The 232,807-nt window shown below is 56.0% G+C and overlaps 10 protein-coding genes, 1 long non-coding RNA gene, 1 other non-coding gene and 1 pseudogene across 19 annotated transcripts; 7 read left to right on the top strand and 6 right to left on the bottom strand.

Annotated features, from left to right (window-relative positions):
• Positions 1–2,754: 2,754 nt before the first annotated feature.
• On the bottom strand, positions 2,755–5,902 carry FBXL16 (F-box and leucine rich repeat protein 16). Its single transcript, XM_060078833.1, has 5 exons — positions 5,261–5,902; positions 4,008–4,516; positions 3,553–3,637; positions 3,178–3,241; positions 2,755–2,903 (listed from the first exon to the last, which is right to left on the bottom strand). Exons 1-5 carry the CDS (start codon positions 5,900–5,902, stop codon positions 2,755–2,757), a joined length of 1,449 nt encoding a protein of 482 aa, XP_059934816.1.
• A 13,800-nt stretch (positions 5,903–19,702) lies between these two features.
• Positions 19,703–26,928, top strand: METRN (meteorin, glial cell differentiation regulator). Of its 3 annotated transcripts, XM_060078463.1 has the most exons (12): positions 19,703–19,863; positions 20,154–20,554; positions 21,473–21,532; positions 21,609–21,821; positions 23,403–23,495; positions 24,667–24,729; positions 25,108–25,440; positions 25,557–25,720; positions 25,935–26,039; positions 26,137–26,277; positions 26,497–26,547; positions 26,677–26,928. In XM_060078463.1, the coding sequence occupies exons 1-12, from the start codon at positions 19,721–19,723 to the stop codon at positions 26,896–26,898; spliced, it is 1,989 nt and encodes a 662-aa protein (XP_059934446.1). In that variant the 5' UTR covers positions 19,703–19,720; the 3' UTR covers positions 26,899–26,928. The 3 variants fall into 3 exon arrangements, with proteins under 3 accessions (XP_059934446.1, XP_059934447.1, XP_059934448.1); XM_060078464.1 differs by lacking the exon at positions 23,403–23,495; XM_060078465.1 differs by lacking the exons at positions 23,403–23,495; positions 24,667–24,729.
• A 113-nt stretch (positions 26,929–27,041) lies between these two features.
• Positions 27,042–31,145, bottom strand: CCDC78 (coiled-coil domain containing 78). The gene is given in 11 exon segments (XM_060078482.1): positions 27,042–27,153; positions 27,262–27,504; positions 28,225–28,268; positions 28,390–28,561; positions 28,628–28,815; positions 29,032–29,157; positions 29,245–29,323; positions 29,641–29,927; positions 30,119–30,205; positions 30,293–30,412; positions 30,887–31,145. Coding segments are annotated over 11 exon segments (1,683 nt in total). The 5' UTR covers positions 31,112–31,145.
• A 302-nt stretch (positions 31,146–31,447) lies between these two features.
• Positions 31,448–34,561, top strand: HAGHL (hydroxyacylglutathione hydrolase like). Of its 3 annotated transcripts, XM_060120574.1 has the most exons (9): positions 31,448–31,530; positions 31,963–32,146; positions 32,434–32,597; positions 32,686–32,803; positions 32,883–32,991; positions 33,068–33,171; positions 33,388–33,489; positions 33,786–33,865; positions 34,185–34,561. In XM_060120574.1, exons 2-9 carry the CDS (start codon positions 32,042–32,044, stop codon positions 34,351–34,353), a joined length of 951 nt encoding a protein of 316 aa, XP_059976557.1. In that variant the 5' UTR covers positions 31,448–31,530; positions 31,963–32,041; the 3' UTR covers positions 34,354–34,561. The 3 variants fall into 3 exon arrangements, with proteins under 3 accessions (XP_059976557.1, XP_059976558.1, XP_059976556.1); XM_060120575.1 differs by lacking the exon at positions 31,448–31,530 and having other exon boundaries at positions 31,896–32,146; positions 32,533–32,597; XM_060120573.1 differs by lacking the exon at positions 31,448–31,530 and having other exon boundaries at positions 31,896–32,146.
• A 74-nt stretch (positions 34,562–34,635) lies between these two features.
• Positions 34,636–42,058, bottom strand: CIAO3 (cytosolic iron-sulfur assembly component 3). The gene is made up of 11 exons (XM_060120572.1): positions 41,953–42,058; positions 40,858–40,953; positions 39,235–39,378; positions 38,816–38,948; positions 38,124–38,258; positions 37,732–37,850; positions 37,449–37,578; positions 36,938–37,010; positions 36,322–36,459; positions 35,736–35,893; positions 34,636–35,647 (listed from the first exon to the last, which is right to left on the bottom strand). Exons 1-11 carry the CDS (start codon positions 42,016–42,018, stop codon positions 35,409–35,411), a joined length of 1,431 nt encoding a protein of 476 aa, XP_059976555.1. The 5' UTR covers positions 42,019–42,058; the 3' UTR covers positions 34,636–35,408.
• Positions 42,059–52,664: 10,606 nt separating this feature from the next.
• CHTF18 (chromosome transmission fidelity factor 18) lies at positions 52,665–65,265 on the top strand. Of its 2 annotated transcripts, XM_060120379.1 has the most exons (23): positions 52,666–56,686; positions 56,812–56,949; positions 57,170–57,364; positions 57,447–57,597; positions 57,762–57,930; positions 58,301–58,393; positions 58,488–58,540; positions 58,677–58,821; positions 59,143–59,352; positions 59,855–59,952; positions 60,230–60,353; positions 60,433–60,584; positions 60,704–60,797; positions 61,044–61,142; positions 61,277–61,407; positions 61,674–61,845; positions 62,616–62,840; positions 62,922–63,071; positions 63,164–63,294; positions 63,943–64,087; positions 64,190–64,303; positions 64,710–64,767; positions 64,843–65,265. In XM_060120379.1, exons 1-23 carry the CDS (start codon positions 56,650–56,652, stop codon positions 64,977–64,979), a joined length of 3,021 nt encoding a protein of 1,006 aa, XP_059976362.1. In that variant the 5' UTR covers positions 52,666–56,649; the 3' UTR covers positions 64,980–65,265. The 2 variants fall into 2 exon arrangements, with proteins under 2 accessions (XP_059976361.1, XP_059976362.1); XM_060120378.1 differs by having other exon boundaries at positions 52,665–56,686; positions 62,616–63,071.
• RPUSD1 (RNA pseudouridine synthase domain containing 1) lies at positions 53,387–56,615 on the bottom strand. 2 transcript variants are annotated; one of them, XM_060120382.1, is made up of 6 exons: positions 56,452–56,615; positions 55,738–55,924; positions 55,541–55,664; positions 55,307–55,409; positions 55,052–55,153; positions 53,387–54,620 (listed from the first exon to the last, which is right to left on the bottom strand). In XM_060120382.1, exons 2-6 carry the CDS (start codon positions 55,917–55,919, stop codon positions 54,193–54,195), a joined length of 939 nt encoding a protein of 312 aa, XP_059976365.1. In that variant the 5' UTR covers positions 55,920–55,924; positions 56,452–56,615; the 3' UTR covers positions 53,387–54,192. The 2 variants fall into 2 exon arrangements, with proteins under 2 accessions (XP_059976365.1, XP_059976363.1); XM_060120380.1 differs by lacking the exon at positions 56,452–56,615 and having other exon boundaries at positions 55,738–55,946.
• Positions 65,266–65,325: 60 nt separating the features above from the next.
• Positions 65,326–65,716, bottom strand: GNG13 (G protein subunit gamma 13). Its single transcript, XM_060079313.1, has 2 exons — positions 65,619–65,716; positions 65,326–65,431 (listed from the first exon to the last, which is right to left on the bottom strand). Exons 1-2 carry the CDS (start codon positions 65,714–65,716, stop codon positions 65,326–65,328), a joined length of 204 nt encoding a protein of 67 aa, XP_059935296.1.
• A 6,667-nt stretch (positions 65,717–72,383) lies between these two features.
• Positions 72,384–119,219, top strand: LOC132503466 (uncharacterized). The gene is made up of 4 exons (XR_009534615.1): positions 72,384–72,483; positions 97,566–97,862; positions 110,739–110,848; positions 117,203–119,219. It is a non-coding gene; the product is annotated as an uncharacterized LOC132503466 (long non-coding RNA).
• LOC132477220 (U6 spliceosomal RNA) lies at positions 81,575–81,674 on the top strand (annotated as a pseudogene).
• Positions 100,586–100,658, top strand: TRNAD-GUC (transfer RNA aspartic acid (anticodon GUC)). Its single transcript has one exon. It is a non-coding gene; the product is annotated as a tRNA-Asp (tRNA).
• Positions 111,804–201,890, bottom strand: LMF1 (lipase maturation factor 1). Of its 2 annotated transcripts, XM_060119890.1 has the most exons (9): positions 183,246–183,349; positions 148,854–149,002; positions 130,542–130,607; positions 127,572–127,739; positions 115,061–115,244; positions 114,554–114,707; positions 114,219–114,402; positions 113,390–113,502; positions 111,804–112,999 (listed from the first exon to the last, which is right to left on the bottom strand). In XM_060119890.1, exons 1-9 carry the CDS (start codon positions 183,259–183,261, stop codon positions 112,834–112,836), a joined length of 1,200 nt encoding a protein of 399 aa, XP_059975873.1. In that variant the 5' UTR covers positions 183,262–183,349; the 3' UTR covers positions 111,804–112,833. The 2 variants fall into 2 exon arrangements, with proteins under 2 accessions (XP_059975873.1, XP_059975874.1); XM_060119891.1 differs by lacking the exons at positions 111,804–112,999; positions 113,390–113,502; positions 114,219–114,402; positions 114,554–114,707 and adding an exon at positions 201,698–201,890 and having other exon boundaries at positions 115,076–115,244; positions 183,246–183,555.
• Positions 201,891–213,663: 11,773 nt separating this feature from the next.
• On the top strand, positions 213,664–217,092 carry SOX8 (SRY-box transcription factor 8). Its single transcript, XM_060078781.1, has 3 exons — positions 213,664–214,085; positions 215,415–215,644; positions 216,353–217,092. The coding sequence occupies exons 1-3, from the start codon at positions 213,664–213,666 to the stop codon at positions 217,090–217,092; spliced, it is 1,392 nt and encodes a 463-aa protein (XP_059934764.1).
• The last annotated feature ends 15,715 nt before the right edge of the window (positions 217,093–232,807 follow it).

The following is a 232,807-nucleotide window of genomic DNA, read 5'->3' as shown; positions in this document are numbered from 1 at the left end:
CTCTCCCTCGGTTCCTCGTTCCCCCTGATCTGAACCCCGCCCAGCAGTCAGGTACCACTCTTTGGCCCAAGGTTCCCCCATAAGTCCCCACCGCGCTGAGTAAATCCCAAACTCCCGGCCTCTTCCTCTCTCCGCGCACCTCCAGCCACGGTGGCTTCTAGCCCTTCTTCCAGCTGGGCAAGCTCTTCCCTGCCTCATGGCTATCGCACGTTTTCGCCCGCTGTCCTCTCCAGAAGGACAGCTCAAATGTCCTTAAACCTCTTCAGAGTTCAGCTTAAATGTCACGTTCTTAGAGGCCTTCCCTGGCCACCCCGTCTAACGTGGCCTCTCCAGTCACTGTCACCTCCTCAGCGCTTGTCACAACCCATTCCTTTGTATACTGGTTATCATCTGTTGCACACGAGTGTGAACTCAACCAGGCAGGGATCACATCTGTCTCTGTCTCCAAGAGCTCGAGTGCCTGACCAGACCTGTTCACACAAGCGGCTCGGCTCAATCAGTGACTCTGTGAGCCTGCCTTTCTCTCCTGGGTATGACCCCTGGTCTGTCTGTGTTGCACTGTGTGATCTTGTAGGACAGTGGTCCCCAACCTTTTTGGTACCAGGGACCAGTTTCGTGGAAGACAATTTTTCCAGGGACGTGGGGCGGGGTTGGCTGGGGAGGTTCAGGCGGTAATGTGACCGATGTTTCAGGTGGTAATGCAATCGATGGGGAGCGGCAGATAAAGCTTCGCTTGCTCGCCTGCCGCTCACCTCCTGCTGGGCGGCCGTGAGTGGAGGGGGTGTTGCGGACCCGTTTTAGGATATCCCTGACCCATTCCTATCCTTAGTTACCCTGTGCATGAAACAGGCCTCATTTTTGCCCTTCTGGAAGGATGGGCTAGATCCTAGATATTTTGGAGGGAATGTTATGTGTAATGATTTTAGTGTCTCTCCCCCCCGAAGCAGTGAGAGGTTAGGGACCTTCTGTTGGTCGCTGCTGGGTTTCCAGTCCGGCACAGTGTTACCTGCACGTTTGTTGAAAGAACCAGTAAGTCTGATGAGTTGAGAGGTGCACAAAAATTCAGACTTGGGCCACTAAGGACAGATACACCTTCAGACACCAATTCAGACATGTGAAAAACCAATTCAGACGTGTTTTTACAACTTTTTTAATATATATTTTTATAAACAGGTCACGTGATAAAATAGCACAAGAAACACTTACCAAATATAAGGTTATATCTTCCGCATATACAGGAGAATGAGGTCGTATGTACAATAAGAAAATGATTTTAGGGGTTGGTTGGTTTTGTTTTCCTCTCTCCCCCTAATTTTTCCTCCTACAGTCGTTGGAAATATCACAGCTTCAGTTGCATTAATACTTTGGACAAATGGACAGCTGCCCCTCCCCACTAGGGAGCTGTGGGGAGGAGGGGCTGAAGAAACTGGCTCCTGACCACCTCAGCCCTGGAGCCTCTGGCCAGCGCTCCAGGGGCAGGGAAATCTTTGGGCTGTTGAACTGTTTCTCTTCAACAGCATCTCTCGCTCGCTCTTTCTCTCTCTCTCTCACTCTCTGGCTCTCTGGAAACTGGTTACTCTCTTCCAACCGGATGGGGGGTGGGGGGAGTGTCCCAAGATTGGATGTGGGTGCTGTATATCCTGGGGCTCAAGGTTGGGATGGAAGGGGGTCCCAGCCCCCTCCTTAGTAATTGCCAAGATGTGCCAGCACCCCCGGGACCTCCCAATATCTTGGGATTGGACAGAACACGGTGAACCCATGTGGACAAGTAGAAGTTTGGGAAGCTGGGGAGGGGTGTGAGGCTAGAAAGGAGCCCTCCCTCCTCTGGGTGTTGAGGGTGAGCTGGCCACTGGAAGATCGGAGCCGCTGGCTGGGGCCCCCTTTTCCAACTTCCACCTGACGGATACCTGCCCTGGGTGAAGTGTGATGCTGAGGGGCCTGGGCCCAGCTGGCTACAGGGGCTGCGGGGCAGGGTCCACCCAGGACTGCTCCCAAGGCCTGCAGGCCGTGATGGTCGCTCCAGCTTCAGGTCTCTCAAGGTAGCTGTACTACCCCTGGGTTGAGGTGGACTGGAGCCAGCTGGGCTAATGTTGATTATGCCAGGGTCACTGTCAGCCCAGCGGTCCCTCTCCTCATCCAATTCTGCCCTAGCCTGGCCAGGGCCCAAGGACCTTAGGCCTGTGGATGGGGGTGGGGCGAGCACGGCCTGTCTCACACAGCGGCAAAGAAGAGGTGAGGTCGCTGGGGTCAGGCTGGTATGAGGTGGGGGAAGGGCAGGTGGGACTTGGGCTCCTGGGCGGGCCATGGCTTTGGCGGCGGCCTGTTTCCCCTCGCACCCCTCGGAGGGCTCCAGGCGCGGTGCAGTGGAAGATGCAGGAAGCCCTGGGGTCTCCTCCGGGCCCCTGTGTCCTGAGGGACCCAGCTCCCCTCAATCCCCCTGGGCCCTGCCAGGGGTGGGGGGGACAGCGGGGAGACAGAGCGGGGTGTGGCGGGGAAGGTGGTAGGGGCGGCCGTCTGGCGAGCTCAAAGCGCCCGCAGGACCGAGCCCCAGCCCCCCCCCCGCACCCAGCGGGCGGGCAAACGATGACGGCGGCTGTGGCGTGGTGGAGGGCGGGCGTGCAGTTGCGGGTGCGAGGGGCATGCACAAATTCCCCGAGCGTGCGTGCGTGCGCGGGGCTGACCCGCCCACCGCCCTCCCTGCTCGAGGCGGGGCCGGGAGGAGAGCGAGGGGCCGAGAGGCGGGGAGGCCCCGCGCTACTCGACGACGAGGCAGCGGGGCAGGTGCTGCGAAAAGTACTTGAAGAGCTCGGGGGTAGCCCCAGGGCAGTTGGTGAGCTCCAGCTCCTCCAGCTCCTGCAGCTGCACCAGGCCCGACAGCCCGGTGGCGGTCAGCAGCGGACAGCCTGCGTTGGGCGGGAGGCGGGGCGGCGGCTGAGTGGGCGCGGCCCGAGGGCTCCGGAGGGCGGGGCTGGGGGAGGGAGCTCGGGGGCCGGGCAGGACCGGGCAGGACCGGGCCGGGCTAAACTTTGCCCGGCGTCTCCGCCTTCTGACTGGGACTTGGGACGCAGCGAGTCAGCACCAGGTATGGGTCTGCACAGGGGACCCGGCAGGGCTGGCGGAGTCGGACTAATGGGGGTGGGTGGTCACTGTCCAGGAGGACCGCAGGGGGGGTCTCACCTGCCAGAGACAAGAGACGCAAACTCCTCATGGCCAGGAGGTGCTTCAGCCCGAAGTCCTGCACCTGGGCGGAAGGCGGGGCGAGTTAACTATTTCCGTTCGCGCCCCGAGGGAGCCCCACTCCTGGGGTCAGGCCATAGGGGGCAGGGGGTGGGTTCAAAACGGGGGTTCTCAGCTCCCCACGGAGTCGGTGAGGCCCTGGGGACTCTGCGCTTCGCTTACGTCGGCCGCTTGGGTGTGGAGGGATCCCAGACTTCCTTACAGGATCTGAGCGGGCCGGGTGCAGGCCAGCGGCTTGTCTGGGTGGGAGCTTTCCCCGTGCCCCCCACCTCCCCTGCCTACTCCCCAATCTCTGGAGGCATGGAGGGCTGATACCTGGCAGCACCATCGCAGGTAGAGGCTGCGAAGGGACGACATGGTGGACAAATAGCTGAGGCCAGTGTCCGTAATGCGTACACACCTGTGGTCGCAACAGAAGGAGGCTGCCCACCTTCAAAACACCCGACCCCTTCCTCCTTTTCCCGAAGTGTCCCGGGCGTGAACTCCCCTCCTGCCCCAACATGCCCCGCCCTTTCCATAGCCCCGCCCCACCAGGCTCCGCCCCCACCTGACCCCTCGGTGGTATTCCCTACTCGGGGGACATAGCTCAGCCCTGCTCTCGTGTTATAGCCCACACTAGGCAGGCCTCTTATGAGGGCCCCGCCCCCCCTTGCTGCAGCCCTACTCTAGCTATAGGCCTGTCCACTAGTCCATTAGGCTCCCTGCTTAGAGATCCGGCAGGCCTCGCCCAGCCCTGCCCTCCATGGCCCCGGGGTGGGGGACGCGCACACCTGTCCAGCACGAGCTCCTCCAGGCGGTGCAGGTCGCAGGCCACGTACTCGAGCGCCATGTCGGTGATGCGTGGGCACCACGAGAGGTCGAGGCTGCGTAGCTTGCGCAGGTTCTCGGCCACAAGCTCGACACCATCGTCGGTGACCTTGGAGCAGCCAGAGAGGCTGAGTGCGGTGAGGTTGGGCAGGCTGTGCACCACGTTGACCACGCCGTGGTTGGTGATCTCCCAGCAGGAGAGCAGGCGCAGCGTGTGCGTGCTGTGGCCCTGGCGTGCCGTGAAGTAGGCCAGTGCTGTGTCCGTCACGTGGTAGGCCTGTAAGCTCAGCTCAGCCAGGTTGGGCAGCAGCTGAGAGATAGCCGCGATGGCGTCGTCGGCCACGTTGATGCAGTCGCTCACACTCAGCGAGGTGATGCGTGCGCTCAGGCTGGACCACAGCCCAGCTTCGGTGAAGTCGTTGCAGCCTGACAGCTCGAGGCGCACCACGCCCTGCATCTGCTCCAGCATCACCTGAGGGCGGGCAGGCGGGCAGGCGCGGGGTGGGGTCAGGAGGCCCCGACCTCCACCTCGCCAGGGAGCAACCCTACCAGGTTTTCCCCAGACACGCCCCTTCCCCCAGGGCGTGGTGAGGATGGTAGGAGACAGGGCAGAAGGAGCCCTCCGAGGGGCAGGAAGCTGTGTTCTTAAGCGTGTATATGGTGTAAACATGCATCAAGCTGTATTCTGACAAGTGCACTTTACAGTGTGTTCATTACACTTGAACAACATCTAAAAGAGGAGGCAGAGCACAGGGGGCCTGGGAGTCCAGGGCCTGGCCAGAGCAGGTGCTCAGAGCCATAGGTGTTCACGATGTGATGTTAAGAGTCCAGGTTCTGGGGAAGGGGCTGCCTCCACAGCTGCTCCTCTGACCTTTGCCCCTGTTCCTCCCACCTCCTCCAGCATCCTCCCTACCCCATGTGAGCTTCTTGGGCATGCATGGCCTCGCATTTAATTGACTGCTTTGCTGTTGCTGTCTTGAAATTCTTAGTCATCTTTGAACAAGGAACCTGAATTTTCATTTTGGTCCTCCAAATTATGTAGCCAGTCCTGCTCCCTCCACCCCAGAGCTACACTCCTCCTCAGGACACCGACCCCACCCTTGGCTGCTTTGCTGCTTGTGCGCCCAAGGTTCTTCCTACTCCCCCCACATGCTGAGTGGCTGCTGCCTGGCCCTGCCCCCCATCCCTGCCCTTCTGGGCCAGTGGTGGTGCGCACCTCCAGGCCGGCATCAGTGATGGTGGAGCGCTTGAGGCTCATGGCCTTGACGCCCTTCTTGGAGAGGGCATAGTTGTCGATGAACTCACAGATGTCCAGGTCAGAGACACCGACCAGGCAGAAACCCTCAAAGCCACGTGCTGCGAAGCCCTGCAGGTTCACGAACTCCTTCTCACCTCCAGGCAGCACTGTGTAGAGCTCCTTGGCATGCAGCACAGGCGTGAGGCCCGCCCAGAACTTGGGCTGGTAGAGCACACGCCTCCAGGCCTTGCACACCTGGGCCAGCACGCACCTCTCGCAAGCTGAGAAGTACCAGAAGAGGCCATTGAGGATCTTCTCGTCTGTGGCCAGTGGCGGCCGCTCTACCGGGGGCCCGGGCACTGGGGCTAAGGCTGGTCCACCAAGGGGGAGCCCTGCCTGGGGGCACAGGCCCCCGGCCAGAGCAGCCCGGGGTGGCGGAGCAGCCAGGCTGGGTGGTGGGAGGGTGGGCGGGGGTGGCTGGCAGGGGCGGTTCTTGGCAGCCGGCGTGCCCTTGGTGATGCTGGCTGTGCCCAGGCCGTTCGGCTGGCCTGGCAGCTTCACCAGGCCATTGCGAGGCAAGCATGGAGGCTTGGGGTCGCCGTCGACGCCCGGGCTCGACATCTTCCTCGCTCGGTCTGCAGACAGGGTCCAGGAGAGGGTAGTGAGTCTGCTGCCAGGGCAGAACTGGACTCCTTTCTATCCATGGGCGTCCCCTCCCATGCCATTTCCAGAACCACCCAACAGAAAGGATCTGAGTGTAAGTCCCTCCCTCCCTGACTGAGCAGTTACAGGAAGGCAGGGCTGGTCATGACCACGACACTCCTTGAGCACCTACTGTATGCACTGAGCTCAACCTCCACCCACTCACAGAGCTTTTCGATACCTAGGTACTGTGGCTCCCATTTTACAGATGACAGAACAGAGATGGAGGGACATTCCCCCATGACTGCTCTCTTTACCTTTGCTGCTCACCATCAATGTCTGCCAGGCCTGCCTCTGCTGGACAGGGGCTGGGGAACTGAGGGTTTGGAGCATTCTCTGGCCACTCCTCTATGGGGTGCCTGCGTAGCTGTCTGGAGTGGTTTTTGAGTAAGCCATCTGAGACTCACATACTAGCCTCTGAGAATCTCAGTGGCTACAGGAGGTTCTGTGGCTCAGAATCTACCCAGAGAAAGGGCAGGTGTCTTCCCAGGGTGCTTACTGTGATGCCAGCACAGTGAGCCCCGCACACATACTGTTTCTTTAATCCTCCACTCAACCCACTGAGGACGATGATGTGATGACTGTACCCACTGTACAGATGAGGAAATCATGGCTGAGGCAGCATGAGTTGCTTGCCTGAGGTCATAGTAAGTGGTGGAGCCAAGAAATGGACACTGAGCTGGCTGTGGAAGGCTGTGTGTAGGGAGCTTCCCACAGGGTGGGGGCTGAGACCACCCCCCAGCTCCCCTCCTCAGGCCTCCAAGGCTGTGAATGGGTGGCAGAGGGCACTGGGCACAGACGACCCTGGAGAGAAGGGGCAGCAGGACCCCCACAGCGCTACCATCTGTCCCACATTCCGGATCTCCTGCCCATCCCCACCTCAGACGTTCAGCGAGGAGGGAGCATACCCAGTGGCTCACCCCACTCTGGCTGTGTGGCTTTGGGGAGCCACTTCCTTCTCCAAACCTCACTTTCCTCACTTCAAAGCCCCACGGGACAGCATGTGACAAGGACTACGTGCAGTGCATGGCTCATAGTGAGCTTGCTGGCCCAAGGGTGAGCGGACAGGAGCCCCCAGGAGGGAGGGGAGCCAGTGGTCCTGCCCTGCTCTTCCCAGCACCACACCCTCCACTGGCGTCCAAGCCCTGGACAGGACAACACTTGCCAGTATTCCACATCTGGGGAGGGGGTGCATCCTGGGCTGGGTCCAAGGGTCTTACTGTAACATGTGGCCCTCATGGCTGCCAATCAGCTTTGGGTCCAGAGGCCTTCCTGCCCTGGTAGCCATGAACTTCCAGGCTGGCAGTCCACCCCAGGGCCTCCCTCCCCAGAGGAGGCTCCCACACCTTGGCTGCCCCTTCACTACAGCTCATGACCAGGTAGTAGCAGCCTCACACTGGCTGATACACGACATCCCTGACAACATTTGCTGAATGCCCGCTGGGATAATTGTGTATTTCAACCTTACAGCAGCCTGGGTGGGGGGCACAGGGGAAAGCACTACTGTTACCACCGCTTTCAGATTAGGAACTGGAGGTTCCCAGGAGGTACAGTTCGCCCACACTGGAAGGGGTGGCCTGACATGAGGGCTGCCCGATATCGCTTAATGCCAGTACATAGGAGGGGACCATCCTGGGACAGCAGTGCCTCATGGAGGGACAGGATGAAGCCCACAATTGTCCCTGCCCCACTCCTGGGGCCAGTGGAGAGGCTATCCTGGCAATTCCCTCCTGCGGTTTGTGCTGGATACAGAGGGGTAGCCCCAGCCTGAATACCTTCTGTGTCCCCAGAGCAGGGCACGCCGGCTTCCTGCAGAGCAGGTGCGGGCGGCCTGACGCCCGGCGGCAGCACCATGGACAGCGCCCCTCCAGCTGTTTCGCGCGGGCTAGGAGACCAGGCCAGGCCCGGCCCGCTCCACCACGGACAGCGGCGGGGTGGGGTAGGGAGGGGTACAGCCCGGCAAACCCAGTTCAGCTGGAGCTGGGAGGGGCCCTGGAGGCTTGGGGTGTGGGGCGCGGGGAGGAGACGCCTGCTCGGCTAAGATCCGGAGGAGGAGGCGGCGGAGGCGGCACCAGGGGAGAAATAACTCAAGAGCAGTGCCGATTTAGGTTGAAAATTCTCCCAGCCATGGGTGTGCACGTGGAGCGCCTGAGTTGGGGGGATCACGTGTATGCCCCGGGCATCTGCGGGGCTCCCTTGCCGTCCCCCACAGGAGCTCACATTTGCATACACCCACAGTCCCATCCCCACCCTCCAGACCTCAGGGTGGAACTGGCCCATGGAAAAGAGTCCACAGGAGGGAGGGGCCATGCCAAAGATGGCCCTCAGCAGCCTGTGGGGCGTGTCCAAGGCCTGACTGCCCCTCATCCCACACCCCATCCCCGGCCAGAAGGCACTGGTCAGCCTATTGGTCAGCACCACCCCCATGCCCTAGGTTGGAGCTGCCTTCCCACAGAGGCGGTCCTGCTGCTCCCCAACCTTGTCCATGGTCTTCCTGTGCTCCAGCTGCTCCTCATCCTTAAGCCTCTGACCCAGCCTGAGCCCTGGCTCTTTAGCTCAAAACTAGAAACAGCCACACCTTAGCCCAGAGGTCAGGGCTTTGGGAGAATGCTCACTGTTCACTTCGGAAATGGGTCTGCCTGCCAGTTAGGCAAGAGGTCCCTGGGGGGCTGGGATGAGGGCCCCTCTGCCTGGCCCCTACCCTGGCCCCACCCCCCCAGCCAGACGGGTTGAAGAGCCTCCCACCTTCTTGGTACCTGCCCCCGCTGCACCCAGTGGGGCCAGGAGGACCTGCTTGGATTTTCCTGCCAGGATGGGGCAGGGGCAGCTGCCAGTGCACTGGGGACTACTTCCCCTTTAGGGATAAGCACCAGGAGCTAGCGCCAGGAAGAGAGGCTTTTAAAATAAGATGGCCAGGCTTGCACTATTCTTAGCCTCAGCCCCTGGTGTGTTGTGTCTCTGTGTGGAGTGGAGCTCTGGGGGAGGCCTCCTCCTGGGATAGGCTGCAGGGGCTCGAGGGTCCTGGGTTCACCCCAGGAGAAGGAGGGAGGTGATGGTCACTACTTTAGTTGTCTTGTCCTCATCAGCCTGAGCCAGAGCTGGATCAGGGTGCCACTTGGGAGAGCTAACCATGCCTCTGTGTTTCCCCAGCAGACTCTCGTGAAGCATGGCGGGGGGGGGGTGTCCCAGGGGCTCGCGGGAGGACTCCAGACCTTGGTGGCTTCCAGGCTAAGGGTCTGCAGATTGCCATGCTGGGGCTTCATAAGGAGCTGCCTCTTCTGCAAGTCAAGTCACTGGGCCCCGAGACCAAGCAAGTCCATCTTACAGCCTCACTTCTGGCCCCTTTCTAGTCCTGACCCTACAGTTCAGCCAGACCCTCTGTCCTGCATTCCTCCTCCCCTCCCCTCTCTGCCTGGGCACATGCTGGTCCCCCTGCTTGCTCAGTAGGCCTCCCTGCTCCGTAACCCTGCCAGCTCCTTCTCTTCCACCCTTCAGTGTGAGCACTGCCCCTGCCTCTCCCTGGGGGACCCCCAGCACTGAGAAGGCATATCCAGAGTCTCCGCCATCACATGGATTATCATCACTGTCCACCTGTCTGCCTCTCCTTGGCTGGGGACTCCTTGAGGACAGACAGCATGACTACTGAGTGGCCTCTCAGTGCTTGCTGAATGAAAAGAATGGCAGTCCATTTATCAGGGTCATGCAGAAAGGGGTGCAGCTGACAGAGGCCCAGGAGGCGGGATGGAAGGCAGTCAGTGGAAGAGCTGTAGCTCAGCTTGTCAGTCCTGGTTGTGACAGACGCCAGTGTCCATAGGGGAGGGAGGGGTTGGTGCCAGAGTCCCTGAGAAGGCTCCCAAGACCCTGGGGCTTGGGGTGGGCCTTGCCGTTATTCAGACCTTCGGGAAGAGGACAGCTCATGTCTCCTTTTTGACTGAGTCCCCCCCACCTTGAGAGCTGCAGAGTTAAGGAAGCTGGCTGCCTGTTCCCCATAATCTGGCCAGACCCAGGGGGCAGGGGACAGGAAGCACCAGAAGGGAGGGAAGCCTGGTCCTGCTCTGCTCTTCCCAGCACCACGTGCCCCCCCCTCCCGCCCACTGCTGGTCTGAGCCCATCAAACACTGCCTGACCACAAGTGGGGAGAGAGAGGCTCAGAGAGTGAATTTTCAGAACTGTACAAAGCTGGGATTTGACCCCAAGACTCAGGCCAGGCATGGTGGCCCAGAGGGCAATCCTGGGCCCCCACCAGCCTGCTGCTGACTCCTTTCTCTACTCTGTTCTGCTTCAGTCCCTGTGCCCTCCCAGCCTGGGTCCCTCGGCTGGGGTCTCTCCCAGCGTGCCCCTGTCATGCCCCTGCGCTCCTTCCAGAGGCTGCAAGCTGATGTCAACCACTGGGACACTCTTTTAGATTGCTCATGCCCAGGAAACCCCCCACTCCTCATGGCCCTAAGCTCAGAGGTCTCTTCCTCCATCCCTGATGCCCCCATGTAATGCAGTGTGCCCTGGATGCTGGGGGGCCCGGCCCCAGTAGAACCTGCACTGACCAGTTCTCCCTGCCAGCTGAAGACCCTGGAGCTGGGCAGGGCATTAGTAGTCAGAAAAACTCACATCAGGTCGATCTGCAGTAGTGGCCCCAGGGGCTGGGGTGACAACTAGGATAGTTTGGGATTGGGGACACAGCGCAGGCTGACAAATTCCATGACAAGCCCTGTGACTCAGGCACATTCACATCCCTGCCACTTTGCACACGTCCTAGCAGCAGCGCTCCTCTCCCGCCCCCAGCTCGGAGATGCTTCTGGGGTGCGGGCTGCCCCACCCGTGCATTGGGGGATCTGGGAAGGGAGCACGTGGGCCTCAGGAGAGACCTGAGTCGGTGCTCAGCAGACCAAGTCCTGAGGCCAAACTAAGGGCAGCTCAGCCACGTGGGGCCGGGTGCCTCAGGGGTGGGTGTTGGGCTTCAGTCCTCATCTTAGCCTCTCTGCTCTGAAGGACCTGAGCCCCACAGGGCCTAGCCCTGGGGCATCTAGTGCCTCAAACACTGCCAAGGGAAGGAATGTGGCCTGAGCCCACCCTGGTCTGGCTAAGGCTCCTCCCGGGCCACTGGTAGGGAAGGTTCTGGGCCACCCACTTACCCCATAGTGCTTCCTTTGCTGCCACCATCGCTCTTCCCCTGAGCCAGCCCTCTGAGACACAGCAGCAAGCTCCCACGTGTGACAAGATGGGGGCTGTGGACAGCTGACAGTGCCAGCCAAGGAACCCCTTCCCCGACCTCTAGGTGAGGTGTCTCCCTGGCTGAGTAGGCCTGCCTGAGGCCCAGCTGTCTTGAGTGTCCCAGGTGCCCTGACCTTGGGGCCACTTGTTTCCTTCTGAGCAGTGGGAAACAGGACTCATGCAAGTGCCCTGGAAGCGGGTGTGAGCTGCAGGGTGGCATCTGTCCCATGAACCTCCCCAGCATTAGAGGTGCCCATAGGCCTCCCAAGGCAAGGGGTGGTAGAGGTGGGGGAGCCAGGCCAGGCCGTGGATGAGGCAGGCACTGGGCCAGATGAATCCTGGGGTCCCTGAGGGCTGAACAGCCCTCCCTGCTCTGCCAGTGTTTATGACTGGGGCTTGAATTTCCCTCCTCCCCAGACAGCACTCGGTCCAGCCCTGTGGCCACCTCCTGCCAAGCCAGTGGGTCTCCATCAGGCCTCTGCCCTGGCCTGTGGGACCCCAAACCTCTCAGGGTCCTGAGCCAGCTCAGGCCTTTTGCTCCAAGGCTGCTGTCCAGTATCCCTCAGAGGAGTCTGCTGGAAGAAAGGGCCCCATGCCCCACCTGGCCCCAGGGACGCCTGTGCTGACCCTGGTCAGTGGGTCCTCGGAGGCGGCAGGTGAAGCAGCATCTGCCATCTGCTCTCTCCGTGGAGGGAAGGCTTCTTGTGCAGAGGCTGGGAGGGGCTGGAGGAGTGGCCACTGGGCTGTGGGTTCTCTGATGCTCCAACAACCAGGCCTTCTCTCCTTCTGGGGTCATGGGTGGGGACTCTCCCCACCCACTCAAACTCTCAGAAGGACAAGACCCTCCCCCAGCAGCCTCAGGGTGCCCAGTTCTCCTTCTGGGGCCCTTCAGCCTTGGACATCGCCCAACCCCTCCTCCAGAGCCAGGCACGTGGCCAGCCCCCTCCCTTCGCCTTGTCTTCCCACTGTGGCAGCTCCAAACAGGGCCAGGTTCAGGTGTCCAGAGGCAGATCAGCCACCGGGCCACGCGTTCACAAGCTCCTCCTGGAGTGTAATTGTATATAACACCTGTCTCACAGGGGCAGGGGCTCATGGTGCTGGGGTGGGGAGCCCAGAGTGCAGTGGGGTCCAGGACCTCACCCAGCCAACCCAACTGGGGTCCTGCAATTCGGCTTCCACAGGGGAACAGCACAGTGGCACCGACACCCAGCCTTGGTCCAGTTGCCACGGGGATCGGGCCTCGACCAGGCCAGCCACTGGGGTGAAGGGCTGCGGGAAGGCCTGGCAGGGCTGAAGGCCCAGCTGCAGCAGCCAGGGAAGGGGCTGCGGTTACGTAAGCCCTCCGGGGGTGGCGGCGACGCTGTCCCAAGCCCCCTCCCCGCCTCGTCCTCATTGTGGCCTCCGCGGTGTTGTGGCCTGGCCCCCTACCCGCCCTGTAAGCCTGGCCCGGCACACACACCTTACCTGGGCCCGGGCTCCTGGCTCATGCCACGCTGTCCCCCGGGCGTCCTCCCGTCATGGGGAGCCCGGCATGGGCACCGGCGAAGCGGGGAGGCGGCCGAGGTGCTGGTCTGGCAGGCAGGGCCCGGCCGCGCCCCGCGCCCGGCCTGGCCGGGCCCCCTCTGCCGCGCCTCGAAGAAGAGCTCCCGGGTGGGAGAGGATCGGCCGCCCCGAGCCTCCCACCGGGGAGGCTGAGGCTGTGCCCAGATAAATAAGGCCGCTTTGCAGGGAGCCGGGCGGGCGCCTCCTCCCTCCCCTCGCCCTCCTCCTCCTCCCCGCCCTCCTCCTCTGCCCTCCTCCCAGCGCTCCTCCCCGGCCGCCGGCGGCGCCGCGCCCGCCCCCCGCCCGGCCTTACGCGCCGCTCCCTCGCGCGGCCTCGGCGCCGGTAGCCAATCCGGGTTGGCGAGCCCGGGCGGGGGCGCTGAGGATGCTGAGCCCCGCCGCGCCCTACCGCGCGCACAGCGCGCTCCCGCGGCGGCGCGCGCGGGCACGCGCCAGACCGGCCCTCAACCCCGCTTCCCCTCGCCACGGGCGCCCGCACAATAACAAACCCTGGCGCACGGCGGGGCGGGGAGGGGAGAGGAGGGCAGGGGAAGGCGGGAGAGGGAGGAAGGCGAAGGAAGGGCTGGGCGCGCAAAGGGAGAGCCGGGTGGAGCGAGCCCTGCCTTTTGCGGAGCCGTGGGGACCCCGAATCCTGCGGGTTGGAGAGGACTCGAGCTCTTGGGCGCCGGCCGTCCGACGCTTCCCCTCCCGGCCCCTCTTGCGGAGCCGGTGGCCAGGCCCCCTGCGCGGCCCTCTCATCTCCCGCGCACCTGCGGGGTGCCAGGCCCAGGAACCTCCCTCAGTGAGGAGCGCAGTTGCACACCCGCAGAGCCGAGAAACAAGAGACCAGTAGATCATTTCAGAGAGTGACGAGTGCGGTGAACGTTCAAGAGGGCCACGTGATGGTGACCGCGCGAGGTTGGTGGTGGGAGTGGGGCTCCTGAGAACAAGACGCTTAAACTGAGTCCCCCAAGGGTGAGAGGGCAGACGAAGTTGTTCAGGAAGGGATGTGCAAAGGTCCTGAGGCCTAAGGAGCCAGGCAAGTTCCCTCTGGAATGGGTTGGAGGCCTTGGTGGTGGCAGCTTTATAGGGCAGGCCGGGGGGGGGGCAGTGGGGCCTGGTGGGAGGGCGTGCAGGGTGTCTGGGCCACTGGGGATGCCAGGCCTCCCAGCAGGCTCAGGGCAGAGGACAGAGGCTAATATTGCCCATCCTGGGACCTCCTGGGAGTGGAGATGGCAGAAGGACCAGGTGCAGGGAGAGCAAAGCTGGGTTTTTACACCAGGGAAAGAGCCTCAGGGCAGAGAGGCAGCCCCCCCCCCCCCCACACCGAGAGCCTTAACAGAAAATGAAACCAGCTGTTGTTTGCAACATTTTGATAGGAAGCAGGACCCCGTGGTGCTGGTGTGAGGTGAGGGCAGTGGAGGGGGAGCAGCCTGGCCTGTCCCTGGCTGGTTTGGGGGGGGTGCCACTCTGGCTGTGTATGGGACGCTGGTGGGGGTGAAGGCAGCTCTTCTGTGTGGCAGGGACTGAAGAGTCCTGCTGACACTGATCAAAGGGGGAGGCTTGGTGGGACAGGCAGGGGGTGCGTGAAGACTTCGGGGTGACCGGGAGAGTGTTGTCTGACCCATTGGGTCACGTCCAGCGTGTGCTCAGCCTCCACCCCATGAGAGCATGCGTGGGTTGGCATGGACCCTGATGTGGACAGTGCCCTGACTGGTAGGCAGGACTCCACTTTGCACTTTGAGGGGCTCTTGCCCCTCAGCAGTGCCAGGGCCCCAGGCAGAGGGCAAGTTATGCCCTCAAAGGGGCCCGAGAGGCCACCTGCCTTGGGAGAATCTGAGCGAAGAGCTCTTGCTCAGAGGGACATGCATACTGCTGTGGGGGCCTCCTGAACACCTGTGCCCTGCTCACCTCTGCCCCCACCTGTTCTCCCAGGTGCAGGGGGGTCACTTTACAGTGCAGATGCGGTCCCCATGTTCCCAGGGCTCCCTCTGCTCTTTGCTGCAGCCTGCAAAGCCCTGAGTCTCTGGCACTGCCAGCCCACAGCCTTGCCCTGTACCCGGCCCCTTGCTCTTGGAGTCTCAGCTACACTGGCCTCCCTCCAGGGCCAGGAGGGCACCATGTCCCTCACCTAGATCATGCCCTCACCTGGAGCACCCCTCACCTGGAGCATCCCCTCACCAGGAGCATCCCCTCACTTGGAGTACCTTCACCCCTCAACTGGAGCACCCCTTGTCTTGATGCCTAGGCATGGAGGAGTCTCCCCAGTCCAGGCAGCTGGGGCTTTCCAGCTCTGGAGCATGAGGGAGTGAGGATCTGAGACCTTGGAAGGCTATGAGAGAGAGAGCCACTGTCACATCAGGGAATGGGGCTTCTTTTTTTTTTTTTTTTTTTTTTTGGCGGTACACAGGCCTCTCACTGTTGTGGCCTCTCCCGCTGCGGAGCACGGGCTCCGGACATGCAGGCTCAGCGGCCATGGCTCACGGGCCCAGCCGCTCCGCGGCATGTGGTATCATCCCAGACCGGGGCACGAACCTGCATCCCCTGCATCGGCAGGTGGACTCTCAACCACTGCGCCACCAGGGAAGCCCGGGAATGGGGCTTCTTACCATGGAGGTCACCCTCATGGCTCTGGAGGCCTGGGACAGTGGCTCTGAAACTCCCTGAATCTCCTCACAGGAGGTCCTCAGGCCTTTCCTTGGGAGTTCCGGGGTGATGTGTGCGCCCTGGAACCACATGCCTGGGCCCAAATCTTCCCTCTGTGGATGGGGCCTCAGACAAGTAGTTCCCCGCCTGGAAAATGAGTCTGGGGTCCAAGGGGTTGCCCTGAAGATCCTAGTGCAGCACAGGTGGTGAGAGCCCCGTGCTCCCTAGTGATTAGGCCGGCTCTGAAGCTTCCTGCTCTGAAGCTGTGGGGCCACATGGACACTGGGCCCCTCACTGCCTCTGCTCTCCACCCAGAGGCAGGAGCCCCGAGAGTGCCTGGGGAGGGGACCATGTGGGGTAGGAAGGCCACTAGTGTGTTTGCCAGTCCTCACCACCGAAGCCAGATGGGCGCCCACAGAAGTGAGAACCTCGCAGCATGGGGTGGCCCTGGCAGCTGTGGGTGGCGGGCGGTGGGCAGCAGGCCTCTCTGCTGCTTCCAGCTTCTGCTCCCTGCCTTCCCTGCTCCCTGCCTTCCCTCCTCCCAGGACGCAGGCCCATCTCACGAGGGGCAGCGGGGTGGAGCAGCCGGGGCTGAGGATGACTCAGGGCCCAGCTGTCACCATGGCAACCCTGTTGCCTAGCAATGGCGGTCTCCCAGTAACGTCTCCTAGCAATGGGATATTTTCCTGGGCCCTGGCTGGAGCCTAGCAGTTATTTTTAGCTCAGCTGCAAATCAATCTGCAGCTGCGTTTTTGGCTCCTAGAGAAGATGCAAGGTGTATGTGGGGCGGGGAGGGGGGTGGATTTCTCATCAAGGGAGGAAACTTGTTATGTGTCCCAAGGTACAGGCTCATAGGTGGGCAAGGCCAGATTCCACCTGGGAGTGGAGGTGGGGTTGTGTGCAGGTGAAGCGGAACCAGCTCAGGCTGCCCGGAAGAGTTGGCAGATATGACTGTCTCCCTGATGGGGTCTCTGGGAGGGCTGGTCACTCAGCACCCTAGGGCTCCCTAGGTCAGGCTGGTCAGGAGCATGCCAGGCCAGTGTTCATGGTGGGCACCACTGGAGCGTGTCACTTGGTGGCAGCTTCCTGGCACCCCTTGGCTCTCAGTTGTGGGAACTGTCCCCGTTGTCCCTTGCTCCCATGCTCCCAGCCCCTCCAAGGGGTGCAGTGCCCTGCCCTGGGCCAACTAGAGCACACATTCAAGAGGTCCTGGCTGCAGGGGTCTGGGCGGCCACAGGCTCAGCTAGGGGCAAGGCTGAGCTGGCCTCTGCTTAGCCCCCATCTCTCCCTCTCCCCTGCTTCTGCTGAAATGGGAGCCCAAGTGGGAGGTCTTGGGCAATTGGGAGAAATTGACCCTTTGGGTTTTCTCACCATTTCCTCAGGAGCTAGGCTCACTGTCCCCTGGAAGCCAAGTTCCACCTCCCACTGGCCAGCTTCCTGTCCCTGGTTGGCCCTAAGCTCCATCCAGACCTGGGGCACTCTTCCCATCCCTCCACTCCCATTGCCTCTGTCTGGCCTTTGTGTTGCTCCCACAGGCCCGGGACCAGCCCAGCCCCCCCTCGGTCACATGTGCTCCTCACCTGTGCCCCTTACCCTGTGGGGTTGCCTCCCCTGCTGGAGGGCAGGGCTCACTTGGACTGCTCCTTGTCCCAGCATCTGCTCCAGTCCTCTGCCAGGACTTGGGTTTTGAGTGGGAATGCAGAGAGGCCCATTTTGGAGGGTCAGGGCACTGAAGGGTCTGGAGCTGGGGGCGCACGAAGGAGCCTCCAAACCGAGCACAGATGTTGGGGCAGTTACCTGAGATTTGGGGTATCATTCATCGACCCATGCACTCTCTCTCCAGGTATTTACTGAGCATGTCTGCTCCTGCACCCACAGCAAGCAAGGCCAGGCGTGGCCTTCTGGGTGCCCTGTCTTGTGGGTGGCAGACCTCCGATGGCTTATGACACTGGGTGCTTCAGGGAAGCACCCACAGGGCGTGGGGCCAGGAGCTGTGAGGAGAGCAGCCTTCTGTGGTCTTCTGTGGGTGACAGTCAGCATCACCACTGAGCCCCTTGAAGAATCAGCTGGGGCAGAAGGCAGGGGAAGCCTGGTGTTGAGGGGACCAGCTCAGTCCTTTCCAGACTAGGTCACCCTTTAGGAACCCCTTCCAGGCACCCACGGACACTAACCCATTTTCCGGGGGAGGAGGAAGGTGGGGAGCCAGGGGCCCCAGACTGGTGGGAAGTGGGTCTGAGGCTGACTCCTCACACTGCCACCAGAGGGCGCCTGGAGCCCACTGTCCGCCTCCCAGGCCTGTGCAAGAGCACTCAGGGCCCCAGTGACCCGCCAGAAGTGGACCCACTGTCTCAGCAAGGGCAGCTGACTGGGGTGCCCGCTCCCTTCCTTCTAGTGGAGCCTCTTTTGCCTTCTATGTGCCCAGCGCCAGGCCCTGTGTACCCCTTTTTAAATTTGTAATTGGGTAAAATACACATAAAACTTACCATCTTAACCATGTCTAAGTGTGCAGGAGTGTCGAGTACAGTCGCACTGTTGTGCAGCCGTCACCACCATCCCCAGAACGTTTTCATCCTCCCAAACTGAAGACTCTGTCCCTATTAAACACCAACTCCCCATCCCCCTGCCCCTGGCAACCTTCATTCTACTTTTTCTGTATGAATTTGGCTATTTTAGGTACTTCAAATGAATAGACTTATATTTGTCCTTTTGTGATTGGCTTATTTCACTGAACGTAATGTCTTCTAGGTTCATCCATGTTGTAGCATGTGGCAGAATTTCCTTCCTTTTAAACCAGAATAATATTCCACGGTATGGATAGACCCCATTTTGTCTACCCATCATCTGTCAATGGATACTTGGCTTGTGTCCACCTTTGGGCTATCATGATTGATAGCTGGTTCCCACCCCACCTTGCCCAGGGCGAGGGGCCAGCTGAGCCCTGAGGATGCCTTGCCCCTCTTTGGCCCTGAAGGGCCCTGGAGCCAGGGGAGGGGGCAGTGGTACGCTCAGTCTGGCAGCGGCTCCAATGCCCCCCTTCCCCTTGGCGCCATCTGTCTTCATCCGTCAGCCCGCACTTCTGGCCCAGGGCAGCAGGAGGGCTGGGGTGGGGGGACAGTGGGGTAAAGACTTCACACCCGGGCTTCCCTGGTGGCGCAGTGGTTAAGAATCCGCCTGCCAACTCAGGGGACATGGGTTTAAGCCCTGGTCAGGGAAGATCCCACGTGCCAAGGAGCAACTAAGCCTGTGCGCCACAACTACTGAGCCTGCACTCTAGAGCCCGCGAGCCACAACTACTGAGCCCGTGTGCCACAACTGAAGCCCACGTGCCTAGAGCCTGTGCTCTGCAACAAGAGAAGCCCGCCACCGCAATGAAAAGTAGCTCCCGCTCGCCGCAACTAGAGAAAGCCCGCGCACAGCAACAAAGACCCAATACAGCCAAAAAAAAAAAAAGCAAAAAAAACAACTTCACACCCACAGACAGCAGAGAGTCTATGTCAGCTAAAGCTTTCAGTGATCCCAAGGGTTCCAGTGTGAGGTTGGAGTCCTGGGTTTGTGCCTAAGACCTCTGTAATCTGACCCCACGGTTTCACCAGGCTCTTGGGTCCCATCCACCGGGTCCACAACTCAGGGCCTTGGCCAAGGCTGTCTGCTCCTCCCCGTTGTCTGGCATTCTCTCCAGTCCCCACCAGACAACCTACTCCCCACCCCCTCCCTGGCCTACACATTGGCATTGGGGGCGGGGTTTCCTCTATGAGAGTGGGCCTCGTTTCAGCTTGTCCCAACCTACTAGGGGCTTGATTCTGGGGCTCAGGGCTGTCCTTGCTCCTGCTTTTCCACGGTGCCTGCAGCCCCAGTGCCTGGACACTCATCGCTGGGTTACCGCGTGGCCGGTGGGAAGTCACCAGGGCCAGGTTAGGGAGAGATGGGGGATGGAAGCCTAGGTAGCAGTCTTGGAGAGAGCCACCCAGATGAACTCCCCTCTCCCAGAGGTTCCAGTGGGCACCACCTCCACCCCGGCCAAGGGCTTGGAGGACAGTGGCCAGACCAGGACTGCAAGCAAGGCGAGGCTGGAGGCGGGGGGGTGTGTTGGGGGGGAAGTATGGGGGTACATCGAGGAGGTGACACGGAACACGTCCGGCAGTAGAGCCCCTCCCCAGCGCCTCCTGGGCCACGGGCTGGTCCTCCCACCCCCGAGAGCGCCGCTGCAATTGGTGGAAAGTTCGGGCACCGCGGCGCGATTGGCCGCTCGGCCCGCCCACTGCCTCCTGGCAGCTTCCAGGCTCCCGGCCGGGTGGGCGGCCGGCAGGCGCGGCCGGTGGGGGCTGCGCGGGGCCGGGGCCAATGCCCCGGCTGCTCCCGCCGCGCCCCCGCGCGTCCCCGCGCGCTATGCCGCCCCCGGCGCTGCTCTGCGCCCTTTGCTTCGGCCTCTTGGCCACGGCCGCCCGCGCCGGCTACTCGGAGGACCGCTGCAGCTGGAGAGGCAGGTACGAGCCCCGCTGGACCCCCGCGCGGGCCAACCCCCTGGGACTCCGCGCTCCCCTTAGGAGGGGGCTGGAAGATGTGTCGCCAGCCCTTTGGGATGGGGGCGCTCCGTCCCGGCACCGAATCCTTGCCCTCCCCGCCCCCCGCCGAGTCCCAGAACGTTGGGCCTCAGTTTCCTTCTCCACAAAGTGGACGCAGCTGTTGATGGCTGCGGGGAGAGTGTGCAGGGGAAGCGGGCTGGCCGGGTGTGGGCGCCGGCCGCCCGCCTCAGCACCGCTCGTTCGGTCCGCAGCGGCCTGACGCAGGAGCCCGGCAGCGTGGGACAGCTCGCCCTGGCCTGTGCGGAGGGCGGGATCGAGTGGCTGTACCCGGCCGGGGCGCTGCGCCTCACCCTGGGCGGCTCCGACCCCGGCGTGCGGCCCGGCATCGCCTGCCTGCGGCCGGCGCGGCCCTTCGCAGGCGCCCAAGTCTTCGCGGAGCGGGCGGGCGGCGTGCTGGAGCTGCTGCTGGCCGAGGGCCCAGGCCCGGCCGGGGGCCGATGCGTGCGCTGGGGTTCCCGCGAGCGCCGGGCCCTCTTCCTGCAGGCCACCCCGCATCCCGACATCAGCCGTCGCGTGGCCTCCTTCCGTTTCGAACTGCGGGAGGACAGGCGTCCAGAGCTGCCTCCGCAGGCCCACGGCCTCAGTGCGGATGGTGAGTGCAGGTCTGGGTGGGGACAGGTGGGAGTCGTGGAGTCGCTCCCTGGTCTCGCTGGGTAGGAACCTGCCTGTCCTCCCCACTGCACAGAGAGAGAAACAGAGGCAGCCTGTCAAAGGCACACAGCTAGTGAGTAGCAGCGCCAGGACAGGTGGGGCGGGGGGAGGGGCAATCCCTCACTTTGCGGGTTAGGGAAATTGCTGACAGAGGGCAGAATCCCGGAAGGGGAGGCCGGGCAGGGCAACCCGGGCCCCTGGTCCCTGAAGGGTTGGGGGAGGGGATGACGGCCAAAGCTGTCCAGGGCTCCCTGGCCCAGCGGTGACCTCCCTCCCCTCCCCCAGCCCAGTACAACAGAAGTCCACTGTGAGCCTGGTCACCATGGAGATGCAGCCCCGCCTCCCGGCGGGGCACCAGGCCCAGCTTTTTGCTCTCCGGGAGCTTGGAGCTTAACCTCACAGGGGATGGGGGTCTCTGCTCTGTCTCCTGACCCTCGAATCCACCATAACCTCCTGCCACGTGGGCTCGGCCAGTGACTTTGGGCCCCAGGAAGCAGCTCTGGGAGGCCAAGGGGTTACCGCCTGCTGGTGCTGCCTGTGAGATGGGTGTGCAAGAGCATGTGCCGCGTGCACCCAGACCCTTGAGCTCCAGCTCGGTGGGTCTTTTTGCCTGCATGCTGGGCACAGCCCCCAGGCCCATGTCTGTGCGTGTGTGTGAGGCATGCACGAGCCTGCAGTGTCACCCCAAGTACAGGGTGTCTTCAGGGTGTGTACACATGGTCCCTGAGACCCCCAGTTGCCATCAGGCCCTGAGGGGGGTCTGGTAGCTTGCCCTCTCTATCCTGTGTCCAGCTGGGGGAGGGCTCGGGTAGTCCTGGAGAGGTCAGGGCTGCCACTCATGACCTCCCCTGCATGCCAGGTGCCTGCAGACCCTGCAGTGATGCCGAGCTCCTCTTGGCCGTGTGCACCAGCGACTTTGGTGAGTGTCCCCGCTGTGGGGCGAGCCAGGGGCCTGCCTTCCCCTGAAGGCCACTGGCCAACATGTGTCCCCACAGTGATCCATGGAACCATCCACGGGGTTGCCCACGACACAGAGCTGCAGGAGTCTGTTATCACCGTGGCCGCCGCCCGTGTCCTCCGCCAGACATTGCCGCTTTTCCGGGTGGGGGGCCCTGGGGGCCATGCGCAGGCCTCCATTCGCACCCCACTGCACTGTGGCGTCCACCCTGGCCCTGGCACCTTCCTCTTCATGGGCTGGAGCCGCTTCGGTGAGGCCTGGCTGGGCTGTGCACCCCGCTTCCAGGAATTCAGCCGTGCCTACACGGCTGCCCATGCTGACCACCTCCACCCCTGTGAGGTGGTGCTGGACTGAGGGGCCTGGGAGCAGGGTGCTGGGGAGGGGCAGGTAGGAGGGTGGGGGGTTGGCCTCCAGATGGTATCACAGTACCAGCTGCTTCCGAGGTAATAGCAATAACCAATAAGAACGCTGCTTGCATTAGCCAATGTGCATCGGGTGCTCGTGCCTGAGCCCAGCCCTGGGCCTGCCTCACTTCACTTTATTCTCCCACAGCCCCCGGCACTGCCCAGTTCCCACTTCACAGAGCCGGAGACTGAGGCTCTGGAGCAGTGGTGCCATGTCTAAGGCCACCCAGCCCACGCCCTGGGGAGGGGCTGCTGCTGGGTGGGGGCATGCAGGGACCCCCCACTCACGTCACCCTCAGCTCTGCTGCCCCCAATGCCAGGTGATTCCACTGCTCAGAGTGGGAGTGGAAAAGGGGCCATAACACCCAAGGTCTGAGGTGGGTGGAGGCCCTTGTAGGGGGAGGCAGGCGACACCACTCCCAACCTGAGGGAAGGGGCTGCAATCTGGTGGGCCACCGACCTCCCTGCGTGGTTCGCTGCAAGCCCAGCAGAGTCATCCTGGCCCCACTCTGCCCCTGGGGAAGAATGGGCCCCTCTGTCCACAGACCCCTGCAACGTGCCCAGCATCCTGACAGCTGTGGGGTCTCTTCTGCAGGGTCCTGCTTGTTGCCCATTTCTAGTGGGCGGGGGCACACAATGGGGTCTCTAAGGACCGTTTCCCGCCACTGGCCTCATTGTCACTGCCCCCGCCTTCCTCTCCAGCCTCGGCCACATAAAGGGCCAGCGCGGTCTGGACAAAGCTGACCGCCCTGAGGCTGAAAGGCCCCAGGATGGGGGTGCACGTGGGACTACTGAACCCAGAGGGAGCTGACTCTGCTGACCCAGCCCCATAGCTCCTGGGAAAGAGGGCCACAGCTCAGGTCTGGTGGGGTGCCTGGGCTGAGCCCCAGAAACAACTTCCCATCCCTGCCTGGCAGCCCTCACTGGAGAAGGGGCCCCACCATCCTGCAGGCAGGAACTGAGGCTGGGAGAGGAACAAGGATACCCAGGGCCACTTCTGCCAGATTCAGCTGATATAGGTACCTCATGTTGCCACGCCCTGTGTGGACACTGCATCACTCCAGTGGCTGCCCTGGAGTTTCGGTGGGGAGGGCTGTCTTAAGGCTACACTCGTGTCGGGTACGCACTCCTTTCACTTGGGCGGGCCACTTGCTGTGGGGACTGGTGAGAACTGTGGGTGGGAGCACAGTCACCCTGGATGGTAGGCTCCCCTGGGCTCCTCCCACCTTCTGCTGTTCCTGAGGCTCCTTGCTGTGCCCTTTTGCATCCCCAAATTCAAACTGGCACCCATGGATTGTTCAGAGCTCAGGCACCAGACCTCTCCTCCTCTCCACGCACATTCCGACATTCCCTCATTGGAGAACTGGGCCAGCCTTCTGGCTTTAAATACCATCAACATGCTGACGACCCCACATTTGGATCTCTAGCCTGGACCTCTCTCCTGGACTGCAGACCCTTGTATCCCTGTTTCCCCCTCTCCCCACCAGGGAGTATCTCAGTAAAGACCAGAGGAGGAGGAGGTGAGTGTGCTCTCCTGTCATCCTCCTCTCCATCTTGGGAGGCTTTTGCACTGCCCATGCAGACCCCGACCCGAGGAGGGTTTCGCCTCCAGCGCTGAGGAGCACCTCACCCTTGGCTCTTGCCCTAATTCTCTGGCCAGCTCCCCACAGCCTTGTTTGGACAGAGGCCCATGGCCACACCCAGTGTGGTCACTGTGGACTACCTCTGGGACCATCTGTCCAGAAAAATGTAGGGCATCTTCTCTGGGCTGGGCCCTCGGCTGGACACTGGCCTCTGCCCACCTGCCCCAGGAAGCGCCTCCTATGCACACACCCTCCTCCAGAGAAAGTGTTGGCTTTGCAACCAGCAAAAGGAGCAGAAAGGGCAGAAGTGGGTGTGGCTGACAGGGCCAGAGGAGCCCCAGGGTGCTCTGGGAGGAGCCTGGAAGGCTTGGGCCAGGGGCTTCATGCCTGCCCACAGGGGAGTGGCCAAGGGGAAACGGTGTGGGTGAGCATGAGGGCTGGGGCTATGGGAGCAGGTGCCTCTGGGGCACCTCTGGGCATGTGCACTCACACAGGTATGCACTCGAGTGCCCAGTACCCAAAGGTGAGGAGCAGGGTGCAGGTGTGAAGGTGAGGGACTTTTGGGTGTGCACACTGGGGAGTCAGGGTAGGTGCCTTCATTCAGTCGACCAGCTTCTACTGAGTTTCTTCTAGGTACCAGGTGCTGCTCTAGGCACCAGGAATAATACAAGGAACAAAAGAGACAAGAATGGGATGCTGTGTAAGCCCAGTGCACATCCTCCTTTTATGGGGAGGGCCCAGTGACAGCCAGGAAGGAGACAGGATGTTCTGAGATGGGGGTGGGGAGCAGCCCTCCTCCTCTCCAGTGCTCAGGTCTTGGGAGCAGGGCACCGGGGTTTCCTGCCACAGGAACACCTGTCTTTCCCAAGTGGAGGCGGCTGGGGCCAAGTTTGCGGCAGTCTGCACTTGGGGATGGGGGCAGGGGTCTCCAGCATGCCTGCATTGTCTGAAGCAGCTTCCGTCCCTCCTGACCGATGCCGTGGATGGATGAGAAGCAGGCCAAGGCCTGTGTGCAGACAAGTCTCTGCCACTCAAGGACGTTTGGCCTCAGGGTGGGGTGAGGAGGGGGTCCTGGCTCTGTCCCGCCACTTGCCTCTCCCATTCCCAGGCTTCATCAGGTCACTTCCGGGAACTCAATCTTTCTTCGTGTGTGTGACATTTTCTGGAGAAGGTAGTCTCCCCAGCTCCTGGGGCTCTTCCTCCCATCCCCCTGACTGGGCCAGCTGCCAGAGCGCCCAGCACCTCACATCCGGCTCCCCTCCCATGACGCTCAGAGAGAGCCAACATCTGTCTTCTCGGTTCTGCTAAATTTCTCCTTATCAACACTCTCCGCCCTGCCCCTCAGCCAAGCTCAAACTCCCCCCGCCCCCGCCGAAGCCTGCGCATCCTGGGTTTCCTGCGCACTCGGGCTAACTGCCTTCAGCCGTGGGAGGGGCCCGGGTGGCCTCCCCGCGACTGCTCCTGGGCTTGGCTGGCTATCGGGGTGTGCGGGGCGGCGTCTCCCCGGTGAGCCCTTTCCCCCGGGCTGACCGCCGCCCCTGGCCTCCAGCCACACCGCACGGGCCTCCGCTGCCAAGTCAACTGGATCCACGGCACCGCCTCCCTCGCGCCTCCCCCCGCTGGGATGTGCAGCCCCAGGGGTCCGCAGCGCCCAGGACAGGCCCGCAGCAACCCTCTGCGGCATGGGCCAACGAGGCTGAGCGACGCGGGCTACAGGCAGGATGTTGTGCGGCCAGAACCCGCGAGGGTAGCCCCGGACCCCAAGGCTCCGCGGTCCGGAACCCGCGGGAGGGTCCCTGGACCCGGACGGAGCGGAACGCGATCCCGGCCGCTTCCGGTGTCTCGCCGCGGCCGCCTCTTCCGGCGCGGCGCCGCGGGTCTGGTAGGCGCGGAGCGGGGAGGAGGGGCGCCGCGCAGGCCGGGGGCGGTGGGGAGGACGGCCCTCTTCAGGTCCGGGCCGGGGCATGACGGTCTCGGACCTGAGCCGCTCTCCCGCAGCCATGGAGCAGGACGACCCGGCCGAGGCGTTGGCGGAGCTGCGCGAGCGGCGGCTAGGCGCGTTGGAGCTGCTGCAGGTGGCGGCGGGCTCGGGCCTGGTCGCCTACGCCGTGTGGGCGCTGCTGCTGCAGCCGGGCTTCCGCCGCGTGCCGCTGCGGCTGCAGGTGCTGGGCCAAGGGGTGTGGGGACCGGCCGGGCGGGCCCGGGCTGGGGGCGGGGCCTGGAGTGTGGCGCTAAGGGGGAGGGTGCAGCTACTCCAGGGCTGATCCGGCTGTGGGTTGGGACCTCCTTCAGGTAGGACCCGACTGGCCACTCTAAGAAAGGAAGCCCAGGAGGCAGGCCCCCCGCCCTCACAGTCCCATCTGCTTCCTTGTACAGGTGCCTTATGTTGGCGCGAGTGCCAGGCAGGTGGACCACGTGTTGTCGTTGCTGCGAGGCCGTCCAGGAAAGATGGTGGATCTGGGCTCTGGCGACGGCAGGATTGTAAGGACCGTGTTCGTGTGTGTTGGGGAGCGTCTTTGCTGACCCCTCCTGTGAACGCACCTCCCCATCTGTTGGTCCTGACGCTTTGTGCCCACAGGTGCTGGCTGCCCACAAGTGCGGTCTCCGCCCAGCTGTGGGCTATGAGCTAAACCCATGGCTGGTGGGGCTGGCGTGGCTGCATGCCTGGAGGGCAGGATGTGCGGGCAATGTCAGCTACCGCCGTGAGAACCTCTGGAAGGTAATCCAGGGAGTCCTGGACCCCCTCAGACCCCAACCCTGATCTCCATGCTTCCAGTTCTAGCTTGGAAGCTTGGTCACCCTGCTGACAGTGCCAGGTACCTCTGCCACCTGGGCAGGCTGGAGCTGGGACGTAGAAGCTGCAGTTACCCCATGCCCACCAAACCTCCCTCCCTGCTGGGGCCCCAATCCCTGCTGGGGTGATTTCCTCTTCTTGCAGGTGAGCCTGAGGGACTGCCGCAATGTGTCTGTGTTCCTGGCTCCTAGCGTGGTAGGTCTGGGGTTTGCTGACCCCATGGGAAGCCCAAGCCATCCCCAGTGTAGGTGCTGGGCCTGGAGGAGCTGGGTAGGGGGAGCTGTGTTCCACCCTGCCCACCCCAACCTTCCCTCTCCTCCATAGCTCCCACTGCTGGAGGACAAGCTACAGGCAGAGTTGCCTGCAGGAGCCCGAGTGGTGTCTGGGCGCTTCCCCCTCCCCACCTGGCAACCTGTGGCTGTACTGGGTGAGGGCCTGGACCGCGTCTGGGCCTATGATGTCCACAGTGGTGGGCCAGCTGGGCAGGCTGTCCCAGGGCCTAGTTCTGCCTCCGTACCTGGAGCCCCCAATTCTCAGGTTGGCTGACTGGACACAATAAAGACTCAGTGGGTTCCAGCCTGATTTTTGTTGGGTGTTGAGCTGGGTGGAATGATCTCCCAAGGGGGTGCTGTGGGGAGGGCTCCATGCTGGCTGTGAAGAGTTCTGCTCCAAGTTTATCTGTTGACCAGCTAACGGCTGCGGGTCCTTGAGTGCTGCGGCTTGGCTGGAGGTGTGGCCCCTGCTTTCCAGGGGTTTCCTGTACCCACCAGCTTCCTCAGCCTCAGGATCTCCTGCTTGTACCTGCTCAGAGAAACTAGGCATAGTTACCACCTGGCTGTGGACAAACCCTGCTGCTAGTGCCTGGGACTGAGGTCCTTGGGTCTTACACAGCCCACCTCTAGAGCCCACCTGCCCAGGTGCTGGTCCACGTACTCTTGTAGTTCAGAAAGCTGCTCCTCAGCCATCGTGGCTCGGACTAGCAGCTGTGCTCTCTCCCTTTCCAGCTCTGCCTGGAATGGGGGAACATAAGCCATGAGCCTGGGCACAGTGTGAGGAGGGGCCTCTGGCCAGGCTTTGCCCACTACCTGGGTGCCACGGGAGAAGTCCTGTAGCTTCTGGCGGATCTGGGCCCAGGATGCAGCTTCCAGGCCCCTGTGAGGGGAGGAGGAGGGGTGGGCGTGAAAGCTGGCATGGACCCAGGTTTTGACCAATGACCCTGCTCAAGTCAGGGCCCCTAGGTCCTTGAGGTGCCTGCTGGGAGCGAGTTTGGGACAGTATAGGGCTGCCTTTCAACTATGGGCCCTGTGAGGCTTGAAGCCATCTGTGCATGGGGGCAGCCACTGGCCACTCAGGGAAAGCTAAGCCACAAGGCCAGCTGGGACAGTGATCCCAGTGTCTGTAAGGATGCTTATGGGGGCGCCTCCCCCCATGCTGGGGGGTTTCCCAAAACCCCAGGCAGGCGACTTGTCCCAGCTTCTGCTCACTGCACAGTTGAGAACGTGGAGGTGCAGAGGCAAAGGCTGTGAAGGTCACCAGGTGGCCTGCTCCTGCCTTGTCCTGGGGTCAAGACTCCTACTGTCATGCCACCACAGGTCTTCAGCTGTGGGTCCTCCGAGTCTCAGCTGAAGTGTCCTTTCTTCGGGGTCTCTCCCTGACCCTCCCATTCAAGGGTAGCCCCCTCCCATACAGGAGGGTAGTCCCTCCTCTCTCCGGGCAGTTGGTTTTTCTGCGATTATTCGTGTCTCATAAGCAGACCGAGACTGGAGAATACAGATGGGCCACCTTGTTCACTGCAGCAACCAGAACCCCTCTAAGCAGTTAGTTCATAGGATAAATGAATGGGTCTCCTCAGCACCCACACCAGGTACTCACTGTGGCTCTAATGGGCCCCCCTGAGAGGCTTCACTGGGTTCTTTCTGTGGGAAAAAGAACAGCGGTTGCTGAATGAGGCAGGCTGCTCAGAGGCCCTGGGGTTGGGGCTTTGCTGAGCCTGGGATGGGTCCTGGGGCGAGTTGTGGGGCAGCAGGGAGCGGTCACCTGGGCCTGGAGCTTCTGGAGCTGCTTCTCCAGCCTAGCCTGGTCCTCTCTCAGGTGGCCGAATTTGGTGACCGTGTGCAGGGGCGGCGGCTCCATGTCTGAGGTGGCTGCACCAGAGGTAGCTTTGGGGGTCCTGGGTGCCCCGTTGGGATCCACCGGCACCTGTTGCACACTAAGCCCTGCACCAGGTCACCTAGGGCCATCCCACCCCAGGTGCCCAGCTCAGGGAGGGACCCACCTGTGGCCAGCCAGCAGCTCCTCGTGCCTCCGACTCAGATCTGCCAGGCGCTTGCGGTAGGTGCGAGCAGCCCAGGCCAGCTGTTGCTCACGGCTGTGATGCGCCCCCCGAATGTCCTCCAGAGTGGTTTCCAGGAAGGTCCGAAGGGCTGTGGATGCAGGCTTCGGGCCTGCACCATCTGCATACCCCTGGAGGAGATATGGCCGGGCTGGGGCGGGTCCACACCTCCCCCACCGCCAATTCCCCCCATGGAGCTGGTCTGACGACAGTATGCTGGGTGGGTCTGAAGTCTCCCACAAGGTCAGAGTCTCTCTGAAGTGGTCTAGCACACCCAGGCCAGACTCGGGCTCCCCAGGACCCAGAGGCCTCCCACTCAACACAGGGCCAACCGGCCCAGTGCTCACAGCCACGGTTCGGGCGCAGTGCTGCAGTCGAATGGCGTACTCCTCGTTCAGCTTCTTGAGTTGCAGCTGCAACCGGGCGTTCTCTGCTTCAGCCTGGTGGAGCTGGCCCCGGCAGGCAGACAATACCTGGGGGTGGAGATGGCCCTGAATTTATGTCCTGCAAGGTGGGCCTTTGCTGAGCCAGACCTCAAAGCAGCTAGGGGTGGGCCTCACCAAGGCTTGTGCAGCCAGTTGCTGCCCAGCTGTCCTGGCCTCCTCCTGGGCTCCCTGCAGCTGCCAGCCCAGGGCTGCCCTGCAGACATGGGTATGAGGCTTAGCCGGGCCTAGGGCAGGTGACTGCTTCTGCCCCTTAAGAACAGCTCCTTTGCTCACTGTGCCCTGCTGGGCCCTCCTGTCCCAGGTGAGGCAGTCACTCACACACGCGTCTCCAGTGCCTGCTGCCGAGCCCTGTGCTGCTCTGGCGCCCGATTTACTTCTCCCTGTGGCTGCGGGGTACACAAGGGCTGGCTGGATGAGAGCCCAAGCTCTGGGTCCCCTGCACTGCCCCACCTCCACCCTGGGCTAGGAGAAACTTCAACAGGTTCCCGGGCTAGGTGGCTGCACACTCACACCATCCCCCAGCTTCTGCTCGTTCTCAGCGGTCAGGAAGTCCTTGGGCTGTGCCTGCACAGAAGAGCCGGTCTCAGCCTCACTGTTCCCCTGCTGGACCCCAGTTTAGCTTCCACCCATGCGCTCATGGTGACCTGGAGTCTGTGGTGGCTGGAGTGTCCCTGCCCCCAGGCCTTGTGCCCAAGCTCCTGTGCCAGTGCCTGGCGGTGCCCCGGATCAGCTTCTGCTAGGGCTGCCTGCTCTCCGTGCAGCTCTAGCTCCAGCACCCGGCTCTCCAGCCACAGGACCTGCGGGGTGACCAGGTCACATCCATCTGGGCATCCACAGGGACACAGCACACACAGGACAGGTGGGGACTCGCAGACACTGCACGTGCACAGTCACATGGGGCACACCACCCCTCACAGTTCTGGCACTAAGTGTGCACCCTCCCCCCATGCCCTCAGGCTGGCACACGTAGGCACACATCAGTGCCCACCTCACTCTTCAGCTCGAAGATTTCAGCCTCGTGTTGCTCCTTCAGGCGATGGGTTTTGATCTGCAGGTCCACCAGCTCCTTGCAGACCTATGGATGGCCAGGATGAGAGGTGGGGCCTGTGGGGCCCTGGGGATGCCCTCCCTCCTGCCACTGCCCGAGGGCCCCCACACCCACCTGCAGCCGCTGCTCCTCACTCAGCTCTAGATCTGAGGGAATCTCTGTCTCAAGGTTGGCGGCCCAGGTTGGGGCACCCCCAGGGACTCCTGGCAGCCAGGTCTCGGCCCGCGGCAGAACCTAGGGAGGCACCACCACTCATACCCCAGGTGCGTCTGAGACCTGGGCTGTGGCCTCCACTCTCATGAAGCCACCAGCCATCCAACCCCACACCCTCAGCCTGGCAGAGCTGGGGCAGGCCCTCCCACAGCCAGGAACAGGCCCAGGTCCTGGGAGGACCTACACCCCTCCTGGTCTCTGAGGGAACAGGGAGAACCCCCGAGCCCAGAAGCAGCAGCGTCCTGGGAGGACTCACATTCTTGGTGGCCCGAGGTGGGGCCCCTGGCCTGGGGCCTGGGGCTGCAACATACTCCATAGGCAAAAGGGACTCTGGGCTGCCCCAAGCCCGGTGCCGCCTCGACTACTGGCCTGTTGCTGCAACACGGTGGTTTGTGTTGCCAAGGCCTCTGTTGTCCCCAGGAGCCTCCCGGGGCCCCGCCCACGAGGGCAGGCAGGACAGTTCAGTGGCTGGGGAGGTGGGTGCAAACTCTCAACTTCTTCCGTATTTGGCGATCCATTTTTTCCGGCTTCCTTTTCCTCATCTGGGAAACGCAGATCGGCACCCCAGCATTTATCAGGGACGCGGATGGAACCACGAGTGCATAGAAGGGCCCAGCCTGGGGAGGTGTGGGACAGCGCGCATGGTATGGAGATGCCGCTGCTGTTACTGTTGTCCTCACACAGCGCGCTTTGCTCTACCGTGTGGGTTCGCACACTCATTAGGCCCCTATGCTGAACACTGGAAGGGCAGGCAAACAAACTGAACAGATCCCTGCACCCCTCAACCTGACGGAAGCGGGCTCAGACGTCCCAATCCGGGTCCGGGGTACTCAGGAGGACTGTCTCAGCCCGGTGCCAGGAGGGCTTCGTGGAGGAGGCGCCGCAGCGCCGGGCGCGACTGGCCCGACGTGCGCGCAGCCCCCTTCGGGCACGCGCGCGCTCCCGCCCGCGCACGCGTGTGCTCTGTGCACCGTGCTCGGGTCCCCGCGCGCGCAGGTTCCAGGCGGGCCCGCCGGCCGTTGGCGGCGGCCCGGGTGAGCGGCGCGCTCCGTCCAGGCCCCGTGACAGGCGCCCGAGGCCCGCCTCTGTCCGGCTGTCCTTCAGACAGTGCTTGCGACCAGCTGGCTCAGCCCGCTGGGGTAAGTGGACGACCGGAAAAGGGGGTGGGCCGGGGTCGTACTTCGGAGGGAGGGGGCCTGGGGTGGGCGGGGCCTGCGGAAGGACGTTGAGGGGCGGGACCTGGAGAGGGGCTGGTCCAGGGTCGCGCTGCGGCGGGAGGGCACCTGGGGAGGGGGCGGAGCCTGGGAGGCAGGCGGGGCCTACCGGGGCAGCGGCGTGGCTGGGGGCGGAGCCGGAAGAGGGCGGGCTAATCGGGGGGTGTGGCCTGCTGCGCGGGGGCGGGGCCTGCGACGGGCTGAGTCTTTGCGAGAGACTGGTCCCCGCAGCTGCAGGTCAACTTAAGCCTGGAGCTTGGGATTCCTCAAGGGCCCTCGGGAAAGTCCGGGAGCAGGGAGCGCGGTTCCTTTCCTGGCCCCCAGCGTGTCTGTGGAGCTGACCCCTCCCACGCACAGCGCTGCCTAGGGTCTGGAGAGGGTAGTCCCACCCTGAGGAAGGGGCTCAGGAGGCGCGGGGTGGCTGAGCTCTGCGACCATGAAGGTCAAAGTCATCCCTGTGCTTGAGGACAACTACATGTACCTGGTCATCGAGGAGCACACGCGGGAGGCTGTGGCCGTGGACGTGGCCGTGCCCAAAAGGGTGAGGGCAGCTTTCGGGCGGCAGGAGCACAGCTGTGGGCCCAGGCATCGTAGGCCGAGACCGTCAGTCCGTATTCCGAGAGGCTCTCCAGACTACGCTGCCAGGGCCAGATCCTTCCCCTATTGTCTCATCTCTGGTTATTTGGCGTTTAGGGTTTCTTGATTATCTTGGGTTTCCTCTGAGGTTAGAGCCGTCTCGGGTCTTCTCTTCTCCCTGTGTATGGTGCCTAACTGTACTGTGTGCGCTGGGCACTCAGTAATTGTCTGCTGGATCTCCCCTACCCCCAGGCCCGTCCCCTGCCTGGGGCACTGTGCACCCGGGCCTGGCGCCCCAACACAGGCAGCCACCTGGACCACCTGCATCTCCCTAACTCCCATCCCTTTCAGCTGCTGGAGATCGTGGGCCGGGAGGGGGTGTCACTGACAACTGTGCTGACCACCCATCACCACTGGTGAGTGCCATCAGGGCGGGCTGAGGCAGGAGGGTGTCACCCCTACCCTACCCTTACCCCATGTGATCCTGCTTCTGCCCACCCGCAGGGACCACGCCCGGGGCAACACGGAGCTGGCGAGGCTGCTGCCTGGCCTGGTGGTGCTGGGCGCAGATGAGCGCATCTGTGCGCTAACCCGCAGGCTGGTACATGGCGAGGAGCTGCGGGTGAGCGTGCACTCAGGAGGGGTGGGGAGAGCGCCCTGGGCCCAACCACCTTACAGGCCCACCTGCTCCTCTGCCATAGTTTGGGGCCATCCACGTGCGCTGCCTCCTGACGCCCGGCCACACCTCGGGCCACATGAGCTACTTCCTGTGGGAAGATGAGTGTCTGGACCCGCCTGCCGTGTTCTCGGGTACCGGCTGCCCTGCGCCTACCCACCCCACCTCCCTCTGCCCCATCCACCTTCTCTGACCCACCCAACTCCCCAGGGGACGCATTGTCTGTGGCCGGCTGCGGCTCACGCCTGGAGACCACAGCTCAGCAGATGTACCACAGCTTGGTGGAGACCCTGGGCACCCTGCCCCCTGAGACAGTGAGCAGCCTGCCCCTTACCCTCTCATGGGGCCCAGCCTCCTACATAACCGGTGCGCTCTGCACCTGCCTTATGCCAGGGTTTAGGATGACTGCTTGCCAGCCATGGGGACAGGTGGACCAGGCAAGGGCGGAGGAGCTGGGCCACTGGGGTGAGTGTCTTTGCCCATCTCTGCCTATGGTGGTGCTGTGCACCCCAAGTGCCTTCTTTCTCCAGAAGGTGTTCTGTGGTCACGAGCACACACTGGGTAACCTCGAGTTTGCACAAAAAGTGGAGCCTTGCAACAACCACGTGAAGGCCAAGCTATCGTGGGCCAAGGTGTGACCACTCCTCCCCTCTCAGTGGCAAGTTTGGAGGGTGGGGTAGGACTGGAACCAGGGAGGCACTGCAGGGGAGTCCACCATGACCGACCCAGGTGACCAGACGTGGCTTGGCCCAGGGCATTCTGCCAGCCAAGGCTCCCACTGGTGAGGGAGGGGAGCTGGGCAGCCTGCAGGTCTGGCCCATGAGTGCCTGCCCTCAGGGCCTAGGCTCAAGCCCCCAGACTGGTGAGCTGAGCCAAGCTGCCTGGAACTGCCAGACAAGGCTGTGACAAAGACCTGTGGTCATTCCAGAAGAGGGATGAGGATGATGTGCCCACGGTGCCCTCAACCCTGGGCGAGGAGCTCCTTTACAACCCCTTCCTGAGGGTGGCGTGAGTATTGGCCAGCGTGCGGGCCCTCTTGTGGGGCAGGCTGGGGAGCACATGGCAGGGCCTGAGCCAGCGCGTGTCGGGAGGACCTGTGTCCTCCCCAGGGGCCACGCTGCTGAACAGGCTGGCACGGGGCTGGACTGTTGTCCTTTGGGCCTCCCTGGCAGTCATTTGGATGCTGAGGGAGGTGTCGGGGGACTAGTTATTGGGTTGTCTGGCACCAGGGAGAGGCTGCTCTTTAAGTGTCCTCCGACAGTGGCTTCATTTCCACCGCCATGTCCAGCTTGCCCAATGGTTCCCATCGAAGCCCCTCTCCCCGCAGAGAGGAGCCTGTGCGCAAGTTCACGGGGAAGGTCGCCCCAGCTGAAGTCCTGGAAGTGCTCTGCAGGGAGCGAGCGAGCTTTGAGCGGGCAGCCGAGCCGCTGCAGCCACAGGCCCGGGCACTCCTCGCGCTGCAGTGGGGACTCCTGAGCATGCCCCGGCCGAAGTGAGCCCTACGTGGGCTGGGCCACATGCCCCTCCTCCCTTGGCCCAGAGGAGGATCAAGCCTTCCTCAGCCCTGCCCAGCCTTAGAGGGTGGGCGCCCTGGCCTTTCCTGGTGTTGGACACCTGGGGCCCCTCTCTGGGCCACAGTGAGCCCTGAGACCTGGGTGTTTGCGAAGCAGCCTAGTGGGATGCACAGGGCTCCTGAACTTTGAATAAAGCTTTGAGAGGCCTCTTTTTTGATGCTGGTAAACACTCGTGAAGAGAAACCGGTTTCAGAGAGAGTTCCCTTTACTAGAAGTGAGCTTCTCGGGGCCAGGCCTGGTGGGCTGAATGCAATCTGCCCTCCCCCTGCCCCTTAAGTGGGGGTCCAGCTGTGGACACAGGACTCAGCCAGAGAGACCACTAAGGCCTGATAGCAAGAGTCCTTCCCGCCTGGACTCAGCCCCCAAGACACAGGTTCTCAAGCCCCAGAGACTGCAGCTTCATCGAACACCTGGTTCTAGGTGGAGGGAGCACCCATCCCCAGCTGGGGTCATGGGCCAGGTGCCTGTCTCCTGCCAGTGTTCTCTGCTGCCCAGTGTGGCAGGGTTCCCCAAGCTCTGCTGTGAGCTTGACCAGCCTGGCAGGTCCAGCCTATCACCACCCTCCACATCGCAGCTTCAGGTGACTCTAGAAATGGGGGATAAGGAACCCCCCCCCCGCCTTTTCTCTCCCTTAAGCTCCCCACAGGACGAGCTGAAACCCTCACAGCTTAGGCCGCCACAACCAGGAGGAGTCAGGGCACCTCTAGGGCTCTGGGCCCTTGGAGAGGTTCCAGCAGTTGGTGGAACCTCTGGCCCCTGGCAGCAGGGAGTCCGGGTGGGCACAGGCTCAAAGTCACCTTTACTGGCTGGGGGGTCCTGAGTCCCATCTCTATGTGGGTCCCAATGTCCCCACATCTCATCCAGCATTTTGGGGGTGTGCCCTGGGGCCTCGGGCAACTTCCCTGCTGGAGATGCCACACGCCTTCCTGGGAGTCCCGGTGCTGGCTGTGTTGGGCCGGGTGGATCCTTGAGGCCTCCTACCACCTGATGCTGAGGCTGGAGCCAGCCTTTTCCACCGCGTGGTAGCTTGTGTGCAGTAGGCGGCTGGCCTGCTCTGAGCCCTCGCCCTGCAGCCAGTGCCCATACAGCTCCTGGACACCAGGCGCATCCTCTGGTGCCTCAGTCCTGACCATGTTGTATATCCTCTCAACCTGCTGGAGAAGCTCCTTGCCAGGCGTGTCGGGGGCCTTGAGCTGGCCTCCACCATTCAAGCAGCCTGTGGCAGAGAAGGAAGGGCAGAAGTGTGGTCAAGGGGAGGGTGTCAGCACATGGGGTCCCAGAGGGCCCACTCTGTCTGCAGCTACCTGCAGGACAGGCCATGACCTCCACATAGTGGTATGGGCAGCGCCCTCGCTTGAGCTTTTGCACCAGGTTCTGGATGTTGCGGAAGCCGTAGGCCACGGCGAAGTGCAGCAGGACCCGGCCGTCCCTCTCCAGAGTCACCTCCTGGAGGTCCTTGTTCCTGAGGGGACACAGACCAGGCTGTCCACAAGGCACGCCCAGGCTTCCTCCCAGGTGGGGGACAGTGATAGGGGAGGGTAGGAAGCTCCCTTCAATGAGTGGGGCAGGTGGCCTCAGCCCCAGCCTTGGTTTCCTGGTCTGTAGAATGGGAACCCCACCTTCCCAAGGTCTGACAAAGGCCCCAGCCCGCCCTCCCTGGAATGGGGACTCATGTTGGGACACACCCTGTTCCAGGAAAACCGTCCTGCCACCATGGGCCTCTGGGGCCCTGGGTCACCGTGCTGTGGGTAGGGGACACTGAGCCCTGTGATGAGGAGACCAAGGGCTGGAGAGCTCTGGCCCCTTCACATGAGCCAGAGGGGAGGGCCCAACTCCTGCCTGGTGCCCCGAGAGGCTGCCCTGCCCCAAGCTCCAGCCCTTCCCACTGACCTCAGGGGTCTGTAGGTGACTTCGGTGACGTGGATTCCAAAGAGCTCCTGGGCTGCATGCCGGAACACGTGCTCCAGGTAGCCCCCTGAGCCCCCACCCTGATGGCTGGTAGGCTCCTGGGCAGATACACTGCTGCACCTGGGGAGGAGGGCATGGCCTCAGGTGGTAGTGGGGCTGCTGTCCACCAAGGCTTCTGGGTAACCTCTGCCTGTCATGTTTGAGAACACTTGCTTTCTAAGTGGAAGATGAGTCACAGACTCCCAAGGCTTTGTGGGTGTGTCAGGAGGAGGCTCTGGGGGACAAGGACCGTCCCCTCCGTCATGTCACCTGTTCTGGGGAGCTCAGACCTGTATGAAGTTGGGGTCAGCTCTGATAACCATCAGCCAATTGTCCACAGGCCGTCTCGTGAACTCAACCACCTCTGGACACCAACACATACCATGGGGCAGATGCAAAACCAACCAGAAGGAAGCTGAGGCAGAGAAGAGGGGGGAGGACAGTGCCTGCCCCCTGCCTCGTCCCTTCTGCTGCCCACCAGGACACCTGTGACCCCAAGGTCAAGAGCACCCCAATGCTGGACGAGCTTACTGCCCCTAACATGGCAGGCGCAACATACAGACTGTCCAGGGGAGCCGGCTCCAGCTCTGACAGTGAGACCCCTTCTTCTTCCAGCAACTTGAAGACTTCTCCTACGATGAGACCACAGCACAGACAGATGCTCTTCAGCTGAATCTCAACAAAAACAGAGACCATGAAAGATCCCCACCACCTGCATCCCTAGCAACCTGTGAGTGGCCAGACGTCCAGCCCCTGCTCGTGAGTGGAGGAGGATGAACCCAGCTAGAGGCAACTCCACTTCTGAAGGGCCTCCCGGTGCTGCGGTGGGGCAGACGCGCCTGACCTTGGGGTGCCTCACAATGCGCCTGGAGTGGGCAGGGCACCGCGTCCCTGGACAGCGACCCTCCCCGGATCGTCTGCCTCCCGGGTGGGCATTCATTTCTCTTTTAAGCATTTGGGAGCCTCTGCAAGGCTGCTCAACTCACAGACGGGGTGACCGACACGAGCCAGGGGGGTTGTGCTGGGCCTTAACACTGGGGACACAGCGCCAGCAGGCTCGGGGCCCCCACCTGTTGTGATGACACAATCCACATCGCGTGTCTGGTGCTCTTGGCTGAAGAAGTCGGGTCTGGAGGCTTCCAGCTTTTTGTCATAGCAGGGCATCACCGTGACGTGGTAGATCTTGTCAGGGGTCAAATGCTGTGTGGAGAACACGGCAGTGGTGCAGCTGCCTGGCCCCAGCAGCAAAGGCTGAGGCGGGGCTGACAGCACAGGCATGGCTGGGAGCACAGCTCTGCGTGTGGGTCCGTGACCACTGCAGTCTTGGCTCATTTTGTAAGACGTCCCTGTTACCTGCTGCTGGGAGAAGAAGTCCTTGACCAGGGAGCCCATGACCTGCTGCGGGGACCGGGCGGTGCTGATGTAGGGGAGGAGGAAGTTCCCGTGGGTCTTCTCGGCGTAGCAGATCCAGCCTGAGGCCAACACAGGGTGGGGGTGGTGGGGGAAGCGAGCAGGGCAGGGGTGTGACTTTCTGGGGTGGACTGACTTGTACAGGAGTTAGGAGCCCACTAAGGAGCCCCCACTCTGCTGTCGCCAACACATGTCTCGGGTGTCCCTATGATCACCCCTCCGGGAACTGAAGCAACTACAGGTGACCCTCAGGCAGTGCCTGCTGACGAGCCCCTCCCCCAGCACTCCCGTCACCCATGTCCAGCTGTTGACATCGGTCCGCAGCATCAGCATACCTGGGCAGGCGGAAGTCAGCAGGGGCAAGGCCTGCTTGGAATCGGCTTGTGCTCGGAATCGCCGCACGAACTCCCGCTGGCTCTCGAGGAGGCTGAAGTTCCTCGAGAAGGTGGTATCAAACACGTAGTGTGCCCCTGCAAGGGAGCACCCACCTCACCCCAAGAAGGATGGCCACAGCCCCAGGTGCTGCCCACCTCGCCCCGGGAGCAGGGCTCTGCCTTCCCGTGGGGCGTCATGTGACACGCTGGTGTGCAGACAGCCCAGCGTCCTTGGGCCTTCCTTCCTTTGAGCTCAGTGGCTGCCAGGGACCAGGCCAAACCCTGCATGCTGCCTAGGGCAGCCGCCAGCACCGGGGCTCACCTCACGTCCTCCCAGCCCTGTTCCCAGCACGCAGAGGTTGACCAGCTGATCTGAGCCAGAACACAACTCAGACCTGGGAGATGTGCCTTGATGGTGACAGTTTAAAAACAATATTAGGAGTGAGTAAATTCCAGACTCGGGAAGTGCAACATCAGAATTCAGACAGTTTTCTATTAAAAGGCACTGCTCTCCGTATCAAAACAAAACTTCAAGTTGAAGTCAACCTCAGATAGAGTTTCTGATGTGTTTAAGCCCAGTGACAGCGGGGCATGATGAGCCCCCCACCAGCCCTTGTGTCCAAGCTGGAGCTCACCCAAGGTTCAGCATCTACCTATTTTTTTAAAGAATGCAGTTAATTTCCTGGCGGTGTCTGTAGGATTCAGCTGAAATCTCACAGCCAGCGACGCTCTGGACTGGGGAGAGACCGAGATGACAACCAGCCTCTGCTGATCAGGCGCCGCCACCTGCAAAGCAAGGGACCTGCCGCTCGCTCTGTGTGTTTAACAGATTCCAAGCCTAACTCCATCAGGGCGTGTCATTTTTGCAAACATGCAGAACCTAAAGTTTAGGGTTAACACTAATGTCAGAATACAAGTAATTGACTGAGATCCCACCGATGAGACCTAAAAATGTCAGGAGTCACATAGGACAAAGGGCACCAGAAGATGAGCTGCCCTGACAACACGAGTGAGGGATGCTGGGGTTGATGTCGGGTTAGAGTGGCATCCCAAAGACTGCCCCACCGCTCACCTTATTAGCACCTAGAACCTTCCGCAGCTCCTCGTGGCTCTGCTGAGTGATGAGCACGGTCTCTGCCGAAGTGACGCAGCCACTGCACGCCAGGCAGTCGTCCAGCGAGATCTTGGCCTTCTCCAGCTTCTTCGTCCCTCCATCCTGGAAGCACAAGAACCTGGTACCCCAAGGGCCCTCCGCGTGAGGACATGGAGCTCTCAGATGATGAGACCCACAGGGAACCTTCATTCTCCGTCTCACAACACTGACAACCAACTACTGGCTTTATGTGCTCTAAGTTTTTAGAAATTAAATATTTATTGCAGAAACACATACACACGTTCTATATTTTCATAGTGGCACCAAATTCTAACTTTGGTACAAACTTGGCTGGCATGTCAGATCATATTGAAGAGGCTTGCTGCCCGCCAGGGGTGGGAGACGGGCATTAAATCTGCAAAGAAGCAGCTGACTCATCACAGAGGCCCTGGACAGTCGTTGGTCCCCAGGCTGCCCTCACGGGGCTGTGGGGACAGGAAAATGCCCAAGGCCAGGCTCTAAATGGAGCAGGAAAAGAAAGGCAAGGGCAAAGATTAAGGAAGAAAGGACAGAGGAACAAGGAGACGGGCAGAGGGAGGAGATGGCGGGAGGCTGTGCCCACCTGGGCTGTGCCTGCCCAGTGCCAACACACGGAAGAGTGGGTGAGGGACACAAGGGGCAGTCACAGTGTCAGACTCGGCCAGACATTTGCAGAACTTGGTGTTCAAGCCAGCCTCCAGGCTGGGCAACTCTTCTTAGCTGCAAATGATCCCAGTAGAGCCCCTTCACTCCCTCTGCACACACAGGAGTGGTCTGAGCCAGGGTCAGGCGAGCTTCAGGGGCCCAGAGTGTGACCAGGGGGCTGACAAGACTGGAACTCCCTTCCAGCCCAGATCACTAGGCCTTACTTAGCACCAAAGCCACAATTTGAGCTCAGTGCATTTTCCCAGGTTGGACTGGCCTCAAGGCCAGGCTGTGATGCTGTGCTGAGCAGGGGGCTGATGTGCTTCTGACTTCCCTCCAGATCAACCACTGCTGCTCTGGAGCAGCGCCCACTTGGTACCTAAAAAGGACCCCGTCTTCCGTGCTGTGCTGGGCTTGGGTGGGACCCGTGGTGTGCTGCTGCGTCACCCCCCTGGGCTGAGTGAACAGTGGCTCTCTCCCTGTGAACTATGGATCCTGCTGTCTGGCCCTACTGTGAACCATCCTGTGGCTCCTCCCCTGCTTGGGCAGGATCCCCGGGCCAGCGTGCCTGGTGGTGCCTGCGGTCCCTGGGACAGCACTGATGTTCTTGAGAGTCCAAATGGCAAACAGTCGGGGTAAATTTTAACGCCATTGGATTAGGATCTTGTCATTGCTAAATTACACAGGAAGCAGGTGTACCCTAAGAACAAGTGGTCTGGACTAGAAAATCTTACACAATTACAACTCAGAGAGAGAAGGAAAGAGGGAGGGGATGCGGGAACTGCCATCTCTGCAAAGAGCTCTCTGCAGAACATATCTGAGAAAGGACTGGTGAAACGTGCAAGGTCCTGTGGCCCCTGCATTTGTCACTCGACGGAGCAGTGAAACGTGGTTCAGGCCAACCGAGCTGGCACTTACCTGACTGACTTGGAAGTAACTCCCGTCATCTTCGATGTGGATCTTGGCCACGCCGCTTCCCGGCCTCTTATCCACCCTCATGGGCTTGATGCAATCCTATACCAGTGAGAAACCCCAGCGGGCACCTGAGTGCACAGAGGTGGAAGAAGAGGGGCAGCCTGATGGCCACACCACCACCTGGGACGAAAACTGTGCCCTGATTCCGGTCTTCCTGCAGCAGAAGCACTCTTAGTGCTATGGATCTTGTCACTACTTACCCTACTTACGCCTGGTCAGACACTCTGTCCGACCAAGAGTCGCTCTGCAGGTCACAGTCAGATGGAGGCGGTGCTGACTGGGCCTGCACGCTAACCTGTCTGCAGACAGCACCAACCCCCACCCTCACCTTCCTCAGCGTAAACGTCTGGCGGGGCACCTTGGCCAGTTTTTCATTGACTGCTGGGAGGAAGCCAAGGGGTCGCTAGGAACGCTTGGCCCCGCCCAGTTCCTGGAAGAAAGTTCCTTTCTCTGCCCAACTCGAGTTCTCGCGGTCTCTCTCAACAAGAGCACCTCACTGGCCATCGCATTCCCAAAGGGAACTAGCCCCAGAAAGCCTTGGTGGGAGGCCTGTCCCAGCTCCTCCTGCCGCTGTGCCGGGACCAGCCCCACCCGTTCCTCCTCCTGGGACGGCTTAGCTATGGCCCTCCGAGCCCTGGTCCTGCCTGGCTGGTGGCAACCGATAAGCGGGGACACCAGATAAGGGCGGCCGGCTCTCAAGTGCAGCTGTCCTGTCCCCTTTGGGGGCGAGCTCTGTCTCCCCCCCCCCGGGGGCGACACCTACGACGACCACCGCGGTGACTCCAGCGGAGCACCTCCCAAGCCCTCGCAGTGGGGTGGGGCCGTCCCACTCTGTTCACACTCAAGGAACTGGCCAGGAAGCTCGGCAGGGTCTCCCGGGCCCCAAGCTAGGTGAGTCCGGCTGCAGTGGCCGCCCGGGAAGGGGACGCGGAAGCTACGGGGCTGTGAGACCCAGCAGCCCCCGCTTCTAAGTCCCTCAGGGGAGAGACTGCGGCGGGGGGGGGCTCCCCGCGCACGGCCGCCGCCCGGGCCGCCCACCTGAGACGGCGCGATGAAGTCGTCCAGGTCCGTCAGCTGCAGGGCCCCGCTGAAGAGCGACGCCATGGTGCCACACTGCCGCCCGCCGCCGCGCGCAGGTGTCGCCAAATGCCGCGAAACGGGGAAGCGGTTCCGCCACGCTGCCGGAAAGCGTCCGCATGGCTCATGCGCGACTGGCTAAGGGGCCGGGCGTCTGGAAGGCGCGCGCCCCCTGCTGGCGACGCCGGGCACCTCTCACTCTCCTCCCTGCCTGGGCGCGGGCCGGGAGGCAGAGGGGCGGCGGGGAGGCGAGGGCGCCTCACTCGCGGTCCCGGGCTCACCTGCCAGCCAGGTGTGCGGGCCCCGCCGTCTCCGCCCCGGGAGAGGTGCAGCCGACTTGCTTTACTTGGTTCCGGACGCAGCCCAAGAACCCAGAAGGGCGCCGGGTACGCAGAGACGCCCAGTGTCTGTTGAAAAGAGAAGAAAATGAGAGTGACGGGGATGAGGAGCCGTTCCTCCCGAGGCTGCGGCTCAGTGCAGAGCCCTGGGGTTCTCGGAGAGAGTCCGCGGTTATTTCAAAGACCAGCCTGAGAAAACTCCATTTCCCTGTGAGATTTTATTACCTGAGACAGAACCGCAGCTGGCTGGACTCAGTTCTTGAGTCGTCATGTACAGGTAATGACCACTTTTTTATGGGGCTTTCCAGAAAACGCCAGTGATGGAATCTGGCACATCCCCAGGACCCACGTGGGCCCAGCCCTGAAGGTGCCTTGGCAGGATCAGCCCCAGAATACCCCGCAGGCAGGGCATGATCTCACATGCTGGGGACCCATCCCAGCCTGTGCTCTTCTTGGGATTCTTGTTCTGATGTGGGCTCTACCTGATGATTCCTCACCTACCTGCGGGTTAACTGTGATGTCCAGGTGCCTGAGGCCCAGGTGTTAGCGAGAGGGGCTTTCACCAGAGGATGTACCTGGTGGGCTTCCAGGCCCCAGCACCCGCCGTCCTGGCAATACCTGACTAAAGTCTGGGTTACAGTGCCTGAAATCTCAACATTCTCACTCATTATTAGAACCAGACAAATACAAAATAAACTTAGTTTCACTGCAGTGCCCCAGAGAACGTTTACAAAAAATGCATGTGGATAATAAGTGCTGTTGGGATCGGGCCAGGATGAGGGTCAGTTAGGCTGGGGTGATGGAGAGGGTTTATAGCATAGAGGGCTCTGGCTGAGGCTGGGGGACAAAGGAGGGCTCTTCTAATGCTGGAGGGGGACAGTTTGCGTGTAGATATGCAGGGCGGTTTCCATCTCTCTTTCCCCCAGAACCAGTGGAGCAAAGGTGGGGGCTAGTCAAAAGATGGAAACAGCCCAAATGACCGTCGGCAGATGCGGATAAAGGAATGTGGTCCATCCACACCATGGACTATCATTCAGCTATAGAAGGATGAAGCGCTGACACACTGTAATGTAGATGAACCCTGAAAACACTGTGTCTAGTGAGAGAGCCAGACACAGACGCCACTACTGTGTGACTCCACTTATGTGAAATGTGCAGAACAGGCAGGTCCATAGAGACAGGAAGTAGATTAGAGTTACCAAGGCCTTGGGAAGGGGTTTCAGTTTGGGATGATGGAAAAGTTTTGGAAATAGATAGTGGCGATGATTGAACAACACTGTGAATGTAACTCTTGCCACAGAATTGTAAACTTAAAAATGATTACAATGCCCAATATTTTTTTTTTTTTTTTTTTTTTTTTTTGCGGTACACGGGCCTCTCACTGCTGTGGCCTCTCCCGTTGCGGAGCAACAGGCTCGGGACATGCAAGCTCAGCGTCCATGGCCCACGGGCCCAGCCGCTCCGTGGAATGTGGGATCTTCCCGGACCGGGGCACGAACCCGTGTCCCCTGCATCGGCAGGCGGACCCTCAACCACTGCGCCACTGGGGAAGCCCTGCCCAATTTTGTTATGCATATTTTAACACAGTTTTAAAGTTAATAATGTAATATGTTAAAAACCATTGAATCGCACACTTTATTTATTTATTTAATAATTTTATTTATTTATGGCTGCATTGGGTTTTCATTGCTGCCTGCGGGCTTTCTCTAGTTGTGGCGAGCGGGGGCTACTCCTCATTGCGGTGTGCGGGCTTCTCATTGCGGTGGCTTCTCTTGTTGTCTTACGCTGGCTGAGCTGCCCTGCCCGTGGCCACTATGCTGCCACTATGGCCACTATGCTGCCAAAGAAGTCCAGGCCCACGGCCTGGCGGGCAGGCCTGGAGAGTCCACACCCTGGGGAGGGCCACCAGGGCTACCTGTTCCCTCCTTCCTCCCCACAGACAGAAACTCTGTGGCGGGGAGCGACTGGGGACAGCGCTTGGGCATCAGAGTGGCTGCCGGCCGACCATCAGGCCTGGGCAGGCTGGTGGAAGGTTGGCTGGATCCCCACCTGCCCTGGGGCGCTGCCCTACCTCCTGCACCTGCATCCACAGGCTGGGGCTGATGTACGTGGCTAGGGGTGCCAGAGCCTGCAGCCCCTCCAGGTTCCAGGAGCCGGGGGCCTGGTGTGCGAAGGGGGCTCTGTGTCGGGCCCTGAGCAGCATCCAGACCCCTCAGACCACCTACCCTCCCTGAGTGCCATTCCCAGGGCCTGCTCAGCAGAGACTCTCCCACCCCAGGCCTCTGGGCACCCCAAACCCATACCCCATAGGCTGCAGGGTCAGAGTGGGGTGGGAGCTGGGTCAGAGGTTAGAGGTCAGTGGGGCTGTGGACATTGATCCCCAGGCTGCCTCCTCTATCAGGTGGAGGAGGGGAAGCCTGGGTAGAAGGCATGGGCCCCCACTCACCCGAGCCTGGCCCTGCTGCTGGCCAGCAGCCTGTTGAGGGCGGCCTGCTGGGCAGCCATCGGCTGGGGACAGCGCTGCAGGTTCTGCAGCACATGGGGGTCTGCAGCCATGATGCTGGATGCATCCATGTCACACACCAGGACCCTGAGGAGCAGCAGGTCGGAGGTGCTGAGGCTCGGGTGGGGTGGGGCCCTCCCTGCAGGACAGCAGGTCAGCATGAGCCTGGTCCCACTGCTTGTCACCTGTCCTGTCCTGACCCGGCCGGCCCACGGTGCCTACCAGGCAGGCCAGGGCTCTGTGCCGCAGGGTGGCCCTCTGGTCAGGCAGGTTGGCCAGCAGCCCTGTGTTGCCCTGGGTGGCGTGGTGGACGAAGGCCTGGCAGTCAGCTTCCCTCACCTGTGTCAGGCTGTGGGAAGGTTGGGGGGCTGTCAGGAGGGAGGCCAACTGGGGGGCCTCCGAGTGACTGAGGTGCCCCTGGGGAGCATGCTCAGCCCGCGCTGCTGGGCATTGGGCGGGGAGGGGCACTCGTAGAAGAGCAGCAGGTTGGTGGGGTGGAGCTCGAAGTCGCCCTGGAAGCCTTGCCGGGTGGCCAGGTTGGCCAGACAGCTGAGCTGGGCAGGGCAGGCAGCATGTCACTTCCTTGCCCGGCCGGGGGCTTGCCCAGCCCCTCTCCCTCTGCCCACCTTAGGGTCCCCCACCTACCTCTCAGCCCCCGTCCCCACGTCCACCCGTCCCCTCCTTCTGCCTGCTGGCTCTCTGTCCCTGGACTTCATGTTTTCCTCTTCCTGCCTCAACCTTCACACGAGAACCGGCCTCAGAACGGGTCAAACCCAGCCTGAGAGCCCCCTCCCCTCTGGCATCAGGCCCTTGCCCACCCCAGCCCCCACTGCACCACACTGGCTCACTGAGGGTCTGCTTATCCAATGCACCCCTGCCTGGATGTCTTGTCCCACTTACTTGGCCTACTTTGGGGTTGTTTCAGATTTATTACTAATTTTATATTAATTTTATAATAAGACAAAATAATAGCTTTCCTTCCTTCCTTCCTTTTATTAAACTCAGGGACTGGTGACGCTTGGGTCAGCTGTGGGTCCAGGTTGGCTCAGCTGGCCCCTCTTACAGCCCAGGTGGAGGAGAGGCCAGCAGGCTGGAAGACCCCTCGCCCTCGGGGAGCCTGGAGGACCTGCCACAGGTGCCAGATGGAGGCCAGGTAGGCAAGCCCTCACCAAACCAAGAAGAGGCAGGAGTCTGTGGGTGATTGGTGAGAAGTCCTGGAAACAGTCCAAAGTGGGCCACACTGGAACATCACCCAGGGGAGGGAGAAGCCCACCTCAAAGGCTAACTTCCTGTCCGTCGGGTGACCTGAGAGGTGCATCTTGTGTCGGCTTAGAGACAATCGGTGCAGCTCTCCAGCACAGGGCCCTGTGCTCAGGAGAGCTACTCCGTGTCCTGGCACCACATTCCTGGCCCTTGCTGCCTGGGTCCTCTGCTGGGGATGCCTCCCTTCCTGCCCGTCCCCGGGGCCCTTCTCCAGGGAGTCTGCCCTTGCCCTCGACACCCAGGCAGTCTCGGCAGGGGCCGCCGCTGACCTGCCAGGCTCCGAGGAGGACATGCTGCGTCTCCATCCTCCTGATCAGAGCGGCAAGCTGGTCCCGGGCCAGCTGACTGGCCGGCTGGCACCAGAAGCCTTGCAGGAGGGAGGTGTTGGCACTGGGAAGAAAGGAGACAGACAGTGAGGGGCAGAGGGAGTAGGGGCCCCAGACTGCAGCATTTGGGGTGGAGGTCAGACTCCTCAACACAGGGTGGGGGTGAGAGACACAGGACGTGTGGACAGCAAGGCTCTGGCTGCCAGCATATGCATACCACACATTTCCCCCGAGGGCGCCCTGTTGGTGCTGGGCTCTGAGCTATGAGCAGGGCTTAAAAGTGGCCCCTGTCCAGACTCAGGGTCTGGTTGAGGCCCAGTTCCAGAGCTTGGGGCTCTGAGGTCCCAGCGATGGCTGAGGTTCTGAAGGGCACCTGTTGGGTGACTGCAGCCAGGCTTTCCTCGTGATGTGAATCTAGTAAGATCCGTGCACAGGAGAAGGTCAGGTCTCATTAGACCTTAGCCTGGGCCCAGCTGGTCCAGTTTGGCCTCCAGCCCTGCCTGATCAGTCAACTGACTGATCAAGTGATTGATGGCAGATCAGTGGCCTCCAACCCCCACCAGGACAGAGTCTCAGTTTGGGACCCAAGAGGGCAGCAAAGCTTGGGGCGGAAAGAAGAAAGCTGAGAGGCCTCAGGACAAGAAGTGATTGTCGGGAGTTCCCTGGCAGTCCAGTGGTTAAGACTCCATGCTTCCAATGCAAGGGGTGTGGGTTTGATCCCTGGTGGGGGAACTAAGATCCCACATGCCGCATGACACGGCCCCCCCAGAAACAAAAAAAGTGGTTGTCTGCCGGGCCGAGGTGGGGGACCCGGGCCCCACGATGGCCAGCCGCGATGGCCTGGGGTCCTGTCCCAGTCATGTGGGTTTGACTCTGATGAAGGACACCAGCTGCCCTGAGCCATCTCCAGCGAGTGACCTGGGCAGGCAGGGCCAGGCCCCCCATATAGGAGCCGGGAGTCAGTCCTGCCCCAGCCATGCCTGGGCCGTCAAATGCAGACCCTGGAGATGGTCCCTCCTTCTTACCCCCACCCAGGCCTACCAAGGAATCTGCTGGGGAAACTTGATTGTGGCTCAAAACCTGCACTCACCTGGCCCACAGGTTGGCCCTGCTGACATCCAGCCCTCCCTGGGTGGCGCCCTCAGCCTGGGGATGAGAGCAGTGGGCAGTGAGTGACACCAGGAAGGCGAGGCCCGGGCTCACCAGGGCACCTGGAACAGAACAGGCCATAAGCATCTGTGTGGGAGCGTCCAGTGTGGGTCTCCCCAGGGCTCCCTGTGTCCTGGGTGGGCCTGTGACAGCCCCAATATGGAGTCCTTGGGCGCTCCACGGTGCTGGTCACCTGTGTGCCAGCCTGGGTCTGAGCATGCTGTGTGACCAGGTGAACATGTGTGGCAGTGTGTCTACCTGTATACACAACTGTCTGATGCTGTGTGCCTGTGCCCCTAATGGTATGTACAGTGGTGGTGGTGTATACACAAGTGTGGTGGGGTGTACATGTGTGGGATGGCATGCATGACTATGCAGTAGACCTGTGTGCCTGCTGGTGTGGCAGTGTATACACTCATGTGATGATGTGTAGCTGGTGGCATGTGACTGTGTGTCTGGAAGCATGTGCACACCTATGTGATGGCCTGTATGCATGCCTACCAGTGTCCACATGTATGCACCTTCTCCCTCCACCCCCTGTGGCTCTGTCTTCACAGTCTGAGCCCTGAAACCCCTGAGCAGAGGGACAGGGGTCAGCTACCACCTTCTCCTGCTCCTCGGTTGCTCAGTCCCTTCTAGCCACGGCCCCCCTTGTCCCTGCCTTGTACCCAACAGGACCCCCACCCCCAGTGCCCCATCTGTGCCGCCCCCTTCCCTTCCCGGACTCCCAGTAGAGGCTCAGGAGGAAAGAGAGTGATCCTGCCACCCCGAGGAGCCGGCCATGGGAGCTGTCCCCCAAGAGGGGGAGGGAGAGTCATCTCACCTGCTCTGGGGCCCATGGCTGTGTGGTGCCCACTGGTCATCCTGGCAGAAAGGCACCGGGGGTCACAGGCAGAGGGTCCGGGTCAAACTGGAGAGGAGACAGGAGGTGGTGAGGCCGGGGCAGGGTACAGAGGGGAGGTCACCACCCAGGGTCACACAGGACAGGTGCCATGCAGGGCAGGTGACCCCGAACCTTGGGCTGTAGCTGTGTCTCTTCGTCTTTCAGGAGGGCACAACCCACAAGCAATGTGTCTCTGGAACAAAAGGGAGCAGCAGAGGGGGTGCCAGGCCAAATCCAGGCTTTCTTATCGCAGGTCAGGGCTCAGGGGATCTGCAGCTGGGCTGCTGTGTCTCCAGTGGACAGCTCTCTCAACAGCTCGAGGGTGGGGGTGGGCGGCAGTCCCAGTGAGTCCCTGCAGCAGCTGGGGTGAGAGGCCTGCTGGCCCCCAACCTCTGGTGCAGCCCCAGCTTCACCCCCACACCAGGCGGCCCAGGCAGCCCCCTTCCCTTCTCAGGGCCTTGGATGCCCAGACCTGGCCCCGGGCACAACCCATGCTGCAGCCTGCCGGCAGCCCTGGCCATGGTGGAGACCGAAACTGAGGCCTGGGGAGGGGGTTGCGCCAGGGAGCCTGGTCCACACTGCTGGCTCCTGGACCACGGCCTTGCACGGGCTGCTGGCTTGGGGCACCTGTGGGCCTCCGGACTCTTCATGGCCCACGAGGAAGATGGGGAGGTAACCGCCCCAAGTGGGGGCCAAGACGGAGGCTCAGAGGGGCTCAGCTACCTGCCCAGGGCCGCACAGAGGCCAGACTCACAGCTGGGGCCCTGTGCGTCCAGTTGGTCGTGGCTCCTGTCCCACCCCCGCCCCTCACCTGAGCACCAAGAACTCTGTCTGTCCTAGAAGGAGGCTGTTCCAGGTCCAGGCGGCAGATATCGGAAGCGGGGATATTGTAGACGTGGCGCCAGGAGCTCCAGACACCAGTGGTCCCACCCTGCTCTGTGTCAGCCCCTGCAACTGAGCTTCGGGGTGCAGGGGTTGTGCAGGGTTGGAGCACCACGGTCTCCGCTCACCTCCATGGCTCGCTCAGCACCCTGCCCTGCCAGCCACCCACTCCTGCAGTGACGCCTGCTAGGCAGATGTGTAGGGGAGGGGCTGGGGCTATACCAGGTGACGCAGCCTTGTCAGCCCCTGGGGGCCCCAAGAGCAGCGGGCACCTGCTCCCCAGCCTCACAGGAGCGGGAGGCTTAGCTCACAGTTGGCGGCTGCCGAGCACACACCCCTCCCCTGAGGGGCCTGGCTCAGCCGTGACCTTGCCCTGAGGGTCGCACCTGCGTTTGTACACGTGCACACCTGCACTTGACATGCGTGCTGGCATCCGTGTGTGAGCACACATGCACATCCGTGTGCACCCAGGAGCACACACATCTGTGTGCACACGTGGTGCATGTGGTTCATGTGTCCCCTGCGGGGATCTTAGGCACACGTGGCCCCACTGTGGGGCCTGGGTTGCGTGACGTGTGGCGTGTTTCTGTACTGTGGATACTGGAGCAGAGCCGGCCATGCGTGTCCACACGTGTGTGCACTGTGGGGCGGGGAGGGTGTGCAGGCAGCCTCAGTGGGAGAGCTGTGCCTGCCACACATGTGGCCCTGGTGCCCAGCACCCTGGGGCCCAGGACGGGGACAGCTCCACAGGGCAAGTCTCCAAGGCAGAGCAGGAGGTATGGCTGCGGGAGGGTTGGGAATGAAGGTGCCCACAGACACTTCTTCCCCAGCTGAGGTGGGGCAGGCTGGGGGCCCCAGGCTGGCCCTTGGCCCCAACTTTCACCACATCTGCCCCTGCTTGGCAGGGCCAAGAGGGCTCTGGGGCCTTGAGCCCCCATGACATGGGTTCAGCCACTGAACAACTACCACCTGCATCAAAGGGCCACACGTGCCCATCGAGCCAGCCCCGCAGACAAGCAGAGGTGCTGACCCTGGGGGACCTACAGCTGGAGGGACCAGCTGAGGATCGCTCCCCGGCCCCTGGCTAGGCCCCATGGGAGTCCAGCCGCAGCATCTAGAGCTGGAGGGCACCCAGAGCTTGTGGTGACAGCCCCCTCCCCTGAAAACTGTCTAGTGACTCCCCGTCCAGCTGGCCCAGGATGGGCTTCCAAGGCCCCTTTGGCCACCAGGAGGGCCAGCTCAGCTCCATCTGGCAGGGTGTGTGGCAGTGAGGCCGGTGACCCCCAGGGTCTGGAGGGAGGTGGGGTCCAGGGGGCGGGTCCCACTGGAGGTGGGCAGGCTCACCCTGGGCTCTAGCACTGACCCCCTGAGGCTGGCTGGTCAGCTCTGGAGCACTTGGTTTTGGCTGAGGGCTTGCTGGAGCTCTGGATGCTGAGGGGTCTGTGGGGGTGGGATGTCACTTGGTGGTGGGGTCTCCACCCACCCCAGGGTCCAGGCCTGGCTGAAGGACACTCCCCATAGGCCAGTGAGTGCAGGAGGCCAGATGCTGGCTGCCCCATTTGGGTTTGGCCTCTAGGGAAGCCCCAGGCCCCGGGTGGACAAATGACCACAGCAACAGAGCAAGTGCTGGGCTGTAGAGAGTCACACCCGTCCCCAGCTCTGTCCTGTACTGCTCGTGGAATCCGGCCCCCGCCAGCAGCCCAGCAGAGTGCTCGCTGTACACACGAGGAGACTGAGGCCCAGGCTGGCTGACGGCTTGTCCCTGTCCACACAGAGTGAGCAGGGGCAGGGTTGGGCACTTGGGTGTGCTCCTGACCTGCCGACATTGTGCCCCCTGGAGCGTGACCACTCATGGGCTGCCCCACAGTAGGCTGTGGGGGGCAGATGGACTGGGTGGACCCCATGTCCTGGGGCCAGCGGGAGAGGCAGCATACCTGTGGGGAGCAAGGTCGGGATCTGTGGTCCTGGGGGTTCTCAGAGGGGCTGACAGGGCTGACAGGGGGAGGAGCCAGGCTGTGGGGAGAGGGGAAATATACGTGGAACATCCCCGGGGCAGCTCCTACCCATGGGCCCCTGTTGCCCTTCCATCCTGCCTTCCCTCTCTCCGTGGCTGCCTGTCTGTCTGTCCAGTCTACCCGTCTTCCTGTCTGTCTTGTCGCTTGCTCTGCAGGCTCAGCCCATGGGCCCTGAGCCAGGCTGTCATGCCCAGGTCAGTGCTCTGCGGCGGGCCACGCCTGCCCTCCGCTCTCCCCCAGGCCCCTCCTCAGCCAACTGGTCCTACCCTGCAGACCCTCAGTCAGGGTGGTCCCAAGGCCCCGACCTGGCTGACCTCCTCAGGCCATTTGGCAGTAAGCAGGGGCTGGAGCCCCAGGGCCACATGGTGGCGGCGGCTGTGTGCTCCCGTCCCTGTGGCTGGGGTCGGGGGTGGGGGCCCTGGAGGCTGGGTCCTGGCCCAGCCAAGACTCCTGGCTACAGAAGGGTGGGGATGGGGGTGACCCTTGGCCCCCTGGCCTCACCAGCAGCTTCCTGGGACCTGAGCGGGGGGACAGTGGTGATGCCAGCCAGCTGAAGAAAAACGATTCTCTCTGTCCTGGCATGAGAAACGCCCCCCCGAGTTCAGGACCTGTGCCCCAGGGAGGACCCCAACATGTGGCCAGTCGCTGGGGCACAGGGAGGAAGACCTGGCCACCCTTTGGGGTGTTGTCGGGTAGCCCTGCCTGAGCTGGGTGGGGAGGGGCCCCTGGGGGCCCCTGGAAGGAAGGGCTGTCAGGGTGGTCCTGGCTTGGCCACAGCCCCTGTAGGTCCAGACCCTCTGGCAGGTGCCAGCAGTTGGGCAGCAACTGGGTGTGTCCATGGGAAATGGAACTTCCAAAGGTCACCGCAGTCTCAAGAGGACAGGGCTATGAGGGGCCGGGGTCAGCAGTGACCCCGTGTGGCAACAGCAGGCATGATGGTGGCTGAGCACCGCCCAGAGGCGTAGGGGGTGGGGCCATGACGAGGGGGCGTGGGGAGAGGCGGGAAGCCTGCACAAGGTGGGCTCACGGCCCTGAGTCCTTTGGGGACCATTCCTTCATTCTCTATACACACTGAGCAGGGTCTGTGAGCCGGGCCACACTGGGGGTGAGGGGCTGATGCTCGGCAGGGACCTAAGGAGGAGACAGTGGTGAAATGCTGAGAAGGGGGCGAAACAGGTAAGAGTTGATGGCAGAGGAGGGCATTAGGGTGTGGGGAGGTAGATGGTGGCGGGGAGAGGAGGGCAGAGGGTGAAGGTAGTGGGAAGGAGGTGGAGTGGAGGGTGGTGGGGGGAGAGGTGGGGCAGTCCTCAGCAAGGAGGTGAGGTGCTGGGAGTGCCAGGAAGGTGATGCTCTCCCACCCCACCCCCGTCTGATGAGAAAGTGTCGTGCTGGGCACATCACAGTAGCCATCCATCTGTCCAGGCTGCTGCCCCGTGGGTCCCTCCGATCCTGTTACAGATGAGGAGATGGGGGAGCAGAGGCTGGGACCTGGGTCTCTGCAGAGGCCCCATGCGGGGTCGGGGTGGGGGCTGCCTCTGGCTCCACCCGGGCTGAGAGCTTGCTGCGGTTACAGGTGGGGCGAGCCCAGGAGCCTCACAATAGGGCCTGTCTGCCTTGGCCGGCCGAGAGGAGGGGCCTGGCCTAGTTGGGCACAGGGACATGGTGTGTGACCTCAAACTGGCTGGAAGCCTAGGCGCCAGCCCTCCCGTGGCATTCTGAGGTGTTGGAGGGCCCCAAGGTTTGCACTGTGAGGGCCGCGGCTCTACGGAGAACCCTGGTGGGACCAGGTGGATGCTCTGATGTTTTTGGCTGGGGGTCTTGGGGTCCTCCAGGGATGCAGCTGACCCAGCTCTGTCCCCTACTCAGAGCCCAGCCCCCACACCAGGACTGCAGGTTGTTCAGTGAATGGGGGCGGGCAGGTCAGCAGCTAGGATTATAAGGTCCGTCCTGGCTCCTGTTGGGGTCTAGGGCAAAGGTCTGTCCAGTGAAGGGATGGGGTGGGGGTGTGAGCCCCCCTGAAATCCCCACATCAGGCACATTCATGGTCACTTGCAAGGTCAGTCATTGAGCGTTTATTCCCAGTTCTCAGAGCTCAGCTATGGCTGGGGAGGCGTGGCCGTGTTGTGGGGATGGAGGAGGCAGGGGCTGGCGGGCTGCCCTTGCTCCCAGGCTGAGGTCCTGCCTGGAAATTGCCAGGCAGGTGATGGAGGCAGCAGCCACAATTAGGGGCCCGGAAGACCCCATGGAGCAGCACTGAGAAGGCCTGGAGGGATGGCACGTGAGGTGGGGGCTGAGGAGTGTGGCCCACACCTACCTCCACGTGAGACGTTCAGGATGCGGGTGGAGGGGGCAGAGTCTAGCAGAAGCAAAGGCACAAGGTCGGACGGGTCTAGCAAGGAGGGTTGAGGTCTGCAGATGGAGAACCCAGCCAGGCTGGGGTGTTGGACACAGAGGGTCCAAGCAAAGCAGCGTGGAACAGGGTGCTCTGGGGTGTTGGCTGGGGGCCCAGGAGGAGCCCACCTCGAGGGGGGCCAAGGTTCTGGCTCTGCCTCTTCCAGGGTGACCCCGATGAAGTCTACAAATAAGCTCCTGGGGTTGAGGCTCTAGAACCAGGGAGGTGCTCTGGGGCAGTTTGTGGGGGTTGGGGTGTTGGGAGGGAGGCCCATGTTGGTCCCACAGCCCAAGAGCTTAATCCTCTGGAATCGCAGCTGCCTGGCTCCCCCTGCTGGCCCTGCCGGCCCTGCTCCAGGCCTGGCCATTGCAGGGTTGGGTCCAGGACTCTGACCCACAGCCCCCAACCCTTGGAGTCCCAGCCTGCCATCCCCACCCCAGCACGATGCTCTCAGTTGTCTGGCTCCAGCGTCCACTCCGACAGCCACTTCAGGCAGGAGGCCCGCTGTGCTTCTGTCTCAGGGAGCTTGGCAGGGGGCGGTGGGGGCCGGCCCGGCCCGGGCAGGGGCGTGGAGGGGCTGCAGGGCCTGGGGCCCCCTTCTGTGGGGTCAGGGTCTGGGGCAGCCCGCAGGACCTGGACGAGCTCGTCCAGTGGCTGCACCAGGGTGTGGGGGCTCCAGCAGGCATCGAGGGTGGGCACGAAGGGGTCGGGCGTGCAGGCCTCCACACACTCGGTGCACGTGGGGATGCGCAGGTAGAAGGCGTGGAGCATCATGCGGAAGGGCTGGTCCTCCTGGCTCGAGGCCTGTCCATAGGTCTGGTCCCCCACGATGGGGTGGCCCAGGGCGCTGCAGTGCACGCGCAGCTGGTGTGTCCGTCCTTTGGGGAACAGAGTGGGCCAGTCAGGCGGGGGCGCCACCCCATGCCCACCCCCTACCCATTCACGTCATGCCCAGCACCGTCCTTGAAGCCTCACACAACCCCTGGGGGCAGCAGACCTCCCTGTTTCATGCCACAAAGACGTCAGAACTCAGAACAGAAGCGACTTCTGGGGCTGCCCCTGGTGAGGCCAGGGCGATGCTTGGTCAACTAGAGAACCCAGGCTTGAGCGACCTCGTACGCGGCAAGAGGCTGCAGGCTGTGAGGCTGAGTGTGGGGGAGGAGTCAGCCTGGCCAGCAATGCTGGGAGACCCCAGGCAGGTTCCTTTCCTGCGTGATGGGGACACTTTGGTGCCCTGTGCCAGGAGATGCCCGAGGCAGGACACCATCGGCAGACAGCAAGGAGACCTGGGCACGCGCCCTGGACACACCCGTGAGAGGCTGCAACAGCACTTTGGAGACAGGATCACCCGCATACAGTCCGTGTTCCAGGACCACCAGCTCAGTGAGGCTTGGTTTTGGGTTCTCACAGCCTGAAGGGAGCAAGGAAAGCCCAGAGAGTTGGCTGGGCCAGCTCCATGGCTGAGTTCACCCCAATCCCAGGTCGCCTGCCCGGGTTGCCCCAGCCTACCCAGGGTCCCCACTGGACGACTGTGCCCCTGGCCCCCACCCCCTGCCCTCCGTACCCTGTGTGCCCTCAATGCACATGGTGTGGGTCCGGCCTTCTGTGCCGTTCTTGCCAATAGCATAGCTGATGGTCATTCGGCTCTCCTGGACGTGCCCCCGCACCTGCCAGGAAGGGGGTCACACACTGCTCACGGGGTCACCCACCACTGCTGGGAAACCCACCTGATAGCCAGAGGCTACCAAAGTGGATTGAGAGTTTGAGTCTCCTGCTCCAAGGACCAGCCGGGCCTTACCAGAGCCAGATAAGCCTTGGTGACTCTCCGGTCCTTGAAGCACCTGTAGGCACTGCCTGCGGCTGCCTTGTTCAGGGCCACACAGAGTGCCCCACTGGTGGAGAAGTCCAGTTGGTGGCAGAACCTGGCGTGGGGCAGAGGATCAGTGGTGGCTGGGCTGTGGGCCGCTTCCCACCGACGGAGGCTGCTGTGGGTACCTGAACCCGTAGCAGGTGTCAGGGTCGGCCAGCTCTGGGAAGCGGTGCCGCAGCTGCTTCTGGAGGGTCAGCGTCTCCCACCATGCCTTGCTGTCGATGCGCACATCCCAGTGCTTGTTCACCACCAGGAAGTCACGGCTCCGGTACACAACACACAGGTTCTCCACGCTGCCTGGCTCCATGGTGGCTGCAATGCAGGGCAAGTACATGGAGCGGGGTCATGGGGTGCCCAGCCCACATCAGGGTCCTGCCCACCTGGCGTGGACACCCCTGCTCCCCAGGGCCCTGGGTCTGAAGCCACCGAGGCTGTGTCAGGCAAGCTTGCAGACCTACTGTGTGCCTGCTCCCACCTCTGAGTCAAGTAGCAGGGTGTCAAGTAGCAGGGGTCTGGCCAGTATCAGGGGAGCTAGTGTTGCCCTAGGCTCTGGCTGTGGGGCAGTCCTGCCAGACCTGGGCCTGGGGAGAAGCAGTCTTGCCCCCCAGCCTGCTCCCACGGAACCCTTCCCAGACGGGCCACGGACACGCGATAGGGGCCTTTTCCGGGGTGGGGTGCAGGGCAGGGGATGGGGCTCTCCCTCTCCCACGTAGACGTCCCCTGCCCTGCCTCCCCTCCGAGGAACCGTCGCCTCCCGCGTCTGATGGGCACAGGCGGAGAGGTGCCCGGCGGACTCCACTGCGAACACTTCCCGCGCCCCTGCCCACTCCGAGATCGACCTGCAGCTGAGCTGCGCCGTCTGGGCCCCCGATGCTGCTGCCCGGCCCTGGCTCCTGCCCTCGCGTCTCCCTGCCTCGTGGCCCAGCGGCCCCGGAGCCTTCACTTGGACCACAGAGGTGCGCCTCGCCCGGCCCGGCCTGGGCGCTCAGTCCCGCCCACGTCCTGCCCACGGCTCGGACGGGCGGCCGTGCTGACCAATGGAGAGCTCCCGGGTCCCGCCGCTCCAACTCCAACGTACGGACTCGGCCCCGCCCGGCCTGCGCGCGCAGCCCCGCCCACGCCCCGCCCCTCCCGCTGGCCAATGGCGAGCGCCCGGGTACGCCGGCCGTTGATTGGCGGCGCCGGGTCGCTTCGGGCAGGAGCTGCGCGCGGGGCGCGGGAGGTTCGCAGCCGGCGGCGGGCGGCCATGGAGGACTTCGAGCGGCAGCTGTACGGCGTTGAGGACGACTTCCACAGCCAGTTCGCGGCCGAGCTCGAGGTGCTGGCCGAGCTGGAAGGTAGGCGTGGGCACTGCCGTGGCCTCGTCCCCCGTAGCTCGACAGGGGTCTGGCCCACCCGGGGATTCCAGGAGGGTTACTCGGAGGGGAGGCGCGAAGGCCGGGAGGCAGCAACAACCTTAGGGAGAGCAGGGCCCTGCAGCGCCGCCGACCTCGGGGGCTGTGACTGTGTGTGCAGACGAGCTGCTCTGCACGACTGCTGTGAGTTTTCTCTCCGCAGGGACAACCGCCGTGTCACCTTCCAGGGACCCCTGGCCCACCGTGGGCCGGCCCCGCCTGACGTTCGAGGAGACCATTGCTGGAGGGGATGCTCCCACTCACTGCTCTCCAGGCGGACCTCCAAGGAACAGCAAGGGCGGTGCCAGGAAGAGGCAGCTGGCCGCTGACATCCACGGGGACAGACCCCTGCCTCCTAGTATGTTTTCCGGGGGCCCAGAGCATAGGGATGGGGTTCGAGGCTGGAGAAAGACCTCTGTTCCTTCCATGTGTCTCCCCAGCCCCCAAAGTCAAACGGTCCAGGCTGGAGGCTGCCAGGAGACTGAACTTCAGGTCCGATGAGATGGAAGAGCCGCTGCCTCCTGACTCCCCGACTCAGGACATCACCCCCCCACCGAGTCCTGAGGTCCCTGCTGAACTGTGGGGCAAGGGGTGTGTAGCTTGGGGTACAGGTATACAGTATCTTGGAAGGATCCGGTTTCTTCAACAAGGTCTTGAGGCCTGGGGATTGGGGGCCTGTGGGAGGGCTGGGTAGCCAGCAGTGGATCCAAGTCCCTTCCCCAAGAATCCCCAAGATGGTCATGGTCCCTTCCCAGGCCCTTGGACACCGAGGCTGATGTGGGTCTCACTAAGGCCTCGCCAGCCGCCCGCAATCCTGTCCTGAGGCGGCCCCCTGTCTTGGAGGACTACATCAATGTGACCTCCACCGGCGGCGACCGGGCCTTTCTGGTGCTTCGGGCTGACCCAGTGGGCACTGGGGTCCAGGTGGGTGCTGTGCAGACACGATCGGGGGCCTGGACATCACATCCTCCACCCTGACCCTGGGAACCCCTCTAGAGGTCCATCTGGCCTCTAGTCTTCCACTCGGGAGAGCCATCTTTCTCCTTTAGTTTTCTCCTCTTTCTCTCCTTTCTTCTTCTCCTTCTCCATCTTACTTCTTTTCACCTTTTCTCCTCTCCTCCACCTTAGATCTGCTGCCATTCCAGTGATCCCTTGGGGTCCCTGGTGAGAAGGGGCTCCTTGTGGCCCATTGATACTAGGGAATGCCACCTAGGTCCCTGAGCACTGTTGGGAGGGGGGCTGTAGAAATCCCATAACCTAGAGGAGAGTGACTGATGCTCTCCCTTCCCTGCAGAGCCCTCTTCTTGACATCCGGTGGCGTGGCCGTGGCCAGCTGGACCTGCTGGGCGTGTCCTTTGCCTCCCTGAAGGAGAAGATCGACAACGAGGTAGGGTCCGCTGGGGTTTGCTGGGAAGGGAGAGGTAGCTCTGGGGTGACTGGCTGGCTGAGCCATCCTGATTCCAACCCCATTGTCTGCACAGCGGCGGCAGCGACTGCTGGAAGAGGCCCAGCGGCTCTCAGACACACTGTGCAGGTGACACAGTGGGCCCCTCCACCTCTGAGGTCCTCACTGGTCCTTGGACTGCTGACCGACCACCAGCATGTATTCTGGGGGGTGTGATCCCTGCATGGAGCTAAGGCCCAGTGGCTCAGGGCACAATGCTCTCCAGTCTTAGGTCAGAGGAGGTGGAGGAGAGGCCCCAGCCCTCGGGGGCCTCTGAGGAGGAGCCGGCTGACAGCCAAGATGCCTCCCAGCACTGCCTCTGGGTGGATGAGTTCGCACCCCAACGCTATACGGAGCTGCTCAGTGACGATGTGAGGTCCTGTTTTTGCTTAAGTGAAGTGTGACTGGCTTCTTTGTTGCCAAGAGAAAAGAACTTAGGGCCTAGCAGGTCTTCATTTTGCCAGCCCACAGAGGTGTCAGGATTTGGAGGAGGGATTTGACCAGCCTCGTTGAATTGTAGGTGGGGAAACTGAGGCCAGTACAGAGCCTTTCACCGGTCATCACTTGTCATTCAGCCTCAGCATCACTGTGTGTGTCTTTGGGCTTATGACAGTAGAGTGACATGAGGGGCAGGCACTAGGAGTCCTTGGTGCTGGTGGCCGCCCCCCCAGGCCGGGCCTCTCTTCCTGCAGTTCACCAACCGCTGCCTCCTCAAGTGGCTGAAGCTGTGGGACTTGGTGGTGTTTGGCCGAGAGCGGCCCGCCCGGAAGCCCAGACCCAGTGTGGAACCGGCCCGTGGTGGCAAGGAGGCCACAGCCTCCAGCAAGTGGAAAAGCCACGGACAGGTGCTAGAGGAGATGCTGGAGGCTGAGCTGGATCCAAGCGGGCGGCCCCGGCAGAAGGTGAGCCCACCTGGCTGTGGGCTGTTCTCTGGGTGGCTGGCACCTTTGCAGCCTCTGGGAGCCATGAGGCACATTTACTGCCCCCGAGGCTGTAGGTGGGATGATGTCAGGGTCTTGGTGAGGAGTGTCAGCAATGTGAGCTGGGATTTGAGTCCTTTCTTCTAATGACTTAGATAAGACTAGCACTCCTTGCAGGGCCCCGCACCTCCCCACAGTGATTACGCTGGACTGTGGGTGGGTTCTGGGTGTTAGTCACGTCAGTCACAGCTGTGTCTTTGTCAGGTCCAAACGTCACTTGCTTCATGCAAGGCTTTATTCTCGCTCTGCACGACCAGCAGGCAGGGACTTGTTCTCCTTTGGTGACTGGGGCAGGGCAGGAGAACATCTCTTAGCACCGAGCTTCGTGGGATAGGATTTTCAGTCTCTGGCGGTTGGGCCAGGGTCTCCTAGAGTCTGTGAGGTGGTGTGGGTTACAGCATGTTTTCTCCTGCCTCGGCTGCAGGTGGCGCTGCTGTGTGGGCCCCCAGGGCTGGGCAAGACCACCCTGGCCCACGTGATTGCACGGCATGCCGGATACTCTGTGGTGGAGATGAACGCGAGGTGAGTTGGGGGAGGGCCAGGTCTCCTTTTGTCCTGATGTGTCTGGTCGAGCCTGGGATACAACTCTGAAAGCCTGGGGGTGGTGGGCTGTGGAATTGTCCATCCTCAGGGCTCACTGGGATTTGGCCGCAGTGTCATGGGGTGGCCTTGTGTAGCATCCGTGAGTTGTACACGTGGTGGCTCTGCCCTGGGAAATTGTCCTGCTGGGGACACTGGCTGCTGCCCTGGCTGAGGCCATGGCTGCCCTGACAGCCTCTCCCTGGCCTCTTGGTTCCAGTGATGACCGCAGCCCTGAGGCCTTCCGAACGCGCATCGAGGCAGCCACGCAGATGGAGTCGGTGTTGGGTGCTGGTGGGAGGCCCAACTGCCTGGTTATCGATGAGATCGACGGGGCCCCCACGGTGGGCCTCCTGGGTGTGCTGCGCCCGGGTGGGCGGGCAGTGGGGGCTGGGACTCACCACTGTCTGCGTGTCCCCCCAGGCCGCCATCAATGTTCTCCTGAGCGTCTTGGACCGCCAGGGCCCACAGGAGACAGAGCCAGGGGGACCCGCTGTGCCCATGGGCGGGGGGCGGCGGCGCCGGGCGCAAGGGGGGATCCTGATGAGGCCCATCATCTGCATCTGCAATGACCAGTGAGTGGGGTGGGGCGGGGTCTCTGCTGGGTGGGCGTGCCCCACGTCTGCTGGGCTGTGGCACGCACCCTGGCGCCCCTGGCCAGGTGGGCTCGTTGTGCAAACCGCTCATCCCACAGGTTTGCGCCCTCCCTTCGGCAGCTGAAGCAGCAGGCGCTCCTGCTCCACTTCCCGCCCACGCTGCCCTCCAGGCTCACGCAGCGGCTCCAGGAGGTCCGTGAGGGCTGCCCTCCCTCTGCCGTCCGGCCCCCGGCCTCCCACCTGGTCCCAGAATATGGGGTGGAGGTGCTGGGACAGTTTGGTCTCTGGTGGTGGGTGGTTCCAAGCAGCGACCGGGGTCCTTCCTCAGGGATTTTCGGCCTTTGCTCCCCATAGGACAGGAGCTGACCCCTGTTTCTAGGGAGGAGGTGGCTTTAGGGTGGGGGTCGGGGGGACACTCACTCTCTCACTTCCCTGCAGATCTCCCTGCGGCGGGGCATGCGGGCTGACCCTGGCGCCCTGGCGGCCCTCTGCGAGAAGACAGACAACGACATCCGCGCCTGCATCAATGCCCTGCAGGTGGGCAGGTGCCCGTGGCGGGGGTGGGGCAGGGGCAGCCAGCAGCCAGCACTCCCCCATCCCCGCACCACCGCCGTGTCTACACGGGTGGGGGTCAGCCACCGTCACTGCCCCACCCCCCACCCCATGTCCAGTTCCTGCATGGGCGGGGCCAGCGGGAGCTGAGCGTTCAGGCTGTGCAGACCACACGCATTGGCCTCAAGGACCAGCGCAAGGGGCTCTTCTCCGTGTGGCAGGAGGTCTTCCAGCTGCCCCAGGCCCGGAGGTAGGTAGGCCAGCCCCGGTCTGGACGTCCGCAGTACCCTAGCCCTGGGATGCCAGCCAGCTCTGCCTTTGCTGACGGGGTGTGAGGCTGCACGGCCCTGGGGGCCGCTTGGCTCTGCCTTGGCCTCCCTCACTGTCCCTTCTCGGGGACCTCAGGGTATCGTAAACGTACACAAGCTGGTGCCGCCGGGAGGGATAGGGTGGGCAGGGCTGGGTCCAGGGTGATGGGGCGGGGGCTCCACTCCAGCCTCAGGGCCCTCTCTGCAGGCACCGCGTGGGTCAGGACCCGACCCTGCCCACCCACACACTCCTGCTCGGTGATGGGCACATGGGTTCAGGGCCCCTCGCTGCCAAGGTGCCCCTGACCGCGGCCTCTCAGCGGTTCTACCACATCTTGCATGTGGCCGCTTCTGCGGGTGAGCACGAAAAGGTGGTCCAGGTAACCATGCTCTACCTCAAACCTTTGCGGGGGGCTGAGGGGCAGGAGGCCAGCATCTGGCAGTGTTTCTCATCCCCAGACAGTGAGCGGGACACGCTTCAGATGGTGCTGAGCCCAAGGAGAAACAGGCGGGCGGGAGGGTGGGGAGTGGACATGGGGCATCGGGAGGCTTCTGAGAAGGGGTGGGAGCAGGGACAGGCTGGGAGGAAGGACTGACCCTGGCAGGAGGGGGATGGCCAGCGTGGGGTCGTATGATGGGGTCACTCTGGCTGCTCTTGGGGAACTACCTGAAGGGCCCTGACAGCAGCCGGGAGGGGCTGGATTCTGGATGTGAGCTGTGGGAACAGGGACGTGGGTGCACGTGGGGTGGAGAGCAGGTGGCGGATGCCCCCCATCCCCTGGGAAGCCTGGTGTAAGTTGCCTCCCTGGCTAAGCAGCTTTGGATTAGCAGCTGGCGATCCTTGCAAATCTGGAAATCCACTGTGTGGAGGGCAGCGTGGTGGCCGGAGGGGAGGGATTCCCACATGGAACAAGAGTGGGGGCTCTGTGTCCTTGATTCTGGTGAACAGAACTTCCTTTAGGGAGGGATTGGGGGCTTCTTTCTCACATGTCTCAGGGTCTTGGTCAAACCAGAGTTGGGGTGGCGGAGTGGGCCTTCCTGGCCAGCAGGTGGGAGGGGAAGGGTCCCACTGGGTGGTGCTTGTGCTGTGGGCTGGGGGGGGCGTGAGGCTGGAGGGGCTCAGGGAACTGGCCTGTCCACCTGCCCGCAGGGCCTATTCGACAACTTCTTGCGGCTGCGGCTGCGGGACTCCAGCTTGGCAGCCGTGTGCATAGCCCTTGACTGGCTGGCCTTCGACGACCTGCTGAGCCGGGCTGCCCACCATGGCCAGAGCTTCCAGCTGCTGCGCTACCTGCCCTTCCTGCCCCCGGCCTTCCACCTGCTCTTTGCCTCCAGCCACGTGCCGAGGATCACCTTTCCCAGCAGCCAGCAGGAGGTGCGCCCCACGCCCTGCCCATACCCAGGGTCTAACACCGGGGCCCTGGGTGACTTGGTCCTCATCCGCCCTCCACCCCAGGCCCAGAATCGGATGAGCCGGACCCACAACCTGATCCAGACGCTGGTGTCGGGCATCACGCCAGCCACCCGCAGCCAGGCTGCACCACAGGCGCTCATCCTGGACACCCTCTGCCTGCTCCTGGACATCCTCGCACCCAAGCTGCGTCCCGTGAGTGCCTTGCCTGGAAGGGCCGTGGCTCCTGGTGGGGGCAGGCCCCTGGCCACGCTTAGCACCCCTGCCTGCTGCCCACCGTCCCACAGGTGAGCACACAGCTGTACAGCGCCCGAGAGAAACAGCAGCTGGCCAGCCTCGTGGGCACCATGCTCGCCTATAGCCTCACCTACTGCCAGGAGCGCACGCCCGACGGGCAGTATGTCTACAGGCTGGAGCCGTGAGTCTGTACAGCACCTGGGGTGGCGGTGCCTGGGGGCAAGAGGCTGGGGGGCTGGGCTCCAAGTGCCATGGTGATTGCTCGGCGCGAGTCTAAATGCATGGCTTTGGAGGTGTGAGTCTGTTTCCCCATTGGAGGGTGGGAGAGTCAGTTCTAGCTCATTCCTTGCCCAGATGTGACTGTGAGGTGGGCACAGCCCTGGGACCTGAGGTTTACTGCAGAGCCTCTCAGTGCCCCCGGGAGCTACTTCCAGAGGGCCCTTGAGCTCCCCAGGGCTCCGTTTCTCTGTCCTGAGAGGGTCGTGGGGATGGAGGACCGGCAGCAGTGGTGTCCAGATGCAGATCCTTGAGGCAGTAATGATGCTGGTTCCCAAGCACCCAGGCCCAGGCCTGAATCCAGGCCATGCCACGTTGTGTCAGTTCCTCCCTTGCAGCCCTCTTCGAGCCCACATACAGTTGGGGAAACAGAGGCTCAGAGGGGGTAACACCACTGCTGCCACAGAGCTGGGTGTGGCAGGGACAGGACCGGACCTCGTCCTGCATTGTTGCATTCTGGCAGTTGGGGTCGGTGCTAGTGAGTAGCTCCTGCCCCGTCTCTGCTGACTGAGTGCCCTGGTGTCCTGCCCTGCCCTGCTCACCCCGAGAGCAGGAACGTGGAGGATGTCTGCCGCTTTCCCGAGCTGCCCACCCGCAAGCCCCTCACCTACCAGGCCAAGCAGCTCATTGCCCGTGAGATTGAAGTGGAGAAGATGCGGCGGGTGGAGGCCTTGGCCCGGGCTAGGGTCGGCCCCCAGGTGAGCCACCCCAGGCTCTGGGCAGAGCAGGGCCCTCAGAGTGGACACCATCCCTGGTATGGTCCTGCCCAGTCAGCTCTCACTGTACGTGACTTCCTGTAGGTGGACGGGGGTCCCCTGGGGGGCACTGGGGAGAAAGGGGCGCAGCCATCTGCCCCGTGCAGCCACGAGCAGCGGCTGGAGCGCATCCTGAAGAGAGCTGCCCTGGAGGAGCAGGTGTGGTAACCCTAACCCTAATGGGGGGGCGGGCTAGGTGGCCAGAGGGTGGGGCCACGTGGGCCTGGGTGGGTGACCTTGGAGTGCTATGGTTCTAAGTCCTGGAGGTCCAGCTCCTTGATGTTCATGATGGTTCCACCTGGCTTCAGTTTCTCATCTGGGCAGGATGCTGGCACCTCCCGCCCTGGACCTGACCTTGGCAGGGAGCAGGCGACTGTGAGGGTGGTGAAGGGTGGAGGGAACACTTGCAGAGAGGGTCCGCGCTGGGGTGAGGGTAGGGGGCCATTGCCCAGAGGTGCCACGAGACCCCTTCTCCCTGGGAGATGGCCTCTGGGCCCTCCCCCCAGGTAGGGGACTGTCCGCTGTGGGTCAGCCCCCGTGAACCTGACCGGCTTATCTCCTTTAGCCCGAGAGGGACTTCTTTGGTCGTGTGGTTGTCAAGAGAGCAGCAGCCCCGAGCACAGGTGTGTGGGGAGGTGGGGGCAGTTGAGGGACTGGGGTCAGGGTCGGGTGGAGGAACGACTGTGTGGCCCCTGCAGAGCACGCAGCCCCTGAGACTGACACGGCCGAGCAGCGCATGGGCACCGCGGTGGGCAGGAGCGACGTCTGGTTCCGCTTCAAGGAGGGCGTCTCCAACGCTGTGCGGCGCAGCCTGTACATCAGGGACCTGCTGTAGCCTGGGCCACACCAAGCCCCCAGGATCCATGCTGCCACCCTGGTGTGCTAGATACTCTGACCCACACTTGACGTCCCCAGGATCTATGCTGGACACCGTGGGGGCTGTGCTGGACCCCCCTGTCCATGCCGGACACTCTGGGGTTGTGCCAGACACGCTGGATCCACACCGGACACCCTGGAGCCACACCAGATGTCCCCAGATACACACTGGGTGCCTGGGTGTTGCTTTCTCTCTCCTAGAAAATGTACAAAAGCATGTACATCCTTGAAAACTCTTTATAAAAGTCACACTTTTACAGAGTCGTCCTCTTCACAGGGAGGCATGAGTCTGGGGTGTGGGGGCCTCACAGGATGGCACACTTGCCCTTCTCCACCCACGGGTTGTTCTTCATCAGGTCGGGGTTCAGGAGGGGGTCCTTGGGGATCCCGTCCTCAATCCACTTGAGGAGCCTGTGGGTGGGGAGGGTGGGGTGAGCACAAGGGCACCTGCCCTCCCTCAGAAGTGCTGCCTGATGGCAGTCGGGCTGTGTGTGGTCTTGGCTCATACAAATGAGCACAGAGCAGGGAAATGAGATGCAAACCATGGCTGGCCTTGGGTGGGGTGTGGCCAGGGCTCCATGGGGTCCTGGGGACTCACTCAGGGATAGTCTTGGATGACATCTCCCTTTTGAAGGCCAGCTGGTACTTGAGGCTCTCCACCTCTTTCTTCATCTGGGGCACGTCCCACTCCTCCATGGCATCTGGGGCTTCGGAAGTGGCCAGCCTGGGGCTAGGAGGTATGGGAGGAATCAACAGAGCCAGGGGGCTGCCAGCCTACGATCACCCTCCAGATGCTCCCTCCCCACTGGTGAGCCCCCTCCCACCCACCCCCCAAACAAAGGGAGGGAGGGAGCCCCCACCCTATCACACTGACACCAGCTCACTGCTTAGGGAGGTCCCCACAGCCCATGCCACTCACCAGGGTACAGGGCTGGAGCTGAGGCCCCACTAATGAGGCCCTGCATGCCTGCCTCCCACTTCCCATGGGGCTCATTAACTGTAGAGAAAACTTTCCACCCCTACCCACCAGCAAAGCCTCACCAAGGCTGGGCCTCTGGGTTGGAGAAAGTGGGTTAATGTCCCCGTGCTGGGGAATAGCAGAACAGGACAGGTCCCCTGACCCTCCACCTGCAAGACCCACTTTCCACTCCTGGTAGCAGAAACCTATCATGTCAGGGGTGGGACCCTGACACACACACCCATACCCTCCCCGTGCTTTGCATGGGCAAAGCCCACCCCGAGGGCAGGTTAATCCAGGGGCCAGGAGAGTGAGGCTGCTATTTGCATCTCTGGCCAGGGGGCTGGGGGCAAGTGCTGGGGATTTTGGGGTCCCAGGCTGAGCAGCTGGTCCAAGACTTGGAACCCCTGACGCCTCCCACTGCCCAGTGTCTCCTCTGAACTGCCTACAAGCCCCTGGCCCCGTCTCTGAGGGTGGGGGTGGGGTGGGCTGGGCTGGGCTGGGCTGGGCCCGCCCGTCACGGCCACAGGTTCAGACCTCTCAGGAGGCCCGGCCAGCTGCGGTCAAGTGAGGGCAGGTCGCTCCTTGTCTCCCCTGCTGCAGCCTACTCAAGAGGTCCAGGGAGCCCCTTGCTGTCCCCCATCCCCTGCCCTCATCACTGAGGCTGGGAGCCAGAGAACCGACTTCCTTGACCTGGGAAGTGTGGGCAGGTCCTGCCAGGATTGTGACCTCGCCTGCCTCAGGCCGTGGAGGGAGCTCCTGGGAGGGTCAGCCAGGAGCGAGGGTGAGAGCCGGGGGAGTAGGGGGACTTCTCAGGGGCAGCCAGGGGGGCGAGCAGGGGCTCCCTCCTAGAGACCCCGAGTTCCAGCACCCCACCCGGCGGCTCAGGTTCTCAGAGAGTCACGTGGGCGGGGGCCTCCCAGGCTGGGGGCGGTGGCAGCCCGGTCCGCAGCCCCCTCCCCCGTCTCCGCCAGCCCTACCTGCGCGCAGCCGCCGCAGCCGCAGCCGCCGCCGCCCGACCTGCGCGCCCCCGGCCTCGGCGCACGGCGCTGGCTCGGCGGGCACTGCGGGCGGCGCGCACGGCGCACGGACGCATCTCCCCACGCAGCCAGCCCGCGGACGGAGGGGTCCTCTCCACCGGTCAGGCCGGCCCGTTGCGACACGCAGGGCGGCTGCCCTCGCCCGAAGACGGACAGGCAAGGGTGCCTCGGGGGTTAGGGTGGTCCAGGTCAGCCCAATGGTACCTGGGCAAGCCCCAGAGCCCCAGGCTTCGGTTTCCTGCTCAGCACAAGGGGCCAGTTCACCAGACCTACCTTGGACGGTGACCGCTAGGGCAAAGATGACAAGGGCCAAGTGATGGCGAGGGCGAAGTGATGGACGAGTGAGCCGGGCACACAGGCGGGCAGAGCCCAGGCAGGTGCCCCGCCTACTCCTGCCACCTGGGCCAGGCCCTGGCACCGCCCCCACTCTGCCCTCCCTCCTCAGGGCTGGGTTGACCCTGGGGATCTGGCTTCATCAGGCACATTCTGCCAGCCCCAGGCAGGGCACTCCATTGCTGGGGCACCAGCTGAGGGTGGCAGATGCATCAGGGAGCAGTGTGGGGTCAGCTCTGGCCCTGGGTGACGTGTCCTCCCACTGGGCTGGATGGGCTCCTGGGCTGTCACGTTGTGCAGCACCAAAGACCATCAGCTGTTAGGTTGTACCCCAGCCCCTGCTGCCTCTCATGGGCTGGAGTCACCAGGCCAGGTGGGAATAGCAAGGATGGGGTCAAGATGCTACATCCCCGTGGGGCTTCAGCAGTGTCCACTGATAGGCCCAGAGCTGACCCACCACAGTGTGAGCCTGTTCTGGCCAGGCCACCTGGGCCTGGGTGGAGTTGCTTCCTGCTCCGGCCCCTGCCCTGCATTCCCAGGCCAGAGGCAGGCAGACTGGGCAGCTATGGTGGGTGGCAGGGCCCAGCTCACCAACCAATCCCTTCGGAGGCCAGACCCCACAGCTCCCCAGGGCAGCGGGGGCCAGACCCTCGGCAGGTGCTCCTGCAGCCTCCCCTGGCTGACTCTGCGCCCACTCAGAAGGCAGGACAGGGTAGGGGGTGTTCCCTGCCTGCCTTGGGTTCCTGGGCCCTCCCTGTTGTGATTGCATAAAACAAGGTCAGCTGCGCCTCCCCGGCCCCTCTGGCACATCAGTGTGATGACGGATCAGGAGGCACTTCGGGAACTGGGGCATGTTAGGAAAAGCAGGGATTATTTTTATTATGGATTTATGAGGGTTGGGGGGCTTAGAGCCAAGGGTGCCAGCGTCCTCCTCAGGGCAGATGGCTCGCAATGCTGGCCTCCCTCCTCCCCCCTGCCTGGCCCCTTGGGTGCCCTGTGACTGGGCGTGCACTGTGTTGCTTGGGCTACCTGGGGCTCTCCTGTGGCTGGGGGCCCAGCTCACAAGGGGTCGGGGCACGGGGCAGGGTGTCGAGTCAGCCCCCAGAACTGGTTCAAGACTTAGACTGAGACCCAGGCCAGCCAGGGCCTGCCACCAGCCACACCTTTCCCTTGCGGGTGTGGGCAGAACAGGGAACCCAGGACCAGGTTCTGGCCCAACAGCGTCCTGAGAGTCCTCTGGGAGATGCCCTGGTGTGACCCGGCAGGGCATGGCCCCTGTGGTCTGCTCTGGGGCCTGCATTGCGGGCGCTGTTTGATCTCTCCTCTGTGGATCAGAGAACTCCACTGTGACCACAGCTGAAATCAGCCTTAGAGCTGCACACAGGCCTAGTGATGACACTTGAACATACCTGGGCATCGTCATGTCATCAGGATGGCGGGAGCTTGGCCTGCAGGAGGGAGCTGTGTGGGGGCGCAGGGTCTGCACTCCTGCTCTGAGGTGCTGTTTCCTGTCTATGAGTGCTGGTCACACCTGCTGCCCTGTGGACCCTCAGGGTTCAGAAGTGGTCCCTGTGCTGACCCTGGTGGCCCCATGTGGCAGAGGCCAAAACTCCACGCGGTGGTCAAGCTGACGCATGCCTGCACATGTGAGCCTGTGAAGCTCCTGTCCTTGGTGAGAGTTGGGGGACCCAGCAACTCCTATTTCTCGCTTTCCTGGGAGGCTGCGCTTGTGAACCCTAGACACCCCAGGGGTACCGGGTGGGTCTGGAATGAGCAAAGGCCCAGTGATTTGCGGTGGGAGGAGGACGTTCCAGAAGCAGTGACGGCTTGTGCTCCAGCTGACCTACCTTGCAGTTGCCCAGAGCAGATCCAGGGAGACCAGCAGCCTTTCTGAAATTATCTCCAGTAACTGGGCTGCTGGTGAGAACCAACAGGGCTCCTGACTGGCCTAGAAATGGCTGCTCCAGGCCCCACACCTGCAGGGCTCCTGACTGGGGCGGGGGTGTGGGCTGGGCTCCTGGGGACAGGGTGGGCATGGGGGGAGGTGAAGTGAGACCCTGAGGCAGGGTCCCCCTTGTGCTGGGTTTAGTGCTCAGGAAGAATCAGACAGTGGTGTGTATGGGGTGCTCTGACCCATTCTGGGCAGGGTCCCCAAGGAGGGCTCAGGGAGCAGGGGCAAGATACGCCCCCACCAGATGGGACCTGCAGCCTGGTGCTGTCCCAATGCCACTCCAACCCGTGGCCTTGCTGGGCGGGGCCAGAGCTGAGGCCGGCCTCTCACCTAGTCCCTTCTGGGCATTCTGGTGACCCAGCGTGGCCACCCAGGCTGTTGTCAGCTCCCTGCTCAGGGTCCTCCTGAGACCAGGGCTCTCTTCCACATGGTGACCCAGCAATGGAGTGCCCTGCCTGGGCAGATCCGGCCCCACGTGCAGGCGTGATGAGGCCTGAGTGAGACCACCTCCCCTGTGTCTGCAGCTTCGCTTCAGACCTTGGGGAGGTCAGACCCTACATACAACTGGCCTGGCCTCCAGTGAGGAAACTAAAAGACAAGTGTTCCACGCTGCGGGACCCAGGCCTGGCGGGGGCCCGGCCTGACAGCACTCCATCCCAGGGTGGGTGTGGGACCCTTGGTGTTACAACAGGCTGACCCCCTCCTGAGGCAGAGTGACAGTGGCCCCGGGGGATGTGCCTACTTGTTTCCTGACCCTGGAAACAAAACCAGCAGGGGCGAACACGGGGACTGGAAGATACCAAAGAAGCTTTATTTCACCCAGTTAAACAGAGCTCACAAAAAACTAGGTAGTTCTTGGATAATCTTTGAATGTTTGAAAACGATTTTCAAAAATAATTTAAGCTGTTAGACTCAATGTGTGCAAAATATACAACAAATGATTCCAGGGAATCATGGGCTCTAGTCGGCACAAGGTCTGAGCCATAAAGTCTCAGGGAAGTGACTGCGGTTAAGTGGTTTATTCTAACGGCTCTGTGCTCCACAGGTGACTCCATCTTCCCCGCCCGCTCCAGTCCTCCTGTAATGCTGGCTCCTGCCAGCATGTGGAACAGGAAGACGCACATGGTCTGTATCTCAGGACTCTGAGGCTCAGGAACAGGCCCAGGGCCTGCACCCGCGTAAGCACCGAACACTCCAGTGCCCACAGGCCATGGGGGTCCCCTCCTGATGAGGCCGATGCCACTCAGTGGTCCTGTGCATTGCTGGTGAGTCTACCGGTCTGCACCCCCAAAGGGCCATGCACCACGAAGGTGGGTGAGTGGGGCAGACGCACACATCGGGCCACCAGTGCGTTCTCACAGAGGCCTGGGCGTGGCTCTCAGCCTTCCCTCTGACTTGCACTCCCCAGGTCTGTGCAGCACTGCAGAGAATTCTACCTGAGCATGGGGCAGCGGCAGCGTGCAGCTACGCGAGTGGGGCTGGGGTCGCGTGGAGGGCCCCCCGCACTCTGTCTCACAGCTGACCCCACACACGCACCCCCTGACAAGATGGAGCAAGGCTGGCCCAGCACAGTGGGCCACTTCCAGGAGCAGTTCACCTCTGCTGCCTCACAGAGGAAACAGGTGCAGACCAGCCTATCAGCGCCCCCCGGCCCCCGCCCGCTGCCCTTGGGCCAGTGGCCAAGCGCAGTGGGACTTGCACCTTCAGCACGTGTGCTTCTAGTCCCAAGCAATACGACCACAACGTGGGGGTGGATGAAAGAGGCCTCCTAGAAACAATTTCAGTGCCCAGAGGTTTTCCACAAAAGCAAAGGGAGGAGACACCTCTGTCAGGCAGGGGCCGCCTCCCAAGGCAAGGACAATGTCCAGCAGTACTCGCCGTCTAGGGTGGGTCTGATGAACTGGCCCCTGTGCTGAACAGGAAACTGAGACTCTGGGGCTTGCCCAGGTCCCACCCTCTCTGTGGGTGTTGTGTCCTTCATTTAGTGACTTCCCTCAAACACCTGGAATCCCTGGCCATCTGCTCATTTCATCAGAAGCTGCAGAAGCTCTGGTGACTGCACAGTGCAAGTGACTGAATGGGCACCCTCAACTATCACAAAGCTCTCTTCCCAGAAAGGACCCCTGTCCTGTGCCAGGGGGTGAGGTCTCCATGGGGACTGTGGACGTTCACCCCTCCCAGGTCCAGCGTGGGGCTCCCTCCCCTGGGCCGTGTCTGCCACCGCGGGATGCAGTCTGTGCAGACTGCTCTGGCCAGATGGGGTGCAGAACTTGAAGCCTCAGAGGCAGGCACTAGAGTTAGAGGGATCCAGACACCCCTCCCACCCCTGGAATTAAATCTCCCGGGGAGGGGGGGGGAGTGTCTGTCATGTGACACGGGAGAGGACAAAGCCAACGGGAATCCACGCAAGGAGCTCCTTGGGAGCGCGAACTGGACAGCGGAGCTGGCGGGGTGGAGATGGGCGGGAGCGGCGCCGAGGGCACACCCGCCGGGCGCTCCCCACGCTCACGGCCCCAGGGTGTGCCAAGCTCGCTGCTCGGGTTCACCCAGGACGAATCTGCTCTTGGCTTCGGGGGGAGCCCACGCACCGCGGGGCTCTGGCCCCTCGGCCGCCAGGACCGTAGAGCAGGGTCAGTGGGTTTCCCCTCACGGCCGGGATTTCGGCAGGAAACCCCACGCGACAGATGTCGTTATCAAAAGTCCTTACTGGACGAGGACTCCTAGCACGGAGGCTGACGGCCCATTTATCTAGAAAGCTTGAGCCAAACAAAGGTTTCTGGCGCTCTTACTGGTGTTAACGTGGGGTGTTTATCATGAAGAAAGTACTGTACGGCTCCGCGAGGGAAGGCCTTGCAGGAGGTTCCGGGCCGCCAAACCCTGGGTAGGTGCGCGATCCCCGCCGCGGCCCTTTTTTCAACTGCCTGTGGCACTGGAAGCTCGCTGCCGCCTTGGGAGATCCCTTCCGGGTCGAAGCGCGGAGGGGGCGGGGCGTTCAGAGGGCCGGCCCTCCGTTTGAGGGGCGGGGCCTCTGTGGTACGACGTCGTGCGTGGCACAGCCATCTTGGAGCCGGGCGATGGCGTCCTCAGGGCGGAAGTGTGGCGTGGAGGGAGCCGGTGTTGTCACGTCTGTGACTCTCAGGTGTTCCCTTGATGTGGCTTCCCAGGCTCCTGTCAAGTTATGGTAGGTGACCTTTGAGGGGGCCGGACACTCCCACGGCGGCATTGGTGAGCGTGACTGGCCGCGGGACTCCGTGAAAAAAGGGGCGATGTTAGAGTCAGGCGACAGAGCCGGCAGGGTGCCTCTGCCTGACCCATGTCCCCCCTCTCAGGTCCTCCCTCTCAGGTCCCCCCAACCATGTCCCCCCCTCTCAGGACCCTTCCTCAGGTCCTCCCTCTCAAGTCTCCCCTCCCCACGTTGCCCCTCTCGAGGGACACCCTCCCTCCCTCCTAAAGGGCTGTTCTGGAAACCTGAGTTAGCTACTTAATTATTGTTCCAGGTGCGTTTTGAGGTGTGTCATGGAGTGGACACCAGGCAGTTTTGTGTAAAACAGGCTGGGAAGACAGGTGACAGTGGACAAAGCTTGTATTCCGGCATGAGTCAGTTAAGGACTTGGGGCGCTGTCCCGGTGGCCTGTGGCTTGGACGGCAAGTAGGGCAGGCTTGCAGGGAGGGGGAGGGACGGGTTGGAGACAAAATTTGGTGAATCAAGGCACAGCAAAGGAGCCGTGACCTTTTGCACACCTGTGAAGCTGGTCTCCTGGGATCCACATCCAATCTTGCCCCACCACTGTCTGCTAGGGTGTAGATGACGGCTCCCACTGGGAGTAGTTGTGGCGTTTGGGTGGTGGAGGCTAGGGGTGCTGCTCAACACCCACGGGGGGCCCCACTGCCACCCTATCTTGGTGAGTCCCTGAGTTCTAACTTGGAGGCCGCCTCTCCTTGTTCCTCCACAGCCGCCCCCCTCCTTGAGCCCCCTGGCCTGGTCCTGGGCAGGGCCTGGGTTGTGCAGGTAGCCAAGTCTCACTTTCTGGGGGGTCCATCTCTAACGGGCAAATGCATCAATGGCATGGTGAGAGTGCTCCCCGTGGTGTCTGGAGTCTCTGAGCCGGTCTTGTGCCGAGGTCTGTGGAGCTGCATCGCGGAGGAGGGTCCCAGCAGCCCTGCCAGGACAGAGTTTCATGTTACATTCACCTGAATCCCAAAAAGACACCTCCTGAATCTCCACGACTTTGTATGGTGGTGTCAGGTGGCTCCATCCTCGGTTAGCTGGCTGGGCCACCCGTGTCCCCTGCCTGGCACTAGGTGGAGCCACAGGCCCATGCAATCACCTCCCTACGTTGCAAACGCCGGACCTAGCTTTCAAATTCGGTCTCAGGACCTCTTAACTCTCCTTAATAAATCCACTACATGTAAACATCACGTTTTAAAGAAAAACAGCATTATTTTCCCATCGTTTTACGTTTGTGCAGATCTCTTAAAGGAGCTGCATTCTTGGCTCTGCTTCTGCTGAGTCGGTTCCGACTTTGCCTGTCAGGTACATAGCCTCTGGAATATCCCACTGTACCCTTTCAAGAGGTCAGGGGTGAGAACATATGACCCTGGACCCACCTCGTGAACCACGTGTGGTTGACTCACGCCCTTTCTGGTGTTCTGTCCCCACTGATTTGCTGCTTTTTGATTCCTTTTGTTGAAGATAAGGAGGGTCCGTCATAAAATATTTAGTATAATTTTATGAGGAGAAGTGAGCTTGTGGAAATCTGATTTGTAATCAAGGTTACTCTGCCTGTCAGTCTTGCTGAGGCCCAGATATTTGAGATTCCCAGAGGACACCGTCTGTGTCAGAGACTGGGTGATTGTGAGGGTTCTGGTCCTTTCACCTTTTGGGGTCTCTGGAGAGACTGGGCTGCTGTGATTGTGGGGACATCTTGCTACTTAAAAAAATTAATTATAGACTTAATTAAAACTTTTTTAGAGCAGATTTAGGTTTACAGAAAAACTGAGCAGGAAGGACAGAGTCCCTGTGTGTCCCCTGCCCTGCACACCCCCCGTCACTAACCTCTGCGCTCATGAGGCGCACTCATCACAGTTACGAACCAACGCCAACACAGTGTTAAGTAGCATCCTCTTCCTATGCCAGGCCCCTGTGATGTGTGGTCCTCACATCTCCTGGGCTCCTCTGGGATAGGGTCTCTAGCTTAGTTTGGGGGGTAGGAGTTTATTTATTTATTTATTTATTTATTTTTGCTGTGTTTGGTCTTCATTTCTGCGCGAGGGCTTTCTCTAGTTGTGGCAAGCGGGGGCCACTCTTCATCACGGTGCGCGGGCCTCTCACTATTGCGGCCTCTCTTGTTGCGGAGCACAGGCTCCAGCCGTGCAGGCTCAGCGGCCATGGCTCACGGGCCTAGTTGCTCCGTGGCATGTGGGATCCTCCCAGACCAGGGCTCGAACCCGTGTCCCCTGCATTAGCAGGCAGATTCTCAACCACTGCGCCACCAGGGAAGCCCCTCTGGCTTAGTTTTGATGGCCTTGACCATTCTGAGGTGTGCTGGTCAGGGATTTCGTAGGGTGCCCCTCAACTGGCGTTTGTCAGATGTTTTTCTCATGGTTAGGCAGAGAGATGGTGACTGCTCCTTGGACCACGACCTTTCTGTATGTCCTGCTTCCGTCCCCTAAGATTGAGAGGGGCTAGAGGCACTGAACAGGGTCCTTCCTGTCCTCCTCAAAGGGAGAAAGAGAGAGGGAAGGGGTGAGAGCCTGAGGGGATGGCAGCCCGGGGCCAGGAGAGCATGTGGTGTCATAGAAGCAGCAACAGCAAAGCAGGGCTGAGGGAGATGGAGGCCCAATACCCTTGAGCATCTGGTGGAGCATCTGGTGGAGCACCTGTTGAGGAGCCCTGCAGCCCCCCCCCGGTCTGAGGCCTCATCTCAGGGGGAGCCGAGGCTCTGCTTTGGTGAGGGACTCCTTGGTCCTGGTGGCTGAGCTCTGTCGGGGAGCACATGTCCTCCCAGCTCAGCCCACGTTCCCTGGATCCAGTGGGCAACCAGCCTGCTGTCTCCCCGCTAGGCCTGCTCTCAGGTGAGCTAATGGGATTGTGAGTTCAGGCTGTCGCCTCCTCAGACTCCCCCTTTGGCTTTTCTGGGAGGCCTCACTCTGGCCTCGGGGCCTTGAGCCACTGCTTTCACCTGCTTTGCCCCTCAGGATCCCCATGAGGCTCTGAGGCCCCCAGTGGTGCTAGTCATGGGTGACCAGCTCCTGCTGAGGGCCAGGCTCCACAGGGAGCAGGCAGGAGGGGTGATGGGGAGCATGGGTGTGTGCACTGACGAGGTGGTGACTGTAGGGGCTGGCGGATACTCTGGGCTGAGTGGATTGTGCTGGATTGGGAGGTGGGGGCCCCACTCCAGGCTGTCCCTGTCACCTTCCCAGCACTTGGGGTGGGAGCAGCCTGGAACCGTATGGCAGTCTGGGCCTTACCTCTCATTGTCCTGGTGACAACTGGTTTGTGGAAAAGCCTGTTTCCTTCCTAGAACAAGAATGTTTGGCTCCACTCTCCACTGACATGTCCTTAATGAGTGAGGATGCTGAGTGAGGATGGAGGCTCCTGGCTTTTCATAAATGTTCTTTTTTTTTTTTTTTTTTGCGGTACGCAGGCCTCTCACTGTTGTGGCCTCTCCCGTTGCGGAGCACAGGCTCCGGAAGCTCAGGCTCAGCGGCCATGGCTCACGGGCCCAGCCGCTCTGTGGCATGTGGGATCTTCCTGGACCAGGGCACGAACCCATGTCCCCTGCATCGGCAGGCGGACTCTCAACCACTGCGCCACCAGGGAAGCCCCCAAGGTGATTTTGATGATGTTGGTGATGACGATGATGATGGTGGTGGTGATGATCGTGGTGATGATGGTGGTGATGATCATGGTGGTGTTGGTGATGATGGTGGTGATGATAGTGATGATGATGATGGTGGTGATGGTGATGATGATCATGATAGTGATGATGATGCTGGTGGTGCTGATAGTGGTGATGATGATATTGGTGTTGATGATGGTGATAATGATTTTGATGATGGTGATGATGATGTTGGTGATGATGATGATGATGGACCTTTCAGCCTTGACTGAACCAGGTCCTGGAGCTACTGCTAACTGCTGGGACTCATCTAGAGGATGCCAGACCGCCATCCCATAGAACCAGTTCTAGCTCCATTCTTTCCAACCACCTGACTTTGACTGTGGAAACATGTGGGACTGTAATGTAATAACATTCCATTTCATCTCCTTAGTTTTTCTCATATTAGAAAAGAAACACATATGAAGGAATATAGTGGGTCCCGTGTAAAAACAAACAAGATGTGTATAAACTCAAAAGTCAAAACATAACTTAGAGGATCATAAAAGGACTCGCTGCTTGGTCTTTTTTGGTGCCCCAGTACATACTGAATTGACAAAATATTTGGGTCTCAGGCACTTCCCAGCACATGTCTTGTGTAGGAATTTAAGAATGCTTGTGTCTTTATTTATTTTGGAAGGGGAGGGGAATTTATTCATCTTATTCCAAGTGGAAGAATGAATATCTGATGTATCAGGACAGAAATCTTGTCTTTTGTTATTGTTGCAAAACTTTATCAGAGGCTCTAAACACAACCATGGTTTCACTGGAAGAGTAAACCCTGGAGAGACGGGATGCTGGAGGTGACGGGGAGGCAGCGCATGTGAGCAGGATGCTTATCCAAGCCGCTCAGCAGCATCGGTATAGCCAGGGTTCCAGGAAGCAGCCAGCTGAAGAGCCTCTGTCAGAGGGTGTTCTTGTGACCTGTACTTAGGGTATCGTGGACCGTGGGCCACTGGCTCGGCCTGGGTTGGGGGAGGCTCTGGCATGTCCGGCCACCCACTTCCTCACCTCTGTCACCGGCTTCCTGGAGTAAAAGGACCTGACACGGTTCCTCTCTGCTCCACAATGGGCTCCCAGGCTCCCGTGGGGGCCACAGTCCCTTCTTGGTTCCTTCTTCACTGGGTGTTCTAATCACCCTCATGTGGGAGATTGAGTGGCCCTTAAAAGATCTGCTGGGCCTGGTCTTGGAGGAAAGAGCAGGTGGAGCCTGTGCGGCAGCGAGTCCTGCTGAGCCCGGGGACTTGGTCATCGCTGGGTGACAGGGCAAACGTGTGGTTAAGGGCCGTGAAGGGGATCAGGATATGCAGCGCCAAAATATAGCACCTTGGCCTGAGGTTTATTTTGAGCTGAAGGCATTCGAGAATCAATAGATGCAGAAAGAGGCCTTTTTGGAGCATCCCTCATCTGAATAAGAGCAACTTCTGGGAAATAAGGCTGCTGTAAATTCCTTCTGTCGGGCCTGTCTGCTCCCAGGGGAGATACTGTGAATAAATCCTATCCCAGGTGCCTTCTCAGGGACATTATCACATACCTTCTTTTTTTTTTTTTTCCCGGTACGCAGGCCTCTCACTGCTGTGGCCTCTCCCGTTGCGGAGCACAGGCTCTGGACGCGCAGGCTCAGCGGCCATGGCTCACGGGCCCAGCCGCTCCGCGGCATGTGGGATCTTCCCGGACCGGGGCACGAACCCGTGTCTCCTGCATCGGCAGGTGGACTCTCAACCACTGCGCCACCAGGGAAGCCCCGCATACCTTCTTATGTTTCGATTGTTCTCTTAAAACCCGTTTGTCTTTCCTAAAGAGACTTGTTTTTCCTGTAGGAAGGCTTTTCTCCCCGCTCCCTTTCCCCTATTAAATTAGGTATATAAGCATCTAATTGAAACCATTTACTGAGCCAGCTACTTTTCTTGGCTCCCATATGCATACGAATGAACTTTTTTCTTCTGTTAAATCTTTTGTCAGTTTAGTCCACGCTCGTCAGTTACTGAACCTGAGAGGGTAAAGGAAAAGGTATTTCCTACCCTACAGCCTCCTTCACCACAGAGGCTCCGTAACTTGGCCAGACATGGAGGTAGGGTGAGGCGATGGGGGTGGAGGGGGCATGGGGCTGTGAGGGCAGGAGCCGGGACTGCCCCTCCTCCCCTTATGTGTGACATCACGCTCAAAAACTCACCAGAATGAGTGGGAGGATGGAGATTGATCCCCTAGGCAGACAAATGATGGCTTTTCATCAGAAACAAAACATTGTCAGGCAGGAAGGTGAGTGAGAAGAGAGGTCCCAGGAAGGCAGGCAAGGGTTGTAGAGAAGGGAGGGGCGTGCCTTCTACAGGGCGGGCGATGTGTCATCGTCTTGGGGACTACACGTGTCAGAAAACTGAAAAAAATTTTAGCTTTTTCCTGTGTTTGGTTTAAATTCGGTTCAAAATGTCCCACATAGGAAACAAAAGGGGGATTTGCTGTGTGCTCCCACCGTACCCTGAACTTGTCATCTCCTTGGCCCTCAGAGAGAACGGCGAGTCCATTGGCTCCATCACCTGAGCCAACGGGAGCCACTGGGCCTCAGCCAGCTCTGGTGACCTCTGCCCTCAGGAGGAGCTAGGAGCAACCTGCGTGCAGGACATCTGCCCCTCCTTCTGGAAGCCACACCCTAACCAGGTGCAGATGTGCTGGGCGGAGGTTTGCTGAGATGATTTAGAATGTTTATCACTGGAAACCTAATGTTCAGGTTGCGAGTGTGAGAGGTCATACCCGTATTTTCATGTAGATACAGAAGAACATATTTTCTGAATTTCGGGGAGCTCCCTTAAATCATGATGGTTTCTCAGGGCGAGACGCTCCAGAGCGTAGAGAGTTAAGATGCAAAATGCTTTAACACTGCTCTCGCATCGCGTGTGCTTGGAGTACATCTGTTGAGAATTTTACGTGGGCCCTGCTTTTGTGGAAACAAATCCGAATTGCCTGTTTATCAAAGGCGGATAATTAAGGGGATACTGAGCTCGTGGTGCAGGGAATGGACGTGGTGACACAACTTTGAAGTGGTAGAAAAATTATTTGTCACTATTGTAAGCTTAATGGTGACATCTGGTATCGCTACGTGTTTTCTGGCTTTTTCAGTTGAATTTTGGTTCTTCAAACCCTCTCCGGGATTGAAGGTGGCAGTGGGCTTGGGTTTCAATGGTGTGGAAGCCCTGGCTGCTGTCTTACGTTACTCTGCTTGAGGTGTCAACCTGACCTCTGGGTCATTCCTTATGCTCTGGGATAACTGGGATCCATTTCTTCCCAGGAGAAAATAAAATATAAAATCTACTGGATGATAATGTCCTTTGATCAAAGATCCTTAACAAGGGAACACCCAGGAGATCATTAAAAGGCTGAGATCACCCCTCCTCCTGTGTCCAAACATTGACCAAAGGTCACAGCCTGTGTACTGGAGGGCATGCTGGACGACTCTGCAAGCCTCACGTGAGTACCGGGACCCTGCACGCCCAAGCCTCCTACATACAGGGCTACAGAAAGGCGAGTGGAAACAGGAGAAAGACAACCCCATTAAAAAATGCACTTCCCCAGAGAAGATAGGTAGATGGCCAACAAGCACCTGAAAAGATACTTGGCAAAATGCAAATCAGAACCACCACGAGATACCATTTGCCCCCTGTCCGGTGGTTATAATAAAAATGCAAAATGACAAGTGCTGGCGTAGATGAGGAGAAATTGGAACCCTCGTGCATGGCTGGTGGGGATGTAAAACAGTGTAGCCGCTGTGGGAAACAGGCTGGAGGTTCCTCAGAAGGTTAAGCACAGAGTTACCAGGTGACCCAGCAACTCCACTCCTGGGTGCACACCCAAGAGAATTGAAAACAGGCACCTGAGCAGATACCTGCCTGCCCACGGTCATTCCTGCACAATCACTGCAGCCGTAAGGTGGAAACAGCCCGTGTCCATTGACGAATGATGGATAAATAGAATGTGGTCATCTGTACAAGGGGGCATCATCCAGCTGTAAAAAGGAATGAAGTGCTGACACACTACAATGTGGATGAACCTTGAAACCATTATTCTAAGTGAAAGAGCCCAGACAGAAAGGGCCACATACATGACATGAGTTCACTTGTGTGTGAAACATCCAGAACAGGTAAATTGAGAGACAGAAACAGATCAGCAGGTGCCAGGGGCTGGGGGAGGGGTTGGGGAGTGACTGCTAATGGGTGTGGGGTTTCAATTTTGGGTGATGGAAAAGTCTGGAACTAGACAGGTGTGATGGTTGCACGAGGGAGACCAGTGAGACTCCTTCCCCATCCATCCGAGTAAGGACAGTAGGGGATGGTGTCAAGGGTGCAAGTGTGTGGTGCTGAGAGGCTGCCTCTCTCCATCCGGCCCTTCCCACAGGGTTTCACCAGCTGAGAGCTTTAAACTGGGGTCTTGGAGGAGCCACCCCCTCCTCCCCGGCAGGAGGAGGATGTTTCCTGTGGTGGTGAGGGGCACGGAGGTCCGGGAGCCACGGTACAGCCCCACGGCTTCCCATGTGGTCTGTTCTCTTGGCAGGTTTGGCTGCGGTGAGTTTTGTGTGACTGTTAGACATCTTCCCAGCAGAATCCCCGGAGAATTCTAAATTTCAGTTGCACTCTCTAAATTTTCATTAAGAGCTTTCACCCTGAGAAAATGATGGATTAGATTTTACCGTTGGAAAGAAGCCAGATAAAATTAGATGACTTTTAGTCCCCATGGCCCGCGCCTCACTCCCTGCTTTTTTCTAGTCTTTGCTCTTCTCTCTTGGTTCCCAGCAAACAGGTGCCTACGGATGTTTATTCGTTGAAAATACTGATGTGTGCAGCTCCCTTTGAGCCTCTCTGCTTTTGTTTCACGAGTGACTTTGCTTTTGCTCCAATCTCTTCAAGTCTAAGACAGCTTTGGGCCTTGGGCTCCATGTTGGCCAGAGTGTGGTTTCTTTTTTCTCTTCAGTAAAGCTTGTTAGTTGTTAGAACTTTATAGCCGTAAGCTGATAGAATATTTTGCTGCGCAAAAGAAATTAATCTGATTCCTTGTCTGTCTCTTCTTTTCTCTTCCAAACTCTCCTTCTTGGCAAAGTTAACCCACTGTCCCGTCCAAGTACAATTAGGAGTTTGCCTCCCAACCAGCCACTTTTAGCAAAGCTGTGTTCTGATAGGCGACTGTCTTCTGTTACCGTGTATGGATGGTGAATTGTGAAAACAACTATTATTTCTTCCCACATCAATACAAGGAAGAAAGATTATTCTGCACAAAAACTAAGACTTGGGTCGGTCTGGAGGAGGTGATGAAACACCATTGGGGAAGCCCCCTAAGGCGGTTGTTGGTTACAGGGGGCACGGACATCGGCGTTATTCATGCGAGTGTCGGTTTAAATTCCACATGGTGTTGGCTTCAGCACCACATGCACTAAAACTGGAACGGTATAGAGATTAGCACGGCCCCTGCGCAAGGATGACACGCAAGTGAAGCAGTCCATATCTTTTCATGATCATTAAGTCAGTTTTTCCAGAAGAGTGATTTTCAGATGGGTACCCGGCCCCCACCTCTAGGAGGCTCTGTCAGGATTTTGAGACAATATGGCCTGAAAGAAAAATCACGTTAAATTTTATGTTATGGTTTGCATTTGGAAAATTTTCTAAAAATAAAACTCATTTTTATTTCACAGTACTAGCTGTGGATCAGAAGGTATGACAAAGTCTTCCTGGCTGATGAGGCTGCGCGGAATATACATTCTAAGGGAGTGACCTTCAGGGTAGGGAGAGACAAGTACAGGTGGGAATTTTGTGAAGAGCACAAGACTGCTTCTAAAGCTGCCAGATTCTCCTTTTCACCTGTGTTCCTGCAGTTCTGTTACTTGCCACTAGATGTGTGTGAGTGCTGTTAAGGACTGCAGTTGTTAGTGTGATAGATCTATTCCTGGCAATCAGTAGATACGCATAAATTCCACTTGGAATTCAGCAGAGATCTTGAGCAGGTTTCAGATGCCTCGCCCCCATGTGTCTCAGCATCTTAAATTAATCGTGTGGGAAAGCTCTCCACTTGCAGCAAGGGAGACTTTTGTGCTGTATTCAGACGTGGGTGGATCCCAGTATGTGTTACCCGGAGCCTGGGAGGAACCTGTGGTCTGGGACGCGGTCAGAAGGACCTGGTCATAAACGACAGGCTTTCCAGGTGAAAACGTCCCGATTCTCCTTCTGTGGTGCCAGTTTCGGCAGACTAACAGCACCCACCAAAAAGCATCCTTTCCGTCCTCCTGCCCCCAGATTTTAATGTCGTCCCAAAGGTGCTCTCTTGGCAGCTGAAAGGAAAGTTTAATGGACAGTTTTATTGGTTTCTCAAGGCTGTTTCAAGATGATGCTGAAATCCCTTGGAATGTTTCTGGGACCGCGGATTCAGGGAACAACAAATCACCACCAACTGGGGGCCTGAGGCAACCCTGGTTCTCTTGCAGTCTGGAGCCTGAATCAGAGATTCAGGTGTCTCAGGGCTGCGCTGCCTCTGGAGGCTCTCGGGGGCTGGAAGGGAGAGGATCCTTCTGGGCTTGTCCAGCCTCTGGGGCACCAGGTGTCCCTGGGCTGTGGCCGCATCACTCCAGCCTCTGCCTCCATCTTCGCGTGGTTTCTCCTCTGTGAGGACTCCAGTCGTTGGATTGAGGGCCACCCTGATCCAGGATGATCTCATCTTAAAGATCCTTCACTTTATTACGTCTGCAAGGACCCTGTTTCCAAATAATGTCATAACCTGATATTCAGGTTGTATTCATCATGTTTTACAATTTTCTGTACCTTGTGATGTCTTGACATCTTAAGAAACCTTTTGCTTCCAGACCCCACACCATCTCTTTATCCACCTCTCACACACGGTGCCAACATTCCCCCTTGCCCTTAATCACCTAGGAAGAGGGACCAGACAGCTGGGGACAATCCCAGCGCCCCCGGAACTGATAAAGGCTCTCCTAGGCCTCTCCCGGCTCCTGCTTCCACTCGGGGGCTTCCCCATGGCCCTGCATGTGTGGCCTCATCTCTAGGACCCTTGAGTCTTTTAAACTTTGTCTTCCCGAGCTATTATTCTGTGCCCACACATGACCAACCATCTCATAAGAGAACACAGAACAGTCTGGGCACAGATCAGGGTGGATGTGGATATTTGGGGACACTCTTCAGCCCCCACGTGGACTGCACACACGTGTACATTGGCTTTAGGCCAGCAGGTCTGGCCACTGTCCCCCTCCCGTGATGCACACCGGGACAGGGTGGCCAGTCACCTGCTGGGATGACCCCATCCCAAGGCTGAGGCCCCGGGAACCTCCGTCCGGGCTCCGAGGTGCTGCTGACTCTGTGCATTTCAGATAAGCAGGAAGTTCCTGAAAGGAAAACCACAAGCTTTATTTTTATTTAATTCCAGCCATTCTGTGGTTTTTGGAGATGGTCTTTAAAGATTTGTTTTTGATTTTTATCTCAAAGAGAATGTAGAAAAGCCCATGGGTCGGGCTCCAGAGAAAATACACACAGAGAAGAGAAGCAGTGAGCTTGCCCCAGGCAGCTGTGGGGAGCAGGCAGGATGGGCCTGGGGGGCACACTCTGGAGGAGGAGCTGCAGCTCCACCAGCAGGCACTGCTGCCTGGAGCCCCAGCTTGGGCCACGTGGGGTGAGTCCCCACAGGCAGAGGGACCGAGCGGGCCATCAGGTTTAGGGGAGGTCTGCTTTCATTGTCACCGGCCGGGAAAGCACACCAGGTTCTTTGTCCCCCCACCCCACCCCCACCCCGGCCATAGTGAGGGTGACAGTGCCTCAGGGGTCCCATTCGATGCCGCAGGGGACCAGAGGATGGAGAAATGGCTTCCTAGAAAACACTGTGAGGGGTGCCCATTTGGGGTAGGTCAGATGGCTGGGGAGAAAGGAAAGGCCTTCTCCCTGAGAGCTGACCCTGGCCCTGGCCCAGAGCTGTGGCTCTGGCTGCACCCCTGGGAGGGAGGAACTTGCTCCGAAGGAAGACCTCCCGCGCCCGCCATCTGAGAGCAGAGGTCTTGCCTGGAGCAAAAAGTCCTTGAGGTCTTCCCTCTGGGTCCTGCCCCCTGGATTCTGGGAGGTCTCTGTGCCGAGGGAGGGTCACCAAGTTCTTAGGGAAAAACCAAAGCAAATTCAACATAAAAGCTAATCTGTGCTGTAGGGTCTTTTGGGAAGGGAAGACGCTATGACAAGTCAGCACGCCCCAAGCCCACCTGGGTGGACCCTGTGTCAGTCTTGATGCATGGTGGGCCTGGAGGACAGGCCAGCATGTGAACATCTCTGTCCCCTCTGTCTGGACTTGGTGACCTTCAGCTTTTGAAGAGCAGGGACCATGGCCTCGTGGGGACCTCAGTTTGGGTCTGTCTGATGTTGCTTCAGGACAGGGGGTTCACGCGTTTTCACCTATGCAGGATTGGGAGGGCATGATTTCCATGTGGCTTGTTTCTGGCAGTGTTCACTGTGATGGTCCATCAGCACCGTGTCCTCCATGCCTCTTTCCCCCGCCATAACCTTAGAACTCCAAAGGTCTTGCTCCTTGTTGGACTCTCCATTTATTCATTCATTCATTCAATGTCCTATTTCATGCTCCTGCCCCAGAGTCTGGGCCTTGGCCGGTGGGAGCCCCTCTTTGTGGGTCTATCCTTACTCTCTGGACTGAAGGTGTTCAGGCTTTGCTGTCCCCGCCCAGCCCTGGACGTGGCCACTCTGCAGAGCCTGGTGCCTTTCAGTGAGAGGTAGGATTTGGAAAGTACTCTAGATGCTCTTGGACGGAGCTAAGGAACACGTGAACGTGCACACACACGTTTGTGCACTTTGGTCTGTAGCCACTTGGATTGAAACTGAGTTCACACCCATATGCCTCCCGATTCCACCCAACTCCACAGCCTCCCTCGAATTTCTGCCTGTGTGTATGAGTGACTCGCTACCTCAACAGCGGAATCCCAGTCCTGCTGGTCAGAGCACTTGTCTCTGTTCTCGGTCCTCCGGCGTAACCGCTCCCAGCCCTGAGGCTGTGGATGCCTGCTCTGTGGCTCCTGTCCCTAGTGAGGATGCCTGCCTTGTTCCGTCCCATCTAGAAAGGGCAAAGCTGGTCTGGGGGTAAGTGAATAAGGAGGCAGAAGGGCTCCTCAAAGCTGGGGTGTGCGTGTGCACATGTGTGTATGTGTGTGAGCGTGTTGGCACAGCTAGGACACTAATGAGGAACCAGGGTGAGGCGTGTTGTCCGCGGCACCTGCTCCTGCATCTGCGTGTGAAGTGGGGCCCTGCCTGGCTCCTCCGGTGAGTGGATGCCCCCAGTGACACCCGGGGCTGACAAAGTCCTCTCTTGGTGGACACAACTCTGCTTAGCAGTGCTGGTCACCTGGGCTCGCCCTGCAAATGTTGGTGTGGCTGAGTTCCTACCTGTGCCGGACACTGCGGTCACTAGACCTTCTGCTGGGCTCTTTGTCGCCGTTACCCCCCCCCCCCCCGCTGCTCTCTGGTCTGGACCCCACCCCCTCGGGTGGCGCACAGACGCGACACAGTGTGTGCAGACCCCCTGTCTGCCGTGTCCTTGCTTCCTGTCTGCCTCCCGTCCCTTCTCTCCCCTCACAGCTTCTTTAGGGCCCTGCTTTGCCCATTATTTCTTTTCCTTTTGGGGGCCCCCTATGCATCCCAATTAGCATTTGAAAGAGCCCACGTTTGCACTTGACAAGCCGGAGGTGGTTTCTGGCTACAGCAGTGGGGCCAAGTCCACATCCTGTGACAGGGACCGACCAGGGAGTGGGTGTCCTTGCTCCTGGGCTGGAGCTTGCAGGCTGGCTGATGGGCTGATGTTTGCACCTTGGGCTCAGGCCTGTTTGCTTTCAGGGTCTGTGTTACTTTTCCCAGGACTGCCTATCACACAGGCTTGGGGCTTCAAACCACAGAAGTGCGTCCCCTAACTGTCTGGAGGCCAGAAATCAGATCAGGCCACTCCCTCTGAGGCTCCAGGGGAGGCTTCTCCTGCCTCTTCCAGCATCTAGTGCTGCCTGCAACCCTTGGCGTCCCGGCCTTTGGACGCATCCCCCATCCGTCTCCGTCTTCATATGGCTGTGTCTTGCCTCCTCCTCCTAGAAGGCCACCAGTCTTAGCGGATTAGGGCTGCCCTGCTCCACTAAGACCTCATCTTAACTAACTACATCTGCAAAGACCCTGTTTCCAGACAAGGTCCCATTCTGAGATGTTGTGGGTCAGGATGTCAGCATCTATTTTTGGGGACACAATTCAGCCCATAGCAGGGTTCCGGCTGTACCATTTTGTATTTGACAGTATCAAAATTATTTAAGTTTTAAAATATTTAATTTTTATGGATATGTACTGAAACATGAATTTTTTTTCCCCACCCCAGTGCTCCAAGTTCCTCCCCGAGAGATGGCCACCCCACGTTTCTCGGTGTCCTGGGGACACTCTGTGTGCACAGAGCCCTCCACACACACACCCTTCTGCACCTTCTGTGGTCTTTGTGTGGGGGGTTGTCTCCACCTGCCCAGCCCTTTGGTGGATGTAAGGAGCCGCCGTGTGGACGGACATAACTTAGTGATGTTAGAAGGCAGTAGAAAGTCTGGACATAACAGAGAAGCTCTTCGTAGAAGCTGTGCTCACAGGCACAAGTGTGACCCAAGTTCCTGCAAGGAAGTGCCAGGTCATAGAGCGTGGCATTTATAATTCAGTTCTTTAACTTTTTATTGTGAAATGATCTCACATTTAGAGAAAAGTTGCAAAAATAGGTCAGTGAATCCTGCATTCCTTTCTCCCAGATCACCCAAAAGTCAGTTTCCTATGTTTGTCTTCAGAGATTAAGTTGCATAATGGTGCCCCCCTCAACCCTAAATATTCCAGGGGTGTGTTTCCTAAACATGGGCGTTCATTCTCCTACGACCGAAGCATAAGTCAAAATCGGGATGTTAATCTCGATACAATACTAGGTGTTCTCTAATCTGCAATTTGTACTCACATTTCTTTAATTGTCCCAATAATGACTTCTGCACACTTGTTAGGTTAATTCCAAAGTGTTTCATCTTCTTGGTGTCTGATGTTGATGGGGGTTATTTTGTGTGGACATAAAGCTCTGGATTTCTGTGTGATAATTTCATGCCTTTGTGAACTCGCTTATTGTTCGAGTCCATTTTCCCCATTGATTCTCTATGGCCAGACCTGCTGTCCAATGTGATAGTCACTTGTAGCTGTTGAATACTAATGCAAAAGCACTAACCAAAACATTGGCCATCAGAATACAGCCCTATATAAGGAAAATAAAGCACCACAACCAAGGGGGATTTATCCCAAGACTCCGAAGTTGCTTCACTATCAGAAATTCTATACATAAAATTCACTATATAGACAGATTTCAGGAGAAAAATCACATGATTCTCTCCATAGGTGCAAAAAAAGCCCTGACACAATTTAATGCCCATTGCTGATAAAAATATATGTGCAGGGACTTCCCTGGTGGCACAGTGGTTAAGAATCCACCTGCCAATGCAGGGGACATGGGTTTGAGCCCTGGTCCGGGAAGATCCCACATGCTGTGGAGCAACTAAGGCCATGCACCACAACTACTGAGCCTGAGCTCTAGAGCCCGTGAACCACAACTACTGAGCCCACATGCCACAACTGCTGAAGCCCATGCGCCTAGAGCCCATGCTCTGCAACAAGAGAAACCACTGCAGTGAGGAGCCCGTGCACCACAGTGAAGAGGAGCCCCCGCTTGCTGCAACTAGGGGAAGCCCGCGAACAGCAACGAAGACCCAATGCAACCAAGATAAATAAATACATAAAATAAATAAATAAATAAATAACGTGTGCACATAAAATAAAATGAAATGAAACCAAATACTTGGTTCCTCAGTAACAGGAACCCTATTTCAAAACTCAATAGCTGCATGTGGCTGGTGGGTCCTGTTTTGGACATGGAGGATGTGGAACATTCCATCATCACGAAAAGTTTAAATTGCACAGCATTGCTCTAAGGTTTTCCAGGTAGACGATCGTAGCCTCTGCAGATAGAGAATGTTTCATTTCTTTTCCAGTTCTTATGATCCTCACTGATTTTTTTTTGTCTGATTGCAGTGGCTAATGCCTCTGTAGAGTGCTGACAGTAGCATCTCTTGTTCAGGGGGGTGATGGGTTTAGGAAATGGTATATATATTTTGTTATGTGAAGAAAGTATCTATCAATATCTATTTTCCTTACTGTTTATATTTTTGTCAGGAACAGGCATTAAATTTTGTCAGGGCTTTTTTTGCACCTATGGAGAGAATCATGATTTTTCTCCTGAAATCTGTCAATATAGTGAATTTTATGTCTGGAATGTCTGATAGTGAAGCAACGTTGGAGTCTTGGGATAAATCCCTCTTGGCCGTGGTGTCTTATTTTCCTTGTATGGGGTTGTATTCTGATGGGCAATGTTTTAGTTGGTGCTTTTGCATCAATATTCATAAGTGATATTGGCTTGTAAATGTCTTCTTTCATACTGTCTTTATTATAGTTAGGTTACCAATGTTGTTCTTGCTTTAGAAAAAGAATATAAAAGTTTTCCCCTCATCTTCAATGCTGTGGGATAATTTGTAAAGCTTTAAGACCATCTGGTCCCTTGCTCTGTGGTGACCTAAATGGGAAGGAAATCCAAAAAAGAGGGGATATATGTATATGTATAGCTGATTCACTTTGCTGTACAGCAGAAACTAACACAACATTGTAAAGCAACTGTACTCCAAAAAAAAAAAAAAAAAAAAGACCATCTGGTCCTTAAAGATTTGGTAGAATTTATCTGTGAAATTACCTGTGCCTATTGCCTTTTTTGGGGGACAGGGGGCTGAGTGTTTCCTGGTAACTTTATTTCTTCCATGGAAATAGGTCTAAGTTTTCCATCTCTAACAGGGCCAGTTTTTTTAAAATTAATTAATTAATTAATTTTAATTTTAATTTTAATTTTTGGCTGCATTGGGTCTTCATTGCTGTGTGCAGGCTTTCTCTAGTTGTGATGAGCGGGGGCTACTCTTCATTGCGGTGTGTGGGCTTCTCATTGCGGTGGCTTCTCTTGCTATGGAGCATGAGCTCTAGGCACGTGGGCTTCAGTAGTTGTGGCACATGGGCTCAGTAGTTGTGGCTCATGAGCTCTAGAGTGCAGGCTCAGTAGTTGTGGCACACAGGCTTAGTTGCTCCACGGCATGTGGGATCTTCCCGGACCAGGGCTCGAACCTGTGTCCCCTGCATTGGCAGGTGGATTCTTTTTTTTTTTTTTTTTTGCGGTACGCGGGCCTCTCACTACTGTGGCCTCTCCCGTTGCGGAGCACAGGCCCCAGACGTGCAGGCTCAGCGGCCGTGGCTCACAGGCCCAGCTGCCCCGTGGCATGTGGGATCTTCCCGGACCGGGGCACGAATCCGTGTCCCCTGCATCGGCAGGTGGACTCTCAACCGCTGAGCCACCAGGGAAGCCCTGGCAGGTGGATTCTTAACCACTGCACCACCAAGGAAGTCCTCCTCTTATTATTATTATTATTATTATTATTTTTTGGTTTTCTTCTCTTTTCTCAATTAACTAATGGATGACCTATTCTGTTAATTTAAAAATTAGGATTTTGGTTTACTAATCATAATTATGTTTTTTCTGTTCTTTACCCTGTAATACCTCTTCTTATTTTTATTATTTCCTCTCTTATGCTATCTATTGATTTACTTAATTCTTTTTCTAAGCTTTGTTTGGGTTGGGAATTTAACTTGTTTTCATCATTTTAAATAAAAATGTTTAATATTGTGAATTGCTCTATGATTAGTGCTTTAAATGTATTTCATAGATTCTGATGTGTAGTGTTTTCACGTCATTATTGTTTTTAGAAATTCTATACTTTCGGTTGTATTTCCCCACTCATCCAAGAGTTAATAGTTTAAAAAAATTTTTTCCACATGAAAGTCTTTTTCTGTCTGCTTTTTGACACTGTTAACAACTTGTGGTCTTATTGCTTTATGATCAGTTCTATAACATTTCTACTTCATGGAACTCACTGATGCTTCCTTTGTGACTGAATTAGATTTCTGTGGCTGTGTAACAGATTTCCAGAATTCGGTGGCTTGAGCCACACCTGTTTACCATCATCTCTCAGCTCCGTGGGTGTGAGACCCCGCCCAGCTAGCCCCACTGGGGCAGTACAGGTGGAGGCTGCAGTCTTTGTGTGTGGGCGTCTCAACGAGGCTCAGGTGGGTGGCGTGAAGCGCTTGGCGAGGGTAATCACAGGAGTCCCAGCACTTTTTCACGTCCTGTGGCAGGCCCCACCCGCATTCAGGGCCCTGGTCACGGTAGGGTCTGGGCCCCACTGGGCCTGGGCTGTGGTCAGCGGGACTCGTCCTCTCTCTGCTGGGACCCCCCACCCTGCGCCCCCTCCCCACCCGCGTGCGCCCTGAGCAGAAAGGTGAGCGGTTCGGAGGCGGAGGCCTGAGTATGATTGTCCGCAGGTGGTGGGCTTGCTTCCCTGCGGGTTGTGCACGAGGTCTCCAGCGCCCGTTCAGAGATGAGGGAAGAGAAATCGAGTGAACTGGGGGGTACGTTCAAGGGACGGGGTCCGGGTTGATTTGCGCTGCACTGACCAGCTGTCGGACTGGTCCCCCGGGGAGGGCAGCGTATGTGGGGCCGTGGGGAGGTGGGGGCTTGTGAGTGGATGGGGGAGGGGCTCAGGCTGAGCAGGTGGAGCTGAGGTGAGGGGCGTGCTTTGGGTGGGGTGGAGGCAACGGCGGGGAGGGGGGCTGTGGGGGGAAGGAGTGGGGGCGGGGGGCAGGGAAGCAGGGTGAGGGTCAGGTGTTGGACGTGATGTGCGGGGGGTCGCCGTCAGCTGGATGTGCCCGGGTAGGGGGCCTGGATGTGTCTGGGGTCTCCTCGGTCGTTTGTGTGGGGTCAGGCTGGGGGCAGATGCAGACTCCGAGCAGGCCGGGTCACCTGCAGGGGCCGAATCCTGACCGCAGGACCGCCAGGGGATTCCTCGCTTTCCTGTTTGGAGGCGTCTCTACAGGACAGAGACCTGGAGACAGGGGTCCCGTTGCCATGAGCAGCACGCGGGCCCCGCTGCCACATCTGTCAGGAACGGCGTCATCAGGAGAGGAGATGTTTGAATCACGTTTGGTCGGGAAACAGCCAGGAAGGAGGCGGGTTCCTTCTCTCCTGTGTGAGCAAGACCAGGAGACTCACATCTGAGTGCTTTTCGTTATTTGTTATTCTTCCCTTTGCCTTTTCTCACTGTCAGAAGCTAAGACCTGTAAGAAATAGATTAGGTTAGTGGTTTAAAAACCTCCCTGGAGGAACGCCTGGGCCGCTTCACTGCGATTCTACCAAACGTTTACACTACGTTGGGCTGTGAGCTGGGAGGCTGGTGTCCCTCGGCCCAGCTCTGTCCTTGAGCGCTGCCCGTGGGCACTGGACGTCAGTCCGAGTGAGGCCAGGGTCCGAAGCCACAGGCCGGTCAAGGCCCTTCTTGGAGGGGCTGGCTCCGGGGGATGCCCTGCGGCTGATACACAGGCCTTGTCAAGCTCTCACCTCAGGAGGACGAAAATCCCCATGAAGTTATTGACATGTGGGAATGATGCGTGGGGAAGCCGCCTGGCCTAGACGCTGTGAGCTGTGAACCTGCAAGTTCGAGGGGCCTCAGGGCCTAGCTCCAGCCTCTCACCTCCAGCTGTCGCCTATGACAGTCCCTAGGGGTCCTGCTGACGTGTTGAAGCCCCTTCAGGGTCCCCCACCTGAGAGCCGCTGGGAGGGCACACCCGGGCTGAGCCTGGACCTGGGGGCGACCACACCAGGGGTGCAGCCCCTTCAGACCCAGCCTCTGAGGACCCCAGGGGGCGGGGGCGTCTGCAGGCCCACCCTGGGCTGACCATGGTTCAGCACTAGACCCTGGGACACAGGGGCGGCTCCTGGGCCGGGGCCCCTGCCCTGGGGGAGGTGGCCTTTGTGTGATGCTCTGTCTGGGACACGGAGCTTGTCTGCCAGCTTCTCCCATCCGACAGTGGTGGCCGTCCTGCCTTTTCTGGACTGTCTGCCCCCTTCCCGCCCTTGCCCAGCTCCTCAGAACAGAGGGGTCGGTTCCCAGCCAGACCGCTGTATGGTTTTCTCCACTGAGTGGGGGGGGGGCATGGGGGAGAGGGGCGGCTGTTGGTGTGTAGATGCCCTTTGTCAGGTTCAGGAAGTTCTTGTTCCGATTAGCTGAGACGTGGTGGTTGTTGTTTATCATGAATAGATATTGAATTTTGTCTAATGTTTTTTCTTCATCTGTTGATATGATTATATGGTTTTTCTTATTTGGTCTTTTGATTTTCAAATTTTGAAGCTGAGCCCAGTTGGTTGCTGGCTCATTTTCTATTTCATGAGTGATGTTGGTCTGTGGTTTTCTTGTTTGTCCTTTCTGGCTTTGATTTGGGTAATGCTGACCTTGGAAGTGTTCCCTCCTTTTCTACTTTCTGGAAGGGATCGGGTAGAATTGGTGTTACTTTTTCTTTAAATGTTTGGTAGAATTCACCAGTAAAACCACCTGGGCCTGGACATTTCTCTTCCATAGTTTTAACTGCAAATTCAACGTCTTTGACAATTATAGTACTATTCAGTATCTATTACATTTTGGGTGAGTTTGGTTGTTTGTGATTTTGGGGGAATTGGTCCATTTCATCTAAGTTATCAAAGGAGGGGTGTTTCTGCTTCTGACTTGGGTGTGTCCATTGAAGCCGGGGCCAAGGGTGTGCCCCCAGGGCTGACCAGAGAAGTCGGAAGAAGCCTGGGGAGGGGGCCACCCCCATCACACCCACACTAGGGTGGGATGGTGGGTGTGCTAGTGTCCTGGGGCTGCCAGATCAAATCACCACAACCTGGGTGGTGAAGACAGCAGACCCTCATCCTCTCACAGTCTGGAGGCCAGAAGTCAGACCAAGATAGAAGCTCCATGGGAGGATCCTTCCAGCCTCTTCCAGCTTCTGGGGGCTCCCATCTCCATCTTCATGTGACTTCTTCTCAGTCTGTGTCTGTCCTCTTCTGTCTCCTGTAAGGACACTGTCATTGGATTTGGGGCCTATCCTGGTAAGGCAGGATGATGGGGCTCTGGCAGTGGCCTCCCCTGCTGCCCGGCCCTGTGGGCTGCTCTCCGGTGTGGCCCCAGGTGTGGGGTGTGCCTGGCTCCTGTCGGTGCAGGGGTGCCTTCCCTTCCTGGCCCCAGCTTGGACCCACTGGTCCTGAGAAGGCTGCGAGAGACTCGGCTGGGGCTGCGGGATCATCGGGGTGGGCAAGTCTTTCCACAAAGCCCCTCGGCTTCTGTCCCTGAGCTGTGAGGTGCATGTGGGTTCCCACCTTGCAGGCTGGTAAAGATGGCTCAGCACTGGCCCTGGGTGCCTGTCCGGGAAGGGATGGGCCGCTGTACCCTGTGCTACTTGCAAGGACCTGGGCTCAGCGCCCCCACCTTGTTTAGGGACCCGTGGGCACCCTGGCCAAGGGTGGATGATGCCAGCTCCCTCCCGCCGTGAGCTGCCTCTGGCCCTTGCCAGCTGCGCGGCACAGATAGGAGTTCCGGGCAGTGTGTGCTCTGCTTCCTGGGTCTGAGTGGGGTTCAGCTGCCTGTTCAGCTGTGGTGCCTGAGCCCCAACAGTGGCGGGCCAGCTGTCCCCCCGGTCTCGGGTGGGGCGTTGTCCCTCTCACCCTGTGAAGAGGCGGCTGCGTGCCGGGTTTTCCTGGCTCCGCCACCTCCCTGCTAACCTGACCCGGGGAAGACAGATGCCTCTGCGTCCAGGGATCCTGGCGTCTTCCTTTTTGAGGCAGAGGAGGTGCCTGTGGTCTCAGGTGTCGTCCCCTCCTCTCCGGGCAGCTGTCCCCCTGACCCTTAGGGCACAGCCTGGCTGGCAGCCCCTCCAGGGCATCCTCTGCCAGCCCTGGGACGGGAGCAGGAGCAATTAGGTGCTGAGTCTCGGTGGGGTCAGCGGGCGGAGCCGCGTCAGGGCCTCCAGCTTCTGCCTCCACCTGGAAGCGCCCCCTGGGCTTTGCAGCCATTCCTGCCCCAGCACTCAGGGATGGTAGAGGGGAACCCCCTTGATAACTGTGTCCCACCAGCCAAGAGCCTGTGACACCAGGCAAGGTGGAAGGAGCTGGTTGGCTGTGTGCACGGGGGGCTCGTACCCTGGCTCACCGCTGCCACAGCTGCCCTGGGTGAGTCAGTCAGTGCAGCCCCAGACTGGGCTGGGGGCTCTGGCAGGACCCGCCACAGCTCTGGGCAGGGGGCCGGGGGTCCTGCAGCCAGACGGTGTCCTCCTGGTGCCATCTTGGCTCCTCAGAGCGGCCGTGCTGCTGGGTGTCCTCGGGGAGGGGGTGGGGACAGGCAAGCGAGACCGTGCATATGGGCACCGGACAGCCGAGGTGCCCCCACCCCCGGGATGCTGGACCTTCCTTTGGAAGAGGCATCTGAACCCGTGTGTTCTGCGCTTGCCAGGAGCTTATTTGCACCTGCTTGGAGGTCAGTCCAGGCAGGCCCAGCATGGCCGCCTCCGCTGTGGCCCACAGGGTGGAGGGTCAGGTCTGGTGGTCACTCCTGTTTCCAAAATATCTAGCTAGTCACACAATTTACGTAACTGTGATATTAGTATGAAATGTCATATACACAACTGTGTACTTAAGATGCACCCCTGTGCCTGTGTGCCTGCACGTGTACATATGTGGTCCTGCCTGTGTGCACACGTGTGTGGGGGGGCTCCACCAGCATCTGAGGTAGGCCTTGCCAACTCTGCTGGCCCCTCTTTCTCTCTTAGGGTGGGAGTCTCTCCTCCCCAGAAAAGTCTATGGAATAGGATGCCACCCACAGCCCTGATCTGCGATTCCAAACCCCAAACGTCTCTTAGATGTTTGGCGAGAACCTGCGGTCGGTCCGCCTGCCCTGTCTCTGTCTGGTTCTCCCGGTCCCTGTGGAAACCTGGAGTGTTGATGTTGATGCCTAGACTGTTCAGGACCTGTGGCCGCACTTGATTCCCTCTGAACCCCCAAGCTGGCCCTGAGGGTCACAGATGAGGGACCAGGTGACCGGTGTCCTCGGCTCCTCATGGGGTTGGCCCATCCAGCACCCCAGGGGAGGGTGACAGACAAGGTTGGCACCCTTAGGGAAGGGCAGAGCGTTGGGGTGGGTCCCCTCCCAGGTGGGGCTCTTCCCCGTCAGAGCAGAAGGGAGCCTCTTGGTCTCTTTCCCCCTGGCCTGTCCTTATGGTCCTTCCTCCCAGCAAGGTGCCTGTGGTTCCCAGTGTATTCCTACCTGGAGCTGCTAGTGATGGAAAGTGGGTGCCACCCACAGTGCCTCCCCTCTGCGTTGGGCAGCAGGAGCTCAAGAGCCCAGCCCTGGGCTGCAGGCCTGCTGGTACCTCCCGGCATGGCCACCTGGGGACCTCCTTACCATCTAGGGAGGAATTTAGCCCCTGTCCTCCCTAGGGGTCGCCCGTGAATGCCCAGTGTCCCGCTCCCCTAGGGACTCATACCAAAATTTGCCTGTATCCAGGGCAGTGTGCCCCCTGGGCAGGGGCGAGGGGTCCCAGTGGCTCCCGGCTGGGTGCGAAGGGCTCAGAGGGGCAGGTGGGGTCAAGGGCACAGATGCCTGGGGGGCCCTGCATTAGCTGATGGGGTGGAGCCAGTCCCCGGAGCAGAACCGTCCATCTCACTGTCCTGCATCCCGGACCCTCTTGGGTGGGGCTGCTGCCCCGGGAGGTGGTTGCCCACCTGCCCCCAGGTCATTGAGGAGGGTGGCTGTGGGGGCCACCCTGGGCCCCATGCTCTGCACGGCCAGATCTGGGCATACGAGGCTCTCCTGAGTCCAGAGGCGCTGCCTCCTCCTCCAGTGTGTGGGTCTCTGGGGATCCTTGCAGCACAGGGCCATAACCTAGGGGGTTTAGGAAGAAAGGAATGTCCCATCTCCCGGTCTGAGGCCAGAAGTCCGAGGCTCCAGGGGAGGATCCTTCCCACCTCGTCCTGCTTCTGGGGGCTCTGGCATCCCTGGGTTGTGGCCGCATCACTGTCTCTGCCTCTGTGGTCACGTGGCCTCCCCTGTGTCTGTGTCTGTGTCTCCTCCTGGTGTGAGGACACTGGACATTGGTTTAGTCCCAGCCTAACCCAGCATCACCTCCTCTTAACTGATCACATCTGTAAAGACCCTATTTCTTTTCTTTTTTTTTTTTGAGGGTATTAAATTGTTTATTTATTACACATGATAATGGATGATACACAAGCTTCATTCCCATCTGTATCTGGTACCATAATCCAATTTAGATATATTGCATAGGATATGCCAACAATCATATATTAATAATCAAAAAACTCCATCACTTGGCTTGGGTGACCCTTTTCACGGTGAACTCCAGGTCACAACGCAGTAACTGTCAGTTCAACTACACCAAGGTTTCGGAAGACAGTAGCTTCTCCACCAAAGCAGGTTGTAAATAAATTTTGAATGGAACCTGGCATCACCCTGAAGGAACTCTAACTTCACACTGTTGGGGTAGTTTACCAAAATGGCTTCAGAGTAGACTAACTTTACACAGCACATTTTAAAAAAAGACACATTTATTCAGCGTCATGATCAGACTATTACATTTAGCAATCAACAGCATGGGTGCAAAAAAAAAAAAAAATCTACATTAAAACCCTTTGTTGGAATGCTTTACACTTTCCACAGAACAGAAACTAAAATAACCTGTTACACAATTAGTCACAAATACAGTAAAGACCCTATTTCTAAGGTCATGTTCTGCGGTTCTGGGTGGATGTGAATTTTGGGGGACAGTATTCAACCCACCACCGCTGACCTGCAGGCCCTCACTGGTGGAGGTGACGCCCTTGTGTGGGGACTGAGGAGTATGGAACACCAGGCCCAGGGACATCTGTTCCGAGACTCCCAGTGAGGGACGCGTTGCGGTGGGCCAGGGAAGGCCTCTGGGGCGGACCTGTGTGCCGAGACCCTGGGGCAGTGGGCAGCCAGGGGCATTGGTCAGCAAGTAGTGGGCTCATGGCACTGGGTCGACAAGAACAGCCGGCGGGTGAGGGGGGTATGGGATCCACTGGGGCTGAGCCATCGTCTGGGGGGTGTTGGCTGGGCCTGGTCCCTCCAGGACAGTGCATGAGCTCTGAACGTGTCATCCACTTCCACTGGACACGACAGTGAAAGGGCTCGATGGCCGCAGTGCCCAGTGGGGATGGTCAGACGGGATGGAGGGACAGCCCAGCCGGCGGCTTGCTCGGCGCCAGCCCTGCAGCTGCACGACGGCCACAATGGACTGAGGGGCATTGATGGGGACACAGTTGGCCCCTGATAACTCGCTCGCTAATGGTGCTTCATATTTTTTTCGTCTAGAAGAATTGTGTGAGTGTGAAGACCAGCGGGGAGATGGAGGCCACTTGATGAAGAGCCTTGAGCCCACCCCTTAAAGGAACAAGGCGCGTTTCTCCCGAGGCTCCGACAGCTGGCTCCTTCAGCTTCAGCCCCGGTTATTGAGATGCAAATGTGTGCCCGCGGGGAGCGCAGCTGCTGGCTGGCGCTGAGGCCCTTGCCCCAGGTGCAGCCCTACCGAGCCAGCGCCAGTGGGGGCAGCAACGCAGATGATCCTCCCAGGACAATGGAATCGTGGACCCCGTGCAGGAGGAAAGACAGGTAAGAGGCGTCATCTAGTTCTGCCGGCTTCACGTCACCGCTTTCCTGACTTTCAGCCCCAGAGCAAGGTGTCCTTGCAGGTAGCCGTGGGCCAACCGGACGCCGCCAGCTCTATCTCGGGAGGCTTTGTGAACTTGCTCTGGTCCCTCAGGGTTCAAGTGTTGACTTTAGAAAAGAACCAAATCGCCCTTGGGCAGGAGGGAGGGCTGTCTGGGGCTTTTGAGTCTCACCCAGCAGGTTTACAAACTCAGGGAACAGAAAGCCCTTCCACGATGGGCAACCAGCAAAGGGAAAGTGTGTCAGTCACAGTGCAAGACAAGATGCGCAGGAACACCACCTGGAGTCAAGTGGGCACAGCACCTTCTTACGCGTGTCTATGAAAAGACAAACACCCAGCTCTGGGCTCATATAATAAATACAGTGTAAAGGGTCTGACACTCAATGATGAAAACAGATTTTTCTGTCAAAAATGTTTTAATTGTGGATTGGAACACATACAAAAGTCCACAAAATGTGAGCTCAGAAAATGTTCAGAGACTGAATGTCGGTGTCCCCCAATGTGACCACAACCCTGCACTTAGCACCGCTTGCCTGTGAGCGTCGTATTGTAAGTGAAGTCACGAGGCGCGTATCCGAGTGCAGTAAAGTGTCCCGTCGTGTGAGTGCACGAGCCCCGTCCACCTCTTCACTCCTGATGGGTGTTTGGTCTTTAGTGAACAGTGCTGCTGTGACCTGTAGTGCACGCTTCTGTTGTGGACGCCCCAGGCATGGCGCAGCTGGGTCCTGGGTGTGTACAGCGTCAACTTTTAATAGATATCGCCAATCTATGCTTTTACCAGCATTTCCACTGCTCTGTGCCTTCATCAACACTTGGCATTGAAAGTCTTATTTATTTTAGCCTGCCGTAATGATATTTCAGGGTTTCTTTGTTTTCTTTTCAAGACCAACTTGACTGAGGGACAAGTGGTATTGTGCCGGAGCTGACTTGTACCGCCGCACAAGACTGACCATGCACACCCCTTCCCAGCTCTGTGCTGAGTGATGTGGTGGGAGTGTTCAGATCATGGAAATTAAAAAATACTACAAATCAGGGCTTTATGCAGAGAGTCAGTCGTAATTTACATGAAACAAAATGCACCTATTTTAAGTGTACAGCTTGATGGTTTTTGACAAATGTGTACACTGAGGTACCTACCACACAATTAAGATATAGAGCATTTCCAACCCCCGCAGATATTCCCTTGTTCCACTTCCCAGGGACAGAGAACAGGTCAGTGGTTAGCCGGGGCCGAGTTGGGGAGGGATTGACTGGGACTTTTTTCCTCCCTAGAGTCCTATATAAATGGAATCATATGGTGTATATTCTTTTGTTTCTGGATTTGTTAGCTCAGCATGTTTTTGAGGTTCAAATGTGTAGCGATAATTTGATCTGTTTATTGCTAAGAATTATTTGCATGTTTACATGCACATTTACAACACAGTGGGTTCATCCACTCGCCTACTGATGGACCCCTGGGCTGCTCCCAGCTCTTTGGTTATTATGAATAAGTCTGCTAAGAACAGTGTTTAAAGGTCTCTGTGTTTTCATACCTAGGAGAGGAATGGCCGGGTCATGTGGTAGTACATGTTTAATGTTTTCAAAATGCCAAACTGTTTTTCATGTCATTGTACCTTTTTATAGTCTTTCTTTCTTTGGTTGCGCTAGTTCCTTAGTTGCGGGACGTGGGCTTCTTAGTTGCAGCTCGCTGGCTTCTTAGTTGCAGCTCGCTGGCTCCTTAGTTGTGGCATGCGAACTCTTAGTTGCAGCATGCATATGGGATCTAGCTCCCTGACCAGGGATCGAACCCGGCCCCCCTGCATTGGGAGCACGGAGTCTTATCCACTGAGCCACCAGGGAAGTCCCATACCTTTTTATATTCTGATCAGTAGTGTGCATTTCCTCCTCCTCTATTTTCTGAAAGTTTGTATAGAATGACATAATTTCTTCATTAAATGTTGATAGAACTTACCAATCAGGCCATCTCAGTCTGAAGTTTTCTTTGTGAGATTTTAAATTATGAATTCAATTTCTTTAATTGTGTTGGGGTTGTTTGGGTTTTCTCTTTCTTTGTAAGTCACTTTTAGTAATGTGTACATTTCATGGAATTCTTTTTCACTTCAACTAGGATGTCAAGTCTATTAGAATAATGTTCACAATATTCTCTTATTGTTCTTTCAGCGTCTATAGGATCTGTAGTGATGTCCCCTTTTTCCTCTTGATGTTGTAATTTGTGTTCTGTCTCCTTTTTGCTTGATCATTGTAGCTAGAAGTTTATCCCTTTTACCGATATTTTCAAAGAACCAAACTGGGTTTCATTGATTTTGTTGTCTATTGTTTTGGCCCTGAAAGGGTTCTGGTTTTATGGAAAGGTCTTTGTTGGGAGTCCCCATGTCATCAGGACAAGGTGCCTCTTCCCTGCAGCCTGCGGTGCACTGTTCTGGCTTTCAGCTTCTCTTCTTGCACTGCATTATATATTTTTCGTGAGTTCAGAAACAAAATTTGATTATTTTTTTCCCCAGCATTTTTACATGGTTTCAGCCAAAGGGTTTTTGCAGTAGACTAGCTTACTGTGGTGAGATTTTTTAAAGGGACAACTTCTAGGTTAGAAAAAAGACAAGAGGTCATAAGAGAGATGGTGGGCCTCAACCTGGAAGCTAGCACAAGAAGACAAGAAAGAGGGAATTCCTTGGTGGTCCAGTGGTTAGGATTCCATGCTGTCACTGCTGAGGGCCCAGGTTCGATCCCTGGTCAGGGAACTAAAATCCTGCAAGCCATGTGGTGTGGCCGAAAAAAAAACCCCCAAAACCCCAAAAAACCAAAAAGGCAAAGAGCCTCAGGTAGGAAGAAGAGAAACAATACCGTCCACTATTTGCACATAAACTACAGGCACAACTTGGAGATGCCATGGGTTTTGGTTCCAGAACATCGCAATAAAGCAAATCACATGATTTTCTGGTTTTCCAGAGCATATAAAAGTTACCTTTACACTGTACTGTTGTCTATTAAGTGTGCAATAGCATTATGTCTAAAAGAGTAATGTTACATACATACCTTAATTTAAAAATGCTAATCACCAGGCTTCCCTGGTGGCGCAGTGGTTGAGAGTCCGCCTGCCGATGCAGGGGACACGGGTTTGTGCCCCATTCTGGGAAGATCCCACATGCCGTGGAGCGGCTGGACCCGTGAGCCATGGCCACGGAGCCTGCACATCCGGAGCCTGTGCTCCGCAACAGGAGAGGCCACAGTAGTGAGAGGCCCGCGTACCGCAAAAAAAAATACACACAAAAAAAACAAAAAAAAACAATGCTAATCATCATCTGAGCCTTAGTGAGTTGTAGTCTTTTTCCTGGTGGAGAGTCTTGCCTTGATGTTGATATCTGCTAACTGATCAGGGTGGTGGTTACTGAAGGTTGAGGTGGCTGAGACAATTTCTTAAAATAAGATAATGAAGTTCACCACGTTCATTGACTCTTCCTTTCATGAATGATTTCTCTGTAGCATGCAATGCTGTTTGATAGCATTGTACCCATAGTAGAACTTCTTTCAAAATTGGAGTCAATCCTCTCAAACCCTGCTGCTGCTTTATCAACTAAGTTCATGTAATATTTAAACTTCTTTGTTGCCATTTCAACAGTCTTCACAGCATCTTCACTGGAGTTGATTCCATCTCAAGAAACCACTTTATTGCTCATCCGTGAGAGGCAACTCCTCATTCATTAAAAGTTTTGTTATGAGATTGAAGCAACTCAGTTACATTTTTAGGTTCCACTTCTAATTCTAGTTATCTTGCTATTTCTGCCACATCTGCAATTACTTCCTCCACTGAAGTCTTGAACCCCTCAAAGTCATCCATGAAGGTTTGAGTCAACTTCTTCCAAACTCCTGTTAATGTTGATAATTTGACCTCTTCCCATGAATCATAAAAGTTCATAATGGTATCTAGGATGGTATCTAGGATGGTGATGGATTGCCCAGATCCATCAGAGGAATCACTATCTATGGCAGCTATAGCCTTATGATATGCATTTCTTAAATAATAAGACTTCAAAATCAAAAATTACTCTTTGATCCATGGGCTACAGAATGGATGCTGTGCTAGCAGACAGGGAAATAACATTAATCTCATTGTACACCTCCACCAGAGCTCTTGGGGGACCAGGTGCATTGTCAAAGAGTAGTGATATTTTGAATTTTTTTTTTTCTGAGCAGTAGGTGTCAACAGTGGGCTTATAATATTCAGTAAGCCATGTTGTAAACAGATGTGTCATCCAGGTTTTGTGGTTTCATTTATTGAGCATAGGAGAGTAGATTTAACATAATTCTTAAGGACTTGAGGATTTTCAGAATGGTAAATAAGCATTGGCTTCAGCTTAAAGTCACCAGCTGCATTAGCCTCTAACAAGAGAGTCAGCTTGTCCTTTGATGCTTTGAAGCCAGGCACTGACTTCTCTCTAGCTGTGAAAGTCCTAGATGGCCTCTTGTTCCAATAGAAGGCTGTCTCGTCTACATTGAATATCTGTTGTTTGGTGCAGCCACCTTCATTAATGGTCTCAGCTAGATCTTCTGGATAACTTGCTGCAGCTTCTACATCAGCATTTGCTGCTTCACCTTGAACTTTTATTTTATGGAGATGGCTTCTTTCCTTCAGCCTCACGAACCAACCTCTGCCAGTTTCAGGCTTTTCTTCTGCAGCTTCCTTGTCTCTCTCAGCCTTCATAGAATTGAAGAGAGTTAGCCTTGTTTTGAATTAGACTTTGGTTTAAGGGAATGTTGTGGCTAGTTAGATCTTCAATCTAGACTAAAACTTTCTCCATATCAGCAATAAGGCTGTTTCACTTTATCATTCATGTGTTCACTGGAGTGGCACTTTTAATTTCCTTCAAGAACTTTTCCTTTGCATTCACAACTTGGCTGTTTGGTGCAAGAGGCCTGGCTTTTGGCCTACCTTCACTTTTGACATGCCTTCCTCACTAAATTTAATCATCTTCAGCTTTTGATTTAAAGTGAGAGACATGCAACTCTTCCTTTCACTTGAACACTTAGAGGCCACTGTAGGGTTATTAATTGGCCTAATTTCAATCTTGCTGTGTCTTAGGGAACTGGGAGGCCTGAGGAGAGGGAGACAGATGGGGGGAACGGCTGGTTGGTAGAGCAGTCAGAACACACACATTTATCCATTCAGTTCATGATCTTACATGGGTACAGTTCATGGTGCCCAAAACAATTACAGTAGTGGCATCAAAGATCACTGATCACATAGCACCATCACAAATGCAGTATTTCAAACATTTTCATTATTATTATTATTTTTGCGGTACGCGGGCCTCTCACTGTTGTGGCCTCTCCCGCTGTGGAGCACAGGCTCCGGACGCGCAGGCTCAGCGGCCACGGCTCACGGGCCCAGCTGCTCCGCGGCATGTGGTATCTTCCCAGACCGGGGCACGAACCCGTGTCCCCTGCATCGGCAGGCGGACTCTCAACCACTGCACCACCAGGGAAGCCCCATTTTCATTATTTTTAAGAGAATTACTAAAATGTGACACAGAGACCTGAAGTTAGAAAATGCTGTTGAAAAATGGCGCCTACAGACTTGATGCAGGGTTGCTTCAATTTGTAAAAAACACTGATTTCTGTGAAGTGCAATAAAATGAGGTCTGCCTGTATTAGAACTAACAAGAAACTTGAGCTTGTTGTGAGCAATGGGCCAGAGATAGTCAAGGCAGTTTTGAGAAGTGGGGGCTGAGACCGCCAGGTACTGGGATCGATGATAAAGCTGTAACAGTGTGGACCATGCGGAACACCTAGACACGTATGACCCCTAGAACAGTGAACCACACTGCCCAGAGGCAGGGTCAGCTGCTGTCCACCCGGTCAGGTCAGTCCTGGTGGATGAGGTGGTTGCACACCTGTGGGGAGAGGGGTCAGGACCCCAGCTATGTCCCGAGGCCTTGCTAAGAAGCTGATCTGGGTGAGGGTGGGGCAGGCGGCCTCAGCAGAAAGCCCTCCAGACGTAGGTTTAAGAATCATCAACATCACATAGCCATGGCTGCCCTTTCACTTGCTTGAGTTTTCCTCGCCTAATTGGTAGTTGCATGTGTGACTGTCTTTCCAAGACCATCAGTTAAAAGTGTGCCCATGTGTCACATGCTGGCTCTGGAAGCCCACCTTCCATCCTACTGGCTAATCACAGCCTCATGTTTTAGCCTCAAGTGAATCCAGCCCTATGCGCTTAGCAAAGAAGGGATGAAGCACTTTATCTGTCTCACTGCCCCGCCCCCACCCCCGACTGTTCTCACTAGATCTTGGCAGTGTGAGGTCTCCCAGCCCCCTGGGGCAGGGTCTCAGGACACTCAGAAGGCTTATTTTTAAAAATTGAGAAGAAATGGACGTTAACATTAACCATTTTACAGTAAACAGTCAGCGGCATTTAATATATCACAGTGTTGTGCAATTATCACCTCTATCTAGTTCCAAAATATTTTATCATCTCAGAAGGAAACCCTGTACCATTAGCAGTCACTCCCCATTCTCCCCTCCCCCCAGCCTCTGGCAACCACTAGTCAGCTATTTTTATAGATTTACCTGTTTTAGATATTTCTATAAATGGAATCATATTACAGGTGACCTTTTGTGTCTGGCTTATTTTACTGGGCATAATGTTTTCAAGATTTATCCACACTGTAGCGTGTGCTGATGCTTTATTCCTTTTTGTGGCTGAATAGTATTCCCTTGTATGCTTTGTTTATCCATTCATCTGTTGGTGGACATTTGTGTTGTTTCCACCTTTTGGCTATTGTGAATAATGATGCTGTGAACATTGGCATACAAGTATCTGTTTGAGTCCCTGATTTCAGTTCTTTTGGATATATACCTAGAAGTAGAATTGCTGGTTCATATGGTAATTGACCCAATGTTTAACTTTTTGAGGAACTGCTAGACTTTTCCATAACAGCTGCACCATTTTGTGTTACCAATTGCAATGTACGAAGTTTCCAATTTTCTACATCCTTGCCAACACTTGTTTTTTTCCATTAAAAAAATTATAGCCATCCTCATGGGTGTGAAGTGGTATCTCATTGTGTGCATTTTCATGTGCATTTCTATGATTAAGGATTTTGAGTATCTTTTCATGTGCTTGTTGGGCATTTGTATGTCTTCCTTGAAGAAATGTCCATTCAAATAATTTTGAATTGGGATGTTTGTCTTTTTGTTGCTTAGTTGTAGGAGTTATTTATATATTCTGGATAGTAGAGTCTTATGAGATATATGACTTGCAAATATTTTCTCTCATTCTGTGGGTCATCTTTTCACTCTATGGTGTCTCTGTTTTTATTTTTTTAAATTGAAGTATAGTTGATTTACAATGCTGTGTTTCTGCTGTACAGCAAAGTGATTCATTTATACATATATATGTTTTTTTTATATTCTTTTCCATTATGGTTTATCTCAGGATATTGAAAATAGTTCCCTGTGCTATACAGTAGGACTTTATTGTTTATCCATTCTATATGTAATAGTTTGCATCTGCTAACCCCAAACTTGATAGTGTCTTTTATTTAGTTATTTTTTAAACATCTTTATTGGAGTATAATTGCTTTACAATGGTGTGTTAGTTTCTGCTTTATAACAAAGTGAATCAATATACATATACATATGTTCCCATATCTCTTCCCTCTTGCGCCTCCCTCCCTCCCACCCTCCCTATCCCACCCCTCCAGGCGGTCACAAAGCACCGAGCTGATCTCCCTGTGCTATGCGGCTGCTTCCCACTAGCTATGTTTTACGTTTGGTAGTGTATATATGTCCATGCCACTCTCTTTGTCACAGCTTCCCCTTCCCTTTCCCCGTGTCCTCAAGTCCATTGTCTAGTAGGTCTGTGTCTTTATTCCTGTCCTGCCCCTAGGTTCTTCACAACCATTTTTTTTTAAAGATTTCATATATATGTGGTAGCATACAGTATTTGTTTTTCTCTTTCTGACTTACTTCACTCTGTATGACAGACTCTAGGTCCATCCACCTCACTACAAAAGCTCAATTTCATTTCTTTTTATGGCTGAGTAATATTCCATTGTATATATGGGCCACATCTTGATAGTGTCTTTAGATAAAAGTTTTAAATTTGATGAAGTCCAATTTATCTTGGTTTATTGTTGCTCTTGCTTTTGGCGTCATACCTCAGAATCCACTGCCAAATTCAAGGTCATGAAGAGTAACCATGTTTTCTTTCAAGAGTTGGGCTTCCCTGGTGGCGCAGTGGTTGAGAGTCCGCCTGCCAATGCAGGGGACAGGGGTTCATGCCCCGGTCCGGGAAGATCCCACATGCCGTGGAGCAGCTGGGCCCATGAGCCATGGCCGCTGAGCCTGCGGGTCCAGAGCCTGTGCTCCGCAATGGGAGAGGCCACAGCAGTGAGGGCCCTGCGTACCGCAAAAAAAAAAAAAAAAAGCTGTAATAGTGTTAGCTCTTACATTTAGGTATTTCATCCATTTTGAGTTAATTTTTGAATATGGTGTGAGGTAAGGGCCCAAGCTCACTCTTTAGCATGTAGATCCATTTTTCCCAGCATCAGTTGAAAAGACTATCCTTTTTCCATTGAATGGTCTTGGCACCTTTGTCAAAGGCCATTTGGCCATACACGCGAGGGTTTCTCTCTAGGCTCAGCATTCTATTCTGTTGGTCTGTGTGTCTATCCTTGTGCCATGACCAGTTTTGATTACTTTGTACTGTTTTAAAATCAGAAGTGTGAGTCCGTCAGCTTTATTCTTCTTTTTCAAGGTTGTTTTCGTTATTTAGGGCCTCTTACAATTCCATATGGATTTGAGGATTGGTCTTTATATTTTTATAAAAAAGGCCATTGGAATTTTTTCAACTCTTTGTTAGTATTGTCATCTTAACAATATTGTCATCAAATCCATGGATATGGATGCCTTTCACTGAATTTATGTTTTCCTTGATTTCCTTCAGCAATGTTTTGTACTTTTCAGTGTACAAGTCATTTACCTCCTCGGTTAAATTTATTCTTGGTATTTTATTCTTCTGAATGCTATTATAAGTGGTATTGTTCCCTTAGTTTCTTTTTCAGACTGTTCATTGCAGGTATAGAAACACATCTGATTTTTGTGTGTTGATCTTATACCCTGTAACTTTGCTGAATTAGTTTATTAGCTCCTGTAATATTTTTGTGGATTGCTGGAATTTCCTATATATAGGATTATATCATCTGTTAATATAGTTTTACTTCTCTCCAATTCAAAGCCTTTTATTTATTTTTCTTGACTAATTGCTCTGGCTAGATCTCCAGTACAGTGTTGAATAGCAGTGGTGAAAAGGGGCATCCTTGTCTTGGTCTTGATCATAAAGTTTTCAGTCTTTCACCATTGAGTACGATTTTAGCTGTGGAGTTTTCATGCATGCCTTTTATTACGTTGAGGAAGTTCCCTTCTATTCCTAGTTTTCTGAGTGGTTTTTATCATGAGAGTGTGTTGGATTTTTTTCAAATGATTTTTCTGCATCAGTTGAGATATCATGTTTTTCTTTCTGCCCCTGTATTCTGTTAATGTGGTGTATTACATTGATTTTCTTATGTTGAACCACTCTGGCACTCCTAGGATAAATACCACTTGGTCATGGCATATAATCCTCTTAATATGCTGATAGATTTGTTTTGCTAGTATTTTGTTGAGCATTTTTGTATCTCTATTCACGAAGGATACTGGTGTCTTTTTTTTTTTTCTTTTTGCGGTATGCGGGCCTCTCACTGTTGTGGCCTCTCCCGTTGCGGAGCACAGGCTCCGGACGCGCAGGCCCAGCGGCCATGGCTCACGGGCCCAGCCGCTCCGCGGCATATGGGATCCTCCCAGACCGGGGCACGAACCCGTATCCCCTGCATCGGCAGGCGGACTCTCAACCACTGCGCCACCAGGGAGGCCCGATACTGGTGTCTTTATCTGGCCTTGTTACCGGGGTCATGCTGGCCTCCACAGGCTGTGTTAGGAAGTGTTCCCTCCTCTTTTAAAATTAATTAATTAATTAAAATTCAGCTGTGTTGCGTCTTCATTGCTGTGCAGGGGCTTTCTCTAGTTGCAGTGAGTGGGGTCTACTTTTTGTTGCAGTGCACGGGCTTCTCATTGCAGTGGCTTCTCTTGTTGTGGAGCACAGGCTTCAGTAGTTGTGGCTTCTGGGTTCTGGAGTGCAGGCTCAGTAGTTGTGACGCATAGGCTTAGTTGCTCTGAGGCACATAGATCTTCCTGAACCAGGGCTCAAACCTGTGTCCCCTGCATTGGCAGGTGGATTCTTAACCACTGCACCACCAGGGAAGTCCTACCTCCTCTTCTAATTCTTTGGAAAAAGTTTTGGAAGGATTGGTGTTAATTTTTCTTTAATTCTTGGGAGAATTCAGTAACAAAGCCATCTGATGCAGACTTTTCTCTGCTGGAGGTTTTGATTACTGATTCAATCTCCTTACTTGCTATAAGTCTCTTCAAATTTCCTATTTCTTCCTGAGTCACTTCTAGCATTTTGTGTGTCTTTAGGAATTTGTCCACTGTCTAGGTTACCTGATTTGTTGGCTACAGTTGTTCATACTATTCTCTTGTAATCCTTTTTATGTCTGTAATGTTGGTAGTAATGTCCTCACTTAACGTTTTTGATTTTAGTTATTTGTATCTTCTTTTTGTCAGTTAAGCTACAGTTCTGTCAATTTTGCTGATTACTTTAGGAGCTTTAAAGGTCAGTTTGCTGACATGTGAGTTCCACCTTACCCAGTGGCTTTGGAACTGAATCCCTGGGGACAGAGGTCCATGGTATCCTCAGGCTGTGGGATACAGGGCAGGGATGGATCCAGGGGACAGGTTGTCATGATGCTAACTGAACTAGGGAACCCCTCAGCAGAGGGATGCAAGTAGCTGTTTCAGAATTGGAGGTATCCTTTCCACCAGAATTTGTTCACTTCTGAAAGGGGCGTTGATCCAGGGTGCTGGAGGCATGGGGGGTGAGGGGTGCTGGGAGTGGCAAACACGGTGATAAAATTCAAGGTAAAAGACTGCCTCCCAAATCCATTCGTTTGAACATTTAAATCCCCACCTCTATTATTCGATGTGTTAAGGACATCACAGTCTCTAGAATTCACAAAGCCCACAGTGGTCAACAGAGCCTGTGGGTGCAGCCACTTGTGTGTGTGGGATCCTGAGCTGTGTTTCCTAGAAATCAGAAGGAGGAATAGAAAGAAAGAAAGTCTGCAACTCGAGATGACAGAAGGCAAACCTGAAAGGAGGAATAGAAAGAAAGAAAGTCTGCAACTCGAGATGACAGAAGGCAAACCTGAAAAAGGTGGAAGGAAATAACAACGTATGTATGTGAAACAGAAAGTGGAAGAGGACAGTTGACTGAAGAAGCCAAAGCTGGCGCTGTGAGAAGACTGACGAGGAAACAAGAGAGAAGCCCTGGATGAACATCAGGAGGGAGAAGGGCCTAACTCCACGGTGGGGCCCAGAGGTTGTGGGGGACGCTGGGGACAATGGAGGAAGGCAGCGAAGCGCTCCACGACAGCTCAGGTTTTCTGTGTCTTCATGGGTCCGTTCTAATAACTGGTAACATGCTTGAACTCAACACGCATTGATGTGGAGATCTTCCTGCTCCCACAAAGCCACGAGGCTGGGAGTTTGCTGACCCTGTCCCTCCAGAGCTGGAGACCTAAGAGCGCAAAGCATTAGGCAATGCCCGTGCAGATGTAGAAGCCCAGGGGGAGGAGGGCTTGTGAACCCTGCCCAGGGACGCCCCATGGGAGGGCTCTGATCTGAACTAGGCTGCAAAGAGGGTGGGCTTGGCCTCAGCAGGCACCCAAGATGCACTGATCACCTCTGAGTGAAAACCTCTTGGTGAAGGGGAAGATGCCCAGAGGCCCTCTGACAGAGGGAGGCTGGTACACACCCTCCTCGTGGGGACGGGACCTGCGCCCGAACCCCTCGCGCTGTCCTGGAGCAAGAGGGAGATGGCGGGTCCTCCCTGAGACAGGCCCCTGGCTGAGCCCCCAGCTTTGGATGGGCTGACAGCCAGGCTCAGTGGATCACCTGAGCTCAGCCACTGCCCTGTGACTGGAGTCCTGAGTCCACATCCCATCCTGGAGCAAGAGGGCTGAGCACAGCGCCCTCCAGTTGGAGAGCTGGGGGGTGGGGGTGGGGTGGGCTGGGCACCCTCTGCAGCCTATGGGGTTCCGGCTGGGCCTGGGCGTTGCTGCCGTCACCAGACAGACCCCGTTCAGACGTGTGACAGCCAAGGGGCAGAGTGCTTTGTAGGGGAGACACCCTCAGATTGGGTGGGGGTCTCAGCGAGGGCCAGCTTGTCGGGCAGTGGTTTCCAGGGGGTGTCGGCTCAAGAGAGCAGGTGGGAAGAACAGATCTGAAATTCCCAGTCCCTCTGGAAGTCAGGGTGCCCCGGTCATGCCCTGCTCACCCTTCTCCAGGGCAGCCCCTCCCGCAAGCAGGCCGCCCCTCCTGTGGCCTGAGAAGACTCCTGCTGCCACCTCCCCGGGAGCCTCAGGCTGACTTCTGTGAACGTAGAACCATGGCACAGCGGCCTGAGCCTGACAGAAATTCAGTTTCCAACATGCATCTGAGCCTCTTGTTGAGTAGGGCGGACCCTCACCTGCAAGCATCCCCTGCTGCCCGGTGGATGATTCATGGGGACACAGCTGCCAGAAGGGGCGAGCCAAGGCCCCACCTTGTGTCCCTGCCCTGCACTCGCCCCCCCCCCGCCCCCGAAACAGCTGACCGTCCTGACGCTGGACTGAGGCACCATCAGGTGGAGCAGACGTTAAGTGTCGGCCTTTCTCTTGCATCAGGTCAACAGTGTATCCAGCACTGGGGGGCCAGGATGAGCCCCCCACCAGCCCGTGTGTGACCAGGAGCAGCCTGGAGTCCAGCAGAGGCAGGAGAGGAGGCCCTGAGAGAGGTGAGCACCACGAGCTACCAGTGCAAAGGCCTGGGGCCCAACATGGCTGGTGGGCATGCGGGATGGAGAGGATGCAGGGGAGCGGGCGGAGGTGATAGGCAGGGACCCCAGGTTGATGCTCAGTGAGGTGGGGGCCCTGGGAGGGCTCTGAGTGGAGGAGAGGTGCAGTCTGTCTGTCCTTGATGGGAGGGTGTGGTCTCAGGACAGGCTCTGAAGGTGGGGCTGGCACCCTTTCTGGCAGATGGGTGGGCCCTGGGGGACCAGAGCCTCTGGAGGGTATGCAGGTCTGGCAGACTCCTTGGTTTGTTAGAGGGCCATGTGCCCCCCCGACCAGGATCACCTAGGACGTCCCCCGGGGTGAGAGGATGCTGCCCTGCCCCAGGAGGGGTGGGGCCACTTAATTCCTGCCCCCACCTGCCCCCCACAATGGGCTCAGGGCCTCCTGTGTCACTCCTGCCACTGGCTCCAGCCCCAGCCCCAGCCCCACCCAGCCCACAGGTCTAAGCACAGCCTCCTGTGTATGTCTGGGGGGCTGTCCCAGGAGCCTTGGGGGGCACAGCTGGACCAAGGCTCAGAGAGGAGCCCACACCAAGGAGTGCTGGGGGCCTCCCCTGCCTGAGCCCTGGGTGGCAGCAAGCCCAGAGTGTGGCAGGAAGGGCTGGCAGGGGCAGGGACCCACCATGGCTCCTGGCAGGGAGACCACCTGTGGTTCTGGGGCTGCAGGGCCACCCCGAGCCAAGACACAGCAGCTCCTCAGGCCCCCTACCCACCCTGGGCCCCACAGGGGCACCCCTGGTGCTCCTACCCATTGGCAGGGTCCCAAGGACAGCCCCCTGGTAAGGGCTGCCCATTCCAGCATGCTGGTGGTAGTTTTACGCGGCTGCCGCAGGCAGACTTGCTGGCTCCAGGCTCCTTGTCAGAGGCCCTGTCTGTCCTGCAACAGACACAGGGCGCCTGTTTGCCTGCGAGCAGGAACACAGCCTCTCTTGTTGGCACCTGGGCTGGCCAGGCCCCCAGGCAGGCGGGGGGGCTCCACACAGATCCACACTTGTGCCCACCTCAGCCTGGCCTCCTACCCTGAACCACCTCGTTCCCGCCGGGACCCTCCACAGCGCGGCAGGCACCCCAGATGGTGGGGGGCAGGTGGGTGTCCACTCACTGCTGACATCAGGCCGTAGAGGTTATGGGCCACAGCCCAGTAGGGTTGCCAAGCAACACACCATTAATCCAGTTCAACCTGCAGTGACTGGGCCTCAGAATCGCTGCCCTGGGGACCCTGGTGCCCAGGCTGGGGCTGACTGCCCTGCTGTCCCGTCCTCCCACCCTAGGTCAGGGAGCAGGAGGCTCCAGGTGTGAGACTGGGCAACGTGGTCACAAAGGAGGGGAGGAGGTGCCTCACTCAGGGCTGGTGGGGGTGGCCCACCCAAGGAGGACAGAGGCCCTCTGTCCACACCTTCGGGTGCTGGTCAGTGTGGAGAAGAGCACGTGTGGGCGCATGTGGGTTCTGAGAGGGAGCCCTGACTACTTTCTCACGCAGGACCCTCCTGGACGTGGTGGGGACCCGCTTGGGGGAGCAGAGAGGAGAGGGAGGCTCTCCTCTTGGCCGCATGGGCAGGTGGTCCTGGGACAGACCAGAGCTGGGTGCAACATCGGGATGCTGGTGTCTGGCGGGGGGGTTGCCTGGTGACAAGGGGCACGATCTGGGTGGAGCAGGGCTGGGGGCTTTCTGGGGATTCCTCTGACGAACCCAGAGCGAAGAGACTTGGGGACCATGGGGACTGACTGTGGGGAGACAGGAAAGCACAGACAACCACCCAGGACCCTGGCAGCCCCTCCTCTCTGGGTCGGCTTCCCTGGATGTCCTTGTGGAGACCCCACTCAGAGCAGTCAACCGCATCCTTGTGGAGACCCCACTCAGAGCAGCCAAACTGCGGCCTTCCCACTTTATTTCTTGGGGCACAAGCCCTGGGCCACCTTGATTCGGGTTAGGGGTACGGCCACTCCCGTGACCTGAAGTAGCCCTTCAGGTCCTGGAAGCTGAGCGGGGGGAAGTAGGGGCCGAGCCTCTTCCGGATCCACCACTTGCCCTCAGCAGCGTGCTTGCCCCCGGGGCGGCTGAACTTGTACCTGTAGTGCTCTCCCCGGACCCACCTGCAGAGCGAGGGCAGCACAGTCAGCCTCCGCCCCAAAGACAGCCCTGGAGTCCTCAGAGGGAGAGGCCACCCAGGGGAAGCCAGAGAGCCAGGAGCTCCCGGCACAACCAGGCCCCTGACCAGATGATGGCGGGGTGGGCGGGGCTCTGGAGCCGGGAGGACAGAGCACTCAGAGCCAATCGGGCTGAGCCCTGCATCCTTTCAGCAGGTGAGTGGTACCTGAGGTTTGCAGACCGACCGTTGTGTCTGGGCATGTTTCCGGGAGGTGGGCCCAGCCCCCAGAGCAGACCCCTTCACTTGGGGAGAAGCCCTGAAAGGCAGCTGAGGCTGCAGTTGGCGGGGGTGGGGTGGGGTGGGGTGTGTGTTCTGTCTGGGAGGGGAATCTTACCTGGGCGGTGCCCTGCCTGCGAAGGGGTTAACGGCCAGCAGGGATAGGGCCTGGGCGTCGTTGGTCAGGAGCTTGCCCGCCAGGTGGATGATCCACTCGTTGTGCTCATAGGTCTGGGGGTGAGAAGAGGACAGGGCGCAGAGAGCTGAGCGCCTGCACCGCCACCGGGCCCCTGGAGAGCCCGGTGGATGTGTGCTTTCCGCCCCCTCCCTCTTTGACGGTCACCCGGCCTTCAGTCTGTTGTCCTGGGGGCATCTGACTCCAGTGTGGCTGGCGGCCAGCCTCTCTTGAGGGGGCGCTGCCCGGAGGGCCTGTGCTGCGGAGGGGGCGCTGCCCGGAGGGCCTGTGCTGCAGTTCTTTGGTTTGGGACCACCTCCTTCCTGTTCTTGAAGGGCCCCTGGTCCTGCTCGCTCTCCTGGGTGCCGCGGCCACTGTGCTGTCCGCGGGGACCTGGATGGAGCGGGGCTGGGCCTGGCTATCCCAGTTCACCTGTCAGCTTTGTCACCTGCCGGGCCAGGGACTGCGGGCAGGTGACCGAGCCCCCCAGAGGCCGTCTTCCGGGCGGTGGGACGGCGACAGTGCTGCAGCCTCGCTCTGGCCTGAGCAAAGCTTCTGTGGACACTGGCTGCCCCAGCGTTGGCCACGCATGCCTCGGCCCCTCTGGTGGAAGCGCTCTGAGAAGCCGGCTGTGCGGCCCAGCCCTGGGCACCCCCAGATCCTCGTGCAAGGGCCGTGCCGGGAGCCTGGGAAGGTTCCCCACGGGCTGTGCCCCAGCGCAGGAGTCCCGGGCCTCGGCGTGTCAGCGGGGCCTCCACACCGAGGGCCTCACCTGGAAGGCGGCGAACCACATAAGCCAGTCCAGGCGGTGGTGGTACGGGGAGATGAGGCATGGCCGCCGCCTCAGGTCACCGGGCTTGCACTTGAACTCGTAGTCCTCCCACTTGGCATCTGGTGCGCTGGCATTGGGGCTGGCGGTGCCCTGCAGGATGACCTCCGTGCGTTCCTTGGTGATGCTGGGTGTGGGGGAGACCAGTCAGGGCTGCACCTCCCCACCCTGACCCCACCCCCCGACCTGAGCAGACCAGGGCGAGGCTGGGGGGCTGCAGGTCGGGGCTGGCCTCACCCTCATGTCTCCCCTCTGGGGTCATGGTGGCCCCGAGGTACCTGCCAAAGGCCCCATATGTGTTGACGATCCGGAGAGGGTTGAAGGAGCTGTTCATGACCTGTCGGGAGCTCAGCAAGTTGAGGACCACAGGGATGCTGAGCCAGGCGACCAGGACGCCCAGCGCCAGGTTGACTGTGTGCCGTGCCACGCTGCCTGCCAGGAGGGGGGATAGTGGGTGGGCTCCTGCCCCCAGGCCTGGCCTCTGTTCGGCCCCTTGGGCCCACAGAAGCCGAGGGAGGTACTGCTGCCCCCACCACAGCCTGCGCCTTCTCCCTGCGCCAAGGACACCTTCCGAGGCGGATGTGGAAACACAGCACCTCCCTCTTAGGGCCTCCCTTCCTGAGGACCAGGACACACTGTCCATACCAAGCAGACAGGAGTGACCCTGCCCAGGCATGGAGATGCTGCCCTGTCTCCCAGGGCACTGGTGTGGGCACAGGGCTGGGTGCCATCAACTCGAGACCACCTGGGCTGCCCGGCCACATCTGCCTTCAGGTGTCACCCACCGTGTGTCCGTGGGGCCCTGGCCCCTCGAGCTTCCTCCTCCTGCATCCTCAGGACTTGGTCCTTGAGGCAACCGGGCCCCGAGGGAAACAGGAAGCCCAGAGTGGCGTCATCGAAGCAGGCGAGGCTGGGCACGATGGTTAGCCAGTTCAGGAAGCTCAGATTCCCGCTGATGATGAGGACCATCTGGGGGTGGAGAGAGAGATCCCTTCAGCCACTGCATTTCATGTGCTCCATAGTGATGCGTGGAGCCCACACCAGAGGCATGGGGGCTGGGGGTCCCGTCCTTCCCAGCAGCCTGTGCTGATCCCCAGGTGCCCGGGAGGCCGTGGCCCAGGCCCCATGCACCCCCCCGGCCACTTGCCCCGCCTCCCTCAGACCAACCCCGCAATGTCTACATCCTAAATGATCTCAGAGGCGGACACTACCCAGTGCCTCTGGTGAGGACCCCACCTGCCGACACTGGTTCCGGCCTCTGACCCTGCTTGGAGGCCACTGAAGTTACACAACTGGGAGGTGACAAGTTTGTGTTTGTGGCAACTGTCACCATGACTGTTAATCAACAGGCCCTGGGTAGCCCCAGGACTCCAGCTGGCTGCTCAGTGGTCCACCCAGGTGTCGGGGCCAGGACCAGCCCCACGGCACCTGTGGTATGTGCCCCTCACAGGGGTGGGGGGTGCTTTGGACAGGCTTGTAAGTTGTTTTAGTGACTTGAAAATGGCACCTTCTGCCTGATTTTGACCCTGTTGTCAAGGATGCGGGCGGGAGTAGGGAGTGGGTGGTCTTCACTTGAGGGGAGGAGAGGCTGCAGGGTTCACATCCCGCCCTCCCTACCAGGCACCAGGCTCTCCTAGAGCAAAGAGCAGCCCCGCTTGCCCCCCAGGCAGACGCCTCTGATTGTGGAGCCCCAGGGATCCCAGTGCCAGCTGCACGCAGAGCTTCCTGTGGGCTGCACAAACGTGGGTGAGGAGATTCCAGGTGACCACAGTGGGAGGGCAGGCTGGAGGCTGGGGAGGGCAAGAGGCAGAGCCGAGGGCTTCTGGGGTGCAGCCCAGGACACCCCCATGCTTCCCTGAGCTGGAAGTCCTAGCAGAACCTGGAGCCAGTCCTCTGTCAGACGTACGACTGCCAGCTGCGGCCTTTTCATTACACAGTCTTCTAAGAGGCGAAGTTATCAATTTAAAAAAACTTTACAATTCTGCTTTTTGTGTCCCATCTAAGAAATCTTTTCCTCCTCCAAAGATGTAAAGATCTTCTAAAAGTTTTACAGGTCCGGCTATTATGTTTAGGTCTCGGATCCATTTCGAATTAGTTTTTTATGGAAGGTGTGATGTAAGGTTCACACCAGCTGGCTCTGCTCTGGTCCAGGCCCTGCCCCTGGCTGGGGAGGCGGGGGTAAGACTTGGGAGGGAGCAGGGCCTCTGGGATGACCGGGGTGTCGGGTGCTGGGAGGTGCCACGGCGGACGTGTCTACAGGGAGACAAACTGCCTCAAGCACGTGCCTCAGAAAAGGGGAAACAAGACACTAGGAGCCACAGGTCAGCAAAGTAGAAGGAAATGGGGACCAGCACCACCAGCAAATAAACCCACAATGAAAATGGTGCAGTCGCCACAGTGACAAGAGAAATTAGGAGATTTTCAACTGTCCAACCAAATGGACACATTTCTGCAAAAAATAAGACCTGAACGAGCAGACAGTCCCTGAGTAGTAGAACAGCCATGTCCCTGTCCAGGTCACTCACGCGCATGTGCCGGGGCCCTGCGGGCCTCCCTGCACAGGAGCCAACGGGTCAGAGCCACGTGGGGGCATCAAGGAAGGAGGTGACACCAAAGACCCAGGCTGGGGGCCCCATGGCCGGATGAGACTCAGCTGACACCCAGCTCCTCAATTTCTGATTTGTAATTAAAGCTGGGTCTTGATCCTAGTGACTGGGGAGAACGTGAGGTCACAGATGCCGGCCTCAAAAGGGTCTGGAGAGAGAGGAGCTAGGCTTTCAATAGGTCAGTTTTATGGATCACGATAGGGTCTTACAGTGTGTGACGGGAGATGGTGTGGATTCACAGCTCTTCCTGGATTAATTTGGAAAACCAGTTTTCCTGGTTCTGAGGCCCAAAATAATTATTTCTTATTCTTCACTGTCTAGGATGTTAACAAACCCCTGTGCCCAAAATGCGCCTGCGCCCGCCCTGGGCCTGTGGTCTCTCCTGCAGCCCTGCCTGGCCCGTCGGGGTCCCTGGGCCTCTGGTCTCGAGCTGCTTCGGGCCGACTGGGCTTCGCCCTGGAGTTTCCTGAAAACTGCTGGCTCCCGACGGTCTGGGTTTGTGGTGCCGCCAGGCCCTCTTCCACTGCGGGGGACAGCGGGGGTCCCGTGGCCTGGGCCCAGCTCCCCCGTGGACAGCACTGGAGGGGCCCGACCTTCAATTCTCATCTCCCAGACCAGCGAGACCTCAGACGCTCCACTAGCTCCTCCACTGCGTCAGCAAGGGGCTTAAGGGGAACGGTCCCTTTGCTCCTCCTGACACCTCCTGACAAATGCGTTTTGCTTTGGGGTGGGCTGGTCAGCTGCATGGGGGTCCCCTTTTCTCCATGGCTCAGCTGTGCAGCTAAGGCCACCAGGAGTGGTGATCAAGGGTGAGAACAGGCCGCTTCCCCGAGGGCCTGCCATCCTGGTGCAGTTGTCGGGGCCACACGGGTGACAAGAGCCCTCTACTGCCTAATTCTCGGATGAGACAGCGGCCAAAGCTGGGAGAAGCACCCGGCGCATGGCAGCCTCCAGCTAGAAGACACCTCCGCACCTGGCCTGGGGGCTCCTGCCTATGTCCTACGGCCCTTGGGAAGGCATGCGGGGAACAGCCCGCCTTGTTTGCCCATCACACTGCCCCTTAGGGCTGGTCCACACTCAAACCCGGCAGGCAACTGATGGGCAGCCGTGTCCTCTGCAGCCACCAGCCCAAGCCATCAGCACCCACCTCTCCACTGACACTCAAACTGCTGGGAGACATGGCCACCATAATGCTGCAAAGCAGGGCAGCCGCGGGCTTCCTGGGGGGCCCACCTGCCCGAGTTCACTCCAGATGGCCTACTCACCAACCTCTCCAGGTGTAGCTGGTGCAGCCTACACCCTCGCTGAGGCACAGCCTCGCTTTGTGGCCACTCGGGGCTCCCGAGACCCCAGAGGCATCCAGAGAAACCCAGACAAGACACTGCTAATTTGAAGGACCCCGATCAGTAAACGGCATCTATTCGTCTACACCCTCGTGTGTAACACGCACAACGTTAAAACCCTAACAGGTGAAAAGCAGAATGAATGATGCTGAAGTCTGAATTAGTGATTTAGAAGACTGATTTGAGAAATCCTTCCAGAATGTGGTGCAGAAACGGGAGAACCTTTGAGGGAAACAATACAGATTCAGCAGAGTCAACGGCTACACAATTGACTTTGCCGGATGAGAATGATGTAAAAATAGACTCGGCACTCTCGAGGCGGAAGGAGGCCTGGGCCTCGGGGGATGAGGGGTGCAGGACCAGTTACCGGAGCAGGACCTGGGCCCACACATGTTCTGGCCATTTCTCGTTTCCAAGGATGAATCATAAGTAAAACAGTATAAGCATTTAGACTGAAAAATATAAAAAATGAGAAGAAAAGGAAAGAAAAGTGAGGAAGGTGGCCCAAGGAGGTGGGACCCTTGGAGTAGTCGCCACTCACCTCCACGAACAAGAGAAGTAGGCGGGCAGCAGCGGGAACATAAAGGACGACCAGAATGCAGCCGCTGGGCCTGGCCCCAACTGAGAGCTGAGCACAAGGCCCGGTGTCACCCTAGGACCCACTGCCTTGACCAAGGACGAGGCCCAGGGACAACCTGCCAGGCGCCCATTTCCTCCTGTGTCTCCTCCTCCCAGGCGTGCACTTCCTCTTGCTCCACTGAGCTGAGTTTCCCAGGTGGGGGACCTGCCCCCACCGCCGCCTCCTTTACCCTGGAGAAGCAGGGCTACCCCTTGGGGCCCAGGTCCACGTCCGTCCTGCCTCATTGCTCAGTGGCCTCATGTTGACTTCAAAGCTAAAACTCCACCAGCGACTCCTGCTTCAGGCCAAGAGGGAGGTAGCGGTGCTGGACCCTCTAAGCGACTATCTGAAATGCAGGCCTGGGCACTGAGGGAGGGCAGGGCAGGGGGCAGAGCCTGAAGCTGGGGGAGCTCAAGGGGCTGGCTTGCCACATGCCACATGGGCACAGCAGCCAGGAGTTGTGGGTCCTGCCTGGGTCCCCATGGCCGCTGAGCTCGCAGGGTGGAGACTCCGTGAGGACAAGGAAAGCACACGACCAAGGCTGTTGCCATCGCTGAGCTCACGTGGGTCTAGAGGACCTTCCAGTCCTGTGAACCCACCTGGAGAGACATGGAGAGCCAGGCCGAGGCCCTGTCCTGTGGAACTAGGCTGGCCCTACAGGGAAGGCACATTCAGACCTGCCCAGGAGGCTCTGAAACTGATTTGCAAGTCAATTAGCTGCTGTCAGGAGAGAATCAACAACACCAGCGTCCAGCACCCAACCAAAAAAGTTAACAGACTCTTAAGTTGGTAGCTAGTAGCCTGCGGCACGAGCAGAGACAAAACAGGCTGGGAGCGGAGTCAGAAACCAGAGATGGCCTGAAGCCAGTAGATAAGAATGTGAAAACAGCTACTGTCAAAAATTAAGGGGTTTAAAAGAAAACACAGTCATAAGAGAAATATGAAAATGCCAAAGAATAACGAGATGATAATTTGAGAGTTTAAAAGGTAATACAGGGACTTCCCTGGTGGTGCAGTAGTTAAGAATCCGCCTGCCAATGCCCGGGACACAGGTTCAATCCCCGGTCTGGGAAGATCCCACATGCCACGGAGCAACTAAGCCTGTGCACCACAACTACTGAGCCTGCGCACTCTAGGGCCCACATGCCACAACTACTGAGCCCACGTGCTGCAACTACTGAAGCCCTCACACCTAGAGCCCATGCTCTGCAACAAGAGAAGCCACTGCAATGAGAAGCCCGCGCACCACGACGAGGAGTGGCCCCTGCTCACTGCAACTAGAGAAAGCCCGCGCACAGCAATGAAGACCCAACGCAGCCAAAAAAAAAAGAGAAGGTAATACAGTCAGTCCCCTACATATGAACCTTCAAGTTGTGAACTTTCAAAGATGCGAACATGTATTCACATGTCCAATCACATAAGTTAGTTCACGTGTCTGGCGTACATTGTCATGTGCGTGCATCCTCTACAAGTGGTGTGTTTCTGTGTACTTGACTGTACAGTGCTGTATAGAGTACAGTATTACAGTAGCTTTATTTCAAGCCCAGGATGTCTGGAAGCAAGCGTGAAAGTGTTGATGTAGCTGGTACTGCTAAGGAGCACCAAGCGCCAAGAAAGGATGAAGAGAGACAAGAGGAAGAAGTAACTGAAGAACCGAAGAGATTCACGGACGATGCAGAAAATGGCAAGGGGATTTTCTTTATTTGAGGAGGAACTGTTAGTTTTTGAGGCACAGGACCCGAATGTAGATGAAGGTCGCAGCAGCCGTTCAGAGTGCAATCCAGTGCTACCGTGTCATCTATGATGAGAAAAAAAGAGCTACTGCCCAGACATCACTGGATCATTTTTTCAAGAGGGTGGATAGAATGGAATCCAGCAAGGAACCAGAACCTGTGCCATCAACGTCAGGCGAGAGTGAAAGTGCAGCTTGCCCTCCGTCTCCTGTTGCTGACGACCCTTCAGCTCTACCATCTCCCACCTCCTCTCCGTCCTCCCGTCAGTAACTCTTCTTGCCTGTTCACTCGATGCCAGCCCCTGGATGCCAGCTGTTGTACTGTACTGTACTACTGTACTTTTCAAGGTACTGTAAGATTAAAATTGTTTTATTTTTTGTGTTTGTTTTTTAAGTATTATTTGTGTGGAAAGTATTATAAACCTATTACAGTACAGTACTATATAGCCGATTGTGGTAGTTGGGTACCTAGGCTAACTTTGTTGGACTTATAAATTGGACTTATGAACGTGCTCCTAAAACGGAACTTGTTTGTATGTAGGGGACTTACTGTATACAAAACAGATAATTTACTGGATAGGCTTTTGACAAAACTGACACTGTAAAGGAAAAAGTCAGTGAATATGAGCCCAGAACAACAGGAACCTTGCAAAGTGAAGCACAAGGAGAAGCAAAGCTGAGCAGAGCCTGGGCAGCCCCTCAGGGCCTAGGGGACAGCACCCACTGGCCTGACAGACGTGTGATTTAAGCCCCAGGAAGGGAAGGGGGCAGACACAACATGAAGAAAATTCTCCTCATTGAGGAGAACTATGAACGCACAGGTCACAGAAGCCTAAGAAATCTCACATAGGATAAACTCAAAGAAAGCCACACCTAAGGCACATCAAACCAAATTGTTGAAAAACTGTGAAAAAGGGAAAAATCGTAGAAGCAGTCAGAGGGGAAAAGTCGCAGACAGAGGAGTGGGGCTAAGGGTCCCGCAGACTCCCCAGCAGAGATGCTGCAGGCAGAGACCATGGACAGCTGAAGGGAACACATCCACCAGCAGCCTCTGCTAAGAAATGTTAGAAAACCAAATGAAACATCCCTCAGGCAGAAGGAAAATGACCAGGATGCACACACAGGAGGGCAGGGGGCTGGAAACTGTAAGCCCGTGGGCGATTGTTAAACACAGACAACCAGCTGTTTAAATGAAAAGCCACACATCGTGGTTGCAGTTGTTGGAATGATGGCTGCAAAGATTTAACAGTGAGTGAGAATACGTGGTTGTGGCTGGGCACACGCTCTCGTGGAGGGAAGACCCCACACATGACCAGCAGGGACCCATGGGGGTCCTTTCCTTCCCTTGTTGCTGTTCCAAACCATAGTTATTTTCCATTCAAAATGAGTGCTATCGGGGGGACTCTTGGTGCCTCTGGACCCGTGAGGGCCACACCCCAGGGTGCGGGTGCAAGGCCTCGGCCAGCGTGGCTCCCACAGCGGTGACGCTGCACAGGCTTCCCCTGGCATTGGTTTGGAACCCTGTCGTCCTGCTGGCTGTAGTCCAAGCCCTCCTGGAGGGACAGATGCCCAGGCCACCCCTGGTGGACCACAATCCCGCCTACCCACCCACAGCGAATGGGGTGGCAGACCTGATGGGGCTACTGGGGGCCGAGGAAGAGCCCCAGGGGAGGGGCCCAGCGGCTCAGCACTGTCAGGGCTGGGACCTGCACAGTCAGCTCAAGGACCTGTGCCTTCTTGAGAGGGCAGCGCCCCCACCTCTGTAAAGGAAAACTGGAAAAAGCAGCGTCCCCCGCACCGAGTGTGAGCACTGGAGAGAGGCCATCACCCTGTAGCCCTGGGGCCACGTGAGCGAGGACACGGCACAGCCTGAGTCAACCTTCTGAGGTCGGGTGCAATGCTGTCCACTTGGCACAGTGACCTCGGCGGGCGGGGGCTTTGAGTTCTGCTTCCTGAGGAGGCTGTGCTGGTGTGGCCTCAGCCTTTTGCCCAGTGACCCCAGTGACCTTCAGCCCTGGCTACAGACTCAGGTGCAGGAGCAGCGTGGGGCCAGCTCCAGGGAAGATCATTTCTCCAAACAGCTACAGGAAGGCCAGGCTCACAAGCTGCCCCCACTGTGGGTCAGCGTCTAGCCAGGATGCCCTTGACGCTGTTCTCTAGCTCCTGGCTCGGGCTCCCCCACTTTCGAGCTGAGGACGCATCCTCCTGGCACGGCCACCTGAGTGGCCCTGACCCCCTGCATGCGGCAGGAAGAGCTCACATTGGGATGGGGCTGAGGCCCCTGATGCCTGGTCCACACGCCATGACCCGGAATGTTCTGGCACAATAGGATTCTCTATCCCGGTGAGAACTCAGGAGCCTTTGTCTAAAGGCCACCAAGTGGCCGTGGGGTCCTTATGACCTCTGAGTGATGCCCGGCTTCCCTCCACCACCCTGGTCCATTGGGGCCCAAAGACACCCTGAGACCAGCTAGGGGGCCCTGACTCAGAGACTAGGGTTCACCAGAGCAGTTTTGGAGATGGAAACCTGTTTCTAATAAAGCAGCAGGAGGCCTGAGGATTCATAATGCCGTCTTCGTGCCCTTGTCTGGCACACACTGGCTGTGACCCCACGGTGGGGGCCGGGTGGGAAGACGAGCTGGGAGGTGGGACCCTGGGCCCAGGAGATGCCCCTGAAGGAAGGGGCTGGGTGTCTGGGACTCCCCTGTTGGGCTATGGACTCCCACAGCCTAGGAGAGGACATGTGTGCTCGCAGATGATGTTCTACAGCCAGGAGCCCCGGGACAGTTATGCTGTGACCCCAGCTCCGGGTGGGTCACTCAGGGGCTGGTGGGGGCAGCTCTCTGCGCCCAAAGCCGTAGTGATGTTCCCACAGTGATGTCCCCTGGTCTGCCGACGTTACAGAGATTAGAAAGAGCAGGACATGGTGGGAGGTTGGGGAGGAGAGCGTGGGATCTGAGATGCGTCTCTGCACTGACTAGGAGCCACTAGCCTGGTGAGTGCCCGCTCCACGCCAGGATGGGAGGTCCAGCCTGGCCCACAGCAGAAGCCGAGCACTGCCCCTCCAGCGTCTCTCCTTGGCATTAGAGTGGGGGTCTGAGGTGGGGGTGGCGCGCCTCTCCAAGTAGACAACAGGCTGCCTCTGGAGGCCTTGCAGAACCTTCCGGAACAGCTGTGCAAACTGAGCGTGGGAGGAGGTGCGTGTGCTCACATCCTCAACCCTCTCCTGGGGAACGAACGGAAACAAACAGAACCAGGGACCCTCGGGGTCGCGGGCGTGGAGACGGGAGCAACGTTCAAGTCCAGGGGTGGCCAGCACTGTGGCCTGCAGAGGGCCACGTGCCCCCATGAGACTGCCCTGCGCGCCCCACGCTGCCTGCGAGGCTGGACACGCGCAGCTGGGCCAGGGGGCCATTTGTCTTCTTTGCTTTGGACAGCTGAGGCCCAGCCCCTGGGGGGCATCAGACCAGGCCTCAGAGAAGAGCCACAGCCCTGGGCCATGTCCCACCTTGTCCTGGGCATGGTGTGGGTGGGGGAGGATGATGCTGGGGACACACCTGGACTGAGGCTCCCAAGGCCTTGGGGGACAGAAGGCGAGTGCATGGCCTGCCTTTGGGAATAACGTCCAAGGCCGCAGGTTGGCGGCAAGGCCTTTCAAGGTCCCATTCTGGCCCTCCCCTGCCCAGTGTCCCCGTGCCACCGCTGTCCACCCGGACACCAGACCTAGAATCAGGTGGAGACTCAGCCATGTGGCCTGAGTTTCTGGGAGCCGTCTATACCTGAGTGCCCCCCACCTGCCCCCGGTCTGCACAGTCCCCCGTGGTGGAGGCACCAGTGCCCCCGGCTGGGACACAGACTCAGCTGGGCTGGGTCCAGTTAGCAGGTCCTCGTCCTAAAGCACCACGAGACTCATGCCAAGTGAATAAACAAGGGCATTTCGAGGCTGCTGGGTCAAAGGTCAATGTAAATATCTTCCCAAATCCTATTTTCAAGTAGCTGAACACTTTCACCTGCACTAGTAAATCAAACTTCCTTCAAATGTGTTTTTTTTTTTTTTTTTTCCTTTTTGCGGTATGCGGGCCTCTCACTGTTGTGGCCTCTCCCGTTGCGGAGCACAGGCTCCGGATGCGCAGGCCCAGCGGCCATGGCTCACGGGCCCAGCCGCTCCGCGGCATATGGGATCCTCCCAGACCGGGGCACGAACCCGTATCCCCTGCATCGGCAGGCGGACTCTCAACCACTGCGCCAACAGGGAGGCCCTCAAATGTGTTTTTTAAGTGATATGACAATTTGCTTTTCTTTACTGCTTGCCAAAGGTGGGCTTCAGATTATCTGGACAGAAAGTGGTAGGTGGTCAGTACAGCCTGAGGGATGTCTGGAGGGTCCCTATAGGCCCAGTAGGATTTACAGCCCTGAAAGGGTCCCAGTGGTCCCAGGCTTGTAAAAGTGGCTGAAGCAGCAACTAATTAACACCCCGCAGCCTTAAGAGTGATTCTTGGTCACCGTGGTGACCACGCAGCCTAAGCAGACCCAGATTCCTGCTGAGACTGTGTGCCAGGCAGGTCCTCCAAGTTGCCTTGGGGACTGGACCCATGTTCTCCATCAGCAGAGGAAGGTGGGAGCCTATGGCTGGGCATCCTTTGACAATGGGGGAAGGTCCAGCATGAGGCAGTGTCCACACTGGTGGACACTCACAAGGATGCTTGAGCCTCTGTTTGGAGCCTCCTCCCGCAGCTCAGGATGACGGAGCCACTGGGCTGCAGTGTGCACGGGGCAGGGACAGTGCTGAGCACTCCTGGCCTCCGGGGGTGTCCCTCACTGGAGACTGTTGGGAGCAAGGGTCACCCACCAGCCAGGATTGTGCCCTCCAGCCAAGTCCAGATAGTTTACGGATAAACTGTGGTGCATCCAGACAGCGATAAAAAACGCGCTCTCAACCCATGGAAAGACACGAGGAACCCCAAATGCATATTACTAAGGAAAAAAGCCAGTCTGAAAAGGCTATATCCTGGATGATTCCAACTATATGACGTTCTAGAAAAGGCAAAACTATGGAGACAGTGAAAGGATCAGTGGTTGCCAGGGGTTAGGGGTGGGAGAAGGATGAATCCAGGGAGCACAGAGGATTTTTAGGGCAGTGAAATGAGTCTGTATGATACTATGATGGATATATGTCATTTTACATTTGTCCAAACCCATAGAATGCACAACACCAAGAGTGAACCCCAATGTAAGCTGTGGACTTTAGTTAACAGTAAAGTATCAATATTGGTTCCTTAGTTGTAATAAATGTATCACACTAACTAATGCAAGATGTTCCTGATGGGGAAACTGTGGGCGGGGGGATATGGGAACTCTATTCTCTCTGCTCAGTTTTTCTGTGAATCTAAAATTGTTCTTTAAAAGTCTATTAATTAAAAACAAAACAAAATATAACTTAAAATACTGGTAGCAAAAGCAGGTGAGCAGGTAGGGGGAGACAATCAAAGCATTTCGAGGCCACAGGGGCGGCAAGGACGGGGATTAAATTTAGACGTTCAGTTAGTTGTGTACTTGCCTGAAAGAAACACAGGGTATAACTTGCTAATTAGGAGAGGGGGAATAATGGAATGAGAAAAACCTCATAAGAGAGCTAAAAAGGGCAAAAAGAGTACACAAAGATGTGGAAATAAAATAAAATGCAAATGTACCAGCTGAGATACACGATACTTAAAGAGCATATGGGCCTCGTTGGAAAAAGAATCCTGCTCTGTGCTGTCACAGAGGCAACACCGAAGAAAAGGACACAAATCCAGACTCTGCAAAACAGGAGATTACTGTGACTTGATCCTTGGCCAACACATTTGAAAACAGATGAAATGGACAAATTCCCAGGAAAATGTCTGCCATTAAAATTGCCTCCAGGGACTTCTCTGGTGGTCCAGTGGGTAAGACTCTGCACTCCCAATGCATGGGGCCCGGGTTTGATCCCTGGTCGGCGAACTAGATAGATCCTGCATGCATGCCGCAACTAAGTCCGCAAGCCGCAACTAAGAGTCCGCAAGCCACAACTAAGAGTCTGCAAGCTGCAACTAAGAAGTCCGCGTGCCACAACTAAGAGTCCGCATGCCGCAACTAAGAGTCTGCAAGCCACAACTAAGAAGTCCGCATGCCGCAACTTAGAAGCCTGCATGCCGCAACTAAAAGATCCCGCATGCTGCAACTAAGACCTGGTACAGCCAAAATAAACAAATAAATAAATATTAAACAAAACAAAACACAACTGCCTCCAGAAAAAAACAGACCCTGCCTGTCTGGCAGCCACGAAAGGGTTGTCAGTGGCCACAGAGACCACGCCCCCTCCCCCTGGGCCAGGCAGTGATGTAGGAGAACCAACTCTGTCTTGTCTATGAGGGTGAGAGTAAAACCTGGAGCAGAATCAGACAAGGCCAGTGTGGATGGAAAACCACAAACTTCACTCACTGACAACACGAAAAACCCAAACAAAATGGTAGCAAGTTATACCCACTAACATGTTACAGTATACACAGCACGACTGAGTTGATTTATCCTAGGAAGGTAAAATTGGTTCCATTTTAGCAGTGGTAATGTAATTCACGCTAACAAATTAAGGGCAAAAAAGTGATCTTCTCACAACTGGTGGAGAAAAAACCATTTGCTAAACTTCAACACCCATTCATGACTAAAAATACCCAAAATAAAACCCATAGAACTTCCTAGTAAAGAAGAAAAAAGAGAACTTGGTAGAAATGGCCACAATAAACAACCAACCAAGCAAGCCACAGGCGGCTCCCCCAGGTGTGGGACGCCCCACTCCTGCTGCTGCCGCACCCATCATCTGGGGCGCACGGCACACGGGCCCGGACACCGACAAACAGAAAGATGGAGGCAAAACTAGCAGAACAACGAATACGCTGTAGGTCAAACCTCCATAAACAAGGCGAACAGGACGTGGAAATTTCATGTTTTCCTTGGGAACTGACACGCGGCTGCTCACCTGGAACAGGATCTGTAGGGCCCCATGAAGGATGCACATCTGCCGTCCGAGGAAGACGAAGAAGGGCACCACGAGCTCCAGGAAGTGGTTGCTGAGGGTCTCGAAGCGGTGGAACCACCATGGGGAGTGGTGCAGGAAGTAGGCCACGGGGTTGGGCACCGGCTGCGTCTGTGGGATGAAAGGAGGCCCATGAGTTGTGCCTGGAGGTGGGGACCTGCCCTCCCAGGCTCTGTTCTGTGGTGCCCGCTGGTGGCCTTTTGGGGAAGGGGGTTGCATGGGGCCACCCTGGCCGGGAGAGGTGCGGGGAAGACGGGCGGCGTGGCCCACCCTCCAGCAGCTCACACGTCACCAGGATGGGGAATGGTGGGGGGCCATGGGTCCCGACCTTCTCTATTCGCCTGGCTTCCTGTAATTCTGACACTGACCCCTTCAAGGGGACCCTGAGGGCCCCGGTAACGCAGGAGCTCAGATGCTGGGGAAGAGTCTGTGGTCAGAGCCCTGAGCAGCATGGGCACCGGCAAGCCCCCAGCGAGGGGACAGGGCACAGGTGCGGAGGCGGGACCGTGGGATGCTCACACATGGTGGATTTCCTCTTGGAGGACAGTGGAGGCTGGGGGAGTGGGTCCCGGCCCCACGTGTGTGTTCCTGGGAACGGCCTCCACACGTGTGCGGGGTGGGAGGGCACAGCAGGTCCCCGAGGCCCACATGTTGACTCAGCCGTGGTGCTGGCCGCCCAGGGCCCAGCTGATGGGCCCTGCGCCTCCAACCACAGGCCCCGTCCTCCCCACTCATGCGGCTGTCCATGCTCAGAAGGGCCAGCTGTGCTGACACTGTGTGGGGCTGGGGTGGCCCTGGTGTGGACATCCAGCATCAGTGACGGGTACTGTGTGCAGGTGGCCCTCCATGCTGAGCTGGCTGGGGCGGGACACCAGGCCGCGGCAGCCCCAGACCCGGTGGACCCGCAGCACCCACCATAAGGCTAATTGCGCCTCTGCCGTCTGTGGAGAGTGAGTCCGTGAAGGGCGCCGCGTCTGCTGTGAGGACAGGGTCGCTCCTCTCCACTCGCACCCACATGGGTGTGGACACGTGGGCTGTCGTACTCGTTGGGCTGTAACCACCCTGAGCATCTCCCTGTTATCCGGCTCTAAAGATGCTCAGGGTCACCTGAGCCCCTTCCTGCTCCAGCCCGGGGGCAGCTGCTTCTCCAGGAGCCTGGTCCCTCTGGGTGGAGACGGGTGTTAGAAACCCGGTCTGGGCATTGCTGTCTCCCTGCCCCGCATCCCTGCTGGCCTGGCTCATAAAACTGCGTTTAACTGTGCTCTCTCTCTGTCTTGGCTGCAGAGGTTCCCACTTTGTGAACGTGGAGGGCGGATCAGACACAGAGAGGCAGCCCCTTTGGGGAAGGGCATGCAGGGCTGGGGGGTGGGGGGCTCAGTGGGGGCGGGGCCCTGGGGAGACATGGGGTTGGGGGAGCAGAACTGTCGGGGCCCTTTCCGCTCAAAGGCCTGTGCTTCCTGACGCCAGATTCACCACATGACGGTTAATGCCTGAGTGGAATGAAACCACCACAGTCCTAAAACTGGAGATATTCTGGTGGTTAGCAGCAATTTCACTAACAACACAAAAAGGCAGAATCAAATCAGTTCCAAATGTTTCAGCTTTTTTAAACAACAGAGCGTTTCCTGGATACGGTGTGTACACGCATGTGTATGCGAGTGTATGTGGATGTGTGCACATGAGAGTGAGGCTGCCGGAAGGCGCCGTGGCCCCTGGACAGGTGCGTGCTGTGGACGGGCCACACTGTGGGCAGCACTGGGAATGGTGACTGAGCACAGGAGCAGCCCCTCTGTCACATCTCAGGACCCAGCTCAGGAGGCGGCCCAGCCTCGGGCGGCAGAGGGACATGTGACCCTGCACGCTCTTCAGGGCTGAAGGCCCCATGTTACCTACAGCCACAGGCAGCTGGGGGGAGCGAGGCCTTGAGGGGACCCCCCCCGCCCGCCCCCGACGTTGCCTCTCATCAACACAGGTTACGCCCACCAGACAGAGGGAAATGGGAGCCTGGGATCCCCTGCACTGCCCCCCGCCAGAGGCAGGCGGGATGTGTGCCCACTGCGTCCACTGCATATACCCATCAGCCGCTCCAGGTGGGAGGCAAGCCAGCTAGACCTTCCTTCTCTGTTCCCACCCCTTCACAGACCAGCTGAGGTTCCCCACCCACCGGGGGACCTTCTTCGCTCCCGTGGGGCTGAGAGGGCCTGGCTGGCAGCCAGCAGGGAATGCAGACTCAGAGCTGAAGCACTCCCGAAGGCTCTCCTGTTCGTCCCCCTGCCCCCCCCCCACCGACCCCCAGTCCTGGAGACGCCCAGGCGGGAGAGCCAGGCACCAGTGGGTTGGGACCCCAGTGGCCAGGGATGGGTGGGGTCTCCTGCCCATGAGACCTCTGGCCCTTGTTTTGCCCCTCCTGGGATTTCTGCTGGGCTGAGTCCCCAGACCTCCACCCTGGGACCCAGAAGTGGCCGACACAGGCAAGTGGATGAGGCAGGCATGGGGCAGGGCTCCCTGGCACTGGCGTGACGGGGCGGCTGAGGCAGTTGTTGGGGTGCAGCGTTGGCCTCCTCGCTCCGGCTCCCAGTGGGTTCAGGACACAGGCAGGAGAGAAGCGTCTGCAAGGGGCCCTCCCTCCCGCAGGGCCTCTCCAGGAGCCCAAGTGGGATCCCAGGAGGGAGGAGACTGCTGCCCGCTGCCCCGGGGAAGGAAACGAGGAAGAAGACATCCTGCTTGACAGGTGGCGCCCCAGACCCAGCAGGAACGCAGGGCCCCATGTGAGGAAAACAGGTAGTGACAGGCACGCGGGGCAAATGTGGATGAGCTGACACCACGACGCCTAACAACCTCGGGGTGATTCACAGGGAAACGATCCCAGCCTGCACCTGTGCCCCCATATCGCCGCACAGCCGCGCCACTCACCTCGTAGTGGAAGTCCATGCAGGTGAGGTCCTGCCAGCACTGGTCCCCCCGGATCTTGATCAGACCCTGCCGAAGAGACAGAGAGGAATGTGAGCCACCTCCGGAAGGACCTGCGGGAGTGACGGACCTCATGTGATGCCTGAAGCGACGTGAAAGGAAAAATCTGAACAAAGTCCAGGAAAGACATGTTTAGGGTTTCTGAGGACTAAAAGTAGCAAACACAGGGAAAAAGAAACGCTTTAAAAAAATTAATTGATTGATTGATCAATTTATTTTTTTTTGGCTGTGTTGGGTCTTTGCTGCTGCGTGTGGGCTTTCTCTAGTTGTGGCGAGCAGGGGCTACTCTTCATTGTGGTGCACGGGCTTCTCATTGCAGCGGCTTCTCTTGTTGCGGAGAACAGGCTCTAGGTGCGCGGGCTTCAGTAGTTGTGGCGTGTGGGCTCAGTAGCTGTGGCTTGTGGGCTCCAGAGAGCAGGCTCAGTAGTTGTGGTACAAGGGCTTAGTTGCTCTGTGGCATGTGGGATCTTCCTGGACCAGGGCTCGAACCCATGTCCCCCTGCATTGGCAGGTGGATTCTTAACCACTGCGCCACCAAGGAAATCCCACTCTTTGCTTTTTATAAAATCAGTTCCTCCTGTGTTTCTTTAAAACCCAGTTTTCAGACTCTGAGCATCACCATAGTAATGCACCTGTGAGGCTTTAGAAAAGGGCAAATTCGCAAAGCACATGAGCACAACCTGACTTAGACGCCAAGGAAGACGTGGGAGGGACGATGTCCCAACTGCTAAGGTGACGATGATTCAGGAGCTCCGGTGGCCTCGGTGAGAATATCCACCCACCACAGCATACGGGAGACCCCGTGCTTAGGCCACAGTACAAGGGAGAACCCAGTACTCAGGCCACAGCACATGGGAGACCCCAGTGCTCAGGCCACAGCATGCGGGAGATTCCGGTGCTCAGGCTCGGGAGGGGCTCTAGGGAACTCCTGTGCTGCCCAGTCCGCCGGGAAAGTGACTGCGGAGAGAGGGCCTCCGCAGTGCAGCCTGTGGGTGAGCTTGTCTGCAGCCCTGCCAGTCTCCCTGACGGGCAGTGGCCAGCATGGCCGGTCCACAGTGGCCAGGAGGACAGTCAGCTCACTGCCTGCCGCACTCCCCCGTTCACTTGCCCTTGGGAATCACAGTTCCATGCGATCCCTTCACGGTCAGAAGCAAACTGCTCACCAACGGGAGTAAAACCGTTGCTGGATGCACAGATTCAGCCCTAACGTCTGTCTCACGTGACAGCTGGACTGGAAGGTGAGAAACTGTGTCGCCAAGAAAGCAGCCTAGATGGCGGCCTGGCTCTCTTGGCTGGTGGTCTCTGCAGCTGCAGCTGCTCGGGGGCGAGTCCCCTCAGCCCATCCTCGCACCTGCCCAGCCTGTCCCGGGCACCCTTCCTCACTGGAGCCAACCCACCATGGACTTCAATCACGTCTGCAAAACAGCCTGGCAGCCACGTCGAACTGGGGTTTGGTTGAATACCTGGGGTGGCAGCCCAGCCAGACTCGCACATAAAACTGACCTTCCCATAGGGGAAAAACTTCGGGGCAGTTGAGGGCTCTGAGCTGGGGACAGGACAGTGTGAGTCGACAAGTCCTCTGACGGCCACGCTGCCAGCAAGGCAGGATGGCTGCCCAGGGCGTAAGACGTGTCCCACCCTGGACTTGCCTGGACTGTGGAGCCCACAGGATGGGCTGAGGGGGCAGCTGACACCTGGCCTGGGCCCCTGTGGGCGGCACAGACGCAGCGACACCCAAAGGAGCAGGGACAAGAAACAGGGAAGCTAGAGCCACGTGGTGGCCATGCCGGCAGCTTCCACAGTGAGACCGAGTGACCGTGTCCTGGCCAAGCACATGGGCCAGGCATTAGCTAGCTGTGCGGCCCAGCAGAGAGTTTACAAATACGTCCCACGGAGCCCACAACACTCAGCCGTCCTGGGCGCCATTTACACCCTGTGGCTGTCCCGCACCCACCTCTCTGGGGCCTGGCGCTCTGCAGTGGGGCCGACCCCATGTCAGGGGAGCTTGTGTAGCGGACGTGGAGCCGCGCTCCGAGGACCCGCCTGCTCTGTCTACAGACTCACAGAACTAGTCACCTTGAGAAGCGGTTAGTCAAGTCTCTGGAAACTGGGTTTGCTTAGATCACAGAAGTGCCGGAGACAACTTCCAGCGTGAACTCTGCCATACACGGTCACATCTGTACAGAAACAGCGCTTCAGAAAGCCTATCGTGTCCTGCCGGCGCGGATGAACCGCTGGTTTCTGTGGCAACGTGCCTGCTCGTTTGGCAAGAAAACACAGCCACTGTCACACGTCACTCCCCGTGAGTGCAGGCTCTGCTCCCTACATCCCTTGGAATCCGAGAGGCACTCTTTGGAGATTCAAACCAGGCAAAGAAGAAAAAAAACAAAATAATTAAAATGTCATTCAAATTCTAAGCTGGTATGAGACACTTAAAAATCTGAAACATTCTTTTGGGAGTGGAGGATAATTATATTCCTCCCCATCTATTGATTTCTCTCTACAATGCAGATGTCAGATTTTCCACGGATTTTTTTTTCTTCCAGAGTAAGTGTCAAAGGAACAAAGCCTTCTTTGAGCCTTTTTCAGCCCAAAATTAATTCCAAAAAAATGGCACAGACAGACCAGTAACACACCGAGTGACCTCCAGCTGTCCATACAACCTCTGCTCTCCCTGGGGAAAGGGTGAGTGCCAGGATGCTAGAATATTCTGGGGCGACTGAGGAGACCTCAGGCCTTATGGGCAGCGGGTGGGGGCAGGTGCCCGGGGGATGCACAGGGGCTTCTCTCTAAAGCTCACGGGTCCAAGAACATGCTCCTTAAAATCTCCCATTTGGAAATGGGAAAAAGCAAGGCCTTTTGCCACAAAAAGAACATCAATTTCTGTGACGCTGCACAAGTCCCATCACACCTAACTGGGTGGGGGGCTCCCAGGCCTGCAGCCGGGGGAGGGGAGACAGCCCTCGGGTCCGAGCCAGCACCGAGAGCTCCCTCGGCAGTGCCCCCATTTTGCACGTACACTGCACCCCGTTCTCTCACCGTCAGAGTCTGTCTCTCTGGAAATCCTTTTCTCCATCTGCAGACACGGGTGATCAGTCCTACACCTGCTCCTTTCCCACAAAGGAGAAGCATCAGCAACCTGGGTCTGTAGGTACGGGAAGAGGGGCTGTTCCCTCCCTGGAGCAGGCCTGTTGGTCTGGGACGTGGTCACAGCCATGGGGGGGTGGGGGTCGGGACGCCTCGGTTCTGCTCAGACCTGGCAGCACTCTGCATCTCCCCTGGGAGCTGAGCTGGACCCACGGGACCCCACGTGCTCTGTGAGCAGGTGGACGACCGCAGCGTGAGGCTCATGGCTTAGCGCCCAGATCTTACCTGAGTGTGCACAGGCTGGCCTGGGGTCTCTCAGGACTGACCTGTCTCCACATCTGAAGGGGCCCCAGACTACACAGGGTTGCCACCTAGCCCCTTCTCTCCAGGTCTGCGGCAGTGTCTGCACTTTCAGACTCCGGGGTATGATTAGATGGAAATCCACCCTCTGAATTCACCAGTGCAGTGCATCTACGCAGATGGCAGGCACCGCATCAGCTACGGGGGAACCTCTGAGCCGAATGTGCAGGGAGGGAGGGAAATCGTGGATGCTGTTGGTGGGGGGTCTTGTTGTGCCCCCTCCCAGAACCCCGAGAGCTTGTGAAAACTGCCCAGACCTGCAGGGACCGTGGAGCGGGTGGAGGGGACAGTCTCAGGTCTTCACAGCTACCGCAGGCCTGGGTATGACCGTCCTCCTGCCGAGGCTGGTTCGAGACAACTGGCAGAGAGACAGCACAAAGAGGGCGCTGAGCCGCTGGGCAGGGGGCTGACGTGAGGTGCGTGCAGCTGGGCAGAGGTCAGAGCCCGTGGACGGCGCTCCCCAGAGGTTCCCAGGACGCCTCCACCAGCGGCACCATGGGAAGGAGGACAGAGCAGCCCACACTAACGCAATAAGGCAAATTAGAATAACCGCTCTCATTTTAGAGTGGTGATCCCAGGACCCAGAAGGCTCGTCAAGGAAGTGGCAGCGATACCCGCTTGACTTGGTCTTGGGAGTGAGTCACATTCCAACGTTAATTTCATTATGTTAGTAAGATTTTACTGTAGGAACTGACTCCCAGAGAGGCCCCGACCTGAAGGTTCTTTCCTACAGAGCTCCTGCTCTTATTTGCTAATGGGTCTGGTGTCTCGTCTCGCTCGCTCACCTTTCAGCGCTGTTGCTGCCACTGTGGGGCCGGAGCATCGCTGGGACCCCACACGGCAACGCGGAAACTGCTTCAGATGACCTGCTTCACCCACTCAGAGCAGTCCTGGGCCTCCAGGGAAAGCGCACAGACCCAAATGCAGACTCGCTGGGTTCCAGGAATCCTCCTTCCCCAGCCAGCGAGGGAAGTGGGAGCTGTGGGCCCAGTGCAGACGCTACAGCAGCGACAGCGTTGCTCGGAGGTGGACACGGAGGGCCGTCACCACACCTGGACTCGCTGCCAGCAAGCTCAGGCAGAAATGTGTGCTGTCTGGACGGAAAGGGGCATGGCTCACTCCCGACGGCGGGCTCTGGGGCGAGGCCCAAGGGCTGCGGTGAGCTGTGACCCCCTAATCTCCAAGGTCTGTGGCTTTAATGGGGTTGCATCTCACAGGGATCCTTGCGTGAAAAAGCAAACTCACATGGACTCTTAAGTCAAAGGGTTGAGCTACAATTCACATGAAACAGAACGCACACAGATGAAATATCCAGTTCAATGTGTCTGACAATTGTACACAATCAGGAATCCACCCAAAACAGGACACAGGATTCCATCCCACAGAACATTCTTCGTGACCACCTTCCAGGCAATTCCACATGCACTGGTCAGGGGGCCGCCTCCGCCTCCGCCTGCCCCTGGGGTTTCACACTCGTAGGGGCTGGTGGCCCGTGGCCCTGGGCTCAGGCTGGCCGTGCTCCTCCAGGGACTTCAGGTCTGTCTGAATCACTGCCTCGGGGGGTTGGTTCCCTCTCCCAGCTGAGCGCTGTCCCTTGTGTGGATGCACCACAGGCTGCCCATCTATCGATGGACACTGGGCTGGTGCCCAGGTCTGCGGTCATGATGAGCAGGGCTGCTGTAGACATGTGTGGACAGGTTTCCTTTCCTGGCAGCGGAAGGCGGGCTCACAGGCGGGGTCATGTCTTGCCTTGTAGGAAACTGGCCTACGGCTGCTGAGCAAGGCTGCACCACTGCACCCCCTACGAGCCAAGTGACGCTCCCACCAGGAATCCCATGGCCCGCAGACCCTCCGACCTCGGGCGCTGTTAGTGCTTTACACCCAGCCCCTCCCGGGTACAAAATGCCGCCCCACAGTTTTCACGTCCTCGTCGCCGTTCCCATCCCTTCGAGGGTCAAGTATGTTCAGGTCCTGCACCCACCTTCCTACTGTGATCTGCAGGTTCCGAATGTTAGATTTCAGCTGGACTTGTACACTGCAGGTGTTTCCCAGGCGGGGGTTGCCTATTCATTTTCGTAATGGTGTATTTTGAAGATGGAGAAATTTAATATCAGTGAAGTATAATTTATCAATATTTTTCTTTAATGGTTAGTGCTTTTTGTGCCCTGTCCAAGAAATCTCTGTCTACCCCAAGGTAACTGTCTATGCTATCTTCAAAAAATTTTATGATTCTACCTTTTATGTTTGTTAAAAAATATTTTTTTTCTTGCCCCACTGATTTGGCTTATTGCTTTGGCTGAAAATCAATCAACTACATCTGTGTGGGTCTGTTTCTGGGAGATATTCTTTTATGTTTTCTTCTAAGAACTTTTTGGTTTTGCTTTTATGTTTAGGTCCATGATTTACTTCAAATTAGGGTTTGGTATAGATGAAAGAGCACTCAAAGCTCATTTTATTCTTCTATACAGATTTCCAATTATTTTAGCACTATTTGTAAAAAAAATGACTTTCATCTTCCCATTGACTTAACTTGGTACCTTGGTTGAGTATCAGTTGACAGCAGAGGTGTGGGTCTATCTCTGGACTCTCTTCTCTTCCACCGATCTATTTTTCCAGTTTAGATCAATACCATACTTCAATTTTATTTATTTATTTATTTGTATGTTTGTTTGTTTGTGGTACACGGGCCTCTCACTGTTGTGGCCTCTCCCGTTGCGGAGCACAGGCTCCGGACGCGCAGGCTCAGTGGCCATGGTTCACGGGCCTAGCCGCTCTGTGGCATGGATCTTCCCGGACCGGGGCACGAACCTGTGTCCCCTGCATCGGCAGGCGGACTCTCAACCACTGTGCCACCAGGGAAGCCCAGTTTTATTTATTTTTAATATTCATTTGGTTGCACAGTCTTACTTGTGGCAGATGGGCTCCTTAGTTGCGGCACGCTGGCTCCTTAGTTGTGGCATGTGGGATCTAGTTCCCTGACCAGGGATTGAACCAGGACCCCCTGCATTGGGAGCACAGAGTTTTATCCACTGCACCACCAGGGAAGTCCCCATACTTCAGTTTTAAATTAAGCTCTAAAATCAGGAAGTATAAGTCCTCCAACTTTGTTCTTTTTCAAATTTCTTTTTATTTCTATGTAAATTTTAGAATCAACATGTCACTTTTCCCAAAAAGCCCACTGGGAATTTGACAGGAATTACCTTGAGTCTACATATAAGTCTGGGTGAAAAACGACATATTTATTTACTTATTTATTTATGGCTGTGTTGGGTCTTTGTTGCTGTGCACGGGCTTTCTCTAGCTGTGGCGAGCGGGGGCTACTCTTCATTGCTGCGCGGGCTCTAGGCACACGGGCTTCAGTAGTTGTGGCACGTGGGCTCAGTAGTTGTGGCTCCCAGGCTCTAGAGCGCAGGCTCAGTAGTTGTGGCATGCGGGCTTAGTTGCTCTGCGGCATGTGGGATCTTCCCAGACCAGGGCTCGAACCCATGTCCCCTGCATTGGCAGGTGGATTCTTAACCACTGCACCACCAGGGAAGTCCCCTCTAATGACTTCATAATAGTATATGATGTACAATTTATTTTTCACATTGACCTTGTATCCTACAATCTTGCTAAATTAATGTATTCACTTTAGTAGTCGCTTTTTAAGATTCCACTGGGTTTTGTACATGTACCACCATGTCTGTGAATAAGTTTCATTTCTTTTTTGGGAATCTTTACGGCTTTCTTTTTCTTGTTTTATTGCACTAGGACTTCCAATACAGTGTTGAAGAGCAGCAGCAAAAACAGACAACAGGCCTGTTTCTAATCACACATGAATGCTCTCATTCTATCACCATTGAGGAAGCCCCATCTAACACGCCCTTGAGTGGGTACTGCATTGTATCGTGTACTTTTTACATCTGTTGAGGAGAAAAAAATCATTCTTCAGTTTTATTCTGTTGTATAGTGAATTGCATTAATTGATTTTCCAATATTAAACCAATCTTGCATTCCAGAGATAAACCATGCCTCTTTTATTGCCGACTTTGATTTGCCAATATTTTGCTAAGGGTTTCTGTGTCTTTGTTCGTGAGGGACACTGGTTTCTATTTTCCTTTTTGTCCTGTCCTCATCAGGTTTTGGTATCACTCTTATGCTGGTCACAGAAAACAAGTTGGGAAGTGTCCCTGCCTCTGCTATTTTCCAAGTGTTTGTGTAGGATTGCTATTATTTCCTCTTTAAATGTTTGATTTCACTGGTGTTTCAAATGTTTTATTTCAAATGTTTGATTTCACTGTGCCTACACTTTCTTTCTGGAATGGTTTTTGATTACAGATTCAATTTATTTACCAGATATGGAGCACTTTCGAGTTCCTGTTTCCTTCTGTCTCAGTTTTGGTAAGCTGCACTTGTCAAGGAATTTGTCCATTTCACCTATGTTGTCAAATTTATTGGCCCAAAGCTTTCATAATATTCCAGGTGACTTTACGGCAGGATCTCAGACAAAACTGCCAGTTAAGTAAAGACAGTGTTTTCTCACGGTGTCCTTTAATCACAGCATGGCTGTGGCTCCTGGCCCTGCTGAGTTCTGACCCCGAAATGGTAGGTCCTGTGGGCCTCTATTTTCTCCATCTTAGATATGGCTTTTTTTTGTGTTAACAAGACAGGGACAGTCTGCACACAAGGAGCATCAGGGCCCCATGGGGTGTGCAGCAAGTGTGAGCACAGAGCTGTGGGCAGCACAGGTGGTTAGCAACCGAGCCCCTTCTGATTAGCGAGAAGGGACTAGAGGCCGCTGCCTGCAGCCTGCAGGTTACATGGCGGTTGCCCAGGTACGGACAGGAAAGCACATCCTCGTGCCGCCTCCGAGGGCCCAGAGGCTCATCTTCGTGCCCAGATTCTCCAGAGCCTCCTTTTATGTTGCATCACCTCCATTTCACATAAAAACGACCTGCTCCAGGGAATTCCCTGGTGGTCCAGTGGTTAGGACTTGGCGCTTTCACTGCTGAGGGCCTGAGTTCAGTCCCTGGTTGGGGAGCTAAAATCCCACAAGCTGTGCGGAGAAGCCGGAAAAAAAAAAAAAAAAAGAAAATGACCTGCCCCAGCCATAGCAAAGATGCAAATCTCAATGAAAACTGATTTTAGCTGCAATTCTGCTCAATGAAAATTTAGAGTATTAAGTTTTTTTTTTAAACATCTTTATTGGAGTATAACTGCTTTACTATGGTGTTAGTTTCTGCTTTATAACAAAGTGAATCAGCTATACATATACACATATCCCCATATCTCCTCCCTCTTGCGTCTCCATCCCACCCCTCTAGGTGGTCACAAAGCACCGAGCTGATCTCCCTCTGCTATGCGGCTGCTTCCTACTAGCTATCTATTTTACATTTGGTAGTGTATATATGTCCATGCCACTCTCTCACTTCATCCCAGCTTACCCTTCCCTCTCCCCGTGTCCTCAAGTCCATTCTCTACGTCTGCATCTTTATTCCTGTCCTGCCCCTAGGTTCTTCAGAACCATTTTTTTCCTTTAGATTCCATATATATGTGTTAGCATATGGTATTTGTTTTTCTCTTTCTGACTTACTTCACGCTGTATGACAGACTCTAGGTCCATCCACCTCACTACAAATAAATCAATTTCGTTCCTTTTTATGGCTGAGTAATATTCCATTGTATATATGTGCCACATCTTCTTTGTCCATTCATCTGTGGATGGACACTTAGGTTGCTTCCATGTCCTGGCTATTGTAAATAGAGCTGCAATGAACATTGTGGTACATGACTCTTTTTTTTTTTTGCGGTACACGGGCCCCTCACTGTTGTGGCCTCTCCCGTTGTGGAGCACAGGCTCCAGATGCGCAGGCTCAGCGGCCATGGCTCACGGGCCCAGCCGCTCCGTGGCATGTGGGATCTTCCTGGACCGGGGCACAAAACCATGTCCCCTGTATTGGCAGGCAGACTCTCAACCACTGTGCCACCAGGGAAGCCCCATGACTCTTTTTGAATATGGTTTTATCAGGGTATATGCCCAGTAGTGGGATTGCTGGGTCGTATGGTAGTTCTATTTTTAGTTTTTTAAGGAATGTCCATACTGTTCTCCGTAGTGGCTGTATCAATTTACATTTCCACCAACAGTGCAAGAGGGTTCCCTTTTCTCCACACCCTCTCCAGCTTTTATTGTTTCTAGATTTTTTGATGATGGCCATTCTGACTGGCGTGAGGTGATACCTCATTGTAGTTTGGATTTGCATTTCTCTAATGATTAGTGATGTTGAGCATCCTTTCATGTGTTTGTGGCAATCTGTATATCTTCTTTGGAGAAATGTCTATTTAGGTCTCTGCCCATTTTTGGATTGGGTTTTTTTTTTTTTATATTGAGCTGCATGAGCTGCTTGTAAATTTTGGAGATTAATCCTTTGTCAGTTGCTGCATTTGCAAATATTTTCTCCCATTCTGAGGGTTGTCTTTTCGTTTTGATTATGGTTTCCTTTACTGTGCAAAAGGTTTTAAGTTTCATTAGGTCCCATTTGTTTACTTTTGTTTTTATTTCCATTTCTCTAGGAGGGGGGTCAAAAGGATCTTGCTATGATTTATGTCATAGAGGGTTCCGCCTATGTTTTCCTCTAAGAGTTTTATAGTGTCTGGCCTTACATTTAGGTCTTTAATCCATTTTGAGTTTATTTTTGTGTATGGTGTTAGGGAGTGTTCTAATTTCATTCTTTTACATGTAGCTGTCCCGTTTTCCCAGCACCACTTATTGAAGAGGCTGTCTTTTCTTCATTGTATATTCTTGCCTCCTTTATCAAAAACAAGGTGACCATATGTGTGTGGGTTTACCTTTGGGCTTTCTATCCTGTTCCATTGATCTAGATTTGTTTTTGTGCCAGTACCATACTGTCTTGATTACTGTAGCTTTGTAGTATAGTCTGAAGTCAGGGAGCTTGATTCCTCCAGCTCCGTTTTTCTTTCTCAAGATTGCTTTGGCTATTCGGGGTCTTTTGTGTTTCCATACATATTGTGAAATTTTTTGTTCTAGTTCTGTGAAAAATGCCATTGGTAGTTTGATAGGGATTGCACTGAATCTGTAGATTGCTTTGGGTAGTACAGTCATTTTCACAATGTTGATTCTTCCAATTCAAGAACATGGTATATCTCTCCATCTGTTTGTATCATCTTTAATTTCTTTCATCAGTGTCTTACAGTTTTCTGCATACAGGTCTTTTGTCTCCTTAGGAAGGTTTATTCCTAGGTATTTTATTCTTTTTGTTGCAGTGGTAAATGGGAGTGTTTCCTTAATTTCTCTTTCAGGTTTTTCATCATTAGTGTATAGGAATGCAAGAGATTTCTGTGCATTAATTTTGTATCCTGCTACTTTACCATATTCCATGATTAGCTGTAGTAGTTTTCTGGTAGTGTCTTTAGGATTCTCTATGTATAGTATCATGTCATCTTGGGGAATTAAGTTCTTAACTCAAAATGTGAAGCAATAAAATAAAAACAATTTAGTATCAGGAGAAAGGTAGTAAAAGACATTGGAAGAACTGTAGAGAGAATATACAGGAAAATAAAAGCCACGCTAACAACCTAGCTAATGCAAGTGGAAGCAGCCGTCCAGGAGACAGTTACCCCCACCATCCCCAGACATCCAGCAGCAGGACGGGTTCCCCCACCCCCCAGACACCCAGCAGCAGGACGGGTCCCCCCCAACCAGATATCCAGTAGCAGGACAGCCTTCCCCACCCACCTAGACATCCAGCAGCCGGACAGGTTCCCCCACTCTAGACATCCAGCAGCAGGAGGGGTTCCCCCCACTGCCAGACATCTAGCAGCAGGACAGGTTCCTATTTCCCTTGTTTGATGACTGTGAACGTCCGGGCACCGCCTCTTCTCACTGCCACTCTCCCCGTGGGCCCAGGACACCCCTGTGAGGCAGCCCTCATACCAAGCAAGGCTCCTATGGTAAGAGGGAGATGCCAGCCGCTGCCACCCGACAGCTACGTGCACACAACCCTGGGGGCCAGGCTGGGGGGAGGGAGGTGCAGAAAAGAGACAGGTTTCGTTCTTCGACTTCCCGGGGGTCAGACTGACCTAGCTGGTATCCCCTTGGCGTTGTCCAGGTATGAGAACTCCCAGTAGCATGGATACTGGCTCAGTTCCCAGAATGTCAGCCATCGAGTGAGCACAGTTCTCGGGCCCAGCATGGGCTGGAACCATTGAGGATGCCCGTGTGGAACATCCCCGTCCATTCCCCATGGAAGCAGCACAGGGACCAGGAGCCAAGGGCTCTGGCTTCCACGACAGGTGTTTAACATGCTCTGGCTGAAAACTTCGGCCAGTATGAACTCAGCTACAAAAACAGATTGAGATAAAAGTGAAAACTTTTTTTTGAAAATAGTTTTTTGTTTGTTCACTTATTTATTTTTTGGCTTGTTGGGTCTTCGTTGCTATGCGCGGGCTTTCTCTAGTTGCGGTGAGCGGGGGCTACTCTTCATTGCAGCGCGAGGGCTTCTCACTGCGGTGGCTTCTCGTTGTGGAGCACGGGTTCTAGGCGCACGGGCTTCAGCAGTTGTGGCTCTGGGGCTCTAGAGCACAGGATCACTAGCTGTGGTGCACGGGCTTAGTTGCTCTGCGGCATGTGGGATCTTCCCAGACCAGGGCTCGAACCTGTGTCCCCTGCATTGGCAGGTGGATTCTTAACCAGTGTGCCACCAGGGAAGTCCAAAAGTGAAAACTTTTATCTTTAAAGCATAATTAAAGGGCTTAACCACAGTGACTTGGACACCTACACCATCTACCATTTCCTGCAGGTGAGAGAGTCTCCACTCTTTGCTCTGAGGACGGAAAGGGAAGGAGTGCATCTGGGCCTGGTCTGCCCTGTCCTGTGAGGAACTGGCAGCTCCTTGCTGCTTCGGTCTGGCCCCAGGATGCCAATGCGCAGAACAGCCGCACAGCTGTGAAGCCCCAGCATGGGACGGCCTGAATTCCAGTTCCAATCACACCAATGTGGGGTGGCCACCCTGCCCCCCCGGCCCGTGTGGCGACAGTTTGGGGCCGTCAAGTCACCTCTGTATCAGTGGGAACGAATAACGAGAACTCACGCCGCACAGGCCAGGCCCGCAGTTGGCTCGGGCAACAGGTAGGAAGCAGCGTCTGGGAGCCTGTCTTGAGCTGCAGTGCCTGGGGGGCTGATGGTCTTTCCAGGGCTTGAAGGCATGTTGTGTCAACTGGTGCTCAGCCCAGGAAAACCTGGCTCAGTGGGGTGTGCACAACTCTGCTCTTTGTGGGGCTGACAGACCACCTCCCGAGGCTCCCGTTACCGTGACCTCTTGTTAGGTTGCAGGAAATGACTTATGTCCTAACCTGAAGCTGCAGCTGAGGGGCTTGTGTGGATGTGCATGCCCGTGGACCCTCACCCCATCGCCCCAAGAGTTCCTGCATGCCCATCAATCCCCACCCCACATCCCAGATGTGACAGAGCCTCTGGGTCTGTGGCCGCCTGCTGGCTCCGCCAATTCCAGAACCTTCTCAAGGACTCACGTGGGACCCCTTCCTGGCTACTGCTCTCAGCCGCATGATGCCTATGGGCTCGGCACTGGGTCCCTGTCCAGCTGGGTGGTTTGCCTTTGGGGGATTTGGGCCAGGCTGCCCCCATCCTCCTCTGGTGGACTGTGGTTGGTTTCCAGTTCTTGGTGCGTGTGGATAATGCTGCCACGAGTGTTTGTGTAAAAGGCCTCTGTGACCACGTTTCCACTTCTCCTGGGTTGCGTATTGAGTGGAAACTCTGGGGGACAGGGTGGGCGTGGGGTCAACTCAGTAAGTAAATGCCCAACTGCCTCTCCAAGTGGCTGCACTGTTTTACACAGCCACAGGAGAGCGCGCAGGGAGTCCCTCTTGCTCGCGCCCCTCAATATTCGTATGTCGAGGCCCTGACCCCCAGTGCGGCTGCGTCTGGACCAAGGGAGTCACGCAGGGTCAAGGAGGTCATGTGGCGGGGGAGCTGACCCAACAAGTGAGGACACAGTGTGAGGGTGGTATCTGCAAGCCAGGGAGAGTCCTTGCCGGGAACAGAATTGGCTGCAACACCGACCCCGGACTTCCAGCCTCCAGAACTGTGAGAAAATAAATGTGGTTTAAGCCACCTGGGCTGTGGTATTTTGTTACAGCAACTTGAGTGAGCCAGTATTTGGTTTGGTCAGCTGCTAAGTTCTGTCCTCTTGGGCGGGTGGGACCTCAGCATCCATCCACGTGTTTCATGCAAGTGCTGGGATGGCCACGCGCATGCCTGCCGAGACCTCTCCCTTTTTCAGAGTGAACTGTCCGTTAGTGACATGCATGAGTTCTTCACGTACTCCACACGGAGGTTCTGCCAGGTGTGTATTGTGAGTGCTCCCCGCAACCTGTGGCTTGCCGTTTTTCCATGGTGTCTTTTGAAGAACCCAAGATTTTCATCATTTTGATGTACAGTTTACCTATTTTCTTCTCTTATGGTTAATGGTTTCTGTGCTGTAAACAATCTTTGCTTCTCCAAGACTGTGAACGTTCTAAGTTATCTCTGAGGAGTGTCTTGATTTTACGTTTGCGTCCACCTCGAACTGACTGTCGTGTGTGGTGTGGTGGGGGGTGGGGTCCGTGTGCCCGTGTGGATACCCAGCACCGGCGGGGGAGACACTTTTCTTTCTCAGCTGAATTGACTTGCTGTCTTGTCCAGAGGTCACTTGACCGTGACTTCAGTGTGGGACTATTTCCAGACTGACCCACCCCGTTGATACGGCTCTCGGCCTCTCACCTCCCCTGGTGCCTCGAGGGCCACGTCCTCTGGGAAGGCCTGAACCCACAAGCAGTGTGACGCCGACAACTTTACTCTCATTCAAGACTAGGTCCTGGGCATTTGCACGCACATCTAAGACTTGGTTTGTTAATTTCTAAAAAGAAAACTCTTCTAGGATTATGTTTGGGGCTGCACAAAATCTATCGACCAGTTTGGGGACAACTGACCCTTGGCTGGTACCGAGCCTTCTGACCACAAACATGGAAGATCTACTTGCCCAAGTCTCCTCTCAGTGACGTTTGGTGGTTTTCAGAGCACAAGTGTTGCACTTCCGTGAAAACTTCCTCAGTACTTTATGGTTGTGGATGTTACGGGTATATTTTAAACTTTCATATTTTTGACAGTTTTTGCCAGCTCATGGAAATACTGGCCCTGAGTCCTGCACCCTGGTCGACTTCAATCCCTAGTTCTACAGCCCTTGTGATCTTCCACATACGTGAAGAACAGAGATAATTTTACTTCCTCTGTTCCAATCTTCAGGGCCTTCACCACTTTTTCTTGCTTTAATGCACAAGCTAAGATCTTCAACACACTGTTGACTAGCCATGAGGAGGTTGGCCACCACTGCCCTGTTCCCAGTCTTAGAGGCAAAATGTTCAGTCTTTCACCATTTAGTATGATGTTAGCTGTAGGTAGTTTGTATAGTTACCTTTTATCAGGTTGAAGAAGTTTCCTTCTATTTCTAGTTTGCTGAGAATTTTTTTTGTTAATTGTGAATAAGTGTTTAACATTGTCTAATGCTTGTTAATTGTGAATAAGTGTTTAACACTGTCTAATGCTTTTTCTACCTAGAATGAGATGAACATATCATTTGATCTCTTTCTTCCTTATATCTGGTAACTTGGTGAATTACATCTATTTATTCATGTCCTACCAGCCTTGCATTCTGGGGAAAATCCCACGTGGACTTGACACCTTTATGTACTCTGGATTCATTTGCTAATAATTCCTTGATAATTTTTGTTTGTGGTCTTGAAGAATAGCATTCTGTAACTTCCCTTTTTGAAATGTCCTTGTCTTCACTGGCCTCAGGAGAGTGAGCTGGGAAGGGTTCCCCTCTCCCGTTTTCTGAATGAGTGTGTATAGATTTGTTACCACTTCTTCCTTAAATATTTGATAAATCTCATCAGTGGAGTCGTCTGGGCCTGGAGTTTTCTGTGGGAGGTACCTTTTGTATGTTTAATGACTCAGTTTATAAAATGATTCAGCTGCGCTGACCCTCGTGTCAGTGTCAGAAACCTACCTACCTCTATGTCCTCTAACTGCCCACTTCACGTGCATAAAGTTGCCCATACTATTTCTCTTTAACCTTTTATTTTGAAGAAAATCTTACACTTCAGAAAAGCTGTAAAAATGACAAGGAGACCCTGTACACGTGTCACTACTACTTCAACCCTACTTGGGTTTCACCAGCTTCCCACTAACGTCCTGGCTGACGGCTCCTTAGGCTTTAACTAAGGTATGACTTGGATACTTGAGATGCTGGTCAGAAGCTGTGCAGAACGTCCCGCAGTTGGGGCATGTCTGATGCTTCCTCATGGTTAGATCAGAGGATGCATTTTGGACAGAAGTGATGCTTTGTCTTTGGAGCTGCATCCTCTGCACAGATTCCTCCCCTCTGTGCCCTGGCCGCTGCCTCCAGCAGGAAGCCCTCCGGCCATCACTGCCTCCCCGCGGCAAGGACCCCGGCCTCCCCGAAGAGCCAGGCAGTCAAGGGCTCGGCTCGAGAATTTCCCTCTGGACCCCGGCCCACCCGGCTGTCGTCGGGTGTGAAAACAGTTGTGTCACCGTGTGTCCAGTTTCCAGCTGCTTCCAGAGAAGGGTAGCCTGGTGCCACCTCTCCAGACACCTGAGGATGGAGTGGCCGCACCGACTGCACCCCGGGCACCTGGGGGGACCAGGCCATCAGCAGGCAGAGAGGTTTCCTTCCTTCTGCTCGGGCACCCCCACCCACACGACCTGGGGTCCCCTCTGAGGCTGAGCTCTGAAAGGACCAATCTGTCCTCTGGGGCATGTGAAGCATGGCCAGACTACAGAACCACAGCGGGTCTGAGCGTCCGGGACAGTCGCCAGTTCTGATCGAGCAGCAGACAATCGGGGCCGGGCTCATCCCGGCAGCACCTGCTCAGCTCCTATGGGCTGGACAACTCGCTGCCGTCACTCCTTTTTACCAAGTCAACTCTGTCGTTCTGCTTTCCTACGAAGGGAGGTTAATAATATCCAACGTACAGACGGAATCAAGTAATTACACCTTTTAGTGCACCTGATAATTTTTTATCCAGCTGGTGCTAACAGTCAATCAAAATGCCATAAAAGGTGCTTTACAACATGCTAATGACTCGCCGCCCCTGTGAGGCATCGTGGGAGTTTGTGCAACTGCGAACTGTGCTCAGAGCAACCTGACAGCTCCGCCACCCAGGGCTCTGCAGCCGAAGCTACCGTCCCAGGAGGGTCCTGATAAAGTCCTTAGAAACAATGCATTTGTTTTTATGCTTTTTAAAGCCAGCTGAGAGAGACTCTACAATTGAGTCCTAGACGGACAAGGAACAGCAGCCTTGAAGCTAAGAACACCTGTGCGGTGGCGAGAGAGCTCACGGTTTCGTGTTTCATCAAAGGGACATATGAAAACCATGCTCATCTTTCTAATTAAATGGAAAAATGGGTTTAGGGAAAGCATCACACTTTGCCGTGGAATCTGGACCCACACAATCACCCAACACGGTGTTTCCAAGTGTCTGTAGCTGCTCACACCCCGCTGGGTCGGGAACCTGGCCAACCACCCGGGCCTGTCTCCCACCCCCCACGCCCACCCCCTTGCCACAGAGCTCATCCCTCTGCACCCAGCTGCCTGCAGTGCCCCCGGAGCCTGGCCAGACGGCGCAGACGTGGCAGCTACCTGAACCACCACGGCGTGACGGCCAACACCCTTGGAGTCCAGGAGGGGAGCCTGTGGGAGTGGGAACCCACGGTCCGAGGGGACACCCGTCCTGCTTGAGGACCAGCCTGTCCCCCTCGACAGCAGATGCCGTCACTTGCTAGTTCAGTCTTCCCAGCAGACTGTGGCACCAGCCAGGACGTGGGGCGATGGGGGCTTCAAATACAGAGAGCCGCAGAGGGCAAGATGGCGCTGTGCTGCCCAGGGGACGTGGCCCCCCTCACGTAAGAAGCCCATGAGTAAACCGAACATTTGACAAGGAAGGGGCAGCATGGCGCAGTGGAGGACAGCGACTTTGCAGGAGGACCAGCGCCGGCCCCCACCCCCCTGCAGGCTTGTATTTTCCCCCACGAGGAACGACTTAAGAGCCAACAGACACTAGACTGTCTGGACGATGTGAAAGAAATGGGTATTTTACATTTTAGCGTAACAAGCAGGGCAGAGGCAGAAGGGAAAGTACACGAAGTCGCCCAGACCTCTGCCTGGTGAACCACCTCACTCCTGATTTTAAGTTTCTGAAAACTCGAAGGTGTAATTAAAACTGAGACGTGCACTTTCCACAGCTGCATGGCAGATGGGAGTCGAGGAGCCTGGTCCCAGGGCGCAGCAGGAGGGCGTGAGGGGGAGAGGATGCGGCAGGGAAGCGGGACAGCTGAGCACCACCACAACCACACGGGGAGGCGTCGGGAGAAGGGGCTCCACCGGCAGAGAGACAGGAGGGCGCGAGGCCGGGGTCACAGACGACATCGTGTGACCCGCTAACACGTTTCCCGACATTTCAGATGCTCCATACACACCAGGAGGGCTGGGGGGAAGGGGTGACCAGGGGGCCCTCCCCCGAGTGTCCCCGTGGAACGACTCAAGTCCTGGTTGTTTCCCACAGAAAATGACCATGCCAGAGGGGCCAGTGGAGCACCGAGTGCTCAGAAACAGGCCTCGGACATCATAGAAAGTGGTGGAAGGGACACGGCTGGCCTGGCTGGTGGGAAGGCGGGAAGGCAGCCACTCGTTTTTAGTACGTTTCCCTCCAAGTATAACAAATAAAAGTTCTACTTACCGCTCCGAGCATGATTCTGAAAATCAGCCACCGATAGCCCCACAGGACGATCCGGGACGTGGGGGTCCCCCTGGGCAATGGAGACAGAGTCCAGAGAGGGCACAGGAAAATCCCCAGGAAGCCCGTCTCCAGAAGCTGGGACTCCCATCCTGAAATGAGGGCGGCAGAACACAAAGGACGAGTGAGCAGCAGTGGACACTTTCCGAGGAAGCAACTGCACCAAACCTGGCTTAACCCAGACGGTCCTTCAAACAGAACAAAGAGCAACCGAGACACAGCTCCCGGCTGAGCCTAGCAGCTCAGGCCGTGGCTCCTACCCTTTGCAGGGTGCCCACAGACACGGTGCAGCCCCTGAGGAGTCACCAGGGTGGATACGGGCACCGAGCAGGCTGGACGACCCAGACGTGAGTTGCTGAGCGCAGAGCAGACTGTGGTCCCACCTGCCCAGGTGAGGGAGGGAGCCGGGGGAGTAGCAAGTACAGGCCCTGCGTGGCTCAGCCCAGCACCGCTGGATGGGTGGCATCAGTCATTCTTCCTGCTGGGGAGCCCATGTGAGAAATGCAGGTGTGAGCAGCACACCTGAGTTCTCGCTCCTACTGTGGAGACGGCCCCTCACACTGTGTCCCCGGGACACCCGGAACGTGGAGCTGGTCTCGGGCTGCATCAAAAGGAGGCTGCACTGCACTTTGTGGGCCGCACGACTTCCCTTTCACCCCATAATGACGAACCTCAAAGACATTCTGCTGCGTCAGAGACACTTCAGACAAGGGCAAACACTCTACAGTTCCACGATGTAGGTTCCAGAACAAGCTGCCCCCATGCAGGTGAGAGAAATTAGAACCTGGCTGCCTGGGGGGTCTGCGCCCTGGGGGTGGGAGTGCTGGTCATGGTGGTGCACTGGCCAAGAATTACCAAAAGCACCTTAAGGTCTGTGCATTTCAATGTTTGTAAACTTCTTTCTCAAAAAAACAGACAAACCTAAATGAATGTTGAACCCCACTCTGAGACACACTGAACGTTAAGATAAGGCGTGAACAGATGTGTGATGATGCCAATAGAGCCAAGGACCAGCCACGGCAGAATGTAGGTGGTGGGTTTGCAGGTTTTCACTGTACAACTGTTTGAAACTTTCTGTGGCTTGAAATTTTTCATAGTAAAATGTGGAGGGAGAAATCCCATTGACTCTCATATGCTCTGGATTTCTGAAGCTCAGTTCCACATCGGTTCTTCTCTGGGAGACAAACAGGTGAGTTTGCCCAAAGGCAGCAGTGCCAACACCAGGGCGGCACCGACGGGTGGGCCGTCATTGCCTGGGGTCTCTGGGCTCACTGCATCGGCTGAGCCACCTGTGCTGGGGGATCTGGGGCACCAGCGTGTGCCCTGCACCGTCTGGAGATGATTCCAGAAGCAGAAAGAAGCCTGGACAGTGCTGGGGAGGGGTGCCCGGGGGAGGGAGCCGAGTGAGGCGGGCGACTGGAGCCCAGAGCGCCACCAGGCTGTGGCCAGGCCACAACCAATGGAGACAGTGGGCCTGTCGGCACAGCTGTCACCGACGGGAGAGGAAGGCAGAGCACAGGGCGCTCTGGCCAAGGCCAAGATGGGGACATCGGTGCCACCCTCCTCTGGGGACCCAGTGTGTGGGACGCCCACGTGGGCTGAGCTGGCCTCCAGGGCACACACCCGGCTTCCCCCAGATGCCTCAAGGGAAGAAAGCAGGAAGCCCTCATGCTCATCTGCTCTACGAGGTTCCAGACACTGAGCGTCGCTCATTTTGGGTCCAGGTCTCGTCCTTCTGCTCGTGGACATGGACGATCTTTGCTTCACAATGTGCTTCAAACCCCCTTCTTGTCTCAACAGGAAGAAGCGGACTCTGTTCCTTATGTGACACCTTCTCTGGTTTTATCCTGAGAAGTCGTTTTCATTAAGCTTGGACTCCTTCCACATGGGGGCATTTTAAAACGTGTGGTTTTATGACGGCAGAACATGGGAGTGATGACACGGCTCTGGGAGGACTTATGTGCAGACGCTTCAGATCTGAGAAGGGACCTCAAAGGCCACTTGTTCCCACCCCTCCTCAATGTGGCCCCGCGAGCAGGGCAAGCGGACACGGTGGACACGGTGCTCCAGGCTGAGCTGGGCAGGCCCCAGAGGAAGCAAGGCTGGAAGAGCCCACGTACCCGCCCAGGAGTGGGGACCCGGCCTTGCTCGTGCTCCCTGGAAGCCCCTCAGCAGCTTGCAGACCTCACGTGGGCGGGCAGAGCGGTCCCCCGAGCCCGGGTCTGCCTTCTCTGTCACCTCGCTCTGCACAGACGCGACGAACGGAATTTTAATGTGCAGTTTGAGTGACACCAATCAAAGCGAAATGCAAATGGCAGAGCCCAGAGACCCTCCTAAGTGCCAGGAAGCAGGTGACGGGGACCCGCTATCACCCTAGGGACGTACGTGTCACCTGGCCCTCCTGCCTCCTCCTGAACTCAGAACCTCCCTCATCCTGCTGGGTGCGTGGGGCCACCCCCGCCCCCCATCTCGGCATAGCCATTTTCTGGGCCGAAGCTGAGGCTGCCTGCTTGCTGGCCACCAGTCCAGCCATTAACGCTCACCGGCACTGCTAGGAGGAGAGGGTGGCCTGCACCCACCTGCTCCGCTTCCTTTGCTGGGGTCCCGCCGGTGGTCAGCAGCTATGCTGCTGGCACAAGGAACACCACTGTTCTCCGTGGTCCCAGAAAGACAAGCCCTCCTCCCAGATGTGCACCCCAGCCTATACGCAGACCCCTCAGGAGGGCAAGGCGACAGCCCCTTCACACGGGCCTGGAAGGTTTCGCCCACGGCATGGGACCTCCCACCGGTGGCTTTGGGGTGACAGTGAGCAAGTGACCAGGGGAGTCTCCGTGGGCTGCACCACCTGCTGCTAGAACTTTCACCTCGGTGGCTACTGGCTGGTTTCCAGGAATGCAGCCCAGCGTCCAGCCACGTTTGGGAGGCGTCCTCGTGAGACTGAGGGTTGGCGCCCACCCTCCATGCTGGGTGAGGTGCGGCGGGGGTGGCCTTCCCAAGGAGCTGCTTGCCCACTGTCTCTGGGGACGGCTCCGACAGGGACGTGCAGGCTCGTCTAGCCCTGTCCTGACCAGAGCTCAGGGCCGGCCATAGTTGGTGGTCTCCAGGTCTGAGAGCAGACACAGCCCCTTGCCTTGCAGGCTCTGGGCAGTCTGGGTGCCTCTGGGCTGGACTGGCTGCAGCCGAGCAGACTCAAGTGGTCAGAGGAAGTGGATGCTCTCCATGCTCCCCTCCTCCCGACTTGTGCTTCCGAATCACCCAGCCCGTGTCTGCCAGAGCTGCACACGAGTCTGAGGAAGGCCTACAACATGCTGAATCTGGCCCCTCAGTCTCCCGGCCCAACCTGTGACCCGTGGGTCCCTCACTCCTTCGCCACATGGGGCACCTGCTCCCCAAACAGCTCCGATGTGGATGTGGTGCTGACTTCTGGCTCTGTCCTTGTGGGCCTGTGAAGAGCGAAGACGCTCTTCTATTGAAGACTGGATAATCCACCACTGGGAGGCCTGGCATGGGCCTGGTGATGCAGAACACAGGGCCACCGCAGAGTGGGCATGGCACTCCAGGATGTACAAGGATGGGGCCGGGCGGCTCCTCATGGGGGATTCTTGCTGACCGTCAAGGGGGCTCAGAGGGGGCTCACCAGGCACTGTGGTCACCCAGAGTCAAGGTCAGGATGGCACAGGCTAAGCCACCAACCAGAAAGGAAATGTGACCTAAAGCAAGGTTTCAGTGGCAGAGGCCACCCGATGGCTCTGAAAGCAACTGAGGCCTCACAACCTCCTCGAAACTATTACAGTTACTTAGAGTAATTAAATGTCGCAGGCATGGATCCTTCAAAGATGACAGCACCATCCACGTTATGAGTAGGAAACCCATTAGCTTCGTGGTTAAAAGCGGGAGAAGGGGGAAAGCGCTTCCCTCCTGACGGGCTGTCACTCCTGCCTGAGCCGCCCACCCTGGGAGCACTCGGAGCTGTAAGTCACTCCCAGTCTTCACGGGCACAGCAGCCCGTTCTGCAGCTACTGACGGCAAAGAAGGGCTGTTTTTACACCTTGGGGACAGTTCTGGGGCCACCCTGTCCCCCCAGGTGCCGATGTTCGCTCTGCCACAGAGCCCCACGCCTCCTACAAGTGCAGTCAGAGCCCGCTGTGATGGGCAGGTGGGGTTCAGAGGCCAAAGCTCGAGACATAGGGTGACGGGCCAGCTGGGGGAGTGCCTGGTCCACTGTCCTTGGCCCCATCCGGTGGGAGGATGTCACTTTGGCATTGGCGGGGATAGTTCTGGGTCTCGCTCACAGCCCTACCAGGGGCCTCGCGATAGGCACAGTGGCTCCTGGGTGCGGGGTGGCCCAGGCAGAGACCATGGTCGGAAAGGTGGCAGGAAAAGGCAGGCAGCCCTGACTCCATTTGCTGTGACACTGGCTGCTGCTTGCCACGTGCCCTGGGCCCCCTCGCCGACCTCAGGCAGCAGGAGCAGTGCTCAGACTCTGGGGCTAATAAGCTAGAGGGCTGCCCGGGCCTGTGTCCAGAACACGGGGCCTGGGTCACAGGACACGTCCAGCTGGCGTGGTCCAGGAGCAGTCTGCAGACCCCGCTCCTCCCTGTGTCTTTGACTCTGGTGACTTCCGTGCTCAACGCCTGCAAAGTACGAGTTTCACAGAAGCGGGCGACCCTGGAATGGCCTGAGCGGCAGGTGGAGAAAAAGCCCCTCTTCTCAGCAGAGCATCAGAGGCGGCCCAGGGGTCCAGGCCACCCGGGGCTGAACTCCTGTGTTCTCCTCCACATTTCTGATCTGCAAAGCCATGCTTGAGAGTTTTTATCATGGCCGCTTGGCATGTGTGACGCAGACTCCACTGGAGGGATCTGGTGTTTTGAGGGCAGAGTGCCAGCCGGGTGCAGGTGGAGGAGCTCCTGCACTGCGTGGGCTCTGGTGGGCCAGCTGGAGCCCCGATGCCCACCGGAGCAGAGCCACGGGGTATTGAGCAAAGGGCAGGCCTCGCTGTGTGGTGTCGGGCCTTGGGGAGTGGGGGCTGCATGGCAGCCAGGAAATCAGGGGGGAGGTTCCGCCGACACTGTTCCTGAACCGTTTGCCCGCCCGTCACCCAGAAGGGACTAGGGAGAGCTGCATGCTGCTGGTGACTGCTGCAAACACTGCAGTCCAGACCAGCACGCCCTGCCCAATGACTGGCTAACACACTTTCCTCTTTTGTTGAGACATAATATAAAATGAGATCAGGTAAAAAACACAAGGGAGGCTACAACAAAACTTGAAGGAAAACTCTCGCTGGTGTTTAGAAACAGCCGTCCGCTGTCCAGCACGTCACAGGGAACATGCGTATCTCTCTGTTCCCCACCTGGACGGGGCGCCTGGTGATTGCGTGCACCTGTCCAGGGAGGTCAGGAGCCCCGCCCAGCCTGCTCACACCTTACATCCACCTCACACCCCCTCCTGCAGTCACCACGGTGCATGGGGCCTTGCCCAGGTCCACCAACCCCTTCCGGCCATAAGAACCACCTGGCAGAGCTGCCCTTGCCTTAAGGGGACAGACTGGGGCCTGTCCTCAGGGCCCAGGAGGTACTAATGCTGCCCTGCCCCAGAGGTGCAGCCAGGCTCCTGTTCACCTCCCCAACCTCAGCCCCCCTCATGCCGGGCCTGGTCTAGAGCCTCCCGTGCCCCCTACCAGGACCTGCTCAGAGCCACGTCTGCCCAGGAATCCTCCAGAACTGGCGTGAGCTGGGCATGTCTCTTGGGACAGGATCCCGTCTGTCCGGCTTCCTGGTCACTTCTCACATATTTGAGGATTTAAGCCAGAGATCAGATGGTAAATGGAACACGTCTTCTGGCAAGAAGACGTTTTTGAAAGACCTGGTTAAATGCTTCACGCTTTAAGTAAAATCATTTTAAATTGCATGCTCTCAATTAGGAAGCGCTTAGCAAATTGCCAGTCTGTGTTTTACGGATGTCCTTGGGCGCTGCAGGGAACGGGAAGTGACCTGTGTGACCCGCACAGCGACCCTCCTCCCACTGCACTTTGTCACGGTGCTGGTTCATACTCGGTTGCTCTGGCAACCAGACTTCATAGCCCCAGGTGTCCCCTGCTGCTCAGATCCACACAGGTATCACCAGCTAGCCTGAAAACAAAATCCACAGTAATGACCTTAGCTGGCTTTACTGGTTTGGGATAAATATGAGAATGCTTCCCGTCAACGGAAATGAGACTTGGCAACAGAGATTTTTCAGGATTAACATATTCCAAATATTTAACATATATCTGGCTGAAGGGCACAATGCCTTACCATTTCTTTGTCTTTTGTTTCCTGTGCATGAAAATTAGCTGATGGGACTTCCCTGGTGGTCCAGTGGTAAAGAATCCACCTTACAATGCAGGGGACGTGGGTTCGATCCCTGGTCAGGGAACTAAGATCCCACATGCCACGGGGCAACTAAGCCTGCGCACCACAACTGCTGAGCTTGTGTACCTCAGAGCCTGCATGCTGCAAACTACAGAGCCCATGCACCCTGGACCCTGTGCGTCATAACTAGAGAGAGAAAACCTGCACGCCACGACTAGAGAAGAGGAAAAAACCCTGGATGCCACAACTAGAGAAGAGAAAACCTGCACACCACAACTAGAGAGAATCCTGCGCACCACAACGAAGAGCCCGCACGCCACAATGAAAGATCCTGCGTGCTACAACTAAGACCCAACGCAACCAAAAATAAATAAATAATACATAAATCTTAAAAAAAGAAAAGAAAATTAGCTGAAGCTCGTCTCAAAGTGCCTCGTGAGACCCCTCACGAGACGCTGGGCAGTGCTGTCTCGGGGTTGCTCAAGACGAGGGGAGGTTCTGACCCGCCTCCTGCCTGTGCAGCCCAGGCCCACTAGCCATGTGGGGCTGCTGAGCTTGAAACGTGGCTGGCGGTGGTCGGGCAGACCTGCTCTCTGTCAGCCCAGGAGGCACGTGTGTCCACAGGTCCTGTGCGGAGCGGCCACGCCCACCCAGCATCACAGCAGGGTGAGCTCCTGTCCCCCCACCCCTGTGCCACGGAAGTGGGGTAACCCTCACCCACATAATCCTGGAAGATGACCCACTCACCCACAGCTCTCAAGAGCTTCCCCACACTGGTAGACACGGTTCTCAGCGTCCTCCTCGCTGCCCATGGGGAGGCCCTGTCACCTGAGGGTGGAGAGGCCAGTGTGTCCACACTCGTCAGAAATAACAGAGAGGGTCAGCTCCTCTGGAAAGGAGGGAATCACATACACTTCTCCACCTGGCAGGCACCCTGGGTAGAGGTCAGGGCAGAGGTCGGGCCAGCCCCAAGGCCTCTGCCCCATGTGGACACTGTCTCTGCTGGGGCCATGGCAGGGGACACACCAGCCTTCTTCTTGCCCTCCCCATACCTCTACTTGTCCATGCCTCTTGGATGCTCACTGTCTCTGGCCCTCCGTGAGGTCAGCGTGACGGGCAGCTCCTGGGCCCAGAGGCCGGGATGGCTGATGAGGGCAGGGAGCCTCACAGACCCTCTCTGGGTGGCACGTACACCCAAGGAATGAGGAGGGGAGGGAGGGCGTCTCGGTCACAGAACCAGGACCCAGTGGGCTCCGCCAGCTGCCACAATCTTGCTCAGGGGTCATTTGCAAGGGAGCCTGGTGGTGGTTCAGGGACTCGGGGAGGGGAAGTGACAGCTTCTGGCATCATGTCCTCAATGCCATTAGAAGAGATTCCCTTTCTTCTAGAAGGATCAGTGTACGGCAGAGGGTCAGGTTTCAGCTAAGTCAGCTGATGCAAGTCATCATGGGAAAACACCATGGGTGACCCACAGAGAGACCCACAGGGAGAGAATGAAGCTGACCAGGGCCCCCCTGACTGCTTCACCTGTTCCTCTGCTCTGCCCAGGGGTCTCCTCCCTTGCTGGCAGCCCAGGCGTGTCAAGTCCCTGCCCCCAGTGCCCATCCCTATGGCCCTTTGGTCAGGTCTCTGCTCAGATACACCTTCCCTGGACGTAACATTTACACCTGGGCCTCAGTCCATCCCGGCACTGCCTAGCCTGCAACACTCACCCCGCCACACACTGCTCATCTCAGTTATTTCCATTCTCCACTCATTCTGCACCCAGAACACAAGCTCCAAGCAGACAAAGTAAAGCATCCATAGTAAGAATTCTCAAGAACATAAATGAAAATATGATTGATCATAAGACATAAATAGACGAGAGAACTTGGAAGAGAAACAGAACTATAAAAAAAGAACAAACATTCTAGAACTGAAAAATAAAATATCTGAAATTAAAATTTTACTAGATGAGCTTAATAGCAGATTGGATGACAGAGAATAAAAAGGTAGTGAAGGGGCTTCCCTGGTGGCGCAGTGGTTGAGAGTCCGCCTGCCGATGCAGGGGACACAGGTTTGTGCTCCGGTTGGGCCCGTGAGCCATGGCCTCTGAGCCTGTGAGTCCGGAGCCTGTGCTCCGCAACGGGAGAGGCCACAACAGTAAGAGGCCTGCGTACCGCAAAAAAAAAAAAAAAAGGGTGGTGAACATGAAGAGAGCTCAATCAAAGTTATTCAATCTGAGGCAGAGGGCCTCCCTGGTGGCGCAGTGGTTGAGAGTCCGCCTGCCGATGCAGGGGATGCGGGTTCGTGCCCCGGTCTGGGAGGATCCCATATGCCGCGGAGCGGCTGGGCCCGTGAGCCATGGCCGCTGGGCCTGCGCGTCCGGAGCCTGTGCTCCGCAACGGGAGAGGCCACAACAGTGAGAGGCCCGCTTACGGCAAAAAAAAAAAAATAAATAAATAAATCTGAGGCAGAGACTTAAAAAATTGAATAACAAAAGAACAGACTTTCGGGAACTGGTTGGACAACATCAAAAGCTCTAACATACATGTAATTGGAATCTTAGGAGAGGAGAGAGAAATGGGGCATAAAAAACTTTGAAAAAATACTGGCAAAAATTAGCTAAGTTTGGTAAAAGACATAAATTACAGACTCAAAAACCTCAGGGAATCATAAGCAGGATAATGCCACATGTAGGCACATCATAGTCAAACTGCTGCAAACCAAAGACAAAACCTCCAAAGCAGTCAGAGAAAAGAAAGACATTATGCTCAGAGAACTGACAAGAGGAACAGCAGCCGAGTTCTCGTCAGCAACAATGGAGATGAGAAGACGGTGAACTGAGTGCAGAGTCTTGCACCTGACGGAACTGTCTGTTCCGAGATTAGAGCCAAGAATCCAGAAGCTTTTCAGACAGCAAGAGACTCAAACTGCTTGCATGAGGACAATGTTGAGCATCATCAAAGATTTAAAGGGGGAAATAAAGCAGTATAGGTGTGGAGGGAGGAATCACTACCTCCACCAGGAGGATCTATCAGGCTGTCTGTCCAAGCAAGGAGAGACGGAAAGCCATGCATCATCACACACTATGCTCAGAAGGCACTCAGTAAAAACAGGCCGTTCTCTCTAGGACATAAATCAAAGAGGTAAGATTGTGACTTAAGTGCCTTACATTAATAACAATAAACAGAAAAAATACTACCCATCCTTATAAAAAACATTATAGCCTATAAATGAGAAAGCAGGTGAAACTTCTCTATATAACTAAGATATGCTTTCATTTCAGGAATTTTAATTTCACTTGCCAGATATGCAGAATCCTCCAGCTGTCATTCACATAGCTAACCATGCCCTTCCCCACCGGCCACTGAAACCAAAGGACAGGGCATGAGGGTTTTGAGGAGAGATATTAACTGAGCAGGTCCTTTGGAAAGTTAGGTGAGGAGCTTGGCATGAAGCAAACCTTCCCTCCTCATGAGGAGCATCTGGTGCAAACAGACAAAAAGTCTTGTAAGTTCTCACATGGACTCAATCTTAGAACAGATTCAGTCTTTTTCTTAAATGGGAGCGGTGACTAGTTGGGGGCATGAAGGAACTTTCTGGGGTGATGGTAATTTTCTGTATCTTGATGGGAGTCTAGATTACACAGGTATATGCATTTGTCAAAACTAACAATGTCCACTTATGATCTGCACATTTCATTGTGAATTCTTCATCAAGGCAAAACCCTGAAGGTACGCTGAGCTCTTGTTAACGACCTGCCCACTGAGTCTTTAGTATTTAGGGGCAGGATACTGACAACTGACATTTACTCTGGATTGCATCAAAATACATGAAGGGTTGGTGGTGGATAGAAAGATGAACATATGAGCTACCACAATAACAACAACAAAAACTAGTAAAATATAAACTGTAGAACCTAGGTGGTCCATAGATGGTTTTTTTTACTATATAATTCAACTTTTTTTGTATGCTTGAAATTTTTCATAAATGACTTAAAAAGTCTATTCAACACTGTAGTGGAGTTCTTAGACATTGCAAAAATGAGAAAAAGAAATAAAAGTTTAAGGTCTGAAGTGGAAAAAAATATGATTGCCTATATAGAAATAAAAAAACAAAAAACCCCCAAGAGAATCTACAGGAAATGAGCTCAACTACTGAGTGGTGGTAAGAGTAACCGGAAATGACATTAAAAGGAATTCTCTGCCGGACTTCCCTGGTAGTGCAGTGGTTAAGAATCCGCCTGCTGATGCAGGGGACATGGGTTCAATCCCTGGTCCGGGAAGATCCCACATGCCATGGAGCAGCTAAGCCCGTGTGCCACAACTACTGAGCCTGCGCTCCAGACACCGTGCGCCTAGAGTCTGTGCTCTGCAACAAGAGAAGCCACTGCAATAAGAAGACAATGCACTGCAACAAAGAGTAGCCCCTGCTTGCGGCAACTAGAGAAAGCCCGCATGCAGCAACAACCCAACGCAGCCAAAAGAAAAAAAAAAGGGAATCCTCTGGGGTGCTTGGGAACCAAGTTCTTCTGAAAATTAAGTAAAGGAAAGGGTGAAGGGTTTATTCTGACATCCCCAGAGAAACGGCATTTACAGCAACCAGAGAGTTGATGAGGGAAAGTTACTTTGATTAAAAAAAATCCCCAATAACAGATGCAAACAGAACAACAGAATTAGAACATCGCCAGCTTGCAGGCCCTAGCGGATGAGTCCAGGCAATGAACACCGAGGCTGCTGGGGCCCAGCAGTGCGGCTGGTGGAGAACTTTCTAATGACAGATCAGGCTGGGAAGGCCTGACCTCAGCAATCGCACCATTGCAGAGAGAGATGGGAAAGGCAGGCTGTGCCTCCTGATCTGCGGCAACAGAAAGTCCCAGCGCCCAAGAAGCATCTTTGCCAGAAGCAAAGCTGACTAATGTGGCCTAGAGCTCTCCTACCAGCTCACAGTGAGGGCAGGGGGCCTGGCACTCCCAGACGGAGAAACACCTTGTCCGGGAGCATAAAGGAGGAGCCTCTGGAGAGGCGATAAGGGCACATCAATGCAATGTGTCAGATCCCTATTTGGACAGAATGTAGAAAGGACATTATTTAGGAGACAACCAGGAACATTGGAATGCTGACTACATATTTGATAGAACTCATCTTAAGCTTTCAGGTGTGATGCTGGTATTGTAGTCACATTGTTTTAAAAGACCCCATCTCTCAGAGGTGTACAACGAAGTATTTCTAAACACAATAACGCAACGCCTACGGTTTACTTTAAATAGCAGAGTGGAAGGGGTCACCCGCACATGGAAGACAGGCACGTCTTGGGCAGTGAAGTGTCTGAGAGGCTTGCCAGGGCTCACAAGGCCACTCTGTTTACTTTCAGATTTGATGTTTTTCATATTCAAAAATTAAAGAAATGTTTAAAACTGATCACTGGCATTCTCTCTGAGTGCAAGCAAATTGCAACATGTTATATATATATATATATGGGCTGCGTTGGGTCTTTGTTGCTGCATGCGGGCTTCCTCTAGTTTCAGCAAGCAGGGGCTACTCTTTGTAGCGGTGCGTGGGCTTCTCACTGCAGTGGCTTCTCTTGTTGTGGAGCATGGGCTCTAGGCACGTGGGCTTCAGTAGTTGCAGCGTGCAGGCACTAGGGGGCAGGGGCTTCAGTAGTTGTGGCGCGTGGGCTCAGTAGTTGTGGCTCGTGGGCTCTAGAGCACAGGCTCAGTAGTTGTGGTGCATGGCTTAGTTGCTCCACAGCATGCGGGATCTCCCTGGACCAGGGATTGAACACGAGTTCCCTGCATTGGCAGGCAGACTCTTAACCACTGTGCCACCAGGAAAGTCCCTGAAATGCTATTTTTACACTGCCATTTGTTCTAGAAGCCAAACTTACAGTGAGTATGGGAATAAGTCTTTAAAACTCCCAGCAGAGGGGCTTCCCTGGTGGCGCAGTGGTTGAGAGTCCGCCTGCCGATGCAGGGGACACAGGTTCGTGCCCCGGTCTGGGAAGATCCCACATGCCGCGGAGCGGCTGGGCCCGTGAGCCATGGCCGCTGAGCCTGCGCGTCCGGAGCCTGTGCTCCGCAACGGGAGAGGCCACAACAGTGAGAGGCCCACAAAAAAAAAAAAAAAAAAAAAAACTCCCAGCAGAAAGAGCACTCACTTTACAGAACAGCCGCAAGTCATCATCTTGGGGGCTGCAGTAGTGAGTCTGATCAAACTATTCAGGTATAACTCTAAAAACAAAACTTTTTTCCAGAACAAAACAGGAGGTGTGTTTTTCAGAGTGACTGATTTCCCCAAGGAGGCTAAGAGCTAGGGGCTGAAATGGGACTGATGGAACTTCTTTGAATGTGTTCCCTCCCACTCCGAGGTTGTCCAATTGTAGCCCGAGGTGGGAGTAAGGTGGAAGCAGAGCCACGTGCCCTGCACACTGAACTGCTCATGCCCTGAGCTCTTCCCACACACTCAGGCCTTATGAGGGCCTCGGGGAAGAAAGGTAGGACCCAGGATTCTGTGCAGACAGCCATGTTCTCTAAGAAAACTGTAGGGCTTTGCTCCAGTTCAGTGTTCATGAAAGAAAGAAGGGGCACCCACCCAGGGCCTCCAGTTCCCAAACCACAGAGCTGGCCGTGCCCCATCCACAGCGCACCTGCTGGCTACCTGCAAATCCCCTGACATTTCTCAGCTGTTATTTTCATTGGGATTATGACAAAATTGCTGATTTTGGCACAATCCAAAAGGGGCAAAAAGGAAGAGAGCTGTCCGGTTACTGAAGATGAGCCGAATGTTCAGTGTGTCAACTGTCCCAAATCTGGGTCCTGAACCAAGTGGTGGTGGCAGGGGCAAGGTTTCATCAGCGAAAACCGCTTATCAGTGTTTAAGCTGAAAGGCTGACGCTTATCTCACTGTCCTGCGTAAACGGACCAGGGTGAGACCCACCCTCTCCATCCTGGAACAGCACTTTTCACCAAATTAAAGCCTGGGACGCACTGACGTAGTAAGACCTTCACGTAAGCCTCTCAACAAAACCACACACGCACGCTCGGAGTGCAGGAAGAAGGGGCCCCAGTCCAGAAGGTCCAAGGCCTGGAGAGGTCCGCTGCGTGACGAGAATCGGGTTTTGTTTCCTGTGTCACTGCTTTCATCCCTCAAGCCTCCTGCCTTTCTTGAGGCAGATCAAACAGCTCTTCCTCAGATGAAAGGAGATTTCTTGCCATCAAAAAATACAAAACCCAAGACACAGCACAAAGGCGACGGGTAGAAGGATATTGAACTAGCCAGGCCCCGATGAAGCGCCAAGTGCCTGGCGAGGGCCCAGTGACACCCCTGCCCCACGTTCTGCAGACCCACCCAAGCACTCGGCACAGAAGATGAAGAGGTCAGGTCAGAAGCTCTTTGCACCCACACTCCTCCTCCTGCTCAGCCTCCACGCCTGCAGCTGGGTGTCCTTGAAGCTCAGACCTCGAGACCCGTCACGTCCCACCCTGCCTGCTCGACACCACCTCACAGATGGGCCCTCCTTTAAGGACTGTCTCCACGACCATCTGTGGGATCCAGGCATCCCTGGCCAGTGCCTCCTGCTGGGCAGCGGTGCAGAGAGCAGGTCAACCTCGGGCCTGGCCAGAGACAGGTCCCTACTTGGTGGCCTGACCCCCTGCTACCCCCCCCACCAGCCCCGAAGACCTCCACCCTCCCAAATCCCAGCACGCTGGGTCCCTGCCCCCAACCCAGATGGGGCCTGAACCTTGCCTGCAACCCGCTTCCGCCTAGCTGAGACCTCATCCCAGGGAAGGAATTGCCTTCCCAGAAGGCAAGTCCCGTGGCCTCAGTAAGCCCAGGGCTTTTAGAAGCCTGTCGTGAACACAGGCTCTGCGTGCCCTGGCCCAGCTCACGTCCCTTCACCTTTGATTTCCTTTATTAAAACTAACTTGTTAAAATGAACGTATTTATCCTTAATTGAAAGCAAAAATGTTTAGTGAAGATAAATCGGAACCAGAGAGAAGAAGGAAGTGACCTGCTCACCCAGAGGTAAATCTGGTTAACCCCTTGGTCATGGATTTCAAAACAGATCTGCTAGATTTTTTTAGAGGCAAAATGGAATACAGGACACACTGCTTAACACGTCATAAACACAGCTTCACTCGTTAAACAGCACTGTGGTCACTGAATTCTATCATGCAGTAACCCAGAGCAGAGATGCACATTACTTAACCAGCTCCCCACCTGAGCCTCTGACACACCTCCGTTTCCATCCCCAACACAGTGAGGAGCCCTGTCCCAGCCTGCCCGTACCTTCCCGGTCCTGCAGTAGGAACCCTGAGGGGAGCAGGCCGCTGGCAGGCACATGACTGTGCTCCAGGAAGGTCGCAGCAACTCACCTGCCCCATGGTACCCAGCCCCCAACTCCCAACCTGTCCAGTCTTGAGAAAACACCAGACAAGCCCAATTTTGTCTGCAGTCCAGCTGTGGTGGCCAGTGCTGGGTCAGTAAGATGTCTACAGGGGGCTGGGCGAAGCACCCCCTGGGCTCTGAACCAACTTGGAAGCTATGCCAAGATCTTTTTCAAGGTGCTGTTGACACATTTCACCAGGACAAGCTGCCTGAAGAGGACAGACTCAGGGACTCTGCCTCAGACCACCTGGGAACAACACGTGGCCGTGGCCGCTGCCCATCCTGCCGCTGCCCGGGCCTGGGCCGAGGAGAGCAGAGCCAGGCAGCCCGTGGCTCTCGCAGTGCGGCTGCCGTTGCTGGGGGGAACTGACTGTGGAGGTTCTGCTCAGCGCTCTCCCGGGTCCGTGTCAAGGCCCAGAGCGTGGGCTGATGCCCAAGGAGGCCCCAGGAGCCTCTCTACCCGCAATTGCCCAGACACCAGGGCACACACACACTTGTTTCACAGACAATCAAAGGAAACAAGGACTCGGGTTTCTCAATGTGCGTGTGCGCCACCAGCATGGCCTCCTGAGCGGGTGCCCGGAGCAGGCGTGAGGCTTCCCTCCAGGGGGCTGACCGCCTGCCCGCTCCTGTGCCAAGCCGGGGGACCCAGAGTCCCCATCCCACATGCAGGCTCCGAGCCGTGATCAAGTTCCTCTCGGGACTAGGTCTGCACACTGAGGGGAGGGGCACCAGTGCACAAGAAAGATCCACATCAGGAGTGGCAGGGATTTGGGCCGGGGAAGGACAAGGCCGGGGCAGCGGCTGGAGGAGCCCCCCGGGGATGTGCAGGATGCCGGCGGCAGGGGAGCACGCAGCTCCAGGGGCCACGTCCCACAGCAGGAACAGCCCATACAGAGGCCCATAAGGGTTAGTGGAAATCACACAAATTTTACCCCTGAATCCTCTTTGTATGTCAGTCTTCTAAATGCTCAAAAGACAGGCACTGAGGCTGCAAACAAATGGAAAACCCTGTCAAACGGACATTAATCTGAGATCAGCCAACATGTCCGTAATAAGTACAGGATCCTTCTTTAAAAGAGGTATAACATTCTTGGTAAGAGAAGGACACAGCCATCAAGAAGAGATTTGTCTGACACACTTGGGAGCCATTAATGGTACTAAAGCTGCATCGGTGTCTGTCTCCATTCAATGAACCCAAATGGACAAGAGCTGCTATTGTAACAGCAACAAAGCATGGTTTCCTCGTTTAAAATTTCTGTTTTAAAATATCAAAGCATTTACAAAAGAAACTGGCACACAGCTGCTGCTCCAGAGCTAACCTAACAATGCCTCTCCCTGTTACTGTGCTGCCAAAGGTCAGGCTTGCCGACGCTGTGTTCCTCCCGCACACGACAATGGGGCATTGCAGCCAGGAAGCTCCAGGGACACACACCAGACTCTGGAGGTTCCAGGCCAGCCAGTGGCTGCTATGGTGTCCAGTGAGACCAAGAGCCCTTCTCTGGCTCCTCAGTGCTTTTCAGGATTCAGGACACACAGGTGTTTACCTGGAAAGGGAGCAGCACTGGGGCAAGGTGAATAAAATCAGCCTGTTCGCCTTGCCTCAGACAGGTGACTATTAATGCTGGAGAAGTAAGGAGAAGGACCCATCTCGCCAGATGCTTTTAGCTGTTTTATATAAATGTGATCAAGGAAAGGGCTTAAAAATGATCCTCCCTGAGAACACTGCTCCAGAACACAACAGGGAGGAAGGAAGTGGAGACATGGATGCATCTCTGGCCTTACCCCCAGCACAACAAGGCACCTGTCCTGTGAACCACAAGGATCCCAGAGATGGGGAGAGGGACCAGTCAGTCAGTGGTACCTAATCTGGCAGTGTTAACCTGCCCACCATCTCCAAATCCAAGGCCTCAAAAGCATGCACTCCAGGTGGTAACAGCACCCAAGGAGAAATCTCTGTGAAGGGGGAGAAGGCACTGATAGATTATCTAATGTGTCTGATTCAGTAAAAAAAAAAACCAAAAAACAGTTATCGGGAGGGGTCAAGCAGTTGTGCTGTTGAATTTGGAACAAACTGCTGAATGAAACATGATCAGAGATGAAAAACAAAGCAAACCAAAAAAAGAAGAGGCAACTAGGGAATTCCCTGGCGGTCTAGTGGTTAGGATTCCATGCTTTCACCGCCCGGGTTTAATCCCTGGTTGGGGAACTGAGATCCCGTAAGCCGTGTGGCATGGCCAAAAAAAAAAAAGGAAGGAAAAAATGTATTTTTTTAAAAAGAAGAGGCAACTATTAACTCCAGAAAAAACAAAGAGTTCTTAGGGAATTCCCTGGTGGCCTGTGGTTAAGACTCTGTGCTTCCACTGCAGGGGGCCCAGGTTCGATCCCTGGTTGGGGAACTAAGATCCCGTAAGCTGCACGGCTCCCCCCAAAACAGTTATCAGAGGGACTTCCCTGCTGGCACAGTGGTTAAGAATCCGCCTGCCAGTGCAGGGGACACGGGTTCGAGCCCTGGTCCAGGAAGATCCCACATGCTGCGGAGCAACTAAGCCCGTGCACCACAACTACTGAGCCTGTTGTGCTCTAGAGCCCATGAGCCACAACTACTGAGCCCATGTGCCACAACTACTGAAGCCCGTGTGCCTACAGCCTGTGCTCTGCAACTAGAGAAAAGCCTGCGTGCAGCAACGAAGACCCAAAGCAGCCAAAAAAAAAAGTTATTAGAAAAAAATCATTATACGTCACTATCAGCTCAGCAATCAACAATATCACATAGTTGCAATAATGTAAAGACTGAATATTAATTTAATAAAAATTACATTTGTGACAGCTGAACTGAGATAGGGGAAGAGCATTAGAAGTGTGAGAGAGTAATAACAGGAAGTACACGGATAATGTCTAGAGGTGATACAGTAAGAATAATCTATATAAACACGTTAGTCAGAACTGCTTGAGGAGGTGAAGGAGTTACCCTGAGAACAGGATGGGGTGAGTGCAGGTAAAAGAAGGTAAGCTGTTTTTGTTAGAAGCTGTGTAATACAACTTGAATTTCTAATCCACTCTCATGTCTAACTTAAAAAAAATAATAAGTAAAAGAACAATCGGGCTTCCCTGCTGGCACAGTGGTTAAGAATCCGCCTGCCAATGCAGGGGACACGGGTTCGAGCCCTGGTCCGGGAAGATCCCACATGCCGTGGAGCAACTAAGCCTATGTGCCACAACTACTGAGCCTGCGCTCTAGAGCCCGCGAGCCACAACTACTGAAGCCCACGCGCCTAGAGCCCGTACTCTGCAACAAGAGAAGCCACCACGGTGAGAAGCCTGCGCACCGCAACGAAGAGTAGCCCCTGCTCGCCGCAACTAGAGAAAGCCAGTACACAGCAATGAAGACCCAATGCAGCCTAAAATAAATAAATTTTTAAAAAAAGAACAATCTTTAGGCCATGTTATCTGGCCGTAGTGTAATAAAATCAGAAATTGACCGACAAAAGATAACCTATAAAACCTTAAGCATTTGACACTCTTCTCTAAACAGCACTTGGGACAAAGAGGCATCAGCATCTGAAGGTTATAAAACTACACTATCTGCCACTCTCGGGGACACTGGGGTCAGCTGCCAGGGTGGCCAGGGACACATTCAGAGGGGAGTGATCACCCCTCTCCATACTTTCATTTGCAGGTAAGAAGAATGGACAATTAATGAGTTAATCAACTCAAGATCTTAGAAAATATTAAACCCCTTCCTCCCAGAAGGAGGAAGCAACCTGTAAAAAGTAAAATTTAATGAGCCAGAACACATTTTAAAAAAATCTGATAAATAAAGCCAGTTCTTTGAAAGGACCCATATGGCTACTGTGATGTGGGGGGAAGGAGGAGCCAAACACGCACTTGGCATCACAGGAGAGTCGAGGCAGCACCATGGGTTGGGGAGTGGTGAGGCCAGGGGCGTGAGCAGGAGGGCGGCTGGCCAGCAGGCAGACCCTGGGCTGCAGGACTAACAGCAAGTCTCTGGAAAATGGGTGGTGATGAACCTGCCTTCAATGGCCAGGGTGCCGGCACCCAGGAGCCTCCACAGTCAACTGCGATGCTGTCATTATTAATTATACTGTGAACTGAAAAGGCAATGCTAGTCCAACATCTACACAATTTAATAAAAATAAAAGGTTATTTAGAAGATTCCAGACAAAACACCCCCAAAAGGATTCAGGACTGGAAATATGAATCACAGCCACAAAATGCTTCTTTGGTATTCTAGAATTCTGCACATTCTGTTTTAGAAGCAGAAACGGGTACTAGATGGGAAAAATTTAGAACAAGCAAAGTGTTAATAATCATGTGAACAAGAAAAAACTCTTTAAAATATATTTTCTTTTAGGTTCCACTAAGTAATTTTCACTGGATATTACCAAATGAAAAAAAGAGAAGAGCAGAAATGCATATACCACGGCCCGCCTGGTCTGTGCTTGTGTGCAGATCTGAGCGGGCTCCAGGGTAAGGCAGGCATGACCAGGTAGGTGGTTACCGTGGGGATGGCACCTTCAGTCTCCCCCGGCTCCAGCCCCTCACCTGCTGCTCCTTCCCCTCCAGCAATGGACAGTGACCTCTGGGCAGCATGTCTCCTGCACTGCATTCCCCATGACCGGGAGGGGGATGGAGAGGAAAGAGCAAGGCCACACTGGCCCACACCAAGGAGGAGACTCAGACCAGAGGGGGCAAGCGGGCGCCGGGAGCCCCCAGCAGGGAGGGTCACCAAGGGCCACTCACAGTGAGAATACTAATGGCGCCTGTTTCCCTCACTTTGGAAATGACCACCTTTGCTGGGTCACATGGCGGCCCTGAGAGTCACCTGACCCAGGCTCTTTGTCCTTTCTAAGGACACGACAAGACATGACATCAAGACCGACACTGCCTAGCAGAGCTCACATTCCAGGGGGTAGGTTGGAGGGCCGGGAAGGGGTCAGTAGGAACAGGCTCCCCGGAACGGTCTGCAGCCTGGTGAGCTCATAGGACAGGGCAGCCGTGGCTGCCTCTGATTACGGGAATAATTTAATCACAAGAAACTGCTTTATTGGACATGGGGCTGGAGGGAGAACTAGACGAACCATGAATTAAAGTGGAGGATATGAGAACCAGGCGAAGCTTGGTGCTGGGGCCGGTGAGGGTCTGGAAACGGTTTGGTGGCCCTGCTGTGGCCAAGGCAGCTCTGAGACACGAGGCTGGCTAATCGCTTCCTGCAGGCAGGCTCCACTCCAGCACCAATGGGTTTTAATAAAAACTTCCAATTGGGCCAGTAAACCCCTCATTAAGCTGTTTTCAAAGCATGAATTTAAGAGAGGTAAAGGTCACAGGGAGCAGTTAATTTGCAACAGCTGCCGGGAGGTGCTGCTGTGACAGGGGGTGTGGGGTCTGGGGGTGCAGGCCGCGTAAACATCTGACCTGCCCTCGACCTGCCTGGAAACAGACTCAACACACAGGAGTGAGGGTGGCCCACTCGGCAAGAGCACAGCAGAGCACGGCACCAAAGGTATGGCGGCAGGTGACAGACCTAAACACGGCCTGTCTGCTCACATCCTGCCCGCAGCCCAGGTTCTCCACGCCCCGCACAGGAGGCGCGGCCCCACTGCACAGCAGCTCCGCTGCCAGACACCTACCTGCCTAGGAAGCTGCTCGCCTGCCCCGCCTCCCCGGCCTCACCCGCACAGGCCTCCACAGCCTGGGCGTGTTTATTTTAAAAGCTGTGATCCACTCCGTGCACCTGCCGAGGACCTGGTGTGCTCCCGGCTCACATGGCACACACAATCCGAGTGGTCAGCCCTCACCGTCTCTGTTGTGGTCCTGTGCCCTGACCCTGCAGTTCGAGGCGGGACCCCAACACTTGCCCAGTCCCAAGGAAGACTGTGCACTAGCTGACACTTAGTTTTCACGTTAGGCTAAATCAAATATTCATCCACTGAGCTTCTCAATAAAACCAAGGATGCCTAAATGTCCAATTCTTAGCCTGATGGGCCTGCAGTAAAACAGTAAAACAGTGAACACTTATCCTCAAAAGGAACATCCTGGGCATGGAGCCTTTCGGAATCCTTCCTTAAAATTCCCTCTTCCCCCTTCCTCCCCACCAGAGTTGAGAAATAGGGAAATATGTCCCTTAAGAGAAAACTCCTAAGGAGTGAATCAAACGCACTTATATTGTGCCTGTCAGGACAGCAAGGCTCCTGACAGATGAGTCTCAGGGCTGAAAAGTGGAGACAGGGATGAAGGTGCCTGGAGGTCACCTGCTGGGAGGTCATCTCTGAAGGTCACCTGCCAGGAGGTCACCACCTGGAGGTCACCTGCCAGGAGGTCATCACCCGAAGGTCATCCCCTGGAGGTCACCTGGAGGCACCATCTGCACACACTGAGGTCCCTCAAGATAAAATCAAATCAAAGAAGTTACAAAACACTCACTCCCAAAGCCTCAGGAGCGATGAAAGAAGGAGTGAGGTCTCAGGAAAGCACCAGCATCCCCATGTCTGTCTGTCTGTCTGTCTGCCTGGGCGTGAGGGCCCTGGTAGATGGACAAGAGCCGGAGCCGAGGAGACCCCGACCTGGCCTTGGCCAGCGTGCATCACCCATCCTCCAGTGGGTTGGCCTGTCCTTCTGGCACTCTCGCCTGCCCAGGCCTGGGAGGGGCCTGCCTCTGAGCGTGGACTCTGCAGAAGCACTTGGAGGGAATCACAGGTCGGCCCGGAGAAAACGACTGAGGTGACCCTTCACTCACCCTGACCTGAGCACATGCGGGCAGAGGGGAGTCCCTTCCTGGAGCCTCCCTCCCTATGGCCCCGCCTGGAGCCCCACAGGGCTCAGCCTTGGGCCAAGAGCAGCCTCGTCCTGGGGGAAAAGACCAGAAAGCCCTTCCTGGAAGCTGCAGCTAAGCCAGGCCTGCCAGATTCCTGCATGGTTTTCAAATGCACAGGGACCAGCATGAAGTTCGAAAAAGGCTCCCAGCCCCAAGCTCACAAATATCAAAAAGCAGAGGGAGATGCAAGAGGGAAGGGATATGGGAACAGATGTATATGTATAACTGATTCACTTTGTTAAAAAGCAGAAACTAACACACCACTGTAAAGCAATTATACTCCAATAAAGTTGTAAAAAAAAAAAAAAGCACATTTCCTGCAGGGGAGCAGGAAACAGGCCGCACTTACAGGGCACAGAATTTTAGACCTATTTTTTGAAGTAAAAGTTGCAACACTAGTGGCCTCCAAAGTGCACAGCAGAGTGCATGGTGGTGGGCACCGCGGTCTCCTGTGTTCACACGGCCTCTCCTCACCCAGAGTCCCCTCGAACAGAACTGAAAACAAATACTATGCACTGCTTTGCCTCTTGTTGATGTAATAACTGTGAGACAGTCAAGGAATCCTGTCTCCAGCCCCTGGTCTAGGCCACAAGCTCCAAGTCACCCGTCATACTTGTCACAGGAGGCCCTGCACTGCTGGTAAGGGAATGACCTTTAAGGAATGAAGCACGAAGACAGTGACCTCTGATGCAGGGGGCATGTGCCTCAGAGGCCAGGTGGAGACGGTGAGGGGGGCAGCCCTGGACCCCGACTGCCTACTGTGCATGGAGGGAGAGGTCAGCGTGGGAGCAGGAGGGGCGGGAGGGCACTGGGCTCCCATTCCACCCGACATGGATCTTGGTGCCCCGGGGAACCCCTGCTTCTGCTCCCTGACCCCGGGAGGACCCTTGAGACGCGTCAACCGATGAACCCGCTATGTCCCCAGGGCCGCCCAGAGGCCTCGGGGTCGAGACCAGCCTCGCGCTCAGCCTGCCTGATCACTCTCGGCCACATGCCCAGAGCCCTGTGCCTCTGCTGGCTCGGGAGCCTCTGGGGCGGCGCTGCCCACAGAGCACGGGTGGGACCTGAAGTCTCCCCGCAGAGAACCAAGCAAAACCCGAGCCTGTGGGGCACCCAGGAAACTTGCACTGCATGGGGTGTCCCCAGGGACGCCTGGGAGTGGAGAGCAGGCCTGCAGGACACTGCAGTCCTCATGCCACAAGCCCCTCCATCACCAGAAGGGTACAACCAATGACAATGTCCTGGGACGCCCCGCTGGGTGCCCATCACCAGTATGAAAATAGATGTCAGCACATGAGGGCATGACAGATGGAGGCATGACAGTATCATTAGTCCCCCATCTGGTGGAAGGCCGTGGGTGAGGGTGCAGGTCAAGGGCAAATGGGTTATCAGAGAGAGACGGTGCAATCACAGAGAACGAGAGACGCCAGCACGAGAAGCCAGGACACGAGCAAAGATACATACCCCAGATTACTGCTAACATGGTAGGCTATCCTAAGTGTCTGCCACTTACCAAATGAATACCTGAAAGACAGAAGGGGAAGAATGTATTAATTTAGGACGGCTTTACCAAAAACTTCTAATTTAAGCATCATTTCGCCCCACTAAAGAAAGATTAACACAGTGTCTCCAAACAGAACGGGGACAAGTTACAGAGGTCACCCACCACATTACTAAGGTACAAGGAAGAAGTGAGGGGAGACATGCACTCAGGTGACAGAGTAGAGGGGCATCTGAGGGGATACCTGCACTCCGGTGACTGAGTGGAGGAGACCTGTACTTGGGTGTCTTGAGTGGAAGTGAAGGTTAGGGGAAAAGTCACCTCAGGTGTAAGAGTAGAGGTGAAGCTAAGGGGTGACCTATCCTGAGGAGTCTGAGTGGAGATGAAGCTGAGGGGAGACCTAGTCTCAGATGTTTGAGTGACATGAAGGTGCAGGGAGACCTGCCCTCAGGTGTCTGAGTGAAGGTGAAGGGGAGGGGAGACCTGACCTGAGGTTTCTGAGTGGAGATGAGGGTGAGAAGAGACCTGTCCTGAGGTATGAGTGGATATGAAGGTGAGCGGAAACCTGCCATCAGGTGACACGGTGGAGAGGAAGCTAAGGGGAGATACACCCTCAGGTTTCCAGGTGGAGGTGAAGGTGACGGAGACCTTCCCTCTAAGGTTAAGTGGAGGTAAAGGTGAGGGGAGACCCTCCCACAGGTGTCTGAGTGGATGTGAAAATGAGGGTAGACCTGTGCAGGGGTGTGGGAGTGGAGGTGAAGCTGAGGGAAGACCTGTCCTCAGGTCCCTGAGTGGAGGTAAAGCTGAGGGGAGACATGCATTCAGGTGTCTGAGTGGAGGTGAAGCTAAAGTGGAGACCTGTCCTGAGGTGTCTATGTAGAGGTGAAGAAGAGGGGAGATATGCACTGAGGTTTCTGAGTGGAGGTGAAGCTGAGGGGGCACCTGCTCTCAGGCGTCTGAGTGGAGATAAAAATGAGGGGAGACCAGCCATCAGCTCTCTGAGTGGAGGTGAAGCTGAAGGGAGTCCTGCCCTCAAGTGTCTGAGTAAAGATGAAGTTGAGGGGAGACATGCTCTGAGGTGTGAGTGGAGGTGAAGCTGAGGGGAGACCTGTCCTAGTTTACTGAACTTGGGGTGCACACCTTAGGTACCCAGGTAACTGTCACTGACAGGAGTGTTTCCTATTTGCCCCATTGTACAATCACACTACAGGGCCATGCCCACAACAGGGTATCAGTAAACATGTTTGGAAAAATAAATGGAATACTGTTCACCCTTGAACAATTTGGCATTTAGGCGGGCTATTACTTCTGCAGTGGAGGTTTTTTTTAGATCGGCCCTCTCACTGCAGGTTGAGTGGTTTTCTCATAGGTTTTAGTGAGAAACCTGTGTAGAAGTGGACTCAATGCAATTCTGACCCATGTATTCACAGGTCAACTGTACTTGGTTTTACTGCAGTAAATAATTTCTTTCAAACACCATGAAAATGTCCTACCCTAGAATCTTTAATTTCAAAGGACACCCCATTACCACGAGCACAGGTTATTAGAAAAGCAACCCTAAATGGAGGATGTGTCAGACATGCCTTCCCTGTGGAATCTGAGGGAGCTGGGGGTCTTCGCCCACAAGGGCTTCCAGGACGCACCCCTGGGGAGCACAAACATGTGTATGGACCCCAGGTCATGGAAAGGAACCCCACAATGTAACACAAGTGGCCCTGGCTGGGATCGCAGTGGCTCCAGAACACATTCCTCACACCTGTGGATCCTCTGCCCGTCACTCTGCCCAAGTTAACACAACACCCAGCAGGAGGACCCCAGAATACAAGGGACACAACTGTCTCTAACTGACTCTGCAAGTGATCATGAGTGAAAGGAGCAAGGCAGCAGTCCCAGCTACACTGTGGATGAGCCATGCAGCGCCTCCTCGGTGACGGCAGCTGCACATGGAGGCCGCATGGGGTGACTCCATCTGTGTGAAGCAGCCGGAGCAGGCATGTCCGCACAGACAGGAAGCAAGAGCGGGTGCCAGGGGGTGAGGACGCAGGCCCAGGCTGATGAAATGTTTTAGAGGCAGATGGTGACTGTTCTTGCACGTGTTAAATGGTTACATTTTATGGTTTGTAAATAAAGATGTTAAAAAAAAAAGTTGTCTGATTAAGGAGGTGTGAATGAAACAATACGAAGTCTGAGATTTGCTGGAAGCCCCCAGTGAGGGGAGGGAAGGGCAGGGTGCGGGGGCGCGAGGAGGGCCCCCCGACTGCCTGTTTCCCACACGAAGCAATTTCCCACCTGAGAAGGCAGGACACAGACACTGCAGGCCGGGCAATAAAGAACATGGTGAGGCCAGGGCCCTTCCTCACTGAGTAGGGGCGTTTTAACAATCCCACCCAGAGAGATGCTGGCTTCCTACAGGGAAAGCTGCACGGAGGAGTGAGGACAGAACAAGCACAGAACACGGGCCTGAGCGCTCTGCGTCACTCCCTCTGCTTCTGAGCAGGATTCTGAGTTTCCATAATAAAAACCTATAAACAGCCAGTGCACACACTGGCTAATGCGAGAAATAAGCTTACCCAGTAAATTCTCCCAATAAATAACCTTGGTGAACAGAGAAAAGGGAAGGGGCTGACTTTTAAAACCTCACAAACAATGGATGTTTTACATCTTCATCAGAACCAACTGGAAGAGACTGAAAGCTAACAGGACAGAGGTGGCCTGGCCCAGCTCCCACCCACCGCCTGGCCACCAGAACAGTGTCCCCGTGGACACTGGCGACGGGCTTGTGGCATCACTGCTGTCAAATTTGCTGAGGGCATTTGGAAATGCGTTCTCTCCTAACTTCACCTGTTTTGAATTTTAAATTTCAAGGCTGCTTGATATAAGATTTTAAAATACAGGCAGTTTTATCTAATTACATGAAAAGTTAAAAAGTATTCATTAGACTTTTACAGCTTTTATTATATTTTTAACAGCTGGAACTTATTTTAGAAGAGATGGCCGTCCACGGAACTACTTTGGGGGATGGTCTGTTGTTTTGTTCTTTAAAGAAACTCAAGTCCAGGGCTTCCCTGGTGGCGCAGTGGTTGAGAGTCCGCCTGCCGATGCAGGGGACACGGGTTCGTGCCCCGATCCCGGAAGATCCCACATGCCGCGGAGCGGCTGGGCCCGTGAGCCATGGCCGCGGAGCCTGTGTGTCCGGAGCCTGTGCTCCGCAACGGGAGAGGCCACAGCAGTGAGAGGCCCGCGTACAGAAAAAAAAAAAAATAAATAAATAAATAAAAAAGAAACTCAAGTCCTCCCTGGCCTAAGAGTTCCAGATTTTGCTCCCAAATGGTCTGTACTAACGCCTTACCTCCAACTGTCTGTTAGCGACAGGCCTTCCCCCCGTCAGAGGTGGCCCACAGCCCACCGACCACTCATCTCCACGGGAAGGAAGCCAGAGAACCAAGAAGCGAGGGGTGTGTGTGCCGGGCCTCCTCGCGCCCATGTCTGCAGCCCTCGGCCTTGAGCCTCCCCAGAGACCTCTATGTGAGGCTCCTGTTTTACAGAAAGCCTCTGATTAGAAAACTAAAGCAGTTCCCAGCGATTTTTCACTTTGTAAGAAGGCATCATGGATAAATATTTTATTTTTATTTTTTAAATTTTTAAAAAAGATGTATTTATTTATTTTTGGCTGTGTTGGGTCTTTGTTGCTGTGCACGGGCTTTCTCTAGTTGCAGTGAGCATTTGTTGCAGTGCACGGGCTTCTCATTGCGGTGGCTTCTCTTGTTGCAGAGCACGGGCTCTAGGTGACCAGGCTTCAGGAGTTGTGGCTCGTGGGCTCTGGAACGCAGGCTCAGTAGTTGTGGCGCACGGGCTTAGTTGTTCCGCAGCATGTGGGATCTTCCCGGATCAGGGCTCGAACCCGTGTCCCCTGCAGTGGCAGGCGGATTCTTAACCACTGTGCCACCAGGGAAGCCCTGGATAAATATTTTAGATTGCTCTCCCCTGGCTGTGGAGGGGCAGCTGTGAATTTGTAGAATTCTTCCACTTTCTTGCCTGGCACAGAGCACTTCTCGAAGGCCCATTCGGGAAGCAGGTGGATGGGAATTCATGATAAAGCATGTTCTTCCAAGCCGCGCCCATGAGTGCCACATGGAGACGGCTGAACAGAAGCAGGGCAGGACAGAAAGGCCAGAGGGGGTGAAGCAGCGGCCCGACCGATGCAGCCAATGGGTGACTGCCCCCCCCACCCCAGTCCAGGAACACGGTCTGTCCTGGGACCCGCCACGTCTTGGCACTGTCTGAGAGAGCAGAGAAGGCCCGTGTCAGGGTCCGATGACTGTGGGCAGCGGTGAGCCACTCCTTTGACAAGGACATGGGGCTTCCCCAGGGGACAGGGCCCTGCTGCACGGCCACACGGCGGAATCGGCACCATGCTGCTGCCTGGACCTCGCAAAGCCATAGCAGGAATTCATTTCTACACGTCAAATCTATCTACACCCGTAAAAGCACCTGGGGCTACAGGCAGGGGCAGCCATGGACATCAACTGCGTTTAAGGCCAAAATAAAGTTTTCATCCTCAACAGTCCGAAGGCGGCCGCTATGCAGGGGTCCCTCCGCACCTCTGCAGCCCTCGGGCATCTGCTGTCGGCACTCTTTGAAGTTGATACTCTGTCCCTTCTGCCAGAGGAAAGTGCCAAGGCGGCTTCCTCTGCAGGAAGGGACCTCCGGAGCCCCCGACCTCGCTCCAAGTTTCTAGAGATAATCCTTTCTTCTTTGTGGGGGCCGGGAAGGTGGGAAGAGGAAAGGACGGCCACACGGCCATCCTTAAGAGCAACAAAGAAGCCCTTTAGGATTCCTGCCAAAGCAAAGCACAGATAACAGAACCAGAAATCCAACTTTTTGGGAAAGTTGATACTAACTGAAGAAACTGGAGAAGAAGGGACAACTCGGGCTTCCGATGCCGTTTGAGCAGGACAGCACTGGGCCGGTCCGTCTTCCGTGAGGTCACTCACATTTCACGCAACAACAGTCACTGAGCTCTGGCTCTGTCTCTCTTCAGTGTCACTGACCCCAAGATGTTTCAATGCCTAGAGCAAGAGGACGGGCCCCCAGGGCACCAATATACATGCTCCAGTCCACAGCGACTTGGCCAATGACTGAGTAAACACGGGGATGCCAGAGAGACCCGTGGGGAAGAGCCCACGTCACCGTGTCTGTGCCCCCTTGAGGAGGGGCTGACACCACCACCCCCTCCGTGTGTGGTCTGTGCTGTGATGACCTCCAATGAAGACACGGTGGAAACTTGGGACAGTGGAGACGCCTGATAGGCATGCCTCCAACCCCGCAAACAGAACGCACAGAACGGCCGTCACCTCGAGGCCAGCCCAGCTCCCCTCCTGTGAGTGCATGCCAACACCCGGGGGCTCTGGCAATGGCCAAGGTAGGTGAACTCAAGTTCTGGCCAGAACAGGACAGACTCGCCCTGCACCTGATGTGCCTGGCCCAAAGCTCCTTGCTGCAGACCCAGTGCCTGGCCACCCCCCACCCCATCTTGCCTGCCAGAGCTGCGCCCTCTGCCAGCAAGGCCTCCTCTGTGAAACCCAGACACAGAACCAAGTGTGTCATGGAGCTGGCCCTGGCTGTCTGCCCTTCGGGGACGACTATGACTCCTGCTGTCACCCAGTCCCCGGGCACCATTAAATCAGAACCTACTCCCGCCACGCTTGATCGAGACTCTGGGGGGCTGTGTGTGATCCCAAAGCCATGCGGCGCGGCCACACCTGTGTCCTTGGAAACTCTGGGCTCCCCTGGGCCGGCCCTGCACCTCTCCTGAGGGACCTGCTGGCCTGGTGGGCTTCTTACGGCCCGCTCTCAGTGGCAGCACTGTCCTCAGGGAGGCCCCCAAATGTCCAGCCCCCGGGCGCCAAGCCTGTGCCTTGCTTCCTGTCTTGAAGAACCGTCTGGCGTCGTTTCCTTCCCATGTCCAGAAGACACGACAGGTGTCAGGAAGGTGCACCCCTGCTGCCTGCTGCACCCTCTCTCAGAGCTTCTCAACCAACCCAAACAGAACAGAACCAGAGCCGACGGAAACGCCACGACGGCAGTGCCTCTGCTCCTCCTTCTCCTCCCTCCGGCCAGCGAAGTCCAAGGACTCCCTCACCCACCCCATAGCTCCAACCCGCCTGGCCCGCTTTGTGAGTCTGTGGCACCTTGACCCTACGAGGTCCCCTCTAAGGGCCGTGGGAGTCATTCCCTTCGGGCCGTGGGAGTCGTTCCCATTCCCTGAAAGGAGGCTGACAGCAGCCCTGGTCTAGAGGCAACAGGGCCCAGCTTCCAAGGCCTGAAAACCCAAAACCATGCCTGCCCTGCTCTTCAAGACGAGGTGGGGCAGGTGGGGAGGGTGGTTGTGGTCCTCCCCTTAGATCTGCCCACATGTAAAAGTACCGCCTTCTAACTGCCAGGCCTGGAACAGCAGAAACCCAGAGGAAGCTGGCACATGTGTCCCTGACAAACCACAGGGCGTGTGAGGAGCAGAGCTGACAGCTACTATGGACTCAGGGCCACACTGGTGCTGGCAGCAGAGGAAGGTTCCGGAGGTACCCTGCAGGTGAAATCAGGAGGATGTGGAGGTTGGTGAAACACGAGGGAAGCAGGAAGAGTCACAAACAAGTCCCAGGTCTCCCCAGGGTCCCACCTGGGGGACAGGCCAAGTGTGGACATGCTGATTTGTGGAGCTGGGGACACAGCTAAGGCAACAACACAGCCCAGGTGTCTATGGGGCCGGGGTTGGGTTTCAGCGTGGCCATGGCTGGCCCCAAGCCTGCCCATGCACTGTGCCGCCTCCAGGGTGCAGCTCCAGGAGAGGACCCCAGAGAGCCGGACCCTCATCCAGGGGCACACCACCCCAGCTGGCCCTGTCTTGGTTCCCTCTTTCCTGCTGCAAGGTGGGAACACTGCGATCCTGCTCTCCCTCCTGCCACCACTAGACAAGCAGTTGATAACACCAGTCCTTTCTGGCTCCTCTGAAAGTATCGCTTCCCGAGTCTGAGGACCTGGGTCATCACCCTACAAAGCACCAACTGTATGACTAAAGCCACTCTCCCCAAAACGAAGATCTCTGACCACTGCCGCCATGAAGTGGATTCATCAGGTTCCTGCTAGCCTCACCGCGCACGTACTAGGACCATGTCAGGAAGGCGGGAGAAGGGCAGGCACAATCCCAGGATCCCAGGACGAGCAGGCTGTCTGGAAGGCTGCCTGACTCCGCCCAAGACATCGACGTGGGGCCCCACCAGCCTCACTTGGCAGCAACGCTGCATCCCACGTCTGCTGAGGACGTTCATTTCCAATGCTGGGACTTCATCACAGATGCCAGTTGGGGTCAGCAGGAGCAGAGGGGACACCCACTTAAGAGAAGGGAGTGAGCAAGGCTTCAAGTGAAGCAGCGGCCATAGCGCACACAAGCCAGGCTGGGCAGGCGCTGAGCCACCGCCACGGGATCCCAGGGCAGGGGCCTCGGTGCCGGCCAAGATGTGCCCCGTGCACCTGCCTGGTGCCTCCTCGCCCCATTGGGGCTTCCTGTCCCCACTGCAGGCCACCAGCTGGATGACACTTGAAAGACATCCAATCAACAGTGTCCATTATCTGAGGATCTCACCCCAAACAGATAACCTTTTCCCTCAACTTAGAATAAATGGGACGTGAAAGAACAGAATGTGTCTAACTCTCATGCTGGGGCATCAAGAAAAGGAAAGTCCAATTTCCATTTAAGGGGTCCTCACTCTCCCAGTAAGTTTCCAGCATCACTGACAACCTGGAAACTATCATTCATCAGGGAGCCCCGAGTCAAGGTGACCTGAGACACCTTCCAGATCGAGGGGCCTGCCCAGCCTCGCCTGGGGCCCCACAGGTGGGCCACAGCAAGCAGCCTGCAGTTCAGCTGGGAACACAGATGTTCGGCATCAAGAACGCGGTAAATAATCCACTGGTCTCCACTGACAGGTTTTTTGTTTGTTTGTTTTTACATTTTTCACCTAAAACATCTCATGTGTCATTTTTAAAAAAAATTAATTAATTTATTTTATCTTTGGCTGTGTTGGGTCTTTGTTGCTGCGGATGGGCTTTCTCTAGTTGCAGTGAGTTGGGGTTACTCTTCATTGCAGTGTGCAGGCTTCTCACTGCAGTGGCTTCTCTTGTGGAGCACAGGCTCTAGGTGCGCGTGCTTCAGTAGTTGTGGCTCGTGGACTCCAGAGTGCAGGCTCAGTAGTTGTGGTGCATGGGCTTAACTGCTCTGTGGCATGTGGGATCTTCCCAGACCAGGGCTCGAACCCATGTCCTCTGCATTGGCAGGTGGATTCTTAACCACTGTGCCACCAGAGAAGCCCTCATGTGTCATTTCTGAGAAAACAGTTTTATTTTATTTTCCTTGGGTGAGCTTAAATTAATTCAAATCACATTTTAAAACACATCCAAGTGGAAGGGAGCAGAACATCTTTTCCACCGAAAAAATACAAGACTCTATTTTTGGCCACGTGTACTCAGACCAGTTTTCAAAAATCCTCCTGACCAACACATTCTAGATGTGACTAGAAATTACTGCTTAAAATTGACAGTGGAGGGGCTTCCTTGGTGGCATGGTGCTTGAGAATCTGCATGCCAATGCAGGGGACACGGGTTCAAGCCCTGGTCTGCGAAGATCCCACATGCTGCCAAGCAAGTAAGCCCGTGCGCCACAACTACTGAGCCTGTGCTCTAGAGCACACGAGCACAACTACTGAAGTTCGCATGCATAGAGCTCGTGCTCCACAAGAGAAGCCACTGCGGTGAGAAGCCCATGCACCACAACGAAGAGTAGCCCACACTCGCCGCAACTAAAGAAAGCCCGTGCACAGAAACAAAGACCCAACACAGCCAAAAAAAACACAAAAAAACAAATTTATTAAAAAACAAAACAAAACAAAACAAAACTGACAGTGGAGGGACTTCCCTGGTGGCGTGGTGGTTAAGAATCTGCCTGCCGACACATGGTACACAGGTTCGATCCCTGGTCTGGGAGGATTCCGCATGCCGCAGAGCAACTAAGCCCATGCGCCATAACTACTGAGCCTGCGCTCTAAAGCTCGTGAGCCACAACTACAGAGCTCGCGTGCCACAACCACTGAAGCCCATGCACCCTAGAGCCCATGTGCCGCAACTACTGAAGCCCACATGCCTAAAGCCACTGCAATGAGAAGCCCGCGCACTGCAACAAAGAGTAGCCCCTGCTCGCCACCACTAGTGAAAGCCCACAAGCAGCAACGAAGACCCAATGCAGCCAAAAATAAATTTAAAAAAAAGAAAAAAACCCCAAACTGACAGTGGATACGATTTTCCCGGTTGCTGGGCGAGGTACAGTACGGCCCGAGCCCCGTGTTAACAGACAGGTGCGTCCTCTGAGCAGCACACTGGAGCCGGGCATTGCGCTCCCCATCTCTGTAACTCCAGCTGTTAAAACAGGGCAAACGTACCCAGAATTCTCCCTCCTCTGACATGCGCTGAATCACACGTGCCAAGAAACAGCAGGCTTTTAGACATCACAGACAACCCCAGCCAGAGTCCTCTTGTGCTGTAAACATCCACTGACCAGAGAGACTAGAGGCGGACAGTGAATGCCTGTGGCTGCCGAGGAGGTCAGACAGCTCGAGGTGGCAGCACCCGTGAATCCCAGGTGGGGAGGAGCAGACAGGAATGAAGGACACTTCCCTCGCCTCACAGCGGCCTGACAGGCATGAGGCACATTCCACCTACCGGGAGCCAGCCCCTATTTCCACCCTCACTGCTTGGGCCTTCAGAAAAGAAAGTGCCATAAATCAGATGTAAATATCATTTGTCTAGGAACCCACACAGTTTCTGTATGGAACTGGACACAGGATGCACCACCACAGTACGATGTTGCCACCCACTTGGTGACCCCTGCAAAACCTGGTAACCGACGCCCATCACTGTTCCTTCTGATCCACGCAGCCCACGCCACATCACCAGGGCATTGAAGTTTCCCAAAGTCTCTGAATAAATTCTGGCTCTGACTACCAGGGTGCTGGCTGGTCAACAGTTCAGTATCAACATGAAGGCCCCAGGAGCAGGAAGGGGAGCCAGGGTGACTGAGACATCAGCCTTCTTTTCCGTAGACTGGATGGGGAGAGGTGCCTTCAGCTCACACACTGAGTGTCACTCACACTTGCTTGGGGACCAGGGCCAGACGACAGGAGCTGGGAGGGGACCTCTGATGGCTCACGAGCTGAGTGAGTGACACTGAAGGAGTCTGGCGTCTGGGTTAAAACCCATTCATGTCATGGTCCAGGACCTAGCCAGCCCCTTTGACCTGGGCCAGCAGCCAAGAATGTCAGGCCACTGAATGAACCTTTCCTCCCAGAAAACAAAGGCTCCGGTGGGAACATGGCAGGAGGAGCCCCAGAGGTGCTTAACCTCCTGCTCCTCTACACAGACACCACCCCTCCTCCACTTCCTGCTCATCCACGCAGACACCACCCCCTTGTCTACTTCCTCCATGTCTATACAGACACCCGCCCTGACCCCAGAGCTTTCTCTCAAGGCTTCACCTTCTCTTACAGAGTCCTCTGTGCTTCCTCTGGTAGGTGATTCTTCCCCAGGGCCGGAGCCCAGAACTTGAAGAAGAGTGGCACCCCCTCCTCCACTGTCAAACATGGCACAGCACTTCATGGCCCTCAATTCTCCTCCAAGCCTATCCAAGCCACACGCTGCACTGATGCCCCCGTCCGTGTTCCCATGTGACTCTCCCTCCATGGAGCCCAATGCTGCCTCTGACCTGGCTGGCACTGGAGCCTATTCCCCCCAGCAGGGCTGGCCTGAACTGTGACCACTGGCACCAGTTCCTCTTGAACAAGGAAGGAGCAGGTGGGGGCAGGAGCAGAGGAGTAAGCCCCCAAATCAAGCCCCACCACTAGAGCGTTCCCAGCAGCCCACCCAGCAGCTTCCACTTCCGTCTCACGGCCCCCCAGGACAAGAGGCTGGCAATGCTATCTCAGGTGTGGCCATGACACTCCCAACAGAATTGCAATTACACCCAAATAAGGAAGCTCCTGGATTTGGGTTGAATGCGACCAGCAGGGTCTACCACAGCCTAATTAAAAGGGTGATATTTTCCAAATTAACGTAAGAAGTAAGCTCACTTGCTTGCTCCTGTGACCAGGAGGCCTCGTTGGGCTCTGAGGGGTAACACCCCTAGAACCCTGAGTTACCACGCGCCTGCGTTATAGGTGCCCCGTCCTTCCCTCTTACCAGATCTGCCCCACATTGACCAGGGACATGTAGAGGATCCAGAGAGCAGCCATGAGAACCATATTGGCACAGCCGGAGACCAGGATGAAAGAGGAGATGCCCAGCCCGAGAAGAGCCAGCATGTCCAGGTTGAAGTCCATGTGAGACCAGTCCAGCAGCCAGAGGACGGTGGGGGCGTAGCTCACGGTCTCCCAGCTGACTTGCCCACGGAAGTGCTGCTGCACACTCCTCAGGTACACTCTGCAGGGCAGCAGTCCCCTGTCTCCAATCAGCTGCTTGTTCTGATGGAAGGCCACCAAGAATGCCACAACTGGAAGGAAAAGAAGACAAAAGGAACGTGAACAAGAACACAGCCTTCTGTAGATACTTTTCAGATGTGCAGGGCCTTGGCTAGGCAAGAAGATGAGGCAGAGTCTGACCAGTGGTTTGGAATCAAACCGTGGACTCAAGGGGTCTGAGTATTTCACAAAATCTTGGGAGAGATATTAGAAGATCCAACCTGGAGAAGTCACAATGTATGTGTATGTACACATAGCTATGTGTGTTGTATCAACTTATACACAATGTATACGTGTATATAAAATACACACATTTATATAAAATATGTGCCTGATTACATAAAATGGTTAGTTAACTATCCCAGAATGAACTTTGCTTAAAGAAAATTTACAGTAAAACACTCATGTTAGAAAAATAGAAAGGCCTCAAATCTAAACTTCTACTTTAAGAAATCAGAAAAAAGAGTAAATTATATACAAAACAAGCATCAGAAAAGACATTTTTAAAAAGAGGTGAAATCAATGAAATTGAGAACAGGGAAAAAATAGAGAAAATCAATAAAACCAAAAGTTGGTTCTTCAATAAAATCAATATAATTGTTAGAACTCTAGTCAGACTAACCAAGGAAAGGAAAGAAGACACCAATATCTGGGATCAAAAAAGAACACTGCTACAGATCCCACAGGTGTAAAAAGATAATACAGGAATACTATACATCTCTCTAAGATCTTAAGTTTGACAACTTAGATGAAATAGGAGAATTAGTTGAAAGACGCAAACTACCAAAACTCACAAAAGATAATACATCCCAACCAGCCAACTTCATCTCAGAAATGCAAGGCTGGTTCAACCCTCAAAAAACTATCCATGGGCAGAGATCACCTTCTTCCCCACAGATACATCAGAAATACATCTACACGTGGAACAAATCCTACAGAACACCCACTGAACACTGACAGAAGACCTCAGACCTCCCAAAAGGCAAGAAACTCCCCACATACCTGGGTAGGGCAAAAGAAAAAAGAATAAACAGAGACAAAAGAATAGGGATGGGACCTGCACCAGTGGGAAAGAGCTGTGAAGGAGGAAAGGTTTCCACACACTAGAAGCCCCTTCGCGGGCGGAGACTGTGGATGGCGGAGGTGGTAAGCTTCGGAGCCGCGGAGGAGAGCACAGCAACAGGGGTGCAGAGGGCAAAGCGGAGAGATTCCCTCACAGAGGATTGGTGCCGACCAGCACTCACCAGCCTGAGAGTCTTGTCTGCTCACCCGCTGGAGCGGGCAGGGGCTGGGAGCTAAGGCTCGGGCTTCGGTCAGATCACAGGGAGAGGACTGGCGGCGTGAACACAGCCTGAAGGGGTTAGTGCACCACGGCTAGCCAGGAGGGAGTCCGGGGAAAAGTCTGGACCTGCTGAAGAGGCAAGAGACGTTTTCTTCCCTCTTTGTTTCCTGGCGTGCAAGGAGAGGGGATTAAGAGTGCTGCTTAAAGGAGCTCCAGAGACGGGCGCGAGCCGCGGTTAACAGTGTGGACCCCAGAGACGGGCATGAGACACTAAGGCTACTGCTGCCGCCACCAAGAAGGCTGTGTGCGAGCACAGGTCACTATCCACACCTCCCTTCCAGGGAGCCTATGCAGCCTGCCACTGCCAGGGTCCAGGGATCCAGGGACAACTTCCCTGGGAGAACGCACGGCGCGCCTCAGGCTGGTGCAACGTCCTGTCGGCCTCTGCCGCCACAGGCTCCCCCCGCACTCTGTGCCCCTCCCTCCCCCCAGCCTGAGTGAGCCAAGGCCCTGGAATCAGCTGCTCCTTTAACCCCGTCCTGTCTGAGCGAAGAACAGACTCCCTCTGGCGACCTACACGCAGAGGCGGGGCCAAATCCAAAGCTGGGCCCCGGGAGCTGTGTGAACAAAGAAGAGAAAGGGAAATTTCTCCCAGCAGCCTCAGGAGCAGCAGATTAAATCTCCACAATCAACTTGATGTACCCTGCATCCCTGGAATACCTGACTAAACAACAAATCATCCCAAATTGAGGAGGTGGACTTTGAGAGCAAGATTTATTATTTTTTCCCCTTTTTCTCTTTTTGTGAGTATGTATGTGTATGCTTCTGTGTGAGATTTTGTCTGTACAGCTTTGCTTTCACCATTTGTCCTAGGGTTCTGTCTGTCCGTTTTTTGTTTTTTTTTTTAACTTAAAAAATTTTTTTCTTAATAATAATTTTTTATGTTAATAACTTTATTTTATCTTACTTTATTTTATTTTATTTTATCTTCTCTCTCTCTCTCTCTCTCTTTCTCTCTTTCTTTCTACTTTTTCTCCCTTTTATTCTGAGCTGTGTGGATGAAAGGCTCTTGGTGCTGCAGCCAGGAGTCAGTGCTGTTCCTCTGAGATGGGAGAGCCAACTTCAGGACACTGGTCCGCAAGAGACTTCCCAGCTCCACGTAATATCAAATGGCGAAAATCTCCCAGAGATCTCCATCTCAACACCAACACCCAGCTTCACTCAACGACCAGCAAGCTACAGTGCTGGACACCCTATGCCAAACAACTAGCAAGACAGGAACACAACCCCACCCATTAGCAGAGAGGCTGCCTAAAATCATAGTAAGGCCACAGACACCCCAAAACACACCACCAGATGTGGACCTGCCCACCAGAAAGACAAGATCCAGCCTCATCCACCAGAACACAGGCACTAGTGCCCTCCACCAGGAAGCCTACACAACTCACTGAACCAACTTTAGCCACTGGGGACAGACACCAAAAACAACAGGAACTACGAACCTGCAGCCTGCAAAAAGGAGACCCCAAACACAGGAAGATAAGCAAAATGAGAAGACAGAAAAACACATAGCAGATGAAGGAGCAAGATAAAAACCCACCAGACCTAACAAATGAAGAGGAAATAGGCAGTCTACCTGAAAAAGAATTCAGAATAATGATAGTAAAGATGATCCAAAATCTTGGAAATAGAATAGAGAAAATGCAAGAAACATTTAACAAGGACCTAGAAGAACTAAAGAGGAAACAAGCAACGATGAACAACACAATAAATGAAATTAAAAATACTCTAGAAGGGATCAATAGCAGAATAACTGAGGCAGAAGAACAGATAAGTGACCTGGAAGATAAAATAGTGGAAATAACTGCTGCACAGCAGAATAAAGAAAAAATGAAAAGAACTGAGGACAGTCTCAGAGACCTCTGGGGCAACATTAAACGCACCAACATTCGAATTATAGGGGTCCCAGAAGAAGAAGAGAAAAAGTAAGGGATTAAGAAAATATTTGAAGAGATTATAGTTGAAAACTTCCCTAATATGGGAAAGGAAATAGTTAATCAAGTCCAGGAAGCACAGAGTCCCATACAGGATAAATCCAAGGAGAAACACGCCAAGACACATACTAATCAAACTGTCAAAAATTAAATACAAAGAAAACATATTAAAAGCAGCAAGGGAAAAACAACAAATAACACACAAGGGAATCCCTATAAGGTTAACAGCTGATCTTTCAGCAGAAACTCTGCAAGCCAGAAGGGAGTGGCAGGACATATTTAAAGTGATGAAGGATAAAAACCTACAACTAAGATTACTCTACCCAGCAAGGATCTCATTCAGATTTGATGGAGAAATTAAAACCTTTACAGACAAGCAAAAAAGCTGAGAGAGTTCAGCACCACCAAACCAGCTTTACAACAAATGCTAAAGGAACTTCTCTAGGCAAGAAACACAAGAGAAGGAAAAGACCTACAATAACAAACCCAAAATAATTAAGAAAATGGGAATAGGAACATACATATCGATAATTACCTTAAATGTAAATGGATTAAATGCTCCCACCAAAAGACACAGACTGGCTGAATGGATACAAAAACAAGACCCATATATATGCTGTCTACAAGAGACCCACTTCAGACCTAGGGACACATACAGACTGAAAGTGAGGGGATGGAAAAAGATATTCCATGCAAATGGAAACCAAAAGAAAGCTGGAGTAGCAATTCTCATATCAGACAAAATAGACTTAAAATAAAGACTATTACAAGAGACAAAGAAGGACACTACATAATGATCAAGGGATTGATCCAACAAGAAGATATAACAATTGTAAATATTTATGCACCAAACAAAGGAGCACTTCAATACATAAGGCAAATACTAACAGCCATAAAAGGGGAAATCGACAGTAACACATTCATAGTAGGGGACTTTAACACCCCACTTTCACCAATGGACAAATCATCCAAAATGAAAATAAATAAGGAAACACAAGCTTTAAATGATACATTAAACAAGATGGACTTAATTGATATTTATAGGACAGTCCATCCAAAAACAACAGAATACACATTTTTCTCAAGTGCTCATGGAACATTCTCCAGGATAGATCATATCTTGGGTCACAAATCAAGCCTTGGTAAATTTAAGAAAATTGAAATTGTATCAAGTATCTTTTCTGACTACAATGCTGTGAGACTAGATATCAATTACAGGAAAAGATCTGTAAAAAATACAAACACATGGAGTCTAAACAATACACTACTTAATAATGAAGTGATCACTGAAGAAATCAAAGAGGAAATCAAAAAATACCTAGAAGCAAATGACAATGGAGACACGACAACCCAAAACCTATGGGATGCAGCAAAAGCAGTTCTAAGAGGGAAGTTTATAGCAATACAATCCTACCTTAAGAAACAGGAAACATCTCGAATAAACAACCTAACCTTGCACCTAAAGCAATTAGAGAAAGAAGAATAAAAAACCCAAAAGTTAGCAGAAGGAAAGAAATCACAAAGATCAGATCAGAAATAAATGAAAAAAAAATGAAAGAAACGATAGCAAAGATCAATAAAACTAAAAGCTGGTTCTTTGAGAAGATAAACAAAATTGATAAACCATTAGCCAGACTCATCAAGAAAAAAAGGGAGAAGACTCAAATCAATAGAATTAGAAATGAAAAAGGAGAAGTAACAACTGACACTGCAGAAATACAAAAGATCATGAGAGATTACTACAAGCAACTCTATGCCAATAAAATGGACAACCTGGAAGAAATGGACAAATTCTTAGAAATGCACAACCTGGACTTCCCTGGTGGCGCAGTGGTTAAGAATCTGCCTGTCAATGCAGGGGACGCGGGTTTGAGCCCTGGTCCGGGAAGATCCCACATGCCGCGGAGCAACTAAGCCCGTGTGCCACAACTACTGAGCCTGCGCTCTGGAGCCCGCGCACCTAGAGCCTGTGCTCCACAACAAGAGAAGCCACCACAATGAGAAGCCCACGCACCGAAATGAACAGTAGCCCCCACTTGCTGCAACTAGAGAAAGCCCGCATGTAGCAACAAAGACCCAACACAGCCATAAATAAATAAATAAATAAATAAATTTAATTAAAAAAAAGAAATGCACAACCTGCCAAGACTGAATCAGGAAGAAATAGAAAATATGAACAGACCAATCACAAGCACTGAAATTGAAACTGTGATTAAAAATCTTCCAACAAACAAAAGCCCAGGACCAGATGGCTTCACAGGCGAATTCTATCAAACATTTAGAGAAGAGCTAACATCTATCCTTCTCAAACTCTTCCAAAATATAGCAGAGGGAGGAACACTCCCAAACTCATTCTACGAGGCCACCATCACCCTGATACCAAAACCAGAGAAGGATGTCACAAAGAAAGAAAACTATAGGCCAATATCACTGATGAACATAGAGGCAAAAATCCTCAACAAAATACTAACAAACAGAATCCAACAGCACATTAAAAGGATCATACACTATGATCAAGTAGGGTTTATTCCAGGAATGCAAGGATTCTTCGATATACGCAAATCAATCAATGTGATACACTATATTAACAAATTGAAGGAGAAAAACCATATGATCATCTCAATAGATGCAGAGAAAGCTTTCGACAAAATTCAACACCAATTTATGATAAAAACCCTGCAGAAAGTAGGCATAGAGGGAACTTTCCTCAACATAATAAAGGCCATATATGACAAACCCACAGCCAACATCGTCCTCAATGGTGAAAAACTGAAACCATTTCCACTAAGATCAGGAACAAGACAAGGTTGCCCACTCTCACCACTCTTATTCAACATAGTTTTGGAAGTTTTAGCCACAGCAATCAGAGAAGAAAAGGAAATAAAAGGAATCCAAATTGGAAAAGAAGAAGTAAAGTTGTCACTGTTTGCAGATAACATGATACTATACATAGAGAATCCTAAAGATGCTACCAGAAAACTACTAGAGCTAATCAATGAATTGGGTAAAGTAGCAGGTTACAAAATTAATGCACAGAAATCTCTGGCATTCCTATACACTAATGATGAAAAATCTGAAAGTGAAATTAGGAAAACACTCCCATTTACCATTGCAACAAAAAGAATAAAATATCTAGGAATAAACCTACCTAAGGAGACAAAAGACCTGTATGCAGAAAACTATAAGACTCTGATGAAAGAAACTAAAGATGATACAAACAGATGGAGAGATATACCATGTTCTTGGATTGGAAGAATCAACATTGTGAAAATGACTCTACTACTCAAAGCAATCTACAGATTCAATGCAATCCCTATCAAACTACCACTGGCATTTCTCACAGAACCAGAACAAAAAATTTCACAATTTGTATGGAAACACAAAAGACCCCGAATAGCCAAAGCACTCTTGAGAATGAAAAACGGAGCTGGAGGAATCGGGCTCCCTGACTTCAGACTATACTACAAAGCTACAGTAATCAAGACAGTATGGTACTGGCACAAAAACAGAAATATAGATCAATGGAACAGGATAGAAAGCTCAGAGATAAACCCACGCACATATGGTCACCTTACCTTTGATAAAGGAGGCAGGAATGTACAGTGGAGAAAGGACAGCCTCTTCAATAAGTGGTACTGGGAAAACGGGACAGCTACATGTAAAAGTATGAGATTAGAACACACCCTAACACCATACACAAAAATAAGCTCAAAATGGATTAAAGACCTAAATGTAAGGCCAGAAACTATCAAACTCTTAGAGGAAAACATAGGCAGAACTCTATGACATAACATAGGCAGAACAACTCTATGACATAAATCACAGCAAGATCTTTTTGCCCCACCTCCTAGAGAAATGGAAATAAAAACAAAAATAAACAAATGGGACCTAATGTAATTTAAAAGCTTTTGCACAGCAAAGGAAACCATAAACAAGACGAAAAGACAACCCTCACTATGGGAGAAAATATTTGCCAATGAAGCAACTGACAAAGGATTAATCTCCAAAATTTACAAGCCGCTCATGCAGCTCAATATCAAAAAAACAAAAAACCCAATCCAAAAATGGGCAGAAGACCTAAATAGACATTTCTCCAAAGAAGATAGATTGCCAACAAACACATGAAAGAATGCTCAACATCATTAATCATTAGAGAAATGCAAATCAAAACTACAATGAGATATCATCTCACACCAGTCAGAATGGCCATCATCAGAAAATCTAGAAACAACAAATGCTGGAGAGGGTGTGGAGAAAAGGGAACACTCTTGCACTGCTGGTGGGAATGTGAATTGGTACAGCCACTATGGAGAACAGTATGAAGGTTCCTTAAAAAACTACAAATAGAACTACCATATGACCCAGCAATCCCACTACTGGGCATATACTCTGAGAAAACCATAATTCAGAAAGAGTCATGTACCAAAATGTTCATTGCAGCTCTATTTACAATAGCCAGGACATGGAAGCAACCTAAGTGTCCACCATCGGATGAATGGATAAAGAAGATGTGGCACATATATAAAATGGAATATCACTCAGCCATAAAAAGAAATGAAATTGAGTTATTTGTAGTGAGGTGGATGGACCTAGAGTCTGTCATACAGAGTGAAGTAAGTCAGAAAGAGAAAGACAAACACCGTATGCTAACACATATATATGGAATCTAAGAAAAAAAAAATGTCATGAAGAACCTAGGGGTAAGACGGGAATAAAGACACAGACCTACTATAGAATGGACTTGAGGATATGGGGAGGGGGAAAGGCAAGCTGTGACAAAGTGAGAGAGTGGCATGGACATATATCCACTACCAAACGTAAAACAGATAGCTACTGGGAAGCAGCCGCATAGCACAGTGAGATCAGCTCGGTGCTTTGTGAACACCTAGAGGGGTGGGATAGGGAGCGTGGGAGGGAGGGAAACACAAGAGGGAAGAGATATGGGAACATATGTATATGTATAACTGATTCACTTTGTTATAAAGCAGAAACTAACACACCATTGTGAAGCAATTATATTCCAATAAAGATGTAAAAAAAAATTAAAAATAAAATACACCTTATTTTACTTTTATTTATAACTTAAAAAAAAAAACTATCCATGGGGACTTCCCTGGTGGTCCAATGGCCAAGTCTCTGCACTCCCAATGCAGGGGGCCTAGGTTCTGTCCCTGGTCGGAGAACTAGATCCCACATGCTGCAACTAAGAGTTCACATGCCGCAACTAAAGATCCTGCATACTGCAACTAAAAGATCCCACATGCCACAACTAAAAGATTCTGCATGCCGCAACTAAATATCCTGCACGAGGCAAGGAACGTCCCAAGTGCCTCAACTAAGACCCAAGAAGCCAAATTAAAAAAAAAAAAAAAAAAAAACAATCAATGAAATCACCACACTAACAAACTAAATCAGAAAACCATAAGATAGTATCAATAGACCCCCAAAAAAGTAAATGAAAGAATTCATCTGTTCATGGTAAAAAAAACTTTCAGCAAATTAGGAATAGAAGGGTACTTCATCAGTCTATAAAACGTAACTATGAAAAACCTACAGCCAAGATCATGCTTAAAGATTAATGACTAAATACTTTCCCCTGAAGATTTGGAACAAAGCAAGACTATCTCTTCTCTTATTACTCATATTCAACACTAGGAAATCCTAGCTAGTGCAATGAGGCAAGTATAAGAAATAAAGGTATATAGGTTAGAAAGGAAGAAATGAAACTACCTCTATTAATAGACTGCCTATGTAGAAAATCCCAAAGAATCAACAAAAAAGAAAGAAAAAGAAGAAAAAAAAAGCCCTCATGGCACTAATAAGTGAGTTTAAGAAGGTCACAGAATACAAGACCAATATACAAAAGTCAATTATATTCCTATATATCATCAATGAACAATTGTAAGCTGAACGTTTAAATATTACAACAGCCACCAAAAAAAGTGCCTAGGGCTTCCCTGGTGGCACAGTGGTTGAGAGTCCGCCTGCCGATGCAGGGGACACGGGTTTGTGCCCCGGTCCGGGAAGATCCCACATGCCGCGGAGCGGCTGGGCCCATGAGCCATGGCTGCTGGGCCTGCACGTCCGGAGCCTGTGCTCCGCAACGGGAGAGGCCACAACAGTGAGAGGCCTGCGTACCGCAAAAATAAATAAATAAATAAATAAATAAATAAATAAATAAAAGAGGTGCCTAGATAAAAAACTAACAAAATATATGCAGAATCCGTACGTGGGAAACTACAAAACATGATGAGAGAAATCAAAGAAGATCAAAATAAATGGAAATATTCATGTGTTCATGAACTGGAAGAAGAGTCAGCATTATTAAGATGTCAGTTCTCCCCAATTTGATCTATAGATTCAATGCAATCTCAATCAAAACATCCAGTAAGCTTTTCCATAGATATTGACAAGCTGATTCTAAAATGTATATGTAAGAGCAAAGGAACTAGGATAGCCAAAATAATTCCGATAACGAACAAAGTTCGAGGACTCATTTTACCCAATTTCAAGACTTACTACAAAGCTACAGTAATGAAGACAGTGTGGTATTAGCAAAAGTACAGACACGCAAATCAATGGGAGACTAGAGAGCCCAGAAGTAGACCTACACAAAGACAGTCAACTGATTTCTGACAAGGGTGCAAAGACAATTACAGAGAAAGACAGTATTTTCAACAAGCGGTGCTGGAACAACTAGACGTCATATGCAAAAAAAAATGAACCTTGACACATAACTCACACTTTGTACAAAAATTTATTCAAAAAGGACCAGAGACCTAAATGTAAAACATAGAAGTATGGAACTTCTAAAATAAATATAGAAGAAAATCTATGTGACTTGGGTTTGGCAATGAGTTTTTAGATACAACACCCAAAGCATGATCCATGAAAGAAAAAACTGATAAATTCTACTTTATCAAATGAAAAACTTTTGCTCTGTAAAAGACATTTTTAAGAGAACGAAAAGACAAGCCACAGACTGGGAAAAATACCTGCACATCACATATTTGATAAAGGACTTGCATCCAGAATAAAGTATCATTAAAACTCAACAACAAGAAAACAAACCACCCAGTTTTTTAAAGGGCAAAAGATCTGAACAGATACTGAAAGTCATCTGCTTCACACAAAGAAGATACACAGATGGCAAATAAGCACATGAAAAGATGCTTAATATCATTTGTTAGTGGGGAAACGCCAATTAAAACTGCAATGCAGGGGCTTCCCTGGTGGTGCTGTGGTTAAGAATCCGCCTGCCAATGCAGGGGACACGGGTTCGTGCCCTGGTTCGGGAAGATCCCACATGCCGCAGAGCAACTAAGCCGGGGAGCCACAACTACTGAGCCTGCGCTCTAGAGCCCGCGAGCCACAACTACTGAAGCCCACGCGCCTAGAGCCTGTGGTGCTCTGCAACAAGAGAAGCCACCGCAATGAGAAGCTTGCGTATCACAACGAAGAGTAGCCCCTGCTCACCGCAACTAGAGAAAGCCCACGTGCAGCAACAAAGACCCAACGCAGTCAAAAATAAATAAATAAAATAAATAAAAATTTTTAAAAACTTAAAAAAAAACAACGCAATGCAGTATCACCACACACCTATCATAACAGCCAAAATCCAAAAAACTGAAAATACCGAATGCTCCAGAGGATTCAGAAAAAGAGGAACTCTCATTCATTGCTGGTAGGATGCAAATGGTACAGTCACTCTGGAGGACAGTTTGGCAGTTTCTTATAAAGTTAAACATAGATTTACCATATGATCCAGCAATTATACTCTTACATGTGCACCCAAGTGAACTGAGAACGTACATTTACACAAAAGCCTGCATGCAAATGTTTACAGGAGCTTTGTTCATAATTGCTAAAACTGGAAACAACATAGATGTCCCTCAGAGCTTGAATGGATAAAAACTGTGGTGCGTTCATAAAACGGTATGATATTCAGAGAGAATATCAACGGAATGTTGATTCACTCAACAGCATGGAAAGACCTCAAGTACATTTTACTAAGTAAAGGAACCCAGACCCAAAGGCTACACACTGTAGGATTCCATTCATCTGACACACTGGAAAAGACAAAACCATGGGGCAGAACACAGACCAGAGCATGCCAGGGGCTGCGGGGGGAAGCCGATTACGTGGACAGGGGAATTTTCAAGAGATGTAACTATTCTGGTACAGTACTAGAGTGATGGATAACTATGCATTTGTCAAAACCCATAATTGTACATCATAAAAGATGAACTTTAATGTATATAAACTATCAAAACAACCTAGCCAGGAGGTCAGGGGATGCCAGGATGGAATGCAGACTGTGACAAATGAATCAAACTCTATCACAAAAGTATAACTCGGCCACACTGAATGCAAGGAAAGAGGGAGGGCTGGCCTAAGAAACTTTGGAAATTGTTCTGAGTAAAAACTAAGGACAAAGACAAAAGTAACTGTATAGAAACACCGAAGTCTAACTGGGGGTAGGCAAACAATTCTAAGACTGTTTTGCATGTGCATTGGGGTTAAGCAAATAAACCATGGGAGATGGTGGGGCAAGATTTCTCACTAGTGAAGAAGGAGGTTCCAGATAAGCAAGAAGGGAAGGCCAACACACACCCCACCCCACGTACTGGATGAGAATCGGAGGTGCCAATGAGAATTCATGTTTACCCTAATATACATTCAAATGGAAATGCAGAGAAATGACCATATGTGAGTGAGCACACCCACATTTGTAACCTAGCTCTGTTTGCTAAGAGTCTGGAAGCAGTGACACCCCAGTAGCAATGGGCACTCTCAGCACAGCACCCAGATCTGGGTTCCTAACAACACTCTCCAATAAAAGGAACGAGGGCTCCTGGAGAAATGGCTGGTTTTAGGGCTGGGAAATGAGAGGAGCCTGCAGCATCCTGTAGTACCACAAAGTAAGGAACTCTCGAAAAATAAAGAATGGAGGCATGTCACAGGGATACAGGAGACAACTGGGAAGAACCACCACTGACCAGAGCCAGACAATTTGATACCACAAGTAACACGGCTGGACCACAACCCACAGTGTAAACAAATATGACAATTGTCAAATAAATTCCTTACAGAGGAGATCCAAATAACATGTGGAGATGCCCCCTCGGGGGGTCCCTGGAGCATGGACTGGACCCCATGACTGGGTTCCAGAGGACAGAGAATGGACGGAAAAAGGAGAACTTGACAGAGGAGATACCTGGCAGACACACCCCAACCAGGTGATCCAGGTCAGTATCATCTGTGATGCAAAGGGCACCTCTCCTCTGTGGGATTCTCCCCAAACCCACAACCTGTCCAGTCACGAGAAGACATCAGACAAGCCCAATTTGAGGGACATTCTACCAAACACATGACCAGACATGCTCAAAACTGTCAAGGTCATGAAGAGCCAGGGAAGTCCAGAGACTGCAGCAGACCAGAGGGGACAGAGGAGCCATGATGGCTAACACAGTGCGGGGACACCGGACGGGAAGGGGTGCCGGTGGAAAACCAGTAAGGTCTGGAGTTTGGTTAATAGTTTTGTTTTGTTTTTAAAGGCAAATGTTTCTTGAATACTTCGTGCGGCTCATTGTAACTGCAGGAAGAAAACTGAGACCTGATCCCTCCATGACAGCAGATGTCCAGGATGTCAGGAATAAAGACAGAGCACTGGACACCAGAGGGTCAGCAGGGAGGGCTCCCCTGGTCTTCTCCTCGCACCCCTCCTGCTGCCTCCATCACTGGGCAAAAGCTGCCCAAGTCCACATGCCACCGACTTTCCTGATAACGTGGAGGCCACCCCCACAGTGGTGCCCACCCAGCCCTGGCCGTGTCTGTGCACATCCATACACATGCACCCAGGTGGAGCCTGTCTCTCCCGACTCAGACTACATGGGGACCTAATTAGCAATGGCTGAACAGCTGGACATCCTCCCTCCCCACAACCACAGTCCAATGCCATGAAAGAAAAATGAGATTTGGTCTCACTAGTTAAAAGTAAATCTACCAACAACATATTAAAAGGATCATACACCCTGATCAAGTGGGATTCATCCCAGGGATGCAAGGATTCTTCAATATATGCAAATCAATCAATGTGATACACCACATTAACAAATCGAAGAATAAAAACCATATGATCATCTCAACAGATGCAGAAAGAACTTCTGACAAAGTTCAACACCCATTTACGATATTTTCAATTTTTAATTTAAAAAAATTTAAAGTTTTAAATTGTGGTAAAATACACAAAGCATAAAACATACCATCTTAACTAAAAAAAAAAAAAAAGTAAATCTAAGACAAGCATCATAGGAAACTTCCTACTTTATAGGAAAAAATGAAAATAGAATGGGTTTAAATTTCAGAAGGAAAAAACCTATTCATTTTTCACTCCTGTTATAGAAATGACTAAATAAAGAAAAATATTTTCTAAAAATGATAGGATCTCAAAGCTAAACCAAACAACCAAACTTAGAAAGGCTCAGTCAGCCCCCACCCCACTCTAGGAAAGAGTCAGCCCTCTGCCCAGCTCTAGGAAGGAAGGCGACACCCCCCCCACAGGTCTAGGAAAGGAGGAGACAGCCCCTGCCCAGCTCTAGGAAGGAAGGAGACACCCCCTCCCCCCAGCTCTAGGAAGGAAGGAGACAGGGCCCAGGCATGAGACTCTCAGCTGCTCCCTGGTGGGGTAACCCACAGACTGGCCTAGGAGAGGTTACCAGGTCACCTAATATGCATTATCAAGGATGTCTGCAAATATTTTCTTTAATAAATCAAAAAGAAAAAATTTAGTTTTCTCTCCCCTTCAGATAAAGTGCTATAAAATTAAAACAGAATCATCTCCGAAATGTCACTCTCTGACGGGTGGTTTTATGGACTGTGGCTAAATTCTGGGCCTTAGAAAAATAACCTCCAGTACTTTTTCTTTAAAGGCGTGTGCTGTAGAGAGCTCACACGTAGGGCAGGTTTGTTTCTTAAACAAACTGGAAGCATTTTACGGAGAAGCTTGTGAAACCAAGCAGAGCGTTTCATTAGCAATCGAGGGGCCTGGAGGGAAGAACTAACTTTCTGTGAATCTTGGAAGCGCTGAAAGCTCAGAACAACAGAAAATGAAGCAAGATTCGAGTACTCTTTTGGTTCCATTTTCTTCCTCAAAATTTCCAAAGAACACCTAAGAGTTCAGCAAATGCAGGTGCATGTGGTTCTGCTGGGCTGCGCCAGTGCTGGGCCTGGGTGTGGACTGGCCGCAAGGCTAAGCTACCAGACTCCAGGTGAGACCTCTTGACCATGAGTGAGACAAGCTGCAGCTGTTAGAGGGTGCAGTTTAGGTTCACCTCAGACGCTCCAACAGTGACTGGCAGCTGGGAGGAAAGACCTAATAAACTCCACTACAGGTAACGTAAACAAGGAAAGACACATGCATGACACTGCACAGCAAATCTGAACCAAAAGGACAGTACCATAAGCTAGCAAAGCCAGGAATCAGAGTTGGGCTGAAACTAGCTGTGAGATCTTTTTGAAGTAGGATTTTAAAAGATATATTATCCCGGGGACTCCAAGATACCATATGAAACTGGGGAGATAAATAATTTTGCTGATGTGTCAAAAAGTCCTCCATTCACTCCAGTGCTTGCAGATCCTTCTGGAGAGCACCATGGCGGCAGTCACCTACATACGGTTACTCAGACGGTCCTGGCCATCACGGTGGTGGGTCCCATATGAGGGCACAATTCCCGGGGCCTGGGAGGAGCTCACCTTCTTCTGCATCAGATCCTCGTTTAGCTTCAGGCTCTGGTCTGAGCTGGGAGCCTCCGTGCGTTGGTGGTCCCCAATGGGGTACATCTGGGTCCCACTGGGGTGTCTGGACAGACAGGCGCCTGGAGTCAGCAGACTGAGCAGGGCCAGAGAAGCTCGTCCAGAACTCGGGCAGGAGTCTTAAGTCTGAGTGAGCTCACCTGGGCCCTGCGAAGGAACGAGGAAGGGAGCTCACAGAGCCACGCCATCACATGACGAGGACCAGGGCCAGGATGGCAAGGCAGCAGACTCGAAAAGCTCCCAGAGAGGAAAAAAGGTCCCTGTGGTACCGTCATATCATAAGAAATATTTATTCGGTCTTTGTCCAGGTTCCTGGCACAAAGCTCCTAAAACCCCAGGGATTTCCTGAGTGATGAGGTGAGAGGAGCATCTGTTATTCATAACAAGCCCCTTTCAACCTTACCTGGGTTTATACCAATGAGGTGATTCTTGGAGGATGGGGGCTGGTTGCCAGAGGAAATTTCAGCCCCACTCCTGACCTCTGACCTCCCGGGACAGGGAGGGGCTGGAGACACAGCTGATCTCCAACAGCCAGGGATTTAATCAGTCCTGCCTGTGTAATGCAGCCTCCACACAAACCCCAAATGGAGGGGGTTCAGGGAGGTGCTGGGAGGGTGGCTCCCGGGGAGGGCGTGGGGGCTCTGCACCCCTCCCCACACCTTCCCTGGGCATCTCTCCCATCTGGCTGTTCCCGAGTCATGTCCTTTATGATAAACCAGTAACATAAGCAAAGTGTTCCCCTGAGTTCTGTGAGCCATTCAGGCAAGTTATGGAACCCGAGGAGGGGGTCGTGGGAACCCCAATTTACATATGGTTGGTCAGAAGCACAGGTGACGGCCTGGACTTCTCATTGGCGTCTGCGGGGGGGGGATTTCTCGTGGGACTGAGCCCTCAGGCTGTGGGGACGCTGGGCAGTTAGGGTCAGAACGAACTGACTTGCAGGACACTCACGTGGTGTCTGGACAATCAGACGATTACTCAGTGTGAGAAAAAACCCACATCTGGTGTCAGAAGCATGTGAGCAGAAGAAATAAAAGTGTTTCCCTTTAGTCACCTGCAAAAGAGCAGGAGTCAGATTGTGTAAAGACCCCTTGACACCACAAAGTTCTGAGGAAAACTGCTCTGAGAGCCACAGACCCAGGCAAGTGGACAATTTCTACATGTGCAAGGAAGGACACAGAAAGTTCACCTTCTCTGTATACTTTCTTGGAAAGTTGTTTTGGGATATGCTCCAGTAAAGAGAGAGAATAAACCCCAAACAAGACACGAGATCTGAAGAATTACAACTACAACTCAGAGAGAACCAGGGGCCTCTCGGGTGGGCAGTCTCTGACCTGAGTGTCACACCCAGGGCCTGGGGTGCCGAGCCGGGGAGGGGGGAGGACACATTTGGAAAAGTATCCTATGGTGGCACAGAGCAATGATAAAGACTGCAAAACGTCAAGGAAATTTTATGGAGCAGGAGCTGCTCCTAGAAGACAGAGGTATTAAACACCGACCCTGGCTGCAAGGATCTCCCAGGGAGTCGCACAGACAGGTAGACTAATGACACTAAGAACTCTGTTAGATGTGCAGAGGGTGAAGGAAGCATAGGCTAGGGGTCCATTATTCAGCCTCCTGGTGGGGTCAGCAGTCCATGAGGGCAACTGTAACACTCAACATCAAGTGAAAGCTGTGGACAGCCTGTGGCATTGTGGGAAATTCCTGGGACTTAAGGAACTCTGAGGTAGCTCACAGTCCCCAGGAGATCTGGAACCCTCCAGAAAGAAATCAATACAGGGCGACTGCCTACTTGCCGGAGCCATCTCAGCCAGGGACCCTCGTCCCTGAAGATGGTAAACTGGTTCCTTCGTGCAGCTGAAAAACACTGACTCTACCCCAAATAGCGAGAAAAGATGGTGGGGGAATGCATTTGCCAAAGCAAATCATTCTGTGCTCAGCACCGGCCTTAAAATATCTTCTTGACCCACTGGTTCAAAACCGTTTCCTTCTGAACCGAACAGAGAATCCCTGTGGAGATCAAAGGCAGCCCCTAACACTGGAAAGCCGAGCTGAGTTTTTTATAAGCTGTGCTCTCTGCGAGCGAAGCCACCGGGGTTTTTCCACTGTCATGGCGCCGGTTTAAGGGTCTGTTAAAATCTCGCAGATTAACTTTGTCTTGACTCCATCTTTTGCTAAGTGACAGCTCAAACGTTTAGAATGCCTTATCCCGTGGAGAATAAAGCAATACTGGCAAGAAGTATTTTCTACAGTAACTTAGAGCGCACGAGAGTCGTAGCTGATCCCCCAGCGCCGCACACTGAGCCTCACCGCGCGCCGGGCCCTGGTCCCCGCGGCGCCCCGCTCAGTGTGTCATGACGGTCGCTGTGCAAAGCGCGGCATTTCCACCCCCTTGAAACGCATGTTCTGAAGACTCAGAAATGACGCTGGGACGGCCGGTGCCCGCGGCGGGCAATCCCGGCCGGCCCGCCGGGTACCAGCGCCCTCCGGAACCCTCTAGAAGGGGGACTGCCCACTGGCCCCAGGCCATCTCAGCCGGGGGCTGTGCCCCAACCCCACTGGCCCCCGCACTGCCACGTTTGTCTGAGAAGCCCAGTTTGGCTTCAGGCACCGTTGCTCGGCTCAGGGCGTTTGCGCCCCTCCAGGCGTGGGGATCGGGGTCGGGGGATGTGCACTCCGCGCGCGCGCGGAGGGGGGGCGTCCGGGTGTTCTGGGGGGCGGCCTGGGGCGAGGGGAGGGAGAGAGGAAGACTGGGGCAGACCGCGCGGTTCTCCGCCTGGTCAAACCTGGCTCGCACAGAATCCTGCAGGTGAGGCCGCACCTGCTGCTCAGGCCTCAAAGCTGCGGAGCGGCGGGGAGGGCGGCGGGGCCGCAGCTCGTGGGACCTGCAGGCGGCAAAGGGGAGTCACCGCCTCACGAGCTCCTGGTCAGCGCGGGGTCGGCGTGGGGCCCCCCGGACCTGCAGGACAGAGGGGCGCGCAGGGCCGAGGCTCGGCCGCGAACCCGCTTGGGGGTGGGCCTGAGGGTGGGGGGCAGGGCGCGAGCGGAGGGGCCACACTGGGGCGCCTGGCCCCGCGGACTCACAGTAAACGAAAGCGAGGGCCTTCAGGAGCACGATCCTGGTCAGCCAGAAGGTGCCCGCGCGGAGGCGGGCTGGGCAGCCCGCGGGGTCGCGCCCCGGCCCAGGCGGAGATTCAGGCGCCGGGCCCGCGGCCCCGGCCTTCCGCCTCCTCAAGGGTTCCTCAGGCGCCGCCATCGCCGGGGCGTCGAAGCGCATGCGCGAGAAGCGCCGCGCGCTGAAATGCCCCGCCCACGCCCAGAGACCCCGCCCACACTTGGATGTCCGACCAACTCCGGCCAGCCACGCCCATGCACGGGGAGCGAGGACCCGGCCTGATACCGCGCGCGCTCCCCGCAGGTCGCTCGGGGCGCTGCAGCCGTGAGAGTAAGGGGGTGGGTTCGTGGAGAACGGCGCGTCGCCCCACCTGGAGCAGGCTTTACCCACTCACTCATTCATTCACTCGCTCATTCATTCATTGAATTAGCCAGAGTTGCAGAGGCCCCCAGTGCCCTCCCCTACCTAGGCGCCTACCTTCCTGGACCCTCACACTGGAGAGGGACGGATGGCACTTCAGAAGCAGAAATGCAATGTGAAAGAGATTATTGGAAAGCACGTATCAGATCACAGGCCTTCTCCGCGTCCAGGGCGGCTGAGATGTGGGCAGCCAAGGACCCTGGAGGGTACTGCGCTCCTGCTGCACGCCCTGGCTGTGTATGGACTCGCATTCCTGCAGAGGAAAGGCCAGAGCAGCAGCTTCACCCCAGGGCTCCAGGCTGCCACCGCCTGAACGGGGCGGGGGGGGGGTGTGGACCAGTACCTCACAGCTGTCCCCTCCCAACTCCCCATCTCTGCTGTCTGAGGAGGGTGCTGGGGTGATGATCACACAGCTAGTGAGGGACAGTGCAGGCAGTGGCTGGGCCCTAAAATTCAGACCCTCCAGCTTTCTTCCCCTTTACCCCCCACCAACCCCACAACATCTCTGCACAGGACAGCAAAGTCCCCTTAGATGGTCAGCGCTCCTATTGGCCCTCAAGACTGGACCTCCAGCCGCAGGGGAGAGTGGTGGGCTGAGGATTCAGAGTAGGGAAGAGCTTACTGACCAATGACCCAAGCATAACCCCAGTGAGGACACAAGCAACCCTACATTCTGAGGATACAGGAGAGGTGTTTCTAAGCAGGTGGAATGGTAGGCATTCCTCAGAGGAAGGAAGAGCTGTGCGAGAGAGTGGACCTTAGGGGTTACTGGGTAAACTGCGGGGCACTTGGAAGGAAATGATTGAGGTAGGTGTGTTTTTTTCTTATTCATTTGTTAGAGCTCTTTACATATTAAAGATCCTCTTTTTTTAATATTGCTTGGGATTTTATCTACTTAAAATATCTTTCCATTTCAAAGTGGAAGTAGATCAACATTCTCACTTTATACTTTAAAAGAAAAAACATTAAAGCCCATGAGGTATAGTTTTCATTTTAACTATACCATTTTCATTTGTGTTGGCCACTGAGAATTCAAAGGTAAATATGAAATTTTTTTTTTTTTTTTTTTGCGGTACGCAGGCCTCTCACTGTTGTGGCCTCTCCCGTTGCGGAGCACAGGCTCCGGACGCGCAGGCTCCGGACACGCAGGCTCAGCGACCAGGGCTCACGGGCCCAGCCGCTCCGCGGCATGTGGGATCTTCCCGGACCGGGGCACGAACCCGTGTCCCCTGCATCGGCAGGCGGACTCTCAACCACTGCGCCACCAGGGAAGCCCTGAAATAGTCTTGATCCTGAAAGAATTCACAGTCTAGCAAGGGAGAGACAACCACCTAGTCATACAATGTGAAATGCACCACACACAACAAGCCCAGACGAGTGAGTGGTGAATTTTGTCAAGAAAGATCTTCTTCTTGTCTGTATATTGCAAATGTTCTGGGTTTTTTGTTTGTTTTTACGTCTTGTTCCTAGTCTTTGGTATGTAAATTATCAATAGTTGTGTGGTCAAATGATCAGTTTTTCTGGCATGTTTAATTATATCTTCACCTGTAGTGTGAGCCCCATGAGGGCAGGGATTGCCTCTGGACATAGGCTCCCCAAATTAGGCTTGACCAGGAACTTCTGGAACCCCCCCTCCAGCCCCCAGCTGCCACCCCACCCTCCCATTGTTGGGGTAATAGCATTTACGTGTATCTTATAGTGTGATTTTTTTTAAAAGCTCCCTTTTCTTTTCCATGAAAAACCCTCCCTCAGACCCCATCTCTAAGACCTATAAGAGATTTTCAACAGAGGGTGCAAACATCTTCTGTAGCCTGGACAGCCCCTAGCAGGAAGTGTGTGCCCGAGGGCTCAAGCTTTGGGGAGCCCTGGCCGTGCCCTGCTTCCAGGTCCTTCCACAGGAATCCACAACCCACACCTCCCCCCAATACCCGCTGTTGTCCGGGTGCCACGCTCAGGATGAGCCCACACAGCCACTTGGGAAGAGTGGGGAGAGTCCAGGGCCCCCAGCCCAAGCCTGCCCGAGCTTCCCTGGGTCCCCGCCTGGATGTGGGAGCTGCACAGGGGACGGAGGCAAGAAAGGATGGCTCTGCTGTCAGGTGTGACCCCGGGTGCTGCTTTTCAGGTGGGGACAGTTTTCACAAAGGGCCCTTTGTCCTCAGCTTCCCCTGGCTGGGGCTGCATTGTTCCCCCCTGAGAAGGGCACAATGGGACATTGTGCAGAGCAGAAAGGGGCCCCTTGTCCAGCCTCCAGCTCGCTGGGCTCTGGGCTCCCTCCCCGAGTTTGCACAGGGTGGGCGAGGCCATCAGAGGGTCCACCGGGAGCTCGTGTTCTCATGTCTCCTCCAGGGTCCTCCTTTGAGCTGACTGCAGAGGTCCAGTCCATTTGAGGGTCTAGAACCTTCACGGGAATGAACCCCATCGAGCAGGGCTTGGCCATGGAAAGGCTGGCCAGTGGCTCAGTTCGTGCCTGTTTCATCCTGAATTTAATCAAACGTGCACTGGTGTATTGTTCAGCCATAAAAAAGAGTCATATTGATACATTCTACAACATAGATGAACCTTGAAAACATATTCAGTGAGTGAAGCCAGACAGACACACAAAGCCACATATTGTACAATTCCATTTATATGAAACATCCAGAATAAGCAAATCCACGGAGACAGAAATTAGATCAGTGGTTCCCAGGGGCTGGGGGAGGGGGATGAGGAGTGACTGCTAACAGGGACAGGGTTTCCCTGTGGGGTGATGAAGATATTGTAGAACTAAATAGAGGTGATGCTTGCACAACATGGTGAATGAACTAAATGCTACTGAATTGTACACCTAAAAATACTTAATTTTATGCTATGCGAATTTCACCAAAATTAAAAAAAAAAATCTGCTCTGGTCCTTGTTTCAGAATCACCTAAAAAAGCATTGCTTTTACCTGTTGCAATAAGTCATGTCATTTATACTTACATCTTCATTTAAACTTACATCTTCATCTACGCTAGAGAGCAACTACCAGTTTTAAAATAATATTTAGACATGGGTACATCTTGTGCCCCATGAAGATGCCCCACTCTAAAACAAACATCTTCTGCAAACCCCAAGCTGGAGGGCCGGGGCCTGGTGCTGGGTCGGGGCACTGAGATGCTTTCCTCTCGCCCCACCGCTCAGCGCCTGCATGCTGGGGTCTCTACGAAGCAGCTGTTCACCAATGCCAGGAGCCTGGGGGAGGCTCCTGAACCTACATTTTTAAGCAAAAAACTATATGAAAACAAGCCAAGATACGGGAGAGGCCAGAGGTGCTGAGAGGAGGCCTGACTGCCCTCCGGGCTGGTTTCAAGAGACCTGGAGCTGAGCCCCACCTGGACAGAGCCAGAAAGGGCCAAGAAGGGGAGGGGAGGGGAGAAAGGGGGCTCCCCTGAGAGGAGCTATCAGCTCAAGATGGGCTAGTGTCCCAGGAGCCCCTAGGTGGGCCCGCCTGCAGCTCCCCCAGCACGGCCCTGGAGCCGAGGCGCACAAGCTCACAGCTGGCGGCACTCCCAGCAGCTGCGGGACGGCTTCAGAGGAAGGAGCCCCATGTCAGCACCTCGTCCAGCTGTCCCTGGGCACACGGGCCTGGCAGCCCCCACCGCATCAGGGTGATTGTCCCTGACGTGCCTTTGCAGCTGTCTCTGGCACCCACAAGAACCTAGCTTGGGTCCAAATCTAATCGTGCACCCTTCATTTACCCCAATTTTTCATGTCTTGACATCTGTTGATGGGGAGGGCAGGACCTGCTGGTGCTAACATCTGTCACTTTCTTCTGGAGGGGTGGTCAGTTTGGGCCGGCCCCACCCTGACTGTCCAGCGGCCAAAACCCCCTGGTGAGGCTGGCAGGTGCGGGAGGGGGTGGGTGAGCAGGTGCTGGCCATTTGCTGGTTGTTCTGGAACCATGACTCATGGACGGCTGTTCTGCTTGGCTTGCCCATCTCCTGTCCCTGCACCTCAGTTCCAGGCCACGCGCACTCCTACCCCTGCTCCCCAGAAGGAGATGTGACCCTGTGTGGACCTGCAAGCTGGTGAGCCATGACTGCCAGGCAGAGTGGAAAGCAAATAATCCCACTGCAGTGACATTCTCTGGTTGTAGAGCCCTATGGGGGAAAACAGTGTACAGTTATGTTTTACTCATGGAATCATATTCTGAACTGGAAGAAGTCTTGAAAACTGCTGAGGTCACAATCAGGAGGACTGCAGGTGAATTCGGCCCACAGAACTGTATCATTTACCAATCACCACGATAATGCCACGTAACAAACAGCCTCAAAGCCACAAGTTGTTGTGTCACTGGGCAGTGCTTCCCATCCAGGCTGGCTCAGGTATGCCTCTGCAGTCAGCTGAGGTCTGGGTAGCAGCAGAGCCCTGGCTGGTCATTAGGGCCTCTCTCTGGCCACCCACAGGCCGCATCACTCCTTATAGCCTCGCCCTCAACAGCTTCCACATTCCCCTCCCTGCCTGGCTCCTGAAGGCACCTGCATCCAAGACCCTGATTTGGCCCAAACCTGGGGGGTGCTGAGGGCTGGGCTGGGGGAGCTTGTGCCCAGTGCCGTCCATCACCAGGTCTTACCTTCTTAAGACTCACTCCGTGATTAAAGCAGGCGATTCATTTCTGGAAAGAGAGGGCAGCATTGCTATTATGGGTTCTCCTGCAGGAGGCCCAGTGGGCCTGACAGTGGGAGATGTGCTCAGAATCTGCCAGCTTCGCATGATGGTGAGGTCACTGAGAAAATGCAGGACACATCAGATGTTGTCTACAGCACACCCAGAATCCTACGGACATCAACTCGTGCAGGTCTGGTGGGGCCCCCGGGACAGACAGGTACTCCAGACCCTCTGCTGCCCAGAGTAACCCCGTAACTTGCCCAAAGCTAGAGGCCACAGAGAACGGCATCAAAACCCATGACCTGGAGAAGCCCTCCTTTCTAGAACTCCAGCACCTTCTCGGGGGAGCCCCACAACTCCCTCCTGCCCCTTTCCACACCCCAAGGGCAGGAGGCAGGGCAGGGACCACCGTGCAGCCCCAGTTCACAAACCAGCTGGGAAACCTCCTACCACGCTTTATTGGAACACTTTGCTGGCATAAGCTTCTACAGGACAGAGCCCCTGTGAACGTCACCCACTCCCAGCACCAACACAGGTCTGGCCTGGAAGCCCCAAAAGTGTTTTCAGAATGAGCTATAGAATACAGAACGCTTACTTCCCCCATCCCGATCTAGTCTAATGGACCTGCACAGCGGCCATGGGGGTCTCTCCATCTCATCGTGGTCACAGGGAATGTTGAAAGCTGCCAGAAATTGATTCTAACCGCTCGGGTTAATTCATTACTGTACTTCCAGATAACGTGCAGGGGTCACGTGATCAAGAGCTTTCAGAGCTGGCTCATCCAGGCCACTCCGGCACCCACCTCCACACAGCCAGCTCAGGGCCCCTCTGTCCAAGGGAACGGAGAGGGAGCAGCAGGCCCCCAGCCATCAGGAGGCTCCAATATACCCGCCCCCGGGGTGCCAGCTACCTCCTCTGATGACCTGCCAGGCTCCTGCTTGCACCTGGCCAAGGAGCCCATTCCTTCTCAAACCAACACCAGGTGACTGAGTGGGAATCACCAGTTTGAGTGGCAAAGTTGGCCCATATCTTGAAGTCCTCAGGTCCTGGGGCTCGGGAGCAGGTGGCTGACGGTCCTGTTCTACACACGCCATGTCCCAAGAGGAAGGAGACGTTGGGGTTTGCAGCCGAGGAGGCTGGGTTTGCTCTCGCCAGCAGCTGCCCCTCCAGCTCCCTGTGCCAGGCCCAGAGGGACCAAGGGACCCACGAAGAGAAGACCAGGAGTTTCCTGCACCTCTGCCCCAGCCCAACACCCCCAGAGGCAAAGCTTTGCCACACCCATGTCTGAGCTCCTGCAGGCCGGCTCCCACCTCACTGCAGAAGAACCCCAATGTGTCCGCCTGAGAGCATCTTAATTAAACCCTTCTACTCTGTGTTCAGAAAAACAAATACCTGGGAGACCTGGGTGGTAATCTTTTGACAGGGTGTGTTTTAACTTGCCTTTGACACTAGTGGGTCTCTGGAACCTTTCACTGTGGCAGAGGCGGCCAGGTCCCTGCCGGCCGGAGCCCCTCACTCAGAAAGGGATTTTCTCTGTGACGTGTCTACTTCCAGCCATGTTGGCCCATCCCAGTCACACTTTGAGGGGTTCAGCTTGGACAAGAGGCCTCATTAAATCTGAAAGCCAAGATTGGAGGGACAAGCATAGCTCTTGGCAGCCTGTTTGGGCTCAGAAAGCTGATTTTCTGAAGTGAGAGTCAGCTTCAACGTCCTGGGTCCCCTCCTGCAGGGGGGCTGAGAAAGTCTCTCCCGGCCCCATCGCTGGGGTCCAGGGGGCGAAGGCCCAGAATGAGAGTGGGGTCTGGGAGTTCAGGAGACTGAGGGCCCAACGTGAGGGTGGAGTCCAGGGCCCAGGGGAGTGAGGGCCCAGCATGGGGCTGGGGTCCAGGGATCCAGGAGTCTGGTAGCACACAGAGCCCTTCTGCAGGGACAAGGAATGGAATTTACTGGCCGACGGGGGAGACGTCCGGAGGAAGGCACACCCCAATGCCGAAACGCTAACGCCTCAGCACTCAGTTGCTCTGTGGAAGACGCTGCTGGTGCCTGGCCTGGACCCCTTGGTGCTCCCTCTACCCCTGGGATCCTGCTTGGAGATGTTTTTGGCTGCAGAATCACCCTCTTCCCGCAGTCAAAGAGACCTAATGGCTGCTGGTGGAGTCAGCTCCAAGCCCACTGGCCGGAGAGAGATGGATGGGCACAGCCGGAGGCTCGGGGACCACTACTAGGAGGGGGTGAGTGGAGGCCAGAGCAGAGACCACAGCTGTTCCGACACATCTGTGCACACACATCTCACTGGGCAGACAATGTGCTTTGGGGTCCTTGGGTTAAACACTGCCCCCTCCCCAGAGAAGAACAGCCACAGCAGGGGGTCCCACTGGCAGTCAGCAGTCACCCCCAGGCAGTATGGGTTTACTTATCAGGAGGCCTTAGAGCTGATGAAAAGGTGCAGAGGGACAGCCTGGAGCAGGTTCTCCCCACCTGGAGGTGGGGAGGCATCCTGAGGTGTCTGCTGGAAGCAGTGACAGGGCTCAGGAGCAAGCTGCATGGGACCAGCGCCTGCCACAGGCTGGCCCCCAACACCCTGGCCCTACAGGCAGAGAGGGGAGGAATCCGGGCGTGATCTTCCAGTGTCCTCTGCACAGGACAAGGAACAGCTACGGCCAGCTCCCGAGGGGATATTAGCTCAACCAAGGGGCCGGCTTCCACCCAAACCAGAACTTCCACACCAGCCGGCAACTATGTCGGGGAGGGGAGTTTCAGCAAAAGGCTTGGCCCAGAGCCCCCGAGAGTCTGTTACCGGGGGATGCTGGACCCCTGGCACCCTTGGGAGCCCCCTCTCTTCTCTCTCTGAAGGCCTGGTGGGCCAGGACGAGGCTGCCTTTATGGGGCCTCTGCTCAGAGCTGTCCCTTCATCTTTGGCCTGGAAGCTTGGTTCTGCAGACTGGCCAGTAATTAAAAGTACCAATTAATCCCCAAGGTTGAGCCGGGGTTCCCAGGATGTAATGCCAACTGCCTCAGGCTGGCTTGCCAAGAGGCCCAGGCCAGGGCTGCGGACACACAGGGGACACATCGGCCTGGGGTTCATGGGCCCACATGACCTGCCCCCAAGGCCTTTCTCTTAAAGACTGTACCAACTACACACATGGCCGCCCTGAGAGAAGAGCCAGGCAGGGGACAGGCAGAGGATGGGCAGGTGTCCTCCTCCGTGGTGATCTGGCCCTCAGCAGCCCCTTCACATGGACTTCCCGAGCCGGCCTAGAAGCCAACGAGTGGATGGGCTGGGGGGTGTCTCTGCACCTGAAAGACGTTTCCCTGGAGCTCTCCAGCCCTCCACTGGCCAGGTCTCATAGGCATGGGGGGTGCCTGGCAGCCCACACCTCCTTCTTTGCAGGTCCCCTTGGACCCTCTGCCAGGGGTGTGGGTCTAGAAACCTTGCTTACGTCAGCTTTCCCACACCCCAGGCTGATAGTCCCGGGGCAGGTACCTGGTCCAAACTTGGCCAATCAGATCATCTCCCTAAAACTGCAGAGCCCACAGATAAAGGTAGAGGCATGTGGACTGGGGTGGGTGGGGACAGAAAGGAAGAGCTCAGAGAAGAGGGGAGCCGGGGATGGACTGAGAGCCACCCCTCAGCCTCGCTCTGTTCTCAGATAACCTGTGTTCTTTGCTGCCACAGAGCCTTTGCACATGCTCCCCCCTCCCCCCGCCATGCTCTTTCCTCCCTCTTCGATTGGTCAGAAGTGTCAGGACCCAACTTGTCACCTCCTCAAAGCTGCCTTCCTGGACCACCCCCCCACCACCACCCCCTGCCACCCATGGTGAATGTCTCAGCCCCTTGGTGTGTTCACTGTCGGCCCCCTCCTCAAATGCCACATCTTCTAGGCTAGGATGGTGTAGTGTGGTTCTGTGCTGTGTTGCCCAGAAAAGCCCCAGCACACGGCAGGCACTTCATCAATACTGGTAAACACAGGAACTAACTGTGGCCACCACCTCCTCTGAAGGCTACGTCCTGGTGTCCACTCAGGGGCTGCCTAGCAGATGAAGATATGAATCGAGGTCAGCACTAATGGGTGGGGCCGGATAGCACATGGCAAATTTTACAGCCTTCAAGACCATGAGGGAGCTTTGAGGCACTTCTGGGTGCCACCCTGTGTGTCAGCAGCCAGCCTGAGCCAAGCCCTGGCAGGGATCTGCCTGCCCATCCCCTGGGAATGGTGGCCTGCACATATATGACAGAAGCTGCCCACCAGGACCCCATCAGTCCCTGAGGTGGTCACTGCAGCCCGGTGGAGCTGAGGGTGGGGCCTAGGACCGCACATGCCACACGCTGTGACCTGGATCTGGCACTGGACTCTCCTAGCTCAGCCTCTTTTCCTCCAAGGGTCCCAGTGGTAACCTGTGTCCTAGGGGACATAGCTGTGTGGTGCCCCGCCATGGGTCAGTGGGGAGCGGGGAGAGGCTGCCCTGCCCAATGTACCCAATGCAGCCTGTGCTCCATTTTCCCTGGCAAAGCAGAGCTCTTCATGGAAACGCAGACCTGATGCCCAACGGCACAACCAGTGCAGGGAGGGGTGGGATCTGATCCCCAGGACAGGGTTGGAGGCAGGACAGTTTGGGCCATGTCTGTCATCCTTACCTCCTTCTCCCCACTTCAATCCTGCATTTATTTGCATGGGTCCCTATGGGCCAGGAAGTCCGGTGGATGCCCCTGGGGAAGCCCTCACTTGGGCCTCCCTGGTGTCCTCCGACTGCAGGGTGGGACTCCAAGAGGAGGGCAGGACCTCCGAAGGGAAGCCACTGCAGACCAGCAGGAAGGATGTTCCTGGCAGGTGACCCTGAAAAGGCAGGCAGATGACAGGAGGGGAGGCAAGGGGACAGGCCACTCTGGAGGCCCGCTCTCCCTCTGGTATCAGGGCGTCCTCCCAGCACACTGTTTCGCCTTACAGCAAGGCTCCTCATGGTGCTTTCCTGGAAGATTGGAGGTCGGGTTCCCTGACCTGGGCCAGTGGGGTAGCCCTTCCATCACCCGAACGTGGTGGGGAACAGGGCAGCCTGGGCGCTGGCCCCTGCCTCTTAGGCCCTGTGCCAGCTGTTCCAGATGCAAGGCTGCGGGGGTCCCGGGCATCCCCAGCATCCCCCAGAGCCCACTCGACGTCTGGCAGAAACTGGCTCCAAGGCCTGACTAAGGAGTTCACAGCCCAGGCAATGGCGCACTCAGTTGGAAACTGGCTGGAGCCCTGTCTTACGTGTTGGGGCGGGGTGAGGGCAGGAGGCTCTCCCTGCGAGGTCAGAGCTTTGGTGGCAGCCCCTGGGTTGATAAAAGCACATAGGGGAGACTCTTCAGCTTTGGTGTTTTCTGCTAACAGACCCGCCCCTTCTACTCTTTAGGCTGCCGTGGCCCCTCGCCCGGGAATCCATGACTCGGCAGGAGGTGCATGGCTGGGGAACTGGGCGCCCTTGACTAGGGTCACCCGGGTCGCAAGGTCGGAGACGCGCGTGTTCCGTGTTGGCTGTCTTGGGTGGGTGGGGGGGAGTCTGGCGAAGCTCTGGGCGGCCGGGCCGTCGCCTCTCGGCGGGTTTGGCGAAAGAATCCGAGCCGCCCTCCGGGACCGCCGGGCCCACGGCCAACTCGCGGGGGCGGCCTCGGGCGGGGACTCGGAGCCGCGGCCCGGCGCTTGCCTCCGGGGAAATGTCCCCTCTCCGACCCCGCCGCCCCCAACAGGGCGGCACACCCCGCCCCCTTCTCTCCTTGGCTGGCGCGCCCACCTCCTCCACTCCAAGTGCCCGGAGCGGCCTCCGCCTCCGCCAGACCACCCAGGACCGCCCCGCCGGACGGCCTCGGTGCCCCCAACCCCCGGGTCACGCCCGGAAGGCCCTGGGCCCCCGCGTCCGGCCACGCCATCCGCCGGGCCGCCCTAGGGACTCAACAGCTAGGGTCAGCCCAGGCCCCGCCCAGCGCTCCCGCCCCCTTCGGCTGCCGCGTCTCCTGCGGCAGCGCCCCTACCGCACTTTACACGCCCGGACGGGATCGGGGTCCTGGGATCGCCCAGCTCCGAGCCGTGGACCCTGGGCGCGCCGTTACCTGGACGTGCGCGGCGTGCAGACTGGCGCGGGGGAGGCTCCTGCACGTCGCGCCGGCCCTGCGGGCGGGGAGCCGACCCCCCGCCCTGGGCCGCAGGCTGGCAGCAGTTGACCCCGGCGCCTCTGGGCTGTGGGCAAGACATCGGGGCTCAAAGCAAGCTGTGGGGGAGGCTCTTGAGGACCCGCCTCCTTACGCAGCGGGAGGCCGAGGCTGGGTAATGGGACCGGGGCCCGGACGCACAGGAGCAGCTATGAGCCAGCAGAGGGAGCGCAGCGGAGAACCCCAGCAGGCAAAGGGCACCCCGGAGCGCCCACCTCTACCCGTCTCTGACCCCTTTTTCCTTCCCGCCCCTCCTGGAAGGGGGGCCAGCGACGTGCTGCACAGCCCGGGATCCGGTCCTCGGCTGCCGGGCGCGCCGGCCCCACGTGGTGCGGCGCCAGGCGGGGTGGGCGGGGGCGCAGGGGGAACTGCGGCGCTTTCTTTAAGGTGGGGGGAGGGGGCGGGGGGCGGCCAAGCTCCGCCCCCGGTGGCAGTGGGGTGCGCGCCGGCCAATGGGGAGCCGGGCGGGGGGCGGAGCCTTGTGGCCGCCGCTTAAAGAAACTTGTTGCGGGTAGCCCAGCGGGGACTGAGCTCCGGCGGCGGCGACGGCAGTGGTGGCGGCGGCGGCAAGAGGGCCGGGGTTGGGAGGCTGCGGGACGCGGGTCAGGCCACCGCGCGACGACCTCGGGTCCCAGAGAGGCTGCAGCGCAGCCGGGCATCGGACTCGGTGCACCTCCCTGGTGCGCGCTTCTCCGCGCGCGGCCCCGATGCTGGACATGAGCGAGACCCGCGCCCAGCCGCCCTGCAGCCCATCTGGCACTGCTAGCTCCATGTCGCACGTGGAGGACTCGGACTCAGACGCGCCGCCGTCGCCTGCCGGTTCCGAGGGTCTGGGCCGTGCGGCGGGCGCGGGGGGCGGCGGCCGGGTCGACGCAGCCGAGGCGGCGGACGAGCGCTTCCCCGCCTGCATCCGCGACGCCGTGTCGCAGGTGCTCAAGGGCTACGACTGGAGCCTGGTGCCCATGCCGGTGCGAGGCGGCGGCGGCGGTGCCCTCAAGGCCAAGCCGCACGTGAAGCGGCCCATGAACGCCTTCATGGTGTGGGCGCAAGCAGCGCGCCGCAAGCTGGCGGATCAGTACCCGCACCTGCACAACGCGGAACTCAGCAAGACGCTGGGCAAGCTGTGGCGGTGAGTGCACTGTCCCCAGGCCGGGGCGGGGAGCGGGTCCTGGGGTGCGTGGAGCTGGGCGGTGGCGCAGCGCCCGGCCTCGGCCCTGCTCCCAGTGGCTGTTCCCAGGGCGAGTCGTAGTGGAAAAACCCGATCTGGCCAGACGGATGGGACGCGGGGTACAGGACGGCCTGGGCACGCAGAGGGCAGCAGGAGCAGTGTGCAGCCCCTAGCACATTCCCTGAGCCCAGAAACAGCCTTCTCTAGGCAGTGAAAGGCAGGCCGAGTTGGGGACCCCAGCTGTGAGTGGCCGCAGAGCCTGGAGGCTTGTCCCTCCCAGAGGAAAGTGGCCTCTTTCTGGAAGCAGGACACAACTCTATGGAGGTGCCCCCTCCTTGGAAAGGACTCCCCGACCACCCTGTGGAGGGAGTCCAGAAGGCAGATGGAATGGTGTGTGTTTGCCCCACCAGCACCTTTGGCACCTTCCCCGCAGCTTCTCCCAGTGCACTGCCACCTCTGCACCCTCACCAGGGAAGGAAGGGGATGGAGGGGGTGTTCAGCACTAGTGTGCACTTTGGTGTGATGAGGCTGGCCATTTTGCAGAAAGTAGGATGGCAAGCAATGGGCAGCAGTGACAGGGTTGCTGCTTGGGACAGCCCATCCCCACCAAACGCTCTCTACTGGGGTTTAAAGTGAACGGCTCTGGATCCAGGGCGCTGGTCTCGTTTCCTGCTCCTCACCTCATGAGTGGGCGCTCGAAGCTTGTTTATGTCTAATGTGCTCCGACCTCTGTCCAGTTGGGGTGCTACGGACCCATGGCAGCCCCGTGCCTCTGTATGCCTAGACCCTGTCCTGCAGGCAGACATGAGCTTCTGGAAGGGTATGGGGGGCCGGTGTGTGTTCTGAGCCTTAGTGAGGACCACTGGGTTTTGCCAGTGTTTCTGAAAGTCTGGGAAGCCCAGCTGCCCACAGAGTCCCAGCTTGTTTCCCAGAAGCCTCCCTTTGTCCACAGTGTATTCTCAGCTGGGTCCTGGCCTGTTCACCCACCTGCCTTAGAAAGTCCCAAAGGGAGGGGACAGGTTCAGGGAGGGGGGAAGTCAGAGGAGGAAGATGGAAGCCGGAAGGTTTGGGTCTTATTCTGGCTTGTTCTTCTGACCTCACCTAATGCCCTCACCCCCAGCTTGATCCCTCTCGTCCTTAGAGAAGGGGAGAACCTGCCTGGTGCCCACCAGGTCGCGGGCATGCACTCGGGCTTCCCTGGTCCTACCCAGCACCTCACCTGATGCGCGGGCCAACTCCTGGGGTGATGCTGGCCCCCTCGTCATCTTGCTCCTGCCCTTTGCCCTGCAGCTTGCTGAGTGAGAGTGAGAAACGCCCCTTCGTGGAGGAGGCAGAGAGGCTGCGGGTCCAGCACAAGAAGGACCACCCAGATTACAAGTACCAGCCACGCCGGAGGAAGAGTGTGAAGACTGGCCAGAGCGACTCAGACTCAGGCGCCGAGCTGGGCCACCACCCGGGCGGTGCCGTCTACAAGGCTGACACCGGCCTCGGTGACGCACACCACCACGGTGACCACACAGGTGGGCTCCTGGGGGTGGGAGCAGGGGCTCACTCCCAGGGCAGGCACCCTCAAGAGAATGAAACCTTCCCCGGGTACCCGGGAAAAGGCCCCATAGCCCCAAAAGGCAGCTGTTTCCGATACCCACAGGGGCCTGCTTAGCCCCCTCTGAGACTGAGGGCCTGATAACTTGCCCTGGTCCAGCGCACTGTGACCTGGGTGTTTTCTGTCCTTCCCGAAAGCGTTTCTGCTCCGCTGGCCTTTTTGCTGGTTCTGACCTAGGATTCACTCATGCCACAGGCCTGGGGGTTAGCAGCCCAGTTTCAGGATCAGACTGACCCGGCTGGAATCCTGGCCAGCTGAGCAGTCTTAGTCACGCTGGCTACAGCCACGGGCCTGGGGAGACAGGTTTTGTGTGGACTGTGTTGTTGCCGTGGGCGAGGGGCTGGGCACTTCCTCTCCTCGCCCCCCTCCCCAGCTTGCTCTTCATGATGGGGCCTCCCTGGCCCCAGGTCTTCCCCTAGAACAGTGCTTAACGGAATTTCCTCAGCCGAGGAGTGAGGTCTAGGTCTGGCTTTGCTGGAATTTCTGGGAAATGTACAGGAACAAAAAGCCGTTGATTCCTACCTGCGGCAGTTAGCGGGGCTGGTTTTCCTCCTGTGTGCACGTCACCAGCCTGGCCGCCCCCTACAGAAGGGGCATTCATCCCTGAAATGTGCTCTGTCCCCAGGGCAGACCCATGGGCCACCCACCCCCCCCACCACCCCCAAGACTGACCTGCACCACGGGGGCAAGCAGGAGCTGAAGCTGGAAGGCCGCCGCCTGGTGGACAGCGGGCGCCAGAACATCGACTTCAGCAACGTGGACATCTCTGAGCTGAGCAGTGAGGTCATCGGAAACATGGACACCTTTGACGTCCACGAGTTCGACCAGTACCTGCCCCTCAACGGCCACTCGGCCTTGCCCACAGAGCCGGGCCAGCCCGCGGCCGCCAGCTCCTACGGAGGCACCTCCTACTCGCACTCCGGGGCAGCTGGCATTGGGGCGTCTGCCGTGTGGGCCCACAAGGGAACCCCGTCAGCCTCTGCGTCGCCCACTGAAGCAGGGCCCCCGAGGCCGCACATCAAGACGGAGCAGCTGAGCCCCGGCCACTACAGCGACCAGTCGCACGGCTCTCCGGGGCACACCGACTACGGCTCCTACAGCGCTCAGGCCAGTGTCACCACGGCCGCCTCCGCCGCAGCCGCCAGCTCCTTCACCAGCTCACAGTGCGACTACACTGACCTGCAGGCCCCCAACTACTATGGCCCGTACCCCGGCTACCCATCCGGCCTCTACCAGTACCCCTACTTCCACTCGCCCCGCCGACCCTACGCCTCGCCCCTGCTCGGTGGCCTCTCCGTGCCACCCGCCCACAGCCCCCCCAGTAACTGGGAGCAGCCCGTGTACACCACCCTGACCAGACCCTGAGGGTGTGGCCGCGTGTACGGGCTGCGGCTGAGGACAACCTTGATCTCGGCAAAGATAGACAGACCTCTGAGGGCTTCCAGAAGGTGTGTGACGTGGGGAGGAGCCGCAGCTCCATCAAGTGCCTGCTGAGGTCCGCGGGAAGCCAGGCTTTGTAAACGAGTCCCCTCTGCTTCCAGACTTCCAAACTCCCGTCCATGGACAAAGCCCTCCTTCCCTTCTCTCTCTCTTTTTGCGGGGACTGAGACCCTGACGGACAGTCACTGGGTCCCTCTTCCGAGCAGACGCCAGCGTCTGGGTTTTGCATCTCAGTGTCTGCAAAGCAGCAGCCACAGCACAAAGGACAAAAGGAGGGAAGAGGTGTGGGGTCTCCAGGCCGCCCGTGTTCCGAGGTCCTGGCCACCCTTGGCTCTGAGAACTCCCCAAGACCAATGGATGACGTTCCTGAGGCCAGTCATCACCCGTCACCCACAGCCTGGCGGGGATGTGTCCGCGGGAGCACCTCTTGGGACCAGCCCATTAGACCTGAGGTGTTCCTTGTAGTTAGGGTTCTTCTGAGCAAGGTTTGGCTGTGATTAACACTTCTCTCTTTTTATTTTATTTTTTTAATTTTTATTTTTGAAGCTTCAATGTGTTTGATTTGTATTGAAAGCTGTTAAAATGTATTTATGTTCTGTATTATTTTATCTTTAATTAATGAAGTAATCTGTGCAGAGAGCAGAATTTAAGACAAAACGGAAGCCGCAGAGCTGAGGGTGAGGGCTGGGGGTGGGGGCAGATGGGGTGGGGCCCTTGCTCCAGGCATTTGGGAGCCTGGCTGTTTGGGAGGCATCAGGCAGAGCCCCAGTTCCAGGCCCCCCGGAGGTGGCCGGAACCCCGAGGCAGGAGAAGGGATTTGTCTTGTGGTGTCTCTGATCAGGTTGGGGTGCCCCTGGCACCCGGCATTAAGTCAAGGTTTAGAAGGCAGGGTGTCGCTGAATTTCATTCCTGCTCACAACCGTGCCAAGTGGTGGAGGCGGGAATTTCCTGGGACGTGGTGGCTCCAGAAACGCATTAATCTCGGCTCTTAGGAACCAGGCGCCACCTACAAGCTGTGAAACTAAAACCTTCTCCACTAAGCGCTTTTAGATTCTTAGTTTTAGAAGAATAATACCTGATTTCCCTGTCCTGCTTCTGCTGTGTGCTGAGCGATGATAACCGCCTACTTCATGGAAAATTGTGCCTTTAAAACTTTGTAAATTTAAGTACATCTGAGATGTTGCTTCTTTTTACTTTTTCTACTTTTTCCTACCATTTTCTAGAAGAAAATTTTTTGTTTTGCATATCTCTTCCTGGGGGTGGGGGCAGGGAACTACAGCAAACTCATTTTTATGCAATCTATTTTTCAGTGTCAAGTTTGGACTTTCGCTGTCACTTACCTGCTGTGTTTCACTACTTTCTGACCAAGCAACGCTAACTTTTGTACAGATCAATTTGATAAAATTAAAAAATGCTTTTTATCTACGTGGGCTGCATTTTGTGTGTTGCTTTCTATAAGCGTGGGGGCTGTGGGTCTCCGAGACCGTGGGGGTCTTGTTTTGAAGGGGTTTGGCCAAGGCAGGAGTGGGCTCTGTGAGGGTTAACCCCAGGCTCCCCAGGGGGAGGGGCCGGCTGGCTAGACCACCCTCCCTCTTGGGTGCTGCATCTGAATTTGAAAAGAATAGATCTCAGAAGCCTCCAGGAAGCCAGGGATGCATCTTCCTCCTGGTGTGTGTTGGGGGGGGAACCTCCTCAGTAGGCAAAATGGGTCCAGATGGGCCAGATTTGGGCCGTGGTTTCCTCCCAGGCGAATCCCAGAGCTGGTTTCTGGGTGGCTGACGACATTTTTCGGGCACTGGCTCAGAGCCAGGCTGGGAGCTGGATAAAAGCCGCCCTGCAGGCCCCGGACAGGACTGTCTGGTTGGCAGAAAGGGTTTCTAGGAAGAAACGGTTGTGGGAGCAACAGTAAGAGAGGGGCAGCCTCGCTCCCCGGCTGGGCCTCCCCAGCACACGGGCCTGGAGGCACCCACCTCTGAGCTGTGCAGATGCATCTGGGGGTGAGAGGAAGATTATGCTTCTTAAGAGAACCCAGATACGCAAGGCAGCTGCGTATGCAATTTTAATGGGGTGGCCTGGGTATGGGGCCACGCACCCGTCCCCTCGCCTGCCCAGCCACTCGCGTGGCTGCAATCCAGGGCGCGTCCCTCACCCCGCGCTGGGGAGCCACATCCAGGGCCTGCCAAGAGCAGCGTTTGGGAAGAGCTGCCCGGATTTATGAGGGTTCATGAGACCAGTGTGTGCCAAGCTTCCCGGGTGAGGCGGGTCTGGGGTGGGGGTATGTAGACATCCAGGCTCACGGAGGCCCGCGGCCTTCACAGCCGGCCGCCTGCAAGGAGCCAACCCAGCCTGCCCTGCATCCAGTGAAGGGCTGTCCAGGTCCATATGGCCCTCTAAGCCCTCTCATTGACACCCCAAACCAAGGAAAGCCCCCAGCGTCCAGCTTGCTGACAGAGGGAGCAAGGCCTCCCCTTTGCTGTTCTGGGATCGCTCAGGCCTTGCCAGGTTCCCGAGGGCTGGAGGCTCTGCCAGTTTTGTTTGGAGTTGGAGGGGCTCCTGCGTATTAACTCCCCAGGTCCCGGTCTTTTCCCGCTGACCCACCCTGTGTGACAGCCGCCGTGGCCCCGGGGTTCTGGGCAAGGTTCCCATGGGTTTCCTACATCTGAGCTCGTGACGCTCCAGGGAGAGGAAGGACAGCCACATGGTCCTGGCGCAACCACACCCTGCCTGGCCGAGGGCATGGAGACCCAGTGCCCTGCACCTTGTCCCTGCCCCTCCAGGGCCCCCTCCCGTCTTTGGGGCCTGGGCTGGTGGCTTCCCCGCTGGGAGCATTCTCAGGCAGGCATTGCAGGCCGAGTCCACAGCCAAGGACCCTAGAAGTGATGGGGTCTCTGTCTCCCCAAATGCTGGGTCCCTCAGTGACACTCTGAGAAGGCAGCTGGGGCGGCCCCCCGGGGGGTCAGGGCTGCTGAAAGTGTTCCCTGGGCTACCCTGGTCCTCAGGCTGGTGAAGGATTTTTGAGGAGAGCCCAGCTGACAAGGTTACTCCCAAGGTCGGCCTCGCCCTGCCTCGCCGCAAGTCCAAGTCGAAGAGAGTGTCTGCTCAAGCTGGTCCGGAGTCCTGTTCTCATTTAGACTGTTCCATTGGCCCATCCCAGGGCCAGGCTGGCAGGAAAAGTTCCTCATTTTTCATTTCCTCATGCAGAACAGAGAGCATTGCCTCTGATCTCAGATGAACAGAGTGCCCTGTTCAGGGAGAAAGGGGAAATGGCATTTATGATCCAGCCCTGCTCTGATGGGTTGGAAAGGCCCCTTCTGGTTCACAATCACTCTTCCTGGGATGATATCGGCTTTCAGAAGTGGATTTTCTGTTTGGATGGGAGTTCATGGCCAGTGTGGCTGTCAGCTTCAGGGAAGGCCCGTGTCCTCTGAGCAGCTGCCTGGGAGAGGCCCAAAGTCCTGCTCACCCGGCCGATCCCAAGGGTCAGATTCAGGACCCACCCAGCCTGCTGCAACTTTGGGCCACATTTAAGGGGACAGCACTCAGGATGGGCATCACAGACTTAGAGTCCTGGCCTGGTGTGGAACCAACTCTTTCCTCCCCAATGTGTAGCTGGGGTCTCTAGCCTAGCCCAGGACAGAGGGTCTCTGTGGATGCCATCTCTGGCTGACCAGGTTTGCAGGGGCTGCGGTCCATGGCATCAGGTGGGGCTGGAGGGATGTGTTTCCAGGTGGTGACTCGATGGCCACCAGACACTAGGCAAGCCCTCACACCCTGTGTGGACGGCCTCCTTGGACACATTCCAACAGGCTTCATGGAAAACCTGTGCTGACCAGGACCTAGTCTGGAGGCCACAAAGCCCGTGATGCCAAATCCCCCAGTCTCACCCCAGAGCCAGTGTAGACCCCAAGACAGGGGAGATGGGCTGCTCTGCCAGGCACTGGGGGTAAGGAATCATTCTCGAGGAAGGAGACTTGTAGCTACACTCTGCCCCCAAACTCAAGCCTCCTGGTCCGGGCACTTCTCCTCCAGGAGGGAGCAGATGTACAGATGTCTCCAAGGATGGGGCTGCAGGAGGCTTCCAAGGGGAAAAGTCAGGGAGGGAAGGAGCAAAAGAGGGAGATACACAAGGGGCTCCAGCCTCCCCTTCATGTGAGGGACGTTCTGGAGCAGAGAGTGGGGCCGAGGACTGGCCCTGAGAGCCCAGCACTGTCCACCCCTGGCTGCGTGCCTGGGCGACCAGGCTGTGAGGGGTGTCCTGTCTTCTGCTTCTTTGGTCTGGTTTTGGGGTACCTGGCCTCCCTCTGGGAGGGAGGAAAGATGGAAAAGACCCCCTGACATACTGGGGGGACTCAGTGAGATTAGGACCTGCCCGCGATGGAGCATTTGCACAGATACCTGAGAGAACTCTTGGTGCTATTATTACCACCTTCAATCACATGATGCTGCTTCTTGCTCATCTGCAGAATAAGGTGGATTTGCTAGTAAGAAAATTAAGTAAAAGTGAAATGGGCAGAGAACGTGCATTCAAAGGCCAGGGGCCTGGGATGCCCCCCTCCCAACCTCCGCCTCTGGGACCCCTCCTGCTGCACCGAGGTGTCCTCCAAGCTGCCCTGCAGTAAGGCAGTCTGGGCCGGTGGATAGAAGCTCTACCACTTGCCCGTCAACCCTTCTGTGCCTCAGTTTCCCCCATGACCATGGGGTGATGATCGTCTCACCAAGGTACCTTGAGGATTTACTTGGCGAGCCTGAGGCCAGCACTTGGACACACGGGACAGGAACCTTCCTGCCCCGTCCTGCTGGCAGACTTGTACCCGGACCCCTGGGGTCTTCCCTCCCCTCATCTCCCCCAGCCTCATAGTGACTTCCTCAGCTCAGCCCCAGAATGGTCGGCGGTGGAGGCCTGCACAGCCTTCCTGCCTCCCCTGCCCAGGCTGGGCTGTCCCCAGCAAGGTCCTGTGTGCAGTGGATACCTCGCCCCCGCCCCCCCAAGCTCTCCATAACCCCTGCCGTCCCCAGGGGGCTGGGGCCAGAATGCAGAGTTCGGTCTGCTGAGGCTGCTGCTGGGCCTTTCCAAGAGGTCCCTAACCGGGTCAGGTCGGCCCCGCTCGCAGGCTCCCCGTGCCAGGGTGCCACCCGCAGGACCCCGCAAAGGGTTAAGGTGCTGGAGGCCTGGCGGGAGTGCAGGCGGCTGAGCAGAGCAGCCGGGCTGGTGCAGGGCCAAGAGCGCCAGCGAAGGCGCTGCATTTTAATGAATCATTATTGCCGGGGAGGCCTTTGTCTTGCTTTATCCGGTGCACAATAAAAGAATTAATTAGACAGAAAATGGCAGGGCAAGGAACTGACAAGTCATTAAGGGCTGCTGAATGACCGATGAGATGCACGCCGGGGTGGATTTCGGCTCCGGAATGATAATGGCCGGACGGGTGCTTTGTATGCGCTACCAGCCGGCTTCTGGGCAGCATTGTGGGCGCTGCCGTTGTGGCGGTCAGGACGGGCCAGCGCCGGCCTGACTCTCCAGAGGCCAAGTGGGCAGTGGGAATCGGCTGACAAAATCGATGTATTAATTTTTGTGTGCAGACACAGTGTAAATATTTGGATACAGAGGGGACTTTGGCGGGTGGGCATCCTGGCCCCTGGACTCTACTTCCTGGCTCAGGGGACAGAGGCCGGCAGTGGGGGTGCTCCTTGCATTGTGAGAAGCAGAAGGCAGGGACGGGGAGGGGGGAGGAGAGAGACTGAGAGGAGAGGAAAGAGGAGACAGGTGAGGTAAGGAGGGTAGAAAAAAAGAGAGAAGAGGGGAAGAGAGGAGGGGAGGGCAGAGGGAGCCTGGAAGACCCAGAAGAAACTCTTCCGAGAGCCAGGCTCTGCCATCCTTTGCTGCTGCTGTCATGGTTATTTAGACGTCACCAGGAAAAAAAGTGCCACCCACAGATTTAGCTCTCCCACCCAGAAAAATTGAGCCTGTGACTTAGGAGTACATCGCGGGGGAGGATCAGCCAGCTCCTCCCTGCGACCCCCTGGGGGACTGGATTTGGAAACTGCCTGGAGGATCCGGTGCCCAGCTCCCTGGTTTCCTGCTCCTTCACGGCATGTCTTGTGCCTCCTGGGTGTCATCTCGGGGGTGGAAGGGAGGAGGCTGAAATGCCAGACAAGTTGGGAGAGGGGTCCCCCTGCCGCGGGGCAATGGGGATGTGGGAGAATAAGCAGGGTGTGTGACCAGGCAGTCAATGCCCCTTCCTGGGCTGGATGTTAAGGGACAGGTAACACCACCACTGGGACACTTGGACCAGCTCCAGATCCCGGCTGATGGAGGATCAGAGGCTGCTCTGTCCAGAGGACAGCCCCTAGTGCAGGCAGAGGGCAAGTGCTGGGTGTCCTTGGGTGGAGGGAGCTCCATCAAGCCAGGGCTGCATGGAGCAGAGGCCACATCCATTTCCAGATAACAAGTGTCCCATTGGTGGCAGGGCGTCTGGACACCACTGGGAAGCATTGCTGATGCTTCTGTACCCTGTACCCCCAATGGTTGTGTGTGTGTCCCCTCTCACACACAAGTGTGGGACTAAGGTGGGCCTAGACACTCTGGGCATCACCCCCAAAGGGGGGGCCTCCCCTTCCTTCTCCCCAATTTCCTGGGGTCACATGGGTCTTCTGAGGAGCTTGTTCACTAAAGGGAGAGGGAGGGGTGGGATGAAGGTGGCCAGAGGGCCTGGATGACCCTAGCTCTAGAAACCTGAGTCTTCTACATTTTTCCAAACGGGAAGGGGGTTATCAAGGCAGGGTCACGGTGCCTGGCATCTGGTAGGCCTCTCTGGCTTCTGAGGTCCCTCTGTAAAATGGGAAGGATGGTGTGTACCTCCCCAGGAACGGTGCTCAGAAGCATGGGAGATGAGTCCTTAGCACAGGACTTGGTTAGAAGCAGCCACTAAATACACATCACCCAAAGTTGTCATTGAGCTGAAGTTAGGACTCACACCTCAGCAAGGAGTCTGCCTGCTTGCTGGACAGGGCCGACATGCTCCCCATCCATCCCTCCATCCATCCAATGACCATTAGACACCAGGTACCGGGCTTTAAAGGAGAAGGAGACTAACCTAGCCCTGCCCCCCTCTCAGTGCAGCAAGAAAGGGTCACACAGGACAAGTGAAGGGGACTGTAGGAACCTACACAGGGACTAGCCTCCTCTGCGGGTTGTCGTGGAGGCATCTCCCTGAGATGTTTCCACTGAGGTTTTTTTTTTTAAATATTTATTTATTTATTTGGTTACGCCAGGTCTTAGTTGCGACAGGTGGGCTCCTTAGTTGTGGCAGGTGGGCTCCTTAGTTGCAGCTCGCAGGCTCCTTAGTTGTGGCACATGGACTCCTCAGTTGTGGCATGCAAACTCCTAGTTGCTGCATGCTTGTTCCTTGACCAGGATCGAACCTGGGCCCCCTGCATTGGGAGCTTGGAGTCTTAACTACTGCACCACCAGGGAAATCCCCTCCACAGAGTCTTGCCTCTGAGCAGGGATCTGTGACCTCAGCCTTACCTAGTACAGATCCTGGTAAATGGCATCATCCTTCGCTCCTTCACTCAGCCTCAGAAGCCCATCTGGGCAGCCCTGGCTGGTTCTTTTCTCACTGGACCTGAGTGGGCAGCAGCACTGAGAAGACACCGGGGTAGACCTGAGCCATGCCCAAGGCAGGCAGAGTGTCTGGGCCAGGACCCAGGTGCAGCCTGCCACAACTCTGGGTCCATACTCACCCCAATTTCTCCAGACATTTCCAGCTTTGGCACTGACTGTCATGTATCCTGGGAGGCCCTCTGTCCCTGGAGAACCAGGACGGTGGTCACCCAATAAACGGGTGTGGGAGGTCCCGCACTGCCCACGCCTCTCTGTGGAAAACACACACTTTGGGTTGTGGGTGGGGGCAGTGTTGGGAGGGCAACCCCATCCCAGCATGGGCAGTGTGCCCCTGGGTGGCCTTACGAGCTCAACAGGGTCAGGACTGTGGCTGTGCTTGAGCTTCATCCATGACATAGGCTGTTCTGGACACAGACCAGATGGTCAGGGAGTATTTGCTGACTGTGGATCAGTGAATGAACAGAGGAAGATGAAGTGAGTTTCAGTTCTTCCAAAGCTTGAAGCCGGACGAGGGCCCAGTGGTCACAGAAGGGCAGGGCAGCAGCATGGCAGGATGCCCAGGGACTCACTGTTTTCTCTTTCAGTATGTCTCAGATAGTGACAATATTTGTACAGGAGTGGCAGGGAGTGAAAAGGGGTGGCTGACAGGGCACAAAGGAGGCCTTGGGAGCCCCGGGCACTCTGGTTGGCAGTCTGGTGGTCTGTGCATGGTGAGTTGTTGTGAGGGGGGTGCTAAGCACACAACATGGGGAGGGCTGGTCTGCTCTGAGCTATTTAATCTGGAACTGTGAGTAACACTGATAATCGAGACCTTGAATTATCAAGAAACAGCTGAGGCATGTGTGAACTCCCTTCTCCAGAAGGGGTGGCACCTGCCAGAAAGGCCAAAATTAAGAGGAGGGAAAACACCAAGTGCTGGAGAGGATGTGGGGAACCAGGGCCTCATCCTTCAAAACGGCTTTAGTCCCGCCTGCAGGTGACACATAGGTGCCCTTCAACCCCACAGTCCCGCTCCTGGGTGTGCACACCCAGCCAAAACCTCTTGTGCTCACAAGACAAGAAGGTTCCCTGTAGGCTGCAAACTGGAAGCCTCCCAAGTGCCCTTTGAGTAAGTAAGTGAATTATGATCTTTACACACATTGGGGTCCAACACGGCTGGGAGAAGGAGCCAGGTATCGCCGAGCCTCCCAAGGCAGGGATCACCCTGAGATTCCATTCACCCGGGAGATTCCATTCACATGCAGGATAAGGGCTTTTGTGTTTTGTTTTGTTGTTGTTTTTTAAGGCAGGGCAGTGAGAAAAACATGGAGGAAGATTTCTTCCAAAATCAACCCAAAGTTCCAGGGTGACGGGGCCAGCAGGGGAGAGGCAGGGCAGGCACGTTTAGTGCTGAGGACACCACTCCCCACTTCTCCCAGGAGGGGAGATGTCCCCTCATGGCAGCAACCTGTAGGACGGTCTGGCTGGTGTGCCTTCCCCTTCCTCTCGACAGTGGAAGCAAACAGGTAACCCACTCAGTTCCCGTCAAGTCTCCTGGGAAGCGGCAATGCCTGTTCCGGCCTCTCCTTCTTCCCCCATCTCTCTCTCTTTAAGTCCCCACGTTTCCACATTGTGGAATGTTCCACTCTATTCAGCAGACAGAAAGAAAATATCCTGAAACAGGTAAGTGATGGTGAAGAGAGCGATGGTGAAAGGGAGTCCAGAATGCCTTTCCCCTGCTGAGGGTGAGGAGGGCAAGGCCGGCGGGAGCCCCTCACAGCTGCCGAGGTCCCCAGAGAGGAATGTCTGGGTGGGGAGCATGGTCCTGTTAAAAGAGGAAACCTACATGCTCTGTGAGGACCTGGGGAGGCATCTATTCATAAGGGATTGGGGGTGCAGGCGGGGGTGCAGAAGAGGGTAGGGGTCGTGAGGACAGCAGCGAACGTACAGTATGCGCTGGGCACTGGGCTGGCCTGTGCTCAACCAGTGTGATCTCAGCAAAGGCCTGAAGGGTCTGTGATTCCCTCGTGGTCACTCTGTTGGCCAGGGCCGCAGGCCAAGCCCTGCGCAGAAGAGCAAAGTGGGGCAAGGCCCCAGCGGCAGGACGTGCCAGGATCTGCTGCGCTAAAGAAGGACACCCTACACCTGTCTGTCCTCTGAGCAGTGCGGGCTTCCTCGCTGGGAAGGGGAAGGGCCTTCACTCTGTCAGCTGGATGGAAGGGGTTTGTGGGCTCAGACGCTCCTCCTGGGCTCTGCCTTGGCAGGTCATGCCAGAGGTGCCCCTGCCCCATCAACCCCCAAGCTGGCCTGCCAGGGGACCCGAATGCGCTGGCACCATCCACAGAGGGAAACATTCTTGGGGTCCTAGTTAGAGGATGATCTAAGGCTGAGAAAAGGTTCCGGACACCCCGGGAGGGTGGCCAGCACATTTGGATGTTCAGGCTGGCCCTGAGGCCAGGGAGGCCCCGCAGGCACCCTTGGGAGCTGGCTTGAGTGGTGGGTGGGGGTGGGGTGCACACTGGGGGCTGCTGGATGCGGAGCCTGGCCCTGCCTCCGTGACCGCCAGGCCCAGAGGGAGCGGCAGGGACAGAAGGCAACCTGAGCAGGAAGCGCTGGCTGGAGTGTTTCCTTCCATGAAACACCAGCCCCAGCCCCACCCGCCGCCGGGCAGATGGATGTCACAGGCCAGGCTGAGCGGGGGTTTTCATCGCCTCGGGAATGCCCGCAGTGTGGATGGAGCAGGCGCTGTCGTGGAGGAAGACAGAGCTGGGGCTTTGGGGAGGTGGGCGTCCTGCTCCCAGCTGGCAGGAAAGTCATTTTCTTGCAAAGCAGGGACGCAGCCAGCTCGGTGCCTTTGGAAAGGAGACAAACTACATCTTGATTGTGATGGGTTGATGGGGTCGCGGGCCCTCGCCCCCGCCTACCTCCCGCTCCGCACACCCGGGTGTGAGATTGGCGGGGCTGACTCCCCTCACGCGGGCTCCCTGTCACCTGTTCCTCCCATTTGCGAGCTAATTCCGCAGGGTCCGTGGGCGGCCTCGGGCGCGGCAGATCCGGAGTGTGGGCGAGGCTGTTACAAAACAGCCCCAGCGCAGGCTCATTTGCATGAAGCCCCGGAGAGGCCCCACCCAGATCCTCCTTGATACTGAGCCCCTGAAGCACCAGTCTGCAAAATGCCCTCCTACCCCTGCCACCCAGATGGATGCTGGGACCCCAGCAAGAGGCCGCTTCACGGTCCCTGCTGGTTCCCCTGGGCTAGGCATATCGGGAAGGCTCAGACTCAGTTTACCCATCTGGGAAATGGGCACCCAAGTCCGCCTGCCTGGGCACCTGAGAGCGGCGAGAGAGCCAATGGGGAAAGAGAGGAGCAGCTTCCCCCATGGGCAGCCAGGAGGTCAGCCTGAGTGAGCAGAGGCTTGAGCCCCACGGAGCCTGAGCAATGGACTAAATTGGGAGATTCCTATGCAGCCATGGGGTGGATAAGCCAGAGCCATGCGTGCTGGGGCCAGGCTGCGAGGCTGGGTGGCCCCTGGGGAGGAGGCCCACGAAACGGAGACACGCGTGTCCAGCGGCCCCAGAGACCTTGCCCTTGGGTCGTCAGGGGTGCACACAGGTTCCAGGAGCTCTGGAGCAGGCAGGGGGCAGCCTGGGGGAGGTGTGTGGGTGGGGGCTCCCAACAGCAGTAGGAAACAATTAACCAGGTATAGCGCCTGGCTCCTGGGTGGGTGTCAAGAGGTGATGCAAATAGCCTGGCCTGGTGAGTACTCCAAGGAGCCGCCCCTGGTGGGGGCTGCAGGGGAGGTGGAGGAGATGGGCAGGGAGGGAGGGTTCAACGAGGGGAGCCGGGCTGGCTGGCCAGAATGTCCCTGCACCAGACTTAAAGAGAGAGAGATGGGGGAAGAAGGAGAGGCCGGAACAGGCATTGCCGCTTCCCAGGAGACTTGACGGGAACTGAGTGGGTTACCTGTTTGCTTCCACTGTCGGGAGGAAGGGGAAGGCACACCAGCCAGACCGTCCTACAGGTTGCTGCCATGAGGGGACATCTCCCCTCCTGGGAGAAGTGGGGAGTGGTGTCCTCAGCGCTAAACGTGCCTGCCCTGCCTCTCCCCTGCTGGCCCCGTCACCCTCGGCCCAGATGCCTCCTCCTCCGAGAAGCCTTCTGCACTACCCCACATAATGAGCCTATCTGATTATTTCCCCAGTAGCCCAGGTCACCGTCAGCTGTCATTGCGACAGGTGGGACTCCTGCCCACACACCATGAGCCCCGAGAGGGCAGCAGCGGGCCCACTGTGGTCACTGCTGACCCCAGCGCCTCATGTCAGACACATGAGCTGACCATCAGGGGTAGACAGGGGCTCCGGAGGCAGAGTCTGGGTGGGTGGGGGGCGCTCGGGTACCTCCCAGTCCCATCCCCCGGCTGAGCCCTGGAACTTGCCAACCCCCCTCATGATACCGCTCAGACTCCCTGCCCGGGCGGGGGTCTCCCCGCTCTGCTGATGGGGAACTGGGGTCTCCGCGTTACAAGGCATCAGAGACTGGTAAGGCCTCTTGAGTTGCTCTCTAGCTGATGTGGGGTGCAGGGAAGTGAGTAGAACCCCAGGGACCCCTGGGAGCAGGAGGACCTTTTCCCCATGACCTCAGCCCCAGGAGGCCAACGGGTTTCCCCCAAAGTGCTCCTGTGGGCTTCCAAGAGTCTGGCCTGGGAGAGGAAGCAGGAGCCCCCCACGGACCCCCTCCATGGACTCTGGGTGGCCGGACCCTCCCTGCTGCCTACGGGCTTGGGATCCTCCAGCCAGAGGTGGACACAACGAACACCTCTGACCTCAGACAAGAATGGGCATGGGCGCTTGGGAGGACCTCGCCTGTCCACGTGCCCAGCTGCCCTGGCAAACTTCTTGCACAGAGGAGCTCACTACCTAGCTGGACAGTCCCAGGTAGGAGGCAGCACCTGTGAACCCAGGCTTGGTCGGGATGTCCCGGAAGCCCCATGGGGTCAGCTCTTTCCCTGCCCAAGGTTCTTAGTGACCTTGAGAAGTGACCAGTCAGAGCTCAGATGCTGGCTTTGTCCGAGATGAGGCCGGAGGGAGCAGCACCCTAGGACAGGAGCCCCAGGCCCCGGGGAGAGGCCACCTGTCAGCAAGCTCCTGCTCAGTGACGCGCTGTGTCTGGCTGAGAATCGGAGAGACTCGTGCTTGGGCCACGTGGGCTGAGTTTGGGGGCCTGGCTGCCCCAGAAAATCAAAACCACATTTTCTCTCCCGGAGCTTCCCAGAGTGTTTTCAACCAGACTCGGAAAACTCATTTGGACAGATGCCGTTTCCACCCAGGAGGATTGGATTTTCCTCAGAATGCCAGCAGGAAAGTCAGCTGGAAGCTGAGCTCAGGAGAGCGGAGAGGGAAGGTCTGGACCCTGGGCGGGCTGGGGGGCTTGGCCTCCTGCTCTGCCCACGGCCATGCAGCCTGAGATATGCTTCTTAGCCTGCCTGGGCACAGCTTCTCACATGGGGGCTCTGCAGTGATCAGGTGACAGAACACAGGTGGCCCCTTTACACCAGCCTCAGAGCCTGCTTCTGGAACGATGGGGGCTGCCCTTTGGTGGGGACAGCAGACGTGAGTGACCTCTGTGAGCAGGGAATTAGTGTCTCTGCACAGAGGGGCAGCTGGTACGGCCCTGGGGCCCTGATATGCCACACCGGGGCTGAGTAAAATCCAGGGACTTCCCTGGTGGTCCAGTGGTTAAGACTCTGTGCTTCCACTGCAGGGGGCACAGGTTCGATCCCTGGTCAGGAAAAACTACAATCCCGTATGTCATGCGGTGCGGCCAAAAAACAAAAAGCTCACTTAAAAAAAAATTAGTGAAATCCAACCTGTCCTTGGAGAGCCTGTCCCCAGAATAAACCGCTGCAAAGCCGACACCTGGTGTGTGGCGGCCGGCTATGTGGGCTGGGACCAAGTGTGGAGGCTCGGCAGTGCTTGCTCCCGTGGCCCTGGGACAACGAGTGACAAGGGCCAGGCCAAGTGATAAACAAGTGTGGTCTGTCCGCACTCGGAGTATCAGTCAGCCATGAAAAGAAATGAAGCACGGACACTTGCTACAACATGGATGCACCTTGAAAACATGATGCTTAGTGAGAGAAGCCAGACACAGAAGGCCACATAGTGTGTAACTCCATGTATGCGAAACGTACAGAATAGGCAAATCCTCAGAGAGAGAAAATGGATCAGTGGTCACCAGGGGCTGGGGGAGGGGCATGGGGATTGACTGACGGGGCCGGGGTTTCCTTCCGGGGGGTAGAAAAGTTCCGGAACTCCAGAGAAGTGGTGGCTGCACCGCACTGAGAATGTACATCTAAAATGGTTAATTTTATGTTATGTGAATCTCAACTCAATACATTAAAATAGAAAGATTCATGGCAGCCAAGATGACCCAGGTTTGGGGGTGACTCATCAGACCATTTGTATTGTGGTCATTTAAAGACAAATCTGAACTTTTCCAAAAACTGAAAGACCAAAATGAGGTCGCTCGGGCCAGGGAGGGCGGAGGCACACTGGCTGAGTAGGGGCTTCACCGGCCAGGTGGCTGGGTTTCCTCCTAGGCAGGAGGGGACCGAAGCTCAGGTGCCATGTCATGCAAGCAGTGGATGCAGGCTTGGCCCTCCCAGGTCAGGGAGTGGCTTTGAGTTTGGAGAAATGAAAGTCCTTGTCAGGGCTGGGTCCAGCAGGAGGGGCAGGGGGCCTGGGCCAGGCCCGGGGTGTGGGCCCAGGATCCCGGACAGCCTTTGGCCTTCCTGGGAGAAGCCGACATGGAGAAGACACTGCAGAGGTGCAGGAGGGGATGTGGTCTCCCTGGGGGTATGGACGGGGCCTGCCCAGAGCCAAGGACTGTGGCTCAGAGTGAGGAGCTGGTGCTCCTCGTCCGGGCCCCACAGGTTGCGTGCACACATACCCTGTACTCATCCACGCGGTCCCGTGGGGCCCAGGGGCTCACCCCCCTCCCCACGTCACCCACCACTCTCTGGGGAAGGGGCGGGCCCCAAGGAGATTTTCCAGGCTTCATGGAAAGTGCTGCCCATGGCTGGAGTCAGGGATGGGCCCCTCACACCGCCCAACTGGGCTAGAACCCCAGACACGCCCCAGAAGGGGCTGGAGTGGCCGCTGGTCACCCAGGGTCCCACTCACCCTGCTCCCCAGACAGCATATGAGGCAAACCCCCCACTGAAAATCCACCTGCCTACTGTCCCCTCTCATTATTTGTTAGCTATCAGGCCCCATTAACGGTCAGGCGGAAGGCTGGTGCATCTCCATGGGGAGCGGGAAGGCCTTGGTCCCCCAGGAAGTGCTGGCCCCAGGCAGTGGCCCCTGGTGCCCCCAGAGGCCGTGGCATCTCAGGAGGCTGTGCTCCTCCGTGGCCAGGCCCCACCTTTGCTGGGGCGGGCGTGTGGGGGCCAGACCCGTGTGTCAGGGGTACGCACAGGCAGCAGCCTTCCTGGGGGAGGTGGGGAGGAGAAACTTTCCAGGGCACCGGTCGCTCAGGCCCATCTGGGTCCTGCCTCTGGCAGGAGCTATGTGCCCTCTGCCCACCTTTGCACCTGGATGTGATTTTCCCAATCTGTGGCGTCGTTGGTGGTAATGAGAGTGGCCACGGAAAGGAAACCTTCTCCTCCAGCGCCAGCCAAAGCGCTAACACACATGACCTCCAGGTGGGAACTCTGGTTGTACCCACTTTATAGATGGGGATACTGAGGCTCAGAGAGGTGATGCGCCTAGTGCAGGTGTGGCTTCAGGACTCCTGGGGGCTGCTCAGAGTGAGCTACAAGTCATCACCATCCTCTCCACCAACGCTATGGTCCTGCATGTCCCCTGGGGTTCCCATGGCAGAGGTCTGGGACCCCTGGACAGCGAGTGTGTCCCCATCTCCATGACCCACCCCTGGGCCTGGGAATAGGGGGATCATGGTGCCCCTGTCTGTGGGGCTGAAGGGGGATGATGCACCTACAAAGCTCTGAGCGTCCGGGCAGTGATTTTTTTTTCTTTTTTTTT

Source organism: Mesoplodon densirostris, chromosome 16 (assembly GCF_025265405.1).
Source record: "Mesoplodon densirostris isolate mMesDen1 chromosome 16, mMesDen1 primary haplotype, whole genome shotgun sequence".
NCBI classification, from domain to species: domain Eukaryota; kingdom Metazoa; phylum Chordata; class Mammalia; order Artiodactyla; family Ziphiidae; genus Mesoplodon; species Mesoplodon densirostris.
This window is presented reverse-complemented; position numbering and strand designations above follow the sequence as displayed.

Excerpts from the sequence above, each read along its gene's own strand:
- FBXL16 (XM_060078833.1), bottom strand. The coding sequence starts at position 5,902 with ATGTCGAGCCCGGGCGTCGACGGCGACCCCAAGCCTCCATGCTTGCCT. Across the intron at positions 4,517-5,260 it reads TCACTGATGCCGGCCTGGAG|GTGATGCTGGAGCAGATGCA; the intron begins GTGCGCACCACC and ends GCCCGCCCTCAG. Across the intron at positions 3,242-3,552 it reads ACCTGCGATGGTGCTGCCAG|GTGCAGGACTTCGGGCTGAA; the intron begins GTATCAGCCCTC and ends CCTTCCGCCCAG.
- METRN (XM_060078463.1), top strand. The coding sequence starts at position 19,721 with ATGCCCCGGCTGCTCCCGCCGCGCCCCCGCGCGTCCCCGCGCGCTATG. Across the intron at positions 25,721-25,934 it reads GCGTGCCGCTGCGGCTGCAG|GTGCCTTATGTTGGCGCGAG; the intron begins GTGCTGGGCCAA and ends TTCCTTGTACAG. Across the intron at positions 26,278-26,496 it reads GCCGTGAGAACCTCTGGAAG|GTGAGCCTGAGGGACTGCCG; the intron begins GTAATCCAGGGA and ends CTCTTCTTGCAG.
- HAGHL (XM_060120574.1), top strand. The coding sequence starts at position 32,042 with ATGAAGGTCAAAGTCATCCCTGTGCTTGAGGACAACTACATGTACCTG. Across the intron at positions 32,992-33,067 it reads CCCGCCTGCCGTGTTCTCGG|GGGACGCATTGTCTGTGGCC; the intron begins GTACCGGCTGCC and ends CCAACTCCCCAG. Across the intron at positions 33,172-33,387 it reads GCACCCTGCCCCCTGAGACA|AAGGTGTTCTGTGGTCACGA; the intron begins GTGAGCAGCCTG and ends TTCTTTCTCCAG.
- CIAO3 (XM_060120572.1), bottom strand. The coding sequence starts at position 42,018 with ATGGCGTCGCTCTTCAGCGGGGCCCTGCAGCTGACGGACCTGGACGAC. Across the intron at positions 36,460-36,937 it reads CCGGCTCCCCTGGACAGTCT|GTGCAGCAGTGTATCTGCCC; the intron begins GTATGTTGCGCC and ends CCTCCTCCCCAG. Across the intron at positions 35,894-36,321 it reads GTCACCTACAGACCCCTGAG|GAACAAGGACCTCCAGGAGG; the intron begins GTCAGTGGGAAG and ends GTGTCCCCTCAG.
- RPUSD1 (XM_060120380.1), bottom strand. The coding sequence starts at position 55,946 with ATGTACTTGCCCTGCATTGCAGCCACCATGGAGCCAGGCAGCGTGGAG. Across the intron at positions 55,665-55,737 it reads GACACCTGCTACGGGTTCAG|GTTCTGCCACCAACTGGACT; the intron begins GTACCCACAGCA and ends GCCCCACGCCAG. Across the intron at positions 54,621-55,051 it reads GCTGTTGCAGCCTCTCACGG|GACGGACACACCAGCTGCGC; the intron begins GTGTGTCCAGGG and ends TGTTCCCCAAAG.
- CHTF18 (XM_060120378.1), top strand. The coding sequence starts at position 56,650 with ATGGAGAGCTCCCGGGTCCCGCCGCTCCAACTCCAAC. Across the intron at positions 58,394-58,487 it reads AGGAGAAGATCGACAACGAG|CGGCGGCAGCGACTGCTGGA; the intron begins GTAGGGTCCGCT and ends TTGTCTGCACAG. Across the intron at positions 59,953-60,229 it reads GTGGTGGAGATGAACGCGAG|TGATGACCGCAGCCCTGAGG; the intron begins GTGAGTTGGGGG and ends TCTTGGTTCCAG.
- GNG13 (XM_060079313.1), bottom strand. The coding sequence starts at position 65,716 with ATGGAGGAGTGGGACGTGCCCCAGATGAAGAAAGAGGTGGAGAGCCTC. Across the intron at positions 65,432-65,618 it reads TCATCCAAGACTATCCCTGA|GCTCCTCAAGTGGATTGAGG; the intron begins GTGAGTCCCCAG and ends CCCCACCCACAG.
- LMF1 (XM_060119890.1), bottom strand. Across the intron at positions 114,708-115,060 it reads CAGGGCCCCACGGACACACG|GCAGCGTGGCACGGCACACA; the intron begins GTGGGTGACACC and ends CCCTCCTGGCAG. Across the intron at positions 113,000-113,389 it reads GCAGGCAGGGCACCGCCCAG|GTGGGTCCGGGGAGAGCACT; the intron begins GTAAGATTCCCC and ends CTCGCTCTGCAG.
- SOX8 (XM_060078781.1), top strand. The coding sequence starts at position 213,664 with ATGCTGGACATGAGCGAGACCCGCGCCCAGCCGCCCTGCAGCCCATCT. Across the intron at positions 214,086-215,414 it reads ACGCTGGGCAAGCTGTGGCG|CTTGCTGAGTGAGAGTGAGA; the intron begins GTGAGTGCACTG and ends TTTGCCCTGCAG. Across the intron at positions 215,645-216,352 it reads CCACCACGGTGACCACACAG|GGCAGACCCATGGGCCACCC; the intron begins GTGGGCTCCTGG and ends CTCTGTCCCCAG.